At 37.2% G+C, this 288,358-nt stretch overlaps 1 protein-coding gene and 1 long non-coding RNA gene across 14 annotated transcripts; one reads left to right on the top strand and one right to left on the bottom strand.

The window, feature by feature from the left end:
- Positions 1 to 45,486: 45,486 nt before the first annotated feature.
- Positions 45,487 to 70,164, bottom strand: SLC35B3 (solute carrier family 35 member B3). 13 transcript variants are annotated; one of them, XM_015135458.3, is made up of 11 exons: positions 69,705 to 70,164; positions 69,016 to 69,061; positions 64,178 to 64,471; positions 62,232 to 62,353; positions 56,842 to 56,996; positions 55,106 to 55,213; positions 51,959 to 52,056; positions 49,757 to 49,849; positions 49,229 to 49,340; positions 47,289 to 47,358; positions 45,487 to 46,111 (listed from the first exon to the last, which is right to left on the bottom strand). In XM_015135458.3, exons 2-11 carry the CDS (start codon positions 69,016 to 69,018, stop codon positions 45,961 to 45,963), a joined length of 1,206 nt encoding a protein of 401 aa, XP_014990944.1. In that variant the 5' UTR covers positions 69,019 to 69,061; positions 69,705 to 70,164; the 3' UTR covers positions 45,487 to 45,960.
- Positions 70,165 to 70,176: 12 nt separating this feature from the next.
- Positions 70,177 to 286,514, top strand: LOC106997788 (uncharacterized). The gene is made up of 6 exons (XR_013417075.1): positions 70,177 to 70,804; positions 72,588 to 72,656; positions 135,279 to 135,486; positions 201,829 to 201,887; positions 285,077 to 285,151; positions 286,027 to 286,514. It is a non-coding gene; the product is annotated as an uncharacterized LOC106997788 (long non-coding RNA).
- The last annotated feature ends 1,844 nt before the right edge of the window (positions 286,515 to 288,358 follow it).

Here is a 288,358-nt window from a genome sequence, read left to right as displayed (position 1 = left end):
TGTATGTTCTCTATGTTCCTGTATGTTCCTGTCCGTGGGAGCAGAATGCCAGAAGCTGTGACCATAGACCCTTCCAGGGAGACTCCACAGGAACCTGTCAAGGAATGCAAAAGGACTCCTTAGAGGTGACAAGGCAGTTTGACAAAGGCAGATGGGCTTCTTCACAGACTGATGTATCTGAAAAATAGACCTCACAGCGGGTGTGGTGGCTCACACCTGTAATCCCAGCACTTTGGGAGGCCAAGGCGGGCAGATCACCTGAGGCCAGGAATTCGAGACCAGCCTGGCCAACATGGCGAAACTCCATCTTTACTAAAAATACAAAAATTAGCTGGACACCTGTAGTCCCAGCTACTTGGGAGGCTGAGGCAGGAGAATTGTTTGAACCCAGTAGGCAGAGGTTGCTGTGAGCCGAGATCATGCCACTGCACCCTATGCTGGGCGACAGAGTGAGACTCCGTCTCAATTAAAAAAAAAAAAAAAGTAGACCTCAGACCTCAGATATTCCTCCTCAGGCTTCTAGGAGGATATAAAAAAAAGCCTCTAACAAGAGTGCTTTCACTTTTAGAACTGAGAAAGGTAAATTTCCCAACGACTGTAAAGCTACTCTTGTCTCCTATATTGATATTTTTCTCTGAAAAAAATAAATGTCTTTTTGCATTATTTAAATAGCACATAATTAAATACTCAGAGCTCTCTGTTACTTGCACCCAAAGCAGAGCCCAGTGAGGTACGGAGGCCTGGAGGGCTGCAGAGAAGCATCGCTTCTCAGAGCAGGAGAGAGGAAAAACAATAGACAGAAAGAGACAGACAGGGACCCAGGGCAGGAGGAAGAGAAAGGAAGTGTTTAACATTCAGAATTTGTCCACAGCCGATAATTTATTGGAACTCATCTGTAACAAGGCCTGGCACTGATTTATAAGTTGATTTGAAAAATAAATAAAAGTGATAGAAACCTGCATTTGGTTTTAATGATAGACTGTTGCAGCGTGAAAAGTAAGGATATGAAACATTGCAAGGAAATTAGATATTATGCCCTGAAGACAATTGCAGCTACCAGCCCATTAATTGTTAGATATTTATTATTAAAAATTTCTTTTCATGAGTGACTGCAGAATATTTGCGCTACTCAAGCTGTTGGGTTCTGACATGAATGAAGTGTGGGGAGCTCATTTGTTTCTCTCTCTCTCTCTCTCTGTGTGTGTGTGTGTATGTAAAACTGACAAGCCAGCTGACCAAAATAGGTGATAGATCTCTTTACAGCAAAAGCACAAACATAGAGGGGCTGCCTTTTAACTCAGAACAGAGCAAGGAGTACTGGGGCACTTGTCATTTCTGAAGCTGTTATTAAATAATAATTTCATAAATAATAAAAATAATTTTTAACCCGGGTGTCAACCCAGGTATAGGCACAAGTTAGATCTTTCTACAGTAGAACACAAATCAAAAAATCCCTGGCTGGGCCAAGTGTGGTGGCTCATGCCTATAATCCCAGCACTTTGAGAGGGAGGATCAGCTGAGTCCAGCAGTTCGAGACCAGCCTGGCCAACGTGGCAAAATGCTGTCTCTACAAATAATAACAACAATAAATTAGACAGGAGTGGTGGCACATGCCTGTGGGCCCAGCTCCTTGGGAGACTGAGGTGGAAGGATGGCAGGAGCTCAGGAAGTCCAGGCTTTGGCAAGTCATGATTGTGCCAGTGAGTGACAGAATGAGATCCTGTCTCAAAAAATAAAATAAAATAAAAAATAAAATAAAAAAGTCACTGGCAATAGCACCCCAGAGAGATCTAAATTACGAGTACTAAAAGTAATTTTGCTGTCGTACCAGAATTTCATGTATCATGTTGAATTTTGGTCTGGAAAGATCCAGAAGGATTGCCACTTGAACACCTCATGGTTTAAATTATAATACACAATGGTGCACCCAAAACAGGGGTATCCCCCCTCCAAGTTATGGCATGTCTAAACTGCTTTCTTAAAAAATAGGTAATATATTTGTTTTCTCATTGAGGAAAAAAAGAGAGTGGGTCTTTGGTTAACTAGAAATTACTTGTTATTATAGGCTAATATCATAAATGTTTTACATTTCCTTTTAATTTTATATTTGAAACTTAATATTTGTGTTTCCCTTATTTGCTAGATATTTGTAGGATGAGGCTATATTTGGTCAGATTTCTATTTATTTAAATATCTCATTTAATGGTCCAGATACATATTTTTTTGAAATCAGAAGGCACTTTACAGCCAATCTTAATTCACAATTCACTCTTAGGGCTATTTTCAATTAACTTTTCTACTGTGCTATTTTTCTGAAGCACACAGAAAAATGTTTTACAGTGGAGAGGACCAGCAGAGTAAAGATAAAGATGGCATTATTTACATAAATGGCATATTTTAAAAACAGCTTCAGTGAGCTGCAATGCAAATTAATACATTTAACTTGCCATTATTTAATATGTAATAAAATACAGTCTAAAAAATACAATCTAGGTGGTCCATGTACCACAATGCCCAACTTTGCCATCAAGGAATTTACAAATGCTATTCCTGTGTACTTTGCACTGCTGATAGCTTTTTTCTTTAGAGTGCTAAATTCTATGGTAAACCATCAAAGACCCGAGCAAATGCTTGAACTCAAATTTGGGCTAGACCGTGAGCTTCCTGATGGTGGAGACTGTGTCGATATCCATCTTTGTAGCTTCTGAGGTCAGCCTGGTGCCAATCACATTATGAATGATGGGTAGGTTAGGTTACTTCCTAAAGCCTTCATTTTTAGGTCTTAGAAAATGAATCAGCAAGCATTTGTTGCATCCCTCCTCTTCTTTTTCCCCTAAGGAGGATGGTATTTCAAATATTGATGCACAGAGTTCCCTTGTTGGTTGAGAAGCAGGCTTGTATCCGGAATAGATAACACAGTATCTATACACACACATATGCACATAGGAAAGCAGGCAGGCAGGATTTTGCTGATCTCTGTTGTACCCAGTCCCACCATGGCTGATTTCAAGCTACTAATAATTGTGGCTCACTACATTAATAAAAATTTAACTATCAGTTCTTGCCAACTGGTAAAGGGGATCTCCAGTAGGAGGTTCATATGTTCATTTGTTTTTTTTAAAAATGTCCACTTTCGAACACATTTTTAAAGACTGTCAAGACTGTCAAGACTGTCAGTGTTTCTCCATGGATTTGACCAACATCTGCCCACTCTCTCCCTCTCCATTCACTTGGAGCTCCAAGCTGTAGTCTCGCATCTTCCCTCCCTACAAATCACTCACCTGTCATTTCTTTAAGACAATGCAGAAATTCTCAACTCCAACCCTCTCCCTTCAGCTTTCCTTATGTTGCCTTTCCTTCCTTCTCTCCCCTCCCCTGTCTTAGAGAAAGAAGTATCTGCTTTCCAATATCCCCTCCACCACCACTGATACTCATGTTGTCCCCACTTTCCCTGAGACCTGCTCCATCATCTGTCTCACCTCTCTTACTTCAAGTGTTCCTTTTCGTCAACAATTTCCCTATTTCCTTTCAGACTTCAAGCCAACTCAGATATTCCCACAATCAAATATTATTTATTTTGTTTTTAAAAAACTTACCTTCTCCTTCAAGCTATCATCACTTCATGCTTGTTGACTCTTCATCATTCCTTAGTTGCCTTGAAATCTGACTCAAATCACCCAAAAAACCGACATAATCACCAAGTCCAATGGGTTTTCTCATCCTTCCTTCAAATACTTCTCACACGGTGAGCACAGCCTGGTTTTCCTTGTACCTTTTTGTTTCACCTTCAACCAAACTCCCCAAACTTTGGTCTCACTCACAGCTTTGCCCTCAGATCTCCTCAGCCCACACTTCCTTGACAATCATGTCTGTGTGCGTGGCCCCAAAATTTTTATGTCTAGCCCCAGCAGCTCAGTCTTGTCATAACCCAGAACAGATACCACCTGTTCCCTAACCAACTCATCCTTTTTGCATCTCCCTAACCACCTGTGCTAGAACTCTTAGAAGAAAATATTCCAGTGGTGTGCTGGTAAATAGCTCTGATTTACAGTATTTGCTGCTTTCCATAGTGTAAATCAGAGGTTGGTAAATTTTTCTGTAAAGAACTAGATAGTAAATATTCTAGGCTTTCGGGTTCTAGGCTTTCAGGTCACATGGTCTCTGTTTCAAGTACAACTCAACTGCTGTTGTAAGTGAAAGCAGCCACAGAAAATGCCTAAATGCATAAGCATGGCTGTGTTCCAGTACAATGTTATCTGTGGACCTGAAAGTTGAAATTCATATAATTTTGTCATATCATGTGTCCCAAAAAAAATCTTCTAAATGTTTTCAATTATTTAAGAATGTAAAGACCATTCTTACCTTGCAGTCATACAAAAGCAGACAGGCAGGAGTTTGCTGATGCCTGTTGTACCCAGCCCCACCGTGGTTGATTTCAAGCCACTAATAATTGTGGTTCACTAAATTAATAAAAATTTAACTGTCAGCTCTTGCCAACTGGTAAAAGGGGGCTCCAGTAGGATGTCCATAAGTTCATTTTTTTTTAAAATGTGTACCCTCGAACACATTTTTAAAGGCTGTCAAGAGGAGGTCTAGACTGCAGTGTTTCTCAATGGATTTGATGAACGTCTGGAACAAGGGTCTTCCTGAGAAGCATTTCTCAGGAACACTGTTTGGAGGATTCTGTCTTGGTATTCTAATTGCCCGACAGGTTCTTCTTGACCACTGCACAGATAAACTCAATTCACCAAGAGAGTGCTATTGCAGTAGAGAAAGAGTTTAATTGTCACAAGGCAGCTAAATAGAAGGATGGGAGTTACTACTCAAATCTATCTCCCTGAAAATTTAGGAGACTAGGATTTTTTTTTTAGGACAATTTAGCAGGCAGGGGGCTAGGGAACAGGGAATGCTGATTGGTTGGGTTAGAGATGACATCATAGGAGGTCGATGCTGTCTTCTTACTATTTTCAGTTCCTGGGTAGGATCACAAGACCAATTGAACCAATTTACCAAACCAGGTGGTACCAGCCGGTCATCAGAATGCAGGGTCTAAAAAATATCTCAAACACCAATCTTACATTTTACAATAGTGATGTTATCTATAAGAGCAACTGCGGAGTTTACAAATCTTGTGACTTCTGGCTACATGGCTTCTGAACCATAATTCTAACCTTGTAGCCTATTTCTTAGTTTTACAAGGAGGGGGTTAGTTTTGGGAAGAAGCTGTTATTGTCTTTATTTCAATGTTAAACTAAATTCCTCCCATAGATAGCTTGGCATACACCAGGATTGCTTAGAGGTCAGAAGCAAGATGGAGTCAGTTAGGTCGGATTTCTTGCATTGTCCTAACTTTTCTATCTCAGATTTCTCTCACTGTCATAATTTTTGCAAAGGCAGTTTCACCATTTGTGTAGATTCCCCACTTTTCCTTCCTCTCATATATAGCAGGTGCCAAGGCCTGTCATATCTAACCTTTCATACTGAAGGTAGAAGATGAGCCCTGGAGGGAGCTGGGGGCCAGATACCCTGCCTAATGTCCTAGCCTGGCTGGACCATTCCTAATTCTCTGCCCTCCCCAGGATCTCTGCCAATGAACTGACTTGTTTCTTCTCCCTAATCTGAATTGACCAGCTTATGCCTGCTTTCCTGGAGTCAGTGGCACCATCGATGGCACCCCCTTTCACTCTTAAAAGCATGTGGGCTTGGATGATAAGGTATACTATTACTTTACCTTTACCCTCTTTCATTCCTGTCTGCCAAAGTCTTCTCATTCATGAGCTACCTGCATATAAAGCCTCTTCTGATCCTTTTGACTGTCTGTGATCTATCCCTTTCCAAAACCACATCAACTTTCTTCCTTCCTCTCTTAGGCTCCCAGTTAGAGTTATTTCTAGACCTCTTTTTTTCTTCTTATGTTTTTAAGCACAGAGACTGTGCTATATTAGATGCCACCAAGGTACCAAGAACAATGCCTTGCTCAGAAGTAAATAAATAACTATGGATTGAATAATAAATAACTGACCAACTAAAAGTTCAAAGGGAAGATGTATCACCAGTGTAAGGATTTTGAGACTCCTGAGTTTTATCAGACAGTCAGTATTCTCTGCAGTCTCCTTTCTTCATCAAAATTTTACACAATGATGAATTTTTCTCCCAAATTGCTAAGTGGAGGAATTATGTAAGAGTTTACAAACTACAAAGAACAAAAGTATTTATTTAGCTAGTTGATTCACAACAGTGTTTTCTAAGATGTATTCCTTGGAACACTAGTTGAGCATGATATTAGTGGAATATTTATTAAAACAGGATTATCTGGCCAGTTAAAGAAATGTTGACTTAGAGCTCAACAGAGTTTTTAGTGTATACGTGTTTTAATAGTGGGACTCTCAGAACTTTTAATAAACAAATGTGCACGGCAAATCTCTAAAGAGGGGCTATGATATCTAACATTTTCCAAATTTAATTGATCATGGATGCCTCTTCTGAATCTTCTCACTCCCTTTTTCTGTGGAGCCTGTCTTAAGACAACTAGGGAAATAGTAATTTAGAAAGTAGATTTACAGTTAGTTGTAAGAGTATTTTCAATACATTTTGTTTCCCAAGGTAGTTCTGACCATGAATTGGTAATGGATCTTAAAATCTTCTTAAGCCATTTTCTCCAATGTCAGTTTCTTTGTTTGTTTGTTTTGTTGGTTTATTTTTTGAGACAGGTCTTGCTCTGTCACCCAGGTGGGCATGCAGTGGCACAAACATGGCTCACTGTATCCTTGACCTTCCCGGCTTAAGTGATCCTTAGACCTTAGCCTCCCAAGTGGCTGTGACAACAGGCACACATCACCAGGCCTGGAAAATTTATTTTAAATTTTTGGTAGGGACACAGTCTCACCATGTTGCCCAGGCTGATCTTGAACGCCTGGGCTCAACTGATCCTCCTGCCTCAGCCTCTTAAAGTGCTGGGATTACAGGTGTGAGCCACTGTGCCTGGCCCAGTTTCTAATTGAAGCTTCTTGATAAGTATGAGCAGGTGGTACTTCATTCATGCTTTTGACACATAAAGCTTGGAAGACTGAACTCAGCTTGAACTCAGGTCCCCAAGATGGTGACTTCTGGCTACATGGCTTCTGAACCATAATTCTAACCTTGTAGCCTATTTCTTAGTTTTACAAGGAGGGGGTTAGTTTTGGGAAGAAGCTGTTATTATCTTTATTTCAATGTTAAACTAAATTCCTCCCATAGATAGCTTGGCATACGCCAGGATTGCTTAGAGGTCAGAAGCAAGATGGAGTCAGTTAGGTCGGATTTCTTGCATTGTCCTAACTTTTCTATCTCAGATTTCTCTCACTGTCATAATTTTTGCAAAGGCAGTTTCACCATTTGTGTAGATTCCCCACTTTTCCTTCCTCTCATATATAGCAGGTGCCAAGGCCTGTCATATCTAACCTTTCATACTGAAGGTAGAAGATGAGCCCTGGAGGGAGCTGGGGGCCAGATACTTTTTTTTATTGCCACTGTTGCCCAGAGCTTCGTAACCTCATGCTGAATTCTTTTGCTTTCAAACTCTCTTCCTCCTCTCGACCATCCTACATATGCTCCCACAGCCAACCTCTCCAGACCACACTTTGGTCAATAAACCTCAGTGGTCTTCTTCCTACAGAGTCATTGCCAGCTTATTCACCTGGATGTCTGGGTGTTGCAGAACCGCATGGAGTACTGATATATTTAATTCCATTAAGCACATTAAGAATAAGATTTGTAGGAGGAGAATTTTCTATTGCATGTAATATACAAATCACTGACATGAGCACATCTCACTTAAGAACATGTTGTCAAAGTAAGTACAGCTAGCTGCTTCCAGATTTTTTTTTTTTCTGGAAATTTCCTGCTTCTTGAATTTTCATTTTAGTCAAAGTGTTAAATTTTTAAAGAAAATGTTATGGCTGAAAACTTTTAATTGAGACAACTCCATCAACTTAATTTATTTGTCTTTCTATAAATTGGGAAAATATCACTACTGTTTGATTTTCACAAGATGATACAAGCTAACTCATGATTTGTGACAATACCACAGGGTTAACCAAACTGGTAGCTTGTTCCTGTCATATTCTTTTAAAACACACCCTTCCACTACTCTGCCCTACCTGTGCCCTTGCAACTCAATACTTTGCTACTCAGAGTGTGGTCACAGACCAGCAGCATCAACATCGCGTAAACAGCTGACTCAAAATGCTGATTCTCAGGCCCTGCTCCAAACCTAAGGAACAAGAATCTGCATTTGAGTAAGATCCCTGGATGATGTTTGCACACTAAGTCTCAAGGGCACTGGCAAGAGGCAAGCCAATCTCAGTTTTCCAATTTGTAAAGAAGAATCTCTTTCTCATAGAACTGTAGTATGGATTAAGTAAAGCAATGTCTGCTGGTAACCATGAAGCATTTTGCTGATGGGAGCTATGTCACGCTGGTTCACTCACTGTCCCTACACACCCATGCACCTTTACGCATCTGAACCTTCTGGCTGCCTGGAACATTTCCTTCCTTGCCCTTTAAGTATTTGAATCACAGCTGTCTGTTTTGGGCTGAATTGTGTCCCCCACAAGATTCATATGTTAAAGTCCTAACCCGCGGTACACAGAGTGTGAGTGTATTTGGAGACAGGATCACTAAAGAGATAATTAAGGTTACATGAGGTCATTATGGTGAGCCCTAATCCACTATGACTGTGTCCCTGTAAGAAGAGGAGATGAGGACACAGACCCAGAGGGATGACCACGTGAGGACACAGAAAGAAGACGCCATCTGCAAGCAAAGGAGAGAGACTTCAGGAGACACCAACCCTGCCCATACCTGGATCTCAGACTTCTGAACTCCAAAACTGTGAAGGGATACATTTCTCTCAGTTAACCCCTTCTCCCCCCGACCCTGTCTGGGGTACGGTAGTCCCCCTTATCTGCCATTTCACTTTCCTTGGTGGTCAACCATGGTCCGAAAATATTAAATGGAAACTTCCAGATATAAATAACACCTGAGACTTAAATTGCACACTGTTCTGTGTAGTATGTCGCAATCTGCTGCCATTCCTCTCTGTCCTGCCTGGGATGTCAATTTCTCTTTGTCCTTGGTCTCCATGCCGTTGATGCTATCCTCTTGTTAGTCACTTGGGAGCCATCTAGGTGATCAGATAAAAAAACAGTACAAATAAGGTTCGATATCCTTGGTTTTGACATCCACTGGGGATCTTGGAATGCATCTCCCCTGGCATAGGCAGGTACTGCTGACTTTTGCTAGGGCACGCCTAGCAAACTGCCACATTGTCTTCCCTTGTTCCAGCTTATGTGCTCCATTCTCCAGCCTCCTGGATCCCCCTGCCCAGTGCTGCATGACTGCAGTGGGTGGGTTCTTACTGAAATCGACACAGATACATGCCATACGTCTTCAAATATGTATTATGATTCTGGAGGCTGGGAAAATTCTATTCAATGCCTATCCTATCTGCCTGTAAATGTCAGTGAATCAATATATACTTGTTGATTGATTGGTGGAAAGAAGAATACAACTCAGGACTTCATATTCCCAGTCAAGGCTGCCAGCTAGTGTATGAAGATACTTCTGCCTCTAGATAAGCAAAGCTGATTTTGCATTCAGCCTGCATTGAACATATATTGGCACTGGTCTCATGATATATTACAGATCTTCTGCATATAAGTTCAATTTGCAGTATCCCAAACTGTGGGAATAAATGAATCGTAATACCTTGCCTTTGAATTTGCTTTGAAAATTTTTAACTCCTTATCTTATTCAAGCTCCCAGCTCTACTCCAATGTGAAATAAGAAAATATGTTATTGTTCCCACATGAAAGAGAAGTCCTGAGGTTCAGAAAGGTCAAGAGGCTGACATGGCGACTACAGTTAGTAACAATGGATTGTTCTCTTAGAAATTGCTGAGAGTAGATTTAAATGTTCTGACCACACAAAATGCTAAGTATGTAAAGTAATGCATATGTGATTTAGCTCGACTTAGCCATTCCACAATGTATACATACATATTTCAAAATGTCATGTTGTACATGACAAATATATACAATTTTTATTTGTCAATTAAAAACCACAAAGGTCAAGAGGCTTAGCCAAGGACACTAGCTAGCTAGTAGAGTCTTGCATGGCAGCTAGGAGGCTCCTGGAGCTCTGATAGTAAACCAGCCCTGCGATGATGTCGTCAATGAGTGGTCTTCATAGAAGAGAAAAGAAAAGGCCCTTTTATCATCCTTCTTCACCCCTGTAAAAAAAGGGAAACCCAGAGCTTGCAAATGAACAAGCCGGAAACCTTATTTTTCAGCTCTCTATATAGCAACTTCTTAGATTTAAAACCCAAAATTGAAAGCAATCTCCATAGAATTTCTCTGGGGAGAAATGACCTACTTCAGCTTATATTCCTCCCTGTAGTTGCTCTGAGCCTTGGGAATTACCTTGTCCATGTATTTTCATTCAAAATGAATGCTTTAATATATTTCTTTAATCATCTGTTGCATCAGAGAATATTGTTTCATGCATATTAAAGACTTGAGCATGTAATAGAACAGTGTTCTGACTAATAAATGCGCTCAAAGCATGTCACTAGTCTTATTGCTTTTCTTAGCTTCAGGATAGATGTGTTTTATTTGGAAAATAATGATGATGATGATGATAGTGCTTCTACTAAACAAAGGGAATTATTTTATTTTAAAACTGTGCCATGACCCTGTACAGGTCATTATTCTTTTGAAGGAGTCAACCTTTTGCCTTATTTCCAGAGCATTTTATTCCCCATTCAAGCAAATTAATCAATGAGTAATAGAAACTCTCCACATGCCTGGCATGAGACTGCAGAAGTACAAAGATGCAACTTCTATCTAGAAAATGTTCTACTCTGATTTGGCTATAAACGACTTCCAGAGAATAAATAAAAGTACAAATCACTTGCTCTGGGGAAAGAGAGAAGGGAAAGGGGTTTATAGAGAGATAAAGGTTGAGTGAGATTTTTATTAAAAAGAAAGATTGGGATGCTTTGACAAAAGGATTTGAGGCGAGAGGGAAAAATATAAATGAAGGCACATTATTGGTATGAGTTCAATAAACATGCATCTTTCCACTCATCTTCATCACTTAGATAAAAGACACGGTCCCTGTTCTAGAGTTAAAGATCACACATACAATGCCGCAAATGCCGTACTAGAGCTAAACATGGCATGCTAATTGACCTCAAAGGAAGGCTGCATGACACAGCGGAGGAAAAATAAGAGGACAACAAAAAGCATATGCACCTAAGAGGAATCTTAAAACAAGAAGCGATTAGCCAGAGCAAGCAGGAGGGAAGGCCATTCTGTGCAGAGGGAATCATATGGTGAGGGTGAGGAGGAAAGAGAAGAGACACACTTCTCCAGTGCCTCAGTTTGGCTGGAGGGAGGTTTGTGTGCCAGGGAACAGTGAATGATGAGGTTGGAGACACAGGCAGGGGTGAGGCTGGGGAGAAACTGGCAAATCATACTAAGGAATTCTGATTTTACTCTGAAAGCAACATGGGACAAATATCACACTCAAAGAACAGCAAGAAGGAAGAGGGTCTGGTTGGAGCACAAGCTTCCGTGGAGGAAAATAAAAGGGGCGGGGGGTGAGACGAGGTAAGAGAAGGCTTTACTTGTCCTTCACGAGAAGTTTGGATTTGACCTGGGAGGTAATGCGACGTCAGTGTAGGTTTGTGTTCTTGTTCTGATTTTGTGTGTGTGTGTGAGAGAGAGACTCACGTACATGATGATACGCAGTCAAAATAATCACACCAGACTGTGTGAATGGGGGCAATCAAAGTCATACTCTCTGATTTAGCAAACATCACTAAATGATGACAGGCAGAAAATTAAGGTTATGTCCTTAATAAGCTCAGTGAATGACAATCTTTCTCAAATAATGGGTTTTGTCCCAATTTCTGATGTGTTTAAATTCCTTATATAAAATAACTTGTACTAAAGTAAATCTGAACATTGCAACTGGTACTTAGAATTTTTTTTTAAGTCTCTACTTACAGATTAAAAAATCTTAGAAAGTTGCTTTAAACTGGCAGTATAACTGCGAAAAGTCCATGAACATTGTCTTCCTTTCTGGATTTCAATCAATCAAGAATATTTTGGATGGCTTTTAACAATAAGGTAATAGAAAATGGAAATGTACAAGAGAAACCAGGAACGGAATATTTCATTGTGACCCTACAGCATGATTCTGAAAATAAATTCACGCCATCTTGCCATTCAGTTTACCAGCCTGTAAAATGCCCTTAAAGCTTTTCTATGCAAATGCCCTGGGGATGGATAATGCAACTAGTGGCAAATTTCTTTATTACATCAGGATTTATTGGTGAAAATGAAATACACTGTTTTAGAGATTTTATATACTGCAGGAATAAGTACATAAATATTGTCAATATGTGTCCTCTTACAACATAGGAGTGGGGTCTGAATATGATGAAAGATGAGACATTAGAATCTCTTTAACAGGCTTATGAAACAGACAGAAACTTATTTTCAGGGTATCTTAATGATTAAGGTAAAATGAAAAATAATCTAAACTGCCTAAAAAGTGTATATAATGTAAAATTTATAGAACTTTTAAAAAACATAGTACTTAAGTATTTAGAAAAAGCATGGCTGGGCGCGGTAGCTCACACCTGTAATCCCAGCATTTTGGGAGGCTGAGGCAGGTGGGCAGCTTGAGGCCAGGAGTTCGAAACCAATCTGGCCAACATGGTGCAACCCTGTCTCCACTAAAAATACAAAAACCGGCGTGGTGGTGCATGCCTGTAATCTCAACTACTCAGGAGGCTGAGGCACAAGAATCGCTGGAACCCAGAAAGTGGAGGTTGCAGTGAGCTGAGATCACACCACTGCACTCTAGCCTAGGTGACAGAGCAAGACTCGGTCACAGAAAAAAAGAATTTAGAAAAAGCAGTTGAGATGTCACAATATTTTATGAAATCTCCAAAGAAACGGTTGCAAAAAATAATACAAAAGGTGGTGGCATAGGAAAGTGTTAGTAAATGGTATTTCTGAAATAAATACAAGAGGTAAACATAAACATGTTCAATTTGTTCTAGGTTGTTAGAAAAATCTGGCAATAAGTGTTACAGTACAAGGAAGCACATGCAAATACAGATATTACACTCTAATGATGCTTGAAAGTGCTGATGCTGGAGAACAATGATAAACTTTAAAAGATACATATCAGTTCTGGAGATATGTTTGTTAACTGTCTCATTAGAGGCACCTTGCATGTGAGTTTAGAAAACATTTTTACAATCCACTGCACAGTCCTGCTCATTGTATCAGTCTGCTCAGGTTGCCATAATGGAATACTGTGGTGGCTAAAGCCTGGGTGGCTAAACCAAAAGACATTTATTTTTTCACAGTTCTGAAGAATGGAAGTCCAAGATCAAGGTGCCAGGGTTGGTTTCTGGGAGCGCTCTCTTCCTGGGATACTTTCTTTTTGGATCTTCACATGGGCTTTTCTCGGTGTGCACGTGGAGAGGGAGAAAGCTCTCCGATGTCTCTCTTCTTACAAGGACAACAATCCTATCAAATTAAGTCCACATCCTTATGACCCCATTTAACCTTTATCACCTTCTCCCAGACCCCACCTATCTCTAGGTAGTAGAAGTTAGGGCTTCAGCATATAAATTTTGCCGGTGAGGTATGGGGGGAACCATTCAGTTCATTCCCTCATCAATGTCAACTCTGAGAAGAGCTAAACCACAACTTGCGTTATTAGAAGTCTAAGACATTTTCTTCTGCTGCTGTATTTACGCCTAAATAGTTTTAGTCACATAAATCCTTACCCAGGTATCACTTGTAAACCCCGGGTGCATTTATAAAACTATCAGCAACACAGAAATAGTCTTTGGAGATAAAGTAGCATTCTAATAAAGCAGCGGATATGAAATCTAAGCTGGGTCTCCCAGACGGAGAAGGGTAATGAGAGAGAGAGAGCTAGACAGATGTGGGAATCAGAAGCAAGGAGAGACCTGAGAAATGCTGTTCAGACTTGTTTCTTCAGGAAGAACAACAGGCTTGGCGTTAAAAAGCTCACTTTTATTATTTTCTCTGTCTTGAGCTTTTAAGTGGGAAAATGTGTTTCACAGAAGGCAGCTCAGCTGAGAATCAGAAATCCCAGGCCAGTCCTGCCAGTAACTCAGAGTGAGACCTAGACAGTTTGCATAATCTCCAGAGCCCTGAATTTCCTCTTCTATAAAGTGAGGTATAGATCACTATAAGACTGCATTTTAACAGCCTGATTTCTATGACTCTAGGACTTACTTCTGGAGCATGTATACGCTGGGTCCAATGTTTCTAGAACAGTTCTGAATAACACATAGAAATCTTCTCCTCTGCGATGCAGGTAGCTCTGTAACGTCAACACTTACGCACAACTTGATTAAACTCTCGAGTACAATCTGGAAACCACTACACTCTGAGAAGTAGTGAAGAAGAAAAACATAGTATAAAATCCAAGTAAATGGCCTTATTTCCATGGTGCCATTATGTAGTTAGCTTGTTTAGTTAGAAGTAGTTTAGTTTTAATTACCCCAATACTGTTTCTGTAATGCTCATGTTAAAAAGGACAGACTAAATTCAAGTTTTATGCGTTCAGGATAGAATGTTTTCTTTACTAGCAGTAGAGTTTTATTTAGCAAATGCTGTTTTTCGCTTATTAGACAATTCAAAATATGTTCACTTACATGGGACATGCCATGTTGTTATCACAGATAGAAAGACGGGAACCCTCCCACAGGGTTGAAGGAATGCTACTCAGGAAAACAGTTTGGAAGCTTCTGATAAAGTGAAACATATGTAATCCCGCTCCTAGGTATTTAAGAGAAATGAAACATGTTCACATAAAAACCTACTTATAAATGTTTATAGCAACTTTATTTGTAATTACCAATTACAAATATCACTATATGTAATTATCACTATATGGCTATCATTCATACTTTAGAGGAGAGATTCTAAATATGGCATCCATTTATGGCAGGTGTCAATCAAATTGCATGCCTTAGTGAATCTTTCTCAGAGAATCCTTTTCTTTCTCTGAAGATCATTTACCATAGCCCTCATCAGTCAGTATTATCAATGGGTGGTTCCTTAATACGAATAAGATCAATTCTATTCTGAGCTTCTTGGTGAGTTGCACATCTGTGTGACTTCTGGGGTCACGGAGACTTCAAAGTTGGGGTCTCATTTTGGGACATTCTTGATTAAAAGGGAGCAGAGAAAGCTGCTTTGCAGGAAAGGAAATAAGAGAGAAGCAAGAAGCACTCATAGGAACAGAAGGAACACAGGATCGTTCTGGAATCCTGATGGCTGTCTTTGTCTTTCTTCCGGTCCCCAGGGAGGCTAATCTGCAATTACTGCTCTTAGGCTCTTCTAAGAGATACCGCAATGCCCTGGTAATACATTTGCCTCCTACCTTGCTCGCCCCCGACCAGCCCCACCAAAATTATTTAAAGTTGACTTTGTAGCATTTGTACTCAACAATCCCTTTATCACATTCTTCATCTTGGCAGACCACTCTAGAATGTAACCAAATTTTTATTACATTTTTTTTTCCAGCCAGTGTCCTTTTATTTGTCCCTCCCCAAAGCAATACTACATAGTATGCTCATTATTACGATAATCTGGCCAAGTGTGACCATAGACTGAATTTTAATGAGCTTCTAACCCCAGTTAGTAATATGGCACAATTTCCAACAAATATGTGCCACTGGCTAAAAAGGAGGGGTTAAGGTTTAGAATACATATATCACTACAAATCCATCATCAGAAATCCAACTGGAAATGCCTGATGAGTATAGGTTGTAGTGTCAGTACAAGAAATGATTATGTCACTTGCCATATCTGCCTTATTTATTAAATAATTGATTTCCACAAATGCTTAACAATGATTCTCAAACCTCACCAAAGACAGAACTATCCAAGGAAGCTTTTTAAATACAAATTCCTAGGCCTATCCCAGGAACTATGAAATAAGAACCTGTGGGAGATGAGGTCTGGGAATCTATTTATTTGTACACTTATGATTCTCCAGGCCATTTTGAAGATCAATCATGTTGGAAGACCACTGTTCTAGTATATATAATGTCTAGGAGGAAACTTGCAACTGAAATTCAAACTCCAATCAATATAGAAAAATAAATTGTGTTTCTACATACCAGCAGTGAACAATCGGAAATTAAAATTTCAAAAAGTGCAATTTATAATAACCTTCAAAACATGAAATACTTAGGTAAAAATCTGACAACATGTGCAAGATATATATGCTGGAATATTGTTGAATCAATGTATTCAACAATATATTGATGAAAGAAATCAAAGAAGACCTAAATAAATGACTATTTATACAATATTCATGGATTGGCAAATTTAATATTAAGATGTCAATTCTCATTAATCTATAATCATATACAGAGAGGTCTATAATTTCAACTCCATCCCAAGCAAAATCTCAGAAGCAATTTTAAAAAAGAAATTGACAAGCTGATTCTAAACTGTACAAGACAAAGGAACTAGAATAGCCTAAACAATCTTGAAAAAGCAGAACAAAAGGGAAGGTCTCACACTACCTGATTTTAAGACTTATTATAAAGCTACAATTACCAGACAGTGCAGTGATGATAAAATGACAGACACAGAGATGAATGAAACAGAGCAGACAGTTCAGAAGTAGACCCACGCATGAATAGTCAATTGATTTTTACAAAAATGCAGGGACAATTCAGGGAGAAAGGAATGTTTCTGAAACAAATGATGCTGGAACAATTGAATATCCGTATGCAAAATAATGAACTTTGACCTATACTTCATATTATATGGCAACATTAGCTCAACAAGTGTAATAGACCTAAATGTAAAAGTTAAATAATTTCTAAATTATTCGATGATTAGAATTATCTTCTAAAAAACAATTCTAGAAGAAAACAGATGAAAAACTTCATGGTCTTGGGTAAAAATATTTCTTGGAGATGATAAAAATCATGATCTACAAAAGAAAAACATGATAAACTAGACTACATCAAAATTAAAATTAAAAGCTTCTGCTTTTTGAAGAACATGCTTATGAAAAATGAAAAGCCATGCACTGGGTGAAAATATTTGTAAAAAATTTGTAAAAATATTTGCAAAATATGTATCTGATAAAAAAAACTTGCACGCAGAATACATCAAGAATGCCTAAAAATCAATAATGAGGAAACAACAAATAGGTAAGGATTTGAACAAAGACTTTACCAAAAAAAGATATACAGATGGACAATAAACACATGAAAAATACTCAACATCATATTTATTAGGGAAATTCATATGAAAACATCAATGAGATGATACCATGGCATACCTATCAGAATGGCTAAGATATAAAAACTTTATAATATCAAGTGTTGGTAAGGATGCTGAGCAACCGGAACTCTCCCACAGGGTTGAAGGGAATGCCACTCAGGAAAACAGTTTGGAAGCTTCTGATAAAGTGAAACATATGACATGAAACTCCCACTCCTAGGTATTTAAGGGAAATGAAACAAGTTCACATAAAAACCTACTTATAAATGTTTATAGCAACTTTATTTGTAATTACCAAAATTGGAAACACCCCAAATGTTCATCAACAGGCAAAATGATAAACTGCGATACATTTGTACAATGAAATACTACTCAGCAATGAAAAGGGACGTGACACTGATACATGATGTGATATGGATGAATTTCAAATGCCTTATGCTAAATGAAAGAAGCCAGGCTCAAAGGCCAGACACACTCTTTCATTCTATTTTATATGACATTCTGGAAAAGGCAAAACTACAGAGGCAGAAACCATATCATTGGTTTCCAGGAGCTGATTGGATAGAAAGGTTGATTACAAAGGCACAAAGATCTTACAGTACTCAGTCCTTTGTAGTGAAGAAGCTGTACGTTATACTGCTGTGTGTGTTTGTCAAAATCCATAGAATTTTATGTGAAAAAGAGTGATTTTACTAAATTATGCCTATATCTCAATAAACCTGTCTAAAAAGAAAAACACAATAAAAAGCAAAGTTCCAGTTTGGTGTGTTAAGGGATATGTACTTTGCTTTCAGGTTGATCCTTTCTAAGAATCAAATTATCTTTTTCCCTCTTCCAAATGACTAAGGTAACAAATGGTCTGCCAGTGTCCCCTAACATGGAAATTCTGAGAGGACAATGTGCTATGTGCCGCTGTATTTGCTGTTGTGATGGGCTTTAGTAGTAGACTAAATAGTCTACTATTATCTACTAAATAGTAGATAAATAATCTACTATTATTTATTATACAGGTTTAGGATATAATGTGGAGGTCACCTTCCAGCTGTAGTGAGATATTAACAGACTGGGATTGATGGGGGAGAGGAAGACCATTGTTGTGTTTTTACTATATATCAGAAAACCTGTTTATGTTTTGTTTGTATATGTTTCTGTAAACATTCTGTCAACATGTTGAAGTAAACATTCAACAATCCTATAGATAATGATTTTGGGGAAATTTCAATTAAAAAAATCTAGGATCTAACTAAAATGCTAAGTTGCACACCAATTATTATACTTAAAATGGGCATAGTTAAGGGTTTCTCAGCCATTTGACCTCTGCATACATTTGCAATAGAATCTTCACCAAGAGGGGAAGAACTTCTATGATCTCAGGGCCACCTGTGTGCTGCCTCTGCCTCATGCTAAAAGAAAATACTAGCTAATCTCCAGAATGCCTTCAAACTTTCTAATATTTGGAAGTATGCAATGAATACAAAAGAGTTGAGGAATACGAATTGAATTATTAAAATGTTACATCCAACATATTTAATTTCCAGAATTTGCCATCTCCTAATAGGACCTCAGAGAGGTTAAATGATTTGTCCACAACTGGTAAGTGACAGGAATATTTTAAACTCAGGTCCTCTGACTCTCAGGCAAGTGCAGATTATATTGCTTTACTTTTTCTCTCAAAAGTTCACAAATGTATAAGCCATGATGGTGTGGTAAATCACGCCAGGAGATGCCAGCAGTATTTCTTCTCTAGACTCTAGTGCTGAGAAGTTGAATACAACAATCTGTAAATTAATTCTTACTTGGCACTCCATTATCATTAGATTGATTTAACTCAGCCACATTTTTAATATTTCAAAGATAGAAGATATATGGCACCTGATTTCATCTTATGATTTTTTAAAATACGCTAGAAATGAAGAAGGAAAATACTTAGTAACATTCTTCACTAGAACATAAAACTCCTTTCTCTTGCCTTCCATGGCAGCAGCCTCCTAGCTCTGTCTTTCCAGTTCTCTTTAAGCCCCTTGGAGGATCATCTCCCTCTGCTTGCCCATTGGAGGCTGTGTTTCCCAGAGTTCGGCCCTTAGGTCTCCTTTCTTCCCAGTGTATGTGACGCCTCCTCAGTGAGGAGACCAAAGGTCACCTGGTGACCATCAAGCAGGCCACCCGAAGACAAAACTCCTTATCTGAGGAATTTGGAAGTAATTATGAAGCGGTTTCCTTGTCTGGGGTACATACCAGAGATTCGTTGTCTTATGGCCATGGAGAACTAGGATGTGGGCACACAAAGCGGGCGATTAAGAGCAGAAGTTTAATAGGCGAAAGAAAGAGGAGAGCTCTCTATGCAGCGAGTCCCAGAGAAAACGGGTTGTGGCTTCCGCAGTGGAATGCAGGTTTCATGGAGGAGCTTGAGGGGACGGTGTCTGATTTACATAAGGCACGAAAGATTGGTCGGACCAGGTGTCTCAAATGCACAGCACAGGAAGCAGCTGGCTGCCCCGCCCTAATCTTTTATTATGCAGATTGGCTCGCTACCCGCCTGGCGCCGTGTTGCCCGGTTCTTCGCTGTACGAGTGGTGAGGAAGACACGGAAGACGGAGCCGCCATGTTGAACTTGCCTGGCCCTCAGGTAGCCCTTTTCTATTGGCTCAGCTGCCGGCATTCACTAGTGCAAGTTTCCAGCTTGCTTATTTCTGTCTGCAGCTCCATTTTTCAGGCTGCTCTTTGTTAAAAAAGAAATAATTTCGGGGCTGCTTTTTGTTAAAAGGGAAATTCCGCCAAGGACTCTGTTGTCCTTATCATCTGCCTAAATAATTTCTGTCTCCTGTATCAATTAGACTTGCCTATTATCTAAAGCTGGCATCTGGTACGAAGCTTCTTTCGTACCAGATAGAAGTTACTCACAAATTCTGGTTACTTATAAATTTATTTTATTAATTTACTTATACATTTATAAGTAACTAGAATTTCTATACATCTCCAAAATGCATGCATGCCGAAACGAAACCCATTGTGCAAACCTGGCTGACATTAAGCACAAAAATGTCTACAAATGTAATTATCATGACTTATGTTGCTAATATGGTCCAAATTACCTTCAGCTCCTACTTTAAGGTCCATAAATACCCCTGAGGAAGAATCCACTGTGTTGCACTCAGTCCTGTCTTGCTGAGGTGCCCCGCTGCAGCTGCACTCTGCCACAGCGTTTTCTACCTAATAAACCTTTCCTTTTCCAGTCCTATATGGTCAGTGGTAAATTCTTCTTACCAACCCACCAGTCGACCACCTTCTGATGTTGGGGCTCTGACACCTTGCCTGGCTCTGGATGATTGCTTTCACTCAATTCCATGACCATCTGTAGACCGATGACTGCATCTCTGGTACAGACCATTCTGACCTGCAGAACCATAGATTCCATTTCTTCTTAGTGGAGAGTTCTGTCTGAATGACCACAGAGAACCCAATCTCAACATGCCCCAGTTGAATTTCGCTGCCTTCCCTATACTCTGCCCTCTGCCTTTCCCATCTGCCCACCCTCCCCTAAATTTCCAGTGTCATAAATTTAATGACATCGTAAATGAGCTGGGAGTCATGCTCAAGTGCTTTTCCTCTTCACATCCGAGTATCCATCTAGGCTTATTGTTCTGCCAGCATTCTGTCTCTCAAAGTCTTCTCCTCTGGATATCCCTTCAGTACAACCCTCATCAAGTCTAATCTGCCTTATTCTAGTTAATCTCCTCACTAGTCCCCCTCAGCTTTGTCCCTGTCTCATTCCTGAGGGATACCTCTGAAACATGTTACTTCCAGCCAAAGGCCTTACAATAGCTGCGTACTCCCAAAGAACCAAATGCAAACTCCAAGGCCCCCTGCTTCCATCTGCAGCCGAACCCTAATTGAAATCTGAGTTTCAGCTGCACAAACTACCTGCAGCTATCTAAACACCCTTTGCTGTTAATCATCTACAATTATATGCCTAAGCTGCTCACTCCGCCCAACCTCTTAGTGCTGGCTTGTTAGATCTTTGCCTTTAATGTCCTTGTCATTATGGATTGGTATATCTTTTAATATTTAAAATGATTTTCTTTTATTTTCACCTTTTACTCTCTGAATTTTTCACAATGACTGAGCAAATCATTTTTAAGGAGAACATCTAACATTTATTAAAATACGTAGGTGAACAGGGAACGGCTTTCTCCTTTTTCTACTTTATTTTTGTGATATAATCCAGATGAATATAGGAATTGTAAAACTTCAAAAAAGTTATTGTTTTAGGTCTAGTCGTATGTGCAAGGTTTTCAATTTTATGAATAACTCATACCATTCTGGGGCAAGTTTTGGGGCTGAGGGTTTACACCCATATCTCCATTAAGAGAACCGGGTATTCCTTTCCTGCTGTGTAGGTGTTTTCATCCCCTTCTTTTTAATAAATTAATTAAGAGAGTTTTTATTAGTAGAGTTTAAGATTTACAGAAAAATTGAGTACAGTTCCATATATGCATCCCATTCCCACCGCATATATAGTTTCTCTATTATTAACATCTGTCACTAGTGTGGTACATTTGTTACAACTAAGGTACCAATATCAATATATTATTAACTCTGGTCCATAGTTTACTTTCAGGTTCACTCTTAGTTGTACTTCTACAGGTTTTGACACATGTATAATGTCATGTATCTGCTAGTGTAGTATCACACAGAATAGTCTCACCTGTGCTTTGCCTAGCCATCCTCCCCTTCCCTTCCCCACCCTACCCAGCCCATGGCCACTCTCATCTTTTTACTATCTGTATAGCTTTTATTTTTTATTTTTGGAGACACAGCCTCATTCTATCACCCAGGCTGGAGTGCAGTGGCACAATCTCAGCCCACTGCAACCTCTGCTTCCTGGGTTCAAGCAATCCTCCTGCCTCAGCCTCCCAAATAGCTGGGATTACAGGTGTGCACCACCATGCCCAGCTAATTTTTTTTTTTTTTTTGGACTTTTAGTGGAGATGGGGTTTCACCATGTTAGCCAGGCTGGACTTGAACTCCTGACCTCAAGTGATCTGGCCACCTCAGCCTCCCAAAGTGCTGGGATTATATAGTTTTTCAACACAGACAGTCTGTATAGTTCTTCAACACCGACAGTAATCATTGTATTTTCAGCCAAAATTTCCATCACCTTTTTAGGCAGACTTCTTTCTATTTGTTTTAAAATGAAGAAAGAATGTCTTCATGAAACATAAGTTATTCTGCATAGTCAGAAAGTGTTCACAGATTGAATTTTTAAAGTTGGTAATCCTTTTTTTCCTCAAGATCTAGTTTGCATTTTTTACTCCCATTAACCTACAGTGAATACATCATTGGTCAACCAAAGTTACAGGATGAAGAAAGACTCCCAGGAAACACATGTGGTTCCAAACTTAGACCTAGAAATGCCCATGAGGGAAATTGATTTCTCTTGTCTATTACCAAATTGCTACTGTTGACATCAGAGTAAGAAGTTATCATTTTCCTACTATGAGAAAATAAATTAATCTGATACACAATGTAGGCAATTGAAATGATCAGCATGATCATCTTTTCTATTTTGCCATCAGAAAAAAACCCAGTGGCTTAAATTACAGACCCCAGCATGGCTTTTTCAGATGGATAACAACTCATCTCTAGAACCCCTTCCCATTTAAATTTGATAGCACTGACACCAAAGAATGGGGGGAATGCTTATCACTACTTATTTTGGACTAAATAATTATAATACCCACTTAACAAAGCTGCTAAAAGCTTGGTGCATGATTGTGGTGTTACCTGTGCGCCAACTCACAGCCAAGAAGCAGTGGCACATTATAATCATTTGACAGGAAAGAATTTCAAAGGGACATAGAAAAATTGAAAGTCCACATGGGATATGATCAAAGTTAAAAGAGAATTTCCTTTTCAACAAATGAAAGCAAGATATTTAGGTCAAACCTCACGTTGATAGGAAACAAAAAAGGCAACTGCCCATATTAGAAACAGAGTGGACTGCAGGACCCATAGGAGTCCCTGTGGTCAGGTTAATGGCTTAACAAAAAGTAATACATTGAGAGTGCTTTATGGTTTTCTAAGTGCCTTTCCTCATATCTATCTTGATACAAATTGTCCTTATCAGATGTTATTAATATAGCAGTGTTTTAATATGCTGAAAGTCTGCTACAGAGAGCAACAGATTAGAGTGGTCAGAAATGATCCTGTAGTGAAAACATAATGGGTTTCCTCTTCATCTTTGCTTTAGTGAAATGCTTGAAAGCCTGCTCTCTCTCTGAACTGAGTATGATTTGTTATTTCAAAACTATTTTAGTCTTAGCAGAGATGGAGTTTGCACATGCATTTTCTATAACTAAGGCCGACTCCCATTAGGGTGGAAAATAAAGCCTATAATTCATAATAAGAGATTGCTGCCTTTGAAATCACTTCCTACCATAATACTGGCCACTTCATTACAGTGGTAATTAGAAAGAAAAAACCAGAAATGGCCATTTGAAGGGGAAATTAGTGCTTAATTTCCAAGACTGTTTTATTTTAATGGCTGCAACCCTGGCAAGATTTTATACTTCAATTGCAGACCCAAGAATGATAAGGCTAGTGTTTCAGATCTGTCTTCTAAACGGAAAACACTAAATGCAGCATGTGATGAAAAAGCATCTAATGACTGAATACATCCCTTAAAGTCAAATATACTGTCTTTAAAGGAGGGTTTAAAAAATAAGTATGTATGTGAAGGTAGGCATGTGTGGGTGTAAGTTACATCCATTTAATCAGCTGCTACTGTCATTAACCAAGCACACAACTTGAGCTTGTTAAAATTAATCCAATTAAGAGTAAGTACTGTTAAAAGAAAATCTCATATTTTATTAAAAATGTCAGATGCAGCCCAAAAGGAAGGAATGGATCTTTTCCTGGAAGAGGAAAGCAAGATTTAAGACGAAGAAATAAGCATAGGTTGATCTAAGAGTCTCCATTTTTAGAGAGCTGCTGAGTTATTCTAAAGAATGTTTCTTTTCTTCCCCCAGCCCACTTCCTCTTTTAGAAAACTCTTTTATTGTGGAACGTAACACAGAAAACTCCACCCAATAAAAACACACAATTCAATTATATTTCTCAAAGGGCACACCAGTGTAAACACGACACAGGCCAATAAAACATTGCCACACCACACAAGCCTCCTCAGGCCAGTCCTCCCCAGCCCTAATCTCTCCTTTCCCCCAAAATACAATTGTCTTTTACATTATCATTTCTTTGCTTTTCTTGATAATTTTACCATCAAAACATGGATCCCTAACCATTGTAGTTTTGCTTTGCCTTTTTTTTTTTTTTTGGAACTTTACGTAAACAGAATCTTATAGTTTATACTCTTTTTATTTATGCTTTTTCATGTGACATTATGTATGCCAAATTATTGTTGCTATGAGTAGTGGTAAGTCTTTCCTATTCGCTCAATTATAGGCATAGAGCACAATATTTTTTTAACCCATTGGACTGTAGGTGACTACTGTATTTGGGTGACTCAGTTTCTACTTTTCTGAATGATGCTGCTACGAATATTTTTTTATGTGTCTTTTGATAGACACGTGCCTACATTTCTGTTGTATGTGCTTGTGAGTGGAATTTCTGGGTCACTGGATGTACATTCAAATTTTTCAGATAATACTGAATAGTTTTCTGAACTGGTTATAGTAGTTTGCACTTCTAATAGCAGCATATGAGAATTGTCAATATTTAGCCTTTCTAGTAAGGTTGTAGCAGATTTTTACTCAGGGTTAAATCTGTGTTATCACTGAAGCATAATGAGGCTTTTCAAATGTTTATGGTTATTTGGCTATCCTCTTTTGTAAAATGCTTCAAGTCATTTCCCAACTTTTGTATTATGCTGTCCTTATTGATTTGTAGCGGCTCTTTATGTATTCTAGATACAAGCTCATTTTGATGACATGTATGGGAAATTTCTTCTCCTACTTGTGGCTTGCTTTTTTACTTTCTTATTGATGTCTTTTGGTGAATATAATTTTTAAATTTGTAAACATTTTATTGTGAATTAATTTTAGATTTACCGAAGAGTAGAAAAGAGTACAGAGAGCTCCAATATATCCTCCATCCAGCTTCCTCTAATGTTAACCCATTCCATCACCATTTACCAAACATAACTAACACTTATCAAACTCAGATATTAATATAGGTACAATACTATTACATAAACAACACAATGTATTCAGATTATACCTGTTTTCCGCTATTATCCTTTTTCTGTTCCAGGATCCAATCCAGAATACCATGCTGCGTTCAGCGGTCAGTCTCCTTAGTCTCCCTCAATCTGTGGCAATTGTCTCAGTTCATATTTTTCATGACTTTAACACTTTAGTAGTATTGGTCAGGTATTTTGAGAATAAACCTCAATTTGGACTTCTCCAATGTTTTCTCATGATTAGATGAATTCACTAATTTTTAATGTAATATAGTTTGTCAATCTTCTCCTTTATATTAATGCTTTTTGTCTCCTTTTAAAATAACTTCCCGTCCCCACAGAGCCTGCTTTGCCTTGCATATCTTGTCAAAGCCACTGTTTCACCTTTCATATGTAGTTTATAAGTTTAGGCCAAGTTCCATAGTTTCCGTATCTAAGCCATCAAACATCAATTACTGGAAAAAAAAAAGTTCCCTCGCTTATCTGTAGTCCCATCTTTGAGGCAAATCAAATGTCCCAGTGTGTGTGGATTTGTTTCTGAGCTCTCCATGCTGTTCCAATAGTCTATTTGTCTCTTCTTGTGCCATAGTGCACCGCACTAAATACTGGAGCCCGTAACAAGTCTTGATATCTTGTGGTACCTATTTTGTTCAAGAGATCATGAGCCATTTCGGCACTTCTCATTGCTTTATAAATTCTAGAATCAGCTTATTTTCTCATATACACCTACATAGACAGGCATGCAGGACTTGAACTGAAACCATAAATCATTTGGGAATGACAATTTACTATATTGCAACTGCCAGTAGATGAACATGAATATACCTTCATTTACGTAGGGATTCTATAATTTTGTTCAATAACTATAGTTTACGGGTAGAGATTGTGCACATCTTATATTTATTTCAAAGAATTTCATGATATTTAATACTACTGTGAATAGAATCACTTTTTTTTTTTTTGAGACAAAGTCGCTATGTCACTCAGGCTGGAGTGCAATGGTGTGACCTAGGCTCACGGCAACCTCTGCCTCCTGGGTTCAAGGCATTCTCTTGCCTCAACCTCCCGAGTAGCTGGGACTACAGGCGCCCACCATCATGCCTGGCTAATTTTTGTATTTTTAGTAGAGACAGGGTTTCACCATATTGCCCAGGCTGGTCTTGAACTCCTGACCTCAGGTGATCCAACTGCCTTGGACTCCCAAAGTGCTGGAATTACAGGTGTGAGCCACTGCGCCCAGCCTGGAATCACTTTTAAAATTCAGTTTTTCTAGTTGTTTGCTGCTGTATATAGAAATACAGTTTTTGCATATTGATCTTATATTGAGAGACTCTGCTAAATCCTTTTTAATTTTAATAGTGTATTTGTAGATTGCTTCAGATTTTGTGTGTACGTAATTGTGTCAGTTGTGAATATACTTTTTTTTTTTCTTACAGTTATTTTTTCTTCCTTATTTTTTGGCTTTTCCTGTACAGGATAGGAACTCTAGTACAGCGTTGAATAAATGTACTAATAACAGGAATACCCACTTATTTCTGAAATCAAAGCAAATACTTTCTAGAATTTATCATTAAGTATCATGCTTACAGTAGCTTTTTTTGTAGGTACTTACATATATGGAACTATTCAAATTTTGTGTCTTCCTATGTCAGTTTTGGTAGACTGTATTTTTGTAGAAATTAGTTGTTATTGTCTAAATTTTCAAATTTATTGGCATAAAATGCTTTAAGATATTCTTTTCTTCTTCCTAAATGTTCATAGAACATGCAGTAATATCCTTTTTTCATTTCAGATATACTGCACATTTTTATCTTTTTAATTTCATAATCAGACAACACAGAAGTTTATTAATTTTAATTTTTAAAAAAATAACTTTTCTTTCTTTCTTTCTTTTTTTGTGACAGAGTCTCGTTCTGTCACACCAAGCTGGAGTACGGTGGCACAATCACAGCTTATTGTAGTCTTGATCTCCTGGGCTCAAATGATGCTCCTGCCTCAGCATTCCATGGAGCTGGGACTACAGGCATACACCATTGTGCCTTGCTGATTAAAAAAAAAAAAAGTCTTATTTTTTGTAGAGATGGGGTCTCATTATGCTGCCCATGCTGGTCTCAAACTCCTGGCCTCAAGCAATCCTAACACCTTGGCCTCTCAAACTGATGAGGTCACAGGGGTGAGCCACTGGGCCTGGCCTTAATTTTTTTAATTGCATATTTTTATTTACTATTTAATTTCTGCTCTTATTACATACTTCTCTCTGCTTTCTTTGCTCTTCATTTGCTGAATATTTTCCTCACTTTTTAAAATAGATGCTCAAAACATAATAAATGTTTATAAAAAATAGGCTGTTCTTTTATGTGCATTATTTTGTTTGATCTTCAAAATCACCTTGTAAAGGTGTGCTAATTCCATTTTTCTGGATGAAGAAAATGAGAAGGTAACTAATTTGCTCCAGGTTAATTATGAAGCTGGAATTCAAATTAGGTCTGTTTATATAGAAAGTCTATATTCTTTTTAAATATCTTGAATTCACATATGATTAGTATAAAATACATTTTTATCTTTTTCAAAAATTCTATTTTGTAATTAAAGAAAAATGGTAAATATTTAGAATATGGTAAATATTTGTTTGCATTATAAAGAATCTAGGGTCAGTAAAGAAATCTAATTGTTATAAATCAGTCTTTTTGCGGATCATGTTTAAACATTTTTTCATGTATCTCGAAAACGGCACTGACAATTTCCTCCCTTTTGACCTGTTTCTCCTTCTTTTGGCTCCTTGAGATCACGCTTTCCTCCTCCTCTGACCTCTCGTTTTCAGCCCCTGTGCAGGTCCCTCTTGCTCTGTTCACCACTAAACATCAGTGTTCCTCAGTCTTTGTAAAGACTCTCTTCACTTAAAAAAAACAAAATTGGCACTCTTACCCATGCTCATTATTTTAACTCCCAAATCCAGATTCCCAAGCCTCTGAAACTACATATTATCATTGCTTTCTGAAATTGTTCATCTGGAGTTTCCAAAGTAAGACTTTAAACTCAATCATGTCCAAACTATGCTTCAACTCGCTCTCCCCACTGACAAATAAACTCTTTCTCCTGAATTGCGTATCTCAGCAAGTAACATTCATCCAGTTTTCCAAGTCAGAACTGCAAAAGTCATGCTAACATTCTTCCTCTCCCTCATCCCCTCCCTATCAATTACCCTTTAGATATCCCTATTATTGGTTCCCTCCTCACCAGATCCAATGCCTGAGTGTGTATTTAGATACTCACGATGTCTTACCTGGACTTGCTTAAATGCTACCTCTTAGAAAAAGTCTTTCAGAATAGTCCTATTATGCTTCATATACATTCACATTATAGAAATTAAAACACCATAACTCTAGGCCTGCTTCTCACTAAACTTTGAGATAATTAAGTGAAGGAGCTGTGAAACAGATATAGTCTATCTCATATACATAGATATGTATTTACATATCTCCGAAGAGACTTGCAAATTACTTGATACGTATGTGGTGAATGGTTGTCATAGGAAAAATAAATGGAAAGGAAAGCTTATGATTTTCTCAGTGGTTGCTACAATTGTGGATAATTCATACTTTTCAAAATTAAGTGGAGAGGTCAAGTGGCTCCATGGAGTGTTACTATTAATCCTTCTGAAAGAGTTAGTTTAGATGGAACTATTGAGTGGCCTTGTGTCAATGTCACATAGAAATAGAGCTGGACCCTTTAAGATAGCACTCTGCCATCCAGGAAAAGTCTGTTCATAAGGTCATAATAAAGCCTTCTGCTACTATAGCCACATCACTTGAACAGTCATGTCTATTCATAAGCAAAGTTGTATGCTTAGAAAGGCTTAGGATCATGGAATTTGAGTTTTGAATATTATAATTTCAAATTACATACCACTTACTAACAAAACTATCATAAAGAAGAAAACTCAATTCTACGAAGAAGATATTTTTAATCACCCCATTTTCAGTGTGGTGAGTGAAGCACAGTAAAATCAAGCAATTTATGCCAACTCTTATCACATTACTGACAATAATTCAGAAGTATTACTTCCTAATTCTAGAGTCTCCTCTTTCTTATTGTGGTGACATTTCCAGCTAACACAGGAGAGTCACATACAATCCTTAAGTACAACTTCTGATCTGGCACTTACATCCCATATTTTAAAAATTTCCAGTGTTAATTATTTTTAATCCCTGCTCCAACTTTAAGTTTATAGGTGTTCCTCGACTTATGACAGGTTACATCCTTGTAAACCCATCCTAAGTTGAAAATATCCTAATTTGAAAATGCACTTACTACACTTGACCTATGGAACATCATAGCTTAGCCCAGCCTGACATAAATGTGCTTAGATACTTGCATTAGTCTACAGTTGGGCAAAGTCACATAGCACAAAGCCTATTTTATAATAGGGTGTTGAATATTCTGTGTAATTTATTGAATACTGTACTGAAAGTGAAAGTAGAATGGTTGTATGGGTACTCAAAGTGCGGTTTCTACAGAATGTGTGTCGCTTTCACATTCTTGATCATAAAGCCAAGAAATCAAAAGTTGAACCTTAGTGAATTGGGGACCATCTGTAGTCCCAACTGGATCTCTTGCTAAGAGAGACAAAATGACCTAGGAGTTCACAGCTAAGCAAGCCGGATTCCCTTTGCTTCTTCTCTGACTTCGCAGCCTACACTCTCTTTTTTTTTCCCCCAGGATTAAGCTTCTGTCTTGCCTTGTACTTCCAGTGATGTCCTCTCTGTCTGGACTACATTTGCCTTGGCTCCTTTACAAAGTATCTCACTTCAATTCATTGTAAAATCCTGACTGGTCCTTGGATTTTATCCCTTACTCCCAGTTGCCCCATTTCAACACCTCTCTTTATGGTTGAGTCCCATTACCTGCTGGTAAATGACTTGAAGTGTCTACCTATATGGGCCATCTCACTCATGCACAGGTGGATTTGGCTGACTGGGGACGTCAGGCAGGAAATCCCTTCTTCTTTCACCTCTGTGCATTCTCTTAAAACCTGGCTGAAGATGCTAATCTTCTTAGGTGGGTTAGTAAGTATGACAGCAGGACTGTCCACAAAAGTCTTCCTTGGAAAAAGTCTTGCTCCCTTTACGTGGTCCTGAGAAGGAAGGCAGTGTCAGGATTTTGAGAGGACACAAACAGCTGGAGAGGATGCCAGTCCTAACCTGGTGCTGTTGTGGCTGGAAAGAGCAGGAGTTGAAGAATGGTGGGTTATCAGCCAGGCATCAGAGTCAAAGAAACCGATTTAGGTGCGTTTTGCCATTTACTATGTGTTAACCTTGGGTACATCACTTGTCTTCTTGAGGTCTGTTTCCATGTCTTCAAAATACAAACTACTTCTTCCCTGCCTGTTCCACATGATTTTTACAAATGATATACATTAGACAACAGGAAAATTAGGAAATCTCACGAAGTATACTCATTGGTATCATCTCAAATAATCAAAGCTTTATGATGAAGTTTTCCAATCACAAACAATTATGCCTATGTATTAAAAACAATCTTACCTGATTAGCCATAATATGGGACATACATTTCTGGTTATTAGGACTGAATTCTGTTTTATATTTCTATTACTTAGTCTTCTTCTAGAAGATTTGAAATCTATATTTCAGTTAGTAAAATATTTTAAAATTACATTTAAATTAGTAATTAGATTTGTAATAAAACATTACAAATCTTACTGCCGAAATTTGAATTTTACCAATTAAAACTGGTAAATGAACCAATATTTCTGAAACAGATTGAATCAAGATAGCAGCCAGCAAGTTTTCATTTGTATCGGAAAGGCAAATCTGAGAATCATTAGCAGTATAAATCACTAAGACAAAGAGTTGGGGGAAATTCTCTTTTAATTAGTTTTGGCTCCTGTCAAGATGGTGAGCTTGGATAGGCTGCTGGCTTCTTCCAAAAACAATCCTAGAGGAACTAGGAGATGGGGGAGGGTGGCGAAGTAGGGAGAAAGGAAGGGAGAGAGGGTGAGAGACAGTGAGAGAGAGCGGGGGAGAGGAAGACAGACATATTGATTCAGACAGACAGACATGTGAATTCTAGGAAAAAAACAAAACAATACCAAAAGTGAGATGTTCTGGGGAGACTGAGGCTGTCTTAACCTTGGAGTTATGGACTAGAAGCACAGAAGGCAGCAAGGTGCAGAAGGCAGTGAGAAGGCTTGGAGAGAAACTGCCAATGGCTATGCTAAAGTGTGTAATTACTGGTTAAAAAAAAAAAGACGACTAAAAAATATCTACCTTTGGAAACAGAATGATTAGAAGAGAGCCCAAGAATTTAAAATAACCATGATAAAGATAACACAATTAGGAACAATACTGGTAGCATAAAGCAGAACCAATAAATCATTTAAAAAATCCAGGTAGAACTATTAGGTCTGAATACATAACAGTTGAAATATAAAAAAACGTCACCACGACAAAGGGGATAAACAGCAGGTTGAACAGATGAAGAACAAATTAGGACACTGAAAGACCAGACTGAGAAACTTGCTCAGAAGCAGCAAGAAACAGCAGAGATGGAAACCATGAGAGAATAGCTCAGGGATATGTAGATGAAAGTAGAACTGCCAACATGTATAGGAGTCCCAGAGGTGGAGGAGAAAAAATAATCAAACTATTAGATATTCCTAGAAACTGTGTTAACAGATAACCCCTTAGAATTATGAAAAAAAAAAATCACTACGCACGCTTTGGTTTTATGAGAATGGCAAACTGCTAAGAAATAACTGAACAAATAAAGTGTATGTTAGTAAGATTAGTTTGCAGAATTTACCAAACAGCTGGGACATTTAAAACAATAAATCTCTTAATTCAGTGTGTGACTATCAGCCTGTGAATCTGCACTCTTACTGGTCCCCTAGCCATGGACGTGGTTAGGTCTAATCAATCAATCACCTGTGTAAACAGTGCAGCAGCACTTTTCTGGTTCTATGCTTCTCCTGAATCCAGCATAACTCCTAGCTGTTTAGAGATGGACATCTCTATGACTCAAACTGGCTATGGATGATTCAAATTGGCTATGGTTCATACGCATCTTACAGTAAATTCCCCCAGCCTCACCCTGTTAGATTATACCTTAAGAGTTTTCAAATATCTTCTTTGATTTAAAGACAGGTGCCCAAGCATCCAAACAGTCCTGAGATTTTATGATTCTGTGTTGTTTAACACAGATATCATAGACCAACATCATCAATTAAAATATAGTTAGACACTAGGGAAAAAGATGATTAGATGATTACTTGTGTTTATGAAATATCTCTGGTTTATATACAAAAATTATTCTAAACAATTACAATTAAGATCTATCAATCAATGAATTTTGGAATGTATGAAAAAATCAATTCCTAAGTGCTTATATACTGTTGAGTAAGAAATGAAACACAATAAACATTTTAATTGATCTGCTTTTTATTTCTTTCACTGGAACCAGTACTAGGAGAAAAATAATGGGGGGAGAGCCCTATAATGAGATCTATAATAATCAGACTCCAAAGTGTTATTGCTGTTATTTTCTATTGTGAAAAATTATCTACATTTCTTTACTTATCTATTTAAATCTTATCAATTGTGTAAAAACTGATTAAAATGGTCTATGTTTTAGAAATTTGGGGGGTTATCATAGGATTAAGATATTTAGTAAAACACATTTTTGTGATAAAAGACTCAGAAGAATCCCTTAAGTGTTAAGACCTACTTCCCTAATGCCCTGTAATTCACAGTTCATTCTGAAACAGCAGTAAATCACCGACGTGAATATTGTCTTCATAATGTCACTACAAAACAGCATAAAAACTATCTTAACTACATGCCATAAAATTAAAACAGCAGACCATGACTGGGAAAGAACTACAGGTTTATCTTACTTTCATGAAGATTTTTAAAAAGGTAACATTTATGGAGAAAGTTCGTGAATATTAAATCTTTCAAACACCTACAATGATTAAAAAACTCTTTCTGCTTATGCCAGCAACTCTCCAACATAAGATTGCTGTTCAGTTTGCTACGGCAGGCCACAGAGAATGTGAGGTTTGAAAAGCAAACGGAACAAACTGGGGTGAAAATTATTTTGATAATTTCAGATGTCCTGATATTGAAAACTTCTGAAAGTTTATATGCTACACCCTAGATGCTCCACGTATGGTCCATGGACCAGCAACATTAGCATCACTTGCAAGTGTGTTGGAACAAAATCTCATGTCCCACCCAACCCTACTGAATTCAGATCCTGTTTTTTCTTTTTAAAAAACTAGATCCTCAGGTGGTACATGTGCACACTGAGGTTTTAGAAGCACTACCGCCGTGGCGAAATATTCTGAAAACTTAGGGTTAATGTGATGTGTTTTTATATAACAATAACATTATTTATATAACAATCATAGCAAATCTTCCCTAGACTGGAAGGTTTTCAATAGTATGGGTTATAGTTTATTCTTTTTGCATGCTCAGCATCCAGTATAATGCCTGGCTCATATTTGGCCCAGTGAAGATGAATGAATAAATGCCATTACAGTAAAAATAGAGCAGTCATGTCAGTGAGGCTACATTAGCTATTTACAAATGTTAAGACAGCTGGCTCAATGGGCAAGAATAGGGACATTCAATAGGAACAATAAAGCAGAATAAGTGAAAATGTAAAATATTTTCGCTCAGACACATAATAGAGAAAACTTATCAAGTGTTTAATCAGGAAGAAAACACACAGCAAAGGTTTTGAGTGTCAAAATGCATAACATGATGATTTGATAACCATGTAATTAGTTTTAGAGTTGGGGCTGGCCATGCTGGAAAGACTAATGATGTGACCGTAGGTTTGGAACTTTGAGCCATGAGGTTTGGGACTTTGAGCCATGCAACACCAACCCAACCTCTGGGGAAGGAAGGAAAGCTGAAGATAAAGTTCAGTCACATGGCCAATGATTTAATCGATCCTATGGGCTATATAGTGAAACTCCAATAAAAACCATATACCAAGACTTGGGAGAGCTTCCCTGGCTTGAACACATGGATGTACCAGGAGGGTGATGCATTGTAAGGATATGGAAGCTAGTGTTTGCAACTATCTATATAAAAGCAAACGTGATTTTGTAATGCATACATATTTGCAGTGTGCTAAGCCACATTACTGGCCCATTGCTGGTCAAGTTTTACTAAAATGCTATGCTTACTGATCAAATAAGAATCTAGAATGTAAAGTGGGTTCAAAATCTAGAATATAAAGTAGGTTTAAGGTAAAAAACACTTGGGAAAATTAAAAGCATTTGATAACAGTTCAGACAATGTTCTTTAGCTAATAGTTCTTTAATGATAGTTAACAAGCATAATGCCTGCAGTACAGTTCTGATCCTTACTACCCAGAATTAGGTCAAATGTCACATGTATTAGTCAGGGCTCTCAGAGGGACAGAACTAATAGGATATATATAAAAAAATATAATATATATGTATGTATAATATATATAATATATATTTATATATTATATATATATGAAAAGGGGAGTTTATTAAGTATTAACTTACGTGATCACAAGGTCCCACAACAGGCCGTCTGCAGGCTGAGGAGCAAGGAGAGACAGTCCGAGTTCCAAAACTGAAGAACTTGGAGTCTGACGTTCCAGGGCAGGAGAGCATGGGAGAAAGATGTAAGCTGGGAGGCTAGGCCAGTCTCGCCTTTTTCTGGGAGGCTAGGCCAGTCTTGGACATTTTTCTGCCTGCTTTATATTCGCTGGCAGCTGACTAGATGGTACCCGCTAGATTGAGGGTGGGTCTTCCTTCCCCAGCCCATTGACTCAAATGTTAATCTCCTTTGGCAACACCTTCACAGACACACACAGGATCAATACTTTGCATCATTCAATCCAGTCAAGTTGACACTCAGTATTAACCACCGCAAGTCTACCCCTTGTTAACTTGAACCCATACATATCTCCTGAGATCATACATAATCTTCAAATAAAGACAATAATAAAGTCATAATCATGCCTAACATAATACAACTATCCTTCATACAACTGGAAATGCACCAGTCCCCAACCCAAATACTATTACATAAAGTTAACAATACTTAAATGCTGATATGAAGTCAATAAATCTTATGTCACATGATAAAGGAAAGGAAAATAAAATGAAGATACTTTCTTAGTACAAGTGTATACATGCATAAACATGTTTTTAACAAAAGGAGGAGGAAATATTCATGACAGTTACAGTCCTTGCTTCTGTAGCTGGTCATGTGGTCATAGCTGGTATTGATGACTACCTTCTTCTACTACCCATTCTGTATTCCTTTTGCCTTCAGCAAGCACCTCAGCAGATCGTGGCTTTTTTTCCTGGTGGAGTGACCCAAATCTTCATTCCAGAGGGGTCTGGATCATTTGTAGTCCTGCCTGGATTGGGCTGTTGTAGTTTCCCATCGACCTTAATCACAGGGGATGGTAATACTAAGAGACACTGATCTCCTGTATTCCATGCATACTCTTCCTTACCTCTGTTATGGAGTAATAGACTGATTTTTTTTTTTTTTGAGACGGAGTCTGGCTCTGTCGCCCGGGCTGGAGTGCAGTGGCCGGATCTCAGCTCACTGCAAGCTCCGCCCCCCGGGTTTACGCCATTCTCCTGCCTCAGCCTCCCGAGTAGCTGGGACTACAGGCGCCCGCCGCCTCGCCCGGCTAGTTTTTTGTATTTTTTAGTAGAGACGGGGTTTCACCGTGTTCGCCAGGATGGTCTCGATCTCCTGACCTAGTGATCCGCCCGTCTCGGCCTCCCAAAGTGCTGGGATTACAGGCTTGAGCCACCGCGCCCGGCCGGTATAGACTGATTTCATCTTGATAGTCTGGGTCAATCACCCCAGTCAACACTGTAACTCCCTTCTTAGTCTGTTGACTTAAAGGTAGGAGGAGCCCAAAGTGTCCAGGTGGCAATCTTAACTTCCAGTTTAATGGACCATTGTTGTGTCTCCTGGTGGCAGCATTCCTCCCTCTGGTACTAAGAACTTTAGGCCAGCAGAATGTAATGTCACCAGAACAGGAAGCAAAAATTTTGCTAGTGGATCACTAGGGGTGATGGTGAGTGGTGCCACTTCCACTTTCATCCCTTGATTCCTGGACCGGTGAATCCTGGCTATGGGAGAAATTGTACCATATATTGGATACTGATTCAGAGCATACACGGACTTTTGGAAAACTTTGCCCCAGCCCTGCAAAGTATTGTCACCTAGTTAGGGTTGTAATTGTGACTTCAGAAGGTCATTCCACCTTCTATCAATACAGCTTCTTCAAGAAGATGGGCAACATGGTAAGACCAGTGAATTCCATGAGCATGAGCCCACTGCCACACTCCTTTAGCTGTAAAGTGAGTGCCTTGATCAGAGGCAATGCTATGTGGAATACCATGACAGTGGATAAGGCATTCTGTGAGTCCACGGATGGCAGTCTTGGCAGAAGCATTATGTGAAGGATAGGCAAACCCATATCCAGAGTGAATGTCTATTCCAGTGAGGACAAACCTCTGCCCTTTCCATGATGGAAGAGGTCAATATAATCATCCTGCCACCAGGTAGCTGGCTGATCACGCTGAGAAATGGTGCCATATCTAGGGCTCAGTATTTGTCTCTGCTGCTGGCAAATTTGGCACTGAGCAGTGGCCATAGCAAGGTCGGCCTTGGTGAGTGGAAGTCCATGTTGCTAAGTCCATGAGTAACCTCCATCCCTGTCACCATGGCCACTTTATTCATGACAGGGGAGGCTGGGGAAAGAGGCTGAGTGGTGTCCACAGAACGGGTCATCCTATCCACTTGATTATTAAACTCCTCCTCCATTGAGGTCACCTGTTGGTGAGCACTCACATAGGATACAGATATCTTCACATTTTTTCACCACTCAGAGAGGTCCATCCACATACCTCTTCCCCAAATTTCTTTGTCACCAATTTTCCAATCATGCTGCTTCCAAGCCCTTGACCATCCAGCCAAACCATTGGCTACAGCCCATGAATCAGTATATAATCCTACATCTGGCCACTTTTCCTTCCATGCAAAGTGCACAACCAGGTGCAGTGCTAGAAGTTCTGCCCACTGGGAAGATTTTTCCTTCACTGCTGTCCTTCAGGGACGTCCTAGAAAAGGGCTGTAGTGCTGCCGCTGTCCACTTTCAGGTGGTGCTTGCATATTGTGCAGAACCAGCTGTGAACCAGACCCTAGTCTTCTCTTCCTCTGTCAACTGATCATAGGAAACTCCCCATGAGGCCATCAATGCAGGCTGGAGGAGGGAAGGCAGGGTGGCAGGAGTGGAGACCATGGCCATTTGAGCCACTTCCTCATGTAACTTACTCGTGCCTTCAGGACCTGCTCAAATCCAATCACATATATACCACTTCCATTTGATGATGGAATACTGCTGTGCACGACCCGCTTTATGGCTAGATGGGTCAGAAAGCACCCAGTTCATGATAGGCAATTCAGGTTGCATGGTGACTTGATGACTCATAGTCAAACATTCAATTTCCACCAAAGCCCTGTAACAGGCCAAGAGCTGTCTCTCAAAAGGAGAGTAGTTATCTGCAGAAGATGGCAGGGCCTTTCTCTGAAATTCTAGAGGTCTCCACTGTGATTCACCCATGGAAACTGCCAAAGGCTCCAAACAGCATCCCTGTCACTGACACCTCAAGCACCATTGGATCTGCTGGGTCATGTGGTCCAAGTGGCACAGCTGCTTGCCTAGCAGCTTGGACCTGTTGCAGACCCTTCTCCTGTTCTAGACCCCACTAAAAACTGGCAGCCTTTTGGGTCACTCGATAAATAGGCCAGAGTAACACACCTAAATGAGGAATGTGTTGCCTCCAAAACCCAAATACACTCACTAGGCCTTGTGCCTCTTTCTTGGTTGGGGAGTGTTGGGAGGGGGCGGGAAATGCAGCAACTTATCCTTTGCCTTAGAAGGAATATCTCCACAGGCCCCACACCACTGGACCCCTAGAAATTTGACTGAAGTAGAAGGTCCCTGAATTTTAGTTGGATTTATTTCACATCCTCTGGCATGCGAATGTTTCACCAATAAGTCCAGTGTGTTTGTTACTTCTTGCTCACTGGATCCAATCAGCATAATGTCATCAATGTAATGGACCTGTGTGATATCTTGCGGAAGCAAAAAGCAATCAAGGTCTCTCCAAATAAGATTCTGACACAAAGCCTGAGAATTGACATACCCCTGAGGTAGGACAGTAAAGGTATATTGTTGGCCTTGCCAGCCGAAGGCAAATTGTTTCTGGTGAGCCTTATGGACAGGAATGGAGAAAAAGGCATTTGCCAAGTCAATGGCTGCATACCAGGTACTAGGAGATGTGTTAATTTACTCAAGCAATGAAACCACATCTGGTACAGCAACTGCAATTGGAGTCACCACTTGGTTAAGCTTATGATAATCCACTGTCATTCTCCAAGATTCATCTGTCTTCTGCAAATGCCAAATGGGAGATATTTGAATGGGGATGTGGTGGGGAATCACCACTCCTGCATCTTTCAAGTCCTTGATGGTGGTGCTAATCTCTTCAATCCCTTTGGGAATGCGATATCGTTTTTCATTTACTATTTTTCTAGGTAAAGGCAGCTCTAATGGCTTGCATTTGGCCTTTCCCACCATAAGAGCCCTCACCCTACCAGTCAGGGAGCCAATGTGAGGATTCTGCCAGCTGCTAAGTATGTCTATGCCAATTATGCATTCTGGCACTGGAGAAATGACCAAAGGATGAGTTTGGGGACCCACTGGACCCACTGTAAGTCGGAGCTGAGCTTTATGAAACTCCATTACCTGATCTCCATAAGCTCCTACTTCTAACTGGAGGACCACAATGACATTTTGGATTCCCTGGAATCAGTGTCAGCTCAGAGCCAGTGTCCAGTAGTCCCAGAAATGTCTGATCATTTCCCTTCCCCAGTGCACAGTTACCCTGGTAAAAGGCCACAGGTCTCCTGGGGGAAGGATGGGAGAAAGAATCACTGCATGAATTGTTGGTATGTAGTGGGGTCCTTCCTCAAGAAGGACCTCCCCTTCATTCAAGGGGTTCTAGGTCTGTAAACTGGCTCAAGTCTGGAAATGGATTGAGGGGCCGTGATTCTCTGTTTTTATAATTCAAATTAGTCTTTTATCCATTTGATCTAGAAGTTTATAAATTAAGTAGAAATGCAGTAGGCTTCCTATCAATTTCACTTCTAGGAACATCGTGATTAATTAGCCAATGCCACAGCTCTACACGAGTCAGACTATTCTGATTGTTGCTTTGCCTCTGCTGTCCATTATGTATTCTCAATGTATTTAAATTTTGTAGTGAGTGACTGTGGTTCCCACTTTTGGATCTGGCATACAGAGAAGAGCAATTACAGGAATCTTCAAAGATGCAGGTGCTGCCCTCACAAATCTATTTTGCAAGGCATTGGTCAAGGGTATATATTCTGGACCCTCCCAGCTGGGATGAGTAGATCTAAAGTGGCTAATCCACTCCACTATGCCACACTCCCTAAGCCTTTGGATCCCTTCCTCTACATTAAACCAAGGGACATCAGGCATTTCCAACTTGTTCACAGTGGGCCATCTTTTAATCCATATTTCAGCTAACCAAGCAAATAAACTACTAGAACCTTTAACTCCCCAAGCTGCAACATTAAAATCATAGTCCCTACTTAGTGGGTCCAAATCAATAAATTCAGCCTGATCCAACTCTATGTTCCTTCCACCATTATCCCATACCCTTAATATCCATTCCCATGCCTGTTCTCCAGATTTCTGTTTATATAAAGAACTCTAAACAGTTCGAGTGGAGCACACCTCCTCATGGGTCACACTCTCAACCTCACCTCTAGAGGCCTGCTGGGACTTTAGTTATAGGTCTAGAAGCAAACAGGGGTATTAGGGGTGGCTCCGGAGGAGAATTGACATTATTTTGCCTGGCAACTGCCTCAAGGGAGGCCATCACTATTGCATCAAGTAGCGCAGGACTTATCTCCTCAGACAAAGGTGGAAACGCTGATGGCAGCATGGGTCAGCGAGATGTTGCTACTACTGGGGATGGGGAAGCTGTTCCTTGTAGCAAAAAAGGTTCCTCAGTGTTTACAAACTCAGTGTTCCCAGCTTCATCAGGGTCCTCCTACACATCCCCATTCCAAGTTGCAGGATCCCATTCCTTTCCAACAAATGTCTCACTTTAACAGTAGACACCTGGCAAGGCTGTGCGTGCACCTTTCACTGCAGGTCAGCCAGTGACATGAAAAAAGCTTGTGTTCATTTTTCCACAATTTCAGCTCTATCTCTACAGGAGATAAGACTCTGACTCAGTGCAATCTTAGCAGATTTGAGGCTCAGTATCTGCTTCTGAAGCCAGAAGACAGAGTCCCTGAGTTCATCATTTTCTTTCATCACATTGTCCACTGAACTTAGGAGGAACCAACCAGCTTCATTATGTTCCTTGGTTCTCCACATGTGGACAAAGGTATCCCGGCCCGCGGGATAGTCAGAGCAGGCCCTGGAGGAGGGGGTGGGAATTTGGGGAACAAGAGACACGAGAAATGGAGACAAGACAGTGCTCTGATCAAGTCTCGTTTAATGGCGGTAATGCAGTGCCTTATATACATTTGGAGGGGAAGGGGTTGGGCTAAGGTGGAAATGATCTCATTGCCGAGGGCGTGGCCAGGTTAGTTTCGGTTTCTCCGGTCGGACGTCATGTTGCGCTTGCGCTAATAGTAACAATTTTCCCGGGCGCGGGAAAAGTGAGTGAAGAAGAAGCAGGAAGAGCGCCATCTTTAATGAGGTATTAGTACAGGGGAAAAAAGGCAAAGATAGGGAGAAGGTGTGGGGTGGAAATGAATATAGCTCAGGCGTTTAATCCTCAATTATTATTCGCTATGGCCGGGGCGTGCAGCTCCGGACACAAAGGTATTATGTACAGTCACTAAACTCCTTGCCTCTCATGAGTGGTGAATCAGGAGTGTCAAATGCATTTATTTTGCATAACTCTTTAAACAGTTCAGGCCAAAAGGACTATCAGTGTTCTCCACACTATTGGAAGTAGAGTCCTTAGCATTTTTCGGTTTAATCATATTAAGCAGCCAACTCCAGAAACCCTAAAACCAACGAAAGAACTCCATCCTTAATATTCTGTTCCTCTAGAACCATTCCTGGTACCAAAATCTGTATTAGTCATGGTTCTCTAGAGGGACAGAACTAATAGAACAGAATATAGTATTTCATATATATATATATATATAAATAGGGATATTGTTAAGTATTAACTTACACAAACACAAGGTCCCACAATAGGCTCTCTGCAAGCTTGAGGAGCAAGTCCAAGTCTCAAAACTGAAGAACCTGGAGTCTGATGTTCAAGAGCGGGAAGCATCCAGCATGGGAGAAAGATGTAAGCTGGGAGGCTAGGCCAGTCTCACCTTTTCCTGGGAGGCTAGGCCAGTCTTGCACATTTCTCTGCCTGCTTTATATTTGCTGGCAGCTGATTAGATGGTGCCCACCAGATTAAAGGTAGGTGTGCCTTCCCCAGCCCACTGACTTAAATGTTAATCTCCTTTGGCAACACCCTCACAGACACACCCAGCATCAATACTTTGCATCCTTCAATCCAATCAAGTTGACACTCAGTATTAACCATCACATCACAGGTGAAGGACACTCTCCACGAGACTGCCCTCACTTCAGAGAACAGTTGCAAGCTTTGGCGTTCCCAGGCCATTCACACTTCTGACAAATGGACTGCAAATTCAAGGGTTCTCGTTATCCTTAGAGGTTCAACAATTCATGAGAATGCCTTACAAAACTCATGAAAGCATTGTACTTTCAATTTCAATTTCATTATAAAGAATACAAATCAGGACCAGCCAAAAGAAGAGATCCATAGGGCAAGGTCTGGGAGGCTTGCAAACACTAAGCTTTTGTGTCCTGAGGAGACACATCACCCTCCTGAACACCCACGTGTATCATGAACCAGGGAAGCTCTTTCAACCTCAGTGTACAGTTTCTACTGGAGTTTCACTATATAGCCCATAGGACTGACCGATTAAATCATTGTCCATGTGACTAAACTTAATCTTCAGCTTCCCTTCCATCCCTGAATGTTGGGCAGATATGACATGGCTCAAAGCCCCAACCCCACAGTCACATCCTTAGTCTTTTCAGCATGGCCAGCCCCAACCCTGAAACTATCTAGGGACCAACCATGAATAACCACACTCCTATCAATTGGAAAATGCCAAGGACTTAGAGGCTGCCTCCCAAGAACTAGGGACAATGGTCAGCCAACCTCCTTGTTATGCAACATGGTTGTACTGAGAATTCTGGCTTGGCTGGCTTACCTCTAGGTCAGTCTTAACATAGTGATCGCAGAAGCTGGCCAGTTTCTACTATTGTTGTTGTTGTTGTTGTTGCACTGAATATTATGCCATAAAATAAAACACGATATGGCAGAATTTAGAACATCATTTCTCCAGAATATTTTTGATCTACTGGTGCTTGTCCTTTGATTAGTCTTGCATGACAGATATTTACTGAGTACCTACTGACAGGCACCTAATGTAAACACAGCTGAAGAAATAGTTTCTATCTACATACTGCTTAAAACAAACACATCTACCTATACTGTAATGTCTCAATCAAATGATCTCACATATTCTTTACTTGAAACGCTTTCTTATGCGTTGTCTTAATTTGGGCTGCTCAGGTTGATACCAGAAAGCACCATGGGCTGGGGGTCTAAGACAACAGAAACTTATTTCTCAGTTCTGGAGACCGAAGTCCAAGACCAGGGTGCCATCATGGTTATGTTCAGGTGAGGGCTCTCTTCTGGGTTGCAGACTGCTGACTTCTTGTATCATCACATGGTGTGAAGAGGGCAAGAGAGCTCCCTGCGGTCTCTTTTATAAAGGCACTAATCCCATTCACAAGGCCTCCACTCTCAGTATACTTTCAAATGTTGATTTCCTTTACTACAGAAATCATTCCATATTTCAGACTATTCATTACAAATTAGTGAGGTGAAGTTTACTTCCATCTAATGGCAAATGATAAAAGAAATGGAGTTTAAAGGGTAAGACTGGCAAGTAGTGATTTTCAAACAGTGCTAAATTGTTTAAAATTGAAGGGTGGAATGATGTTGATAATAGGGAGAGAGAGGTAAAATATTAGGGAAGTGTAGAGGCAAAATAATGCTTTGATAAGTCAAATTTATATTTTATCAAAGATCTGAGAAAGTTGATAAGGTTTTTTTTCAAGCACAAACCCTTTTTTCTTAAAAGTTTAAGGCAGCATAATGAAATATGCATTAAGATCCCTTTTATCTTAAGACAGGAAAAATTTAAAATGATTACCACTAGGGAAAAAACAACAACTGTATCTTAGCAAATGGGCAAATGAAAACCAGTCAGAATTCCTCATGCTGGACCCCTCCATGATACAGGCTCTGTTGTACCTGCATATGCACATAATAGTTTAAAGCAGCCATCAGAATCCAACAGAATTTTAAGAATGAGAGTAACTATTCCAAGTATATTATACTCACAAAATATAAACAGTGTCCCCAAGAGCACTAAGCTTTTCAAACCAATATTATTTATATTGAAAATGAAGAATAACAGAATTAAAAAAAAATACAATAGAAGCAATTCTAAAAATCACTGCTAAAAATAAGTGCCCAAATCTTTGAATTTAAACTCGAAACTATACATGCAACATTGATATGGTCTGAATATTTGTGTCCCCCTGAAATTCATATGTTGAAATCTTAACTCCCAAAGTGATTGTATTAAGTAGTGGGGCCTTTTGGGAGGTGATCAGGTCATGAGGGCAGAGTCCTTGAAAATGGGATTAGCACCCAAGGGAGCTGGTTTGGCCCTTCATCACATAAGGACATAATAAGAAGCCTCCTTCTATGAACCAGAAAGCAGGCCCCCACTAAATCTGCCAGCACCTCCAACTTGGACTTCCAGACATCAGAACTGTGGGAAATAAATTTCCATTGTTTACAAGCTACCCATTCACGGTATTTTACATAGCAGCCTGAATGTGCTAAGGGAGAAAATATTGTCCCAATTTGCTAACTCTACTTGTTTCTTAAATTTATTCTATTTTGTCCTCAAACTTCCAAATTAAATCTCACTTTTATGGAAAAAACTAGGATAATTTTATAATTATTTTATTATAATTTTGAGACATCAATTACTTTTTCTTCAATTAAAAAAAATCCAATCTGCACTCCAGCCTGGGCGACAGAGCGAGACTCTGTCTCAAAAAAAAAAAAAAAAAAAAAAAAAATCCAATCATGAATCCTTTGGTATTACTTGGGCAAACTGTAGCACATTTTTCTTATGATACATACTTCCATGATGCAGAATGATGTCTGTTTTTACTACCTTGCCTATATTCTACATAAAACTTAAAGCATGTCTTCTGTAAAACAGTGGTCTCCAACCCTTCTGGCAGCAGGGACCAGTTTTGTGGAAGACAATTTTCCCATGGACTGGGGCAGGGGATGGTTTCAGGATAAAACTATGAAACTGTTCCACTTCAGATTATCAGGCATTAGATTCTCATAAGGAGCGTACAACCCAAACCCCTCGCATATGCAGTTCCTAACAGGGTTTGTGCTACTATAAGAATCTAATGCTGCCGCTGGTCTGACAGGAGGTGGAGCTCAGATGGTAATGCTAACTTGTCAGCTTCTCACCTTCTGCTGCGCAGTCTGCTTCCTAACAGGCCACGGACCAGTACCAGTCCACGGCCTGGGGGTTGGGAGCTCCTGCTCTAAAGAATAATTTTAAATGAGAGAAAACTCAAGTTTTAAAGTGCATGTTAAGCCTTACTCCAACTTTCATTTCTCTCTTTATAACAAAATTCTATTAACACATCTTGAAAAAAGATCACAGAATAATTTTATTTATAATGAATGTTATTCTCTCCAGACTTCAACTCATCAGTTTACTCTTATAACAGAGAATCAATTTAAATAACACCATCAAAATGGAATGAATATAAAACAATCTGCTATTACATATCGATTTCTTTGATATGTCATAATTATAGCCAGTTAGTCTTGCAACACGTGGTCCATTTCCAGTGAAATTCTTAATAAAATGCTAGGAATTACAGTCCCTCATATTGACATTTTATTGTAAAGCGTGCTAGATGCGGCTGTCTTGGTCGCTTTGGAAGTCAGTCAAACAAGTGCTCTGAAGAAAAGCCTGACACCGCAAATAACTTCATATGAAATCTATCCACAAAGGGGATAGCAATGCCTCCAGATCCTTTGGTTTTTATCAGTCCCTTTGGAAAGTTAATTGATTGTTCCCTTAAAATTCTATTTTAAATAGGACAAATCACTGTCTATACAGTTTGTGCCAGCGTCCTTGACTTTCTTGCTTCCACTGATTTGTTTATCAAATCATACAGTGATGGTAGTCTTACTTTATCCATATTTTTGCTGTAAACATTGAGAAATATACCAAGGACAACTAAGAAACCAGACCATACATACCTAAGAGAAAGAAATAAGGAAAAAAAATATTAAAATTAGCAAAGTAACAATCTACTGTTAACCACAGAATTTGGTAATTTGTCCATAATAATTCTTCAGTGAAGTAAAATTCTGCTATTCTACAATAATAGCATTAAAATAAAAATAGTATTCTTAGATGAGATTAGATAGAATCCTGTATCTTTTATTAATACATATTAATACATTGAGTATATATAAAGATATTTTATAAAAATTTATATGACATAGTTAATTTGAGCTTTGGGGATAATAGTATATTCAAAGTACAACCCCCTACCAAAAGTCTGAAGAGTACACTTAAAGCATTGGATATGTATATCTACCAAAGGCCGTTTTGGGAATTAAACTCAGCTGTCTAACTCGTTGTCTCAGTTGGGTAGAATATAAAGGAATAAAAAGAGAAACATCCCTGAGAAAGTAGGGAATCATTATAATTATATTTATGTATGACATAATACTATTATGTATTATACCTAGTACATACAGAAAGAAAAACTAGTTTATAGACAAATAACATTGATGGAAATTAATTTTATGTTTCCCTCTAAACTTACAGATTGTTAAGATTTTGGTTTGAAACTTCACAATCCTGACCAATGTAAGTTTAAATGATGCTAATGTCAAACAAACAGTAAAGACAGTAAATATGATAGTAAACACTTTCGCACACACAAAAAATACAAGCTAAGTAAGTCTTTGGGATGTAACTTATAGAATACTTCTCTGCCTTAAATCCTTTGTGGAAACAGGCATCAAATAAACTAATACTTTTTAAAAGCATGTGCTATAAATATGTAATTTATATATTTGCAGTAGGGCAAAGGGGAATCTCTTAACAACGTACACATCACTCACATTCACTCATAATGGAAACAGGTCACATTTGCACTGGACTCTGGTTAGGCAATTTAAGCATAAAAATGATAAATTCAAAATAATAAACTACCGACATTTCCAAAATAGCAGAAGATACACTGATAGTTAAGAGACCAAGATGACAAAGTTTCTTTATAAAGCATAACAGGAAAAAAAACCCACATTAATTTATATAAAAATAAATACACTTACTACAAAAAAGAAAAAGTAGAAAAGTTGAAATTAAGATTAAGAGGAAATGTGAAACACAGTACCTAAAAACTGAGTAAAAAGTACTTACTGAAATGTGAATGGTTTAGCGAAGAATATAAACGAAAGTACAATGGTCATTGCTTTTCTTCCTGTTGTCACTGTAGGAGCAACAAATTAGTTTAGAATGTGCCTATTATCTTGACAATATTTTAGAAATCATTTATTCAGCAAATATTTACAGAGCTGACTGCCAAAGTAACAATGGAAAGTAAAAACCAACCAACCAACCAAATGCACAAAACTCACTGTTCCCTGTTACTATGGAGTTTAGTCTTGTAGGGAAACAGACATTAAATAATTAATACAGTTAAATGTTAAAGTATAACTGTAATAAGTACTTGATGGAGGCCATGGTATTATGTAGCCACAGTAAGTCTTAGAGAAGGGCTTTCCTATGGAAGCTATGATTAGCTAGAGGCAGGGGTTATTCTTTAAACACAGTAATCTAAAGGATATACTCATATCTTAATAGGGGTCATCTCTGGATAAGACTATGAGTAATCATTACAATCTTCTTTACACATCTGTATTAACTTTCTCCTGTCCTTTGAAGTACTACACTTTGAAGTCTGCCGTAAGGCTGGAAGCCTTCCTCCCTGGTCCCAGGCAGAGCGGGGAGATCTGCATAGATCTCCATGACAGCCCTTTCCTCCTCACTGCACATCAGTTGCCGTCTTCCCACTAGACTACGTGCTTTACTTAGTTTCTTGCCTTATTCATCTGTATATTCCAAGACTCTACAGTTCCTGGCACTTAGTAATTTATGCATGAATGAATGAATTCCAAAGAAGAAGCTGTTCTGGAAACATGCCAGAGTCAGATTCCCAATGTCTATTTTCATTTCTATAGTAAAAGGACCCGTATTTTAAGCTGGGTATATGTTCCGCTTCTCCTGCTACTAGGTTTGGTCATGTGTCCAGGCTGTGGTGAAATGTGAGCAGATGTGCTGTTTCTCGGAGTATGACTTTTAGGATTTTCATCTTCTCTTACTCCATCCTACTGCATAGCATGAGGATGAAGATGGCACAGCGGACAGAAAGAATGTGGGTTTCTCATGACTAGGGAGTCACCATACTAGCTTAGAGGCAGTATAATGTATGGCGAAGAGCACAGGTGTGCAGCCAGACTGCCATCACTGGAACCTGGCTCTGGCTGACTATGAGACAAGTCACTTAACCTCCTTGTGCCTCAGTTTATCCATCTGTAAAATGGAACAATCATAGTGCCTAATTTATAGGACTGTTGTGAGATTAAAATAATGGTGTCTGGTACATACTAGGGCTATATACGCATTAGCTATGATTATTGCCAACTCTGGCTTTCCTTTACGTGAGAAAGAAACTGCCTGCACCTCTAAGGCAAAGGCTGTACCTTAGAGTTTTGGCAAATGACACAGGTGACACACTGACTCATCTGTTCCTCTCACTAGGCTGTACAGTCCTCCAAAGCAGAACAAATACAACTGGTTTTTCTATAGGGCCAAGCAAAGACCCTGCACAGAGCAGGGGCATATGCTTACTGGTGAAAAGGGAAGCTAATCTGGTTGGTGTCCTAGAAAATGTATACATGAAAGGCCTAAAAAGCTTATTTAAAGTGTACCTCTCATACTGAAATGCAACCAAACTGAAATTTTCAGTTATAGGTTAGAAGAATATAAAGGTAGTACTTTCTTTGGAGGTCTTCATCTCATCATAATTTTATAGAAAGTTCTTTTAATGCGTTTAAGGGTTACTATTCTGATAAATGTATACGATTGATTTTAAAATTAAATCATCAAAATAAGAAATTAAGACCAAAAATCATTTTCTTTAGCATTATAAAGAAACGCCATAAGCCAAAGAATAAATTGGTGAAATAGGATAATTTTCTTTTTAATGTAAAGCAGATGTTGCCCTTATGTTTTGAAAAAGAGCATCAGAGAAAATGTGAATGCTTATTTTATAACCAAAGCAAGTAAATCCCTCCTACCTGTTACAGCAATAAGTGCACCAAAAATTTTAATCAAAGCCAGAACAAAGGAGATTCCAAAATATCCAGTGAGGGAAAAAAGGAATGCATAACCATAGGTCCGAATTGGATTCTGCAAAAAATAAAAAAGCCTGTTAGAAAAATGTGAAACAAACCCCGAGGTATTACAAATACAATAAAACTACAGATTTTAATCAACTTCTTGAGCAATAATAAGCTGTTTGATAATGCAGTCAAGCAAAAATTCTTATTTTGATTTAATGAAAAAATAATGTTGAAATTAAAGATCCTCAACTTTTCTACATTATGAACAGCTTAAAAATCAACTCATAGGGTACAGCAAGGATAAAATAAATTTAAATACGAATCATTTCATTTCTGAAATTAATTTCTGATTGGCATATGTTATATTAAAGGAGGTATCATTATATCTATGATAGCCTCTTGTGAACAAGGAAAATTAGAAATATAGAAAAAATTATTTAAGAGAAGATATTTATTTGTTTTTAAATTGTGATTACTGTTTACCTTTGCACAGAATGTTACTGCAGGGCCTAATCCACTAGTGCATGTCAATCCCAGTAAAATGTATACAAAACCAATTGAATACGAATACAATACCTAGAGCAGATAAAAATAAAGAAGAAAAAAGTACTATCAAACAGAAAGTAGAAGACTAAAGGTTTTAACTCTATGGCTCAATTAGGTCTGCAGAACAAACATTTTAAAAGAAACATTATCATTTCAATATGGCCTAAATTTCCAGAAATGATATTTGATTCTAATGTTTTATAAGTCTATGCCTCAATTTTATGTACAAAATAACACCTAGTAATATTAATCCTTTCATATATGCTTACATATTCATTTTTTTCTAGACAATCACTGAAATCAAACCAGATTTTCATATTAGAGTTCTTAAAAAAAACTTAAAGAAAACAAAAAGCTTTAAAGCTACTTATAAAACCTAAAAAAATCCAAACATTAAGTTCTAAAAGACATTAAAATATGATGAAAATAAGCAGTATATGGCATATCTACTGCTTAACTTCTCTATTTTCCAACCAACCTTTTAATCCCAATTTACTATGCTTTTCATAAACAGAATCAGCAGCAGCAGTAGCAGCAGCAGCAAACCTAAATATCTGCTGTGTCAGGTACTGTGCTGAAGCTCGGTACAGATTATTCCACTTACTTCTCACAACCATCCTAGAGATGGGTATTCTTAGTCATCATAATCCAATTTCCAGATGAAGAAACTATAACTTAGAGATATTAAGTAATTTTCCCCAAATGAGTGCTAGTAAAGCCAGGATATGAACTAAGCTATCTTATTCCAGAGCCTACCATCATAACCACTGCATTATATTAACTTTCTAACAACCTACAGTCCCTCAATTCTCTCTGCGCCCATCCTGACCTTATCTACAACGAGTAGTGATGATGATGAAGAAAATTCTTAACCAAGTTCCTGTGTTATTAGAAAGTACTTAAGTTGCCCCATTCTGTGTCAAGAAAATAACAGGAAAGAATAGTCCTGTCTATCCTTAATTCAGTATGCTCTTTCTGTCCAGCAAGGTGGGTGGTTATAAAATTAATGTAAACACACACACACACACACACACACACATATACAGACACACACACAATTTTCCTATATAAAAACCAGTTACAAGATATACAAAAAGACATTATTTCCAAAAAACACCAGTTACAAGACATACAGAAAGATATTATTTGCAATAACTGCAAAAAGATGAAATAACTTTAATAAGTTATTATTAACAATACCTTTAATAAGAAATGTGCTGGATTTACATGAAGAAGACTTTAAACTCTAATGGACATTAAAAAAAGACCACTTGAGTAAAAGAAAAGTCATACCTTATTCTTGGACTGAAATAATCAAGATGCCATTCTCCCTAAATTAATTTATAATTCAATGCCATACCAATCACAATACCAATGGAATTTTTAGTTTATTTGGGAATATAAACACCCCAGAATAACTACTGGTAGTAATATTCTGCAAAAGAAAAGGAACAATGGTAGCTAGTCCTAACAGATAATAAATGTATGATAAAGCTGCTGTCATTATATGTACTATTGCAAAAATAAATTCAAATACAATTCTGAATGCCACACTAGAGTGTGATACGATAAAGAGGGCATTTAAAATGAGCTGAAAGTGGATTATTCAATAAATGATATTGGAAAAAATGGGTAGTCATTTGAAAGAAAAGTTCTTTTTAAAAAGTTTTAGATTGGATCAAGGGCTTAATAAAAAAGGAAAACACAAAACTAGTAGGCAACAGGGATGAAATGTTCTAAATCTCAGGGTTGGGAAAGCTCTTTTCAACCATGATACTTAGCCAGAAGCCAGCAAGGAAAAGACAAACTGGGCAATATAAAAATTACAAACTTCTACATGGAAAAATACTACCCACTAGAAAGAGATAAGAGAAATGACCTAACAAAAGATTTTATTTTAATACATAAAAACTAAATCAATGAGGAAAAAATTTGTTAACTATGCAACAAGTGGTTAGCACTGCTAGTTGTAGTTTTAGTTTTTACTTTCCTATAATGTTTGAATGTATTACTTTTATAAAAATGACCGCTTAAAAATGCAATGCCAGTTATAATGATATTATAATTATTTCATCACATTACGTACATCACCATTGTTTAAGTCTGTCTAATTTGAAGAAAAAACACTAGAGTATTTACCATTTCAGAATTGGAAGCATTATGAAGTTTCATAGCTTTCTCTTGAACATTTCCAATGACAGCATCTGCACATAAGGCCAGGGAAATAAGCACCACACCTTCAAGAAGGTATTAAAAAAACAAAAAAACCTCCTTATTTAAACATATGAACTATAATCAAGCTTTATCAGAAATTTCATTGGTCTAAAAAACAAAAGCAGATCTTCAACCACGTTTGTTTGGTAATCCAGAATATTCTTATTCACAATCAGGTGTAATAAGTACAAAGGTGATGATATTAAAAAAGATACACTAATAAACTGAGTGAGTTCTGTCACCATTATCACATTTCAATAGCGTATCAAATAACAGTTCCACAAATATTCCACTAGTCTAATAGTTCCACTAGTTCTGAAAGTATAGAAGAAACTCTTAGGATATCTGTCTATTGGGATTGGTGGCTAGTCAGTTAATTAAAAAAACAAAACAAAACAAAAAAAACAGATGAAGAGAAAAGTGATTTTTGAAAAACCCTATTATTGCTAAAATGTTTAATTTAAATCACATAAACATGCACGCAGCTGTCAGGGCCTTTTTCTTTGAGCATGGGTCCTGAATAGAATTCCGTATTTTCTCCTTTGTATAAACATGCTAATAGCACACATTTTCCGTGATTTCCAAGGTGTTTTTGTTTAAAAGTGCCCTGCAGAGTACAGAATCCTTTCATATGTTTATGAGCTTCCCTCCAATATTCACAGTGGTTTTACCCACACCTCATTCAATAGTGATTTTATTGCTTGTCAATCAAGTTGTGTCAGTTAACTCAGTTTTCACAAAAACAATTCTTTGTTCATACTCATTTTTGAAAAACTTAATACTGAGTTATGACATAATTATAATAAAGGTACAACTGACATAAACAAATCTGAGAGTCAATACTATTCATTCCTGAGAAGCATCAAGTGCGCATGTGTACTTGGGAAGCAGGCTAGTAACTGACAGTGTCTAGGACGCAGGGTCATCGGTCACTGTGCTTTACAGAAGGAGGCAAGAGCAGTCTTAGTTGTATCTATGAGTCTGATGGGGTTTAGAGAAATTATTTCTTTCCTTTTGTTAATGCATAAGCAACCATAGGTAGCAGAAAAGTGTATGGCCACGTGTGTATGCACCTCAGTCAATTAAGATTTAAGTTTTTATACTTATTCAACTTTGTATCATCTAACTTCTGATATATATATACATACACACATACATACTTTATACATTCAAAGTTTTATTTATACCTATCTTAAATAACCATTTTAACAGTTAACCTCCTCTCCTTTAGATAATATACTCTAATATATCAGAATAGGGATTTAAGTGCTCATGGATTATTCTTAGTGATGAAGTATGGTTGGGTTCTAATTCTCTACAAAAATATGTCCATGGAACTCAGACAGGGTTAGCACTTAAGTTACAGTGAGAAAGTACAGAACCACTGGATTCAGCTCTTTCCATCGCTGTCACCATCACCACGCCCTCTGCCATCCTGTGTATGTAATTTCCCATTCATTAATCCTTCATCTCAGTCTGTCCTCCCACTATCTTTCCATATGGGGAGTTATTATTCTCTGTTTTATGGGTGAAGCACAAAGGGGTGTAGCAATTTACCTGCGGCTATATTTTTAAGTAATTCAAATAGAATTTGAAGCCACGTCTCTCACTGCTAATTTGGTGCCTTCTCTAATATTGCCTTTTCATAAGTACAAGAGTCACTTCTCTCAGTTTTCAAGTATAATCTTCCTTGAAGCAATCCTGAAAGATCTAGACCATGGGTCCCCAAGCCCCAGTCCTTGGCCTATTAGGAACCTGGCTGCACAGTCGGGGATAAGCAGCCAGTGAGCGAGCATTACCACCTGAGCTCTGCCTCCTGTCAGGTCAGCTGCGACAGTAGATTCTCATAGGAGTGGGAAGACTACTGTGAACTGCACATGTGAGGGATCTAGGTTGTACTCCTTATGAAAATCTAATGCCTAATGATCTGCGGTGGGAGAGTAGTTTCATCTGAAACCATCCTCTCCCACCATTCGCTGTTGAAAAACTGTCTTCCATGGAACCAGTCCCTGGTGCCAAGAAGGTTAGGGACTGCTGATCTAGACCATGTTAGAAACATCTGCAACTATACACTTTCTCTAAGATCAAGCAGTGAGTGAGTTCTGGTAGTTTCTACCAGAACCTTGGGGTTGCTAAAGGGTTGCTACAAGATGCAGAACTGGTTACAGTTAAATACATTCATTCAGTTTGGTTAACCAGGTTAGTAAGATTGACAACAGGTAAGAGGTTCTGATTCTTAGGAAGAATAGTGAAGCTGATGTGAATAATTTTTTTCATTATGTAACAGTTTGGACTTTTTCTCAAACATACTTTGTACTTGCTGATGTTATTATGATTATTGCTGTTCTCTCAGTTTCTATAGAGTCCCAGATATTTTAAATTCTATTTTTGTCAGATTAGAAGATGGAATGTCACTAAGTTAGTCTTATTAGTAAAACTGACAATATTGCATATATAAACACCAAAGTACTCCCAATTTCTTTTCCAAATAAAAATAAAAATAGAATTCCAATACTTAATTCTCATTTCTAAAAATACTGCAATAACTAGTCTGCTTTTGAAAAACCTAAATTTAATTTACAAAATTTCACACAGCACACTATAGAGAAAACTTACTTACAGTAGAAACTTCAAGCACTTTAAGGTAATGTCTATATTTATATTAAACTGTTTAATATAACAGCACAGCATACCTTTCCTTCTTTAGCTAAAACAGTTACATGCAAATGTGCAAGTTTCAAAGTTTTTTTTCAAATGATAGCTGAAAACAATTACTACTGTTATTCCCCTATAACTCATATGTCTATTTCCAATTCAGCTTATCAAAGATTTTGACTGGGCAAATAGCGTCCTCTCCTGTCAAAATGCAAGCACACTAAAAAACAAACAAACAAATTGTTTTATCTACAGAGCTGTGGTACTTTCACTGCACCTTATATGGAAAGTCCAAAAGCTTTATGTTAGATATGAAAATTGCAGCTGTCATACTATCATTTAAAATGCTTACAAAATATTCAAAATTCGTATTCTAAACTAAAATGCCTATAAAAGCTAGGAATATAAATTGCTTACCTGTCAGGTTGAAATTTGGTGCAATTGTGCTGTCAGCGAGGGTAAACCATATCAGGCCAAGGCTCATACATATGGCAGCAGACACATCTGCAACATTGTAACGCTTTCCTGTATAAAACAAATATAAGTCGGCTTCATTATGCAAATACCCACCCAGCTTTGTGTTTGCTCTAGGTGTTAAGTAGAACACGGATCCGTTTTTTTATATCCAATGCCAAAAACGTGAACACTTAGGTCAAGGCAGCAGACAGTCACAAGAGGGCTTCTGAAAACTACCAATGGGAAGCAATATGTCCCTATACGTTAGAAACAAGAGCTACTTTATCTGGTATAATAGTGATACTAAAATACATACTCTGGCAAAAACTGACAGCAAGAATAATGCACATCCACAAACATTTAAAAAATTTCCTGGAAATTTAGTGTCTATTTTACTTTATGCATAATAAAAGGTTATGAATTTTCTTGTAGTTTCTAAGTTTACAAAGTAACCAGAGTAATGAATCTGGTTACATAACTAAGTTTGCAAATATCATAATGAGATTAACTTCCAGGCAGGTGAAAATTATTTTAATATCACCTTACTAAAAAAAAATATATAGTATGACTTTTTTGTAAGGTTTATAAGGACAATATTATATATGCCTAGTCAGTTGGGACAATAAATGTGATTTTTAATAGGGATTGAGGTTATTTTTTCCTACATGAAGTTATCCTGAAGTGATACGTGAAGTAGTTGAAAACACTTTCATTTTTAAAGGCTTATTCTGGGATGGTATCTAATGCATAAATGAAATCAGGCTGTATAAGAACTTCAGTGATACACAAACACCCGACTATTAAAACACGAATATTCCTGATGACAATTAATAAGAACAACAGAAGCTACTTTCACTGTTTGTTGCTATCACTACCTCCTCTTTTACTCCTATTTCCACAAAACTCGTCACTTAGCTGGGGCTCTAAAAATCACTAAGCCAGCAGGGTTGGTAAAAACGCAGTTCTGCTCAGATTAAACTCTACTTCAATATGAGAACTGCCCATGTACAATGGAGGTGAAGTGTGCAGCCCTGGAGAGTAGAAGAATGAAGGACCTGAAAAAAGGGACTTTTCCAGGTACTTCTGAGCTAGACCTTTAATACGTAAATATAGTATTGCTGGAAATGTGGTAGATTCCAAAATAAAATAATAAAACGAAGTATTATCTTTTCTTTTTCTTAAGTCCTAATTACTGACTTCAGACACTAAGGCATATCAGCGTTTTTTTTTGTTTTTCGTTTTTTTTTTTTGAGACGGAGTCTCGCTGTGTCACCCAGGCTGCAGTGCAGTGTTGTGACCTTGGCTCACTGCAACTTCTGCCTTCTGGGTTCAAGCAATTCTTCTGCCTCAACCTCCGGAGTAGCTGGGACTACAGTCGTACACCACCACACCTGGCTAATTTTTGTATTTTTAGTAGAGACAGGGTTTTACCATATTGGCCAGGCTGCTCTTGAACTCCTGACCTTGTGATCCGCCTACCCTGGCATCCCACAGTGTTGGGATTACAGGCGTGAGTCACTGTGCCCGGCCATCAGTGTTTTTAGAATACCTTATTTTGGTAAGATATCATTCAGAATTGTTACAATACCTAGAATGCTCATTGAAAATAGAATAAAGTTTAATGTTTTTCCTAATGCTAGATGCCATAACATAGCCTATTAGTTTTAAAGAGTATAAAAAACATGTAATTACTATACCTTGAATAAAAACTCCTCCTAGCATAACAGGAATCAATTTGCAGCACTTGAAGATGACTTGGGTAGGGTAATTCAGGTAGCCCAAGGAAGTGTTTGATAACCCCATAGTACCCACAGTTAGAAAAGCTATTATCATGTAGGTTTTTCCTGGTATTCTGTAAAAGACAATTTTTAAAACCTTCATTTTGGGACCCAATTCATACTACTAAAAGATAATGTGTTCACAATGTGTAAATGTCTAATTACTTTTGTAATTTCTGGTTACTATTTCTGGAAATATTAGTAAAAAAAGTTTATAAAAATAACAATTTACCTTTATTTAATCAATCATAAATGAGGCCACTCAATTATGTAAAAAAGAGTTTAGATTTTTACCGAAGGTATAAATGTTGACAAAAGGTTTTTTTTTTTTTTAAAAACAGCAGTTCTAGCCACAAATAAAAACCATCTTAACCAAAGTTAGAAAAAAAGAGCTTCTTTTTTGTTGTTTGCTTGAGATAAGGTCTCGCTCTGTTGCCCAGGCTGGAGTGCGGTGGCACGATCTCAGCTAACTGCAACCTCTGCCTCATGGGTTCAAGAAATTCTTTTGCCTTAGCTTCTTGAGTAGCTAGGACTATAGGTGTGCACCACCATGCCCAGCTAATGTTGGCCTCCATAATGGTAAAAGGTACCTTAACTATTTTAAAACGAATTTTTAACTCTTGAATTGTTGTTCTGTTTCCTAATGTTTCCATCTAGCATTAGGAAAAATACATCCATCCATTCTGTTAAAGTAACCCAAGAAGAATTTCTCTAGGAAAAGTTCATGTGGTTTAAAACCCTAGATACAATTTTTTATTATAATATCTTATAGATCATCTCTCTGTATTCCATGTTGTAATAATCAACTTTTAAGAGGAGGTATCTGACTCTCTCCTCATGATTTCAAGTCTTTTAACTTTGGCTCTATCTAAAGTTCCTAAAGGAGATTCTTAATTCAGCATCTTCAGAATTTTGAGCCATTACTGTGAGCATATGCTCACTTTGACTAGATATTTAATGGTCTAAACTAATAATCTTGTACGCTGGTATGATGAACACAAACACAATGAGGCACTATTCATACTGACAATGCTGGAGAGTTAGATGTAATTTCCATTTTAGAATTTGTGTTGACATTGAAATTAAGGCAACAAAATTCCTCATCTTTTATATGGTTAGATATAAGGTAAAATAATTTACTGGAAAAAGTCAATTAAAATGCATCATTTACATTTTGATTCTGAGGGTTTTTTTTTTCCTACTTAAGTACTAATAGAGTAGTTAACCACGAAAATCCACGTGGGAACAACTTGGCATGCCCATATGCATCAGTGTAAATGTGTTCATGCCATCCATGGGGTTTGACCCTCACTGGCATATCATCAGTGATGGTGGAGCACCACTTCTCCAGGTAAAATGATAAAAGTCATGGTGGTCAGATTTCCTCAAAGATAAATGGCAAATCATTGGCAGAGAATAAAAATTCAAGTCAGAAAAATTACAAGGAATGAGTAGAAAAGTAGCACGGTACAGGTAGAAAGAAAACCAGCCTGAAACTCAGGGGAACCAAATCCAAAAGTAGCTCCAAAAGGAGCTCAAAAAAATTCTCAGCAGTCCTCTAGGTCTTTGTTTTCTCATTGGCAAAATGAAGAAATTAGATTTGATCAGCTTGCCTCCAGAATACTCACTATTTCTATTTTATTTAATATGTCGATTGCTTGCTTCCTTAGATATGGGGAGAAACATTTTTTTGAGACCAAGTCTCGCTCTTGTTGCCCAGGCTGGAGTGCAGTGGTGCCATCTTGGCTCAATGCAACCTCCACCTCCCAGGTTCTAACCATTCTCCTGCCTCAGCCTCCTGGCTAATTTTATATTTTTAGTAGAGACGGGGTTTCACCATGTTGGCCAGGCTGGTCTTGAACTCCCAACCTCAGGTGATCAACCTGCTTCGGCCTCCCAAAGTGTTAGGATTATAGGCGTGAGCCAGCGCGCCTGGCCGGGGAGTAAATTTTAACTTTGAAAATCTCTTCAAGACAAATCTGAGAGCTCTCCTTAATTAAAAACTCATAGTAATTAATAATAATGTTACAAGGTATTCTTTGATGAAAAATAATTAGCAGTACATTTAGGATATTACAGTTTATGATGTACTTTAGCATGCATTACCACGTATGATCCTCAAAATAAAATTTAGAGTATTACAGAAACTTCTCTGAGGTCTTGACAGATGTAATAAGACCCAAGTGCCAAGACCCAAACCCATGTGTCTAACTCCAAATTCTCAATGAGTATTGAGGTACTTATTCCAGTATGTCGGTATTCATATAAATTAGGAAGAAGAAAAAAAATAACAACAGCAAAGAGTTCAGCTAATTAAAGGTCTGAGTAGCAGTACCATTAAATAAATTCAGATATGGGTGTATATGCAGAAATAAATTCAGAAATAAATTCATTACATTTATTATAAATAAAGTCTTCTCCCAAATTGTTTCACTTACAAATTATTATTTTTTTTAAAATATGTTATGGTCATGTGATTTAAAAGTTGGGATAAACACGGCTTAAGGCCCCCTCCCCTCTCATCTGGGTAGCTTATAGGGAGGTGTTTCTCTCTGAAATGTAACAGGACATGCATTGTCATTGTATCATTTTTCACGTACAAAGACAGTATTCGTGTCTTTTACCTTAGAAGCAATCTTACCTTAGAAGGCCCAGTAGTTTGCAATAAGTAGTGAATCATCATCAAGCTTCCTTATGTATTAGTCTTGACAGATATATTTAATTACTTCCTATTCTATCACCTATGGCTATTCCCAGTACTCCTCTAGGTCTTTGTTTTCTCATTGGTAAAATGAGGAAGTTGGATTTCACTGGCTTGCCTCCATGATTCTATCATGGAGAATCATGATAAAACAAAAAAATAACGAAGATGAAACTCTCAGGTTCAAATATTTTTACAATAATTCCTACAGTAATTTACTGGCAATAAAGACAAGTTGAGAGGCAAAATCAGACCCATGAAGAAACCTATAATATAGATTTAAATATGTAAAACTGTATTACCTTGACACAAACTTCAAAACGATTTTATGATTTAAAAAAAAAAAAGCTGCACAATTTTTGAAATCTTCACTAAAGGAGTAAACATTTGTATAAAGGTATGTCAGTATTCCAGTCGTTATTATATTTAAACTGCCCAATAGATACATGATATATACACACATTAGGGTATGACAGAATAAGCACACTTCTTACATTAACCAAGAAAATTTTATATTCAAATTCTTAACCACTTTCTGTTTGTAATCAGAGACTAAGTTTTATTGCATATTGTTCTATATGTCATTAAAAATATATCAAGATACTTCTCAAATCTAGATGGTTGCTAACTGAAATGATATTGTCAAACAAGCACATTTGGTCTTGATGAAAAGGAATGATATATGTTTCTCTAATACTTAAGAATGCAACCTCAGTTATCGGACATCTTATGGCAATGTCAGCTGGGGCATATCCCACAAAAACTTCACATTCTAAAAAAGCATTATAACAACAGATGCAGACTTGGTATCCCTCATCCAAATTGCTGGGGACGGACTAGAAGTGTTTCAAATATCAATTTTTTTCAGATTTTGGAATATTTGCATCTGCATAGTAAGGTATCTTGGGGAATGGGACACAGGTCTTACTATGAGATTTATTTATGTTTCATATATACATTATACACATAACCTGAAGGTAATTTTACAGAACATTTTTGATATGGTTTGGCTGTGTCCCCACTCAAATCTCATCTTGAATTGTACTCCTGTAATTTCCATGTGTTGTGGGAGGGACCCAGTGGGAGATAATTTGAATCGTGGGGGGGATTCCCCCATACTATTCTCATGGTAGTGATTAAGTCTCACAAAATCTGATGGTTTTATCAGGGGTTTCCACTTTTGCATCTTCCTCATTTTCTCTTGCAACCACCATGTAAGAAGTGCCTTTTGACTCCTGCCATGATTCTGAGGCCTCCTCAGCCATGTGGAACTGTAAGTCCAATTAAACCTCTTTTTCTTCCCAGTCTCGGGTATATCTTTATCAGCAGCGTGAAAACGGACTAATAACAGTACAGTGGTACCGGGAGTGAAGTTGCTGAAATGAAACCCAAAAATATGGAAGCAACTTTGGAACTGGGTATGAGGCAGAGGCTGGAAGAGTTTGGAGGATTCAGAAGAAGACAGGAAAATGTAGGACAGTTTGGAACCACCTAGAGACTTGTTCAATGGCTTTGGCAAAAAAGTTGACAGTGATATGAACAATAAGGTCTAGGCTGAGGTGGTCTCAGATGGAGATGAGGAACTTGTTGGGAACTAGAGCAAAGGTGACTCGTTATGTTTTAGCAAAGAGACTGGTGGCATTTTGCCCCTGCCCTAGAGATCTTTGGAACTTTGAGATGATTTAGGGTATCTGGTGGAAGAAATTTCTAAGCAGCAAAGCATTCAAAAGGTAACTTGGGTGCTGTTGAAAGCATTCCATTTTAAAAGGGAAACAGGGCAAAAATGTTCAGAAAATTTGCAGCCTGACGAAGCAGTAGAAAAGAAGAACCCATTGTTTGAGGAGAAATTCAGGCTGGCTGCAGAAATTTGCATAAGTAACAAGGATCTGAATGTTAATCCCCAAGACAATGGGGAAGATGTCTCTAGAGCATGTCATAGGTCTTCATGGCAGCCACTCCCATCACAGGCCAGGAAGTCTAGGAGGAAAAAATGGTTTTGTGGGCTGGGCTCAGGGTCATTACGCTGTGTGCAGCTTAAGAACTTGGTGCCCTGCATCCCAACTGTCCCAGAGCTGGTCACGGTGCACATTTAATATAATTTTGTGCACAAAACAACATCTGTGTTAAGTATTTATGTTTGGAAGTTTCCACTTGTGTCACATTGGCACTCAAACTTTTCTAATTTTGGAGCATTTCTAGATTTCAGATTTTTGGATTAGGGATGCTCAACCTGTACTGATATTTCATTTCACCACTGTGATGTTAGTTGCACTATAAATCAGTAACTGCACCTATTTCAGCAGAATTTATAAAAACCAAGTATGTACATCATGTTTTTTATCATGTTTTAAGAAGATGTAACACCGTAAGTTGAGCTTAAAACTATTATTTTTTTATTTTGTAATACTGCATTTAAGGAGAGACTTCATTTTTTCCAGTGTATAAATGAGTAAAATGTATTTAGTATTATTAAGTTGGTTATACTGACAAGAGATCATGCTTATTAGGTATTTTGTTAATAGAAGTATAAATTTCATGCATATTCAGTATGCCAAAAAAATTCAACTAATACGAGTGAAATATCAAAAAATAAAAACAAACCACATACCTCCTCCTTTTGTCCTGAATAAGCTGAAGTTCTATTAGGCCAAATATGGAGTAAAAGGCAAACTGCACTAAGGTAAGGTACCAGCCATAGGACTTAAAACCCTCCACTGAAAATATTAATTCCTGTCAAAAGACACATGAACACTGTTAAGTCCAAGGCAGCACATTAATTTCCTAAAAATAAATTCTTACAAACACAACATTTTTAAAGAAACCAAGCCCCACCTCCAACAACAACAAAATGTAAATTAGAGAGGTCAGAAGCTCTTTCATATTGATAATGTTATTTTTTGAAATTCTTGTGCCATAGATGATATAAACCTTCTTTTAGAGGAAATGGTTAATTTGCCTAAACATATTATAAAGTAATATTTATTATCAATTATTAATAAGCCATTCTTAACAAGTCACTAAGAGGTATTCCAATAGTTATCTGGTTTTTTTAATTGAATAAATCAAATTGATCAATAAATCAAATTGAATAAATGAAGTGTATGTATGAATATGCATACATCTATTAAAAAATACTTCATTACCAAACCCCATTTTCTCTGAACTATTTTGATATGTAATTATATGTAACAGTAGCAATGTCAGTTTTCACAAAATGAAAGTGGTTAAGTTATAAACATAATTAGCAGGGGTTTGTGTAACTTAAAAAAACTTTGCATAAACCAATTATAAACTAAAATACCTGATTATTTAGAGAAAATGTATTTAATGAGACTTACAGGGCAAATTTCAAATTCATTTTCCATTGCAATGGCTAACTCTGTTCCCAAGCTATTTTGGTAACACTGGTATACTGAAGAAAAAAAGGTTTCTGAAATGTTTCTCAACAAGAAATTCTAATCTCTATTTTTAATTGTTCTTCATTGTGGCATCTCAAGTTTTATATCACCTACTAGTGGAATATCAGTTATTATAACTATTTAAATTTGTAATTCGTTTTTGTTTTACATTAACATTCTTCATTGCATTCTTGCAAGCTAGCTAACTAAAAAAGTCACAATTCCATGTTCACTTACATTTCCCTTGATATTTCATCTCTACAAGACAATGAAAAAGAATACAATTTTTAAATTCACTAACTTTTTAGTATTAAAGAATACTGGAAATATTATCTGTGTTTTAAGAAAATACATCATTTTCCTTTCCTTGAATTACAAAGGCTTTCTCTTGTTATAGGAAAATATCCACGAATTAAATGACCATTAATAAAATTAGAACCCATTCCAACATCCTGTTTTCACTAGCCCGGATCCTCACCCATCCAGCCCATGTCTTTGAAGGTCAGAAATTTGCTCCTGGCCAAAGGTATACAACTTCTCCAAATATAATGTAAATATGAGACAAATTGTTGCAGTGTTAGAAATGTTTTGTGCCAGCAAAAAATCACAGAACAATAAGATTCTGGCAAAGTTAGAAGACAAAGCAAGTAAGATTGAGAATATAAGAGGTGTTTAAAAAAGAAATAATTCAAATATTATAGGATTAAAGAGATACCTTTAGAAAACCATAAAATATCCTGATATATTTTTGTAAGAATGATCTTTTATTATCGAGCTCCAAGAATCGAGTAAACTACACTATCATTCAATAATGTTCCAAGATATCAATCAGTACTTGAATCATTTATTTCTCCTGGAAACACATGGTTGCAATTATTACCTACATTTTGTTAAATATTTAAAAATTAATTTTCATAATTACAATTTTTCAAGGTAGTCTCTACATGTGTCTTCTCCCCACTTAAAATATTTAACTCTTGAATTTTGATCTGTTTTCTGTTTTAAGAAGCTCTTTTCTGCTACTATACTAAAAAATTCAAATTTATGAATCAGCCAGTATCCTGTAAGTGACTATCTCGGGCAAAACTAGTAAGTGCCCATACTGACTGCAATTATTATAAATAATTAACATATTACAAACATATAACTTTTTTACCTGTAAATACCCATAAATTAGGTAAAATACAAAAACTCCAGCAACACATATGAAAAACTGAGTAAGTTTGTTAAACTTGCTGAGATTCATGCCAAGCACCACGATGTCGTCAATTGACTTGATGTGTGGTGACATTGTTTGGGTTTTGGATGGCACAGTGATAGAAATATATTTCCTGGAATTGTTGAACTTGAGATCCATTGTTATTTTGCTGCATTCAATGCTTTCAGAGTTATCTTTGTTGGTTTCCTCAACTCTTTTGTTCTGTATGTCTCTTGCTTGCTGTGTCAAGTCCTAGAGAAAGAAATAAGCAAGTAAAAGAAAACATTTAGATGATAAAGTTTAATCCTCCAAATAATATTCCAAATCATACTTAAAAATTATACAAATGTCTGCTTCTCTCTGGATATTAGTATATTAATTCCTGTATTCTAGGTTCCAAACCACCAAAAACAATATGCCTACAATCTTTAAACAATTTGTCTACCGCTGATAAAGATTAGTACATCACTAAACTGAATATAAACCATACTTATTTCCACGGTAACAAAAGCTAGTATTTCATCAAAGAACACGCCTTTGCGTCTATATATATAGTTGATGCATAACATCTTCAACATTAAAGTCGATCTTTATTTGTAGAAGAGTAAAAACTAAGTAATTCTCCTTTAAATACTAAGACAATTCTAAGATATGTTTGCCAATGACATTTAAAAAATAAACTAAAAAAACAAAGGCTGGGTGTGGTGGCTCATGCCTGTAATCCCAACATTTTGGGAGGCTGAAGCAGAGAGATTGCTTGAGACCAGGAGTTCAAGACCAGCCTGGGCAACATAGCAAGACCCTCTCTCTACACAATAAAATAAAATCAAAAAATTAGCTGGGTATGGTGGTGCACACCTGTAGTCCTAGGTACTCAGGAGGCTGAGGCAGGAGGATCACTTGAGTCCAGGAGTTTGAGGCTGCAGTAATCTATGATGACACCACTGCACTCCAGCCTGGGCGACAGAGCCAGACCCTGTCTCTAGAAAACAAATGAAAAAAAAAAACAAAAAAAAACCCCAAAACTAAGGTCCTTAAAAAGCTAGATTTATCACAAACTACAGAAAGCACAATATGCTTCAGCAGTAGCATCTCTTAGGTTAAAAAATATTTTCTTCCTCTGGAGCAAACCATTTTAATTTAATTTACATTCTTCTGGGATGTAAAAGGCTGGAGAAAATATGTCATTTTTTGTCAGTCTAAAAAAAGTTATGAAGCCACCAATTTCTCTTTGGATTTATAAAAACTGAAAATATGAACTCCATGTAAAGACTGAGGAAAGACTGAAGAATTATGACAAAGTACAGAACAAACCTATGTAAAATAAGTTATTTTCTTAGAAACGACTCATCTATTTTTAATTCCAGTGGGAACAAAAATTTAAACTCTGCAGCATAAAGAGAAATAAGAATAATTTTGACAGTGTTTTCCTTTGGTAATTTTTTTTTTTAAACTGTTACCAAGATGGTTTAAAATGGCCAAAATTAGAGTTGCCTCTTCATGATCACTTCTAGTTTGCTAATTTACAGAGGTTAACCAGGTCATCCTTAGGAATTAAAGGAGGGGTCAAGGATCTGAATACCACTTGTAACTAAAAACACGCAGTCACCACAACATTTTATAGGGCATCTGCCATATTCCTAAATAGAAAAGTAATTTCATGAAGTTTACTGCGTTCCTCTTGTTTATTCTTCGCTTTCCTTTGTTCTTGCTACCCACATTATGTTTCAATCAGTGTCATTTGTAAGACTTTTTATGTAATCTCGCAGGACATCTTTAAGATGTGACTTTCTTTTAAAACCATGCTTTAAATTACCTCTCCTAAATATGTGGTCAAATCTGTGCTCGAATCTACATTCAAAACGAAGAGATGAAAACCTTAACAATTTACTCTTTTCTCTGTGTGGGCATGGATATAGAGTACCATTCAAATAAACCCGGCCTCACATAGGTTTCTAAGTTTGCTCTCCCACCACTCTCAATAAAGTCGTAAACCACCCATGTTTCATTCCTGAAATACACCAGGGACTTTCAAACACCCCTGCCTTCTGCTCATGACGTCCTTTCAGTCTGAGGTCTTCTTAAGGTCAGGTTTGGAAGTTCAGCTTTAATATCCTCTCCTTTGTGACACCATCACTAATCCCCCCAGTTATTAGAAAACAGAACTTGAAAGGCAAGATTCAAATCTTATTTATCTCTGTGTCCTTGATACCTGGCATATACTCTGACGTGATATTCAGATGAACCAAATAAACTGATCCTTCCTATTGATACCCTCAAACTTCAGCTTGTAGTCACTCACCTTCTGCTTGGGTATGATTTTTGAAATGGATGGTGGTACTGGCAAACTTTATCAGTGAAACTGAAAATATTATAGAAAAAGAGTGGGGAAATGTACAAACAATGCTTATATATTTACACATACATACAGAATAAATAAAACTAGAAAATATCTTTCCTGCTTTTATTGGCATCAAAACATTTCTCCAGAAGGTCACGCTCTCCCAAAGTCACCTTCTTCTGAGATGTCTGTAATTTAGAAAACTGCCAAGCATATTGTAATGACTCAATACAATTATAGATAATAGTATAAGAAAGCAGTATAACACAATGCTTTCCCCATGCTTTGGAATTTTGACAGATATGAGTTCAAGTTCTGGCTTTGCTACTTATTAGCTGAGAAGCCTTGGGCAAATCGTTTAACTTTTCTGAGCTTTAGGTTCTGTACCTTCAAAAGTGGGAGGAGTTAAAAATGTGCCTATCACAGGATTTTGGTTAGGACTGTATGAAATGAATGTAACATTGCCTGTCATATGACAGTATAAAAGTGTGTTAGCTGTCATCCTTCAACTTTTTAGAAATATTGCTAGGGTGATACGGTGTGCTCAAGATGACTCACCCCTTTGATGTGCAGCTGGAAATACAGACCTGAATTTCCAAGGCTGCCTTCTCTCCTGAGATCCAGAGTTCTATGTCTAAATGCTTCTTTGAAACCTCCACTCATAAGCTCTGCTGGCACCTCATATTTAAAATGGCCAAAGCTGATTATTTTCCTCTCAAAACAAATCTACTGTTGGTTCCTATATTCCCAATCTCACTTAACAGTACCTAGTATGAAACACAAGCTAAAAATCTGGGAGTTATCTTAACAATCTTTGCTTTTCCTCACGTTCCATACTTTGCCAAGATTCCTGTTAACTCTACCTCTATAACTATATCTAAAATCTGTTTTGGACCCTACTCCATCAGGCAGCCATTTTCTCTTGCCTAGATTACTAGACAGTTCATAATCAATTTTTCCCTTTCTGACCCATCTGTCGCATGGCTCAACGTGAAGTCTGATCGTGCTGCATCCATGAATAAGGCCTCGAAGTTAAAAACAAGTTGATGTCCTGGACCCTAATATCATATTATACTTATTTTTCAAATTCCTAAATTATAATGGTATAGCTTTTTTGTTTTTATACTTGTTTCTCCTAAAAGTCTATGAAATCCTTAAGGCAAGAGGTATCTTCATATGATGTTCTAGCACATAACAAAAATGTAAGATTAAGTGAAGGACTCTACCGCTCTTTAGCAAGCACCATTTATTTATTTATTTATTTATTTATTTATTTAATTTATTTTGGGACGGAGTCTCCCTCATCGCCTAGGCTGGAGTACAGTGGCGCAATCTCGACTCGCTGCAACTTCCTCCTCCCGGGTTCATGCCATTCTCCTGCCTCAGCCTCCCGAGCAGCTGCGACTACAGGCACCCGCCACCACGCCCGGCTAATTTTTTGTATTTTAAGTAGAGACGGGGTTTCACCGTGTTAGCCAGGATGGTCTTGAACTCCTGACCTCGTGATCCGCCCGCCTCAGCCTCCTAAAGTGCTGGGATTACAGGAGTGAGCCACCGCGCCCAGTCAGCAAGCAACATTTATTTAATCAACATTATTCAGCTCCTTTCCAACACTTTACCACTTCTAACACACTTCTTGGCAACTTTATGTGCTGCAGATCTAGGCCACATGTGCAGAATGAAATCTCTCTAGCACTGTCTTTTCTACATGTGTGCCAAAATACCGACATCGCTACTGAAACTCCCCACAAAACATTTGAAATGAACATGAAAATAAATTTGCTTTTCCTCTGCTTGAGGCATCAGTCTCATAAAACTTGCCCACCAAAGCCTTGCATTTAGAATGCTGTTTTATTAATAACATCACTAGTGAGAAAGTGTGACTGATGAAGACCGCTGATATCTAATAACTGGGATCATTGGGGAATGTTTGCCATATCCCTTCCACTTCAAACATTAATGATATTAACCATCATCTTAAAAAAAAATTGGCCAAACTCCTTGTGGTGCAGGGGCCAAAAATGAAGCATGGAATTAAAATTAGTTTTCAGACTAAATGATCAAGATTGTGCTCTGCTTTTGAAGCTCACAGTAATCCTTGAAACTAAAAAATATATATACATATATTAAAAAATCACAGGTGTGTATCATTGCCTGAGACCTCTTCCTAAATTCAACAGATAATCAACTTCAACTGCTAAAATGGAATAAAAAGGTACCCTTTCCGGCATACAATGTGATTTAAAAATTAAAATTAGTGATAATGTTGAGTTACAATGACCTATTGAAGTCACAATTATTTCAGTTTTTGAGTTTTCCAATCTGAAGGACAAAAGTCCCACACCAAACAAGGTAGAATATGGAAAAAAAATGTCATTACGGTGTCATTAACCTGAAAAAACGTCATTTTAACTATATTTTGCCACGCTCAACGTTACAAATAAAAGAATCTTACCATGCCATTATGCCTTGATTAACTGCGCTCCGGAATCAATCATGGCCTATGGTGTACGATTATAAAACAGAAAAAAACAAAGTTCCATCTCATTTCTTTGTACAAAGGTGGAGAAACCCTGTGCTAATTTTTGAAGACTATTCTTTTTTTCTCTTCCCAAGAGAAAAAGATAACATTAGGACTTAATCTATATATTAAATAATTACGTAAAAATAACGCTGTCTAAATTATTTTGAAATGCTGGCTCTCTTCCAAGTTCCAAACTATCTCAATTTGCTTAGAAAAACGCTTAATTAAAAAACAGTTCTAGCCTTCTGATATCCTAATGTAGAAAAATGCAGATACTCAACACTTAAGATTTTGTTAGCACACCAAATCATTCCATCTTTTACTTTCAATATTCCTTAACAAATAATAAAAAGACGGGAGAGGAAATTCAGTTGCAAAGACTGGAGGAAACCTGCAGAACTTCTAGTGGAAGTTTATGCCATAAATTTAATAGCCCAGCCAGAACAATCACATTCTACAGAAAGCCAAATGAAGATAAGGGTATCTTGGAGTGCCCCTACTTAATAAACACGGAACCAGGAAATAGTTAACTGCAAAGACAGTCTAGAGGTATCCAGGTGACTGACAGTTCTCCAGAGACCCCCGAGAACAGCGTAAAAGACCCCTTGAGGTCACCTCACCCCTGCGAGTCCACGGATTGGGATCTGAGGGAGGTCTCGCCAGCCCGAGGGCGAGAAACGGGCGAGGAGGTACAGATGCTCCGCCCTGGAAACCGCCCGGCTGGTTTCCGCTCTTTAAAAAAAGGGAGTCACCCGTTCCTTCCATCCCGACCTCATCCACTCCTCTAATGCTCCTCGGCTGAATGAGGAAGATGGACAGTGTCAAGGTTTTCTGGAGGAGAGGAGATCTGGGTCCCAAACACAGGAAAGGCCCCGAAGGCACGCGTACCCCAAGGCCGGTATGTCACCGGGAAGGGTGACCGCAGCCTGGGTAGCGCCTCAGCCAGACGGAGCATCTCCCCCTCCCCAGGTCCGTCGCCATCACCTCCTCTTCCTCCTCCTCCTCTCCCACTCCTGCACTTTCCACCTCGGCGGTCGCCTCCCCGGAAACCACTCTCAACTCCGGCGCCCGCGGGACACTTCCGCCTATGTGTCCCTGCGCGCGTGCGCAGACGCGTGGCCCCGCCTCCCGACGGACCTGTGGCCGCCGCCGGCGTGCGTGCTTTACCTCCCGCGCAGGCTCTATCGGGTAGAGACGCAAGGCAGGCACTGCCAAGGTGGCCCGGCGGTGCGAGGGTCACCTTTCAGCTCTTACCTCTACCCGCTGAAATGGAGTAGGGCGGTGAGCGCCGATCTGCTGGAGAATCTCGTTATCCCATCGGCGCTCTGCCTGCTCCTGGCCTCCAAGCCTCTGAAGTCCCCCGGATTTCAGCTGCCGGCTACCCCCGAGCCCGTGGTGCCCACGAGTGGCGACTTTACGTCAGCGGCCCTGGGCTGAGATTTGAGAACGCGACCAAGTGGAGAATGTTGGAGCCAGATTTCAAAATCCTTGACTTCCTTATTCTTGCTACTTGATGTAAATGAGATACGGCAAAGTCACAGTACCTGTTTTTATGTTTTTGCCGGATTCATAGGGGCTTCTCCGGTGAAGATGGGCCGAAGTAAAGCTTGTGTTGCTTCTGACGTTCTTACTCATCCTGTAGCTGCAGCAACTGTGGTCCTTGCAACCTCATAAAAATGTTGCCAGCATTGTTTTGATAGTGCTGCTTAATTCTTGGAAGGTAAATCTCAAAGCTTGAGGACCAGCCATCAAAATTTCTGTAAACGTTTTCCCCGCATTTAGGGCCACATCTGTCACTACTGAGATGTAATAATGTAAAATCCAAGACGGTTTGGGGATGAGCCGTTTTCAGAGAACACTTAAGGAAAATATTACTGTAACGAAGATGGACAATTTTTGAAAGCATGCCTTGGATACCAGAAAGGGATAAATTGGATTAATATATATGTTAGAATCCAGTCAGTTATGTACAACTTTTAAAATTTTATAGGCACTCTTCAGAAAGGGTAACGTTTGTGTCTTGTATTGGGATTGAGAGTTTGTAATAAAACAAGGCACCTACTTTGGTGGTGAGAAAAAAAGGTCTGGGTAGACATTTTCATTTAATACTTGCCAACCTTGTTAGGCTGGTGGTAGCAACATTTAGGAATGTTGAAATTGAGGCTTAGAGAACTTAAATTTCCTCAAGAGATAGTAAATGACAAAATCTTTCGGTGATGCCATATCGTCACTGTATAATGTGGATTTAGTACTACTGTTAGCCATTTATATGATGGTTATTTATCAAGCCTCTATTAAATGGGCATATGTATAGGTCATATTCATAAACTATGCGTATGAGCTTCCTGTCCTGAAGAAATTAGGGGTTTCCATGAGAAAGTAAATGGCAGTATAAAACAACTTAAGGTCCAAGAGGTGGTACAAGGTACCATCTGCTCATGCCTGGACCACTGCTGTAGCTGTGAGCATAGCTTTCTACATTCCCTTTATTTCTCTACATAGTTGCCTTCAGCAGCTAGAGTGATCCCGTTAGAACTTGAATATGCCACTCCTCTGTGCAGAACCTTTTAGTGGCTTACCAGCGCATTAAAGTTCAAAATTCTTATTCTGACTTTTAAGACTGAACTTGTTCTTGAGGGGTCACATTCAAGGTACACTGCGGAGCTTTTCTAATTGTCTCCAAGCACAGCAAGCGTCAGTGCTTTGTAGCTGTTGTTCCTTCTGCATGGAACACTGCCCTCTCAGATGTCCACAGAGCTTGCGTCCTCATTGTTTTCCAGTCACTGCTCAAATGTCACCTGGCTCTTCTCTGACTACCATGTCAGTGAAATACTTTTACATGTCAAATGTGAAATGTACGAGAGACTATCTGGAGTAATACTTATTACAGAGTAGGTGTTTAATAAATATCGACTCTCTTATGATACTTCTCATTTACTCCTCCGATAACCATGTGGTAAAAAAAAAAAAAGGCTTGCAGCTATGAATTGGTTTTTTACTGATTGATTGATTGATTGATTGAGGCAGAGGCTCACTCTGTTGCTCAGGCTGGAGTGCAGTGGAGCATCTCAGCTCACTGCAACCTCTGCCTTCTGGGTTCAAGTGATTCTCCTGTCTCAGCCTCCCAAGTAGCTGGGATTATAGGCGCCTGTCACCATGCCCAGCTCATTTTTGTATTTTTAGTAGAGATGGGGTTTCACCATATTGGCCAGGCTGGTCTCAAACTCCTGACCTCAAGTCATCCACCCGCTCGGCCTCCCAAAGTGCTGGGATTATAGGTGTGAGCCACCGTGCCTGGCCCTAGGAATTGGTTTTAAATTTTTAAGAAATTAATAATCCTGTCGTGTCAGAAACCTTTGGTGTCGTGACTCACATCTTCTGAGCATCACCTCTCATTTCTGACTTGGTTGTGGGGGGGCAGTTTCATGCAGTCTTCCACATTCTTCTCCCTGACAGCTTCTCCTCTCCCACATTTACCAGGCCTCTTTGCTTTCTTCCCTGAGGTTCTTCGGACTTCACAGATTCCAGCAGTAGCTCTCTCAGCTCCTGCCCTGCACAGTTTTGAAGTGCTGGTAAGTCAACACATCTGGGGCCCTTCAACCAAGGGGTGACAGTCGCTGATGGATAAATTCTCCTGCTTCTTACGCTTGAGCAAGATAGTTTTGTAGGCCATTCTGTGTGTTTTTCAAAAAGTCCTAGTGAAATTGAATTCCGGTTTCTCACAACAGCAACTTCAATAACGCATTCTTGTATTGTGTCTATATTCTCCCTTCTGTTCTCTCATTGTTTCTCACTAGGATCACATCCCAAATTACCTGTCCCCACATAAGTAGTTGTCTCAGGTTTTGAGGGAAACCAAGCTAAGAAATTTGATGTAAGAAGAAAGTCTAGAATGCAGCTCCTCAGAACTCTGGAAGTGGGTTTCTTTGCAGTCAGAAGACAACAAGGACTTTCTTAATGATATTAAGGGGAGGACATGTGCATGACCTAACAATTAAGGCTCTTTGTTACTAAAGCTGATATGACTACTGCCTCTTTGGATGTCTAGCCCATCAGCAGCAAAGATTGATGGTAAATTCCATAAGGAGAGCAGACAGTTGCTCGACTGATTACACAAAAGTCCTTCCTTCCTGGAGAGAGTCGTGGTTTGTACTTACGGAACTGACACTTCTCTTGATATGACTGGTCTTGTTCACGGTGCTTCTGCCAATGCCATTATCTAATAGAGTTACAAACACATGATTGACTGACTTTCTTTCTTTCTTCCTCCCTCCCTCCCTTTCTCGCTCCCTCTTTCTTTTCTCTTTTCTCTCTCTCTTTCTTTCTCTCTCTCTCTCTTCCCCTCCCTCCTTCCCTTCCTCCCTCGTTCCCTCCTTCCCTCCCTCCCTCCCTTCCTTCCTTCCTTCCTTCCTTGACACAGAGGCTCACTCTGTTGCCCAGGCTGGAGTGCAGTGGTGCAATCTTAGTTCACTGCAACCTCTGCCTCCCAGGTTCAAGGCATTCTCCTGCCTCAGCCTCCCGAGTAGCTGGAATTACAAGCGCCCGCCACCACACCTGGCTAATTTTTTTGTATTTTTGGTAGAGACACAGTTTCACCATGGTGGCCAGGCTGGTTGTGAACTCCTGACCTCAAGTGATCTGCCCACCTCAGCCTCCTAAAATGGTGCAATTACAGGCGTGAGCCACCACACGCAGCCCAAACACATGATTTTCTGAAGTATTGCCTCCAATTGAAGGATACACTTTATGGTAAAAGAAGTGTGACAATGACACATGACCATGGGATTCCACTGCTCCTACCGTATATTGTGTCAACTGGAGGCAATTGGCCTGATAGAACGGTGACATTGTTTTGTGAACATCAGCAAGTCTCCTGTTCAGGAACAGTGCTCAGATAGGGTTGAGATGCCATCACTCATGATACACACACACACACACACACACACACACACACACACCCCTGGCCCTTGGAAAGTTTGGTGGAATTAACACCCCCAGGCAATGATCCACCAATGGGGAATGGGCAGCTGTGGATAAACGCCTGCCTTCCATTTCCCAGGGGCAATTTTTGGGACGTGTTTTTTATGTATTTTAGGATGTCCTAGATAATCAAGTCCTGTGATTTGTGGAAGAGAGAAAGAGAAACCAACGGTAGAGACTTAGAAGAAGCAGCTATTGACATAGGATGGGTCCAGGAATGTACAGTCTTCTAAAAGCCAGCTGAAGACACTGTTTAAAGGAGGAAGGAGTGATCAACAATGTCATTCGTGTCAATTGGTGTTACTTAGTCATGTGTCTGTGAAGAATCATCTTGCATAGTTAAGCCTCAGGTTTTAGTGTCAGATTAAATTTAAATCCTTGCACCACCCCTTACTCTTAGAGTGTCTTTGTACAAATTGCTTAAATTCTCTAAGTCTCAATCTCCCCATCTGTGAAATGGGAATGACAGTAGTATCTACGTGGTAAATTGTGGTGATGAGTAAGTGAAAGATGTTTAAAGATGGTTAAATGGTTAGTACAACACCTATTATTTGACAAACAGTAAAAGTTAGCTATTAATATTCTTATTAATATCATCTACTATCATTGGAATCATCCATTTATATATAGTCATCAGTTGTTACTTTTCTAGCTCTTCCATAAGGAATAGGTTATATAGCATTTTCAAACTAGGAAGTTCATTGATAGATATATGGTTCCAGATGCACTGAGCAGAAAAACTAGTTTATTTGATTTTCATTAAATATCCATTTAACAAATACTTATTGAGCACTTATTCTGCATGCTACTGTGTATTGTAGATATGTGGATGACAAGACACATGGATCCCTGCCCTCACAAAGCTCACAGCCTTGTGTGGTGGAGATAATTAATTACACAAGTAATTACAGTGTGATTTGTGTTAATGATAAGGGAATTAACTACAGGATGCAATGGGAGCTATAGGCTGTGCTAATGAGGCTATGGTTATAGATTCAGTTCCCCTGTAGGTTGCTTGACTTCCAGGGCTAGCAGCTTTTCTCTGCTGTCTCCTAAATGGATAGAGGTTCACAGAACTGGGCCACCTGGACACCAGCCCTGACTCCTCTTCTTTCCTAGTACTGATAATTTGCATGGGGCAAAATTCTTCATAAAGAGGTAGCATACGTAATGAGATGTAGAAATATTTTGCTCGTTTAACACCTGGCTTTTAAATCGCTTTTGGGTCAAAGTTTCTGTGTTTTGTTTTCTTTTTGTAAGAAGCAATTTGATTAGCTTCTTAGAAGATTATTCTTAAACTGCCTTCCATGGAGGGTTAGTCTTATTAACATGAAGTCCTTTTTACTTCCAGAACAGTGCTGTCTAATAGGAATATAATATAAGCCTTGGAGGCTACTTTAAATTTTCTGCTAGCTACATTAAAAAGGTGAAATGAGGCCGGGTATGGTGGCTTATGCCTCTAATCCCAGCACTTTGGAAGGCCAAGGCAGGTGGATCACTTGAGGTCAGGAGTTCAAGACCAGCCTGGCCAACATGGTGAAACCTCATCTCTACTAAAAATTAAAAAAATTAGCAGGGTGTGGTGGCGGATACCTGTAATCCCAGCTGCTCAGGAGGCTGAGGCAGGAGAATGGCTTGAACCAGCAAGGCAGAGGTTGCAGTGAGCTGAGACAACCTGGGCAACAGACTGAGTCTCTGTCTCACAAAACAAAACAAAAGGTGAAATTAATTTTAATAATATATTTATTTAACTCAGTCTAACCAAAATATTATCATTTCAACATGCAATCAATATAAAAAGTTGTTAATGAGATACCTTAACATCCTTTTTTTATACAAAATCTTGGAAATCCAGTGTGTATTTCACACTTCCAGCACATTTTGGTTTGGTCCAGCCACATTTCAAGTGCTCAGTAGCACATATGACTACTATCTACCACTCGGGACAATGGAATTTTAGAGCACTTTAATTCTTGTTCACCATTTGGAGGTGATGGAATTTAAAATGCTAGAGAAAATCCAGGCTGAGCGCACTGGCTCACATTGCCTGTAATCCCAGCACTTTGGAAGGTCAAGGCAGGCAGATCTCTTGAGTCCAGGAGTTCAAGACCAGTCTGGGTAACATGGCAAAACCCTGCCTCTAGAAAACAAACAAACAAACAAACAAAACAAAAATTAGCTGAGTATGGTGGTGCATGCCCGTAGTCCCAGCTACTCAGGAGACTGAGGTGGGAGGATCCTTCGAGCTTGGGAGGTGGCGGTTGCAGTGATCCCAGATCACACCACTGCACTCCAGCCTGGGTGACAGAGTGAGACCCTGTCTCAAAAAAAAAAAAAAAAAAAAAAAAGGAAAGAAAGAACAAAAGAGAGAGAGAATAGAGAATAAAGAGAATCACCAGTGTGGTTTGGCTGAGAAGGGAGCTTTTGGGAGACTATAGGTTCTGTATCTAACTGGAGTCTTTAAGTTGTTTTATGGAGGCTGTGATTTATAATTCCAACACTTCATATTCTTAAAAAGCTTCAGTAAATCTGCATTGTTTGTTAATTCCCCAGCATAGGTGCATTATTTCAGATGAATTTAAAGAAGGCTAAATTCTGTGGCCAGGTGGGTGTGGAGTAAAAATAAAGATGGCTGGCAGGGACGCAGGGAAGTAGGAGCATAGGAGCGAGTGGGTGGGAACTGCTATGGCCTGTTTTTACATAAGATAAGCGTTTAACTTCCCCCACTCCTCTACTGTGAAGTCTTGAAGGGTTTATGACACTAATTGTTCAACCTAAATAAACATTTATTAGGCCTGTTCTTTATGGCTGCAATTAGAACTTTTGAGAACCAGCTGCATTTTGCAACTTCGTTCTTTCTTGACTTCTGTACTACTGCACTGACTGGCTCTCCTACCTCACTGTTCCTTGTCCTGTCCTCAAAATGTTCATGTTTCAGTCTGTTTTCCTGATCTTTTGTATAAACTCCTCTTTAGGAAATCAATTTAATTTAAGATTACAGACTTGTTCCCAAGTTTATATCTGTGTAATTAACTACTCACCTATGCTTTATTCTCCTTTTTCAGACTGCTTGTTAGACATTGGATGCAGTGATATAACCCTGTAGTCATCCTAAGTGTGAACTTGGTTTCTTTCACAAGGCAATATTTTCCTTCCTCCTTTCTTTTCCTGTCAATAAAAGTCTCATTATTTGTTATCACTATTTCTTTTTTCCCATCCGTTCTAGAGTTTGAGTATCCCTTATATGAAATGTGTGGGACCAGAAGTGTTTCACAGATTTTAGATTTTTTTTTGAATTTTGAAATATTTACATATACATAATAAGATATCTTGAGGCTTGGGCCCAAGTCTAAATGCAAAATTCATTTATGCCTTATAAATACCTTGTACACATAGCCTGAAGGTAATTTTAAACAATATTTTTAATAACTTTGTACATGAAACAAAGTTTGTGTTAAGTACTTATGTGTGGAATTTCCCACTTGTGATATTATGTCAGTGCTCGAAAGGTTTGGATTTTGGAGCAATTCAGATTTCAGATTTCTGAAAATATTAGGGATGTTTAACTTGTATTAGTACACTTTGGTCCATCTTGTGCATATAAGTAACTGTATTAGCTTTCTATTGCTGCTATAACAAATTACCACAAGCTTAGTGGCTTGAAAACAGCACAGTTTTTTTATTTTACAATTCTATAGGACAGAATTTCAAAGTGGGTCTTAGCTGGGTACAGTGGCTCATGCCTATAATCCTAGAGCTTTGGGAGGCTGAGGTGGGAGGATAGCTTGAGGACAAGAGTTTGAGACCAGCCTGAGTAACATAGAGAGACCCCATCTGTACTAAATACATACATCCATATATTACATACAAACATAATGAGCCTCACTGGGATACAATCAAATGGTCAACAGTGCTGCATTCCTCTTGAAGCAGCTAAGTTGTCTGGGATATATACCCGGGGACTGTAGTCTCACACCAGGAAAATTTAGGACACAGACACTCACAAAGAGTTTAGGGGTGGAGGCTTAGTAGGCAGAAGAAAAGAGAACGAAAAACAGCTCTCTTATCTATAGAGAGGGTTCTTCCGAGCACAAAGGACCAACTGGCAGTGAATGTGCCAGATTTTATAGTCCGGCTGTGCCAGATTTTATAGTCCGGCTTGAGGAGGTGGTGTCTGATTTATGTAGGGCTCACAGATTGGTTCAATCAGGTATGATGTTTACATAGCACAAGGGGAAGGCTGGTTGCCCCACCCTAATCTTATTATGCAAATGAACTCTCCCCTTGGCCAGTGCCATCTTGTCTGCTCCTTACTGTACACAAGGCTGGCAGAGAAGGGTAGATGGAGCCGCCATCTTGAACATGTCACTAGTCCCTAGTTCCTGATGGCATTCACCCATGGAAGCTCTCAGCTTGCTTGTCTATTCTGTCTATGGCTCAACTTTACAGGCTGTTCTTTGTTAGAAAATGATTTGGGGCTGCTTTTCATTAAAAAGAAAAGCCTTACCGAGGACTCCCATACCCTTACTGTCTGCCTAAGTGATACCTTAACTCCTATATCATTTTCTAAGGGCTCTAGGGGAGAGTTCATATTCTTGCTTTCTCCATCTTCTAGAGGTTGTCCCCATTCCTTGGCTTGTTGTCCCCTTCCATTTTCAAAGCCAGCAAAGCTGTTTGAGTCTTTCTCACATGGCTTCAGTGTGTACTGACTTTTTCACCTCCTCTTATACATTTTAAAGATCCTTGTGATTATACTGGGCTCACTCAGATAATCCAGGATAATCTCCTTTTTGTTTAAAATTATACTTTAAGTTCTAGGGTACATGTGCACAATACGCAGGTTTGTTACGTAAGTATACATGTGCCATGTTGGTTTGCTGCACCCATTAACTCGTCATTTACATTAGGTATTTCTCCTAATGCTATCCCTCCCCCATCCTCCCACCCCACGACAGGCCCCAGTGTGTGATGTTCCCCTCCCTGTGTCCAAGTGTTCTCATTGTTCAATTCCCACCTATGAGGGAGAACATGTGGTGTTTAGTTTTCTGTCCTTGCAATAGTTTGCTGAGAATGATAGTTTCCAGCTTCATCCATGTCCCTACAAAGGACATGAACTCATCCTTTATTATGGCTGCATAGTATTCCATGGTGTATATATGCCACATTTTCTTAATCCAGTCTATCACTGATGGACATTTGGATTGGTTTCAGGTCTTTGCTATTGTGAATAGTGATGCAGTAAACATATGTGTGCATATGTCTTTATAGTAGCGTGATTTATAATCCTTTGGGTATATACCCAGTAATGGGATGGCTGGGTCAAATGGTATTTCTGGTTCTAGATCCTTGAGGAATCACCACACTGTCTTCCACAATGGTTGAACTAATTTATACTCCCACCAACAGGGTAAAAGTGTTCCTGTTTCTCCGCATCTTCTCCAGCACCTGTTGTTTCCTGACTTGTTAATGATAGCCATTCTAACTGGTGTGAGATGGTATCTCATTGTGGTTTTGATTTGCATTTCTCTGATGGCGATGGTGAGTGATGATGAGCATTTTTTCAAGTGTCTGTTGGCTACATAAATGTCTTCTTTTGAAAAGTGTCTGTTCATATCCTTTGCCCACTTTTTGATGGAGTTGTTTGATTTTTTTCTTGTAAAGTTGTTTGAGTTCGTTGTAGGTTCTGGATATTAGCCCTTTGTCAGATGGGTAGATTGCAAAAAATTTCTCCCATTCTGTAGGTTGCCTGTTCACTCTGATGTGGTAGTTTCTTTTGCTGTGCAGAAGCTCTTTAGTTTAATTAGATCCCATTTGTCTATTTTGGCTTTTGTTGCCATTGCTTTTGGTGTTTTAGTCATGAAGCCCATGCACATGCCTATGTCCTGAACGATATTGCCTAGATTTTCTTCTAGAATTTTTATGGTTTTTATGTCTAACATTTAAGTCTTTAATGTATCTTGAATTAATTTTTGCGTGAGGTGTAAGGAAGGGATCCAGTTTCAGCTTTCTACATATGGCTAGCCAGTTTTCCCAGCACCACTTATTAAATAGGGAATCCTTTCCCCATTGCTTGTTTTTGTGAGGTTTGTCAAAGATCAGATGGTTGTAGATGTGTGGTGTTATTTCTGAGGCCTCTGTTCTGTTCCATTGGTCTGTATCTCTGTTTTGGTACCAACACCATGCTGTTTTGGTTGTGGTAGCCTTGTAGTATAGTTTGAAGTCAGATAGCATGATGCCTCCAGCTTTGTTCTTTTTGAATGGGATTGTCTTGGCAATGCGGGCTCTTTTTTTGGTTCCATGTGAACTTTAAAGTAGTTTTTTCCAATTCTGTGAAGAAAGTCAGTGGTAGCTTGATGGGGATGGCATTGAATCTGTAAATTACCTTGGGCAGTATGGCCATTTTCACGATATTGATTCTTCCTATCCATGAGCATGGAATGTTCTTCCATTTGTTTGTGTCCTCTTTTATTTCATTGAGCAGTGATTTGTAGTTCTCCTTGAAGAGGTCCTTCATATCCCTTGTTGGATTCCTAAGTATTTGTGAATAGGAGTTCACTCATGATTTGGCTCTCTGTTAGTCTGTTATTGGTGTATAAGAATGCTTGTGATTTTTGCCATTGATTTTGTATCCTGAGACTTTGGTGAAGTTGCTTATCAGCTTAAGGAGATTTTGGGCTGAGACGATTGGGTTTTCTAAATGTACAATCATGTCATCTGCAAACAGGGACAATTTGACTTCCTCTTTTCCTAATTGAATACCCTTTATTTCTTGTCTGATTGGCTTGGCCAGAACTTCCAACACTATGTTGAATAGGAGTGGTGAGAGAGGGCATCCTGGTCTTGTGCCAGTTTTCAAAGGGAATACTTCTAGTTTTTGCCCATTCAGTATAATATTGGCTGTGGGTTTGTCATAAATAGCTCTTATTATTTTGAGATACGTTCCATCAATACCTAGTTTATTGAGAGTTTTTAGCATGAAGGGCTGCTGAATTTTGTCAAAGGCCTTTTCTGCATCTATTGAGATAATCATATGGTTTTTGTCTCTGGTTCTGTTTATGTGATGGATTTCGTTTATTGATTTGCGTATGTTGAACCAGTCTTGCATCCCAGGGATGAATCTAACTTGATCTTGGTGGATAAACTTTTTGATGTGCTGCTGAATTTGGTTTGCCAGTGTTTTACTGAGGATTTTCGCTTTGATGTTCATCAGGGATATTAGTCCAAAATTCTCTTTTTTTTGTCGTATCTCTGCCAGGCTTTGGTATCAGGATGATGCTGGCCTCATAAAATGAGTTAGGGAGGATTCCCTCTTTTTCTATTGATTGGAATAGTTTCAGAAGGGGTGGTACCAGCTTCTCTTTGTACCTCTGGTAGAATTCGGGTGTGAATCCATCTGGTCCTGGAATTTTTTTGGTTGATAGGCTATTAATTATTGCCTCAATTTCAGAGCCTGTTATTGGTCTATTCAGAGATTCAATTTCTTCCTGGTTTAGTCTTGGGAGGGTGTATGTGTCCAGGACTTTATCCATTTCTTCTAGATTTTGTAGTATATTTGCATAGAGGTGTTTATAGTATTCTCTGATGGTAGTTTGTATTTCTGTGGGATTGGTGGTGATATCCCCTTTATCATTTTTTATTGCATCTATTTACTTCTTCTCTCTTTTCTTCTGTATTAGTCTTGCTAGTGGTCTATCAATTTTGTTGATCTTTTCAAAATACCAGCTCCTGGATTCGTTGATTTTTTGAAGGGGTTTTTGTGTCTCTATCTCCTTCAGTTCTGCTCTGATCTTAGTTATTTCTTGCCTTCTGCTAGCTTTTGAATTTGTTTGCTCCTGCTTCTCTAGTTCTTTTAATTGTGATGTTAGGATGTCGATTTTAGATGTTTCCTGCTTTCTCTTGTGGGCATTTAGTGCTATAAATTTCCCTCTACACACTTCTTTAATTGTGTCCCAGAGAGTCTGGTACGTTGTGTCTTTGTTCTCATTGGTTTCAAATAACATCTTTATTTCTGCCTTCTTTTTGTTATTTACCCAGTAGTCATTCAGGAACAGGTTGTTCAATTTCCATGCAGTTGTGCAGTTTTGAGTGAGTTTCTTAATCTTGAGTTCTAATTTGATTGCACTGTGATCTGAGAGACAGTTTATTGTGATTTCTATTCTTTTACATTTGCTGAGGAGTGCTTTACTTCCAACTATGTGGTCAATTTTGGAATAAGTGCGATGTGGTACTGAGAAGAATGTACATTCTCTTGATTTGGGGTGGAGAGTTCTGTAGGTGTCTATTAGGTCTGCTAATAGACCTGATAGACAGAGCTGAGTTCAAGTCCTCGGTATCCTTGTTAACTTTCTGTCTCATTGATCTGTCTAATATTGACAGTGGGGTGTTAAAATCTCCCACTATTATTGTGTGGGAATCTAAGTTTCTTTTTAGGTCTCTCAGGACTTGCTTTATGAATCTGGGTGCTCCTTTATTGGGTGCATATATGTTTAGGATAGTTAGCTTTTCTTGTTGAATTGATCCCTTTACCATTATGTAATGTCTTTCTTTGTCTCTTTTGATCTTTGTTGGTTTAAAGTCTGTTTTATCAGAGTCTAGGTTTGCAACCCCTGGTTTTTTTTTTGCTTTCCATTCACTTGGTAGATCTTCCTCCATCCCTTTATTTTGAGCCTATGTGTGTCTCTACACGTTTTGAGTCTCCTGAATATAGCACACTGATGGGTCTTGACTCTTTATCCAATTTGCCAGTCTGTGTCTTTTAATTGGGGGCATTTAGCCCATTTACATTTAAAGTTAATATTGTTATGTGTTAATTTGATCCTCTCATTATGATTTTAGCTGGTTATTTTGCCTGTTAGTTGATGCAGTTTCTTCCTAGCGTCAATGGTCTTTACAATTTGGCATGTTTTTGCAGTGACTGGTAACAGTTATTCCTTTCCATGTTTAGTGCTTCCTTCAGTATGCAGATGAACTGGGAAAGAGGGGGTTTATTTCTGTAACCAGGTACTGGGAGAAGGCCTGTAAGATATTGCCAGACCAACTCAAAATTATACAGTTTTCCAGAGCTTATATACCTTCTAAGCTATATGTCTACATGTAAGTGTACATTCATCTAAAAGTGATAAGTGATTAACTTCTTCAAATCTGTAACTAAGATCTGAGTCCTGAAGAGCTTCCTCTGGAGCCTCAGTACATTTACTTAATCTAAATGGGTCCAGATGCTGAGATGATTCCCTTATCTTGTCTCCTGCCAAATCATGGAGGTTTGGGGAGTTCCTTCAGAGCCCCAGTAAACTTGTTTGTGGAGGCCTAGGGAGTTTCTTCAGACCCTCTAGTAAAACTTGTTTAATCTTAAATGGGTCCCGTTAAGAATTCCTCCGTTATCTCCTCACGCTTCAAGGCCCAGAACAGGCCTAGGCAAAACTCTTGATGGGCTTTCATTACATTCTAGCCTTTGTATAAGGGCACTGGCTGTCTCAGCTTTTAATATTTAACTTCATCACTCGGTCAGTGCTGAAACCGTTGTTATGGAGGCTTGCCTGTTCAGCCTTTATGAAGACCTGGCCTGCACAAGTTGATTGAAGCCCATCCATACATTTTGAGGCCCTGTTCCACTGGGGACCTCTGAGTTATCTCCTTTAAGGGTTGAGGAAGCTTGGATATTATTCTCCACCTCCTCCCATTGAATGAGGACTTTTTGTAAGTCTGTTAACTCCCCAACACTTTATTTCTACCCTTCCCCATGCCAGCAAGCAAATCTAGGAGAAAGCACCCAGGCAGAGGGTCAGTAGGATACCAGGGGCCCTCCTGTGGTTGAAGAACTCTCTGTTGATTGACTCATCACAGTGAATGAGATGCATGCTGTAGGGGAACTGTGGGGCATCTCAGTAAGCAAGTATTAGAACGAATTTACAGGATTTGTTCTCATGTCAGGAAACAAGGAAGAGGTTCTAGGAAGTGGGGATTTGCTCTGGGATTTTCTGTTGCCTGGAAACATAGATCATCCTATGGCTGGATATCTTTAGAATTCTTTCTTCTTCTTCTTCTTTTTTTTTTTTTTTTTTTTTTAGACGGAGTCTCGCTCTGTTCCCCAGGCTGGAGTGCAGTGGCGTGATCTTGGCTCACTACAACCTCTGCTTCCCGGGTTCAAGTGATTTTCCTGCCTTAGCCTCCCAAGTAGCTGGGATTACAGGCACGTGCCACCATGACCGGCTAATTTGTATATTTAGTAGAAATGGGGATTTCACCACGTTGGTCAGGGTGGTCTTGAACTCCTGACCTTGTGATCTGCCCACATCGTCCTCCCAAAATGCTGGGAATACAGGCTTGAGCCCTCATTCCCGGCCTAGAATTCTTAGCTTGAAGGAGAGAATAACAAAAGGAAACTACAACTGTAATTGGTAAGGAAGTAATTCTTACTTATATTAGCCCAGATAGAGAGATGTTTGTTCATTTTGGGAGTTTAGACAATGTTGTTATTTTTGTCTGAGTTCATACATGATCACCAAGTGGTCCTGCGTTTATTTTGATCCATCATTGTCATGGAGTGGACTTGTCCGCTGTTGGTGTTCTGTGAAACTGTTATGATCAACAGAAGGACACTGTGTCTTATTGGATAGTACCAGTCAAGCTCCCAGCTATCAGGCACTGCTTTTCTTTTTCTCACTACTGTGGTCATGTACTGGCATGGTGAGTGCCAAAACTAGTGAGACTTCTACAGTATCCACTACTTTTCACTTTCTTCCGTTCTATAGACTGCTGCTGGGTAGGTATTGATACTTTTACAATATTTCTTTTACCATAGTTTTACCATGTGTATTAATTTTCATTAGTGCAAAACAAGTTACTGCAAACTTAGCAGCTTAAAACAACAACTATGAGCTCATAGTTTTGTAGAGGAGAGGTCTGGATATGGGTTGACTGGATTCTCTGCTCTGGGTCTCATAAAACTGGAATCAAGGTGTTGGCTAGGACTGTCATCTTATCTAGAGCCGAGAGTCTTTCTTCAAGCTCATTCAGGTTGTTAGGCAAATCCAATTCTTTGCAGTTATTGGATTGAAGTCCCTGTTTCCTTGCTGGCTGTTAGCTGAGGTGCCTCTCTCCGCTTCTGGAGGCTGCCTGTGATTCTTACCAAGTGGTTCACTTCGTGTACAAAGTCAGGTGTGTCAAAACCTTCTTGTGTTTCAAAACCCTGGTTTTCTCTGTCTCTGGCTGCTAGACCCAGATCTAAAGGGCTCATGAGATTAAGTTAGGTCTACAAGGATAATCTCCCTTTTGATTAAGTCAAATCAACGGATTAGTAACCTTAATGATGTTGGAAAAATCCCTTTTGCCATATAATATCACATTTTAAACTCAGATTATTTCAAGTCATTCACATTTTTGCATTAATCAATAAAGCATTTATTGTTATTGCTGAAGTAAAATGCCATTGCATGAAATATTATTTATCATTTCACTGTTAATGGAAATTTAGGCCATTTCCAGGTTTTGGCTGTTACTCATCAGGATGCTGTAGAGCATTCATGTTACAAGTGTTTGTGTGGACCTATGTTGCCATTTCTCTTGGGTAAATATTAATACCTAGAAATGCACTAGTTTTGTCATATAGCTGTGTATTTAACTTTTTAAGAAACTGCTGGTCAGGCGTGGTGGCTCACACCTGTAATCCCAGAACTTTGAGAGGCCGAGGTGGGCGGATCATCTGAGGTCAGGAGTTTGAGACCAGCCTGGCCAACATGGTGAAACCCTGTCTCTACTAAAAATGCAAAAATTAGCCGGGTGTGGTGGCAGGCGCCTGCAATCCCAGCTACTCGGGAGGCTGAGGCAGGAGAATCACTTGAGCCCGGGTGGTGTAGGTTGCAGTGAGCCGAGATCATTCCATTACACTTCAGCCTGGGGAACAACAGCAAGACTTCATCTCAAAAAAAAAAAAAAAAAAAAAAAAAAAAAAAGGAAAAAGAAACTGCTACACTATTTTCCAAAATGCTTATACCATTTTACATTCTCAGCAGCAGTAGATGAGAATTCTATTCACTTCCCATCCTAGCCGAAAGACTGGTCCAGTCTTTTTCATTTTAACCGTTTTAAAAGGCTTAGTAGTATCACACTGTGGTTTTAATTTGCAATTCTATAATGTCTAATAATATTAAATACTTCCCATATGCTTGTTGACTTACTGAGCATCTTTTCATATGCTTTATTGACTTCTGTAGACCTTCTTTGGTGAAGCATTTATTCACATTTTTTGCCCATTTAAAAAAAATTGTTTTCATATCTTTAAAAGTTTTTCAACTGTTTTATTTCTTTTTAAACATTTTCTACAGTTAGGATGTAAAACCTAATGTTTTCATATATATTTACATAGTGAAATGATTACTTCAGTCAAGCATATTAACATATTTATAACCCCACATAGTAAGCTTTTTTTATTATCACATTTTGTGAATTCTTTATGTATTCTAGATCCAGGCCATTTTATCAGAAATGCAGCTTGCAAATATTTTACTCCATGCTGATGCTTGTTTTATCGTTCTTTTCATGATGTCTTTTGAAGAGAAGTTCTTAATTTTGGGGTGTATAATATTAATTTATTCATTTTTGATGGATCGTGCTTTTTGTGTCATAGCTATTAGGTTGGTGCAAAAGTAATTGTGGTTTTGGCCATTACTTTCCATGGGAAAAACTGCAATTACTTTTGCACAAACTTAATAATGTATCTTTGCCTCAGTGTCACAAAGATATTTCCTATTTTACTTTAGAAGTTTTCAGTTTTAGGTTCTACATTTAGGTCTGTGATCCATTTTGAGTTAATTTTCACATATATTTTGAGGTCTTTAGTTCATCTTTGTTTTGGAAAGTTATTTTCATTGGATTTTAACTTCTAGGATGATGAATGTTTTTCATTCAATACTTTCATGATGTTGCTGCACTCTCCTCTTGCTTGCATTGTTTCCAATGAGAAATCTGTTCTTAGGACACACTAAAGATGAAAATTACTCTTTTGGAGTTTTATTGTTGTTCATCTATTTTCTGGACACAGATTGTGACCATTTGCCAACTGGAAGTATATGATTTTTAAAACAAGTGAAATGTAAATTCCTGTCTAAAAGTGATTGTTTGATATTTCCAGATGAATTCAATAGACATAGTCTTCCAGAGATATAAAAAACTTTCAATTTTTGTTATAGTAGTTGATCCAGGACAATGTATCATAAATTCTAGAAACTTCATGTTGATGTCCTAGGAGACGATATTGCAGCAGATATTAGATAGCCATTCTGCATCTTTGGAATAAAACGATTGCTACTTAGCAGAACCCAGGGTTAGACAAATCAGTCTTGTACCTGTTTGAAAGGAAGAAGTATTAAAAGAAAATAAATGTTTATCAACAAATTTCATGTCAGATGCTGTTATGGAAATGCAAGTTTCAATTCATTTATATAATTGAATAAAGTAAAATTTATAGTTATTTTCAAAGTTTTCATTTGGCTATAACATATGTTAAATCTGTTATTTTAGATATTTTAAAATTGACTTAGTAATCAATACATTAAAATATTTTATTATAGTATTAGCCTGATATGTGGAAATCATACTTATTTTTGGTTAGTTGTAATTGCAGTTAAAGGCAGTTTGCTACATTTAATACTAGAAAGTATGCAAAAATCTAAAATCAACATGTGAAATGCATTCGATTGTTTTTGCAAAGAAATTAATAGCATAACATATACATACATTAAATATACATAACATATGTAAATAAATATATGAAATAATATTTATATAATTGATATAGAACTGCTTTCAAAATATATTGTATTTTTGCATTTTAAAGAAACAGAGTCAAAGAACTTGTAAAGAATTTGTTCAATTTCTGTTTATAGCTAATACTGGACTAACTCATGACAGAAAGATAGGTGGAAATAACTATTTCTCTGTCCTCTGTATGCCAGAAAAAAGTTTCTACCATTGAATAAATACAGTTAAATGAAGTCTGAAGAGGTATATGTTGCACCTATTTCTTTTAATCTTTTAAGGTATTTGAATGTAAGATTTAAAGACATAATTACTTCTTTAAGATTTAAAGCTCAAGTTCTTAAACATAAAGACAATAATCAATGACCAGAAAAGCAATCCAAAAAACCATAATGATAAATGCATAACTCTAGAAGAATATTAGCTCACTTTTTCATGAGTCACTTATGTTACTAATGACTTAGCAATCCTAGTTTACTTTATTGTATTATTGTAAGTCCTAAGATTCTTGGTATTTCTATACAGAGGAAGAGGAAAATACAAGAATTTTCCTTGTACTTTCTGAGAATGAGGTTTAATATGATGAAGGTTTTTCATGGCTTTTTGAATTAGTTTTTTAAAAAAACTTTGTCTTATAAGAAATTGTACTCAGCTTATGTTTATTATGCATTGTTTCTTCTTTGAGTCATGTTTATTACATCTCTCAATTGCCAATATGGTTATTCCATATCATAAAAATATACTGTCTTTCTATTGGAGTTGTTACTGAGTTATTGTTCATTCAAAGGTATAATCAAGTTCATAAATTGCTAATATGACTATTGAATTTAAAGAAACAATCTTGTCTCTTTTCTCAATAATCCCTTTACCAACTCCCTTCCCCACCTCTGAAGTTCTTTGAATCACTTTTCATCACAATGAAATAATTTGTGACCATGGTTCAGCTGCCTTTAGTTGCTTTCATCACAGTAGTCTTTCCTAAAATAAGCTCCTTTGCATGTATGCATATATATATGTGTGTGTGTGTGTGTGTACACATATCTTCTGTTTTTCTATTTATACTCTGTGTGATTATTTTGACGTGATTTAGGTCTTAACAGTAATCTAACTTCTTTTAGAAATAGAATGGCCAGCTTTCATTCATTTGGACATTTAGAATTATATAACTCATATGGAAAAGAAATATTACTTTAGATGTCTTCTTATAACAGTAGCCTATTGGATTCATCAGGGAAGGAAAAAAGCCTGTCAGGACCAGCATAGCCTGAAGAAAAATAGTAGCATTTTGGTTTCTTCCACCTTAGCATGTCATGACGTAGAAAGAAGATAGTGTTATTTTTTACCCTTTAACAGAACTTGTGTGGTCTTAAGTTGATAAAAATAATGGAATAATAACAGTGTATTTTCCAGGCTTGTGACATAACAGGAGAAGTTTTAGTTACATGTGTAACAGCATAAATAACTGAGGGACTGGGGAATGAGCCTGGCTGGCACCACTTAAACATTAGACACAAGCTCTATTTCTAAGAGTGTGCTGCTAGATATAACCTCTGTGAAGAATACCTGATTCTGGGAGGATAGATGCTTCACTTTAACAAAAATTTTCATATTATCTTAAAGTCCATTCTTTTTTTTTTCTTTCTTTTTTTTTTTTTTTGAGACTGATCTCACTCTGTCACCCAGGCTGGCATGCCTGGTGCCATGTCGACTCACTGCAACCTCCACCTCCCGGGCTTAAGGGATTCTCCTGCCTCAGCCTCCTGAATGGCTGAGACTACAGGCACGTGCCACCATGTCTGGCTAATTTTTGTATTTTCAAATAGAGACGAGGTTTCCCCACGTTGGCCAGACTTCTCTCAAACTCCTGACCTCAAATGATCCACCCTCCTTGGCCTCCCAAAGTGCTGGGATTACCGGTGTGAGCCACCATACCCTGTTAAAGGAGATTTGAGAATACCAAGACTTGGGCACAAGCTGCATCTTCTCATTTAAGATTGTTTGTGTGACAGTGTCCACTGATCTTTAACTATTATTATTGCTATTATCTCTGAGCCTGAATACTGTGTCATTCTTTCTTTAAAGCCAATTTGAGGGTCTAAATTACTGCAGTATTTTCAGTTGTGTGGAAGAGTAAGAGTTATTCATTGCAGTGCCAAACTTAGTCTTTTGCCACCTGATGGGAATTGACATTTGGTGTGCTCTAGTACTTACTTCCTACCTGTCACACGTAGCATCAGAGGTTTTAATTGCTTTCTTTGCATACATTTGAGGAGGGTAGTATATTTGAATAATCTAAGTAGCCAAGTTAGTTATGTATTGAATTAGCTGATTAAGCCAGGTAATCCCTCTGAAATGTTTTTTTGTTAATAAGAAAGAAGGTGATAATGAAGATTCATCTTTGGTTCCAATCCAAGTATAGTATCCTGCTGGGATAATGGTTTTGCAGCAGCATAGTCTAACAGTTGGTTAGTTAATAAGCTTTCAGCACCAAAGTGATTGTAAATAAACAGAATTGGACTTGTAGCTTTGAAATAATACTTATCACTAGCTATTGATATCTACTAACTTCTGTGTGAAACTGTATGTACACACACATATGCATATCACAGTATGGATATGTATGAGTGTTAAGTGCTTTAGGTATAAAGTTTGAGTTGTTGGAAAGGTCTTCATTCTGTGTAGTAGGTAATTGTTAGCAAGACACTGCTCAAAACACTGCTTAGATTAAATCTCACGCATATGCACGTGTGCTATAGCTAATAGTATTAGTGATCTTCGATCAGTTTGTTAGGGAACAGTGTAGCAAAATGAATACTACCTGGAAATCCAGAGATCTAAATTCGAATGAAGGCTCTGCCATTGTCAAGCTTTATTACTGTGAGAAGTAGCATCTTCCTAAAGATCCCTCCCCTTTCCCCTTTGCCAAGTAGATTAACAGTTCCCTCTCTTGGGCCACCACAAAATTTTTGTAGTCACATCTGTTTGCTTCTATTAGAGCAGTAATTATGGTGTTTTGCAGTGTTGGTACATTTCTCTGTCTCCCTCCTTTACTGGGATAGGAACTCTTCGAAGGCAGTGACCATGTTTTCTGTTTATTTTCACTGTCTTGCCATATAGAGGGCAGTCAGTGAATATATGCTAAATGAACAGATTTGTATGTGAGAGCTAGAATAGAGTATCTTTAATGAATCAATGATTTCTGCTATAACTTGATATTTAGTAGGGGCAGTTATTTGATACAATTGATCTGTCATATATTTAGTTGAAAGAATGACTTCTAAACCTCTCATTGGATTATGCTAGGTTACAAATTCCTAACATGACTGTGCTTGTAATGGACATCTGTGTGTTATTCCCTTAGTTTTTGACTTACTGAAAAATAATGATTCAGTCACATTCTGAATCTCAACAATGGAAGAAAGTGTATTTCTTCATGGCCTTATGAAACAAATACTACAATTTGAAGGTAATTTTGTTATACCTTTAAAAATGTATTTCTGATTATCAATCTCATCAAACCATTGATCATGTTAGTTACTGACATTGCTAAAATGAGCAATTATGTCATCATTTTAAATTGTTTGAAACTTCCAACCAAGATGTACATGCACAATCCAGTCCGTAATGAAATATTTAAAGGCATGAAAATTAAAAAATAATTATATTTAGTATAGAAGTGTAATTTTGAAACTTGAACACAAGGATTTTTACTTTACGTCCTCCATGTCTGTGTATATATAGGGATGAATCTTGGTCTGGATGTGAACCTTGGAAGACAGTCAGCAATTTGGGGACTAAATTCAATACTTGGATTATTTCATTTTCCCATGTACTTAATTAATGGGCTATGCATCATACTACTGATGAGAGAAAATGCACCAGACATGTTTTATTCTGGCATTTATGTGATTCTTGGTTTGATTTCTTTATTTTTTTATTGTCTTATTTAAGTTTTAATGTTACTTATGATTATGAAATATATCCACACAATCAAGAGTTCAAAAGTTGCAAAAGCTTCTGTAAAGTTGATTACACACCCTTGGCCTTATTCATTCACTAACTTCCCCTCTTCTCAGGCAACTAATGTTGTTAACAGTATCTTAATGTATTTCCAGCAATATTATATCCATAATAGTTACATCCACACACAAACATCTATTTTCTTCTTTTAAAAAACTTAAAATAGTAACATAATACATGATTTTCTGCATCTGCCTTTTAAACCTAATGATATATATTAGAGATTTTTTAGATTTTATAGCTGAAAAAACTAGATTCAGCCAAAACAGAGGATTAGGCTGTATAAAATATATGACTTTTTGGTGGCCTATTCATATATATTTGTATTTATAGCTGTTATTCTTACATTTATATTTTGTTCACATAAATTTATATCTGTATATTTTTTGGTCTATTTAATCATCGTGCATTTAGTCATATTCAGTGTAATTCAGTATAATCAACTTTTCCTTTCAAATTGATTGTGGGGAAGGGAAGCAAAGGCCAAGTGTTTGTAGGCGTGGTGTAATCTTAAACTTTAGGCTTCCAAACCCAAATTTCTATTCAGAACAGAATGACTATGTTATTCTAGAATCCAGAAATTATAACGTAGTGAAGAGTCATTGAAAGAAATGAGCATGCGATTATTGTCCTCAAGTAATTTAATGTCTATTAGATAAAAAGGAATTAGACTTATGTGCCTCTGGAAGGCATAGCTAGAACTAAACTGAAGTATGGAATACATAATTTCTTGTTCCCCTGACTTTAAGCATAGTAATTTTCCAAAATGGAATGGGTTGTCTCGTGAAGTGCAGAGCAGATATGAGAATAGTCACTTTTCTGAGACCTTATTATACAAGGGATCCCTGTATCATAGAAGTGAACTAGATAACCATTTAAGGTTCTCAACCCTCAGACACCCTACTCCAGACCTGTGCTCCGTATCAGGCCTTGCCAAAGCTTGGGGCTATTAATGGCTAAAACTGCTCCTTCTTGGTCATGCAATTCCCTATAGAAGGAGCAATACAGAGCGAGCACCCATGTCAATAGCTACTTACACCTGTAGGCTGAGGTGAATGGTTACATACCAACAATAAGTAGAACAGAAATAAAAGTGTATGAAGCATTTCAGACCCAAACAGTGTCATTTCTTGCTGAAGGAAACAGTCCAAGCAGAAACAATTTTCCCCATTAAGAGCACATAGCTGTGTATGTCAATCTTAATGCGTATATAGTGAGTAGTAGGACAAGAAAGTCAGGAATGACTGGTTTCTTTTCAGCTTTTATTTTAGATACAGGGGGTACATGTGCAGGTTTGTTACATGGGTATATTGTACCCAGGTAGTGAGCATAGTACCCAAGAGGTAGTTTTTCAATCCACATCTCCCCCACTCTAGTAAGCCGCAGTGTGTTTTATTCCCATTTTTATGATGTGCTCAATATTTAGCTCCTACATATAAGTGGCAACACGTGGTATTTGGTTTTCTGTTCCAGCATTAATTGGCTTAGGATTATGACCTCCAGCTCCATCTATGTTGTTGCAAAGGATATGATTTTGTTCTTTTTTATGTCTACATGAAATTCCATTATGTATATGTACCACATTTTCTTTATCTAACCCACCATTGATGGGCGCCTGGGTTGATTCCATGTCTTTGCTATTGTGGGTAGCTGACTATGAACATACAAGTACATATCTCTTTTTGGTATAATGGTCTAATTTTCCTTGGGTTTATGCTCAGCAATGGGATTGCTGGGTCTGATGGTAGCTCTATTTTAAGTTGCTTGAGAAATCTCCAAGCTGCTTCCCACAATGGTTGAACTGATCTACGTCCCCACTAACAGTGTATAAGCATTCCCTTTTCTCCACAGGCATGCCAGCATGTGTTGTTTTTTAACTTTTTAGTAATAGCCATTCTAACTGGTGTGAGTAGGTATCTCATTGTGGTTTTAGTTTGTACTTGTCTGATGATTAGTGATGATGAGCATTTTTTCGTCTGTTTGTGGTTGCTTGTATGTTTTATTTTGAGAAGTGACTGTTACATCCTTTGCCCGTTTTCTTAATGGGGCTATTTGGTTTTTGCTGGTTGATCTGTTTAAGTTCCTTATAGATTCTTATTATTAGACCTTTGTTGGATATGTAGTTTGTGAATATTTTCTCCCATTCTGTAGGTTGTCTCTTTGCTCTGTTGATAGTTTCTTTTGGCTGTACCGAAGCTCTTTAGTTCAATTAAATCCCACTTATCAATGTTTGGTTGGTTTTTTTCGCAATTGCTTTTGGGGACTTAGTCAAAAGTTCTTTGCTAAGTCCTGTGCTGAGAAGGGCATTTCCTAGGTTTTCTTCTAGGGATTTTATAGTTTGAGGTCTTATATTTAAATCTTCAATACATTTTGAGTTAATTTTTGTATATAGTGAAATGTATGGGTCCAGTTTCATTCTTCTGCATATTTCTAGCCAGTTATTCTAGCACCATTTATTAAATACAAATTCCTTTCCATAGTGCTTGTTTTGGTTTACCTTGTTGAAGATCAGATGGCTATAGGTGTACAACTTTATTTATGAGTTCCCTATTCTGTTTCATTGGTCTATGGGTCTGTTTTTGTACAAGTACCAATTTTTTTGTACAAGACCCATTGGTCTATGGGTCTGTTTTGTACAAGTTTGTTTACTGTAGTCTTATAGTATAGTTTGAAGTCAGATAGTGTGATACCTTTGGCTTTGTTATTTTTGCTTAGGATTGCTTTGGCTATTCAGCCTCCTTTTTGTTTCCATTTGGGGATAGTTTTTTTCTAATTCCATGAAGAATGACAATTGGTAGTTTAATGGGAAGAGCATTGAATCTGTAAATTGCTTTGGGCAGTATGGCTATTTTAACAATATTGATTCTTCCCATCTATGAGCATGGAATGTTTTTACATTTATCTGTGTTGTCTCTGATTTCTATCAGCAATGTTTTGTAGTTCTCCTTGTAGAGATCTTTCACTTCCTTGGTTAGTCGTGTTCCTAGGCATTTCATTTTCTTTGTGGCTATTGTTAAGTGGGATTATATTCTTGATTTGACTCTCTGCCTGGACATTATTGGTGTATAGAAATGCTACTGATTTTTCTACATTGATTTTGTATCCTGAAACTTTATTAAAGTTGTTTGTCAGTTCTAAGACTCTTCTGATGGAGTATTGAGGGTTTTCCAAGTATAGAATCATGTTGTCAGTGAAGAGAGATAGTTTGATGACTTCTTTTCCTACTTGGATGCCTTTTATTTATTTATCTTGCCTGATTTCTCTGACTAGGACTTCCGGTACTGTGTTTGAATAGGGGTAGAGAGAGTGGGCATATTTGTCTTGTTCCAGTTCTCAAGGGGAGTGGTTCTGGCATTTTCCCCATTCAGTATGATGCTGGCTGTGGGTTTGTCATAGTTGCCTCTTATTATTTTGAGGTGTGTTCCTTCAATGCCTAGTCTGTTGAGGGTTTTTATAATGAAGGGATGTTGAGTTTTATCAAAAGCTTTTAATACATCGATTGAGATGATTGTACAGTTTCTGCTTTTTTGTTTATGTGGTCAATCACATTTATTGATTTGTGTATGTTGAACCAACCTTGCAAACCAGACATAAAGCCTACTTGATCCTAGTGAACTCACTTTTTTTTTTTGGAAACAGGGTCTTGCTCTGTCACCCAGCTTGGAGTGCAGTGGTGCAATTGCGGCTTGCCTCAACCTCTGCCTCCTGGGCTGAAGTAATTGTCTTGCCTCCTGGGCTCGAGCAATTCTCCCACCTCAGCCTCCCGAGTAGCTGGGATAACAGGCACACACCACCACCCCCAGCTAATTTTTTGTAGTTTTAGTAGAGACAGGGTTTCACCATGTTGGCCAAGCTTGTCTTGAACACCTGACCTCAAGTGATGTGCCCACCTTGGCCTTCCAAAGTACTGGGATTACAGGCATGAGCCACCATGCCTGGTTGTGAATTAGCTTTTTGATGTGCTACTAGATTCAGTTTGCTAATATATTGTTGAGGTTTTTTGCATCTATGTTTGTCAGGGATATTGGCTTCAAGTTTTTTTTTGTTTGTTTGTTTGTTTTCATTGATAGATGAAAAAACAGATTGAAATTTGTTGAAATTTCAGATGAAATTTCATATTTTCAGATGCAAATTGACAGATTTTAGCATGAGGGTGATACTGGCTTCATAGAATGAGTTAGGGAGGAGCCCCTCCTATTTGATTTTTTGGAATAGTTTTAGTAGGATTGGTACCAGTTCTGTATGTCTTGTAGAATTTGGCTGTGAATCCATCTGTTCTAGGGCTTTTGTTGGCTGTTAGGTTTTTATTACTGATTCAATTTTGGAGTTCGTTATTGGCCTGTTCATGTTCTCACTTTCTCCCTTTTCAATCTTTAAAGGTTGTGTGTTTTCAAGAATTTATCCATTTCCTCTAGATTTTCTAATTTGTGTGCATAGAGATATTCATAATAGTCTCCGAAGATCTTTTGTATTTCTGTGGGATCAGTCTTGTCATTTCTGATTGCACTTATTTGGATCTTCTCTGTTTTTTTCTTAGTTAACCTAGTTGACAGTCTTTGAATCTTGTTTATTCTTTTGAATTACAAACTTAGTTTCATTGATCTTTTGTATGGACTTTTACATCTCAATTTTGTGTAGTTCTTTTCTGATTCTGATTTTAGTTATTTCTTTTATTCTACTAGTGTTGGAATTGGTTTTTCTTTTTTCTTTTTTTTTACAGTTCCTTTAGATGTGATTTAGATCTAACTTTTTTTTTTTTTTTGAGAAAGTCTCACTCTGTTGCCCAGGTTGGAGTGGAGTGGCGCGCTCTTGGCTCACTGCAAACTCTGCCTCTTAGATTCAAGCGATTCTCCTGCCTCAGCCTTCTGAGTAGCTGGGATTATAGGCACCCACTGCCATGCCCAGGTAATTTTTGTATTTCTAGTAGAGATGAGGTTTCACCATGTTGGCCAGACTGCTCTTGAACTCCTGACCTCAAATGATCAAACTGCCTCTGCCTCCCAAAGTGCTGGGATTACAGGCCTGAGCCACTATGCCCAGCCTCGTTCTGCTTCTTGATGAAAGTGTTTAGCACTAAATTTTCCTCTTAACGCTGCTTTAGCTGTACCCCAAATATACTGGTAAGTTGTGTCTCAGTTTTCATTAATTTTAAATAATGTTTTATTTCTGCCTTGATTTCATTGTTCATCTTGTGTTTTATTCAGGAGAAGTTTGTTTAACTTTCATGTTTTTGTGTAGTTTTGAGAGATCGTCTTGGTATTGATTTCTATTTTTATTGCACTAGTCCGAGAGTGTGCTTGGTATGATTTCAATTTTTTTGGAAGTCAAGACTTGCTTTATGACCAAGCATATGGTCAATCTTAGAATATGTTCTGTGTGCAGATGAGAAGAATATATTTTCTGTGGTTTTTATGGTGGAGTATTTTGTAGATGTCTATTAGGTCCAGTTGTTCAAGTGTCAGGTTTATGACCAGAATTTCTTTGTTAGTTTTCTGCCTCAATGATCTGTCCAATGCTGTCAAATAGTGTTAAAGTCCCCTATTATTATTATGTGGCTGGTTAAGTCTTTTCGTAGGTCAAGAAGATCTTTTTTTATTAATCTCAGTGCTGCAGTGTTTGGTGGATATGTATTTAGGATAGTTAAGTCTTCTATTTGACTGGAACCCTTTATCATTTTGTAATGCCCTTCTTTGTGCTTCTTGATTGTTATTGATTTAAAGTCTGTTTTCTGTTCTTTTTTGTTTGTTTGTTTGTTTTCTGTTTGCATGGTAGATCTTTCTCCATCCCTTTACTTTGGGTCTTGTGTTTTTATCTACCTTGCCATCCTATGCCTTTGAAGTGGGACATTTAGACCATTTACATTCAGGATTAGTATTGATATATGAGGTTTTGATTCTGTCATCATGTTGTTAGCTGGTTGTTTTGTAGACTTGGTTGTGTAATTGCTTTGTATTTTCTGTGGGCTATGTACTTGAGTGTGTTTTTATGCTAGCAGGTATCAATCTTTCATTTCCATGTTTAGCACTCCCTTAAGGACCTCTCGTAAGGTTGGTCTGGTGGCAATGAATTCCCTTAATGTTTGCTTTTCTGAGAAGAATTTTATTTCCCATTTGTGTATGGAGCTTAGTTTGCAGGGATATGAAATTCTTGGCTGGAATTTCTTTTCTTTGAGGATGTTTCCTTTCTGGCTTATAAAGCTTCTGCTGAGATGCCTGCTGATGGTTTCCTGAGATTCTCTTTTTGTTTGTTTGTTTTGAGATTGAGTCTTCCTCTGTCGCCCATGCTGAGGTGCAGCTGCACGATCTTGGCTCACTGCAAACTTTGCCTCCTGGGTTCAGGCAATTCTCCTGCCTCAGCCTCCCAAGAAGCTGGGATTACAGGCATGTGCCACCGTGCCCCGCTAATTTTTGTATTTTTAGTAGAGACAGGGTTTTGCCATGTTGCCCAGACTGGTCTCAAACTCCTGAGCTCAGGCAATCCACCTGCCTCGGCCTCCCAAAGTGTTGGGATTACAGACATGAGCCACTGTGCCAGGCTGAGATTCTCTTTATAAGTGACCTGACCTTTCTTTCTAGATACCTTTAAGATTTTCTCTTTTGCATTGACCTTGATGAATCTTATGACTATGTATCTTGGGGATGGTCATCTTGTACAGTAGCTCACAGGGATTCTCTGTATTTCTTGAATTTGTGTGTCCACCCCTCTAGTGAGACTGAGGAAATTTTCATGGACTATATCCTTAAATATGTTTGTCAAGTTGTTTACTCTCTCTTCTCTCTCAGATATGTCAATGAGTCATATATTTGTCCTCTTTACATAATCTCATATTTATCGGAGGTTTTGTTCATTTTTTGAAATTCATTTTTCTATATTTTTTTCTGACTGAGTTGACTTGAAGAGCTGGTTTTTGAGCTCTGAGATTCTTTTGTCAGTTTGGTCTATTCTGTCATTAATGTTTCTGACTGTATTATGACGTTTTTGTAGAGAATTCTTTAATTCCAGAAGTTCAGTTTGATTGTTTCTTAAAATGACTATTTTACCTTTCAGGTCTTGAATCATTTTACTGGATTCCTTGGATTGTTTTTCAACTTTCTCCTAGGTCTCGATTAGCTTCCTTGCCACCCAGATTCTGAATTCTGTCTCTGTCATTACAATAATTTCAGTCTGGTTAACAACCATTGCTGGGAGACTAGTTTGTTTGGAGGTAAGGGGACACTCTGGCTTTTTAAGTGGCTGGAAAAAGCCAGAGTGTCTTGCATTTATTCTTTCTCATCTGAGAGAGCTGGTGTTCCTTTAACTGTGATGTAAGATAAATGTTGTCAGTTGGCTTCATTTCTGGGTACTTTCAGAGTGCCAAGGCTCTGTATAGGATTTTTATTTGTGGCTGGATTTTTGCCTAGAGTTTCACAGGCACTGTATACTGGCAAAATATTTTTGTCATTCTAATTTGGGCTGTGATCCAGTAGATGACACTTAATAGGGAAGGCTGGCAGATAGGCTCTTACTCAGTCATGTGGCTCTTTGGTATTTTAGCACATTCTCAGTAGCACTGTGTGATGTGGGGAGAGAGATGACATCCTCACAGGTTTGCTCCAGAGCCTTGGAGGAGCCTCCTCTGATCACTGGTGCCACACTCACATTTCTTTCCCTCAGGCAGAGGCCATGGCTGGCAGACAGGCCACACCTTTTCCCGACTGGCCCTGCAGAAGGAGGCATATCTTGTTCCCCCATCTGCCCATGAATTCACATGTCTCACTCCTCTCAGTGTTCTGGAAGCGGGGGCTCCTCCCCTCCTTGGGTGCCACCCATACCAATAAGTCTCGTCTGGCTAGGAGCAGCAGGGGTGGATGAAATAGCATGGACTGTTGTCCAGGTGTTTCCCAGAAGAACCCAGGACTGTGTCTCTTGGCAGAGTTCAGGTAGGAGTGGGGCTGCTGTGCTGACGCCTAAGCCAGCAAGTTCCGCCTGGGTAGCAGCAGCGGGGGTTGGTAGAGTTGTGCGGTCTGCTATCCAAATGTTTACACTACTTCCTTGATTTACTCTCTGTTTTATGCAATCATGAATTCTCATCCTTATGACTTTGAAGAGTGGTGGTACGTGCCATCCAGCAAGCCTTTTGAGGGCAGAGTTGAGGACTAGGAACATCTGGAAACGTTGTGACCCTACCGCAGTGTCTTGGTCAATTAAATTATTTTTTGAATTCATCAAATCACAAACCCAGTCAAGGCCAATTTCTTCAGTGTCATGTAGGAATATTTATAATATTCGTTACTATTGGTAGAAGTACCCCTACTAGTAGTGTTTCCCCTTTTGTGCCTTTCTTTGTTTTGTTTCACTAGCCCAGATTGTATCTTTTTTTCTTTTTTTTCTCCAAATTCTACAATCCTTCAAAGTTCGGATCAACTATTTTATACCCAATTATTGCCCCTTTCTCTGCCTGATTCAAATACCTTAGTACTTGTTTCTTACAATTTGTACTTAAATATCACTGCAATCATTTATATATATAATAAATATATTGCATATATGTATACGTGTGTGTGTGTGTGTGTATCTCATATGGAACCTGTGTAGTGGTTTGCACAAAGTGTGAGCAGAAAGTACAGAGTTCCCATATACTCCTTCTCATCTATTTTCCTCTATCATTAACATCTTGCATAAGTGTGGTACATTTGTTAAAATTGATGAACCAATATTGACCCATTATTATTAACTAAAGTTTATGTTAGAGTCCACTGTTTTACATTATAAGTTTGGACAAATGTATAGTGACATGTATTCATCAGTACAGTATCATACAAAATAGTTTCGTTGCCCTAAAAATTTCTTGTGCCCCACCTATTTATCCCTCCTTCCCCTGAACCCTTGACAACAGCTGATCTGTTTACTGTCTCCATAGTTTTGCCTTGTTCAGAAGGTCATATAGTTGGAATCATACAGTATATATCCCTTTTAGATAGGCTTTTTTTTTTTTTTTTGCTTAGCAATATGCATTTAAAATTCCTACATGTCTTTTGCTGGCTTGATTGTTCATTCCTTTTTATTGTTGAATAAAATTCCATGGCATGGATGTACTACTGTTTGTGTATTCACCTGTTAAAGGATATTTGTGTTATTTCTTAAAGAATACTCTTTTTTTAATGCAGGGTTTAAAAATTGCTTTAGTGCAGGAGTAGAAACTAAAACTTATTTCTAGAAACCGGAGAAATCAGAAAATATGCCATATAGTGAAGCATTCCGTTAAAATTGCTTTAGCTCTTCTGAGATCAATGCCTATATTGCATCAATATATAACAATATTTACATTTTAAAAATAAATGCATTGTTATAATAATTAGAAATAGAAACATTTAATTTTTTTAAAATTTTCTGCCTAAACAAGATTTCCCAAAGCATGACAGTATAGAGAGAATTTTTTTTTAAATTAATGTTTATCTCTTTATTACGTTCCACAAAAAAGTTAGAACTTTTAAAATATATGGTTTGAATGTTTTGTCCCACCCAGGATTTGTGTGTTGAAACTGAATTCCCAATATGACGGTATTAAAAGGTGAGAGTCTTTGGGAAGTGATTAATTCACAAAGGGGTAGCCCTTATGAATGGATTAATGTGGTTGTAAAAGAGGCTTCAGAGCGCTACCTGTCTTTCCCTTCCGTCTTCCCCCATGTGAGGATGCAGTAGCAAAGTGTCATCAATGAAGAATGGTGCCTCAGCAGATAACTGAATCTGCAAGTGCCTTGATCTTGGACTTCTCAGCCTCTAGAACTGTGATAAAATAAACTTCTATTATTAGAAATTACCCAGTCTGTAGCATTCTGTTATAAAAGCACAAATGAACTGAGACAAATATATATTTCGTTAAGGCTTGTATTACAGAATCCAAGAATGCAAAAAAAAAAAAAAAAAAAAAAGAAAGAAATAAAAGGTGGGGGGCCTAGGGTCATCTGGTCCATTTGGTATCCAATATCTGAATTTCTTCTCTGACATGGTAGGCAGGTGGTCTTATAATATATGTTTGGACATTTCCAATGACAGGAAAATTACTCTCTTATAAGTCAACTGGTTTTACTTTTTTAGATAACTCTAATTGTTAGAAAGGTCTTTCTTTTATTCAACTAAACTGTTTTCCCATAATTTCTTACCATTCATTCTAATTCTACTCTATGAATAATAAAGGATAAATTTAATCTTTTCCCCAATGATAGCCCTTTAAATATTCAAAAGATAGCTAGAATGTCACTTTCCTTATTAAACTTCTTAAGCACCTTATCATGTTAGACATTTTCGCCTGAATGATTTTGCTGAACGGTTTTTGCAGCTCTCTAAAAACATTTTGTGGATGCATACCTATATTCTTTTTTTCACTCGTTCATTCAGTAACTATTTTTTGAGTGCCTGCTACCTGCCAGATACTGTGTTAAGAATTGGGCATATAATGCTAAACTAGACAACAACTGGCCCTTCCATCATGCAACATGCAAGGGACAAAGATAGAGATTAATGGGGTGGGGGAAGCAAGGTATTCAGGGAAGGTCAGCCAGGAGGGGAACCTCCCAGACAGATATGTGGACATGTGGAAGAACCTGGAGCTAGAAAGGAGTTTAGCAAATTCTAGGAACTGAAAGAAGATCACTGGGACTAGAATGCAGTGAGAAAAGGTGTATGTGGTGGCTTTGAAATAATTACCACTATACATTATATGTATTGAAACATCACTATATACCTCATGAGTATGCACAATTAGTTTTCAATTAAAAAATAAAAAGAAATTGTAAAAATGTCCACAAATTCTTTCCTAAGATGGCACCTAATTTCCATCTCTTATATCTGGGCTGGACTCAGTGGTTCTTTCCTAGTGAATAGAATGTGATAGAAGTGATGCTTTGTGATTTCTGAGGTTAGGCCATTAAAAAGAACAGCTTCTACTTGACTTGCTTGCTGTTGTATCTCTCATTCTGGGAAAAGTCGGCTGCTATGGTGTGGGGACTCGCAGCAGCCTGCGGAGTATCTCACATGCAAGGAGCTTGAGGCCTCTGCCAACAGCACACATTAAGTTGTGAATGTGAATGAACCACTGTGGAAGTGGATCCACCTGCTCCAGTTAAGCCTTCCATTGACTGTAGCCCCAGTTGACATCACATCTACAACCTCATGAGACACCTCCCAAACCAGGACCACCCAGCTAAGCCACTTCTGAATTCCTGACCCAAAGGAACTGGGAGATATTTATTGTCATTTTAAGCCACTAAATGTTGAGGTAATTTGTTATGCAGATAAATGATAGAGAAGAGATGTGGCACTTGGTTTGCTTCTGGCTTCAAATAACACAAGACCCAACTAAAGTTATGAGGAGTTAATTTTGTCCCATAATAAGAAGTGCACAGGTAGTATACCTGCAGCATTGATCAAGTCAGTGGCCCAGTCAATACCCAGGTCTTCACCGTCTTCCTGCCCTGTCATTCTTGCCTTGTTGATGATGTCTCCTCATAGAACCACAAAGAGTCGGTGGCTTCAGCCATACCCTGGGCTAGATAGGCATTTCCTCCTGTGTGTTTTCATAGGTGAAGAAAATCTTCCTCTCATTCCTGGTGGTCAGAGCTGGATAAAATATCCACCCTTCAACCAATATCAGACAAGTGACACAGATCAGAGTAAACAGAACATACTGACAGACTGGATGTGGAGCATGAGAAAAATGGAGAGGACCAAGGATGACCTGGATTTCTGGCTTACGCAACTGCGTGGAAGGTAGTATCTTTTTTTGTTTTGTTTTGGTGGGAAGATCAGAGTTGTGTGGAAAAATTAAGAGTTTTATTCTATTTATTATTATTATTATTATTGTTATTATTTTGAGACAGAGTGTATCTCATTTGATTCAGTGCAGCCTCATTGCGCTGCACCAGGCTGGAGTGCGCTGGCGCGATCTCGGCTCACTGCAACCTACGCCTCCCAGGTTCAAGCGATCCTCCTGCCTTAGACTCCCAAGTAGCTGGGATTACAGGTGCCCACAACCATGCCTGGCTAATTTTTGTATTTTTAGTAGAGACAGGGCTTTGCCATGTTAGCCGGGCTGGTCTCGAACTCCTGACCTCAGGTGATCCACCCACCTTGGCTTCCCAAAGTGCTAGGATTATAGGCGTGGGCCACCGTCCCTGGTCAAGGATTCTATTATATTTATGTTAAATCTGAGAGGTCTGTCAGACATCTAAATTGAGATGTCAGGGAGCAGTTGGATATTTACATTTGGAATGAAAAGACGAGGTAAAGACATAAGCCAAAAAAAGGAGGTAAAGATGTAATGAGCCAAAAGGTGGTTTTTGAATCCATGTAGCGGATGACTCAACTGTGGGGGAGTGAATGAGAGGTGGCAGAGGAGGCCCAGAGCCAGGCTCTGAAGAACCCCCATACCCTAGCTTGGGGAAAGGAGGAGGTGGCAGCAAAGGGAGACCAGGAAAGTGGGCAGGAGGAAGAAAGGCAGAAAGTAATGTTGCCAGGGAAGCCACAAAGGGAGCAATTTCCAGGAAGGAGGGAGTGGTAATGATTTCCCATTTGCCAAAAGGTTAAACAGAATGAAGATATAAAAGTGACCTTTGGATTTAGCAGAGCAGTTTGTGTGGGGTGGTGGGGGAAACAGGCAGATTCCCAAGGGGCTGATGAGTCAATGGGACATGAGAAAGGAGAGACAGTGTGTGAATACAACTGCGTGGAGAAGTTGTCCTGGGAAGGAGCTAGGGTTGCTACAGTGGGGTATTGGATCAAGGAGAGATTAGAGCACATCTTATGCCAGTGGGAACATTCCCATACAGAGAGAATGATTGATAATGCAGGAGGAATGAGGGACAGCGGAAGGAGTAAAATCCCTGCGAACAACACGCACACACATCTGTGCATAGTCATACTTAACTTTAAGATTAATTAGTAGAGTACAAATAGAATATTTGTATGTTGGGTGTATTAACTATTTTTTTGGCAAGGCAATTTTGCAAAGTGGCTAAGAACCGAGACCCCTAAACAGAGATTTTTAAATCAGCTGTGTGAACTTGGGGTATTTGGGTTATTTACTTAACCTCTCTGTGCTCCAGTTTCCTCATCAATAAAATGAAGATAGTAATAACAATACCTGCCTCATAGAGTTGTCAAAGTGACCTTGGTTAATATATGTAAAGTATTCAGAGCAGTGCTGGTACAGGGAACATTCTCTATGTGCTAGGCACCTACTTGCTAGTGTTTGCTGGGTTTGGTTCTGAGTAACTTAGGGTGAGGTGTTATCTTCAGAAAGAAAGTATTAATTTAAATTTTATTGTTATTTCTACATGCTTTTTGGATTGCTATGTGTGGACCTTTATAAAAAGTGCCATATATTGAGATGCAACCTCAAGAGATGAAATGAAATTTACAATTTCAAAGATAGTTATCTGACCATTAGTAAAATCATGGGTTAGTAGTTGATATTTATTATCTTCTGCCTGTTGGAGCTCTTGCATTGAAATAGAAAAATATTAAAAATGTGATATCTAGAAATTCATCAGAAAGCATCCAAAGATTATTTGGGTGGAGCAGCCCAGGTGCTAAATTAAACAACACAGTACAAGCTGGATAATGGATGTGAACCTTGTACCACATATGCAGCACTTTCTTCCTCTCTTACTGAATGTTAATTTCCACCCAAGACTGTATAGCCATTTTCAGGAGTCTGCAAAGATAGAACATTTATAGGAATTAATGCTCTGTGGGTATACAATGTGGAGACCCTGAAGAACTAAAAAAGCATGAATAAATGTATTCCAATTATAGGCTAATGCAGGTAATGGGTTTATAGTACTTAGAGGTCTGGGTCTGTTCTCTGACAGCCTGCAGACATTAGGGGCCCCTCATGGCTCTGCTGCAATGTAGGCATTATGGAGTGATTTTTACTTTACTGCCTTTTCCATCAGATCATCCCCTTTCTTTCACACACAAGGTTAATTCACTTCTTGATCACATTATTTCCTCGCTGCTCTTTGACAATATAAAAATTCTGAGTGGACAGCTCAATCCCTCTTCCATCTCAGATTTGATTGTTATGGTATTGCCTGGCGTCCCTCAGAGGCCTCCAGCAGCCTTTGCTGCACTTTATGACACTTAAATGGCTCGGCTACAATTTCTCCATCTATTCACGAAATGCTGTTAATAACTCATTTCCAAAGAGGCCCTTCTTTATGTCTTGGCATTAAAGGAATTTTTATTAGGTGCCAGGATAGGTGACACACAGCCCCAGTAACCAAAGAGTTAATTAATCTGTTGAAATTTATTGCCTTTTATACTGCACTCAGTGTGACAGTCCCTAAGAGAAACAGATACTATATTTACAGCCTGAGTTGAAATATTCAGTAATATAGTCTGCATACTGACCTACTCCATCAGTGTATGCCTTCTGCTGGAACATCCATTAATCACAGAAGACGAATTTGTGTAATCTATCTTCTTTCTTATTCTGAGATTCCAATAAATATTGAAATAATAATTTATTGATTACCTTGCAATATAAATGTGTAGTAAAGGCACCCAAGACATTTGCATGGTAATACATTTTGGAAGATTTTGGCATTCTATGGGAATGAAAGGAAAAAACTGTGAGGAGTGGCATGGAATACTCTTGTGGGTGAAACTCTAAACTGATTTCTTAACGTGTGGAGAGAAATGAGAAGAGCTTTTGAACTACTAGAAGTCATAATCATAGCAACGATCATTACATTCTTCAAAGTAAACATGAATATTTACTGAGTCTTACATTCTTTGAGTATTATCCTCAAAATGTTTTAGATCACAAATAATTTTCTTGTGCCACGATTTCACTTGTAAAGCCACCTCCTGCCTGCACTTAATCCAGGCAAAGATGAAAAAGGTATAGGCATGGGAATGCTAGCTTCTATGTAATACCAGTGAAATCTTCTGGGACCATTCTATAAATTCTTCAGGCTAAAATATATATTTCCTAGGACCATACTTTGAATAGTGTTTTAGGCTCTTGGCCTAAATCTAAATTCAGTCTTAAATTTTCATGAGTTCTGTTACTTATGGAGGTGTTAGTTTTGTCACTATGCTAGGATCATAATGATTTTTGCATCAAATCTGTCTTGATTCAGAAACATTAGAGAAGAGTATGAGAAGTGTTATAAAACATGAAGATATCCTTGTGGATCAAACATACTTATTTTTAAAAACTCTAGAAGTCTAAATGTGTCTGTATGTGGATATATTTTTAATGGACTTATGCTGTGTTGGGTAAAGGTAAACCAGCATTTTCTAGTCTATATTTGTGCCACTATCACCAGCATTACACGATAGGATTTGTTATAGGTTCAGTTCTTCTAGTTGAATCCAATCATGCACAGTTAATGTAGCCCATTTCTGGTCTCCATAATAATTTATCTTAGTTTTGGGCAACTCTTTATAGTCAGGATAACTCTGCAGAGTGGATGAAATTCTAATGTGCGGGATTTGTTTTCTAGTGCTTTGCTGATAAGGTTAACCAGATGGTGAAATGTAATAGCTTGGAAGATATAGTTTTGATATACAGTACATCATTTCTGGAATGATCATGAAAAAGCAAAATCAACAGAGCTTTTTAGATTCTCTTTTTTGGTCATGAAATTGAAAATATACCTTTTTAGAGAGAAATGTCTCATCATAGTTCTCCTGACATTTAAACTGCTTGGCTATATATTTTTAAAAGAAGACAAACTGTTTTGAAAATGTTGCTATAAGTTTTTATATATTGTGGATTTATATCTCATTTAAAAAATGAAAGATTATGCAATTTTTTATGTCACCTGAAGGAATGTCAATGATGTGAATTTCAAATAAAATAGATTTTCTTCAATATTTTTAGTAATGATGATATCAATTAATTCACTAAGGAACTCATATTTCTTCTAAGACAGTGAATTTTCATGAAACCACAAATCAGTGATTATCAAAATACTAGAATTAAGCAACCCTGAACATTATTTTGCTATAACATTTACTAAATTAGGCACAGATATTCTTTGAAGATGGACAATATACATTTTTTCATCTGTTTTGATTTTTGCTGATATGGATTATGTTAATTATGGAAATCTATAAGTATCTCACAAATAAATTATGTGGATGCATTTAACTATAGATTTTTCTTTGTGATTTTTCTTCTGCGATTTTTCTATGAGATAGCAAATTACTGCTTAATTGCTGTACTTTTTTGGTGCTTTTTCCTTTTTACTTTCAGTATTAATCATTGCTCCTTGTTCTGCTTACATAAAGGTACATTCTGATTTAAGTTCTCCCTGGTGTTTGGCTAATTGGGCTATTTGCTTAAAGCATACTCTGTTTTATGTCTTTATCTTCCATGGTATTTTACATTTTGGAATGACTGATTCTAATTCCTCTTCCACAGTAGCATAATTTCACAGTAGCATAACTTTGGGAATCCATTAAATTTGGCCTTTAAAACTCTGCTTTGTTTTTCTCCACACAGTAGTGAAAAGCGGTGGCATTTTCCACCACCCACAATGACTCTTCCCCTTTTTTTAGTAATGCTACTTTTTCTTTGCTTCTTAGTTCAAATCAACACAAAGTCTATTTCTTGAGCATCCATTACATGGCAAATTTTGTGTTGGGGACTGACTATGTGAAGTCGAATAGGCATAATTGCTGCTCTCAAGCTGTTCAAAGTCAAAGTCAGTTGCTTGAGACAGAGAAGTAACCAATAATGATTTTTAAAAGCCTTTTTACCTCTTATCACATTAAGTCTGTAACTTTGAGACCGTTAAATAAGGTTGGGAGCTAGCAATTTATTGAGCACTTGTTCAAGGGCAGGCACTTCTTTAAATACTGGAAGTGGATTGCTTCACTTAATCTTAACAAGGCCATGAGGCAAGGACCATCATTCTACACCCTCACTTTACTGCTGAGTGAAGTGCTCCACAGGGAGGTGAAGGGACCCAGGCCCTTACTCTCGGTACCTGGAGGAGGGATTGCAACGCAGCCCCCTGACTCCGAGGATGGGGCATTCATCACTAACTCTCTGCTCTTTGGGAAGACACATACGTTATTCCAAGTAAGAATTAACCATTCTGTTTGTGTATGTATTGTCTGAGTACCATTTATTGAATCATTTCCCCAGAGATTTGCAATGTCCCTCTATCACATAACAAGTTCCACACATACATGGAACTGTTTTCAGGCTATGTTTGTTCTTAGATAATCTGTATAATTCCTTTGGTTTTTTTTTTTTTTTTTTTTTTTTGTCTATTCCTACCCTATTTCCACAGTTTTCATTGTTAGGATTTTATAGAAGTTTTAATGTCTGATTGCGTGACACATGCACACACATACACATAACATATGTATATAAACACACATGCATACACACACTATTGTTTTCTCATTGAAAATATGTATTCTGTTTTGGGCTTTTTACTTTTTTTTTTATTGTGAAATTTTTTGTGCATACACAAGAATACACAAAAGTTTATGTCCAGTGCAAAGAGTAATAATAAAAAGAGCCACCACAAATTCATTACCCAGGTCAAGACATAAAATATTGCCTTGATGTTACTCTTGTGACCGACCCTTCTTGATTTCATTCTCCTCCCAACCTCTCCCATCCTCCCAATGGTCACAGGATAATGGTTGTTGTGTTCACTTTTTCTTTGCTTTTCTTTATAGATTTCCTATTATATGAATAATATATGATTTAGATTTATCCATTGATGACATTTAAGTATGTATGTATGTATGTATGTATGTATGTATTTTGACATGGAGTCTCGCTCTGTCACCCAGACTGGAGTGCAGTGGCACAATATTGGTTCAAGCGAGTCTCATGCCTCAACTTCCTGAGTAGCTGGGACTACAGACACATGCCCCTGCACCTGGCTAATTTTCTATTTTTGGCAGAGATGGGATTTCACCATGTTGGCCAGGCTGGTCTGGAACTCCTAGTGATTCATCTGCCTCAGCCTCCCAAAGTGCTGGGATTACAGGCGTGAACCACCACACCTGGCCTCCACTGATGATATTTACATAATGAAAACAAATTGTACAAATTTTCTCTAACTTATTTTGTTCAATGTTATGTTTTTGATTCATCTATATTAGTGTAAATATATGTAACTAATTTATTTCATTGTATGAATATGATAAATTATTTTTCCATTGTACTATTGATTGGTATTATAGCCATTTCAGGTTTTACAATTATGAGCAAGGCTGCTATGACAATGTTTATACAAATACTGTAGTATGTATGTGCAAGAGTTTCTAAGTATACTTTTAGGGGTTGACTTGCCGAATCATAAGGTAGGCACATGTTCAAATTTATTAGGTAATGTCAAACTGTTTTCCAAAGATGTTGTACCGATTTGTATGCCTGCCAGCAGTATATATTATATATCCACATTTTGTTAATGCTGTATTGTCTGATTTTAATTTTTTCAATTCATTGGTATAAAACAATGTTGCATTATGATTAATTTTTATTTCTCTGATTACTATTGAGGTAGTGAGGTTGAGCACTTTTTGGTGTATATACATATGTATGTGTAAAATCACACACACACACTTTTTTCTCTTCTATGAAGAACTAAGTCATTTTAATTTGGGGTTGTCTTTTTTTCTTGATTCTTAGTTGTTGTTGTTGTTTGTTTGTTTGTTTTTTTGAGACAGGATCCCATTCTGTTGTCCAGATTGGAGTGCAGTGGCATGATCATGGTTCACTGCAGGCTTGACCTCCAAGGCTCAAGTGGTCCTCCTGCCTTAGCGTTCTGAGTAGCAGGACTACAGGTGTACACCACCAAACCTGGCTATAAATAACTGCACGAGACTGGGTAATTTATAAAGGAAAAAGGTTTAATTGTCTCATAATTCAGCATGGCTGGGGAGGCCTCAGGAAACTTACAGTCATAGTGGAATGCGAAGGAGAAGGAAGGCATCTTCTTCACAAGTCAGTAGGAAGAAGTGCTGAGTGAAGGGGGAAGAGCTCATTATAAAACCATCAGATCTTGTGAGAACTTAGTCACTATCACGAGAATAGCATGGGGGAAATTGCCCCCATGATTCAATTACCACCACCTGGTCTCTCTCTTCACATGCGGGGATTATGGGGATTGTGGGGATTACAATTCAAGATGATATTTGGGTGGGGACACAAAGCTTAACCATATCACCTGGCTTATTAAAAAAATATCTGTAGAGATGGTATCTTGCCATAATGACCAGGCTGTTCTCAAAATCCTGGCCTCAGGTAATCCTTCCACCTTGGCCTCCCAAAGTGGTGAGATTATAGGCATGAGTCCCACACCTGGCCCGCAGGATTCTTTATGTATTCTCTGTATAAGATTTTTTCAATAATGTGTCACAAATATCTTCTAGCTTGGAGCCTGTGTTTTTACTCTATGGTAACTTTTAATGATCAGACATCTTTCTTTTTAATGTAGATGAATTTATTAATATTTTCTTTATAGATTCATTTTGTGTCTTGCTTAAGAAATACTTTCTACCTTAGGTCATAAGGATGTTCTCTTATATTATTTGTTAAAGACTTTATGTTTTTGCCTTTCATATTGATTGTCAATCAATCAGTAACTATTGGTTTCTTTTTGATATATGCATGATGTGATGTAGGAATCAGATAACAGTTTTTGACAAGGATAATTAAAATGCCTAGTAGCTTTGGAATACCTCTTCTTTTTCCCGCTGATCTGCAGTTTCATATGTATTACACGTCCTTACAAATCATTTTTGTGTGCATTTGTTTCTGGGCTTTCTATTCCATTCATGGGTCTATTTATCTGTGCATATATATAGACTACAGTTCTTAATTATGTAGCTTTATAGTAAATCTTAAAATCCATTTGCTTAACATTCCTCTCCAAGTTGGTGGCCATTTGGGGGCTTTTGTTCTTACAAATAAATTATAAAATCAACTTTAATTTCAAAAATAATAACAACAATGACACATCCCATTGGGATTCAAATTGAATTCTCTATAGATTAATTTTGGGAGAATATACATATTCATGATAGGGTCTACTCAGCAACAGGGGATGTTTGTCTATTTGCTTAGGAATCTTTAATGTCTCTCAGTAAAACCTTATAATTTAATCCATAAAGGCATGCCAGTATTTTGTTGAATTTATTTCTTGTTACATGTTATTTTAATTTCTATTATACACATTAAAAAGTTATATTTTTGATTGTTACTGGTGTAAAGATTTGCATTTGAATTTTTTGTGCTGATTTTTGTCCCCAAATTGTTTGTGCCATCACCAATATAGATGCCTTTGGATTTTCTTGAAGAAAATAAAACAGTCATGAGTAATTAATTATAAGGTTTTTTTTCTGTTTTTCCAATTCTTTTCATCTTTCACCCTTTTCTTTTTATCTTACTGCACTGGCTAGGACAGCCATGAAAGTGTTAAAATGAATGGTAATGACAGGTATCTTTAGATTACTTTTAACATTTTATTATTAAATATAATGCTTACTTTGATTTTTAAAATATACCTTTATCAGGTTTAGAAAGTTCTGTTCTGTCCCTCCTTGACTAAGTTTTCTCTTTCTTTTTTTCTTTACTTTAGTAGTCACAAGTGGATGTTGAATTTTATTACTTTTTCTGCATACACAAAGATTGATCTCCTTTAATCTGTTAATATGGATGATTTATGGTAATTGAGTTTCTGATGTGACACTTGCTTTGTATTCCTAGGATAAATTCATCTTGGTTATTATAGGTTGAATTGTGTCCCCCGAAACAGACATGTTAAAGCCCTAACTGCCGGTGCCTGTAAATGTAACTTCATTTGGAAATAGAGTCTTTGTAGATACAATAAAGCTAATATGAGGTCATTAAGGTGGGCCCTAATCCAATATGACTGGTGTTCTTATAAGAGAGGAGAAGAACACGTGAAGACACAGAGACAGGGAGATGATGGCCATGTGAAGACAGAGGCAGAGGCTGGGGTGATGCTGCCGAGGAATGCCTGGGGCCACCAGAAGCTGGAAGAAGCCAGGAATGATCCTACTTTAGAGGATTCTGAGGGAGCATGACCACCAGCACCTCGATCCTGGACTTCCAGCCCCTGGAACCTCAGAGAATACATTTCTGTTGTTTAATACCCAGTTTATGTTATTTTGTTATGGGAGTCCTAGGAAACGAACACAGTTATATTTCATTGCTGAATTGGATTGAATAATATTTAGTTTATGAATTTGGTATTAATGTTCATGACTGAGATTGCCTTATATTTTTGCATGTGCACGTGTGTGAGTGTGTAGTGTCATTATCAAAGTTATGGTAGCCTCATAAAATAAATACGGGTAAATTTCTTCATTTTATTTTCTGAGTTTGTATATTAGATTTGCATTTTATTTGACTGGTAGAAATCCATGTAAAGCCATCTTGGCTTGATGTTTTATTTGTGGAAAGAATTTTGTTTATAAATTAATTTAGTTAATTGTAATAGGGCTATTAATAAATTTTTTGTATATATTAGTTTTGGTAAGTTGTATTTTTAAGGAATTTACCCATTTCACCTTGTTTGCACATTTATTGGCATAAAACTGTTCATAATATTTTTTATTATCTATTCAATTAATAGTTTGAGTTATTTCTCACTTTTAATTTTTAATATTGTTAAAAAACTAACTCTTATCATAATTACTCTTGCCAGTGGTCTGTTAATTACTTTTTTTCAAAGAACCAACTTACTGCGGTTCATCTTTTCCATAGTATATTTTCTATAGCATTCATCACCTACATTCTACATTCTTTGGGCCTTTTTGTGTTGTAGTATTTAACACCATAAATTTCCCACTAATTACTGTGTTACTAACCATATACCATACATTTTCATTTTGTGATCTGTTTGTTATTATTAAACCTTAAGTAGTCTCCAGTTTCATTATGAATTCTCTTTTGGTCAATTAGTTATTTAGAATAATATTTTAAATTTTCCAACATGTTGTTTTCTTAGTATCTGTTTGTACCACATATTAGAATAATTTTATTGTCATCAGGAAAATGTTCTATATGATTCAGGTACTTTAAAACTTGTGTAGGCTAGATTTATGGTCTTATGTATGGTTCACAGTGTCTCAGAGCATAAATATTCCATATATTGCTTGTGAAAAATGTGTCTTATACATATCTAGGACAAAGTGCCATATATCCATTAGCTTAAGGTTGTTAATTGTTCAGTTCATACCTTTTGAACCTTTATTAATATTTTATAGGCAGTTATGCTAGAATCTCTCACTGTGACTATGGATTTTACAATGTAAAGTTTATATATTTTAAATATATGTTTATATATTTGGAGATGATGCTATTATTTATTAGACCTTTAGACTTCTTATCTCTTCCTGGTAAACTGATCCTCTTACCAATATTGAGCAACCTCTTTGTCTCTGATAATGTGTTTGACTTTATAATGTATTTAGCTGGGTGTTAATATAGTTATGTCAGCTTTCTTTTACTATTATTTTCTTGACATACCTTTTTTATTATTATGTTTCTGCTTTTTTGTGTCTTTATGTTTTAGGTGTGCCTTTTTAAAATAGCATATATTTTTAGTTTTATTCTTATCTGATCATCTTTGTCTTTGATATAGATGTTGTGGTACATTTACATTTATTGTATTAATACATTTGAGTTTGGTTATGTCATCTTTGCTTTTTATTACGTCTTGCCTTTTCTATTATTGTATCTCCACTTTCTTGCCTTCTTTTGTATTGATTTATTTTATTTGTTTATTCTCATTCAATTTTTCTTCTCAGCATGTTTGGAAGTTATTTATTCAGTGTCTACTTTTCAATCTGTAACCTGACTACTTTATATGCATTCTTAAAGCCTAAAGGTAACTAATAATTTCTCCCTACTCCTGAATTATATAAGCATCTTAGAATATGTTAGTTTTGATTAGCCCCTTTGAAATTACGTGCAATTTTTGTTAGGTATTTTAATTCTAGCTAAATTCCAAAGCAGTGTTATTGCTCCATTTTGTCAGTTTTTGAAGACTTTTCTCACATATTTTCTAATATTTTTGCTTACCAATAATTCTTGCAGAGCTGATTTTTTTTGGATTAATTTCCCTTCTATTCAAAAGTTTATGAGAATTTCCTTTATTGAAAGTCTTCTGGTGATAAATTCTCTTTTTACCTTTTTGTTTGATAAGATCCTTATGTCTGCCTCATTCTTGAAGAAAGATAGCTTAACTTTGTATAGAATTCTATGTTGACAGTAAAGGAGAATATGTCTACAATGAATGAAAATGCTCAAAGCAAACTAAATGTAGCAAATCTCAGGAGAGAAATTGAAATTATGAAAAATAACTAAGTGGAACACTTTGAATAGAAAATACAACATTTGAATTAAAAAATAATTCTTTAAGTGTCACAATATCAAACATGACTTAAAATATGAATCAATTTACTTGAAGAATGATAAATATAACTTATTCAATCTATAAATCAGAGAGAAAAATACACAAGTGAACAAGTCCTTGTGGGATTCTTATAGTCATCTTGATATGACAGATGGACCCCCCACACCAAATTTGATCCACATGTTAAGACTGATGACACCACACACACACTAAGAAGATGTGTAAAGGTTTATTACTCACCTATCAGGGCTGTTTGGAAGAGCTGGACAGGTCTCCCAAGCTGGTCTGAAAACAGCTAAAGAAAACAAGGGCTGGACAGTAGTTTGAATCTCCTGCTGGTGCCTAAGGAAGAAATACTCAGGCTTTTTTATCAGCTTGTCCATATGTAGGGAAGAAAGGGAAGAGGAAAGGGTGCGGCTTAAAAGCTGTCACCAGTTAAACATCAAAAAATGGAGCCAGTCCCCTTATTAGAGACAATATCAAAATATCTAAAATATATGTAATTCGAGTTCAGGAAAGAGAGGAGAAAGAGGATGTGGCCAAAAAAAAAAAAAAAAAGTGTTGAAACTAGGGCTGAAAATTTACATATTTACCAAAATACCTAAATATACATATTCAAGAGGTTCACAAACTCCAGAAAGACAAACACAAAAAAACCCCACAATTAGTCAAATTGCTAAAAACCAAAAGTAGAAATAATATTTTGAAAGTAGCCAAAGAAAAACAAGTCATTTCATGAGAGAAATACTTAGGAATGGGTTTGGTAATCATATGGTATATCAGTCAGGGTCCAATCAGAAGAAATCACACAGTAAGTTTGCTGGGGCAACGTACTATAAATAATTATTCAGCTGTAGCAGGAGACATAATAGGAATTCTAAGGATACCCTGGCGCTGAGGGAGAATATCCAAGGAATGACAAAGCTGGAAGAATGGGAACTTCCCAGAGTTGGAGTTAGACTTCAGTAAAGAAGGTGTCATGGCAGCCTACTAGATGGCAGAGAAGTTTATTGAGTTGCTGTGGGTAGAGCTGCTTTACATTTTTCAGGCAAGCAGGAAACAAACTTCTGAGGGTACCAATGAGCTGAAGCTGTAAGGTGGGTGAACACAGAATATAGGGTTGCATTTGTGAGCGTGAGGCCTTCAGAATATGATGTTCACAGTAGGAAGGCCATGGAAAGGTAGTAATTCAGCCCAGGTTGCTAAGAGGCTGCTAAAGGGTTGCATGTTTTGGGCACTCAGCTGAGGAATCTATCACTGGAGGTTCCTCCACACAGGCAGGGCTGTAGAGCTATGGAAAGAAAGAGCAAGAACAAACCAAACACAGCTGACTAGAACCAAGAAGATAAACCTTTTTTTTTGCTGCAGTGGCTCTCTAGTTCTCTCTACTGGTAAACTAGCTCAGTCTCTTTTTGCAGAGCAGGTTCTGAAAGATGAATCTGAAACTAAGAGGCAGTAAGTTGATAACTGGCACATATGTTAAGTATATATTTAAATGTATAAGAAATTGCCAAGCTGTTTTCGAAAGTGTGCCATTTTACATTCCAACAGTGGTATGAATAAGGGTACCAGATGCTCAATATCCTCACCAATGCTTTGTCAGACTTTAAATTTTCTTCAGTCTAATGTATGTGTAGAAGTATTAAATTTTGGTTTTAATTTGCACTTACCTAATGACATAGAATTTTTTTTATGGACTTATTCACAGTCCATATATTTACTTTGGTGAAGTGTGAGTTCAAATAGTTTGACTATATTTGAAAAATGAGTTGTTTATCTTATGATTATTAATTTGTAATTGTTCTTTGTGTATTCTGAATACAAGCCTTCTGTTAGATATATGAGTTGTAAATATTTTCTCCCAGTCTGTGGCTTGTCTTTTCACTTCTTGATGTTGTCTTTAAAATTTAAAAGCAATTGTAAGTTTTGATAAAGTTCAATGTGTTGCTTTTTATTTTTTTGAGACAGAGTCTCTCTGTGTCCCCCAGTCTGGAGTTCAGTGGCACAATCTTGCCTCACTTCAACCTCTACCTCCTGGTTTGAAGCGATTCTCATGCCTCAGCCTCCTGAGTAGTTGGAACTACAGGCTTGCACCACCATGCTAGGCTAATTTTGGTATTGTTTGGTAGAGATGGGGTTTTGCCATATTGGTCAGGCTGGTCTCGAACTCCTAGCATCAAGTGATCTACCTGCCTTTGCCTCCCATAGTGCTGGGAGTACAGGCATGAGCCACCACACCTGGCCTCAATGTGTTATTTTTTAAATGGTTTATACTTTCTGTATCTCTCACCCTAAGAAAAAAACTTAACCTAAGTTCACAAAATTTTTCTCCCATATGTATTTTTCTAGACTTTTGATAGTTTTAGCTTATAAGATTATGTGGTACAACTTGAGTTCATTTTTGTGAGGTAAGGGTCCTTTCTTCCTTCTGCATATGGTTATCCAATAATTCTAGTATTTTGTGTTGAAGAAACTTTACTTTCCCCATTTAATTGCCTTGAAACTTTTATTGAAAATCAGTTGACCATACATATTTAAGATTATTTTCCCAAACTTTGTTAAAGATTTTTGCATATGTATTTATGAGGAGTAGTGATTTGCACTGTTCTACTAATGTTGTTACCTGGAGTTAGTCAAACTTTGAGGTTTGAGAGCATATTCCTCCTGACCCCAAAGTCTTCCCAAGACTTCTGACACCAACTGCAAGTTCAAGGGTTTCCCCAAATCACTTTCAGATTTGACAATCACTAGGACTCACGGAACTCACTGAATGTGATTGTACTCACAGTTGCAGTTTATAACAGGGAAAGGACACATTAAAATCATCCAATAGAAGAGACATGCAGGGCACAGTCTGGGAGAATTCTAAACATGAACCTTCTATTGTCCTCAGGATGCATAACCTTCCCAGATCAATGTGTTACAATACACATGGAGTATTGACAACCAGAAAAATTCACCTGAGTTTCTATGTGTAGAATTCATTATGTAGGCATGATTGATTGATTTAGCCCCACTGTCCTTAGAGACTGGGCTCTAAGAGAATCGCTTCAAACCAGGAGGCAGAGGTTGCAGTGAGCCAAGATTCTGCCACTGAACTCCAGACTGGGGGACACAGAGAAACTCTGTCTTAAAAAAATAAAAATTAACACACTGAACTTTATCAAAACTTAAAATTGCTTTTAAATTTTAAAGACAACAGCAAGAAGTGAAAAGACAAGTCTCTAAGGACAGTGCAGTCTGATGGACCCACTATGAGTTAACATAAGGTGTGGTCTGAGGGGCCAATCATAGAAAACAAAGACAATTCTATCACTTGGTAAATTCCAAGGGTTTAGAGGTTACTCCCAGGAGCTGTGGACAAAACGAGACCTCTCTTAGGGCAAGACCAAATTCTTTACCACATAGTCATCTTATAGTTTTGATATTATGTTAATTATGATCTCATACAATGATTTTGAGGGTACCGTATTTGTGCTATTACTTTCTTATATTTGTAAAATTCACTATTGAAGCCAGCTGATCCTGGAATTTTTTTGAGGTAAAGATTTTTTACTTCAAGCTAAATTTCTTTAATAGGTATAGGGAGATTCATTCTTGAGGAAGCTTTGATAGTTTGTTTTTGAGGGAATTTTTATTGTATCCAAGTTGTGGAATTTTCAGAACACACATTTGTAATATTTATTACTCGTCTGAATGTCTGTAGGATCTGTGGTGATGCTCTCTCTTGCCTTCAGCATTTGTTTTTACTATTTATTGGCTTCTGTTTGCTTTTGGTTTAATTTGTTCTTTTTAATCTTTTCTAGTTTCCTAAGGTGGACGCTTAGATCATTGATTTGAGACTTTTTTCCTTTTATAAGTATTTATTACTTTGAACATCTCTGTGAGCACTATTTTGTTTCAGACAAATTCTGATGTTCTGTGCTATCTTTTTAATTCAGTTTAAAATATGTTAAAAGTTTGGGTGTGGTGGTTTATGCCATAATCTAAGCATTTTGGGAGGCCAAAGTGGGTGTATCCTTTGAGCCCAGGAGTTCCAGACCAGCCTGGGTAATATGACAAAAACCCATCTCTACAAAAAAATATAAAAATTAGCTGGGTGTGATAGTGCACACCTGTGGTCTCAGCTACTGGGGAGGCTGAGGTGGGAGGATCACTTGAGCCTTGGAGGTCGAAGTTGCAGTGAGCCGAGATTGTGCCACAGCACCCTAGCCTGGGTGACAGAGTGAGACCTTGTCTCAAAAAATATATTAAAAAAAAGAAAATATTTAAAAATTTCCCATGTGATGTCTTCTTTGGTCTATTATTTATAAGTATGTGGTTTATTTTCCAAATATGCTAGATACCTTTTGTGCATTGGTCTGTATTTTAATTCTGTTTTGACCAGAGAACATATTTTTCTGTAATTTTAATCATTTTACAGTATTTGTGACCTGTTTTATGACCTAGAATATGGTGTATCTTGATGAATTTTTTATTTATGCTTAGAAAGAATGTGTATTCAGCTTTAGGGTGGAATATCCTGTTAATATTAATTAGGTCAAATTTATTGACAGTATTGATTAACTTTTTAATACCTTTGCTGATTTTCTTTCTGTTTGTTTATCAATTATTAAGAAAAGAGTGTCAAAATCTCCAACTATAGTTGTGGGTTTTTCTATTTCTCTTTTCAGGTCTATCAATTTTGCTTCATGTATTATGAAGCTGTTTTTGTAGGTGCATACAAATTTAAGATTGTTCTGGTCTTTACTAATTGACCTCTTTACTATTAAAAAAACAAACAAACAGTAACAACCCTATTTTTCCCTGGAAGTAGTCTTTGTTCCAAAGTTTTCTTTGTCTGTTACTGATATCGAGTATTATTTATATAATGTTTTATGTTATGTAATATTTCCCCTCCTTTTGTTTTATTTATTTTATGTTTTATTTATTTGTATTCTTTATTTTTAAAATGGCTTTCTTATAGACATTGCACAATTGGGTCTTGCTTTTTAAAATCTAACCGCATAATCTCTCCCTCTTATTTGGAATGTTCAGACCATTTTTATTTATTGCATCATTTTTGTTGGATTTGTTTTCTATTTAATATATCTATTATTATTCTGCTCCTTTGTTCTCTTTTTCTGTCTTCTTTTGAGTTAACAGATTTTTCTCTGTCTTCTTTTGAGTTAACAGATTTTTTTATATTACATTTATTTAATATTAGCTTATTAAATATATATTTTTCTTTTTTTGTGGTTGCTTTTGAGTTTACAGTATACATTTTTAACTTACCCCATTCTACTCATATCACTTTACATATATTCTAAGAATCTTAAAACACTGTACTTCATTTGCACTTTCTAGTCTTTGGACTCTTTTTATTTATATTCTACATACAAATTTCATAATTCATTTTTATTTTTCTTTAAAACATGAATTATATTAACATGAATATTAATAATATTAATTATATTAACATAAAGTATGAATTATATTAAAATATGAATTATATATATTTATTTGTTTATTTTTAATCTTTGTGGGTACATAGTAGGTACATATGGTTATGGGGTACATGAGATATTTTGATACAGGCATACAATGCATAATAATCACATCAGGGTAAATGGGATATTCACTGCCTCAAGCATTTATCCTTGCTTTGTGTTACAAACAATCCCATTGTACTCTTAGTTATTTTAACATGTACAATAAATTGTTGTTGACTGTAGTCAGCCCTGTTGTGCTATCAAATACTAGATCTTATTCATTCTCACTATTGTTTAAAAGTCATTAGTCATAGTCATTCCCCCAACTGTGAATTATTATTTAAAGAGATTTTAAAAAAATGAGTAAATGGGCCGGGTGCAGTGGCTCATTACTGTAATCCCAGTACTTTGGGAGGCCTAGGCGGGTGGATCACCTGGGGTCAGGAGTTTGAGACAAGCCTAGCCAAAATGGCAAAACCCTGTTGCTACTAAAAATACAAAAAAATAGCCGGGCTTATGCATGTAGCACATGCATGTAACCCCAGCTACTCAGGAGACTGAGGCAGGAGAATCCTGTGAACCGGGGAGGTGGAGGTTGTGGCGAGGCCAGATGGCGCCATTGCACTTCAGCCTGGGCGACAAGAGCGAAACTCCATCTAAAAAAAAAAAAAAAAAAAAAAAAGAGTAAATGTATTTTATATTAATTTATCACATGTTTATCATTTCCATTGTTCTTCATTCCTCTGTTTAGAGCCAGATTTCCAGGTGACAGCAGCTGCTGCTGCTGCTACTCCTTCTCCTTCTTTTCCTTCTTTTGCTTGAAGAAATTTCCTTAACATTTTTATAGTGCAGTACTGCTCGTGATGATTTCACTCAGTTGCTATTAGTCTGAAAAGTTCTTTATTTCATCTTTATTTTTGAAAAGTATTTTCTTTGTGTTTATAATTCTAGGCTGGCAGTTTTTCTCAATATTTTAAAGATATCTCTCCATTGCTTTCCAACTTGCGTAGTTTCTGATGAGAGGTCTATTTACATTCTTTTAAATGTTCCTCTCTATGTAGTGCACGTTTTTTCTCTGCCTGCTTTTTTTTTTTTTTGAGACAGAGTCTCGCTCTGTCGCCCAGGCTAGAGTGCAGTGGCCTGATCTCAGCTCACTGCAAGCTCCGCCCCCCGGGTTTACGCCATTCTCCTGCCTCAGCCTCCTGAGTAGCTGGGACTACAGGCGCCCGCCACCTCGCCCGGCTAGTTTTTTTGTATCTTTTAGTAGAGACGGGGTTTCACCGTGTTAGCCAGGATGGTGTCGATCTCCTGACCTCGTGATCCGCCCGTGTTGGCCTCCCAAAGTGCTGGGATTACAGGCGTGAGCCACCGCGCCTGGCCTCTGCCTGCTTTTAAGATTTTTTTTTATTACTTGTTTTCAAAAATTGATTATTTTGTACCTGGTGTGATGTTTCTTACATTTCTTTTGCTTAGACATCATTGAACTTCTTAGACATGTTGGTTTACAATGTCAATCTCATTCAAATATTTTTTACTTATTAATATTATTTATTGAGAAATATTATCTGCCTCCCTGTCTTTTCTTAGTTTTTGTTTTAACATATGTTACACAGCTCAATATTTTCTCAAAGGTCATTGATGCTCTGTTAATTTTTTTCATTCTTTTTTCTCTGTGTGTTTTGCTTTTAATACAGTTTCTACTGCTGTGTGTTGAAGTTCACTAATATTTTCTTCTTCAGTGTCTAATGTGCTGTTAATCCCATTGAGTATATTTTCCATTTTAGATATTGTATTCCTTTTCTCTAGAAGTTCCATCTGGGTCTTTAAATGTATCTTTTAACTCTCTCTTCATTCTATTGTATACCTTATTGCACATATGAAGTATATTTATGATACCTGTTTTAAAGTACTCTTTACTAATTCTATCATCTGTGTCATTTCTGCATCTGTTTCTATTGGTTACATTTTTATTTGTATATGAGTGATATTTTTGTTGTTCTTTACATACATGATAATTTATTTAAAAATTCAAACAAATTTATTTTAATATGATTTAATTTTTAAGACATCATGAAATTATTAAAGGGCAAGGAATATCAGTAGAATGTCCCAACTTTGCAAATGTAGAAATCATTGTTGTATATCAAATTGATGTTAACATTTTTAGGTAGAAAATGAATATAAATGTTTTTGCTCAAATAATTTCCTTCCCCATGTAGCCTCCACTAATACCATGAGGGAAGAGGGGCTTATTACTGCTGGGCAGTGATGATATTCCTGGGTCCTGACTCAGAAACTAGGACCAGCCTGGCCTCATTACAGTCAAGTGAAGGTGGAAGTCTAGGCTCCTTACCCAGGATTTTCTGAGGGAGGGCGTGGCTGATGTCTTTTTTCATAGTGTTTGACTAGAATAGGGTGGTAGTTGTCTAAAAGTTTTCTACCTTGCTTGACCACCACTCTCCGGGTCCTTTGGCTAGAGAAAATGAGCAGGCTTTTCTTGGGGCTTTTGTTTGTTTGCATCTGTTGGTATTTTTGATTTGCTGGCTTCTCCAGCACTCAAACTGGGATGTATTAAGCAAAAATAAAATCCACATAATTAACCGACTGTTATGTTGTTTTATGGATCCCAGGGAAGTCTACCTTCTTTCCACAGTTCAGTCTTCTTATGCTTGATTTATAAAGAATGTCCAGGGTTTCAAGCTGTATCCCATTGGAAGAATAGGAAGAAGTGTGTTTATACCATCTTTTCCTGGAAAGAGAGAGCATGCCTGGTAATTTTTGAATGGATACTAGACAATGTGAATTTAGTGTTTTTTGCTGTTGATTTTTTTATATTCCATCAGCTATTACTGGGGTTGATTCTGGGATGAAATTAAGTAACTTTGAACTAGTTTTATGCTTTGTGATCTAGCTTTTAAGCTTTGTTAGGGTTGTTCCAGAGAAGTCTTTGGTCTAGAGCGAATTTGACTTCACTCCTAACACAACACCTTCTTTAGTAATTAACCTAATGCCCTGTATAATAGGATGTCTTCCCAGGTTGGCTTCTGGGGAAATGAATTATTCCCAGACTTTTTTGAGCTTCATAGGGTTATTCCTCCTACTCCTCACAGGTGGCTCTTTGTTGGCCTTGTGTATATCCTGGTGTCAGTTCTTAGCCACAATCTTTATGAATTCCTCTTAAGATCTCTAGAGGGAACTCTTTCCTTGTCTAGTTCCCTCTCATATTTTGCCCATCTGCTCAACCCCAAATTTCAGCCTTCTGGCCTCCCATCTGTCTCCTAGGTTTTGGGATCCTGCTTGGGTTTCTCTTTCCTGTGCTGCAACTTGGAAATTCCCTTCAGGCAGAAACCTGGGACAATTGTAGCACTCACCTCCCATGTTTCTCTGCCACTCAGTCTTAAAAACTGTTGCATCAAACATTTTGTCTGGTTTTCTAGTTATTTAAGGCAGAAGGTAAATCCTCTCATTCTTAATCCATCCTGTTTGAAAGTAGAAGTCCTTCCTTGCTTCTTGCATTATCACTTTTCCCCTTCTGGTTTCAATTTCTTCCAATTAACTTCTCGTTTCAATTACCTTTCAATTGTAGTAGGTTTACTGTGTATCTATCTATCTATCTATCTATCTATCTATCTATCTATCTATCTATCTATCTATCTTTCCTCTGATGTTTTGCTTGTGTTTATGCCAGAGTGACATGCTCTGTGTTCAGTTGTCTGATAATATCTTTATTAGGTTACCATTTGAGTGATATTTTAGGTGAGTATACATTCTAGGGCTTCAGTTATTTCATTTCATCACTTGAAATCATTTCATTCCATGGAATTCTGGCATTATAAGCAGACATCTGTTTATATGATGTCTGCTGTCCATCTAACTAGTTTTTTCTTGGTGTAAGTTATTTATTTTGTTCAGTTGCTTGTGATAATTGTTTCCTTAATTTTAATCTTTTGTAGTTTTACTATCACAAATCTAGGTGTGGACTTTGTTATATTTATTTTGTTCAGGACTGAATTATTTTTAAAATATAGATCTAGGAGACTTGTTTTTCTTTTTTTTTTTGAGACGGAGTCTCGCTCTGTCACCCAGGCTGGAGTGCAGTGGCCGGATCTCAGCTCACTGCAAGCTCTGCCTCCCGGGTTTACGCCATTCTCCTGCCTCAGCCTCCCGAGTAGCTGGGACTGCAGGCGCCCGCCACCTCGCCCGGCTAGTTTTTTGTATTTTTTAGTAGAGATGGGGTTTCACGGGGTTAGCCAGGATGGTCTCGATCTCCTGACCTTGTGATCCGCCCATCTCGGCCTCCCAAAGTGCTGGGATTACAGGCTTGAGCCACCGCACCTGGCCTTGTTTTTCTTTAGTATTGTAGAATCCTTAATCATGTTTAAAAATATGGTGTCCTCTTATTTTATCCTTTGTTTCTTCTAGTGATCCCATTGAATATATGCTGAATTTTCTCATTCTATCTTCCATGTTTCTAAATATTTTTTCTTCATATTTTTCTACTTCCTTTAAAAATCTGTTACATTTTGTGGTTATCATTTCAAATCTATTTTTCAGTTCATCTGAGAAATGTATCTTCAGCTGTTTCTAATATGCTGGTTAAAACTCAGAAATTGAGTTTTAATTTTAGTAACTGTGTTTTTCATTTATAAAAGTTGTGGTTATTTCTTTTCTCAAATTGCCTTTTTTTTTTCCATAATTCCTGATTCTTTTATCATGGTTCTATTGCTTTTTTATATCCTTATTCATTTAAAAAATACTATATTTATCTTGTGGCCATTTTCACATCCTATGAAATATAGCTTCCTTATGCATTATTGTTCTTTCAGTTACTTGTTATCTTTAATTATGAGATCACCTTCAGTAGGATTTGTTTGCTATGTTGAGTCTAGTATACCTGGGGTGGTTTGTGTGTTCCTTCAGAATAGATTTTTCGCATAAGTTTCACAGCATGCAGTTTAGTGGGACTTTAAGTTATTAATTTATTCAGTTTAAATTTATTGTTTACTTCACCTGTAACTTCTTGCTGGTCTCTTGTCTCTCTATATTTTATTCTGAATGATCTTTCTTCCCCAGTTTTGTAATTTATTGTAGGTTGAGAAATCAGATAATCGAGCCTATGAGAAGTCTATTTAAAATGCAGTTTCTTTTGGGAAATACTTCAACCAGCTATAGCGCATTCTTTATCTATTTACAGGCCAGTATGTTCCAAACAGTTAAAATTGCCTGAAATCTGAATTTTAGTTCACTGATGATTTTAAAATAATAGGCTTTTCATATTACAGAAGACTAGACAGATAATGGAATTATCTGTTCTTTTTTTCTTTTTTTTTTAATTTGGTGGATGTGGAAACTGAGACCCAACATGATTGGTGTTAGGTCACATGGTGTCAAAGCTGATCTATGTCCTGAAGTTGAGGGTTCAGGTTATCACTGGTTTCAGTCTTTATTCATTGACAGTCTTAGAATGACACACCAGCATGGTTAACCTCTTCCTGACTCACCCATGTTTGTAGATAATTTGTTTGGTGATAAAATAATTGTAAATGTCACTTGCAAATATTTTCCCAGAATTTTAAAAGGAGAGTCAGCTTTTTTTCCTGGTCTAAATAGAGATAATATAGAAAGTAAAAATCAAGATAATTACTGTTTACTTCAGCATCTTCTGTCTAAAATTTAGGCCATGCTTTTGTTGGGGTTCTAATATTACTCCAAATAACTAATCATGACACTATTAGTCTGAACAATTTTGGAGATGGTTTTTACTTTCAAAAATAATGTAGCTGAAATGCTTACTTTCACTCCTTCTAACCTGCCAAATTGCTGCCCTTCTTCCACTACTAGGTGAAAATGTTATGTTTTCTGTAGTGTCTTCTCCAACCCTGCAGGCAGAGTCCATACAATGTTCCTTTCATTGTATTATAAAATTAAAGATACTGTTGTCCCTAGCAAAGTGAATGGAATGAATTCAGAAACCCTAAAGTGTTTGTGGAATAACAAGTGGATGATTATAAGATGAAAGAGCCAAAAGTTTTTGTGTGAAAACATGTTGGGAAAATTTTGTTACCATATTATTTTTTGTATGTTACAAAATCAAAAAAGGAAAAACGATTATAGCAAAGATGCCGAATTTTTAACTTTAATATAACCCATAATTACAACCTATTATCAAAAACTAAAGTGAAAAATGTAAAAAATGACAATATTAATGCCTGAATACAGGAAATAGGCACATATGCTGAAAGCTTGACATTTGCAGATTAGCAGATAAAACATGTTAAGTGTTTGAAAAGTTAAATAAAAATACAATCTAAACTAGGTTATGGATATGTTAAAGCATGTAGAATACGGATTATTGTTAGTTTATGTATATCTTAGTCCATTTGTAATTGACCTTGTGTTATTTATACTCTCCGGGTTTTGATCATCACAAAAGGAAAGATTTCAAATATTTGTTCTCCAAGTTGTGATTCTACTCTATGAACTACTATCCATTAAAACAAATCCTATAGGCCTTCAGGTGGAGAAAAAGAAAATAAAAGTGCTTTATACTAGACTGTATCTAAGTGCTTTGCAAATTTAAATCCAGGTTTGCTTTTGGATCTCAGCCACAATGCTAGACAGAATCTTGGTGTACTTAAAAACAAGCTTGAAAACACACACACACACACACACACACACACACACCCCTCAACAAAATACTAGCCACCAGCACCTTACAGCGTATAAAAATAAATGTGTACCGTGACCATGTGAGATTTATCCCAGGAATGCAAATTTGGTAAAACCCATGAATATCAATCAATGTAATACACCATATTCATAGAATAAAAGAGAAAAACCCACATGATTATCTCAATAAATGCAGTAAAAGCATTTGCCAAAATCTGACACCCTTTTTTGGTTAAAAAAAGAGAAAAACAAGGCAACATACTAGGAATGGAAAGGTCTATAATCTCATAAAGGGCACCTACAAAAAACCCACAGCTAGTTATATGCTCAATGGTAAAAGACTGAAAACCTTCCCCCTTAGATGAGGAACAAGACAAGGATGTCCGCTTTCACTGCTTCTGCTAAACATTGTGCTAGTAGTTCTAGTTAGGGATATATTGGCAAGAAAAGGAAATAAAAGGTGCACAGATTAGAAAGAAGTAAAATTATTTTTATTCCAGATGACATGATAGAAAACACATAGGAAGCCATTTCTTACATATAGAAAACCGTTAAAAAATTCATGGAAAGCTATTAGAGTTAATAAATGAAGGTAGTAAATTGCAGAATATAAGACCAATTTACAAAAGCACTTGTAATTCAGTACACTAGCAATAAACAACCCACAAATAAAATTAAGAAAACAAAACCATTTACAATAGCATCAAAAAAAAAAAAAAAAAAAAACCCTAGGATACATAGGAATAAATCAAGATTTGTATACTGAAAGGTACAAAACATTGTCGAAAGACATTAAATAAATGTCTTTTATTTAAAGAATAAATAGAAACACATTCTGTATTTGTGAATGAAAAGACTTTATATTGTTAAGATGGTAAAAGATGCCAAATTGATCTATAAATTTGATGCAGTATTTATTAAAATGTCAATTGCCTTTTTTTTAAATAACAGAAATGGGAGAGCCTATCCAAAACTTCACAAGACATAGTAAACATCCTGAATAGTCAAAATGATCTTGAAAAAAATAGAGCAAAGTTGTAGGACTCACATTTACTGATTTCAAACCTGTTAAAAAGTGAGATTAATCAAGCCAGTGTGGTACTGGCAGAAATAATAGACATATATAGTTCAATGGAATGGAACTGAGAGTACAGAAATAAACCCTAACATATATAGTCAGTTGGTCAGTTGATTTTCAGTCAGAGTGCCAAGATCATTCAATGGGGAAAGAATAGTCTTTTTTAAAATGGTGCCATGACAACTGGATGTCCACATGCTAAAGAATGAATTTGAATGACTGTCTTACACTATATATAAAAATTAATCCAGAATGGAAGAAAATAGGTGTATATTTTCTCTACCTTCAATTAGGCAACAGTTACTTAGGTATGACACCAAAAACAAAAGCAATCAAAGAAAAGAATGTATCCATTGAAATTTATCAACATCAAAAACCTGTTTTTGCACATCAAAGAGCACTACCAAGAAAGCAAAAAGACAGTTTGCAGAATGGGAGACAATATTTGCAAATCATGTATTTGATAAGGGTCTATTTTATAAAGCATATAAAAGACCCATAACAGTAATAAAAAGGGAAATAATCTAATTGAACAATGTGCAACAGTTTTGAGTAGACATTTCTGCAAAGATGATATGCAGATGGCCAATAAGTACATAAAATAATGCTTGACTGCATTTGGGGATGCAAGTCAATACCACAGTGAGATACCACTTCATACCCTTGCACTAGTATGGCTATAATAATAAATTAAAAATCACAGAAATTAACAGGTATTAGCAAGGATGTGGAGCTACTAGAACCATCATATGTTGCTGGTGCTAATGTAAAATGGTATAGCCACTTTGGAAAACAGCCTGGCAGTCCCTTAAAATTTAAACATGCAATTATCATATGACCCAGCAATTCCATTCTTACTATATACCCAAGAGAAATGAAAACATATATTTATATCAAAACTTGTACATGAATATTTATAGCAGCATTACTCATCATAGCCAAAGTGGAAACCACAGAAATGTACAACGACTGATGAATGGATGAACAAAATGAGGTATAGTTATACAATGGAATATTACTTACCCGTGAAAAGAAATGAAGTACTGTTATATGCTACAGTGTGCATGAATATTGAAAACATTATGCCTAGTATGAGCCAGACACAAAGGCCACATATCATATGATTTCATTTGTATACAATGTTTAGCAAAAGCAAGTGCATAGAGACAGAAGGTATATTAATGATTTCCAGGGGATGAGGAAAAGGGGGAGTGGGGAGTGGGGTTTCTTTTTGAGGATGATGAAAGCATTTGGCATTAGATAGTGGTTATTGTTGCACATTCTTTTGAATATACTAAGGACCACTGAAATGTAGACTTTCAATGGTGAATTGTATGTATCAAAAAATTCAAAAAATGAATAACCTAGGAAAATTAGCTCAGACCAATTTGACTCAAATTCTCTACTATTGTATTAAAAGTATTAATGTTGAGGTGAAAAAGTTGTCAACTTAGCATGTTTTACAGAGGTCCACTCTATTTCAAGTGTAATGGTAATTTACAGCTTTGCAGATCCATTCTTGCCAATTGAAGATGATAAAAATTAAGAGGTCAGTACCATGATTATGATATGGAAACACAGTCCATGGACACTGGAGCCAGTTAAAATAGTGTAAGATTATAAATTTAAACAGGCACATGTAAAAATTTATTCTTAAAAGATAGATATAAACATTAAAAATTGTGTAGTGAAAATCTGGACCTAAAGTCTGAGATAAAATTCACAAAGAGTGAACCAGGTGGAGGAGGTTTTTCAAACAGAAGAAGAAATCAAGCAAAGTTAGTTTTCACTTGTTATCCTAACCATTTTGTAAATATAGGTTAAAATGTTTAGAAAAATCTTAAGGATAATCACTGAGTTGAAAATAAGAAAAAAACCCTTCAAAAGAAAAATCAGACAAAGCAGCAGACAAATACTGCCATGTATAAAGCAAATAGCAAATATCAAAGAAACATCAAAACAGAAAACAGAGTATGAAGACAAAATAAAACCAAATATAAACTTTATAACTATAAATATGAATGCCTTAAAAATACAAAGGCACAAATTGAATCAGGCAAATGAAAAGAAACAAAACAAAAAAGAAAACAGTGCTTGAGACATTAAAATCAGAGCAAGACCAAAATAATTAGGTGGAATAAAGAGAAGGTCTTTATACTGCAAAAGACCTTTATATTAATATCTTAATATAAATACCTTGATGTAATTATTTATAATTTAGGATATCTTAATATAAAGAGAACATCTTTATATTGCTGATTCACAATGATGATAACAGTAACAATCGTTATGTGCCAAATAACGTATCATCAAAATATGTAAAGTAAAATCATTAAAATACAAGAAAGAAATAATGGAAATGTCAGAGACTTTAACCTTTCCTACTCTATGAGGTCAAGTAAGCATATAGAAGATCTCAGGAATGTAACTGATGAGGTTAATTTAACAGATACACATGAAACATTGTGGCTAATGAAAGCAAATATACCTCTTCCTATGCCAATGGAGTAGTCAGGAAAATTGATAATTCAATAAGTTCCCCGAAGAATAATCATTTTATTACAATAGAGTTAAAATGAAGATTAGTAACAAAGATTTAACTCCCTCAAAATCACAACTTAATCATTTGAAATTAGCTTTACTTTAATTCTTAGTTCTTTAGTTAATTCTTTAGTTCACTTGATAAAAATATTCCAAGAATTATTTTCTTAAAATATCCAATTAAGAGAGAAGCTTCTGGCCGAGCACGGTGGCTCATGCCTGCAATCGCAGCACTTTGGGAGGCTGAGGTGGGCAGATAACCTGAGGTCTGGAGTGAGGTCCAGAGTTCAAGACCAGCCTGACCAACATGGAGAATCCGCATCTGTACTAAAAATACAAAAATTAGCCGGGCATGGTGGCGGGCACCACCAGCTTGGGAGGCTTAGGCAGGAGAATCGCTTGAACCCAGGAGGCGGAGATTGCAGTGATTGGGGATCGCCCCACTGTACTCCAGCCTAGTGACAGAGTAAGACTCCATCTCAAAAAAAAAAAAAAAAAAAAAAGAAAGAAAGAAAGAAAAAGAGAGGCTTCTACCTAAGACTAACAGGAAAATTAGGAAGCATAGATCTATAATTTTAGTGTAGATATGATAATAGCATTATACTTAACAATAACATCACCAACTTCACCCACTTACTGACCACTGATTAGGATAAATAGTAGCACCTGCTTTATAGGAGAGCGTGAAGATTTTATGTGATAAATTTCTAAAATGCTTACAGAAATACATATCATAAAGTAAGCCCTCAATAAAAGTCAGTTTTGAACTACAGGTAGAAAGTGTATTTTTAGAACTATGTTTAAAGCAAATAACCTCACCTAGTAGTGAGTGATTTAAATAAACAAATACTTCTGTTTTCCTCATGCAACAAGAGCCCCAGAAGTAAGCAGTCTAGGACTGGAATTGCAGCACAACAATACTGTCAGGCACTAAGACTTCTCATAACTTCCTGTTTTCCTATCCTTCTTTTCTATCTATCAGCCTCATGACTACAAGATTGCTGGTACAGGCCAGGTGCGGTGGCTCACACCTGTAATCCTAGCACTTTGGGAGGCCGAGGCAGGCGGATGACCTGAGGTCAAGAGTTCGAGACCATCCTGGCCTATGTGGCGAAAGCCTGTCTCTACTAAGAATACAAAAATTAGCCAGGTGTAGTGGCGTGTGCCTGTAATCCCAGCTACTCAGGGGGCTGAGGCAGGAGAATTGCTTGAACCTCAGAGGCAGAGGTTGCAGTGAGCCGAGATCTTGCCATTGCACTTGAGCGTGGGTGACAGAGGGAGACTCCCGCTAAAAAAAAAAAAAAAAAAATTGCTGGTACACATCCAGGCATTGCATCTGCATTCCAGGAGGAAAGAAGGGAGATCAAAAGCTTTATGTTTTTGGAACCGTGCCTTTTGATTTGAGACGAGAGCTCTCCCCACTGAATTCTCACTGATCAGAAATATGTTGTACAGCTAATGCTAATTGCAAAGGAGGCTGGGAGATGAAGGATTCTTAGTTGAACACAGTGCTATGCCTAACAAAATGCTGACAAAGGAGGAGAAGCAATAGACATTGCATAGGTCACCAGCAGTGTCTTTCATAGGAGGTATAAATAATTTTAATGTACACTAATAAATTAAAATATTGTAAGAAATGGAATAGCTGTCAAAGAAACATATTTATATGTAAATATATGCATATATATTTCCTTGATTCAAAATGATGGAAGATTTGCTTTTTAATTCTTTGAGAATATATTTCTATTGTTTTTTAAAAGGTTCCAGAGGATGCAAAAAGATAAGAAATATCTCTTTGTATTTCAAAAATGGCAAAACCTTGCTACCTTAAAAAACTTGCTCAAAGAAAAATAAAACACAGGCCAAACTTATTTATTCATAGAGATAAAAATGCTAAATAAATAAAAGTAAATACATCTCAGCATGAAAATTAACAATAACAAGCTGTGATTAAGGATTTATTTCTGGAATTAAGGAATGGTTAAATAATTGGATATCTATTTATATAATTCATCTCATCAGCAGATAAAATGTGAAAAATGATTTTTTTTCCACAAAAATTCCTAGTGACTCCTAATTAAAGATTCTTCTCTAATATTATAAAGCATGTCCAAAACCAGCAATGGCCACCTTTTTAGTCAGTGACATTTCTATTAAAGTCAAGAACAAGACAATAAGGCCCACACTATCACCATTGTTCTTTTATCCTTAAAATAAGTGAGTTTGAGGACAGAGGCAAAAATCATCAGTTGTCAATGATATGCTTAGGTATCTGAAAATTTCCATAGACTATGGAATAAGCCTACGATAGCATATTAGCTAGTCATGCAGAAATATATAAACTTTAATAAGAAATCAGTAGTTTGAAAGCACGATAAACACAAAATCCCAATTCATTAGCAAATATAACCTAGGCATTAACCTGACAAATACAAATAGATGTAGAATCTGTTCAGGAAACATTTTAAACTTCCCAGAATAATGTAACGGAAGACTTGAACAGACATGGAAGCCATCTATGTTGTTCATAGGCAAGACCTAACATTAGAAAAATAATACTTTTTCCTAATTAGCCTATAAATCTAATGTGTTTTAATTAAATTCTATTGGGATTTCTTTTAAAAACTTGACAGACTATTCTTGAACTCATAGGAAGAACAAACAGATAAGAATAGTAAAGATAATTTTGATTAAAAAGGGTACTAAGGCACTCTTTGGCCTCCTAGAAATTAAACATGTGAGGGTTCTAATAATTAAAATAATAAGATAACAATACAGGAACAGACATATTTTCAATAGAAAGAGAAGTCCATAAGGAAACCTAATTATGATGAAAAGTTTATCTTAGGATAGAAATTGATTTTGTGTTTTATCACTGAAGAAAGGATACTTCTTTAAAATGGTATTGGAAAAAAAAAACATAAGGAAAATATAATATTCCAACCCTATTTCAGATCTTATCCCAAAAGAAAATTCAGATGTATTAAAATCTTAATGTAAGAAATGAAACTACAAAATGACGAAAAGCAAGTATAAAGAAGCTTTTACATGATTTTGGGATGGAAGATTAGTTTACTTTTTGTCCTGCAGGTACTAACCCAGTAGGTTTCAAATACATGTGTTACTCCTTATATTTGCAAATATGTGGGCAAGACAGGAAACGGGGGCGGGGGGGCAGATACTATCACAGTGATGGGCGGTGTTGTTACTGGTATTTAGTTAGTGGGTGCCGCTGGGGATGCAAAAATCCTTCATGGCATGGGACATTCCCACATAGTAAGGAGCTGTCCAGCCCCAGATGCCAAAAGCAACCACACTGAGAATCACATGTTGTGGAACATTAAGAACTATTTTGAAAGGTCATTATTAATCATGAAGTGGTCCAATAACTAATATTTCCTGTCTGAGGTTTTCTCCCTCTTCTTTTTTAATGGCAAAATGCCTATACATGACTAGGACATCTGAATAATGGCTTTTCTGTCCTCTTCTACATACCAGCTTTCACAATTTGTCAAATGTAGGCAACTAGCTTTTAAAAATATAATGAAGAACCTATTGGTGGTGGTGTAAATTGGAGGCATTTGTAAAGAGAGAAGATCTCTGGACAAGCTCGCATTCGCTATGCCTCATTTCCTCTTCTTTATTGTGTGGATAAGGGGAAATGGTGTTTATTGGGAGAGGACTGAAGAAGTTATATTATTTCCAGTTTACACGATTACTGTAAAAGCTTATCTCAGACAGTCTTATCTTAGGACATTCCACGAGTCTCACTCTAGGGGATGTCATATGCCAATATTTCTTGGTGTTCTTCTGATTGAAATGCCTTTTAAAAAACTTGTTTGAATACCTCAAAATAGGCATGGCTGTTAAAAAGAGAGAGTTGAGTTCTGATAGCTAACATATAAAAGTTTAGTGTATGATAAAAATATTGTATCAGAATTTTCAAAGGGAAAGGGACACTTTGGCTGCAACAAAGAAGGCCACTTCTCAGAAGCGATTCTCCCTCTTTTTCAGAGCTCTCTGTTAACTCAGCAATGGTAACATTGATTTCATACCTTATTATACAGTTATATAAATAATCGAAAAGAACAGAATGCCTGACTGGCTTAAATGAGTACAGGTTTATTTATTTATTTTTTCTCACATAGCAAGAAGTCTAGAGGAAGACAGTTGAGGGCTGGTGCAGGAGCTCAACAGTCTAAAAACTGGGTTCTTTCTGTTTCCTCTGCCATTCCTAGGACACTGATTTTAATTCACATTCTGGTTACCCCACAGTTGCTGCAGCTCCTGGTGGTGTAACATCGTTCCAGGCAGGAAGAAAGTAAATGGTGAGCAACCCCCTGGACCTGAGTGTGTTAGTGCCAACTATTGGAGGGTGAGGTCCGTTTCTTTCTGGAAGCAAGGAGAAGAGGGAGAAGGAAAAGAAGGAAGAAGGGAGAAAGAAGAATGATGAGAAGCCAACCAGCCAGGAAAGCTAGAGGTGGTAAGATCACTGTACTTCTTAAACTTTGACGTGCATGCAGATCACTCAGGGTTTTGTTAAAATGAAGATTGTGATTCAGTAGGTCTGGAGTATCTGCATGTCTAAGGAGGTCCTCCATGATGCTAATGCTGCTGGTCTGTGGTTTGTGCTTTGAGCCTGATAAAGTCTCTTGAGAGTGGAGTTACTTCAATATAAAACAATTCTAGTTTCTTTTTAAAAGTCTCAATTCAATTTTTAATATGTTCAGTGGTGAAATTGGGATATTCTACTTTATTTCAAGTTCTTCCTCCCAGTACTTGAGTGACCTTGTTGTTGGGCCTGCAGCTGGCTGTCTCATTCTTATGGGGCTTTTGTGCAGGATACTCTTCCATCCTCTGCATCATGGGAAATCTCTGATTTGCAGTTCGTTCAACTTGGCTTCTTTATTTCCCCACACATTCACTTTTCTGCATAAAATCATCTTTTGATCTTGTGGCCACTGAGGTTGGCCATCTTTTGTCTGGGCATTTAGGTGAAACTGAGAGTGTATTTTGTTAGCATTGTTAGCCTCCAGGTTCTTTCTGCTGCATTTCTGCCTTCCAGGAGGATCTACTTAGGGAAGACCTAAGACATCCCCAGCCTTGCTCTGTTTCTTGAGTGGATCTCATTGGGTCCATAGGAGAAACCTCACACATTCTTTGCCCAGACACATTCTGTAACACTAGGCTATTTCCAATGGAGGAATGTCTCTTTTGTCCACTATCAGGGTAGATAACATGTTATTCATTCTCACACTAGATTTCTCAGGCCTGCGTCAGACCCTTGCCCACTGTGCAGCCCAGTCTCCAAATGGCCCTACTAATTTTTCTTTTTTTTCTGGCTAAAGATAAGGAGTAAACACACTTAACCCTCTCCCTTTGGAGCAGGTACATGCATAGCTCTCTTCGAGAAAACTCTCTCAGTTCAAATGTAACCACATTCTTGAATGTTTTAGACTTCTGTATCTTGGTTTCCAACCATAGCTTTGCAAGTTCTGCCTAGAGGATCTGCTAATGGATTTTGGAATGCCCCAGTGGTTGTCACATTGTAAATATGCAGTTGTGCAAGCAGTGCATTGCAGAACTCTAGGGGTGCCGTTCACCTCCAAGTCACTGCAGATTTGTACAGTGATGATTTTTTCTTAATTGCACTTTATGCAGTTAAGAAAAAGGAAAGGTTACCTTTTTCATAATGCACAAAATCCCCTTTTAATCTACTGGCAGCTAATTTTGGTAATAGCTGTGTCAGGGTCATCAGAGAAACTGAGAAGTCCCTCATTATTAGGAATGTTTTAAATTACTTTATAAAATGTTATGAGGACTTGTATATATTTGATTCCATATTATTATCCCTTGAATACCCAGTGCAATTTTATCTTGTTAATTTTTAAATCATTCATTTGCTTCTTTGGGAGTTTTTAAATTTAATTTTTGAAAAGTAAATATGAAACAGAGGGATTCAAATTTTGCTTGTTCTTTGCATTCAGATATTCTGCAATCAGTAAGTTGAGTTCCTTTAGTTGCTTTATGTTTCTTATCAATATTTCAAAGCACTTGTTTCCACAAATTTTAATTTTCATACAATTTCTTATTCTTGCATATAACTTCAAAAACTTTGCTTTTTGGCTTTGTTTTTTTGGCTCTTACATCAATTACAAATTTTTAAAATTCATTACCTTATTTTAAAGGTTGATGCCTGCCTATCCAACTCCATTCCCATCTGGCCTAGAACATTTAAATTGGCTGTCAGATTTTTTTTTATTTTGCTATTGTATTTATTTATTTATTTTTATTTTTATTTTTTTATTTTTATTGTTATTTTTTTTGTCGGAGTCTCGCTCTGTGGCCCAGGCTGGAGTGCAGTGGCCGGATCTCAGCTCACTGCAAGCTCCGCCTCCCGGGTTCACGCCATTCTCCTGCCTCAGCCTCCCGAGTAGCTGGGACTACAGGCGCCCGCTACCTCGCCCGGCTAGATTTTTGTATTTTTTAGTAGAGACGGGGTTTCACTGTGTTAGCCAGGATGGTCTTAATCTCCTGACCTCGTGATCCGCCCGTCTCGGCCTCCCAAAGTGCTGGGATTACAGGCTTGAGCCACCGCGCCCGGCCTATTTATTTTTAAATTTACTTTAAGTTCTGGGATACATGTTCAGAACATGCAGGTTTGTTATGTGTGCCATGGTGGTTTGCGGCACCTATCAACCTATCATCTAGGTTTTAAGCCCCGCATGCATTAGCTATTTATCTTCACGTTCTCCTTCCCCTCTCCCCCCGCCCCCTAACTGGCCCCAGTGTGTGTTGTTCCCCTCCCTGTGTCCGTGTGTTCTCATTGTTCAACTCTCACTTATGAGTGAGAACATGTGGTGTTTGGTTTTCTGTTTTCTGTGTTAGTTTGTGGAGAATGATGGCTTCCAGCTTCATCCATGTCCCTGCAAAGGGCATGATCTCATTTCTTTCTATGGCTGCATAGTAGTCCACGGTGTTTATGTACCATTTTCTTTATTTGGTCTATCGTTGATGGGCATTTGGGTTGCTTCTATGTCTTTGCTATTGTAAACAGTGCTGCAATAAACATACGTGTGCATGTGTCTTTATAGTAGAATGATTTATATTCCTTTGGGTATATACCCAGTAATGGGATTGCTGGATCAAATGGTATTTCTGGCTCTAGATCCTTGAGGAATCGCCACACTGTCTTCCACAATGGTTGAACTAATTTACATTCCCACCAACAGTGTAAAAGCATTCCTATTTCTCTACAGTGTCGCCACCATCTATTGTTTCGTGACTTTTTCATAATCACCATGCTGACTGGTGTGAGATGGTATCTCATGGTGGTTTTGATTTGCATTTCTCTAATGATCGGTGGTGTTGAACTTTTTTTCATATGTTTGTTGGCCACATAAATGTCTTCTTTTGGGAAGTGTCTGTGCATATCCTTTGCCCACTTTTTGATGGGGTTGTTTGTTTAAGTTCCCTGTAGATTCTGGATGTTAGACCTTTGTCAGATGGGTAAGTTGCAAAATTTTTCTCCCATTCTGTAGGTTGTCTGTTAATTCTGATGATAGATTCTTTTGCTGTGCAGAAGCTTTTTAGTTTAATTAGATCGCGTTTGTCAATTTTGACTTTTGTTGTGATTGCTTTTGTTGTTTTTTTCATGAAATTCTTGCCTATGCCTATTTCCTGAATGGTATTGCCTAGGATTTTTATGGTTTTTGAGTTTTACATTTAAATCTTTAATCCATCTTGAGTTAATTTTTGTATAAGGTGTAAGGAAGGGGTCCAGTTTCAGTTTTCTGCATATGAGTAGCCAGTTTTCCCAGCACCTTATTAAGTAGGAAATCCTTTTCCCATTCCTTGTTTTTGTCAGGTTTGTCAAAGATCAGATGGCTGTAGATGTGTGGTCTTATTTCCGAAGTTTCTCTTCTGTTCCATTGATCCATATGTCTGTTTTGGTACTAGTACCATGCTGTTTTGGTTACTGTAGTCTTGTAGTATAGTTTTAAGTTAGGTAGCATGATGCCTCCAGCTTTGTTCTTTTTGCTTAGGATTGTCTTGGCTATATGGGCTGTTTTTTGGTTTCATATGAAATTTAAAGTAGTTTTTTCTAATTCTGTGAAGAATGTCAATGGTAGTTTGATGGGAATAGCATTGAATCTATAAATTACTTTGGACAGGATAGCCATTTTCATGATATGGATTATTCCTATTCATGAGGACAAAATGTTTTTCCATTTGTTTATGTCCTCTCTTATTTATTGAGCAGCGGTTTATAGTTCTCCTTGAAGAGGTCCTTTACATCCCATGTTAGCTGTATTCCTAGGTATTTTATTCTCTTTGTATCAATTGTGAATGGGAATTCATTCATGATTTGGCTCTCTGCTCTCTCAACATGCTTTGACTAGTGAGAAGCATCATGCTACCTAACTTAAAACTATACTACAGGGCTACAGTAATCAAAACAGTATGGTGCTGGTGCCAAAACAGACATATAGATCAATGGAACAGAAGAGAAACTTCAGAAATAACACCACACATCTACAACCATCTGATCTTTGACAAACCTGACACAAACAAGGAATGGGAAAAGGATTTCCTACTTAATAATGGTGCTGGGAAAACTGGCTATCCATATGCAGAAAACTGAAACTGGACCCCTTCCTTACACCTTATACAAAAATTAATTCTACATCACTTATTGGTGTATAGGAATGCTTGTGATTTTTGCACATTGATTTTGTATCCTGAGAATTTGCTGAAGTTGCTTATCAGCTTAAGGAGTTTTTGGGCTAAGATGATGGGGTTTTCTAAATATAGAAACATGTCATCTTCAAACAGAGACAATTTGACTGCTGCTTTTCCTATTTGAATACCCTTTATTTCTTTCTCTTGCCTGATTGCCCTGGCCAGAACTTCCAATACTATGTTGAATAGGAGTGGTGAGAGAGGGCATCCTTGTCTTGTACTGGTTGTCAAAAGGAATGCTTTCCAGCTTTTGCTCATTCAGTATGATATTGGTTGTGGGGTTGTCATAAATAGCTTCTATTATTTTGTGATATGTTCCATCAATACCTAGTTTATTGAGAGTTTTTAACATAAAGGAATGTCAAATTTTATTGAAAGCCTTTTCTGCATCTGTTGAGATAATCATGTGGTTTTTAACATTGGTTCTGTTTATGTGATGGGTTATGTTTATAGATTTGCGTATGTTGAACCAGTCTTGTATCCCAGGGATGAAGCCAACTTGATCGTGGTGGATAAGCTTTTTGATGTGCTGCTGGATTCAGTTTGCCAGTATTTTGTTGAGGATTTTTGCATTGATGCTCATCAGGGATATTGGCCTGAAGTTTTCTTTTTTGGTTGTGTCTCTACCAGGTTTTGGTATCAAGATGATGCTGGCCTCATAAAATGAGGCTTTTTTGCCCTCTCTTCACCTTTTGCCATCACAGGGTGGAAAACTCCCTGGAATCATGCTAATGCTGCCATTTTCGGTACATGGGACCCTGAAGGAGCATATAGCTCTATTGCACGTGCACATGTTTCTCCTATCATAAATATTCATTCACCTCCTATAGCTCATCAAATATGTATATTTAGCCACCCCATTCAGCATAAATTCTTGTCCCCCTTTCTCCTCCCTCAAAATGTCTTTTCTGGCTTCTGGCCGGATGCTGTGCTTCCCAGCCCATCAGACAGCCTGGCCACCCTGCAGGGTGCACCCCTTTATGGGAAATACAGCTCTCCTTTCCAAATTAATATTGTATATGTGTTATATATATAAAATAATCTCCTTTCCAAATTAAATATACATATATATATATCTCCAGTTTTCATCCTTTTGAATGAAATATGGAATGAGATTTGTCTATAGATTTATCTATATGCATACAGATTTATAATTGTATAAATTAGGCAAATAACATTTTATGAAAGCCTTTTTATAAGAGTTTATTTTTTCTTGAAATTTTCTGTAATAGACTTTTTTCCAGTCGTTTGGGGGGGTCTATGTCTATATTAGAACCTACAGGGAGATTTAAATTATTTAAATTATCCCAATTAAGGGGGATATTTTTGAGTCTCTTGATCTGATGATTTAATCTTGTCATTGCCCTTCATAACACTTGCAAAGCTTAGCAAGATCATGAAGAGAAATTGCATTTTATTCTAGAACCTGTGATAGAAATCTCTGGAGTTTATCTTTGTAATTTCTCATTTTATCCCCTGTAAGAATCACCAATGCTCATTCCACTATCTATGAATAATTTTAGTTGACAATCAAAATATATTAACCCCCAGTGACCTGAGAGCAATGAAATCCACCATTTCCTATTCTGAAGACTGTTCGGCAAACACAGATTTAAATCTCTTTACACTTCAAAACTTTTTACCAACGAAAAGCTCAATGAAATTGCCTACAAATAATTTCTGGATAGTTTAACCTATGCTTTCTGAATTATATTGCATTTTATCCTGCTGATAGAAAGTATAGTAAATTTTCATTGTTTAAGACCTGATTTTAGAGCCGCTCATGAAGACAATTCTGTTCAGATTCAGTAATAAAAGTCAAACTTCCCTCCACTTTTGGCCAGAAGAGGGAAGCAGTTGACTGCATCTGAAGCATCTGTTCACGGATTCCAGCAAACTTTTGTACTTCAAATTAATTACCACTCAATAATGTAATAGTTAAAATAATGCACAGCTCTCAAATGTCACTTTGTGAAATTAAAGGAAATGTATCAGGTATGTATTTTCTTTTCATTCGTTTATGTCTTGAAATTACTTAGCTTCTTAGACTCTGTGTTTGTGAAATTTAACGAACACTGCTAACTGATAGTCAATCTCTGCTTTAAGTCAGAGCTTTACGATTGGATTAGAAAATCAATAACCAAACAACCAGAAGACCTGCCTTATTGGTCTCAACTTTTGCCTCTGAAATGAGAAAGTTATTTCCTAATTGTTCCACAGAGTTAAATACAAGCTTCTGGCAACATGGGATAATATATGTTTACCTCTACAATTGCTTATATTAATATTAGACTATTATTTTAATTTTTTCTTACTCAGGATATGATCACTCCCTTAAATAGCTCTTTTATTGTCTTGTTCTTGCCTTATCTCTGTTATTTTTGGTAATGTACCAGATGAACTTCAGGCTCATCTGAAATGTTTCCCTGAATTAGTTTGTGCTCCAAAGGCCATGTGGAGTAGAGCACTGAGGAAAAGTTTTCTGGATAATTCAATTAATAAAACACAAATGAAGCCCTTATCATGGAGTAAACATGAGAATTTAAATATTTCTGTGTTGATAATTGTACACATTTCCTTTTTCATTTTGAGTTGATGCTAGCTCTGTTTATATAACCAGACACTTTATGATAAATGAATGCTAAGAACTCAGTCCACTTGCCATCATGGTATGTTGCATTCATCTAGGCCTCACAGAAATAGGGTTACTAGACGATCCATAGTGAATTTGTCATTCACTGTTCTGTTACAGACCTTGTTTTAGTGACGTGATGCGGATACTCATTTTCTTCACTGTATTTTTTTATTCCTGAATATATTTAGTATTTAAATTTTTTCTTCATTTCACCCTGATTAAATTCTCATATTAGGAGCACTTTAGTAAAGGGCCTAAAATAAGAACATATACCCAAAGAAGTCTCAAAATAGCATTAGCGGCTGGGCGTGGTGGCTCATGCCTGTAATGCCAGCACGTTGCAAGGCTGAGACAGGTGAATCACCTGAGGTCAGGAGTTTGACACCAGCATGGGCAACATGGTGAAACCCCATCTCTTCTAAAAATACAAAAATTAACTGGTGTGGTGGCAGGTGCCTGTAATCCCAGCTACTTGGGAGGCTGGGGTAGGAGAATCACCTGAACCTGAGAGGCAGAAGTTGCAGCGAACCGAGATCATGCCACTGCACTCCAGCCTGCGTGATTTTTTTATTGTTTTAGAAGGTAAATTCTCATTTTCACACTGATTTATTTTTATAAAACAACTCCTTTTAAGGAACAAATATTCATTTCTAGTTGGAGCAGTATTTCTGAAACTTTAGCAGGTATCAGAATCATCTGGAGAGCTTGTGAAAACATTGATTAAAAAACCCAATCACAGAGCTTCTGGTTTGTTAGGTCTGGGGTGGGGCCCAAGCATTTACATTTGTAACAGGTTCCCAGGCAATGTTGATGTTGGTCTGGAGAACACACATTGAGAACCATTGGATTAGAAAAAATAATGTGTAATGAATGATTTGTACAGTCACAGCTACCTAAAAGTGAAAGCTTAGCTGTTACTATTACCTAAGGTACTGAGTTTAGAATTGTTAATGAACAGTAAACATTCCTTGAACGCCTACTATGAACTAGACACTGTGGTAGGTTTGAAGAGCTTATACCCTGGGTGAGGAGAAATGTGGGGTCACATGGGGACAAATAGGAGAAAAATCACCTACTCTTGGGGTTTATGGAGAACTTCTTGTAGGAGATGACTCCTGAGTTAAGTTTTGACATGAGCAAATGTTACCTAGGTCAGTAGAAGCTGAACAATTCTTACAGACAGAGAGAATAACCCAAGAAACTAAGAAAAGGTTGAAACAGCAGTTTTTATTACAAAGATGAAAGCTTGAGTTATAGAAAATAGGCAGTGATGTAGTTTCGCTTTCAAGAAAGTAAATTTGAGGATAGAAGATAATAATATAGTTTTGTTTTTAGCAAATATTTGTGTGTTACCCAGTGTATGGAAGTGGTTTTATTGTGTGTGTTGTTTGTTTGTTGTTAAAAAGTGGCTTGGTTTGCATTTTGTTGGGATTTTCAACATTTTCTCATGGTAATTGATTAGAAAAAGGCAAAAATGGGGGGAAAATTTGTCAAGACTATTCATTTTAGTGATTTTAAATAATCTGTACTCTTAATGAATCTCAACTATGCTCAATATATTGTCATTTCTAAATTTTGAATTGATGTTATTTGGTGAGAATTATTTTACTTCAGCTAATGTGAAACTGCATATGTAGCTTAAAACAGAAATGGCACTTTAAAATAAAATTTCAATATCAAGTAATGCCAAATCATATTAATCAACTTGAGTATGTTAGGAACTAATTCTTTTTTGTGGAATTTTGAACTGCTTCATGGGCAACAGAGGAACTGCACATCACAGTTACCCCCCTCCCAAAAATATAATGCTCACTTCAAAAGAAAAACTGCCTTCTTCCTCAGATAGGAAAAAAAGATGGATAAATTAACAGGAACTAAAAGCAGAGGCACAACTACTATATAAACAAATAATACAAAAATGCATGAAACTGAAAAATGATCATGGCACCTAAAGTTAGCATTAGTCTCTTTTCTATGTATCAGGCTGACATATTAGAAAATAAAAAATTTTATATATATATGATTTTCATATATATATATGAAGCACATATCTTGAATAACAAAGGCATCTCAATTTTGAAGTAAGGAATTTTTTTAGGTAAATCCAAAAAGCAAGAAAATGATTTAGAAATGATAAAATAGGTCTGTATTTCAAATAGAATATAAAGACATAGTGAACAGGAAGAAAATGAAGCGAAAAGAGTTCAGTATGATGAAAGAAAGTCTATTGCTGTAGTAGCTCAACAAGTCAGAATCCTCAGGAAGTGCACAGCCTTTGGTGTGTTAATATGTCTTCAAATGGAGGTGTTTAAATCATTTACTAAGATTTAATAGCTAAATATAGGCACAATAACAGTATATTTTATAACCTTTTTGGATCAAAGAATATTTGCACACTTATTTGTGGGTAGAATATGCTTAACTCTTAGCAATATAATGGTGCCATTTGACATTGCAAGAAGGGTAAATAGTAACACCCCAAAATTATGACAACTATTTTTAAAATGTAATTAATTTAATTAGAGCACCAGAAACAAAGACATTCTGGAAAAGGAGCAGCAGGAGAGAATTTCACTAACATCTTTCACAAATCTCGACTGTAATTTAGCGTTTAAATAATCCTTTTGTCAAAATAGTGAACTGGCTTTCTGCAAAGGACGTCTTTCTGCAAAGGGCGTCTTTGAACTGGTTTTTACTTGTGGAGCTGTTTTGTGTACTGAAGAGTATCCACTTGTCAAGATGCCATTCTGAAACCCAGATGAGTAGCTGAGAAGCTCATTTTGCTTGCCCTCGGGACAGCTAAGCTTTACATTTTTGATGACAATGGAATGCAGTAGTTTATGTCAGGTGTGTGTGTGTGTGTGTGTGTGTGCATGCGCGCACACGGGTGTTATTCTACAGCTTCTGTTTGAGGTTCACCTTACTTAATTACAAAGTAAGCGTGAAGCAGGGAACACCCTTTGCAACTAACCTTCACTTTTCATCTCAGAATTGTGCACTCTGCAAAAATCTGATCTTCTCTCCATTTTAGTTTTAAAAATAGTTTATATAAAAAATGAGAAGCAACAAAACAGAAATTTTAAAAATGTACACTAAGGTGCTTTGCCTGCTTCAAAGATAGAAATACTGTGTTTCTTATTTCTATTGCATTTTAGAATTTAGAAAAGCAGAAACAATCCAGAAGGTCTTCTATGGCTGTTTTATTAAACTGTCAGTCTTGAGAAACTGATTCTATGTGTCTGTAAGTTTACTCAGAATTCCAGTGACAACAGCTTTACTTCTATAAAAAAGACATTATTGATGATTAAACTTAAAATACTTTTGAGATTATTATAATTAGAAATTCAACATATGTAATTGAATAAAGCAGTAATTTCTTGAGTTATAGTATTAAGTAACATATTTTATAATATCTACGTAGCTAACAAAATATCTGTATCATAAACCTTGCCTATACATAACTCCGGTGGTTTGTTTCTGGGAATACAATCATAATAGGGAGAAAAATCAGTGTGTAATTGTGACAAAATAGCTTCAACCCAACCTTTAGTTGTATAATTTTGCTGAAGTTTCTGCATATGTATAGCAAAGGAATTGAACTATATCTCTAAAATTCAATTTCTAAAAATTCCATAATTAAATAAGTAAACAGATCCACAGGAGGGAAAACGCTGCAAAAATTCAGGAAATGTGATTATCTTTCTCCCTTCCTTCCTTCTTTTCCTTAGTTGTTTAGCTTATGAATCCCGCCTTTAATAAAAGTGAATAAATTATATTGATATAGCACATGAGAAACTTATGTTAAAAGCTTACAAGAAGAGATCGAGAATGGTAAAGATACAGTTCAAAGAAGTGATAAATGTCTGGGATCAGGAAATGATGTTCTGGTAAAGCTATTTGTTATATCAACAATAAGACTGAGATAGGAAGCTTTGAGCTGAAGGATGTGGGTAACGAGTGTCAGGGAGGCCCTGGAAAAAAAGCTCAAGTCAATGGTATTAGCTGAGCAATGGAGATTGAAAATTAGGTTTAAATATTTTGATGCACCCAGATCACTGCCATGCCAATGGGTACTGCATTTCAGGTACTCTTCCTTTGCCGGCAATTCAGTTTTCCTAAAACACCAATCTCACCAGGTAGACTTCCAAGAAGATAATTAATTTTCTGCTCATGCAGCAAAATGTGTAAGGGGAAAAAAGCAAACAGATTCCTGGTCATATAGAAACAAATAAGGCAGATGGGAAAGGCAATGTAGTATGGTAAAAAATTCACAGACCTGACATTGACTCTTACAAGATATTTCACATAGGGCAAGTTTTTTTTTCTTTTTAATCCTTTTTGTTGTCAATTTCCTCATGCATAAGATGGAGTTTATACCAATCCTCACATAGCAGTGATATGAGGATTAAACGAAGCAAGACTTGTAAAGCGTCTCACATAGTGCCTGGAAATAATGGGTGCTCTCCCTTCAGTTTTTCCTTTTTTCCCTTTTCACACTTTTTCTTTTTCTTGCTCCTGATGTTTTCCCCACTCTCTCACCAAGTAAGAAACAGAAGTTTCCAAGTAAAAGATCCTCTTAATATCCAAATGGCCTGTTGGGTGGCTCCTTAAGGTCTTAGAGTCCTAGAGGGGGATGTTTCTTCCTAAAATCCCTCAGAACACAGTTTCTAGTAGCTTGGACTCCTGAGCTGCTCTCCAGGGTGCTGCTGGGCATTTTTAAGATTCTCTCCTCAATGGGGAGTTGCTTTTATCTTCCTAGGGGCTCTAAAGTACTTCCTGGAATTAGAGATTTTGTAGAGATATTTATTGGCAGTGACAGACAGAGCTCTTTATCTTTTCAAAGAGCAGCTCTACCAAGAAGGAATTGTTTGGCCATGTCTAGGAGTACAGGGGCAAATCTGGACATGATTTTTACTGCTTGAACTGCAAAGCTATTTGGGTTAACACTGAAATTAATTTGTTTTTCTGAGCTATATTGTAGGATTGCATTATATATAAAGTTTACTTTGAAACTTTCCAATGGCACCTCTTGGTTTAATCAAGATTGACATTTTTATTAATCCCAGTAAAGACTCTATCTAGGGTACTGCCTTAAAGTGTGTCTCAAAAATACCTGAGAAGTAGGACTCTATTTGGATTTAGCCATTGTGCCTGTTCAATTGTTCTTGCCTGAGAGTCAGGGGAACACAGGACGTTTTCACACCGTTTTAAAATCAGTTCAGTTTATGAGGGGTGATACTCATCGTGTACTTGTAGGCTAATGGGTATAAAATACAGATTCTACCCTCAAAAAGTGCAACCTTGAGATAGGGTGATGTTTCAGGTCCATCAGTGTGAAATTTAGGAAGTAGAACTGGTATGGTTTGGCTCTGTGTTCTCACTGAAATCTCATGTTGAATTGGAATCCCCAGTGTTGGGGAAGGGACCTGGTGGGAGGTGATTGGATCACAGGGACAGGTTCCGCCCTTGCTGTTCCCATGATAGTGAGTGAGTTCTCACCAAATCTGATGGTTTAAAAGTGTGTGACACTTCTCCCTTTGCTCTCTCTTTCTCCTGCCACCATGTGAAGGCATGCTTGCTTCTCCTTTCCTTTTTGCCATGATTGTAAGTTTCTTGAGGCCTCCCAGCCATGCTTCCCATACAGTGTGTGGAACTGTGAGGCAATTAAACCTCTTTTCTTTATAAATTACCCAGTCTCAGGTAGTTCTTTGTAGCAGTGTGAGAATGGATGAATACAGAAAGAACTAAAGGGTTATTATTGACAAGCGAGCACTTTTAATGTTTTGCCTTGTGAAAATGTAGTAGTTCAGGTAAAACAAAACAAAAGAAGAAAAAGTTCAAGAGTACAGTTTGGTGCAAAAGTAATTGCAGTTTTTGCCATTGAAAGTAATGAAAATAGAAAAAGTCCCTGATAAAGTTTACCAAATAGTAATAAATATGCTTTCCACAACATACTCTCACAATTTTATTGAAACAGTTTCTGGGACTCTGGGTAGTTTTCCAGACTCTGATGATGAGCACAGTAGTTACCACTGGCAGACGTGGGAGGAGCAGGCAGCTTGGCTCCGTCTCTGGGGAACATCGAAAGATTAATACAATGGGCAGTTCAAAATCCAGAGCTGGCTGAAGCCGTCAGGACTCGGCCTAAGTTTGTCACTTCAGAGTGGGCACCACATAACTGACTGACTTCCCAAGAACTGGGGGTGGCAGGTCATGCCACCTGGTTCAGTACTGCTACATCTTACTTGCAGAGCTTGGAACATTCCTTTTGTTCTAGTAGATAAGTGAAGAAGAGCCAACCTCTTAATGAAATACACTTCCCTTGAATGTGTATCTCATAGGCTGTTTGACTGTTATGAAAAATGTCATCTACGAAAATAATGGTATACATGTTGCTAAAAGACATTAGATGTTATTGCCGGAGTCAATATTTCAGAATTAAGGATGGTAATCTAACATTACTGCTTTTAGCTGTCCCTGAAGATCCTAAATTGAATTATTATTTTAAACTTGTAGATTGCAGCGTAATCAGTGGGTAAAAGTATGGGCTCTGGCATTAAACTGCCTGGATTTCCTGCTGGACAAGTTACTTAACCATTTTATGCCTCGGTTTCCCCATCTGTAATATCCCTTTCCTCATACGGTGATTGTGAAGCTTACATGAGTTAATGCATACAATGGTACTAGAAGCATGCCTCGGACATTATTATCATTATCTAAGGGTTTGCTGTTAATACACAAACTTATCCTATCCCCCAGTTCCCAAGAATTTTAACATCAGGGTACCTAACCTACCTTTTCGGATTGTTTGAATGAGAAACTGAACAGTATCTGATATGGGTTACTGTTTCAAATAGTATGTGAAGGAGGTGAACATATGACAAGGTATATCTTTTAACATTGGTGCTTTATCTAGGAATTACATTGTTATTCCAGAAAAGTGTTTGTTACATTGTATTGGGTATATTACATGCGGTATATTTGAAAACTAATTGTTCACATGAAAGCATTGGCTGGCCTGGCAGTTATCTCATAACCTTGAATTTATCTCATTATTGAAAATGTCATAAAGGGATATCAGATATGTGTGGTGGCTCAGCTCATTGTCAAAGACATCTAATTTTTATCGTGAACTTTATTCTCCAGACTGGTTCTATGGTTAAGATCAACAGCAGCAGTAGCAGCAGCAGCAACAACAACAACAAAACTTCTTGATCATTACAGTAATCTTTTAAGGAAAACTTGAAAGGTTTCTAGGTTTATCTTCAACCTGTCTGGAAAAAAGTCTCGATCTTGCTCTAATTGTCTCTAAGTGCTTATATAACAGAGAATCGGAGTTCAGAGAACAAGATTCTTCAGGTGCCTCACCAAGAAGCCACCTGTCAGTCCCACAAAGTGTAACCAGGCAGATGGTCAGCCCAAAAAGACACCCTGAGATGACTTGGAGAAGACTGGCCAAAGAAATGTTTAGGTTTCTTGTCCTTCAACATGACATGGTGAAAATGTCAACTTACTAATATGGCTCTATGTCAGTATTTGCTTCCATCTAGTGAGATTCAGCTACAGACTTATCAAACTATTAATATATTCTGGATACTTTTTCTGTGAATATTCCCAATTTTTTTAAAATCACAAGATTAGTTGTATACCAACATATAGCATTTTATTCTTATTATGAAGGCAATTTAAATTTATTACAGAAAATTGAAAAAGAGAAATACAAAAAATAAAGCAAAAATGACTTGTAATCCTACTATTAAGATATATCCACTAACTTTTAGTATATTTTCTTCTAATTTTGTGTGTGTGTATGCACATGTATGTACATACTTAGGACCAGACTGCACGTGTTAGTTTACCTCTTGCCTTAAAAAAACAAAAACAAAAAAACTAAACATTAAATCCTAAGTATTTCCTCAACTTCAAATATTCTTTAAGATAATATTTCTAATGGTTGCAGGATATTTCATCATGTGGATGTACCATATTTTATTTATTAGATGTTTTAACTTTCTTCAATAACAGAAATAATGTTGCTAGAAATATTCTTATGCAGAAATAACTGACCACAGTTCTGATTATTTTCTTAGAACAATTTTCTGGAAGTAGGATTATTGGATAGGAACATTTTCAAGGCAATATTATTAAATTATTGTTAAGAAAGTTTGTCCCTGCGTGCACTTTCACCGGTGGTAGATTAGCCATCACTGGCCTTGCTGCTCCCTGCAATGATTGCCAGTTATTATTTTAGGGAGGTGATGAGGATATTGGTTAAGAGCACAGACCCCAATTCTGTCACTTAGTAATTGTGTGGTCTTTACCAACTTATTTAAGCTTTTTGTGTATTACTTTATCTGCAAAATTAAGATTGAAACAATAGCACAGATTTTATAGTGTTGTGAGAATTAAGTGAGATAATAACTAGATCTATAGCTCTTAATGTAGCCCCTGGCACATACCAACTATACGATACGTGTTTGCTATTATTAATATTGTAAATGACTGGCAACTTGACAGGCAAGGTGGTATATTACCATTATTTTGATTTGCATTACTTTTATTACTAGTGAAACTGAACATTGTTACTTCTGTTTCTTCTTATTTATTTATTTATTTATTTATTTATTTATTTTGAGACAGAGTCTCCCTCTCTCTCCCAGGCTGGAGTGCAATGGCATGATGTTAGTTCATTGCAACCTCTGCCTCCTGGGTTCAAGCGATTCTCCTGCCTCAGCCTCCTGAGTAGCTGAGATTACAGACATGTGCCACCACACCCGGCTAATTTTTGTATTTTTAGTAGAGACGGGGTTTCATCAAGTTGGTCAGGCTGGTCTTGAACTCCTGACATCGTGATCCACCTGCCTTGGCCTCCCAAAGTGCTGGGATTACAGGCGTGAGCCACTGCGCCTGGCCCTCTTTATTTTTTTTGTATGATTACCAGTTTTCTGGTCATATTATTTATCCATTGTGGTAGGCATGGAGATGAGCTGCCCAAGGACCAATTTCAAGCAAACTTTTGTGCCCCAGGATCTGAGAGTGTACATCCTTTGGTATTAGTGCCTTTAGGGATTATTTGACTGCAGAGGCTGCCTGGCCTGAGATCATGCCCCTTCTTAGGGTAGCTGAAATACAATGAGTGATAGATGTGGAAGTAGAGTCATATGTTGCTTGATGCCAAGAATGTATTTTGAGAAAAGTGTCGTTAGGCCATTTTGTCATTATGTGAACACCATAGAGTGTGCTTACATGACCCTAGATGGTAAAGCCTACTACACACCTAGGCTGGATGGCAGACTCTTGCTCTAAGGCTACAAACCTGTACAGCATGTTTCTGTATTGAATACTGTAGGCAACTGTAACACAGTGGTAAGGATTTGTGTATCTAAACGTAGAAAAGGTATAGTAAAAATATAATAGAAAAGATAAAATATGGCACTCCTGAACAGGGCAGCTCCATTACAATCTTATGGTACCACTGTTATATATGGTATTTGTTGTTGACCAAAGTGTCCTTAATGTAGTCCATGACTGCATCCAGGAAGGAACATCTTGGTCCAGTTTGAGACAATTGTGAATGGCCATTCTAGATCTAGAGCCCAATCTTTCCCCTCAACCTCACCATTGGATTAGCTGAAGCTGTCAGACCCCATATAACATCTCAGTTTCTCCTGCCTCATTGTGCTATCCTGTCCCATCTTCCACACTTGCAAATAAATGTCTTAAACACTGAACTTCATCTCCATGCTGCTTTCTGGAGAATCCAAAAAGTGACACTCAGTTTTCTATCTGGATCTGTATTTCTCTTGTTGGCTTGTTGGAGTTTTCTCTGTATTAGGCTTGTAAACATTTGTCCTACTTATGAAAACTCTTTCTACTTTTTTTTTTGTTTAATTTTGTTTTTCAATGTGCCTCTAATAAAATGTACAAAATGAATGCATTTTAAATGTACAATTCAATAATTTTTAGTAAACTTATACAATTTGACCAGTATAACCCAAGTTCATTTTTAGACTTAATACAATTTTTATCTTAGGGAGGTGATTAGGATATTGGTTGCGAGCACAGACCCTAGTTCTGTCACTTAATAATCATGTGGTCATTGTTTTTAAATGTGCCTCCATTAACAAAATGGATAGAATTGATCCATTTTGTGTATAATTGTACACTTAAAATGGATAATTTATATCCATTTTAGTATAAGTGTATTAGACACCTCCCTAAAATAAAAATTCATATATATGAATTTTCAATGCTTATGTTATCAAATCTATGACTTACATTGCTCTTGTGTTTTAAAAAATCCTTATTGTAATTTTAATTCTTTAAACCATTTGGAGTACTATTAGGTCTGATGTAAGTTAAGGTTAAAAATTTTTCCAAAAATTAATCAAACACACACTATTTATTAAACTTCCCTTTACTAATTTGAAAAGTGACGTTTATCTATTAAAAATTATTATATGTAACCATGTAGTCCCAGCTACTCAAGAGGCTGAGGCGGGAGGATTGCTTGAGTCCAGTGGGCTATGATTGCACCACTATACTCTAGCCTGGGTGACAGAATGAGACTGTATCTACAAAACAAACAAACATACAAAATATATGTATATCTTGTAGGATCCACTCCTTGACTATAGACTCTACTGATCAATGTTGGGCCAGTACCACAATACCTTTAGAATATAAAGGTAAAATTTTGTAAATGTGTTAATTTTGGGGGTAAATTAGCCCTAATCACCCTTCTTTTTTTAAACGTTTTTGTTCACTTTTACATATTGTTCTCTCAAACGAACCTTAGAAGAGTTTTGTCAAGTTTCTATTCTATTTCCTAAAAACCATTCCTGCTACGAGTTTGAATAAAATTATATTAAGCCTAAAAATAAGGCCAGGTACTGGTGGCTCATGCCTGTAATCCCAGGACTTTGGAAGGCTGAGGCAGGCAGATCAGTTGAGGTCAGCCAGTTCAAGACCAGTCTGGCCAACATGGAGCAAACCCCGCCTCTACTGAAAATACAAAAATTAGCTGGGTGTGGTGGTGCACACCTGTAATCCCAGCTACTCAAGAGGATGAGGCAGGAGAATCACTTGAACCTGGGAGGCAGAGATTGCAGTGAATCAAGATTGTACCACAGCACTCCAGGCTGGGCAACAGAGTGAGACTCTGTCTCCAAAAATAAAAAAATAAAAAAAGCCTAAAAATGAACTTGGGTTATGCTACTCAAACTGTGTAAGTTTACTAAAAATTATTGAGTTGTACACTTAAAATGAATTAATTTTGTCCAAACTGTATACTTAAAATGGATTAATTTTATCCATTTTATTAATTGTGGTATCCTTAAAGTATACCTCAATTGAGCTATTTTTTAAAAATGAGCTTTCTATCCAGAAACTTCATATCTCTACTTATTAAGGCCTTTTACATTGTGTTTTATTTATATTTTTAATAATGTTTATTAGTTGTGTTTACCTCTAGTAGATTCCACCATGAATCATTTTATGATGTTGCTGTTAGGTAGCCTCAAGTGAATTTCCGTTTCTGTGATTGAATTTATGCGGCCATGAGATCTGGAGGGCAGAAAAGTCATTGTGGCATCTGCTTGATCACTTGCTAAGGAGATGGACTGGAACCATGCTCCTTCTGCCGGTGTTCTGAATGTCAGTGCCTTCAAGCTGGGCAAGCACATACATGTGGAACTCACCTGGGGGTGAGGCAACAGAGCATGAAAGAGGCTATAGAGAACAGGATCTGGGTGCTTCCCATACAGCCATGCCAGTTTAGATTTGTTTCAAGAACACAGTACTAGCCAAACAAAAACTCCTCTATCATCGAAATCCAGCTCACTGGCCTCCAATTTGTATCCGTTTTTTGGGCTACCTGAAGTTTGTACTGAGCTACCTGCTCTGAGAAGTCATCACCAATATATACATGAAAGGAACAAAGATTCTCAAGATCTGGTAACTGCTGAATTGGGGTGAGCTGATATTTCTTCATAGGTAACTTCCTGTAACTCACAGGCAACCTTGACAGAGAAAGGTGTAGTAGGTAGCCAGGAGATGTGCTGTGTGCATGAGAAGGCTGGGGATCCTATGCTAGAGTGTTAGTTCCAGGCAGATATGATTTAGGATGGGATTAATCAAAAGTGGACTCTATAACAATGAAGGGTTCTTGTGTTGTTGCCTGTTCCTCACTAATTTTACTGCAACATCCACTAAGAATCTATTTGAAAGACTTAATTCAGGCTGGGTGCCATGGCTCATGCCTGTCATCTCCTCACTCTGGGAAGCCAAAGTAGGAGAGTCGCTTGAGCCTAGGATTTTAAGACTAGCCTGGGCAACATGGTGAGACCCCATTTCTGTTTTTAACAAAAACAATTTATATTTTAAATTTGAACTATAGAATATGGTCAAGTTTCAAAACTCATTACTTGGTTATATGTAATTACCAAAATATATTCTTGTTAACATAGGTGTGGCAACATTTATAGATTATTTAATGATGAGATATCATCTTACATATAGCTTTTATTGATATAAAAATTTTTTAGAAAATAAAAATATTAAAAAGACCACTCTTGTATTTTGTATTTATATTTTTACAGCATATTCCCTGTATTTTTCTATTTAAATTGACAAGAAAATGTCTTTTTCTTGCCCAAAGACTTTTGGCCAATTATTCAATGAAGGGATGGCTATTAATTCACTTACATGGATTGTGTTAGCTTGGTTCTGATTAGAAGGGGCTTGTATCTTAAAATGACACATAATCTCACCAAATAAAACATCACTGTTTAGTATGTTAATATAACCTTTGATAATTAAAAAAATATACCTGATGTAAATGATGAATTGATGGGTGCAGCACACCAACATGGCACAAGTATACATATGTAACAAACCTGCACGTTGTGCACATGTACCCTAGAACTTAAAAGTATAATAAAAAAATAAAAAATAATAATAATTAAGCCTTTGTCTTACAGTTTCCAAGACAAAATGTTTAGTTTGCACAATTTTTAAGACTGACCAATAAGTTACATTGTCTTAATTAAGATGTTCTTAAAATTTTTTTCTAACTTACGAACATCTTTAATTTTTAATTTTATTTGAAAATACAATATGTTTTATGCAAATGAAAAATTAGTAATAGGTATTTCTAAAATTTATAGGACAGGCTTAATTTCTTATAAAAATCTCATAGTTTCTCAATACATTATCATTATCATTATTTTTATGGTAATTATTTCAGTTTATTTAACTGAATTTTATATTCGTCTTAAAAATTTAGAAATGGATAATATATTATTCAATTATTTCCCGGGTCATAATAGTCTGGAGCTTCTATTTTATTATAGGAGGGGTTTCGCAAAATTAGTTTTAATTAATGATACCATTAACCAAATTCTCTGAATTATTAAATCTTTACCTAAATTATGGTAAAATTAAATATAAGGCTTTAAATCTATCTTAGGGTTCATTTTCTTCCAAAAATTCTCCTTCCCTGAAACTACATTCTAGCTCAGTTCTCTCTTAATTTATTTTATCACATTTTTCCAACAGATTAATACTTATCAATTAGTGATCTGAGTTAAATTTAATAACTGTGGCAAGTTTCCCAAAAGATGACTAAATTTGACCAAAGTTACAGACAAGGTGCTTACAAAAGAAAGCTTTGGCATAGAACCTTCTTCTGTTGGATTTAATAGAGTATCAACCATTGTGCTTATAAAATAGCAAACTTTTCAACCTAGAGAAGAAAGTGCATCATCATTATCAACTACTACCACCCAGCAACTCTGCACTGATGGCCATTTTAAAACTCAAAACATGAATTCTTCATATTGAGTGACATCCAGGCAATTTCTCCCTTATCTATTATACCACGAAACAAAGGTATTTCAGCCCTAATTACTAGTATTCTTTGCTGTTGGCATCTTGCTGGAATTTTGTTTTTTTCATAAAGAGACTTTCTTCCAAAATATTTTCAGCCTCTTAATCAGCTGTTAGCTGTCAGGAGCACAGCTGTTTCTTCCCCTTCTTCTGAGTTAAGGATTACTCCCCAAGTCAGAAATAAAAAATTCTTAATCACAAAGGACTTGGCATATTTTAGACTATAACAAGACAGCATCATAATTAATTTTGAAAAGATAGAACAAATGCTTTGACAGATTAGCTTGAATAAATGAAAGTTTCTAAGATAGTAAAATTGATTATTTTAGAAACTACTAACTAAGAATTCTGTGTCTTTTCCATTTGCTATAACTATCTGTCAAAGTTTGATAAGGCGAACTTTGCCCCAAAGAAGTTGAGCTAGAGCGTAAGCAAGAAGTTGCTGTCACAGGTAATGGGAATTTTAATTAGGATGGGAATAGATGCCCAGGGTTGGGGATGGGCTTTTCTGCCATGTGTAGCATTGTGAAGAAATAACACTGAATTTCTAAGATGCTATTGTCATTACCATTTTCAAGGGGCAGGGGAGGGTGAGAAAGCTCAGAGAAACAAATTCTAAAACATTCATGTTCTCCATAGCTGACAAAATCCAACCACATTCTGGATCAAGTACAATGCAAAATAGTAAGTTGCTTTCTGAAACACGAAGAGATTTTAGATCACAGCAAGAAATAACAGATAATTCTGTAAAACATGCAACAACAACAAAAAACAGCATGGATGTGTTCATAAAATGTTCTTAATAATTTTCATTAATTGAACTTTGTTTTTGATGCCTTGAAAGAGTCTTCAGTTTTAGAGATATAATTTCTAGTATTTATTGAATGATTTGTATATGTGGTGCACTATAAATGCATTGTTTACATTATCTCATTTAATTCTCATATTTTTTTCAGAAATGGAGAAATAAAGCTTAAAGAGATTAAATAACAATTAGTAGTTGGTAAAGCTTAGATTCAAATTCAGTTCTATTTGCTTTTACATCAGAGAGATTTTAAAATAAGATTTTTCCTTTCAGATATAATGGAATAACAGGGACAATATTTATACTCCCACCTGAAGCAACGTCTGCCTCCGCAAAAAAAAAAAAAAAAAAAAAAAAAAAAATCTGAAAAATTTCCAAATATAATGAAAGCTATAAATCCAGAGATCCAAGAAGATGAAAAAACCTTAAGCATAAGAAACATGAAGATAATTGCTCCAATGCAAATTGCTTAAAACAAGTGATAAAAGAAAATATTAAAGGCAAGGATAAAAAGAAACATTATCTATATTTTGCTGAAAAAAGGTAAGCATGATAGCATACTTCTTATCAGAAATAATGCAAGTCAGAAGATAGTAGAGCATCATATTTAAACTACTGAAAGAAAGAAATGGTTATTTTAGAATTCTCTATATAGTAAAAATATGTTTAAAAAAAGACACATTTTTTCAAATATTAAAAAAGCCAAAAGAATTCATAGTCATTAGATCCACGGTATAAAAAATGTTAAAACAAAAAAGTCCTTTGGAAAATGATACTAGATGAAAACCTGCATCCACATAAGAGAATAAAGAACACTGGAAATAATAAATATGTAGTTAAATGTAAAATACTTTTTTTGATTTTTGTTCAGTTTGTTGATCCTTTATTGTTTAAATAGAAGTAGTGTATTGTAGGGTTTACAACATGTAGAAGGAAAACATTTGGTAGAAGTAGCACAAAGTCCTGGAGATAGAAGCAGAAGTAAACTTTGTGAGCTTCTTACATTGTACCTAAAGTGTTATTATATTACTTGAAAGTAGACTGTGTTAAGTTAAAGATCTATCCTATAAAACGAAAGCACCACCACTAAAAGGATAAAAACAAATATGTAAGTCTTTGTTAGTTAATAAACTAACAAAGAGGATAAAGTACAATCATGAAAAAAATTAATCCAGAAAAGGTAGAAAAAAGAGAGCAAAAATCAGATGAGCCAAATAGGAAACAAATAGCAAGATGGTAAATTTAAACCCAAGAATATAAATTATCATGATGAATGTGAATGCTCTAATTTTCATATTAAGAGGTGAGATTGGCAATTTGGATTAAAAAAGCAAGGCTAAACCTTATATTGTCTACAAGAAATCCACTTTAAATATAAAGAAATAAATAGAAGTGAAATAATGGAAAAAGACATACTACCACTGATCACAAGAAAGCTGGAGTAGTTATATTAATATCCATTGAAGTAGATTTCTGAACATATAATAAGCCAAATTGTTTATGCATTGAATAACAAAAGTTAATAACAAGTTAATAACAGAGACAAACATTTCAAAATAGAAAAAGCTGACAGAACTTCAAGAAGAAATAGAAAAATCCTCAATCAGCGTCAGAGATTTCAATATTTCTTCTCGATAATTATAGAATAAGTAAATGGAATATCTACAGGATGTAGAATATTCGAATAACTCCATCAACAAACTTGATCTTTTATTTCTAGAACCCTAGACTCAATGAGCAGAATACACATTCTTTTCTAGTGTACCCAATACATTTATTAAAGTAAACTATATTTGGGATCATAAAACAAGTTTCATTAAATTCAAATCTAATAAAGTATATTCTCTAAAAATATAATTAAATTTGGAATCATTAACCAAAAACATTCCGAAAAAGTTCATAAATATTTGGAAAATACATTATATAATTTTACATACCCCATGAGTTAAAGAAGAAATCAAAAGTGAAATCAGTATGAAGGTGAAAACACTACATATCAAAATTTGTAGACTATAGCCAAAGCAGTGATTAGAGAAAATTTTATAGCCAGAAATGTCTAAATTAGTAAAGAAGAAAAGTTGAAATCATTGACCTCTGATTCTATTTTAAGAGACTAGGAAAAAGTGCAAACTAATGCCAAAGTTAACAGATATAAGAAAAATACTATGTAGAGCAGAAATAAATTTTAAAAACAGAAAATCAATGACACTGAAAATCAGTGACAGACACTGAAAGCTAGTTCTTTGAATGAATTTACAAACTTGATAAACCTCTAGCCAGACTGATCAGAAGACAGGAAACACAAATTATCAATATCAGAAATTCTAGAGCTGACATAGATACCATGCTACCTATGTTAAAAAGACAATAAATGGATAGTACAAAGAGCTTTATGTCTCTAAATTTGATGGTTTAGATAAAATGGACACATTTCTTGAAAGACATAAACTACAAAAGTTCACTCTAGAAGGAAAAGGTAGCCAGAATAGGCTTGTGTCTACAAGGGAAATTGAATTTGCTAAAACCTTCCCACAAAGAAAGCTCCAGGCTGAGGTGGCTTCGCTAGGCAATTCTACAAACTTTGGAGGAATAAATAATACTAAGTCTACACGGAAGAAATTGGAACACTTACCAAATTATTCTATGAGAATAGCATTACCCTGATTCCAAAACCAGAAAAAGATGTTAGAGGACAAAAAGATTACAGACCAATAACCTTTATGAACATAGATGCAAAAACAGTTAACAAAATTTTCTAAATAGAATTCATTAACATTTTTTAAAAAGGTAATAAAACTTGATCAAGTGAGGATGATCCTGGAAATGCAAGTTTCATTTAACATTTGAAAATCAATCAGTTTAATTTATCATATTAATAAACAAAAAATGCATAGGTTAAATTGATAGAGACTAGAAAAGCCACTGACAAAATTAAATATTTATCCCTGATAAACATTCTCTGAAAACTATGAATGAAAAGGATATTTCTCAACCTGATGAAAGGATCTATGAAAAGCCTACAGCTATGTCATCCTTAATACCAAAAGTCTGAGTGCCTTTTTGCTAAGATCAAGGCAAGGGTATTCTCTTTAATTCCTTCTATTCAACATTATACTAGCAGTTCTAGCCAATGCCATAAGGAAAGACAAAATAAATCAAAATTGAAATGGTAGAAGAATAAAATTCAGTTTTATATCTATATGAAGTTGGAAGACTTACAATGTCTGTTTTTCAAGACTTATTACAGAAATCAAATAATGTGGTATTGGCATAAGAATAGAGAACTAGATCAATGGAAAGGCATAAAGAACCCAGAAACAAGCTCAAAATACATGGTGAAATGATTTTCAACAAAGACAATTCTATGGATAAAGGATAATAATTCCAGTAAATGATGCTGGAACAATTGGTCAGCCATCTGTAAAAAAAAGAAATTTGACCATATATTGCAACATGTAAAAATTAACTTGAAATGGTCCCTAGACTTAAGTGTGAAACCTAACAAACATGAAACAACTGGAGATAAACATTTAGAAGTCTTTGTGGTCTTGGGTTAGATCATGAGTATTTAAACACAACATCAAAAATACAACGCAAAAAGAAAAAAGTGATATATTAGCCTGTGTCACAATTTAAAAAATTATTTGAAAGACACTATTAAGAGAATGCAAAAATTAGCCATGGACTGGGAAAATATATTTGAAAATTACATTTGTTAAAGCACTTATATCCAGAGTATTAAAAGAACTCCAAAATATGATAATAAGACAGCAAATAAACCAATTTTTAAAAGCCAAAAGATTTAAACAGATCATTTACCAAAAGATCTATGGATGGAAAATAAACATGAAAATATGCTCAACATCATTAATCATTAGGGAAATATAAATTAAAACCACAGTTAGACACCACTACACACCCACTGAAATGACTATAATCAGCAAGACAGACAACAGAGTTGGTGATTATGTGGAGAAACTTGAACTTTGTTATTGCTGGTGGGATTTAAAATAAAACAGTTTGGCAGCTTCTTAAAAATGTAAACATTGATCTACCACAAGTTCCAAACATTCCCCCGGGAGAAATGAAATTGTATGTCCACACAAAGACTTTTACATGAATGTTCTTAGAAACTTTATTTATAATAGCTGAAAATTGGAATCAACCCAAATGTCCATTGCTATGTGGACATTTGCTATTATATGCATATATTTGCTATTATATATCCTCATAATGTAATACTACTCAGTAATAAAAAGCAACAACTCTTAATCTATGCAGCAACATCGATGATTATCAGAATTGTTATGCAGAGTGGAAAAAGCTAGACAAATAGTATTATAAAAAATTCAAACTAATCTCATGACAGAGAGCAGAAACAGTGATTATCTGTAGAAAGGGATCAGGGGGTGGGGAGGTACAAGTAGGAGGGATTAAAAGGTAGCATAGGCCAGGCGCAGTGGCTCATGCCTGTAATCCTAGCACTCTGGGAGGCCAAGGCAGGCGGATCATGAGGTCAAGAGATCGAGACCATCCTGGCCAATATGGTGAAACCTTGTCTCTACTAAAAATACAAAAAAATTAGCTGGGCGTGGTGGCACGCACCTATAGTCCCAGCTTCTCAGGAGGCTGAGGCAGGAGAATCGCTTGAACCCGGGAGGCGGAGGTTGCAGTGAGTCGAGATCATGTCACTGCACTCCAGCCTGGCAACAGAGCGAGACTCTGTCTCAAAAAAAAAAAAAAAGTACATAAGGACACTTTTAAGAGTAATTTATTGCCTTGATTCTGGTAATGGTTTCATGAGTGTATACATGTATCATAAGTTATTATATGATACGTTTTAAATATGTGGAATTTATTATATGTTTTTATATTAAATAAAGCTACAGATAAATGTATAAGAGACAAACATATATTACTCTATTTAATTTATTTGAAAATCTTGAATTATATCCTTAGGTATGTTTGACTTGAATTCTGTTGTGTCTGTAACTATAACTGCTTGAAACTCCATTGAAAGCATTGGACAGAGCCACACATCAAAAAACTTACCCACCATGATCAAGTCGACTTCATCTGTGGATTGCAAGGCTGCTTCAACATGTGCAAATCAGTAAATGTAATCCATCACGTAAACAGAACCAGTGACAAAAACCACATGGTCATCTCAATAGGTGCAGAAAAGGCCTTTGATAAAATTCAACATCTTGCTATCAGGCAAGAGAAAGAAATAAAGGGTATTCAGATAGGAAGAGAGGAAGTCAAATGGTCTCTGTTTGAAAATGACATGTTTCTATATTTAGAAAACTCCATCATCTCGGTCCCAAAACTCCATAAGCTGATAAGCAACTTCAGCAAAGTCTCAGGATATAAAATCAATGTGCAAAAATCACAAGCATTCCTATACACCAAAAATAGACAAGCAGAGAGCCAAATCATGAATGAACTCCCATTCACAATTGCTACAAAGAGAATAAAATACCTAGGAATAGAGCTAACAAGGGATGTGAAGGACATCTTCAAGGAGAACAACAAACCACTGCTCAAAGAAATAAGAAAGGACACAAACAAATGGAAACATATTCCATCCTCATGGATAGGAAGAATCCATATCATGAAAGTGGCCATACTCCCCAAAGTAATCTATAGATTCAGTGCTATTCCCATCAAACTACCATTGACTTTCTTCACAGAATTAGAAAAAACTACTTTAAATTTCATATGGAACCAAAGAAGAGCCTGTATAGCCAAGAGAATCCTAAGCAAAAAGAACAATGCTGGAGGCATCATGCTACCTGACTTCAAACTAGACTACAAGGCTACAGTAACCAAAACAACATGGTACTGGTACCAAAACAGATATATAGACCAATGGAACAGAACAGAGACCTCAGACATAACACCACACATTTACAACCATCTGATCTTCGACAAACCTGACAAAAACAAGCAATGGGGAAAGGATTTTCTTTCAAAAAATGGTGCTGGGAAAACTAGATAGCCATATGCAGAAAACTGACACTCACCCTCTCCTTACACCTTATACAAAAATTAACTCAAGGTGGATTAAAAACTTAAATGTAAAACCCCAAACCATACAAACTCTAGGAGAAAACCTAGGCAATACCATTCAGGACATAGGCATGGGCAAAGACTTCATGACTAAAACACCAAAAGCAATTACAGAAAAAGCCAGAATTGACAAATGGGATCTAATTAAACTAAAGAGGTTCTGCCCAGCAAAAGAAACTATCATCAGAGTGAACAGGCAACCTACAGAATGGGAGAAAATTTTTGCAATCTAACCATCTGACAAAGGTCTAATATCTTAAATCTACAAGGAACGTAAACCAATTTACAAAAAACCCCACAAACAATTCCGTCAAATGCGGGCAAAGTATATGAACAGACACTTCTCAAAAGAAGACATTTATGTGGTCAAAAAACATATGAAAAAAGCTCAACATCACTGATTATTAGAGAAATGCAAATCAAAACCACAATGAGATATCATCTCACACCAGTCAGAATGGTGATTATTAAAAAGTCAGAAAAACAACAGATGCTGACGAGGCTGTAGAGAAATAGGAACACTTTTATAGTGTTGGTGGGAATGTAAATTAGTTCAACCTTTGTGGAAGACAGTGTGGCGATTCCTCAAGGATTTAGAACCAGAAATACCATTTGACCCGGCAATCCCATTACTGGGTATATAACCAAAGGAATATAAATCATTCTACTATAGAGACACATGCATATGTATGTTTATTGCGGCACTATTCACAATAGCAAAGATATGAAAGCAACCCAAATGCCCATCAATGATAGACTGGATAACAAAAACATACACCATGGAATACTATGCAGCCATAGAAAAGAATGAGATCATGTCCTTCGCAGGGACATGGATGAAGCTGGAAGCCATCATCCTCAGCAAACTAACAAAGGTACAGAAAACCAAGCACTGCATGTTCGCACTCGTAAGTGGGAGTTGAACAATGAGAACACATGGACACAAGGAGGGGAACATCACACACTGAGGCCTGTTGTGAGGTGTGGGGCTGAGGGGAGGGAACCTAGAGGACGGGTCAATACGTGCAGCAAACCACCATGGCACACATATACCTATGTAACAAACCTGCACATTCTGCACATATATCCCATAATTTAAAGTAAAATCAAACAAAATAAAAATTTAAAAAAGATTTTTTTTTTTTTTTTTTTTTAAAAAAGCACTGGACAGAACAATGAGAACTAGCACTAATTCCAAACATTGTCAGTACAGGAGTAAGAATATACAAGAACATGTTCAGTTGTTTGGACAGCCACTCTTTCTGGTTTGTTAAAGTTATTAGTGCCCATTCTTAAACTTCCTATGCTTTAGATCATAATTATTTTTAAAATAATTACAGAACCCAAGATATCAAGAGAAATCATTTTTAAACAATTGGAGTTACTCACTCAAAATGGACATTATACAACTTTGAATCTTCACCTTATAAAAACCTTTTTGAAGAATGTTTTCAGAGTCAAAATTGTGTAATGGATTTTTTTTTTTTTTGGCAAAGGGAAGGAATCTTATATTTAGGACCCATGGCAGTCCAACTTCTACCTCTGATTCATTGTAACCAGGAGCAAGTTTCTCAGACATCTCCAAGACACACCAAACTCTTGTATGAAGCTCTTTTCTCCTTCCTGCACAAATAAGCCACAGTGGGTGGAGAAAACTCTAGACTGGGATGAAGAAACATGCCTCAGGATCAACTGTGTCCACTTCCGCAAAGGACTATTATACAATCACAAGAAGAAAACAGACACCAATATTTCTTCATATTTTAACTGATTGTTGACATTTTGTGTTCCTAGGGTTTACTGAGACATACAAAATTATGTTTAAAATTGCTTTCTGATGATTATTAAATTTAAAATATAGATCCTCACCTGATAGCTGGCTACAAGTGACCGGAAGACCTGAATCAGATTTTGGATATCTTGCCAGAGACCATGATATTTGTTGGTCTTAGCAGAAAGATCCTACAATAAAACTGCCCACACCCACTAGGTCCAGTAGCAATTTTCATGGGAAGGTTAAGTCAGTTACCTTCAAATAGTGCTCCTTCAGTGTGAGTGCAGATACTCAGGAATCCTGTAAACATGCAGATTCGGGTTTCATATGGAGAGGACTGGCATTCTGAGTTGCTGTTGAATTTGCAGCTGATGTCATTGCTGCTGGTCAGTGAATCACATTTTGAGTAGCAAGACCTCAGATTTTTGTTGGACTCTTCCTGAGATGTGAGGATTTGTTGTTCTGTCTCAAAGAGCAGCCATACAACTCATGGACCTGAAATTGTCTGTGGCAGTTAGGATTAGGATTAGCCGTAGGTGCCTATTAGTGGCTTAGACAAGATAATTTCTTTCTTGAAGTAGGGAGTCCAGGCCTGGTATGGTGGCATCATTGCATCAAGACCCATTGGTCTTTTTCTCTTGCTGGTCAGTCATATTTAGCATATCACTTTAGGGTCCAAGATGACTGTTTGTCAGCTGCTTAATTTTAATTGAGTCTGCAAGAACACTGAGGTGGCAGAAAAGGCTGTAACTTTTACCTGTAGTGATAATTCTTGGAAACTATATAGACAAATTCTATTTACATCTTACAGGTCAAGTGGTCTCATAGCCACACCTAGCTGCAAGGGAGACTGGGTAGCAATGTGCTCAGCTACAAAGTGGAATTCTGTTTCAAGATGGGAGGCTGGACTTTGGGAGGCAACTAGCAGCCTCTGCTACAGTGTCTATGAACTGATTTTGGTTATAAGTACTGCAATCCTCAATGCATTAAAGCTCAGTTCAGCAATGAGCCGTGTAACCTTGGACTTAACCTATATATAGCTTAGTTTTTTGGTTTGTAAAATAAGGGGCTTACACCAGGACTGAAATAGCAGGAAAGTTGTAGAGAGGAGAGTGGAACAGTCTCAGATAGTTAAAACATACCTGAGGAAACGTATCTGTCTTGCCAGGCAAGAACAATCTCTACTTCCACATATACTCAGGCTCATAGGTTACAATTTCATCATCTTCCCTCTCTTATTCTCCCGTCCAGCCTGCCCTCAATGTGCAATATAGTTTATGTGGAAATTATTTCCCATCATGGCTCTATTTCTTTTCTTCAATACGGACAACACTTTCAAAATATTTAACAAGTAGCAGTTAAAGAGTAACATCAACTAAAATTTTTTAAATGCTGTTTTTTCCCCCCCAGAAACCACTGCTTATGTTTACTTAAACAGGGTACCTATTTCCAACTCTGACTTTAATAGTTTCTTAAAAAGAGTGAAGGACATCTGTACAGCTTGTGAGGAATATAAGAAAGTATGTATATTTGTGTCAGATGACATCACCTCTTTCCGCTAAGTGAAAGGACAAGGTGGACAAGTATTGAGGATCTTATTCAGCTTTTGAAAGTTAAGGAAGGGGACTCAAAAGAATCTATATTTGTTGTACAATTTAAGGGAGTATTTTAAAAGGAGAAAAGAAATCATGGTGTGAAGGTTTATTGTGTATGTTTTGCATTAAACCATAAAGCATTCCATAAGGTTCATGGGGTCTATGAAATACTATATTCTAACCAGAAAGTACCCATGCCTAATCCTGTTTAAGCTACTATCACTGGATATGTAAGGCCCTGATGGTTTATACATATGAGCAACCATGTGTAAAGTCTGTAACAATCTACATGAAGGCGTTTTACTGACCGATTTTCATCCTCTTATATAAAGGAAATTGGACTCTAGAGGCATGTGTATTTATTAAATTCCATTTCCCTCACTTGCTCATTAAAAATCTGTCCTTCTTTTTAAACAATTCCCTTATATAAAACTAGAAACTACGGAAGCATACTTTTAAATTTTAGACTTTTCTGTTTTTTAGCATTTTGAAGAATAATAAGTCTCAAAATTACAAGAACTCCCATAACTTTAGAAAATACAAATAGAGATGTTAGCATAATTTGAGGTCATAGTAGATATATTATTTAAATTTATTAAGTTTCTCTGACTTCCCCAAGACCCACCGAACTTCTGTATGGAGCTCTTGCCTTCTTTCTGCACAAATAGTATTGTAGAAAATTCAGACTAATCTAGCTGCAGTGTTTGGAAAACACTTCCTTTTAACCACTATTATCATTCAGGGTCCAGCTAGGAGACAGAAAACACACAGTAATCTGAATAATTAAAGTTTCTTACAGATAATTATCAAATAGTAGCTAGGGACTAATTACTAAGAGGTAAAGAGAACTTCCAGGAATACAGGAACAGCAGAGAATGCAGTCACTGATGCCATGGCTAAGTCCAAGTACCGAGGGAAGAACTGAATCTGGAAGCAGCCCCTGCTTCCATGCTGAGAGTCAGTCCTGTTAGAGAGGGCATGGCTGCAGCCCACTGGATGGAGGAGAAGCTCCCTGGTGTGGGACCGTAGGACAAACACGAAACTTCTTGCTGGGATGCCAGTGAAACTTACTGGGAAATCAGCTAGAACACAGGCAGAACACTGTTGGAAACCATTCACTGAGGTGCCTGCCAGACTTTCTGGGTTGCTGGCTGGGGTACCAGTCGAACTTGCTAGGCAGCTGCCTGCAGGGTTGCTGCTGGATTGCTGGGTAACTGAGCACTACCAGCGTCCCACATGATGGCGGACACTGCAGGAGCCGGAAGGGAGGAAACACTTGAGTGAGGAGACATTCTTTTCTTCGCCAGTGTTCCACTATCGCCCTCTACTGATAATGCTTAGAACTGTGCCAATCGACAAATGGAGTCAACAAAAGGAGAAATGTTTAGAGGGTCCAGCTGCAGTTTCACAAGGCAGTACGATGAGGGATTTGGACTTGAGGAGCAATAAATAGATAGCCGGCACAAAACTATGCTTTTTTAAAAAATTTAAGTAACTGAAAAGGAATTTGAATTATTAAAGTGGAAAAGTATGACACTTATTACAGCTCTAATCTGGTTATGGCTGTGGAACAACCATAACTGGTGTTGTTTGGGAAATTAATATTTGTCTAGATAGATTCATGGAAATATGCCATAATTTATAGGGGAAAGTCTATGGGGTCAAATTAAAGCATTTTAATAAAATTAAAGTATTTTAATCTGAAAGATTGTCCAATCCCTCATTCTAGAAAATAGAGGAAGACTGAAACCTAGAAGAATTGAGTGACTTATTCAAGGCTAAAGAATTAGTTAGTGAAAGAGATGACTGATTTGCTCAATGAATATTTATTAGGTTCTACTGGGTGCTGTTGGTCCAAGGTGCATTAGATACAGCAATGAACAAAATGGAGTCACTTTCTGCACTCACGGAGCTTACATTTTGGTAGAGGGCATGAGACAGTAAACTGAGAAACAAATGAATACATAATAATTTGGGTATTAAAGGTGTTATGACCAAAAAAAGCAGGGTAACAAGATAGAAAATAATGTAGGTGGGATAGGACGGGGGATGCTGTGCTGTTTATATTGGTGCCATTTAAGCAGAAACTTGAACGTTCTCTTAACTTCCAATCCAAAACATTCAAATATCAAATTTAAATATGTTTTTCTAATTGTATTTGTATCTTTTGTATTTGAATTAATGTTTTTCTGAATAAGAATACCTTTGTATCCCTTTAGGAATCAAAGTTGAATAATGCCACAATTTCTTTCCTCTCTTCTTTTTATAAAGGGTACTACAGTTACCTATTTTCACAGTGTTTCTGCTGATCACACCTCAGGAAGCTAGTCAGATGTTACTTACAGGAAACCTGGTTAAAATGGACACAAGTTATATCCTCTGCCTTTTCAAAGCTCAGACTGACCACATATTTTGGCACGTTTCAACTGGTTACTAGATTTCTGGCTATTCAGATACTGTACATCTCCTAAGGGCAATGTTGAAAATGCTGAAAATCATTCAACAGTTAGAGCCCCACATAAGATGATATTTCAGCACTGAGATATTTCTTAATTACATGTGTTTCCACTGTATGTGTAAATAGGGAATAAAAGTTGCTGAAATGCCATTAACAATAGCTGTGGAAATTTTGCTGTTTTGAAACTATATGCACAGAAAGAGAGTGGAACATTTCATGGTCAATAGGCGATTGGGCTATTTTTTGACACACAGAGCTGACTTGAAGGTCATATAATTGATATTACTGTCAAACTTTTAAAATATTGTCTTAAATAGGCAATGGAGTCACAGAGATACAATGGAGCTTTCCTAGCTGGAAGAAAAAAATTCTTCATTTTAAGTATTTTGAAAATGTCACCAAATTTTAATTTGATTTCAACTGGACCTTTTGCAATGTAATTAGAAAATACAGGACCAATCTGTATTTCCTTATAGCTGGTCATTTATCCTGTATAGCTCTTTTGGTTTGTAACTCCACTAATCAATGTAAAATGAATTGCATTGAAGTGTCAATGTGACAAAAAATTGGTGATTTCAAGAGATTGCATGAAAATTCTGCGTTAGTTAACACAAAATTTAAAATACCTCATTGGTTATTAAAATTACTTTGCTGAATTGTGTATAGATAAATGAATACATCTGTTAAATTTAGTTGAAATTGCAATACAAATGGAAATATTTTAAAGATGCTGATTACCTTGTTTATATCTCTATTTTAGAGAGACATTTTGTCATTAATTTAGCACACTATGTGGAAGAAGACTAAACTTTGAAAGAAAATCACTACAAAATTCAAAGCACTGTATCATGAGAATAACAACTAAAAATTCTAAATTTTTTTTTTTAATATCTCTTAACTCCTGTGGGCATAAAAGTTGGACTCATGTATATCAGTGTTTACCTTACAAAGATGGAAAGAACAAAAACTCAGATGACAAAAATATGTTCTTCTCTAACTAAAAAAATACTTGCACTGTAAGAAAAAGTGTAAAGAGACTACCGAAAACCTGCCAATTATAATCCTCTCTTGTGTCTCATCTTAATAAGTTTTTGGTTAGTTTTTTGAAGCAAATCATGTGAGAATTAAATGTGCCTGGAGGAGCCCTGAAAACATCCAGTTATTATCCTCACGGACAACTTTCCCCCTAGTTATATGATGAGAGCTGACCACTGGGCCATGGATTTATGTTGGCCACATAAAGGGGAAAAATATTTTGTAAAGAGCAATGAATGAAAAGGGACAAAAGTTTTAAACAAGTTCCTTATCTCCTTTTAGTCCTCAGATACCTTATATTGAATAGCCAGATCATTTTATTATTGCAAATGCCATGACTGTAATCTTTTATTGCTTGCAGTACAGGCCTACAGCATTAAGTTAGTATAAAATTACATATAGTTTAATATATCTGTACAACACCTTTAAACAAGCTTCTCTAGGCAAGAAGGTTATCCGTCTTATAAATCTATTATTCCATTGTACATCTTGATAGCCTAGCATTGCTCCTAGCCATGTTTAAGCATTAAATAGTGCATTATTATTTCACATAAATCAACCAGAGATGTGTGAATTCATAAATTTTGCATTTGCACAGACAGTATTTTAAACGTTTTACTGCTTCGTGGGAACTCAGAGCACCAGCCTGTACACAAATCAGGACCTGAGAAATTTCAATAAAATTTAATATCACAATTACATCTTCTCAAAGTCAAAGCAGGAATGTTTTGGAAGTATTTTAACTGAGTCCAAAAATGAAAGTAAAATGTGAAGAGTGGCTTTTTTGTTGGCATTTAGTCAGCTATTGTTATAACAGCTAATAAGCACCTTACTTTTAAAATTCTTTTTAGCCAAATGGTATAGAGAAAATAAGGTCTTATCCAAATTTGAGATGAAGGAAAAATATATCAAGATTTTAGTAATTATCTGTAATTTATTAAAAGTAACAAGGATGGAAAGTAATATAGGATTGACAAGCTTATGTTACAATTAACATGTAGCTTTATGGTTGAACCTGAAATAAGTCATTACAAAATTCGTAATTTAGGCTCTAAGTTACCTGAGGGTAAGAAGCGTCCTTTTCTGGGGGTCTCTAGGTGATTATCTTTGATTTGTAAGAAAACTGTATTCTCTTTCTTATTCCTAGGCATTTTGGGGAGGTGATAACATTTACTGTTTCTTCAAAGTTTTAATTATTTTTCTCAGAAAATATCTTTCTAAGGTTTCACTTAGTAAGAATTGGCTATGAAATTTAATGCATTGGAGTGGTGTGTTTAGGGAAGATTTCTGCTTTCGTATGTGCGGGGTGAAAATTACATTCCTGTTGCAACGATTTCTAATGCATATAATTAACTGCACAAATGCCACACTAATTTGAAAATGGCGTATTTATCACCTAGAAACAGGTGATGTAGAAAGATAAATTGCTGCGAACATAGAACTTGCTTCCAATCATGGTCAAATTCTGGGCAGACAGCTGAAAGGATAAGAAAGAAAATTTTAAAAATTCTGCCGAATTTTTTGGATTTTTCTCAACTGAGACTATCATTATTAATAGGTAACTTCTGGGCAAAGAAGTGAAAAAGGATAGGTAAAAACAGTATTCTACTATGGACCTTTCCTTGTGGAGTGAGTGATTTTTTAATGATGAGGACTTGCTACATTGGGAAAGCAGTTTCAGTTTTCCTTTATAAACTGTAGATATTTTCTCTACCATTCTGAACACTGCCCTTTCTTTCCTGATGAACTAAAAAGCTCAAACCTAAGGTTAACAATACCAGATTATTATTTGGAGATTAGGAGATTAGTGTCTTTAGAATGATAAGCGAAAGACAGACACAGGGAGTCTTTAGACCCCTACAGCTGATCAGAGCAATGACAAGCATTGCCAGACCCAGCTGGCGTGGAATGTTCAAGAAAGCAGACCTAGTTACCATCCATAAAAAACGAATGGAAGCTTCTCTCTTATTCTGATGAATGTTGAAAACCCAGTGGCTTAAATAAAAGAAACAGCAACACACACTTTGTTTTATGATGATTTTTGACTATTTAGCATTCACTGGTTTGGGATCCATTTAGTTTTTGATAGTGTTGCTATCCCTAGTTTCCGTGTGTGTGTGTGTGCGTGTGCGTGTGTGTGTGCGCGTGTGTGTGTGTGTGCGCGTGTGTGTGTGCGTGTGTGCGTGTGTGCGTGTGTGCGTGTGCGTGTGTGTGTGCGTGCGCGTGTGTGTGTGCGTGTGTGTGTGTGCGCGCGCGTGTGTGTGTGCGTGTGTGTGCGTGTGTGTGCGTGCGTGCGTGCGTGTGCGTGTGTGTGTGTGCGTGTGTGTGCGTGCGTGTGTGTGTGTGCGTGTGTGTGCGCGTGTGTGTGTGCGTGTGCGTGTGCGCGTGTGTGTGCGTGTGTGTGCGTGTGTGCGTGTGTGTGTGTGTGCGTGCGTGTGTGTGTGTGCGTGTGTGTGTGCGTGTGTGTGCGTGCGCGTGTGTGTGCGTGCGTGTGTGTGTGTGCGTGTGTGTGTGCGTGTGTGTGCATGTGTGTGTGTGTGCGTGTGTGTGTGAGAGAGAGAGAGAGAGAGAGAAAGTTTTATCTTATCGTGTGTGAAAGTTTTATCTTATTGTGTGGGCCTTGACTATCAAGATATAAGGACAAAAATGATTTATTATAGAAATTACATTTTCTGAGCTGAGCCAGAAGGCACTCTTTACTTTAGCTCTTGTATAAGCAAGACTTAGTGTTATGTATATATTTTATGTGTATATAATGTTTACTTAGCAACATATATATTTATGCCACACAAGTGGCCCATGCTACCATTATGTAAATCCCTCTATTTTTCAAAGACTATATGGCTGAGGAAGGAGCATGTGGAAACAAACATGTTTACAAATTCTCAGGGTATGTCAACACCATTTAAATAAACGTATGTTTTTTTTTCTCGTAACTCAACTCTACTGGTTAGAGGGGAAATTGGAAGAAAAAATGGACAATGAATACAGGCATATTTCATGTTATTGCACTTTGCAGATACTGTGTTTTTACAGTTCGAAGGTTTGTAGCAAACCTGCATCAAGCAAGTCTATTGGTGTCATTTTTCTGACAGCATGAGTAAATTTTGTGTCTTTGTACTATATTTTGGTAATTATAGTAATATTTCAAAATTATTATTACTATTATATCTGTGATGGTGATCTGTAATCAGTGATTTTGATGTTATTATTATTATTGTTTTGGAGTGCCATGAACTGTGCCCATATAAGATGGTGAACTTAATCAGTGAGTGCTATGTGTGTTCTGACTGTCTGACTGACTGAGTATTCCCCCATCTCTCTCCCTCTTCTTGGGACTTCTTATTCACTGAGACACAACAATATTGAAATTAGGACAATTAATAACCCTACAATGGCCTCTATGTGTTCAAATGAAAGGAAGGGTCTCACATTTCTCACCTTACATCAAAAACTGCAAATGATTAAGCTTAGTGAGGAAGGTGTGTTGAAAGTTGAGACAGAGTGAAAGCTAGGCCTCATATAGCATTAACCAATTTGTGAATGCAAAGGACAAGTTCTTGAAGGAAATTAAAAGTGCTACTCCAGCGAACACATGAAAGATAAGAAAGTTAAACAAGCTTATTGCTGATATGGAGAAAGTCTGAGTGGTGTGGATAGATCAAACCAACCACAACATTCCCTTAAGGCAAGCCTAATCCAGAGGCCCCAACTCTCTTCAATTCTATGGAGGTTGAGAGAGGTTGGGAAGTTTCAGAAGAAAGATATGAAGCTAGCAGAGGTTGATTCACGAGGTTTAAGAAAAGAAGATGTCTCCATAACATAAAAGTGAAAGGTGAAGCAGTAAATATTGATGTAGAAGCTACAAGTTTTCCAGAAGATCAGCTAAGATCACTGGGGAAGGTGACTACATTAAACAGCAGATGTTCAATGTAGACAAAACAGCCTTATATTGGAAAGAGACGCCATCTAGGAATTGCATAGCTAAAGAGGAGAAGTCAATGCTCGGCTTCAAAAGCTTCAAAGGACAGGCTGACTTTTTTGTTACTGGTGAATGCAGCTGATGACTTTAAGTTGGAGCCAGTGCTCACTGACCATTTTGAAAATCTTAGGGACCTTAAGAATGATGCTAAATCTCCTCTGCTTGTGCTTCATAGTTGCAACAACATAGCTTGGATGACAGTACATCTGTTTATAGCATGGTTTACTGAATATTTGAAGCCCACTGTCCAGACCCACTGCTCAAAAAATAAATGACTTTTAAAATATTAGTAGCAGTAGCTCATTGACTGTGCACCTGGTTACCTGAGTTCAGATGGAGATGTACAAGGGGATTCATGTTGTTTTCGTGCCTGCTAACACAGCATCCATTCCGTGGGTGAAATGCTATCAAACAGCATCTCATGCTACAGAGACACGTTTCGTGAAAGGAAGAGTCAGTGTGGCAAATTTCACTGTTGTCTGATTTTAAGAAATTGTCACAGTAACTCCAGTCTTCAGCAAGCACCACCCTGATCAGTCAGCAGCCACGAATGTCAAGGCAAGACCCTCCACCAGCAAAATGATTACGACTTACTGAATGGTCAGACGACTGTTAGCATTTCTTAGCAATATTTTAAAATTAAGGTGTACATACTATTTTGTTAAACATAGCTATTACACACTTAATAGACTAGAGCATAGTGTAAACATAACTTTTATATTCACTGGGAAACCAAAGGTCTCATGTGACTTATTTAATTGCAATATTCCCTTACTGCAGTGGCTTAGAACCAAACCTGCAATAACTTTGAGATATGCCTGCATGTTGAATTCTAAGACAAAATGAATTTGTTTCATCTTTTTAAATAAAAAGTTTGGTTGCAAACATAAATGTTTCTATTTCAAATGAAAAAAAATGGATTCTTTTGTTTTCTGCTCTCATGGATTCAATTTCTATTGGGTAAACCACAATTATATTTTAAAATTAGCATATCATAGAGAGCATTGTCTTTGTGTTTTATTGTTCTCTCTTCTGTTTGCATGTTTACTAATTTGCCTCAAAATGTTTTGGCTAAGGAGAAATCAAGAGAGCAGGCCAAACTAAACTGATAATTGGTTAGTCTTAATTTTCCAAGTTTTGCCTCTTTTTATTTTGTAGACATGTTCATTAGAAATGTATTGTAAGCTGTTAGAATGAAAAATTCCATGTCCTGGATATCATTCATGTCCTCAAATGAGCTGTATATTTATAGACCTTACAGTTTTATTAGAATGTGTGCAACTCGGTAATAGGAATGTGATACTGCTTTTTATTAAAAGCCAAATACCATATTTTATAAATAAAACTGGCTACGATAGGAAGGGATGCAATCTGATTTTCTGTTTTTGTGATGAGTTGTCACGGAGCTGCTTATATCTTCTGAGAAGCAGTATGGCATGGTAGAGAGAACACAAGCTCTAGTGTCACAGTTCCTTGGTTGGTGAACTAACTCTGTCATCCGACTTTCTCATGCAGAGATGGCTTACTGTCCATCAATCTTTCATTCCATCTTTCATATCATAGAGTGGTGACTGACAAGTATGTTCCCTGCCAGAGCCCATGCCCCCATGTCCCTCTACCCCTTGCATAGAACTGCAACCACAAGACTATGGAATGTGAACAGAAGTGATGGACATCTTCTCTGGGCCAAACCAGTTAAGATGCAGGTATGTATGCTCCCATTTTCTTCATGTTTTCCTGAAGGCAGAGGATTTTGAGGCCTTAGAGGAGGGCAGAACCACAAGACACAAAAAGTCATGAATATTGGTGTTGAAAGGGGTCATTGACCATTGACCACAGTTTCGAGCTCTGAAATGTTAGCATTTGTTACAGCAGCTAACACTACTGTACAAACTAATACATACAATGTAAATCTTGGCATTGGCTTTTTTTTCCATCTCTTAAATGCAACAAGAATCTGCAATATAAGTAAATGCAAAATGAGGAGACCTACCTCACAGAGTTGCTAGGAACCTCAAATGAAAAAGCATATCACAAAGTGTTTCATAGTGCTAACCAGATGTACAAAATTTGCCATAATTTCTTATTGTTCTCTTACTTGGCCTCCCAGGAACAAATCATTTGTACCTATGAGTTGGTATGGAAGTGTATTAACACTATATTCTGCAACATTGTAAGAAATTGCTTACAGCTTTTTTTTGCTCAACATACTTTGAATCCTCTCCTCTCCCTACTCTGTTGTGAGGAGTACTATGGCTTTTTTTTGTTTCACCACTGTTATGGGCAATTATTTCATGTCAGACATTGTCATTTTGTCATCACCACAACAGCAAGAGGTGGGTGCATTACTCCTTTTTACACATGGATGTTAAATATCTGAACGATTGAGTGAACTGCCCAGAGTCATGTGGCTAGGAAATGGTACCACCGAGATTCAACTTGGTTCGGTTTGACTCTAACGACATGGATTACAATCACTGTATTCTCATCTACTGAGTAATTAATGTGGTTTGCCCCTTGAGTCCAAAGGAATGGAAACTTCAAAAACCTTGTCTTAGCCCAGGTTCTTCAGAAAACGGAGTCTGAGGCTGTGATTACACTGCTGGCACCTGATTTGAAAGATGAAAACTCAGGCAAAATGATGAGGACGAGAAAAAGGGGAAGGGAGAGAAATGAAGCAAGGAGCAATGGGAAGCAATGTGAACAGGTTGTGACCACACTTGCCTCTTGCTTCAAAACATGCTACAGAGAGACACTGTAGGCTGCTTGGCAAATCTGCTGGCCTAGCCCAAGGATTATCTCCAGACTGATTGCAAGGATAATTCATATCACTATGTAGTTGCAGGAGTGAGGAAAGGGTGGGAATACAACTGCCTGCATCTCCCCTTCTTCCCTCATTTCCTGTTGTTCAAAGTTTTTCCCACAGAGAGGAGTTAACTTCTTGGTCTTTTTGGGTTGCGTCATCTGGCCTGTTGGGCGGTCACTTAGGATGCCAGATCTCACATCTTGTGTGGATATGGTGATTCAGCCAAGTCGGGAAATGACTTATAGGCATGGATCTTCAATGAAAGCTAGTGGATACGGCTTGGCACACCCAAAACTGCTATTGGAAGGCCCAGGCATGATTTGAATTGCAGGGTCTGAGTGAGGAAGCTGCTAAGATTTTAGAAATTGGGAAGTGTGAAGGAAATATGAGGAAACACGTAAGATGGGTCTGATAGAACCTTTAAATGATTCATTCAGTTAATATTTATTAAATGCCAGGGGTATGCCTGGCACTGCTATAGGTGATGGAGAAGCATCAGTGAAAGAAAACACAGTTAAAAAATCTTTGCTTTCATGAAGCATACACTCTAGTAGGGGAGAAAGAAAAAATGTAAGATGTATAAGTACAATATATGGTATGTTGGAGGAGGATCAAGCTGGAACATGGATATGGAATGTTTCAAATAGAGAGTAGTCAAGAGATTCTTTATTGCAAAGATCACTTTTGAGTAAGATTTAACAGAAGGGAGGTGCAATCATGACAATATTTGGACATTAGCAAGTGCAAAAGTCCCGATTATGGAGTGTGCAGGCACATTCCTGCAATGGCAAGGAGGTGAGTGAGGGAGGAGAGAGCTTGTTATGAGGAGAATAATATGAATGAATGTCTGGATGATGTTGGCTCATGTAGGTAATTGTAGGGACTTCATATTTTTGATTAGTTATGCATTTTGGCTGACTCATTTATGCATCACAACAATGGAAGATGGACAGCATTATTCCCGTTCTATGGAAGAGCAAACTGAGCCTCATGCCGATCGAGTGAAGAATCCAAGGTCCTATCTAGCAAAAGATCACAAAGTGATTACTAGAAACTTCATTATTAGGAGGAAACGCACTTGATCAAAGGAAATCCACTCAGTTCCAACTAGGTTTCAGAATCGAAATGCCTACGTACGATCAGTAATCAAGAATGATGACAACCTCCATGAAAAACTGTTTATATTTATTCCTTGCAACAATCCTCTGAGATGGGTACTGTCACTATTTTCATTTAACGGATGAGGAAATTGAGATACTTTAGTAACTTACCCAAAGTAAAAACATTGGAATGTGACACAATAGGAATGGAACATATGCATTTTGCTTTTAGAAACTGTGTTATGTCTACAAGGACAACACCATTGCCTTTACAAATTCTTTAGTTAATGTTATTTTATGTCATATTTTTTCCCAGAGTCCTTCCTACTCTTTCTTCCTTTTCAGTTTTAAAAAATAATCATATAATTCCTCGTCCTTTTCAGATAATTACTTTTTGTTTTCCTTGAGATGGAGTCTCTCTCTGTCTCGCCCAGGCTGGAGTGCGGTGGTGCGATCTCGGCTCATTGCAGCCTCCGCCTCCTGGGTTCAAGCAATTCTCCAGTCTCAGCCTTCCAAGTAGTTGGGACTACAGGCATGTGCCACCATACCTGGCCATTTTTGTATTTTTAGTAGAGATGGGGTTTCACCATGTTGGCCAGGCTGGTCTCGAACTCCTGACCTCAGGTGATCTAACTGCCTCGGCCTCCCTAAGTGCTGGGATTATAGGTGTGAGCTACCGTGCCTGGCCTCATACTTTGTTTTTTAATCATATCTCCAAGGCTGTGACAAAATATATTCATCTCATTTTTTCCCCAATTTTTTTCCCAACATTGTTACTTGCTTTCCTTACTTCTTACTGAATTACATCTTTTGAAAAAATTTCAGCAACTCACAGTGAATAGGAAACTTTCTCAGTTTGTCCTCACGTGAATTTGTATTTATTTTTGCCTTTATTTCGAGTGATAATTTAGGTATAAACTTTTATGCTAACAGCACTTCAGTGGTTTTCTGGCAACTATTTTTATTTTTAAGAATATTGCTCATTATTTAAATTTTCCTTCTAGACATTCTGTTTTTATGTCTTTATAGATTTTTCTTTGTTTTTGAAATTCTACAGTTTCACTGCAATATATTATGAAGAAGAAAATTTTTTTTTTTTTTTTTTTTTTTTTTTTTTTTTTTTTTTGAGATGGAATCTTGCTCTGTCGCCCAGGCTGGAGTGCAGTGGCCGGATCTCAGCTCACTGCAAGCTCCGCCTCCCGGGTTCACGCCATTCTCCTGCCTCAGCCTCCCGAGTAGCTGGGACTACAGGCGCCCACAACCGCGCCCGGCTAATTTTTTGTATTTTTAGTAGAGACGGGGTTTCACCGTGGTCTCGATCTCCTGACCTTGTGATCCGCCCGCCTCGGCCTCCCAAAGTGCTGGGATTACAGGCGTGAGCCACCGCGCCCGGCCGAAGAAGAAAAATTAACCTACTCACTTTGTGTTTCTTTTTGCCATATAAAACTGTTTCTTCCTTTGATTCTGGAAAATTCACAGTCATTTTGCTCTGTTGCTTCTCTTTTGTTCTTCCTATTCTTGTTCTCTGAAATTTTTGCTAGATGTATATTGGATATTATTTTTCTATTTTCTAAGTTTCTCCTTTTTTTTTTTGTGAGACAGGGTTTTGTTACTCTGTCACCCAGCCTGGAGTGTAGTGGTGTGATCATAGCTCACTTCAGCCTCAACCTCCCAGGCTAAAGCAATCCTCCTACCTCATCCTCCAGAGTAGCTGAGATTGCAAGTGCTTGCCACCATGCCCAGCTAATTGTTTTCATTTTTGTTTTTGTAAAGAAGGGGTCTTGCTATATTACCAGGGCTGGTCTTGAACTCCTGGCTCAAGCAATTCTTCCCCCTTGGCTTCCCAAAGTGCTAGGATTATAGGCATGAGCCACCATGCCCAGCCTATTTTCTAAGTCTCTTTACTTTCTTCTTATATTTTGTATATTTTGCTTTTGTGATCTTTCGACTTATTAATTCTCTCTTCATCACTATCTAACGTGTTATTTAACCAATACATTGAGTTTTATTAAAAATCAAATTAACTGAGGTAAAATTTATATACAACAAAATACATACATTTTAAGTGCATCATTTGGTAAGTTTTGAGAAATATATACATATACATAACTGTTACCCCAGTGAAGATAGAGAATACTTTCATCATTACAAGTCACAATAAATTTCTCATTCTCCTTTGCAGTGAATTCCATCTACTGCCTATCTCAGGCAACAACTGATCTTATTTCTATCACAATACATTGATTTTGCCTGTTGTAGAATTTCAATAATGTTCAGAAGCATACAAATAAAAACATATAGTATGTATAGTCCTTTGTATCTAGCTACTTTCAACTCAACATGTTTTTGAGGTTCATCCATGTTATGTTTATCAGAAATTCACTGTGTTTTAATACTATATGATATTTAATTTTATGAATACACTATCATTTAATGATAAATACCTGATTTTATTTTTCTCCAAACAATTTCTGCCTAAGAACACATAAAAAACTGGGAGTATATGTTAAGCTATGCAGGCCCCACACTTTTAGCATTATAGGATACAAAACACCAACACTTTGGAATTACTTATAAGTGGAATAATAAACCAAATTCTAGAGTGTGCCTGACACTGAGAGTACAGGCAGAAAGGCAGAGAAGGCTTGAAAAGTTTAATGAGAAAGAATAGATGAGTGGAGGCTCTTAGATCAAGCACAGAAATTACTTCTGTAAGAAAAAGTCCAAGAATAAGTGCCAAAGTTCTGAATGCAGAGCTGGGGCTTGGTAGTTTATTGCTCTGTCTACAGGGAAGGGCCTTGAAAGAGAGTCAGACCAACAATAACATCCTTGGAGAAGCATTGCTCTTTGTGCAAATCAAATATATAGGACAGGTAGTGGCTTTTGGAGATGTCACAATTAAGGCAAAGAAAGAAATAAGAGTGAAGAAATTAAGGATCCTGCAGAAAAGAAAGTGGAAGAAAATGGCAATACTCTCTCTTCCCTATCATTACCCATTAAATCATTTGTATTTTATTAAATTAACAGAAGAGGGCACTCTTGAACTAGTAACCCCATTGACAAGGACTAGAAAAAAGCAGATCACATTCACATAAAACTGCTGTAAAAAGAAGATAGAAAATCTGAATAATTTCAGCTGTTGAATATTCTCCCCCAACCAAAAAAAAAAAAAAAATCACAAAGGAGAAGAGAAGTATAACACAACTTCTCAAATTGAATATTCTCCAAAAACAATTGGGGGATACTGAAAAAATACACCTTAAATTAGAAGTTTGAAAACTAAGAAAATAAATGTCCAAAAAACAGGATGAAATTAAACAAGAGTTGCTTGATTTCAGGAATTAGAATAAAAAGGAAAAAAAAAAATACGAGATATGAAGATTACATTACAAAATACACAAGAGAGAGTAGATTTAAATAAGTACTGACGATTACAACTATTGCTGTCATCCTACAAGGAGAGAAAAATCAGACAACCTACAAAAATTTCCAGGGCTAGGGTCTATTTTGTGAAGGCAGCTAGAACTGGAAGTGGCAACAGAGTAAGACCAAATATAAGTAGCAGCTGATCTGGCTGAGCATAGAAGTAAAACACCTTCTACTCCATGGCTGGAGTAAGTGGGAGATAATAAACCCTTCTTTTTCCAGAATCTTATGGCTATATCCGTATCTATATTGTTAGAGGCCTGCTGCTGCTGATTTAGGGGAAATTTCTGCCTAAGGCTAACCAGAAATACAAGTCAGAGTTTTTCTACCATGGATAGCAGAAGGAAGCCACATGTCTGAGGTTATCCTATCCAGAAAACTCTCCACTTCCCAACAAGAGCATGGAATAACAAACAGCAGTGGTCCACCACTAGGAGAAGCACAAGAGGATGGAGAAATAACCATCAAATGATGATATGTGGAGGGATGATGAAAGCTTAGGTAGAAGAGAAATGCAAAGAAAACCTTTTACAACCCAACATTGATTCTAAGCTCAAGGCTATGGCAGTCCACCACTAGAAGAATTTGGAGCCTATGGTGCAAAACCAATAATCATAGCAGCATCACAACCCAAATACAGCTCAACTCTTGACTAGTTTGACTCAAATCCTTAAGCGAATGGTCCAATTATTACACATAATGTCTCTATTACACACAATGTTTAATAAAAGTTATAAGATTCACAGAAGTCAAGGCAGAACAATCACTTTTCAACAGACAAACCAGTCAACAGAACCAGACTCAGAGATGTTCAAAATGTTGTCAGTATCAGAGATTTAAAAATAACTGTGATTAATGTCAAAGGGTTTAAAATGAAAAAGATGGAGTGTGAAATTTCAACAAACAGTTAGAAACTATAATATAGAGTAAAAGGGAAATGCTAGAATTAGAAACACAAACATGTATGCACACAGAAACTACTACAGATGAAAGATGAATTATGCCTTTGAACAGCTCAGCCAGTAACTTGATATAGCTGAAGAAAATATTAGTGAGGAAAAAAATCAGGAAAGCATTAGTCTTTAAAATAATCTAAACTAACACATACAGAGAAACGAGTGGGAAATGAAAAGAGAGAGGGTAAATTCAAGAGCTGTGGAACAATATCAAGTAATCTAACATATCTTTAATGGATCCCATAAAGAAAAGAGTAAGAGAAGAATAGAAAATGGATTGAAGAAATATTGAAAATGTAATAGATAAGAACAGAAACTCTCAACCTATACTTTGTACTATATATAAAAAAAGAATGTGAAATGAAAAATGGAACTAAATGTAAAATCCAGAACTTTAAAACTGCATAAGACACTAAATGAGAAAACAGGAGAAATATTTGTGACTTTGTGTTGGGGAAATATTTCATAGACATAAAATAAAAAGCCCAAAACATAAAAGGAAAAAAAAAATGATAAATAGGACTTTTCAAATTGAAAACTTTCTTTCTTTGAAGGACAATGTTAAGGAAATGAAAAAGCAAATGTCATAGACTGGGAGAAAATATTTACAAGACATATAACTGAGAAGCAGTCTTTAATAGAATATATAAATAATTTTTAAGGCTCAATAATTAGAAAACAACCTAATTTAAAAATGAGCAGAATATTTGAAAAGATAGTTCACTACTCTACAGATAGTGATTGCAAGAAATCACATGAAAAGATGCTCAACACCATTTTTTATTAGAGAAATGCAAATTGCAACTACCATAAGATACCACAACATACCTGTAAGAATAGTTAAAACAAAATACTGTAGCAGACAATAGCAGGTGCCAGGTTGGACGGAGACGGGCTATAACCCTCATGTATTGCTGATGATAATGTGAAATGATACAGTCACTTTGGAAAATTGTTTAGCAACATATATAAACTTAAATATATACTTGCCATATAACCAAAGAGTTCCAGTCCTACACACTTACATGAGAGAGAAGAAAACACACACACACACACACACACACACACACACACACACACACACGCATGCAATGCCTCCAAAACTCTACCTAAACATTTATAGTAGCTTTGTTCCTAAGTTATCCCAACTGGGAAAAAAAACAAATGTCCAGTGTCTGGTAAATATATAAGCAAACTAGACTGTTCTCTTCCTCCTCTTTCACCAACTAAATAGCAAAAGCAATAGCAGGAATTGTTTTTGATCTACACATCTCCATTTTAACAATAAAATAATAGAAAAAATGAAAAAGAAATTTTGCAACTATGATTCTTAATTTTCACTTCAGATTTAGTCATATGTATATTTGTAAGATTCATCAGAAATCTGGAATTCTCTCATGATAAAATACGTGGAAGCTTAACTACAGTAATAAAAATGAAAAAGAAATTTTGCAGCTATGATTCTTAGTTTTCACTGCAGATTTAATCATATGTATATTTGTAAGATTCATCAGAAATCTGGAATTCTCTCATGATAAAATACATGGAAGATTAATTACATTAATAAAAACACAATACTATTGAAATTTTGTTTTCTATCAATTAAAACAGTAGATTACAGGAAATTAACCATTTTATGCCCTTTCCTGAGTATTGAGTTTCTGAGCATTTTAAAATTTATTAAAAATAAATCATGTTGAAAATATCAATGTTGCCACCCTTTGGAATGATATTATTTACATACAAAAGAGACTACTGCTAGGATTGTTCCCTTCACCTGCTTTCCAGTATGCACACTTTTGGATAGAGGAAGAAGCCAGGGTGCCTTTTCCTACTGTCTTGCAGCCAGCACAACACTTCTGACCCCAGAGGTGTGAGGGTTTTCCCCCTTCACTAACCAAGGAATTCTCCAAGTGGACATCAGATGAGTGTTCCACAATTCAATTCAATTCAATTTAAATCTGATGCGGTCTACTTGGAGATAGTGCCAGATCTCACAGGTTGAGGGCTCAGTCTCACAAGCGTGTCTCCCACTTCAGATGCCAATTGCAAGCCTCAGGTTGTGGCTTGGTTTCTGATTGACCAGCTATAAACTGGGGTTTTCATGACCTCCTCCTTGGGTTCAGTTAGTTAGTTGCTCATGGGACTCAGGGAAACACTTTACTTATGTTTGCAGGTTTATTGTAAAGGATATTACAAAGGATATAAATGAATAGGCAGATGGAAGAGATGCCTAGGGCAAGGTGTTTGGGAAGGGTTGCAGAGCTTCCATGCCCTCTCTAGGCACACCACCCTCTTGGAACCTCCATGTGTTCACCTATTTGGAATCTCTCTAAACCCAGTCCTTTTGGATTTTTAGGGAAGATTAATTAGGTAGGCCTGGTTAATTAAGTCATTGACCATTGGTGTCAATCACCTTAACCTTCAGTCCTTCACCCTTCCCAGGATTTGGGGGATGGGACTATATATGTATTCCAACTCTCTAATCGAGCCTTGGTCTTCTGGTGGCCAGCCATCATTCTGAGTTTATCTAGGGACTCTCAGCAACCAGTCATCCCGTTAACATACAAAAGATACTCTTACCACTCCTTAGATTCCAAGCACTTTAGAAGTCGTGTGACAGGAATCTGGATGAAGACCAAATATATAAATCTTATTATAGATCACAGTATCACACATACATGGACTCATAAACTCTTGTAGATAATGAAGTTGGTTTAAATGTGGAGACAGCAAAAGGATTGTCAAAATCTTGCCTAGCTCAGGGAAACTGACAGAGTAGATTTCTTGATAGTATCTTTGTGGTTGATAGATTCTCAGTGTCAAATACCTTTCCCTTATGCCCCTATGTTTCTTTAACATTTTCTTTAAATATGTACAATTTAGGAATTTCAACAAATTAGAAAAGCAATTTATGCTATGAAGGAATCTTTTCTTAAAAATTGGAGTACTCTTTAGTATTTTAAACTTTCTTAAATCTACATTCATATGTTAGCATGATTTTGTTTTAAATACCCAGCAGACATCAGCCATGCTGGATTGATTAAGATAAGCAGTTGATGAAAACTGGAACTCAGAGCAGGCCTGGATAGATTACTGTCATGAGAAGATTTGGTGAGCAAAATCAAGAGTACTGAATGTCTATATAGGGAACACCGGGATGCCGAAAATGTCACTCAATTTGTCCTCCTTTTCCTTTATTAATACTCCCAGTTTCCTGTATATGCCTCAGCATGCTGAGTTCAAATTAGCTTATAACAAAGAATAGGGAATTGAAATAAACATATATGAAGCCCTTATATCTCACGGAAAGGAATGACAATGGATCATGTACTCAAAATCTTATGTTTTCTATGATTTTATATATCCTGCACAAAAATGCTCATATATGAGAAATATGGGGTTTACTTGTATTTGTGAGTCAAACTTACCTGGCATGATAATTAACAATTGCAAATACTGTATGGTTTCTTATTGGAACTATGCTTTTTGGATTCTAAATAATATACAGATAAACTTTTAAAAGGGCAACTATTTAAGACTGCCTATAGCTGCATTATATCAGTTATTCACAAAATTTAACCAAACACCTTGTGTGATAATTTCCTTAGAGAAACTTCTATATCTCAGGATGCAATAGTATTGCCTTTGTGTCACACACTCAACTTTTGCTTTTTCATAGTCTCTCTACCCTTTAAAACTCAAGTTAGAACAAGCAAATAAACAAACACACCCTCTCCTCTCCTCTTCACAATCCCAGAATACCATCCATAGCTAGTTTACAACTTTTTGAAATGGTAATCAGCAACTATACTTACGCATAACATCTGCTGGGAATTTATATCTGTTTAATTCACCAACCAGGTAATACAATATCCTGGGTGCGATTTTCCCTAGAACTATGATATTTGGAGTCAAATGGAAGCAGACATAAAAAAGTATGCTACTTATTTCCTTGCAGACTTTTCAAGAAATCACAGATCGCTAAAAACTGAAAAACTCTATAATGAGTAACCTTTGCTTCAAGAGTGGTGTCTTTTATTAGGATGAATGTTTAATTATGAGCTTCCTTTAATTTCAAAAATGCAGTATCCTATCTGTTAAACCCATGAGAGATAAATAGATAACTAATTTTCTAATATCCTTTTATAGAAAAAATTATAACCACAGACTAGATTAGAAACTGGGATATAATTTCTCAGACTTTCATATGCAAAGCCTTATAAAGCTTGCCTGAATCTTGAAGACAGGAGTGGTTTGAGAGTCATATCTCTCTTCATATTTCACAAGAAAGGGGAAAAAAGGTATTTAGTTCTTTGGAAGATAATGAGAGTCTATCATGTAGTTGACCAAAACAACTTTCATCCTCCCCCTTATTCTTAATAACATACCTTGGTGTTTAATTAATTAAATATCTTGAAGTAGCAGAGTCCAAAGGCTCACCTGTTCTCATTGTGTGAGGATGGAAATAGTGAATGAGTTAAACATCCATTGGACAAGTGAAGATGTAAGCATTGTGCATTTCCACCCTCTCTAGTATATTTACATGGACAGATCTAGATGGTGTGGGTTCCTGTAGACTTGGTTGGTTAACCCCCAGGAGTAGGCAGGAAGCACCCACAGAATGATGAGACATGAATATATAATTTCAGGCTACAAAGACACAGAAGTCAAAGATGGCCCGAGGCCAGACTCTTGGCAAGCCAACAGAAAACATGATTTTCCTGAAGGGTTGTAGGCAGCTCCCTCCCCTCCTCATCACTCTCACTTCTGCACCCTCCAATCTCAGTTTTGTCTGCATATTCTACAAGCTCATTTAGTTGGCCTTTTGCTCATGTGTAATTCATTTTCAGGGCTGTAATCTTGAAACCTACCCTTTCAGTCTGGTCCTTCATGACCAGGCCCCTGCCTACTCTACCAATCTTTTTGGAGGAAAACTTCCTAGCTCTCTACTCTCCAGCCAGCTTTCCTGTAAAGAACCCAACAATTCTGCCATGAATGCTGTTTCTTTCCCTTTTCTGCTGGATTCCTATCAACTTTTGGACTCATCTCAAATGGAACCTCTCCAAGGAGACTTCCTTGATCTCCTGGACTAGGTCTGATCTCAAAGTGAAGCCCATTCTTTACTCTCCATCCCAAACCCATCCTATACCACTTTGTAGCACACATAATTTTAACAAATAATTGGCTGTGCAAGTATTTACTGTCTGTCTCCCTTATTAGAACCTAAGCTCTCCATGGGCAGGAACTGTCTCTCTCCTTATTTACATTCTTACTATATATATAAGAATATATTAGATATAATTATATTATCATTATATATTATATTGATATTAATTAATATATTATATATTAATATAAGATATAATTATATATACTAATGTAAAAGAATTCTTTATACATTAGTATATATAATTATATATATACTAATATATATATTATATATATAATATATATATAATATATATATTATATATATAATATATACTAATGTATATATAATATACATTATATATACTAATGTAAAAGAATTCTTATATAAAAGAATATGTTGTATAAAAGAATATATACTTATGTTATATATTATATTAATATTAATTATTATAATCTATTATATATTCTTAAATATTATATATTCTTTATATATAGTAAGAATATAAATAAGGAGAGAGACAGTCCCTTAATATAAGTATATTCTTAATATAAGAATATAGTGCCCACTGTAGTGACTTGCCATTATGGATGCTCCTTAAATGTTTGTTGAATGAATGAATAAAAGGATATCTCTTTTTGGAAATGATCATCCTCATTTATATCAGATGGCAAAGCATTTGTAAATATTTCTAAATGGGTAATTCTTTGGAAGCCCTGTGCTATACATACTAATTCTTCTTCATTTTCTTTAATTCTTGAAATATAAACCTGAACAAAGGTCAAAGTGCTAACATGTATTTATAATCCTGTTTCTGTAACTTATAATTTACATTTACTACATCAATCTGAGTCAAACAGGGTTATTCAAACTACTTTTGCCATGATGTAAGGCATATACCCTATATTAGATAACTAGTACGCATTTAAAGATATTTTAAAACGATTGTGGCCAGGCACGGTGGCTCATGCCTGTAATCCCAGCACTATGGGAGGCCAAGGCAGGCGGATCACGCAGTCAGGAGATCGAGACCATCCTGGCTAACACGGTGAAACCCTGTCTCTACTAAAAATACAAATATTAGCCAGGCATTGTGGCACATGCCTGTAATCCAAGCTACTCGGGAGGCTGAGGCAGGAGAATCACTTGAGCCCAGGAGGCGGAGGTTGCAGTGAGCTGATGTCGCACCACAGCACTTCAGGCTGGGTGACAAAATAAGACTACGTCTCAAAATAAAACCAAAAAACAAACAAAAAAAACCATTCTACCATTTTAAATAAGATATACTATTGAGAATTCACTGATAAATTCATATTTGCCCAAGTAATATTAAATTTATAATTATAATATGTATTATTGTAATATTTTTAATATGAAGTATATCCAAAAAGCCTTTTTTAAAGCCATTTGTTGCTCAATGTGATGGTTCAAAGGCCTTTGCAATCCTTACTTTTCAATTGTTGTTGGTTCTTTATCTTTTGATATTAAATAGTTTACAGATACATTTAACAATTTATATCTCACAAGATTGGAAGAAACAACCACATCTATTTTCTGTAAAATATGTGCATGTTTTCTAGTGAGGAAAAAGACCACTGAACTGGGAATCGGGGGCTCTGGAGTTTTGGTGGGAGATTTGTTAATAAATGGCCGAGTGGCTGTGAGTGGTGCAGTTAAAACCTCTTGTCCCTCAGTTTCCTCATCTATAAAATGTGGCATTTGATAGTGATTGCTAAGCTGCATTGCTCTTGAGGAATTTTTTGTTCCTCTTGTCCCATATTGACTATGTCAAGATAGCATTGTGCCAGCAAACACTGGTGAATGTGTCTTTTTTGAAATGTCTTTTTGTCTGTCTAAATACTCTTAGTCTGAATCCCAACTTTCATCTTTCTCGTGCATCCCAAGACTCCCAGTGCTGTGTGAATTGGTGAAAGTCCAATGTTAAGTAGATGGCAATAACAATCACGTGTATCTATTACATGCTACCAAAGGAAATTACAAAAGGAAATGTTACCATTGGCAATGCGGAGTGAGGGTATAGAATTGGAATTTAGAGATAGCTCACAGAGATTCATCCTTGGACTTTCTGATAAACCAGGATGAATAATTTAGGTCCTTGTTGTGGAGAACTATTTCGTGAATGTTCATGTTGCCATTGTCAGCTTTGTCAGCTACAAGGATCTCGCCACACACTGGGGTGCCCTCTGTCTTGGCCACTGTTTATTGGTGGTGTGGTGATGCATAGGAGGACTAAACTGAATGTTTAGGGCAGAGGCACACCTGACTGGGATGGGACACTGGACACGTCTACTGCGGAAGGCGAACGGTGGGCATGAAACAGGTCACTAAAGTAAACACACAATTACAACTGCATTTTGTTTGGAAATTTTCATGTAGACTTTTCTGTCATTTTCCTCCAGCTGTAGCTTGGCTTACTTTTGTACTCCTAAATGAGGTAATTAACACACGTGAATTTACATCCAAATGAAGCTTTCAGGATGATCTCCAACTTGGCTTTTATTTATTTATGTATTTTTGTTGTTGTTTTATTTGAGACGGGATCTCAGTCTGTCTCCCAGGTTGGAGTGCAGTGGTTCCATCTCAGCTCACTGCAGCTTCAACCTCCTGAGCTCAAGCGATCCTCCTGCCACAGCCTCCTGAGTAGCTGGGATTATAGGTATGAGCCACCACACCTAGCTAATTTTTGTATATATATATATTTTTTTTTGTAGAGAAGGGGTTTCACCATGTTGGTCTTGAACTCTTGAGCTCAAGGAATCCCCCCGCCTCGGCCTCCCAAAGTACTGGAATTACAGGCGTGAGCCACCATGCCTGGCTAGCTCTTAGTTTTTATGAACTGTGATTGGTTAAATTTGGAACTTAGGTCCTATGAAAATATTATCATGCATCATTAAAAAGTATGTATTTCCTTTTTAGGATATAGAAGGGCAAAGTAGGTCGGAGGGCATACAGAGTTATCCTTAAGTTTAACACTGCCTTTTTGGATGTATGTCAGTATACAGCATTTAATTTCTAGGTGATTCCAGTATAATGAATAGTGTACTTCTGGACAATTATTCAATTGTTTTTGATCAAACTTACTGATTCTCTAATCTATACTAAGAGAAGTAATTTGCTCCAATGAGTTGCTTACTAAAATATGGGGAGTGGCTATACCAGATAAATGAAGGCCATCTTTAGCTATTTCTTAATAATAAAAAGAAAGAAAAACAAAAAATATGAAAGGCCAAGTACCAAGAATTCCCTTTACCTGAAATATTTGAGTCACAATAATATATTTTGAATATTTCTATTTAGGAGCAAGGCTACCTGAAATCTGACTAAAAGTCATGAGCTTCATTTCATAAATCACATATCAAAAGAAGCATGCACATCGCAGTAATCCTTTCATACAATGACAGACAATGTAGCATGTTCTTTTGAACCTTTTCACTTTTTGTTTTTGGATAACACAAATGAAAAATTAATGATATTACCTTGATAAAGACACTGCTTGACAAACACACTGTGCTCTAAACACATTTGACTTCTTTTTTCTTTAATTATGGCAACATTCCTTATTCAGCTCATTTAATCTGGAGTGCAAATCTTGTTTTTGTTAGTACTCAGCTAGGCAATTATTAAACTTTTCATTCCATGGTTTATAACTACTTTACAGAGTCACTCACCAGATTATCATTTAGTAGGATGAGAAAATCGGTTCTGCGCATTTCAGATTATATTATCTTTAAAATAAATTATTCAGATGATCACTGATTGTTTAATTATGTAGACTTGGCCAAAATGTTACCCCTTTAAATGAAAATGCAACCAACACAGGAAAATAAATTTAATTGCACATAGGAAGTTTCTTTATGTTTATTTCTGCTGAAAAATAACCTTGATGGCTTCTGTTACTTGAGATTCAGTTAAACTTTCAAATCAAACTTAGATTTGTATCAGCAAAACATCTCCCTATAGGCTAATTGCATATATTGTAAGGGGACGTGATCTTTTTTCATTCTTTAAATTACAACTCATTTATTTAAAGAAATACTTGTCAAAAGAAAGCTTTAAGTAGTGTGTTAAAAAAGCAGTGTTAAATAATTGAACTGACTGTGATAAAATTGCCTTAGTTTAAATAGACTAGTCTATTTAATGAATTGTGCTTTTATAGGGTGAGATAAATCTATGTGAACACAAGTGGTTCCACCAGAAGCACTGAATTTGGATAGATTAGGAGAAAGTCAAGAAGAGGCCTTTATAATAATGCAGTTATATTTTATTTTATTAAAATTACACCCAGTTATGAAACAGTGTTTTTGCCAGGTTAATAATAAACTTAAAATATTATCAAGAACCTTACACATATTGAACAATTCAGATCCCCTGAAGAGGAAGTAACTATATTTGTTCTTTTTCTCAAGTAGAAATCATAACTTGAGGCTTAATTAGAAACACAGCATTTAATTTCCAATTTTTAGGAAAAGATTCAACTTACAAACCTTCAACATTAGATGAAATTATTTTGGCAGAGAGACTGCGGCAGGAAATTAATTTCATATTTTAGAGTAAATTTGGCAGGTTTACTTTCCTGTTTAGTGTTGAAAAGGGTTTTTATAACATACTATTAAGCTACCATGGGGGCCCGACTGTGTAGCAATAGTTGGTCATCACTTCAAAAGGGAAACTTAGCTGGAACGTTTTCGTAGCTCTTGATTACACTTCTTGTGTTAAGTGTTGAAATACATTTTATGTGCTTAAAAACAGAGAAGCAACTTGAGACAAAAAAAAAAGGAAGACAAGTACAAACACAAGGATCTGTTCTCATCAAAAAAGAATCACAGACTAAGACTGTGGATCATGTAGAAGGTTGGCAGTCATTTTCACATCGGTTGAATAGTGAAAACCAAATTCTTTGTTACATAGGTCAAGGCTGAAAGAAAGAAGTAGAAGATAATATCAGTTCGCACATACCAGTGGACCATTCCACTGTTTTAAGAGTTATCTCTTCTTTTGATCCGACCCATGAAGTTCCTATTTTAGTACTTACTATCTGAGAAGTAGCTTCTTAAGGCAAAATTCTTTTCAACACACACACACAAACACACACACACACACACACACACACACACACACACGGAGACTTCCTGCTTGGTATTTTATATTCTTACTTTGAGGAGCTTCTAATGGTTACAGAGAAAAAATAGGAAATCAAATTCAAGTTCAAAATATGTAACAGAGATATTTAAATCCTGATTTTAAAGTAATGATTTAGTTTATCTTAGCAAGAAAATGGAATGTGGATATAAACTGAAAAATTCCAGGACCTTCCTAATCCTGATGTTCTTTAGTATTAGAATATTTCAATTAGACTTTTTTGGCAACTAAGCTTTTTCTTATTATAACAGTTACACATGCTTGCTGTAGAAACTTAGAAGAGGAAAAAGTAAATAATACCCGTAACTTCATTCATTCAGCAACAATTTATTGAGTTCCTAATAGATGCAATACACATTTCATGCCTTAATGGAGTTTTTGGTCTATTAGAGATAACAGATACTAAACAGATTGTCACAAAATGACTATATGATTAAAGTAGATTTAAATGCTATGAAACTGGGTCCAGAGTTCTTTGAGGATATCTAATAACGGGACTTATTCTAAACTGGGAGAGGGTTGGGGTCCTGTGAGGATGTGTTTTAATGTGAGGTCTGAGGGAGAGTCAGGGGGAGGTGGTAGGGATGGTGAATGGGAGAACAACATTCTGGATGGAAGGAACTGCAAATGACCAGGACCCAAGGCTGCAAGACCACTGGCACATTTCAGGAACAGAGCACAAATGAGTGGACAGTAGTGAGCAAAAGGGAAAGTGGCAAATAATAAGTTGGAATGAGAGGAACTAGATAATCACATGGGACGTTTAATATAGGAAGGAGCTCATACTGTATTCTAAGAACGAACAGAAATAAAGAATTCTAGCATTTTTATATCAACTAGGTTCCTCTCGCTTGTTCTTTTTCAATGTTTTAAGAAGATCAGATGTTAAATGCTATGTGAGGATCAGACTATGTGATAAGATGATTTTTTTCTTGTACTTAGTAATGCATCATTCTATATTTATTACTTGTTTTTCCGCAACAATTTTTTTTTGTGGTTAATTACTTTCACTACATAGTTTTTTAAATAGTTTACTTAGCCACACTCTTATTTTGTACCTTTGGATTTTTTTAAAAAGCTGTAATTACCAATGACGTGATGGACATCTCCTTGCAGACAAATATTTTCACACATCCATGATTGTTTCCTTAGGAAAAATTTACACAGCACAGACAGAATCTCTCTGATAAAGACATAAGGGTATTTGCAAGCTTTTAGTATGCATAGCCAAACTGCCTTCCGGAAAGGCTGGTGCAGTTATTTCCATGGTAGTGTAGAAGACCATCTGTAATAAATCCAGTTTTTGAGCCTAAATTACAGAGATAATGGGGGGTGAGGGGAGAATTTCAGATTCTAAAATATGACCTTGAATAGTTATTGACAAAATTGAAGTCTACTTAAAGATTCTTATTTGATGATCGAATTTGAGCCATGTGACTGGAAATCTATAAATTTTCTGTCTTCCTATTTGGTTTTCAATTAAGAATGACATTGTTTCCCTATGATATCATTGTGCAGTGATCATGAAAATGTATTGTCAACTTCAAGGTTTATGGGTAATGTGTAGTTTTTAAAATTTGTATAGAGATTTAAAAACGAATGTACATAGTAAAGAGACAATATAGGGACTCTAAAACTTAAAATTTGAATTTGGGGCAAATTATTGAAATCAACAATCATCTTCGAGACTGTGTCTCTAAACACACAAAAGATGGTAGGAATAAATGCAAAAACAAAAGGGTGGCAAGATAAATTAGAAAAATGTCTCTAACTCAGTATGATTAAGTCTAGTCTCAAATGTTCCAAAGCTATTTTTAAACAATTGCTTTAAATTTTCAACACTAGGACTGATAGGCTATCACTAGTTTTTTTTCTCACTAATCCCAGCTCCGACTCTTGGCAATATACCCCAGCTTTGATCTGCCTCTGGCTCTTTGGCTTCTAGTTCCAAATCCTATTCTCTCTAGCTTTTACTCATTGCTTTCCTTAATGGATTTTGGCTTCTCTTGACTTTCTGGATTTTCTTACTCTGTATGACCTCTGATGGGCAGACCTCTCTTCCCCAAATGCTCCATCTCACCCTGCTATGGCTCCTTGGAAGACATGGCCCTGGGAGTCATGACTGGGACATCCTTGGCTATACCATCCTTGAGTTTGGGCAGATATTTGGACAATTAAAGTATATCGTTTCTTAAAGCGTTCACGTAATTATTGAAATTTCCCAATAAATCATCACATATTTATGGTAATTTTCTTTTGTGCAAATTGAGCAAAAAAATTAATAAAAGGTACCCTTCCTATCTCTCAAACATGTAAATCTATGGGTATAATGAGACGCAACTTCGATCTAATGAATTCATGTTTTACTTGAATCACTAAATGGAGATGTAGTATTTTATAATGCAATTATCGTAAGAGTAGACATACACATTGCAATGATGCAACCATTCTTCTAACTGTATATAGAATTCTTCTTTTTGGAGAAATGGGAGTAGGCATGGTAAACTTTGTGAAATGTGAGATCTATTCCCTACTGTTGCCTCTTTCTCTTATAATCATGCTGACTTGTGTGCTGCTGACCTGCATAATATAGTGCTAAATTAAGTGGCTAATTCAGCAAAGACTCTAGGAGTTCAAGGAAGGAAGGGTGCTCAATGTGTGTTTGAGCAGTCAGGGAAAGTTTCTTAGAGAAGATGGGCCTTGAAGAATAAATGTTATTTAAGTAAGTGGAAAGAAGAAGTCAGGGTTCTGATGAAGAAAATCATTTCGGCAAAATGAAAAAAATGATGCTTTTTCAGAGTTGCTGTACTTTGTGCTATGATGATAGACAAAGTGTAATTTTCTACATACATTAAATTGACACATGCAACTGGCCCACCTTTGTTGAGCTATTTACTTTTTAACTGTGTTTTTTAGTAATGATAATGCCTTTACTTTCTCAGCCTTTTTTATTCTAGGAACATGTGAGGCTCATAGAATGAGATTTTGAAAAATTATTTTTTCTATGCTAAGCAAATTAAATGGAGCAAATAGTTACATAATTTTCCCATCTCTTCACGTTTTGGTTTTCTTGTCTGCTTTCTCTTTCCTCTCTCTTGCATATCTACAATCAAATATTTATCAACTTTTGTTGAACTTTCTTCTTCTATTTTCTTTCATCGTTTTCTTATTTAGGATCCAACCACTTCAAATATGGAATATGATAATCCTCTTTCAATGGATCTCTCTGATACCTTCTCACCTCCCTCCAGTTCACACTAGACTTCACAGTAATTAACATATTTTTAAAATATTGCTTTGATTTTATGTCTTCTCCCTGACCAAAATTCCTGTATTTGTTTTCTATGACCTGAAAGGTGGAGTAGCCCAAATGCATCCCCCACTAGTGCTCTCCAAGATTCCTCTGACCCAAATATTGTTCATCAAAAGCTCGCTGGTAAAATTACATTATTTTTGGCCCCATTCCCCAATGCGAATTACTTCTAAATCTCTCTTCTCAGTTCATCATGCCCAGTTCAAAATTTACCCCTTTCCTCAATAAACTAAGAGTGTTGTGTAGATCCTGCATCCTGGTTGACTCCTTTTGAGAGTAATCTTTTTTCACAGGACCCTTTTCCATTATTTTTAAAGTTGAATAAAAAACTCTTGTGGCACTTACAATCTATCTTGTGTTGTTACTTAAAGTTCTACATATATTTGGTTGTTTCAACTGAAAGATAACTTCTTTGAAGACAGAGACTGTAGTTCTAGTCAAGAATGGTGTTTTTCCACATTGTAGGACTTATTTATGACACTCATGACATCAGTGGTGATAAACATCTCTACGTGACTACAGTCTTAACAAAAATTAAACTGTTGGTAAAGAAATTAGGAAGCCCTAGTCTATACTCTGTTTCTTAGGCACCCCTTAAAGGTCTTGTGCTTTAGTGGTAATAGAAAAAAAAAGAAGGAGGGTGAGAAGGGGCATCAGCTTTGTATACTCTAGATGACTAAATTGTCGGCATTTCTTGGGGAAGTCCAAACTGTTTAATTGTTGTCATTGATCCTCATTTCTTCAGTGGCATTTCAGAAGTCAATAACAAAAACTACCACCAACATCCCATGGTCTCTATGTGCCAGGCTTTATACCTAGTGTTTTTCATGCCTTATCTCATTTAGTGTTCATGCTCTGCCTGTAAGACAGACAATATTATCCTTTTGCTGAGGAGGAACTGGAAACTTTTAGACCCATACCACCCAGCAAGTCCACAGTAAGGCTAAGATTTTAATTCACTTTGGAGCTGGATTAAACACTTTTATACCTTCCTCAGATTTCCTCAAATTTCTGTTATCGAGTAGATTCCTAAATAACCCAAGGTAGAATCCAAGAATTTCTAAAAAGCTGAGCGAGGGAGTATAATGTGGATGATAAGCAGAAAGAGAAGGATGGAAGAATCATTTTCCTTTTAAGAGGAAGCATCATTCCTTGATTACAGAAGGTGCTAGGAGGTAGATGAAAAAGCAAGGTAAGTATTTGTTCTGACCTGGTGAAAGATTGAAAGGTAACAGGGCTTTTATAGGTAGCTATGACATTTGCTGGTTCTTGATCTCCTAGTTCCAAAAAGAAATAGTTCTTAGTTTCCTGCTCCTAGCCACAAGATTATTGATTTTTATGAAAGATATGAGAAGACACTGGGAATGGAATGCAGGAGATTAGAAATGGAACCATCCGGCCGGGCGCGGTGGCTCAAGCCTGTAATCCCAGCACTTTGGGAGGCCGAGATGGGCGGATCACGAGGTCAGGAGATCGAGACCATCCTGGCTAACACGGTGAAACCCCGTCTCTACTAAGAAATACAAAAAATAGCCGGGCGAGGTGGCAGCGCCTGTAGTCCCAGCGACTCGGGAGGCTGAGGCCGGAGAATGGCGTGAACCCGGGAGGCGGAGCTTGCAGTGAGCTGAGATCCGGCCACTGCACTCCAGCCTGGGCTACAGAGCGAGACTCCGTCTCAAAAAAAAAAAAAAAAAGAAATGGAACCATCCAAAAGGATGAGCCATTTTAGAAAACTGATGAAACCAAAAGATTTTTATTATCCTGCTTCTTCTTATTCTGTCACCATGAACTTTTCCCCCCCTGTGAAGGAATCTATCTTCCCAAGTGGGAAAAAATAATTTTTAAAAAGATAAGCCTGAAAAAATTAATTTAAACTTAGCCATATTAGGGTAGCATTAAGGCACTCCCGGGTACATTTTATTGGTCCATTAATATAGGGCCCGAGTGGTTGAATACACCTAAGGCATGTACTATATTAATGAACCAATAAAACATGCCCTGAAGTGTCTTAATGATATATTACAACCATTTCTATTACATACATAAATGCACTATTTGCTGGCTGTCTTGCATAGTTTTAACGAAAATCTTCAATTAACCAAAAATATTGCATCAAGAACTCTTAACCACAATAAAAAAGAGCAACAGAGAATCCTGTAATTAACTAACCGGGCTACTTACTCATGAGGTGATTCTGGATTGATTTAATCTTTGGTGCTTTTTCACTGTAAATACTTTGGAAGAACTGGTTCTTTGGATTTAAAATTGGATACTTTCAGGAAAAGACACAGATGAAAACTGATAGAATTCATACTGATCTCCTTTCTTAAAATATCCAACTGTGGGTGGTGGTTATAACATTAAATAGGTATTAATGACTGGATTCAAATAGTAACTCTCTATGCCTACATTAGAATGATATATTTTAGGCATGTGGGGACATTTTCTACAGTGATAAGGAATGCCACTCGTTCATGTATGCAAGGGTTGAGACCAACACGTGGGATCTTGTAAAAATGTCTTCTCCTAATCAACATTGTGTTCCACTCTTATTTATAAACTCAGTGTTGACCCTGCTGTCTTTTCACTGGAGTCATATAAATTGATGCATTGCTATGAGTAGGAGAAACTGGAGGACGCATGGAGAGAGGAGAGATAATGATGATAATAGATATCATTTATTGAATGATTATTATACACCATACGATGCTGTAATTATTTTTACATGTATTATCTCCTTTAATCTTTGCAACAACCCTATGAGGGAGATACTATTATACTTGTTTTATAGATGAAGTATCCAAGATAAAATTAGAAACTTTTCCAAAGTGGTGGGCTTTGGGATTGAATGCACCCTCTGAATCCAAAGCCCATACTCAAGTGGGTAAAGCTTGGGATGGCCAGTATGAGAAAAGCAGAGAGAATTATTAGGTTTATCCTCTATATAGGGAAGAAGTCCTTTCTAAACTCTATCTACCAACATACAACATTGTACATTTTATTCTTCCCCTCCACTTCCTCCTTACAGAGGAACATAAATAGAGGAGAGAGAGAGAGAGAGAGAGTGGACATGAAGGGGCCTCATAGCAGAGTCTTAAAAGATGCAAAGTGACTTCCATGAAGCAATGATCTAAGACCCAATGAGAATGGGCACATGGCGATATGGTTAGATACCAATGGCCAGAAACAGGTAAAATGTAAATGCCTTATCATCTGATCATGGGGAGAGAAGATGACATTCTCCCATCACTGAGGATGGCACCTCAGTGGCACCAAGTACACTCCTTGAAACTAAGGTGACAGCCCTTGGATAATGAGTGAGTAGAGAGTATCGTCAAGCTAGTCACAGACTGAAGAAATACTGCACTAACTGATTAACCCGAAATTTGACTACTGAATAGAATGGGGGCTCAAGACAGAAATGAATTGTAAAAAAGATAAGGTAAAAATTATTTGTACGCACCTTTGAAAGCTGAGATTTATGTACTGAGTTGTTTTATTCATAAACTTTTTAATTGTTACAGATTTGCATCCTAAGAGAACCTGACCATGAAATGTTTATGAAGGCGATTGAAGTGACAGCAGTTATTGTTGGTTTTAGGGCCATAAGTTAGGTGTCAAATCATCAAAAAACTGGCCTTTTTGAGGAATTGCATTTTATTTCGATTTCTTCTTCAAGATCTATAACACAGTAGGAAATTCATTATTTTGTAAACTTATTCTGTACCAGTTTCTTCAGCTGAATTTTACAAGCCTGGAAAACAGTTGCTGAAAGATCTTTGCTGCCTCCACTTGATTTTTACTCATGGTTTATATAGGTTTATATTTGCCTTGCACATTTGGTAGTCAATGATACAATTCACTTTGGCTTTATTTACTGAAGGGCTTGGCCCTGATGTTGAAAGTCATACTGCAATATTGTTTACTCAACCTTTAGAAGGCAGGAAAATTGTTAAACATAAGCTCTAGCACATTTTAAAAATTGTGGAAAAACACAATTTTCCTACAATATCTTTAAAAATCCCACATATACTATTTATAAATAACTTTCCTTTTTTATTTCAGTTTTTTTTTAAGACCATTAGATTGGTGTTATTTATGGTGAAGTGGTAATTTAATACCAGATAGTAAATTCATTATGTGATTTCAGTGGGCGGATAACTACATCATGCAATTTCACTGTATCTCTTAAGTGACTCATCTGCTGGCTTATGTGCAATGTAGGAACCAGGTCATCAGCTCTTCTATAAAGCTGACCGAGCGAGTCATCCCAATGTGATGTAAATAAATATATATAAATAAACCAGCACCAACATGTGAGGGGTACTAGTGATGTCTGGGCATTTGCAGTGAGTAATTTAGTGGACATATGATTCTACTGCTCTTTTAAAAAATTTAATGCTGGTTTTGCTGATGAAGGCATCTTTGCTGACTATAATAACAGCAACCTAAATGTGTATAGTGCTTTAAAAATTTTTGAAGCACTCTCGCAGGTGATATTATCACTTGGAATACTTCCCCAGAATCCTATGACACAATTGTGAACCATATTGTCCTCATTTTCAGATGAGGAATTGTTACTTAGAGAGTTTAAGTGTTTCTCTTGAAGTAGCTGACCTGCTAAATGGCACAGTGGATTAGAACCAGGTCTTCTTGGAATCATGTTCTTCCTTTCCCCATAAGACTTGAGCATCAACAGGTCCAGGCACTAAAGCTAAATAAAACTGAATGATATTAAACTGACAATATTCTACTCTTTCTAGCCGATTGCAGTTTCATATGACTCAACCTGATAGTAAATTAGAGGCTTTGGGTATCCTTGGTCAGAAAATCCGAGAATTTAGTTGAAGTAAATGAAGGAAGAGCAGGCAGGCAGGAACTATGGCCATGGATCCAGAGTCCAAGGTGGATGTACGTGGATACTGACAGGACAACAGAGAAAGTGAGAGCTGTTTAAAATGTGAGCCACATTTGTGTTTTAGGAATAGATATTTGCTTTTCATTTTGCATAGCACCGTGGGATAAACTCAAAATGCTTCTGAGTGAATGACTTTTATAGATTAGAGATTTAACTGAATCTAAAAGCAAAATAGATCTATGATTTGAAGATCAGATGAGATTTTTAGCCTGATTTATTTAGAAAATGTTGTATGTTTGGGACTCTTGTCTAGTAAAGTTTGACTGTACCTTCATCAAATAAAATAGTGTAATATAGGTGTCAATTCATATCAACAAAAGTAGGAGGCTGTCATGAGACACAAGGAAAAACATGGTTGTCATGTCGAAAGGCTTTGGTTTAACACTAGATTATCCTGCATGCTTTGGACAAGTAATTGAACCCCACGCAGATTAATTTTCTTAATTAAAAAATGGTGATAGCAATACCTACCTCATAGAGATGTGGTGATGATTAACCTATGGATTACTGGAGTTAGTAACCGTGGATGGATTTTAGGACATCAATGAACCCTCCAACATTGCATGCACAAAATTCTGGTAAGATTGTTCATTATTGTCATCAGATCCTTAAAAGTCTCCACAAATTGCAAAAGGCTAAGAACTACCAACGTATATGAAAAGGATATGAAATTGTGAAATGCTACATAAATGTTAGAAATCAAGGATAAAGAAGCACTATCCAGGAAAGGAAAACAAAACAGTAATTTTTAAGGAGGTAGAATGTTTATCTATCTCCAAGAAACTTGGATTGAACTTTTAGGAGATAATTTGATAAGTCAAAAGTACATAAAACATAAATTACCTCTAATGGCAAAATCACTTTTATTTGTAGTAATTTTAAATATAGGCTTGTTAAACTGTGCTTTTGAACATATTTCATAGATGATAATCTGTAATTTACTAGTTTCTCTCTCTTTTTGAAATTTTAATGTATGTATTTGAGATCCTTTTATGATTTTTTTTTTTAGGTGATGTCATTGAACTCTTAAGTGCAAGATGAAACAAGTCTTCCTAGCGTTCCAAGTAGGTAAGTAATCTGCTCATTTCTTAACTAGCTAAATGAATTGCTTTATTAAGATACTGAAGGTATGTCAGGCCTATCAATATCCAGTATCTGGAATCACTAATCAACTGCCTATGAACATTATTTTTATGAAGATTTTTTTCTTTTGGCACACTAAACAAAAATAAACTCAACCTGGGGGAAGATGTGTGGAGGTAATGTGAGGAGGAAGGAATAATATCAAAGACCTTGCTTTCTCAAAGTTCCCTAAAGTGTGAAAGAATCAGTACTGCAGTGTTAAAATAGGCTGGAATTTGACAGAGGAGCAACAAATTGTGATTTAGGAATGCCACTGCTTTCTCAGACCGAAAGGCATTGTTGTCTGGGGGAAAGAGTTCTATTGTATAAACACTGTTGAGAGGATAGTGGAATTTAGATCTGCAGCCTCTTCCTTGATTTTGGCAAGGTTGAATGTAGAGGAAACCATAGTCGTTCGGGAAGAACGCTACGTGAACAATGTCATGTTTTATTGGTAGAATGAGTAAAGCAGACAGTACAGGCTGTAAAAACCTATCAATTGGTGTTATGGCAGGAAACAGATGGCTCATTCCCACAGAGTAATTCAAAGAATATCCAATAAAGGGGCTACTTGCAAAGGTGTAGATAGGAAATAGGGGAACCATGAGATAGAGTGTATCCGAGACTAGTAACACAGGGTCTATTTCCAACCCTAGGCTTGAAGGGGTGAGTTAGCTGGAAAGAGAGGCTCCTATGCAGGGGCCACCTTAAGAAGAGCCGTGGTTGTCATGTAGGGAAATGGGAACTTGTGAGCTAAGGGAATATGAATACGCTTTCCTCATTCACCTGCTTCCCTCTGATCTTCTGCCAGATCTCTCTAATAATAGAATCCAATCTGGAGCCAGAGGGCGAGAAATCTAATTGACTGACTCTTTAGTCTGGCCTTCTGCAGCCAACTAGGGTGAAGAGTGTGATCTGGAGGAACAAACAACTCCCCAAAATTGGTGGCTTACAGTCCCAAAGGCCTACTTCTCATTCATGCTAAATTCCAGCATGGATCAGTAGCGAGTGTTTCCACGTGTCCTCACGGTAGAACTTCAGAAATGGAGCAGACATTTCTTCAGAATATAACCAATTGGTTTGAATAGAATTTGGGATAGTCTCAAGTCAGTAATTATATATTTTGGTCTTAAATAATTTATGTCATTTGTACCTACCCAGAACTAGTTTAGGGTCCTATGTAAGCTTCAGGGAGCCAGAAAGTTGAATTCTACCAGGTGCCTGAACGAGAAGGGGAGGTGATAAAACTGAGCAGTGTGAATAACCACCATGGGTAACTTTTCTGTTCAAAGCATGCTGGTCCCTAAGTTAAATTAAAGCTGGGATATGGATTGGCAGAATAATTCAGGCAGAATTTAGTTTACAAACAACTTCTGAACAACTTGCATGATATTCAACAGAGTCTATATGTAGATTATACAAAAGCTTTTTTATTTTTATTTTTTTAGACAGAGCCTTAATCTGTCACTCAGGCTGGAGTGCAGTGGCACGATCTCAGCTCACTGCAATCTCTGCCTCCTGGGTTCAAGCAATTCTCATGCCTCGGCCTCCCAAGTAGCTGGGATTACAGGTGCCTGCCACCATGCCCGCTAATTCTTGTATTTTTAGTAGAGACAGGGTTTCACCATGTTGGCCAGGCGGGTCTCAAACTCCTGACATCAGGTGATCTGCCTGCCTTGACCTCCCGAAGTGCTAGGATTACAGGCGTGAACCACCATGCCCGACTTGTACCAGAACTTTACAAGAGCCAAATCCATATAGTTGACCAGAATGAAACCATAGAAGAATTTTTGAACTTCGTTAGGATTAAAATATTAATACTTACATTAAAAAAAAAAAAACTTTTTTTAAGTGCATGGTATGGTACTAAGCCTTTAGTCAAGGAAATTTAAACAAAATTATCCTTGCCCTCTAGGAGTTTGCAATCTAAAACAGACAATATTGATCTAAAGAAATGCAATCAGTTCACCATTATTCGCAGGAACATTATCTGCTCTTAAATTGATCTATGGCAATTTTTAGAATAATTAAATTATGTATTACTTAGTCTACAACTTGGCTATATTTCTTTTTCCTCCAGTAGTATTACTATTTTTAAATGGACTATAAAGAAACATTATGAATATCTAGCACCTTTGGAAATGAATGTAATTTATGCAGAAGTGGGATAATGTCACATACTGTAGATGCAAATTTAGAATTGATTGCACTACAGGGAGATGGCAACCTCATCTATGCTTAGAAGAAAGTTGTTTTGTTATAAGCTGTTTTGGAAGTCGAATATTGGATTTTATTCTGGATATATAGCATGCCATTAGTTTGTTAATATCTTAATAGTGAGAAAACTTTCATCTCAATACTGAAAGGCAAAAAGTGTTGGGAATAAATCCTAAATATTAACTGATAATGTTTCCTGAATACCCTGAGGAATGCTGATGGGACAGAAGTTTCAGATATTTTAAGTTCAGCAGCTTCTACCTATGAGTGCTTTCTCTGACAAATTGCATAATGGATAGAGCACATGCTGCCCACATCACCTGCGTCCTTACCATTTTCGTACAATCTGGTTTGACTTCCAATTGCTGGTGACTGTGTCTCTGGCCAGTGGGGCCTGCAGCAGTCTGGGAGTACTGGAGGAAAGACTGCCATCAAGGAGCAGCCCTCAATTACAGACATGGAAGATTAGGTCTGTGGGTCCCAGTGGATGAACCAACACGGAGGAGCACCACGTTGAGCGTCCATCTTACAGTTTCCTAGGGGCACAAAGTTATAGTCACCTGAGGGGCAACTTGCTTGACAAAGTAGCTTTTCCTGACTTCCTTGCCATCTTTACCTCACTCCCCCACTTTCTAACCAGTGTTTCTTGGGATCAGTTTCCAAACAAACTTTGTGAATTCAAATATTTGTCTTCGAGTATGCTGTTGAGGGAGTAAAACTAACATAGTGGGCTATTTCCCTAGCAGGCCTCCTTTTTCTTATACTATATTATGGGACTTGAAAAAAGTATATAATTCAGAGGTAGTGGCAGCACAAAGTTCCTTGGGTAAGTACTTTTGGTAGATAAAGATGAAATAGGTGTAGACAAGCAAGGTTGCCTAGAGCAGTTTAATGGAGACTTTGATTACAAAAGCTTATATTAAAGATGATGTGAAAATACTATAGAATCTTGTCTCAGAAATTTCTGATATTAGACATAACTTAAAGCATTAAAAAGTAAAACTGTTAAGTGTCTGTTGGAAGTAAGCTAAAGATAAAATATATTTAGGAGTTATCCATAATATTTGCATGTGTGTATATATGTGTGTATATATATATAATATTTTTGCAAAATATTTCATATTTTACTATAACCTGTTAATATGCAAAGTTACCAATTATTTATTAGATTACTAGATTAATTGCAAAATTTCTAACTTCTCTACACCAGCCACATGCATGGTGGCACCAGGACAGGATAACTGGAATAAATATCTCAGGCAGAAAACAGAAAATTGCAATGTATGCAGTAGTCACTAGTCCATGGTAATGATGAAATCCTGTGGACAGCTGTTATGTAGTCTTGGCAGTGAGAGAAGTGCCATGGTCAGAACTTGATTCTGTTCTCAGGGAGGAATTTTCCCATCCATTGTTTTGGGGGACTCCTGCTTCTGCCATCTGGGAAGCTTTGCTTGTCTATTATCTGCCGTGGCCGCAATGGCAGTTGAGGGCCCTAGAGGTTTTGCTGCCTGCCTCCTGCCTGTATGAGCTGGGTGGCCTAAGAGTTGCTTCAAGGCTCAGCCAAAGGCGTTTACGTCCTAGCTCATGGTTGTTTTTGCAATATAATTTTCTTTAAAATTAATAAGACTTTCATCTCTTCCAGGCACATGAAGACAAATGTTGCATGTTCTCACTTATATGTAGGAGCTAAAGCAAATTGATCTCGTGGAGGTAGTGAATAGAATGGTGGCTACCAGAGGCTGGGAAGGGTAGTGGGGGTAAGGGGATAAAGTTAGATAGAAGCAATAAGATCTACTGTTTGGTAGCACAATAGGGCTACTATAGTTAAAGATAATTTATGACACATTTCAGAATAACTAGAAGAATAAATGTGGGATGTTTTCAGCACAAAGAAATGACAAATGTTTGTAGTAATTGGTGATGAATACCCCCAATTACCATTATGCATTGATCATTATACATTGTATGCTTGTATCAAAATATCACATGTACCCCATAAATGTGTAGCTATGATGTATCCATAAACATTAAAAAATTAAAAATAGAAAGCAACTAATAGACTTTCATCTCTTTGCTTACAATCAGTTCAGTATGCCAGGTACCATACCCACAATTCTTTCTTAGACATAATTCTTAAAGTAGTAGTATTTGTTTTTCTTCTCATCACCATTTATTTCTTTCTCAACTCAATGACATCTACCCCAAGGCCATGAGACTTGGGATGAAGGCCTGGTTCAATCTGAATTTCGTCACATAATTATATCTTAAGACTGTTCATTATTCAATTTCAAAAATTATGTATTAATGTTTGAGGTAAACATTCCCAACTTTTGAGGCTTAAAATTTCTGGATGTTTTCTTATTCCCTTCCATTTTTATGTGTACTTTGGATAATTCTTTCCTGTGGTCATTTCTTCTTCTAATATCTTGCCAAATAAAGCTAGTAACATCTAATGCATGCTCACATAATTCTATTTTACAATATCTTTTGCTACAGCCACAGGCTGGGGAGGTTAGTGGCCTGCCTCCAAAGATATCATGGGCATCATTGTTACTGAACATCTTGCCTCTGCTTAACTTGGGGTTTCGTTTTTCCAGCCTCTGATATTAGTTTCCTAGTTATGTTCTGCCAGTGCCACCAATTTTAGGGTTTTTGTTTTTATTAGTGTACATTCTTGATACTAATTTCTATTTTAGTTAAGATAACACCAATTAAAGCATCAGATAAACCTCAAAATTTAAGTGGCTTAACATGTTAAGATGTTTGTTTCTTGCTCATGTAAAACTCAGTAGAGGGGCTGGGGTTCTATTCTGTGCATTCATTTAGCAACCTAAATTAGCAAGCTGTTGTATTCAATAGACAGTTTTTAAGGGACCAACATCCAGCCAGCAGATAGAATGCTTAGCTCCTTTCTGACCCTCCTCTCCACCTATGCTGACATCTTAGGTGTCCTCTGGCTTTCAATATCATCTCTTTGCTGACAAATCCCAAATCTTCTTTTATTGAACTCCACCTAGCCCCTGGATTTGTGTATGTAATTGCCTATACAACAGCTCCACTTGGATGTCAATCAGGCATCATTAACTTAATATATTTGAAACCAAATGTTAATTTTTTCCCCCCAAAATTGCCACCCCTTAACATGATCAATCTTAATATTTGGAACTGTGATTTACCAGTTATTCAGAGAACAAACTTGAAAGTATTTTTTGAATCTTTTTTTTTTAGTATCATATAGTACATAGAATCAATAAATCCTATCAGTGATCCCTTCAAAAACATCTAGAATCCAGATATTTCTCATTGCTCCACAGCCATCAGATTTTACTTCTTGTAGTGTGTCATGATCTGACAGGTCCTCTTGTTTTCACTCTTGCCCTCTTAGAATGCATTTACCACACATGAGCCAGAGTAATATTCTACAAATAGACTACATTGTCCTTCAATGTATAAAACTCTTCAAAAACCAAAGGTTTTCCCTAATCATTTATTTAAAGTACTTCATAGCATTTGTCATTATCTGACATTTCGGCCATTATGTTATACTTTTTTTTTGTTTGTTTAATTTTCTGTCTTCTCAACTAAGAATGAATATCTATGTCATAGACTTCTCTTTATTCATGGCTGTCTTTATAACACCCAGGATGGTGCTTGCCACATGGGAGGTGTCCTAGTTGTTTTGAATGAATAAATAAATGAATGAGTTACCTTTTATATCTTTTTTTTTTTTGGTTTTTTAGTCTTTTTGTATCTGTTTGTATGACCTTTTTATATTAACCATATATAATCATTTTCTCATTAGTATAAATGAATTTCTAAATTTGCCCTTTAGTTTACGTGGCTAGCTATCCAGCTAGCTAGCTAGTAATATAATAATAAGTAACTTCTTCTTCACAATATTTCCCATTATTCTTCACCTTAGAAATCGCTCCTCTCTCATGAGCCTGGCTATTTTCTCATACATTTACCTGATGTCTTCTAATTCTTAGTCTAATTTTAGAGGAGCATGGTGACCAGTCTTTGTCCAGATCTATTCTAGGACTCACAGTAAATTCTCCAGATCACAGAAGTTACCTTCAGCAATACTGCTTGCCTGAAGGTTTCTAAAAAGGCTTGCACTGTGAATGCTTTTTACTGAAAGCAGGCAGGACAGATCTCTTTCTCCCAGAGATCTCTGAAGAGGTACCAGGGGTGCTGCCTAGTGGCCTAATTCCTTCCTTCTTTGCCCGACTTCTTAACTGAAGGGAAGGAGACTCTTTGCAGAGCTGACAGTATACTTTTCTCTCATTCAGCAGCTGCCAGACATAGTAGGAAACATATGATGTCTAAGTCATGTTCCTGGATTTTATGGAGTAAGTTGAACGCTGTATTTTTACGGAAAGTCTAGAAAAAAATTTTCCTTTTTTGGAATTCCACCAGATTTCATTGATATTGTAAAGCCAGTGGTCCTGGTAGGGGTGTGTGTGTGCATGTGCATGTGTGTGTGTATGTGTGTGTGTGAGTGAGGCTTTGCTTGTAGTTTTACAGATTGAATGATTTTGGAGAAACTATTTATCTCAGTCATCAAATATTTATATAGTTATTGCAAAAATTTTCCAGCACATGACAATAAAGTGTCTTGTCTTTTGTCTTATGCTTGACTTACATGAAGTCACCACATGGGCTAGCTGTGGGGTTCTGTGGGGAAGGAGGGGAGAAAGAAAGTGGGAGTGACAGGCAGGTGGAGATTGAGGAGGGCAAGACAGATTTGCCTTTCTGGGGGGTTGAGGTTCTGGAGATATGCAAGAGGATGGAGAAATCAGACTTAAGGCATCTTGTAGAATTGTGGTAGAAAGGAGAGGAGGTCAAGCCTTGATTAAATTGAAACAGCAGGAACCAAAGCTTTTTTTGTAAGATTTTACTCTACCTAACTTTCATAGTATTTCAAGTCTTTTTCTAAAGTGTGACAGAAAAAAATCACATTTTCTAAAATGTGATAGATGACTTTTTTCACACTCCAGTATATTTTAAAAACACTTCTTTAATTTTTACTTTAAGAGAAATATTGTAAAACTCTTGCACCATAAAATTTAGAATCCAGAGACTTATCAGTTTGAATAAGCCACAGGTTACTGAGTGATGTCTTGGGGAAATATGTAAGCCAGTCGCAGAGCCTTGATGTAGGGGCTAAATCTTGGAGAAAACTAAAGGTGGACAGGCACAAACAGACTCAACATTACTTTTCACACTAAATTGCTTTCTTTTGGAAGAAAAAGAAAGGCCATAATAAATACCCATTTCCAGGATTGTATCCAGTAACAGCAAGGACAAATTCCTGTAAGATTTGAGAGAAGTCCTATTGTTTTTCATTTTTTTATGAATTGTTATCATACTTCCTTTCTTACCTTTTGAATATATTGACTCCAAAATGCTCCTATGATTCTTAAATTCCAAGCTGCTTTGTCTAAAATGTCGTTTTCTTTCTTGAATAAGAACAATTCTAGGAATTTAGAATGTGATATTTCATCTTTGTCTAGAGACTACAAGGTTCAAATAAATTCAACTTTCCCTTTTTCCTTTCTCATATATTTAGATATTTTAACAATATTAATTTAGAAATGTCTAAATTTCTCTAATGTAATTTATTTACATTCACTTTAGAGATTGATAGTAACACAGTAAAAATTTATTCTCACATTCACTGTACTATGTTATTGATTATTCAAGTAATTTCTGAGCTAATGAGCTATGTCAGTCATTGACCTGGTGCAGGCTCTATAAAGATAATATAATATTCGTCTGTCTTTGAGGACCTTATAGTCTTCCTGGCGAGACAGATTATCATGCATAAAACTTTCAATGATACCAGCTTTCTTTCTTTTTTTTTTTTTTTGAGATAAAATCTCACTCTTTCACCCAGGGTGGAGTGCAGTGGCGTGATCTTGGCTCACTGCAACCTCTACCTCCTGGGTTCAAGCGATTCTCGTGCCTCAGCCTCCTGAGTAGCTGGGATTACAGGCGTGCGCCACCACGCCCAGGTAATTTTTGTAGTTTTGATAGAGACGGAGTTTCACCATGTTGGCCAGGCTGGTCTTAAACTCCTGACTTCAGGTGATCCGCTCACCTCGGCCTCCCAAAGTGCTGAGATTGCAGGTGTGAACCACTGTGCCTGGCTGATGCTAGCTTTTATAGAGTTACAAAGAAAATGGGATTGAGCACAAAGATAGGCTAACTACATGAGGAGTTCCTGAAAGTCTCCTCAGAAGATATGACGCTGGAAGTGAGTCTTGGAAGATGAGTAGGCGGCTTCAGTTGATGAAGGTGAGAAAGAACATCCCGAGAGAGAGCATGCTTCTTATTATGGCAAGTCTTTATTTACATATTTTTTAAATTTAAAAAATGTTTAGGTTTTATTTTAGGTTCAAGGGTACGTGTGCAGGTTTGTTATATAGGTAAATTGTGTGTTGTGGGGGTTTGGTGTACAGATTATTTTGTCACCCAGGTAATAAGCATAGTACCCAAGAGGTAGCTTTTTGGTCCTCCTTGTCCTTCCTCCCTCTACCCTCAAGTAGGCCCAGTGTCTGTTGTTCCCTTCTTTGTGTCCATGTGTATTCAGTGTTTAGCTACCACTTATAAGTTAGAACATGTGGTATTTGACTTACTGTTCCTGTGTTAGTTTGCTTAGAATAATGACCTCCATCTCCGTTCATGTTGCTGCAAAGAACTTGATCTCATTCTTTCTCACGGCTGTGTAGTTTTCCATGGTGTACATGTCCCACATTTGCTTGATCTAGCCTATCATTGATGGGCATCTAGATTGATTCCATATCTTTCTTTTCTTTTTTTTTTTTTTTGAGATGAAATCTTGCTCTGTCATCAGGCTGGAGTGCAGTGGCGTGATCTTGGCTCACTGCAACCTCTGTCTCCTGTGTTCAAGCAATTCCCCTTCCTCAGCCTCCTGAGTAGCTGGGGCTACAGGCGCACACCACCACACCTGGCTAATTTTTGTATTTTTAGTGGTGACAGGGTTTCACCATGTTGACCAGGATGGTCTCTATATACTGACCTCATGATACGCCCCCCTCAGCCTCCCAAAGTTCTGGGATTACAGGCCTGAGCCATTGCACCTGGCCGATTCCATATCTTTTATAGCAAATCTTGATGTGCTTAAAAATGATGAGGACTTTAGTATAACTGGAATGAATTTAGAGGCATATTGGTGGTTTAATGGAAGTGGAGAGGAGTTTAGATAGAATTACCAGTGGGATATTAGGCCAGAAATAGATTGGAAGGGCCTTGAGAGCTAAAATAAGAAATTTGGGTCTAAATCTGGAAGGAATAGGAACCAAAAGGAATTTTAAAGCAAGTGATTGACATGATCAGATTCAATAATTTGGGAAATAGCTAATGTCTGTCAATACCTTCTGACTTGGTCAGGGAGTTATGGGACAGGAAGCTATTCTAAAAAACCCAGGCAAAATATTATAAAGTACCAAAATATGGCACAAAGGATGGGACAGAAGATTAGATTTAAGATATTTTGGCTACATATCCCAGAAAGAAATAGAATGTTTAGAATTTAAAACATTTTAGGAGGGAGCATAAAGTGAGATAATATGTGAATTTCATACCGAGATTAAAAATGTACAACTGAACTTTAGATGTTACCAAGGGAACATATTTTAAATAGCCTTGAATTTTGGTCTGCTAAGTTATGTTTAAATGTTAGTAGTGTTCAAGCAAGAAGAGTCTTTTCCTTCCAAAAAGAGTGCTAATGTCCACTTTCACACCTCCTTAAATATCTACAGCATGAAACAACCTACGCAGACATATCTGGATTTCCTGCAGCTATCAGTGCCTTTTGTGTTGTAAGACAAAAGCAATCCAATAAAGACATGTCTGTTCCCAAAGTGCTCACCAAAGTCACGGCTCAGAGAGTGCACGTTACAGTTATGTCTTTTCTGGGTTTTATATTTTAAAGAATATGATAAAAAAAAAAAAAAGGAAAAAACAAGCTTCCTGGTAAACTATATTTATAGCCTCATAGACTGTAAAGGTTTCAAAGTTTAAAGACACTTAGAGCAAATGTCTTCCTTTTTCAGCGTTAGCCTTTTTCTCCAGCACCAAAAGTGTGCAAGGCAAAAGCCTGCGAAAGAGAGGAAGTAGTGTAGGATAGTGTGGGAGGTGTTCTAAGTCTGGGGCTCACGATCCTCTAAAATACATGGGTTTTCAAGCCTACAGACAAGCTACAGAAGGCCTTCCAGCACCCTGAAAGTGTGGAAATAACCGTGGCAGATGCATGGATGGCCATTTTTTGGGGGGAGAAATACTTCATAGTTTTCATTAGAATCTACAGCCTTAAACCTTTGACTATATAATTGGACACATACAACAAATGGCTATCATGTAGATGAGTATATTATCGGAACAAAAATAATGATTCAGATAAGTTCTTGCCACTTCAGAAGACACAATTAATTTATCTCAGTGGATATGAGAGTGATCTACTTAGTTACGGATATTTGTAAAGTTTGTTTAAATGGCTACACAACTTTGGACATGCTTACCTCTCCAAGTCTTCTTTTTCCCCCATTACTATCTCCTAGGTTTTCTGTGAGGTAATTTATGTAGACCAGTTTGCACAATCCTTGGAAAACGTCTTAATTATATATTTATGACAAATTTGGGTATGACATTTGTTATACATCTGTATGCAGGGCAGTTATAAATATAAAACTTAAGCTTAATGAATTGTTAAAAATTAGTCATATTTCCTATTTCATATTCCTCTTGGAAGCTGAAGAAACAAGATCAAGTAATAAGGATGTTTATATTTTCTAAGTACTATTTTTAAGAAGTTAAATGTTAGTTTCTGGTGTCATGAATGAAGAATTGGAGCAAATGACAAATTCCAGTATATGGCTTGCTTTGGAGTGCATATTGTGATAAAGTCGCTAACCTTTGGGCGGATGTACAGCCAAGAAGAGTTAGGCCCCATTTCCAATGAGCAAGCCCCATTCCTGATGGCAAGAGTTATAAGAACATGCAATAAAAAGATTGAACTCTGGTCAAAGGCCACAGCTGCTACCATTCACATGCTGCTTGCTGGGTATGGAGCCAGCCCTGGAGCTCTAACCTGATTCTTCAGCTTTGGCAACACAAGCATTTGGAATGTGGGGCAAGGTGGGGCCCAGCGTCATCCAGTCATAGTCTCAGAGGTCTTGGTTACTCCCGTGACCTCCTTCACCAGCTCACCAGTCTGAGGAAGAAGCCCAGGCTGCCACAAGGCCTTGTCTTATAGGCAAATAATTAATTAAGATGGAAACGTATATGTCTACTGACCTCCAGTGATTAGGCCTCTGGTTCAAGAGCTGAGTTTTGAGGACTTACTTAAATTAGGAAGACTGTGACAGTTGTCCTTCCTTTCCCCCAATCTCCCTCATCCCTCCATTATTCCTCTGGGTAGTGTAGAGGTCACCTGTGGAACATTTAGTGGCCCTTGTATTTGATTTTCTGGTACTTATATATGTCTGTCTTCTCAGACAAGCTTTTCCTCTGACAGAAAAGATTTTAAAGACATTTTAGTAAAACAGAACAAAACAACCCAGGCATGAGACAAACTGATTATTAGTTGGAGATTTGGTTGGAAGATATTAGCTAGCCCTGAAGCAAAAACACACTTTTCTCCATGCTTTTCTATAACAGTATTCATAAAGTTACAAGTAAGTTGGACAGCTTATGGTTGAGCAGTGACTAAGAAGAGAAATTGGGCTGCAACAGAGAGCACAGGCGTTGCTGCCAGCAAGACAGAGCTTGAGAGCAAGCTACCGATTCTTAGCGATATAATGGTGGGCAATTTGCTTCACCTCTTGGAAATGTCCTCTTCTGGGAAATGGGGGTGATAATGCCTCAGCGGGTAATTTTAAGAATTGAAAGTAAAATATGCAAAGTGCCTGGCACCAGTGACTACCGAGTAAATTAAAAATATTTTATTTTATTAGTGTTCATTTCTTGCTCTGCCTTAAAAAAACTGCACACCAAATACTTTATGCTTACTCATGCAATGCATTTTTGTAAATAATCTGTTGCATATAGCATTAGGTGCTTGGAAACAAAGAGGAGTAATGCAGATCTTTTATATTCAAAGAAGTACTAGCCTAGCTGTGTTTGGGGTGCTTGTGTACATGTCCAAAGAGTGAAGCATAATAATTCCTTGTCTTTTTGAAAATTTTATCTAAACAAAATGAAATCAGTGAATTAATGTTTTTGGAGTGCATATGTGACATAGACGTTCATAGATGACTTTTACGTAGGATTAAAGGATACAGAATTCTAAGCGGCTGAATCCTGAATCCTGAAATACAACACTAGGGACTTATGGAAACTAATCACGTAAACATAGCTCCTTTATTGTTCCAATAATAGTTTAAAATTTGTCATGGTGGATTTTATCTGAAGTCAGCCTGACTTGAATATAGTTCCAGGCCTTCCTCTTAATTTTTTTTTTTCTCCAAAACACCTGATGGCTGAGTCCATCAAGTTCCCACAATAGATTTACACATTTTAAAAACAGATTTTGCTTTGTATCTCTGTTTTGTCTTTTTTCCTCCCCAATATCCAGGAAACTTCGTAACACCTACTTTGCAAAATAAGCAAGTAATCATCTATTTTGGGGACTGAAAATAGAGGAGGTGAGAAATGAGATAACTGGTTTCAACTCATGTTATTTGGGCATGGAAACTATTTGTTCAGTGATTTTTGCCACAGCCATAGAACAACTTTTGCATTGCTTTGGTTTCTCCATATGCTTTGGAGAGACGGGAAAGAGAATATTGCACTAAAAATCTTGTTTCAATTTAAGGTAATTATGCATATATTTAGGTTGAGTAGGGAAGAGGCATTACTGAAATAAAAATGTTTTTAATACAACTTGCAAGACATAAATTAACACATTGAGAAGAAAATGAATCAATAATTTTATTTTAGAATTGAGGGGGATTTTAGAGATCATCTTGTTTAACCGCCATGTTTACAGATGAACGAACTGTTATGTGTTTTGCCCATAGTAGGTCACACAAACGAAAGTGTCCTGACTTCTAGAATAGGCCTTTGTTCCTCTCTCACTCTAAATACATGACTATCTTGCAGAGTGGCCTAGTAGGTATTGTCATGTTGCTGTTCCTGGTTGGGAGGACTGGGTGCATGTACAAATAAAGTTTACATAATACCTGATACAGAAATCTTGGTGCCCTAAAGTAACTATTTAATGATGATGCCTTTGCTCTATTCAGACCAGTGAAATGAGCACACATTTCTGGCTCCATTTAATAAATTGCCTCCTTGAGGGCACTAAATCCTGCTCTTCTGGAAAATCTCATTCACCTCACATGGGTAAACAGTTTGCTTCTCCATGAATTCTGCTGTTTACTCACAACATTAGAAAGCCTGTTTTGTGTTATTGCTGTTATCACAAATCTGGAGACATCACTGCAGATTGGAATGAGGTGGTGGGAGACCGTTGCTTAAGTGGGTATTTTTCAGCACAGCTTAATAGAAAAGATTGACCAAACATGTTAGAATTACCATCAAATAAGTTTTCGGGGGAACTAGCCCCCAATATTTCAACGTAGGTTCTTTTCTATTTTCCCTAAGTGTCGGCTGGTCTGAGAAATAAAGAGAAAGAGTACAAAAGAGAGAAATTTTACAGCTGGGTCTCCGGGGGTGACATCACATGTCAGCAGGTTCCGTGATGCCCACCTGAGCTGCAAAACCAGCAAGTTTTTATTAGGGATTTCAAAAGGGGAGGGGAGTACGAATAGGGAGTGGGTCACAGAGATCACATGCTTCAAATGGAATATATGATTAGTAATGGAAAGCTTTTCAAATCTAGTTAATTTTACCTTTCAGAGTCACTGTGAATGGGTGAAAAGTATAATGGCTCATCTGTAGATCATAAGTTAACATTTCTGAATTTTAAAAAATTTGATGAGTTAGAAAAATTTGCATTGGTATCATCTACATTCACTTTCTACCTTTACTTTGTTACCGTCCTTCACACATTGAACTGTAATTCCCCCAGAGGCAAAGTTTCAAGGTCAATTATGTGAAAGTAGTTTTAAAAGTAACCAGTCCAGACATGGATTTGTGAAAAATAAAAATGGAGTTGAAGCAGTCAGAATTTTGTAGTATTCTTCACTCTTTTCTTTATTTTTCAAATAAAACTTTCTAAATATTGTAGCTCAAGATAGACTAATGATTCCAGTTTTTAAATATATTTAAAGCTCAAGTTGTTGGATATTTTAAAATTTTGACTCCTCCCTTCCTTCCTTTTTTCCTTCCTTTTTTCCTTCCTTCCTTCCTTCCTTCCTTCCTTCCTTCCTTCCTTCCTTCCTTCCTTCCTTCCTTCCTTCCTTCCCTCTCTCTTTCATTCATTCTTTCTCTCTTTCTTCACAATATAGGTTAAAAAGAAAAAGTAACAGATGATCATTTATACTCCTCTTGCTTCACTCTGAAGAATTCTTTCTTCTCCTCATCCATGCCTTAGCCAAAAGCTACAAATGAAAGAAAATTTCAACCCCATGTAAATTTTTTGGAACACAGTACCATATTGGTGGACCTGATACAGTTTCGAAGCATTAGGTCCTTGTTAAGAACAATTCATTAATATTTTTCTATTGGATCAGACTTACAGATAAGGTCTGCTTCTAATGATGTCATCAGTAAGTGTTTCATGGTTTCATGTGGGAAATAATGGGAAAATACATTGTGTTGTTGATTATATATATTCAGGGAGGTTTAGGTGAATTTAATAGTGAATTATGAGTGAAGCTGCCATTAACTGTTTAAAAATATGTATGTATTCATGCAATTCTTTAATCCTTAAGGAGCATAACAGGACTGAATTATCCTTCTGTCCTAGTCTGTTTGGGCTGTTATAACAAAATACCATAGACTGAGTAGCTTATAAACAACAGGAGTCTGGGAAGTCCAAGATCAAGGCCAGCATATTTGGTGTTTGGTGAGGGCCTAGCTCACAGATGACACCTTCTACTTGTGTCCACACATGGTAGAAGAAACAAGCTAGCTGTCCTTTTTTTTTTTTTTTTTTTTTTTCAGTAAAGGCACTAATTTCATTCTAAAGACAGATCCCTTATTGCCTAGTCACCTCCCAAAGGCCCCACCTCCTAATACCATCACTTTGGGATTAGGATTTCAACATAGGAATTTTGGAAGGACATACATATTCAGACTATATCGCACCTTCTTTTTAAATTTTTTATTATTTTAGAGACAGGGTCTCGTTTTGTCACCCAGGCTGTTGTGCAGTGGCACAAACATAGTTCACGGAAGTCTGAAACTCCTGGGCTCAATAAATCCTCCTGCCTCATTCTTCTGAGTAGATGGAGCTACAGGCACATGCCCCCATGCCTGGCTAATTTTTTATAAAACATTTCTGCAGGGACAGGGTCTTGCTATGTTGCCCAGGCTGGTTTTGGATTCCTGATTTCAAGTGATCCTCCTGTCTTAACCTCCCAAAGCATTGGTATTACAGTTGTGAGCCACTGCACCCAGCCCATAGCACATCCTAATATTACTCTTCAGAATTGTAGAATGTTACTTATGTCTGGCCTTGTTCTTGCCTTTTCAGATAGAAAAATAACCCCAGTGCATTGCAGTCTCACTATTACATGAGTAAATTATTTGGTGTTTCCCTGGCCTCCCCCAGCTTCAGCATGGCCCCTAGTATAAGTGCATCCCAAAAGAGTCAGGTTGTCCTCCAGGCCCAGAGAAGCCAGGAATCTGTATAATGAGTGTATACTGTTTTGAATTTTATTCCCGTAACATTTATCATTTCCTTCCTCCCTTCCTCCTTCCTTCCTTCCCTTCCTTCCTTCCCTTCCTTCCTTCCTTCCTTCCTTCCTTCCTTCCTTCCTTCCTTCCTTCCTTCCTTCCTCCCTCTCTCCTTTCTTCCTGTCTTGCTTCCTTTTTTTGGTATTTTTAATGGTAGTTGCAGTCCATTGGGATAGAGAAATCAGAAGAAAAGCATTACATAGAAATTAGGTATACAAACTAAAGCAACAGGAATTAAAAAACAAATAGGAATTCAATTACTACATATTTCTATTTCAAAACTGATAAAAGCTTTAGTTTTAAAAATGAAAAAAAGAGAGAGGCCAGAAAGTACATAATGGGTACAAAATAAGTGAAATTTAAATTCCTTTATTTGCATTACATTTCCTTTAAACTTTTGAAAATGACTTTTTACCCTCTCCTTAAGATATCCAGCCTTGTTTCTTCTGACCAGCTCTCTTGGAGTTTTCCTGAAATGACACTTTCCTTGGCAGCTGTCCCTTGAGCCTTTTCATCCCAATTTTAAAATCTCCATGTCAAGTTCTGAGAACTTCTAGCTTCTAGTTTCTTTCTTCATCAATGAAAAATTTAATCAGACATTGTTATAGCTGTTTGGATGTTTATTTATCTAAAACTTTCTAAAGTTTCAGAGAAGAATTCCCTCTCCTCCCCTCCCCGTCCCACCCCTTCCCTCCCCTCCCCTTCCCTCCCCTCCCCTCCCCTTCTTTCTTTTATTCTTAGCAAAGTGCCTAAATGTTTCCATCAAGAAACGATGTATGCACTGAATACTAATTGCAAATGCTGGGTCCTTCACGTTCAGAATTGCTAGATAGTATATTAAAAATTGGTTCATAAAATGCTTGTGCATAATATAACTTTAGGAACAATTCTGTCCATTTCTATCACTTATAGATGAAGAACTGCAACCTAGAGAAGATGGAAATGACTTGTCCATTTTGTGTTTGGCCTCTCCATGGGGGTTTTGCAGGGGAGCCCTGCCCTTGCAAACTGCCAGGTATATTCTGGACACACCAGTCATGAATCTAGACTGGGAGGGAAGAATGATCACCAATTTTTGCCATCTTGAGGGGTAAGAGTGCCATGATTTGGAGTCTCATTGAGAGATTAATATGGGAAGCTGACTACTCAGAAGAAGTTCTAGGATCACATACACACAAACATTTATATATATACACACACATATGTATAGACATGTAAAAATATATACCTGTTCTGATTTGTTAAAATTCTTTGATTCTTACTGTTGAGATTAGAGATAGAAATATTAAAATGAAAGTAAACCAAATTAAAATTTCCAAATTCCCTGGTAAAATTTGACTTGTAACATGATGAAAGGGGATATTCAGATAAGATTTTAGAATACCTTCTCTAGAACTAAAAAACAAAGCAAAACAAAATAAAACAGTACCTCTCAAAAACTCCTTTGAAGCAGGTGTTCTTGTCAAATACTAAAGCTATGACCAAGTATTTCAGTGTATGAGGATTCAGAAATATATATATATATATATATATATTTAAATGTTTCTTTATATGATTTGTTTTTCTCATAGCTTATTTGTGTGTGTGTGTGCATGCGTGCGCGCACGCAAGTGTGTTTTTCTACCACTTTATTTGGTAAATATGTCCCACGGAAACAAAATCTGTCCACTTAGTTCATGAGTTTTTTGAAACAGTTGTTGTCTAAGTAACTTCATCCTTGGCAGAAATAGCTTCCTGTTTTAAAAGAAAATAACTTAAAAGGTCGTATAAGGAAGGCTCATAAGGCTTCTTGGAAATCAAACAGTTCTTACAAAACATTTTGATGTGTTTAGTACAGAGGAATTAGGAACATATGGGTTACATTTTCCTTAAAATGCACATGGTTTTTAAAAATTAAGGGGTAATGTTCTTGGCAAAATAGGTTTTGCCAAACCCAAACTGTTTAAAGAATTGTTCAAGATGTTCAGTCAGGCCAAAAGGCCCCAGGCTTCCACAGTCCTAATAATAGAATCAATCAGGAAAACCAGAATGAAGTCACTGAACTCATTTTAAGAGTCTCTTGAAATAACCAACCAAAATAAATCTCAATGTCGTAACAATCACAAGCAATTAGAATATAATAACTTTTATGCTCATGTCGAATAAAACCCCAAGCTAGTAGTTAAAATCGTTCTAGGAATTCTGGAAAGTTGGCAGTGTATTTTGTTTGACTAAAATAATTGATTACATCTATAAAAATGGCGAAGAGACTAGAAGGGATTTCACAGATAAAGTGTCTACCAGAAATAATTCAAGAATTTCACCGTGGTTTCTCAAGGAATGGAGGTTGATGTGCTTGTTTAAAACCCACACATTCTTTGGTAAAAAGATGTATATGGAGATGACAACCACAAACATTTCATTACCCTGGTACTAAGCACCACTTCTCTTATCTGGAAAAGAGTCTATTAAGTCACTTAGTGATGGATCCAGAGATGGTGAGATGAAATAGACGGTGACATCAGACCACAGGCTGTATATGTATATGGCATGAAACAATTGGGTAATTGTTTCAAAAAGGAATCCAATCTCTGTATGGTAGTATTTGCTTCCCAACGCTAATCTTTTTTTTTTTTTTTTTTTTTTTTTTGAGACAAAGTTTTGCTCTTGTTGCCCAGGCTGGAGTGCAATGGAACAATCTTGGCTCACTGCAACCTCCACCTCCCAGATTCAAGTGATTCTCCTGTCTCAGCCTCCCGAGTAGCTGGGATTACAGGCATGCGCCACCATGCCTGGCTAATTTTGTATTTTTGGTAGAGACAGGGTTTCTCCATGTTGGTCTGGCTGGTCTCAAACTCCTGACTTCAGTTATCTACCCACCTCAGCCTCTTGAAGTGCTGGGATTACAGGCTTAAGCCACTGCACCTGGCCACACTATTCTGTTTTGAAATGACATCACGGTCTCACACATAGTAGGGTTGGTAAAATTATCTTGATTGGATTTGATTTGTTCTCATGAAAATATCTTCACATTCTTTTTCAAGATCTTCATTTTCTACTCATGACTTGCCTCTTGGCATTATGAGTAAGCCACTAGAGTTCCCTCTGTTGGTTGACTCCTTGGTGTTTTAACAAAAATTGATGCAGGGCGTTAAATACTTTTTTAAAAAATCTTTTGTTCTTTTCTGACTCAGACTTTATATAATCACCTCCAGCTAAAAACAGAAACACTATGTCTACCAGTTGAGCCAATTGAGCCAATAACAAAAGGGTTCTGGAATTCTTCCAGTTTCCTTTTCTCCCTTCCAGAGATTCCTGGCATTCTCTCCTGCTGAGCAGAATATGAATTACTGGACAATTTGGGAACAAGGTGGTTCTGATCAGCAGACATTTACATGGCTGTAGCATTTGTGGAGAGGCAAAGCACTCAAGGAAGTAGCAGCAGTGTTGCCCCTTCCTGTCCCACCAGCTCTCTAACAAACTATGTGTTTTGCAAGGGGATGGGAGTAATGCATTTTAAGGATTTGGGAGGTTGTCTGGGTTGTATGTTAGGTGTTCTCGTTGTGATAATTATTGGATGTATGCAGAGTTGGAGGTTGTTAGACTTACCTGCATCTAGATCTAAGCCCATATAGGATTGTGTGTGTGATGCTTAAGTGTATGTGTAAGTGTGTATGTGTGTGTGTGTATGAAGTTGGCTTTATCAGAATTACTGGGTGTTGGTATGGAAGAAAGAGAGGCTCTCAAAGGGCACTAAAAAGGATACTGAAGCTAGGAATGAATGACTAAAAGTGATTCAAGATGAGTGATACAGTTTCACTGTCCAAAAATATCTAAAGGGAATTAGCCTTTACGTATCAAGGAAGAAATAGTTTAATTAGAACATTTCCAGAAGTCCCTCTCACAATCTTTTCACTCACGTTCCTACATAACCCAGGCTGGTTGATTCCTTTCAGTTTGTACCTGTCTTCCTGATTTCCAACTTGGTCCATGTAGTTCCCACCACTTTCCCCTCTGCTTTCGCCTCTGCTCATGGCTGTCCTACTCTTCTTTCAAGGAACTGTTTGATCTCTATCTCCTATATGACAGTGGCTTTAAACATTTTGGTCATGACCAACAATAAGAAATGCATTTTATATCAAGTCCCAGTGAGTACAAAATGCATGCACACAGACATCTGAAACAAAAACTTCATTAAATTATACGTACATGCACTATATTTGATACTTCTATCCTAAAAAGCCTGGTCGTAACTTCCTAAAATAACTTCATGACCACCAATGGGTCTTTATCCACTGTTTGAAAAATACTTCTCTGTGAAGCTTTCCATGACGATTCCAGCACGCTGATCTTTCATTTGTCTAAACTCATAGAACTTTTGTTGTTCTGACAACTTGTTGGGTACATATCAATAAATGACATTAATATGTCTCCCTGTCCCCAATTAGGTTATCAGTCACTTGACAGAGGAGATTGTATGTTATATATTACTTTGTATTCTTCACAGTGTCTAATATAAAGGACACGAGTCCTTTCTAAGAAAAGCGTGCTGGGATTCTCTCTATAACTCAACAAAATGTCTTCTATCACATTTCCCATCTAAACTCTGAAATATAATCTAATTTTATTATTTCTGAATTTGGGACCAGAGCAGAATCTGATCCTCCTCAAGTCCCCTGCTGTAATAGATGTTTCTTCCTAGAGTCCTTAGTATTTTTCTGAGGGCCTTTAAAAAAATTTAGAGCCAGAAATGAAAAGGTGAGGAGCATACAACGTACACATGATGGCCTAAATTCTTCTTTTTTTCTTTTTTTTTTTTTTTTTGAGACAGAGTCTCACTCTGTCACTCATGCTGGAGTGCAGTGGCACAATCTTGGCTCACAGCAACCTCTGCCTCCCGGGTTCAAGCAATTCTCCTGTCTCAGACTCCCAAGTAGCTGGGACTACAGGTGCACGCCACCATGGCCAGCTAATTTTTGTATTTTTAGTAGAGATGGGGTTTCGCCATGTTGGCCAGGCTGGTCTCGAACTCCTGACCTTAGGTGATCCACTCTCCTAGGCCTTCCAAATTATTGGTGTTACAAGTGTGAACCATGACACCCGGCCAATAGCCTAAATTCTTGAGTAGGAGTGGAGATAAGGGTAGGTTAGGCTAGTAAACTATTATGAGAAAGAAAAAGATGAGTATTTCCAATATGTTTTTCCTCCATTACATTTAGAAAAGGTAAATAAGAAGTTTATTCAAGCTGTGTCTGCCTATACAAACTGTGAAGCCAGAATAAATGGAACCTCCAAGGGTACTGAAAGAAACCGAAGGGATCATTAGCTTGAAAGAGAAGTTTGCCCCAGAAGGATCACCAGGACCCAAGTAGCAGAGAAGAGTGGTTGAAAGACTTGAAAGACAGGTTAAGTGTCGTCAATGAAGCTGTGGTTATTAGGAAAATCAGGGTTAAGTTGTGACCCTGAGCTCATTGGCCTCTTACAAAGAGATAAAGGTACTTCTTCTATAACCGGTATATTTATGAAGATTTTATTAAATACAAAAGAAGAAATCCTTGTGGTGAACAGTTTTACATATAAGAATACTGAGACTATGACTGAGACCTGTGTCTGGCAACTCATGACCACATTCTACCTAGTCCTGGTGAGGAAGGTTTGGTTATTCATTAAAAATAATAGCTGTGTTATTATTAATTGTTAATTAATCAGTAAAATCTAGCAAATGCTTGGGTCAATAGTTTATACATACATTATTTTTAGACCATAGATTAATTGGTCTCAGAATAATGTATGTATAAACTATTGACCCAAGCATTTGCTAGATTTTACTGATTAATTAAATTGGATAGATTTGTTCATTCATTGGAAAATGGTGTTTGAGCAAGATAGAATTTGGGTATCTGAAAGGAAACCAGGACAGGTGATACCTTAGAGCCCACATGAAGCCAATCTTCTTCTTGGCATTCTTTTGGCTTTTGTAGATGAATTTCTTCTTTCTCAAGCCTCATGGTAGGATTTTAGTATTGATACCTGGACCTACGTTTGACCGCTTGGTCATGATGTTGGAGGCTAAGCAGAGAATACCCTAGATCGATGCCAAAGTAGGAAATGCTCCTGATCAGGTGCCTTCTGGTATCCAATCCAAAGGTATGAACCAACTTAGAATCCAGGTTAGGCACTTACCATCTCCCTGATTTGAGCCTCTTTTTCTCATTTAGTAGAGAAGGGGTAATTCTCTTTGACCTATTTTATAGGGTTGTTGGGTTGAGATCATTTCTAAACTAGGAAGAGCTATATAAATATAAGATATTGTAGCACTTTAATATAATTAATTAGTACCCTTTCATAAGCAATGCTGGTGAGCTCAAGTTATTTGAAACAAGGTGAAAGCTTCCCTTTAAGATCATTTTTGCATTTTATGAGTTCTTATAGAATCAACCTTACTATGATCCTAAACTTATGTTCTCAGAAACATTCAAAGTATTATAGCATGTAGCAGACTACATAAGTCATATCTGTGACATTAATACTTGTTATGTGTACTGTCTGGTGTGCTACTTTCCCTACTCGATCTTCTAAATAATATTAAATTACATTTTGATATGATGTCCCAGAGCAATGTCTTTTTTATTGTTGTTCATTTTTTGAGACAGGGTCTTGCTCTGTCACCCAGGCTGGAGTGCAGTGGTACAACCTTGGCTCACGGCAGCCTCCATCTTGAGCCATCCTCCCACCTCAGCCTCCTGAGTAGCTGCGACTACAGGTCCACACCATCATATCCGGCTAATTTTTTTAGTTTTTAACATCTCATTTTGTTGCCCGGGCTGGTCTCATACTCCTGGGGTCAAGGGATCCTCCTGCCTTGGCCTCCCGAAGTGCTGGAATTACTGGTGTGAGCCACTGCATCTGGCCAGAACAGTGACTTTTAAATGTACTTCTCCAAAGGGTGATGAGGAGGGGGCAAGAAAAACAACAATGTCTTGAATGCTGAAAAATTTCAATGTCCAGATACTTGAGAGGATGTGGAAGAACTGTAGCACTATGCATTACTAGAATTAAAATAATTATTTACATTAGATATATTAGAATACCATTATAAACCAGCTTGCTAAAATTATGAACTTAGATATACATGACTTCTGTCCTTTTTTCAAACATAATTTTATTTTAAAACCCTAAAAATGTTATGACCAAAATACTCATATTTCCTGACATCAGTATTCTAACAGCTCTCAAATCCTCCTAGTTGGGTGAAACAGTCAAGTCTTGGTGGCCTTGGTTGCCGGCTTGACAGATCCCATTTAACCAGGCCAATCTTTTCATGCTTCTGTTTGGGCCAGCCAATCTGCTAATAAGGAAGAAGAGGAATTGAAAATATTGTTCAGTTTCTGTTCATGTATATTTTTAAGTATTATCTGAGATTCTCAAGAACTCAAACACCATCCCAGGATGTGAGCCCTAAGTAGGCTATGAATGATGGCAGTGTTTAGATTGAGAAAACGTTAAGTTCAGAATTTGTAGTCCTGGTTGCTTAAATCTTCGTTTGCTGCTTCTAGTTAAATGGATGAGATTAGCTCAAGGGACAAAGTTGAGGATTCCTGCCATTTTCTAGTTTAAGCCTCTGTTCTTTGATATGAGTTAAAAGTCTTTTAGCTGCAAGGAAATAAAACCCAACTTATGCTGGTAGAAGCAAAAACAAGTAAAAGCAGGGTGGGAAGGTAGTGGGGGGACTCATTGCCAAGGGTTACTCTGAATTCAGGCATTACTAGATCCAAAGACGTGGGTAATAGTAAAAGTATCAGTAGTGATCTCTCAGTTGCACTGGCTTCTGTGTGGTTTCATCTTTTCAGGCAGGCTCTCCTTATAAACTAGCAACATGGCTGCTCTTAATTCATGTACTCCAAGCTAAGTAATTCCTAGCAGAAACAAAATACTTTCTTGACAGGCCAGTGATAGTTCCGGGATTCAATCTGTGTGGGGGGTGTGTGTGTGTGTTTATTTTTCATTATACTTTAAGTTCTGGGATACATGTGCAGAACGTGCAGATTTGTTACATAGATATACACGTGTCATGGTGGTTTGCTGCACCCATCAACCTGTCATCTACATTAGGCATTTCTCCTAATGCTATCCCTCCCCTAGCCCCGCACCCCAAACAGGCCCTGGTGTGTGATCTTCCTCTCCCTGTGTCCATGTGTTTTCATTGTTCAACTCCCACTTACGAGTGAGAACATGTGGTGTTGGGTTTTCTGTTCCTGGGTTGGTTTGCTGAGAATGATGGTTTCCAGCTTCATCCATGTCCCTGCAAAGGACATGATCTAATCCTTTTTTATGGCTATGTAGTATTCCATGGTGTATCTGTGCCACATTTTCTTTATCCAGTCTATCATTGATGGGCATTTGGGTTGGTTCCAGGTGTTTGCTATTGTGAATAGTGCTGCAGTAAACATACGTGTTCATGTGTCTTTATAGTAGAATGATTTATAATCCTATGGGTATATACCCAGTAATGGGATTGCTGGGTCAAGTGGTATTGCTGGTTCTAGATCCTTGAGGAATCGCCACACTGTATTCCACAATGGTTGAACTAATTTACCTTCCCACCAACAGTGTAAAAGCGTTCCTATTTCTCCACGTCATCTCCAGAATCTGTTGTTTCCTAACTTTTTAATTCTAACTGGTGTGAGATGGTACCTCATTGTGGTTTAGATTTGCCTTTCTCTAATGACCAGTGATGATGAGCTTTTTTTTCCGTATGTTTCTTGGCCGCATAAATGTCTTCTTTTGAGAAATGTCTATTCATGTCCTTTGCCCACTTTTTGATTGTTTTATTCTTGTAAATTTGTTTAAGTTCTTTGTAGATTCTGGATATTAGCTCTTTGTCAGATGGATAGATTGCAGAAATTTTCTATAGGTTGCCTGTTCACTCTGATGATAGTTTATTTTGCTGTGCAGAACCTCCTTAGTTTAATTAGATCCCATTTGTCAATTTTGGCTTTTGTTGTCATTGCTTTTGGTATTTTAGTCATGAAGTCTTTGCCCATGCCTATGTCCTGAATGGTATTGCCTAGGTTTTCTTCTAGGATTTTTATGGTTTTAGGTCTTATGTTTAAGTGTTTAATCCATCTTGAGTTAATTTTTGTATAAAGTGTAAGGAAGGGGTCCAGTTTCAGTTTTCTGCATATGGTTATCCAGTTTTCCCGACACCATTAAAAAGGGATTGATCCCTTTCCCCATTGCTCATTTTTGTCAGATTTGTCAAAGATCAGATGGTTGTAGATCTGTGACATTATTTTTGAAGCTTCTGTTCTATTCCATTGATTTCTATATCTGTTTTGGTACCAGTAACATGCTGTTTTGGTTAATTTATCCTTGTAGTGTAGTTTGAAGGAAGGTATCATCCTGCCTCCTGCTTTGTTCATTTTGCTTAGGATTGTCTTGGGTATATGGGCTCTTTATTTTGGTTCCATATAAAATTTAAAGTAGTTTTTTCTAATTCTGTGAAGAAAGTCAATAGTAGCTTGATAAGGATAGCATTGAATCTACAAATTACTTTGGGCAGTATGGCTATTTTCATGATATTGATTCTTCCTATCCATGAGCATGGAATGTTTTTCCATTTATTTGTGTCCTCTCCTATTTCCTTGAGCAGTGGTTTGTAGTTCCCCTTGAAGAGGTCCTTCACATTCCTTGTAAGTTGTAAAGACCAAACCTACATTTGATTGGTGTACCTGAAACTGACGGGGAGAATGGAACCAAGTTGGAAAACACTCTTTGTGATATTGTTCAGGAGAACTTCCCCAACCTAGCAAGAGAGGCCACATTCAAATTCAGGAAATACAAAGAACACCACAAAGATACTCCTTGAGAAGAGTAACCCCAAGACACATAATTGTCAGATTCACCAAGGTTGAAATGAAGGAAAAAATGTTAAGGGCAGCCAGAGAGAAAGGGTGGGTTACCCACAAAGGGAAGCCCATCAGACTAAAGTGGATCTCTCTGCAGAAACCTTACAAGCCAGAAGAGAGTGGGGGCCCATATTCAACGTTCTTAGAGAAAAGAATTTTCAACCCAGAATTTCATATCCAGCCAAACTAAGCTTCATAAGTGAAGGAAAGATAACATCCTTTATAGAGAAGCAAATGCTGAGAGATTTTGTGACCACCGGGTATACCTTACAAGAGCTCCTGAAGGAAGTACTAAATATGGAAAGGAAAAACCGCTACCAGCCACTGCAAAAACATACCAAATTCTAAAGAGCATCAACACTGAAGAAACTGCATCAACTAATGGGCAAAATAACCAGCTAGCATCATAATGACAGGGTCAAATTCACATATAACAATATTAACCTTAAATATGTATGGGCTAAATGCCCCAATTAAAAGACACGGACCAGCAAATTGGATAAAGAGTTAAGACCCATTGATGTGCTGTATTCAGGAGACCCATCTCACATGTAAAGACACACATAGGCTCAAAATAAAGAGATGGAGGAATACTTACCAAGCAAATGGAAAAGAAAGAAAGAAAAAAAAAAGAAGCAGGGGTTGCAATCCTACTCTGATAAAACAGACTTTAAACCAACAGAGATCAAAAAAGACAAAGAAGGGCATTACATAATGATAAAGGGATCAATGTAACAAGAAGAGCTAACTACCTAAATATATATGCACCCAATACAGGAGCACCCAGATTCATAAATCAAGTTCTTAAAGACCTACAAAGAGACTTAGACTCCCACACAATAATAGTGGGATATCTTAACACCCCACTGTCAATATTAGACAGATCAACAAGACAGAAAATTAACAAGGATATTCAGGACTTGAACTCAGCTCTGCACCAAGTGGACCTAATAGACATCTACAGAACTCTCCACCCCAAATCAACAGAATATACATTCTTTTCAGCGCCACATAGCACTTATTCTAAAATCAACCACATAATTGGAAGTAAAACACTCCTCAGCAAATGCAAAAGAATGGAAATCATAACAAACATTCTCTCACCTTGCAATCAAATTAGAACTCAGGATCAAGATACTCACTCAAAACTGCACAACTAAATGCAAACTGAACAGCCTGCTCCTGAATCACTACTGGGTAAATAACGAAATTGAGGCAGAAATAAATAAGTTCTTTGAAATCAATGAGAACAAAGACACAATGTACCAGAATATCTGGGACACAGCTAAGTCAGTGTTTAGAGGGAAATTTATAGCACTAAATGCCACAGGAGAAAGCGAGAAAGATCTAAAATCGACATCCTAGCATTACAATTAAAAGAACTAGAGAAGCAAGAGCAAATAAATTCAAAAGCTGGCAGAAGACAAGAAATAACTAAGATCAGAGCAGAACTAAGGAGATAGAGACATGAAAAACCCTTCAAAAAATCAATGAATCCAGGAGCTGTTTTTTGGAAAACATCAAGAAAATAGATAGACCACTAGCCAGTTTAATAAAGAAGACAAAAGAATCAAATGGACACAATACAAAACCAAAAAAAGGGATATCACCACTGATCCGACAGAAATACAGACTACCATCAGAGAATACTATAAACACCTCTATGCAAATAAACTAGAAAATCTAGAAGAAATGAATAAATTCCTGGACTCATATACCCTCCCAAGTCTAAACTAGGAAGAAGTCGAATCCCTGAATAGACCAATAAGAAGTTCCGAAATTGAGCCAGTAATTAATAGCCTAGTAACCAAAAAAAACCCAGGACCAGACAAATTCACAGCTGAATTCTACCAGAGGTACAAAGAGGAGCTGGTACCATTCCTTCTGCAACTATTCGAAACAATAGAAAAAGAAGGACTCTTCCTTAACTCATTTTATGATGCCGGCATCATCCTGATACCAAAACCTGGCAGAGACACAACAACAAAAAAAGAAAATTTCAGGCCAATATTCCATCTATGCGAAAATCCTCAATAAAATACTGGCAAACCAAATCCAGCAGCACACCAGGATTCAATCTTACTGCTAAGACTTTATTCAGTGCCTGTCACCAAAGCAGTCCCTGTTGAGAGGGAATGGGATTTCTTGGCTGGGTGTGGCTCATGATTCCATATAGTTGGTGAGAGATAAGGGTGAGGATGGTAGTGGTGGTTGGGGAAGGGGTTTAGATGCCCAGAACCACATGAACTGAGAGGGGCTAAGTCAAAGTACTGTTACCAAAAAGAAGGATAGCCTGAGAGCAGAAAACAACAAATACTTACTGTGCGTGTTTGTAAATTACTTAAAAATAATAGTTTTTTTTTTTCATAAATTGACTATCTTCACATTTCTATGAAGGATTATTTTTAAAAGACCAGAATTCAAGTGTCAGTGCCATTTACTTGGATTCTCAATTTGTTAAGAAACTGAAAATGTTTTGGAAACCATAAAGCACTATATTCATGAAAGTGACATATTTAAAAGTTTTTTAGTTGCTTCTCTGCTATTAGTTATTATATGTCACTGTCATAAATTTAAATAATCATGATAAAATAATACCACTCTCATGATTACCTGACACTTTACAGAAAAATCTATTTCTATTTTTGAAACAGAAGAATGGTTATTATAAGTGTTCTGATAGTGTTAAAACAATTTTAAAGGAGAAAAAGACTGACTCTTAAATCATGAAGTTACTTAATACCCTACAATATATTGTTAAGGAAAAATCTTGCCTTTAAATCTCCTTTCTTATTCTAAGACTGAGACTTAAGTCACATGTATATATTTGCCTTTTAGTGTTCTAAAAGTATGTGAATAAGTACAAGTACAAACATATTAATATGTAAAATAAATATAGAAAACCTATTGTTGAATTTCAGGTAGTGGAAACAAATGTATGTTTCTCGATTTTTTTTATTACCAGTGTTTTAAGAAGAAAAAATTGATCATAGCCCAATTCCCACTCTGTCAGTAGTTAGCTGTTATCTTGGATGAAGCCACCTCATCTCCTCAGGCCTAGTTTCCTCATCTGGAAATTGAAGAAATTTAATTAGATGCTATATAAGACTGCTTTCAGTTCTAAAATCCTGCAATTTATGCAAGTTTTGAAAATTCTAGTCATAAAATATTATTTTTGGGAGGAAGAGAACTAGGTAAACTGCTAATGGCAGAAGCATGCATTTTAAATATTCCCTGCATCTAATATGGTTACTTGAGTCCATCCAAACTACTGTGAAAACACACAGGTGACTGTGTAGCTATTTCTGTGACCTGCATATTAAAATATTTAAATTCTCAGATGTTCCAAGAGCAGCCGTGTGATTTTGAACAGGAAATTTGATTCAATTTTTCTTTCCAGTAGGAATGAAAGTCAAGGGTAGGTCGATAAGGATTACAGTGGGTGCCTATCCTGATCAATTTGAAATGCTTCAAAAACACATGGTTGGTTATTTGAGAGTAATTTTATTGAACTGACCAGTCTGTTGCAAATTACTTCATGTTACCATGTACGCCAAATTCCTTGCCCCCTTTTTCTCTTGCCACCTTCCTCTCTCCTATTTTCTCTCTCCTATCTCTTCTATTCTATTTGCAGGAGAGGACTACAAATCTGCTCGCTCCTTTAGTTATTTTCTTTTTTTACCATCTAAGTGACTCTACATGTTGCTATCCAGGCACAGCCCTTTGAGAATGTTTTCCAACCGGAAAAGAAAACAATAATAGAAAGTGGCTACAAACTATAATTTTTTTTTCCTGACTATTAATGCAGGAGGAAAAGGTCTAATGGGTTGCAGATTTCTTCCTATTTGAATAGCGTGACCGTGACCAATTAAAAAGGAACCCCTCCGCTGAAGTTGCATTTCCTTAGTTCCCCTCCATCAGGGCAGGGCCTGGGCTCGGGTGAGGGTTGGCTGGTGTTCTATGTATGGAAAGAGGAATGATGTGCAAATGGGTAGAGGTTTCAGTGACGGGAAGGAGAGCAGAGTTCTTTAAACTGTTTTTAAGAATGAGGCAGAGCCAGACTCCGTCTCAAAAAAAAAAAAAAAAAAAAAAAAAAAAAGAATGAGGCAGCAAGACTCCAGTCGCCCTGCTAACCGTTAAATATGTTTGACTGTCTGCCAGCGTGTTTCAGTATTTCTTTGAAGCTTTCTTGTACTTACTGCAGTAATTAAAGTGTACCTTTTCATCTTTACCTACACACACACACACACACACACACACACACACACACACCCCAATCCATTTTACTCTGACATAGACTTGCTGGGGGCGGGGCTGGGGGACCCAGAGGTTGGGGGAGATGCAAATTCTCTCTGGAGCCCTCCTGAGACCTAGGAATGAACTGCACCTACGAAACGTCTTAGGGCTGGGGCTGCAGCACTTTTTGAGCTCTTTGGTTTCTGCATCTCTCCCTTTAAAATATTTCTCTAATGCATCCAAAGATGTTTCATAGGTGATTGGGAGTTAATTAGATTTTACAAAGAAGCTGCACCCCTGTGGCATTTAAAAATGTACACCTTGGGCCGGACGCGGTGGCTCACGCCTGTAATCCCAGCACTTTGGGAGGCTGAGACGGGCGGATCACGAGGTCAGGAAATCGAGACCATCCTGGCTAACACGGTGAAACCCCGTCTCTACTAAAAATACAAAAAATTAGCCGGGCGAGGTGGCGGGCGCCTGTAGTCCCAGCTACTCGGGAGGCTGAGGTAGGAGAATGGCGGGAACCCGGGAGGCGGAGCTTGCAGTGAGCGGAGATCTTGCCACTGCACTCCAGCCTGCTAGACAGAGCGAGGCTCCTTCTCAAAAACAAACAAACAAACAAACAAAAAAGCACCTTGGTGGCCAGATAGGCGGCTGAAATTTCTGCTTCCCAATTTGGTATTTTAGCATTTTACTTTATCAAATGGTACCTCTTTTGGAAAGATAAAATTGAACCATATATATAGATATATATTATATATACACATATATATGGTTATAAAGATATATAAATATATATGGTTATAAAGATATACAAATATATATAATATAAATATATATTTATAAATATATATATGGTTCAATTTTGTCTTTCCGGAAGAAGTATCATTTGATCAGATAAAAGGCTAAAATACCAAACTATATATATAATAAATAATATATAGCAAATATATAATATATATTCAATTACTTAGAAACCTCTTTCAAAATATGGTCTTTACCATAATTACATTAATATTAATTTTTTTAAAAACCCAAGAATGTTTTCCCTTTTATCTTTCCTTTCTCCAGTCAACTAAAAATACTTAAACCATCACCACCTCCACCACCACAAAAACAATAAGAAAGTACTGAAAACCCAAAGGTTCTTTTCTCTTAGGATATTTCAGCTTCAGTATTAACAATTATTATGGTGTTGTTTTCTAATGTTTGGGTTTAATTCAATCAGTAGTCCTTGTGAGGAAGATTGAAAAAAAAAACGGAAATACATTGAAGATAAAGCAAATTGTGTAGAGAAGAAAATGACTTTTTCCTTATATGATCTTGAGTAAGCCACACAGATTTTATTGTACCTGACCTTTTACTTATGGTCTGTAATAAAATAATGTTGATCCTTAAACAAATTCTATATAATAGCAACAAATCTGACTTTCATCATTAGTTGGGACAATCAGATCCACATTAATTACTACTGTTGTTCCTAGGAGAAATTTGAGTTCAGCATATCTTATGGCAAGAGAGGATGCCATCTTTTGCTCTGAAGGAGAAATTCTTGCCTTCCCTCCACCCCCATGTGTATTCAGGTGTGTAAGAAATGGTCTGATCATCTTACATAAATAAATATGTAAAGTACAAGGTCATTTTTGGTGGATGGCAAATAGACCAAAGGAGAAGATAGGGGGAAATCCCAGAACTGTAACTCTTAGGTTCCTTATAAAACTATTGCCAACTTTCTACAGAGTCTCCAGGTGTTCTAAGGTGGCGACATTTTAATAGAATACATTATACCTGTAAAAATTTGCCTTAAAAGGCAAGTTACAACACATTTGTTTTGGTAACTGTAAGTGTTGGATTTTCCACTGGCAGGTGAAGGGACACTTTCCAGGGGTGGGCTGCAGGCGCAGTGCCAGCATGCCAACTTCTGGCAGCTGGCTGGAAATTGATCTGTTTTTATGGACATGTTCATTAATTCTAATTTTCTCTGGCACCTGAGCCACTAAATTTATGACTTTCAAATTTCCGAGAGGGTTGATTATAACCTTTCAGGTCTCTTCCAGCATCATGGCATTGATTTCAATGATAAGATAAGGGAGATGGTCTCATTTTGAGGGCTGGATTGTCCTGAAAATGACTCTACCCTAATTGTGTTCATGAGTTACAGGATCAAGACCTTGGTGGAGGACTCAGACCATGTGAGAGCAGACACTGTATATCCCTGCATAAGTAACATTTGGATGCAGTGGCTAGAGTTTGTGAATTTGTACGCAGTGCTTGGTTCTAACCCCTGAGGGAACCAAGAAGCAGTTCACAATCAGAAATGTCAAGACTAATCCAATATTTAGAAAAACCTGAAGACTTAAGCAAAATCCTGTCAGAACTGATAAACAAATTTAGTAAAATTTCAGGGTACAAAATCAACATGCAAAAATCAGCATTTCTATACACCAGTAGCATTCTTATGCACCAACAGCAAATAATCTGAAAAAGAAAGTAAGAAAGCAGTCTTATTTACAGTAGCTACAAAAAACTTAAAATACTTAGGAATAAATTTAACCAAAGAAGTGACAGATCTCTGCAATTAAACTATACAACACTGATGAAAGAAATTGAAGAAAACACACAAAAAATGTAAAGATATCCTATACTAATGGATTGGAGGAATTAATATTGTGTAAAATGTCCATACTACCCCAAATGATCTCCAGATTCAATGCAATCGTCATCAAAACACCAAAGACAATCTTCAAAGGAATAGAAAAAACAATCACAAAGTTTGTATGGAATCACAAAAGACCCCAAATAGCCAAAGTATCCTGAGCACAAAGAACAAAGTTAGAGGGATCACACTACCAGACTTCAAAATATACTACAAAGTTATAGTAACCAAAACAGCATGCTGCTGGCATAAAAACAGACACATAGATTAATGGAACAGAATAGAGAACCCAGCAATAAATCTACACATTGATAGCCACCTTATTTTTGACAAGGGCACCATGAAATTTTATTGGGAAAAGGACAATCCCTTCAATAGATGATTCTGGGAAAACTAAATATCCATATGCAGAAAAATGAAACTAGACCCCTATCTCTCACCATATAAAAATCAAATAAAAATGGATTAAAGATTTAAATGCAAAACCTGAAGCTATAAAAAAACTAGAAGAAAATATTGGGGAAATGCTTCAGGACATTGGTCTAGGCAGAGACTTTCTGGGTGAGACCTCAAAAGCACAGGCAACAAAAGCAAGAATTGACAAATGGGATTGCCTCAAGCTAAAAAGTTTTTATACAACAAAGGAAACAATATACAGAGTGGAGAGACAACCTACAGAATGGGAGAAAATATTTACAAACTATCTATCTGACAGGGGATTAATAACTAGAATGTAATAAGGAACTCAAACAACTTAATAGCCAAAACACAATCAGATTTTTTAAAAAAATGGACAAAAGTATGAATAGACATTTTTCAAAAGAAGACATTCAAATGCCACCAGGTATATGTAAAATGCACAACATCAATAATTATCAGGAAAATGCAAAGTAAAACCACATTGAGATATCATCTCATCCTAGTTAAAATGGCCATTATAAAAAAGACAAAAAAATTTTGATGAGGATTTGGAGAAATGGAAATGTTACTACACTGTTTGTAGGTTTGTGACTTAGTACAGCCACTATGGAAAACAGTGTGAAGGTTTCTCAAAAAACTAAAAATAGAGCTACTGTATGATCCAGCAATCTCATTGCTTGGTCAAAAGAAAGGAAATCAGTATAGTGAAGAGAGCTCTGTACTCCCATGTTTATTGCACCACAATTCACAATAGCTAAGATATAGAACCTTCTGAAGTGTCCATCAGCAGATGAATGGATAAGCAAATGTGATATATATATACACAATGGAATATTATTCAGCCATAAAAAAATTCTGTCATTTGCAGCAACATAGATGGAACTGGGGGATATTCTGTTATGTGAAATAAGTCAAGAATAGAAAGATAAACTATCACACGTTCTCATTTAGATGTGGGAGCTAAAAATGTCAATCTCATGGAAGTAGAGAGTGGAATAATGGTTACCAGAGGTTGAGAAGGGTAGGAGGAAGGGAGAATGAAGAGAGGTTGGCCAATGGGTACAAAAACACAGTTTGATAGAAGGAATAAGTTTTAGTGTTTGATAGCACAGTGGGGTGATAGTAGTTAACAATAATTTATTATATATTTCAAAATAGCTAGAAGAGTGGATTTGGAATGTTCCCAGACACAAAGCAATGATTGACTAATGTTTGAGGTGATGGATAATAAATTACACTCATTTGATCATTACACATTGTATGTATGTATCAAAATATCACTTGTACCCCACAAATATGCAAAATTGTGTATCAATAAAAAAGTAAAGTCAAGATGAGCAATATTTTTTTAATGTTTAACTTACACGAAGGAAACCACCACCACAAAAACATTGTTTTTAACAAAACAAAATCAAAACAGCATTCAGTTGCCAAACTTGGAATATGTTTATACTTTAAAATTATTTTAGTTAATCTTAACTTTTACTCAACAAAAATACTACAGCATTAACACTTTGTGGAACAAAAGAATAGCTTCAAAGGTGATGCTTTCTCCACTAAAATATTCCATTAAAAGTTTGATTTTTGCAGGGCGTGGTGGCTCACGCCTGTAATCCCAACACTCTGGGAGGCCGATCGTTTGAGTACAGGAGTTTGAGACCAGTCTGGGCAACATGGTGAAACCCCATCTCTACAAAAAAAATGTCCCCCCCGCCAAAAATTAGCCAGGCATGGTGGTGTGCACCTGTAATCCCAGCTACTCGGAAAGCTGAGGTGGGAGGATCACTTGAGCCCGGGGAGGTCAAGGCTGCAGTAAGCCAAGATAACACCACTGCACTCCAACCTGGGCAACAGAGCAAGACCCTTTCTCAAAAGAAGAGAAATGTTTGATTTTCATAATTTTGAGTAAATTCAAAAGCATCTGGGGTGTAGCTATGTCAATGCTTTCTATTAAAATTACATGAACAGAACAGATACCATAAACACTAAACTCAAGGATACTTATCTAATAAGTGGATAGTCTAGGACTCAGATTCAGCCCTCTGATTTTAAAACCAACTTTCTTACACCAAAATGTATGTGTGTGTCTGGATGTGTGTACAGTACTGTATATTGTATACTGCTACTGCGGAAGTTGTTGGGCTGACATTTTATTTTGTATTTTTGCATTTCTGTTTATGTGTTAGGTTGATGTGAACTTTCTTCTCTTGCACTAGCCTTGTCTGATTTGATGACAAGTTTAGATAAGGCAACTAAGGGTTTTCTGGGTGATCTGTTGCTTATTAGTGATCTATTGGATTCATTTTAACTCTTAACACTGTATTTACATTTGTTCCTAAGGTTTCCATTTTCCCTTACTCTTGTTTTAGCTTTTGACCTAAACATTTTACTACTCTTTTTCCTCAGTTTTTCTTTTTGTTTTTAAATGAGCACTTTTGAGACCATAATTTAATACTAGGTATTACTTTTGCTGCATTCTACAGTTTTAAATACGTTACTTTTGTCATTTTCATGTTACTTTCATTGTTTGGTTTTATTTATTTCAAGTGTGTTTTATAATTATTATTGTGATTTTCTTTTTAAACTAATGAGTTATTTAAACATGCCTATTTAAATTTCCAAGTATACGAGGAACTTTATTTATTATTGAATTCCATTTTATGTTTCTTTTTCTGAGAATATAACCTTTGTGATATTGGTTTTTTTAAAAAAAAGTTTTAATTTATGACCCACTATGTGGCTCAAATATTTTATAAATGTTCCATAGGTGTTTGATATTAATGCATACTTTAATGATTAATTCAAAATATTTAAATATAAATTATACATTTTTATCACAGATAAATTATATATTATCAGGTGTATGATTTTGTTCTGCAAATCTCTATATTTTTGATAAATTTTTTTCTGTTTCTGAGACAAATATATTAAAATATCCAAACAATGATTTTGTTTTTGTGATTTTTTAAATAATTCTTAGTTTTTTTATATTTTTAAAAGTCAAGTTGTTAAATGCATAAAGTATATAATAATACTTGTTTTTGCTAGTAATGTAATATTACTTGTTTTGCTGTAATATTACTTGTTTGTTAATTGTTCTGACTTCAAATAATGCTTCAATGATTTTATAATATAGTTAGAAAATATAGTTAGCTAATAGTTATAGTTAATTAGATTTAATTAGGATTTGCTGCGTAATTTTTTCTATTCTTTTATTTTATGTCTTTTTGATTCTGTTTTAAATTGGGTTTGAATATTTAATGCCATCTGATAATCTGATCACAGATGGATTTACTTTGTTTATATTTATTCTGATATGTTTGGATTTGTATCATTTATTTTTCCTTTTCTTCCTTTTTTCCCTCCTTTTTCTGACTTGCATTAGTTTGATAAAGGTTATATATTCTCTTTTCCCCCATCTTGTAATAATTTAAAGACATTTGTTCTATCTGTATTACATTTTACTTTTATTTTATTATTTACCTTTAATTTTTAGTACACATACCTAGTTATAAAATCTTCCAAAAATTCCAAAATTTTTCAATCACCTATCAAACACAAAAAAGAATCTTGGCCTTTTTAAAAAATTTCACTATCTAATAAACAACTTCCATTTTACATTGCTATTTCCAACTTTATTTTATTTATTAATTTTTTTGAAGTTTAGTTCTGTGGTGTTTTTAAAATTTTTGTTTTTATATTTTTCCATAAGTTATTGGAGTACAGATGGTATTTGGTTACATGAGTAAGTTCTTTAGTGGTGATTTGTGAGATTTTGGTGCATCCATCACCCGAACAGTATACACTGCACCATATTTGTAGGTCTTTTACCCCTCCACTTCCCACTCTTCTCCCCAAGTCCCCAGAGTCCATTGTATCATTCTTATGCCTTGCACCCTTATGGCTTAGCTCCCCCTTAGTAGTGAGAACATACAATATTTGGTTTCCCATTCCTGAGTTACTTCACTTAGAGTAATAGTCTCCAATCTCATCCATGTCACTGCAAATGCTGTTAATTCATTCCTTTTTATGGCTGAGTAGTATTCCATCATACATTTATATATGTGTATAGATACACATATGTATATGTATACATATGTGTGTATATGTACACACACACACACACACCAACCACAGTTTCTTTATCCACTCGTTGATTGATGGGCATTTGGGTTCATTCCACGATTTTGTAATTGTGAATTGTGCTGCTATAAACATGCATGCACATTATCTTTTTCATATAATGACTTCTTTTCCTCTGGGTAGATACCCAGTAGTGGGATTGCTGGATCAAATGGTAGTTCTACTTTTAGTTCTTTAAGGAATCTCCAGTTTTTATAGTGGCTGTGCTAGTTTACATTCCCACCAGCAGTGTAGAAGTGTTCCCTGATCACCACATCCATGCGAACATCTACCATTTTTTGATTTTTTTGATTATGGTCATTCCTGCAGGAGTAAGGTGGTATTGTACTGTGATTTTGATTTGCATTTCTCTGATAATTAGTGATGTTGAGCATTTTTTCATATGTTTGTTGACCATTTGTGTATCTTCTTTTGAGAATTGTCTATTCACGTCCTTAGCCCACTTTTTGATGTGATTGTTTGTTTTTTCCTTACTGATTTGAGTTCGTTGTAGATTCTGGTTATTAGTCCCTTGTCAGATGTATAGATTGTGAAGATTTTCTCCCACTCTATGGATTCTGTGTTTACTCTGCTGACTGTTCCTTTTGCCTTGCAAAATCTCTTTAGTTTCATTAAGTCCCAACTATCTTTGTTTTTATTGCATTTGCTTTTGGGTTCTTGATCATGAAATCCTTGCCTAAGCCAATGTCTAGAAGGATTTTTCCAATGTTATCTTCCAGAATTTTTATAGTTTCAGGTCTTAGATTTAAATCCTTAATCCGTCTTGAGTTGATTTTTGTATAAGGTGAAAGGTGAGGATCCAGTTTCATTTTCCTACATGTGGCTAGCCAATTATCTCACCACCATCTGTGGAAAAGGGCGTATTTTACCCACTTTATGTTTTTGCTTGCTTTGTCGAAGGTCAGTTGGCCGTAAGTATTTGAGTTATTTCTGAGTTCTCTATTCTGTTTCATTGGTTTATGTGTCCGTTTTTATACCAGTACCATGCTGTTTTGGTGACTATGGCCTTACAGTACCACTTTATGTTTTTGCTTGCTTTGTCGAAGGTCAGTTGGCTGTAAATATTTGAGTCATTTCTGAGTTCTCTATTCTGTTTCATTGGTTTATGTGCCAGTTTTTATACCAGTACCATGCTGTTTTGGTGACTATGGCCTTACAGTATAGTTTGAAATCAGAAAGTGTGATGCCTCCAGGTTTGTTCCTTCTGTTTAGTTTTACTTTGGCTCTGCAGGCTCTTTTTTGGTTCCATACGAATTTTAGAATTTTTTTTTTTCTAATTCTGTGAGGGATGATGGTGGAATTTTGATGGGGATTGCATTGAATTTGTAGATTGCTTTTGGCAGTATAGTCGTTTTAACAATATTGATTCTACCCATCGATGAGCATGGGATGTGTTTCCATTTTTTTGTGTCGTCTCTGATTTCTTTCAGCAGGATTCCATAGTTTTCCTTGTAGAGGTCTTTTGACGCCTTTGTTAAGTATATTCCTAAGTTTTTTGTTTGTTTGTTTGTTTTTTTGCAGCTGTTGTAAAAGGGGTTGACTTACTGATTTGATTCTCCACTCGGTTGCTGTTGGTGTGTAGAACTACTGATTTGTGTACATTTTTCTTGTATCTGGAAACTTTGCTGATTTCTTTTATCAGTTCTAGGAGCTTTCTGGAGGAGTGTTTAGGGTTTTCAAGGTAGACAATCGCATCGTCAGCACACAGTGACAGTTTGACTTCCTCTTTACCAATCTGGATGCCTTTTGTTTCTTTCTCTTGTCTGATTGCTCTGGCTAGGACTTCCAGTACTATGTCGAAGAGGAGTGGTAAGAGTGGACATCCTTGCCTTGTTCCAGTTCTCAGAGGGAATGCTTTCAACTTTTCCCTGTTCAGTATAAAATTGGCCATGGGTTTGTCAAAGATGGCTTTTATTACATTGAGGTATGTCACTTGTATGCCACTTTTGCTGAGAGTTTTAATCATAAAGGGATGCTGGATTTTGTCAAATGTTTTTTTTGCATCTATTGAGATGATCTTGTGATTTTTGTTGTTTTTAATTCTGTTTATGTGGTGTATCACATTTTTTGACTCGCATATGTTAAATCCTCCCTGTATACCTGGTATGAAACCCACTTGATCATGGTGGATTATCTTTTTGATATGTTGTTGGATTCAGTTAGCTAGTAGCTTGTTAAAGATTTTAGCATCTATGTTCATCAAGGATATCAGTCTGTAGTTTTTTTTTTGTTGTTGTTGTTGTTTTTGGTTATGTCCTTTCCTGGTTTTGATATTAGGGTGATGCTGGCTTTATAGAATAAATTATGGAGGGTTCCTTCTTTCTCTATCTTGTGGAATAGTGTCAAAAGAATTGGTACCAATTCTTTGACTGTCTTGTAGAGTTCTGCTGTGAATCCGTCTGGTCCTGGACTTTTTTTGTTGTTGTTGGCAATTTTAAAATTACCATTTCAATCTTGCTGCTTGTTATTGGTCTGTTCATGGTATCCAATTCTTCCTAATTTATGCTAGAAGAGTTGTATTTTTCCAGAAATTTATCCATCTCTTCTAGGTTTTCTAGTTTATGTGCATAAAGGTGTTCATAGTAGCCTCGAATGATCTTTTGTATTTCAGTGGTGTCAGTTGTAATATCTCCTGTTTCATTTCTTAATGAGGTTATTTTGATTGTCTCTCTTCTTGGTTAGTTTTGCTAATGGTCTGTCAGTTTTATCTTTTCAAAGAACCAACTTTTTGGTTCATTTATCATATATATATTTTGGTTTGTTTGTTTGTTTCAATTTCATATAGTTCTGCTCTGGGTTTGGTTTGTTCTTGTTTCTCTAGTTCCATGAGGTGTGACCTTAGAATGTCAGTTTGTGCTCTTTCAGTCTTTTCGATGTAGGCATTTAGGGCTATGAACTTTCTGCTTAGCACCACCTTCGCTGTATCCCAGGGGTTTTGATAGGTTGTGTCATTATTGTTCAGTTAGAATAATTTTTAAATATCCATCTTGATTTTGTTTTTGACCCAGTGCTCATTCAGGAACAGGTAATTTAATTTAGGTGTATTTGCATGGTTTTGAAGGTTCCTTTTGGAGTTCACTTACAGTTTTATTCCACTGTGGTCTGACAGAGTGCTTGATATCATTTCAATTTTCTTAAGTTTATTGAGGCTTCTTTTATGGCCTATCATATGGTCTATCTTGGAGAAAGTTCCATGCACTGTTCAATAGAATGTATATTCTGCAGTTGTTGGATGAAATGTTCTGTATATATCTATTAAGTCCATTTGATCCAAGGTGTAGTTTAAATCCATTGTTTCTTTGTTGACTTTCTGTCCTGATGACCTGTCTAGTGCTGTCAGTGGAGTATTGAAGTCCCCCACTATTATTGTGTTACCGTCTATCTCATTGCTTAGGTCTATTAGTAATTGTTTAATAAATTTGGGAGCTCCAGTGTTAGGTGCATATATGTTTAGAATTATGATATTTTCCTGTTGGACAAGGCCTTTTACCATTATATAATGTCCCTCTTTGTCTCTTTTAACTGCTGTTGCTTTAAAGTTTGTTTTGTCTGATATAAAAATACCTGTCCCTGCTTGCTTGTGGTGTCCATTTGCATGAAATGCCTTTTTCAACCCCTGTACTTTAAGTTTATGTAAGTCCTTAAGTGTTACTTGAGTCTCCTGAAGGCAGCAGATGGTTGGTGGGTTCTTATCCATTCTGCTGGTCTGTATCTTTTAAGTGGTGCATTCAGGCAATTTACATTCAATATTAGTATTGAGGTGTGAGGTACCCTTCTGTTCATCATGCTGTTTGTTGCTTGCGTAGTTTGTTTTTTATTGTTTTTTGTTTTTGCTTTTTAACTTGCATTTTTGTTTTGTAGGTCCTGTGTGATTTAAGCTTTAAAGAGGTTCTGTTCTGATAATTTGCCAGGATTTGTTTCAAGATTTAGAGCTCCTTTTAGCAGTTCTTGTAGTGGTGGCTTGGTACTGTTGAATTCTCTCAGCATTTGTTTGTCTGCAAAAGACTGTATCTTTCCTTCATATATGGTGCTTAGTTTTGCTGGATACAAAATTCTTGGCTGATAATTGTTTGAGGAGGCTGAAGATGGTCCCCAATCCCTTCTTTCTTGTAGGGTTTCTGCTGAGAAATCTACTGCTAATCTCATAGGTTTCCCTTTATAGTTTACCTGGTACTTCTGTCTCACAGCTCTTAAGATTCTTTCCTTCATCTTAACTTTGGATAAACTGATGACAATGTGCATAGGTGATAATCTTTTTGCAATGAATTTTCTAGGTGTTCTCTGTGCTTCTTGTATTTGTATGTCTAGGTCTGTAGAAAGACCAAGGAAATTTTCCTCAAGAATTCTCCCAAATATGTTTCCCAAGTTTTAAAATTGTCTTCTTCCTCAGGAACACTGATTATTCTTAAGTTTGATTGTTTAGCATTATCCCAGACCTCTTGGAGGCTTTGTTCATATATTCTTATCTTTTTTCTTTGTCTTTGTTGGATTGGGTTAATTCAAAGATCTTGTCTTCATTCTCTGACTTTCTTTCTTCTACTTGTTCAAGTCTATTGCTGAGACTTTCCAGAGCACTTTGTATTTCTCTATTTGGGTCCAATGTTTCCTGAATTTTTGATTTTTTCTTTAAGCTCTCTATTTCCTCGAATATTTCTCCCTTCACTTCTTGTACTGTTTTTTTTTGGATTTCCTTCCATTGGGCTTTACCTTTCTCTGGTGCCTCCCTGATTAGCTTAAAAACTAACCTCCTGAATTCTTTTTCAGGTAAATCAAATATTTCTTCTTGGTTTGGATCAATTGCTGGTGAACTAGTGTGATTTTTTGGGTGGTGTTAAAAAGACTTGTTTAGTCATATTATCAGAGTTGGTTTTCTGGTTCCTTCTTATGCAGGCAGGCTCCGTCAGAGGGAAAGTCTAGGGATTCTTTTGTCCCATGGGGTATTCCCTTTATGTACTACTCTCCCCCTTTTCCTATAGATGTGGCTTCCTATGAGCCAAACTGCAGCGATTATTGTTGTCTCTCTTCTGGGTCTAGCCACCCAGCAAGTCTACACATTTCCAGGCTGGTACTGGGAGTTGTCTGCACAGAGACCTGTGATGTGAACCATCTATGGGTCTCTCGGCCGTGGATACCAGTGCCTGTTCCAGTGGAGATGGCAGGTGGTGTAATGGACTCCATGAGGGTTCTTAGCTTTGGTGGTTTCCTGCTCCATTTTTGTGCTGGTTGGCCTCCTGCAGGGAGGCGGCGCTTTCCAGAGAGCATCAGCTGTGGTAGTATGGGGAGGAACTGGGGGTGGGTGGGGCCCTAGAACTCCCAAGATCATATGACCTTTGTCTTCAGCTACCAGGGTGGATAGGGAAGGACCATCAAGTCGGGGCAGAGCTAGGCGTTTCTGAGCTCAGGCTTTCCTTGGGTGGGTCTTGATGCAGTTGCTGTGGGGATGGGAGTGAGATTCCCAGATCACTGGAGTTGTGTACTTAGGAGGTTGTCAGGAAAGTAGGGGAAAGCCAGCATGAGCTCCCACACAATCCAAAGGGCAGGTCTCACTCCCACCGTGCCCCCACCAACAGCCCTGAGTTTGTTTCCAGGCGGTGGGCTAGCTGGACTTGAGAACTTTCCCCAGGCTACCCGCCTCCCAGCTGCGAAAGGAGAGGAATGGATTCTTCTCTTGCCTGTGGAGTCTGCACACAAACTCCAGATTCGCACTCTCCTGGAGTTCTGGCCAGGAGGCGTCTCACCCCATTCACATTGTTACAAAGTTCAGCTGGACATTTCCTTCTCCCTGTGATGCTTTCCCCTCTGCCCTGCTCCTCTGGCTGCCCTCCCAGTGGATGCCTGTAGTACCAGGCAGGAATGGCCTGCTTGGGGACCCAGCTGAGCTCCCGGGGTCTTTCTGCTCCTTCCTCTACCCCTGTATTTTGCTTGGCTCTCTAAGTTGAGTCAGCTCCAGTTAAGGTAGGGCACTTCTCTGGCAAACAGACCTTCAGTTTCTCCAGTGGGGGTGTGTGGTGGGGAGAGGAGGCTCTTATTTTCCCGCTTCTACAGTTGTGGCACTCCCAGAGTCTGGGATGTCTCCCGGGTCCTGCAGGGGCAGTCCACTTCCTTCGGAGGGTCTGTGGGTCCCCTCGGGATTGCTGGTTTGTTCTTGCAGTCGATCTGGAGCTAAAATTCACAATGCAAGTCTCTGCAAACTGCTCTGTCCATTTGAGTCGGAGCGGCAATCTAGTCCTGCCTCCCGTCTACCATGATGATCTCAGTCCCCAACTTTATTTTTAATTAAGAATCATAAGCAAATATTATGATCACTTCTTAGAGAATATCAGTAAATAATAAATGAATGAATGAATAAATAAACAAATACTTCTTACTAGCATATGTTTTTAAGATTTGTGCACCTTTATTTGTTTCTTTCTTTCTGTTTTTCTTTTTATTTGTTTGTTTGTTTGTTTGTTTGTTTGAGACTGGATCTCACTCTCTCACCCAGGCTGGAGTGCAGTGGCACAATCATGGCTCACTGCAGCCTCAACCTCCAGGGCTTAAGTGATCCTCCCACCTCAGCCTCCCTAGTAGCTGGGACCACAGGTGCACACTGTCACACTCAGCTAATTTTTTATTTTTTTAGAGATGGGGGGTCTCACTATGTTTGAGACCCAAGCTGGTCTCAAACTCCTAGCCTCTAGAAATCCTCCTTACTCAGCTTTCCAAAGTGTTAGGATTATTATAGGCATGAGTCATCACACCCAGCCTGTTTCTTTTCTCTCTTTCTGTCCTTTATTTCTCTCACTCTCTTTCTTTTCCTTCCTTCCCTTCCCTTCCAGCCTCCTCCCTCCTCCCTCCCTCCTTCTCTCCCTTCCTTCCTTCCTTCCCTCTTCCCTCCCTCCTTTCTTTCTTTCTTCTTCTTCTCCTTTCTTTCCTTCTTTCTTTCTTTGCTTCTTTCTCTTCCCTTCCTCCTTTTTCTTTCCTTCCTTCCTTCCTTCTTCTTTCTCTTCTCTCCCTCTTTTTTCTTTCTTTTTTTTCTTATCTTTTCCTTTCCCTCCCTTCCTTCCTTCCTTCCTTCCTTCCTTCCTTCCTTCCTTCCTTCCTTCTTTCCTTCCTTCCTTCCTTCCTTCCTTTCTTCCTTCTTTCCTTTCTTCCCTCCCTCCTTTCCTTCCTTCTTTCTTTCTCCTTCCTTCCTTCCTTCCTTCCTTCCTTCCTTCCTTCCTTCCTTCCTTCCTTCCTTCTTTCTTTCTTTCTTTCTTTCTTTCTTTCTTTCTTTCTTTCTTTCTTTCTTTCTTTCTTTCTTTCTTTCTTTCTTTCTTTCTTTCTTTCTTTCTTTCTTTCTTTCTTTCTTTCTTTCTTTCTTTCTTTCTTTCTTTCTTTCTTTCTTTCTTTCTTTCCTTCCTTCCTTCCTTCTTCTCTCTCTCTTTCTCTGCCAGTTTCTTTGACGGGTATTGCTATCAAAGGCTTTTTGCTGGACTCAAACTCCTAAGTTCAAGTGAGCCTCCTGTCTCAGTCTCTTAAATAGCTGGGAACACTTTTGTTTCCCAACTCCCATTTCTTACTTTGGATTAACCTTTCTTTGAAATATTTTTTAATACTGAGGAACTATGGGTAGTAGTTCTCTATTTATGTTTAAAATGACTTATTTGGGATTCATTCTTGAATAAGGTTTAGATATAAAATTCTAGGCTGACAATAATTTTCTGTTAGCTTTGAAGATACTATTCCATTGTCTTCTGGCCTCTATTATTACTGATAGGAAGCTGGGTTTTCACTGCTTTGTAGTTTATCTTTTCTTTTATAGTATTTAAGATTTTGCTTTTTCTCTTTTTTTTTTTATAGTTTTGGGGCTGCAGTGTTTTTTGGAGTTGATTTGTAGTTATTTATTTTTCTTAACATACAAAATGCATTCTGATCTTCCAACTAATGTCTCTCTTTTGTTTTGGAAGATTATCATTTACTATACCTACAAAATTCCTAAAAATGTAATATTTCTGTTTATTTGAGTCATATTCTGGGCAAATCCTTTAGTACTGTACCGTTATTCAACTCATAAATTCTGTATCTCTATGTAGCCTAGAATTTTGTCATTTTAATTCTGTAATTTTGAAATCTTTAATTGTCTGAAATATATTTTCATTTTAAAAATACCTATTTTCTGTCATTCTCCTCCCTATTTTTTATTCCATCATTTATTTTTCTTTTAAATGAATGCTAATCATTCATTTGTCTCTTTAAGTCTCCTAAGTATGTTAAAGTCTCGTCTAGACTGCGAATATTATTTTTTTCTGGGTGAATTTGTCTTTTGATTATGTTGATTAAATTGGTTGACTTTCTTAGCATTAGAATTCTTTATTATGTACCTTGATATTTTGGTTTGCAAACTGATTTTGAATGGAAAATTATTTGTGTGTGTTGTTTTTTCTCTCTCTCCTTTTCTCTTCCCTCTCATTCTTCCCAACTAGTGGGATGTTCTGACTGGTGACATGCCTTTTTTCCAGCCCTCCAGGCCCCAGATTCAGAACTCGGCATTCGAATGTTTCTCTGCTGCTCCTCCTGGGTGGCATGTGGAGACATCACAGATGTGGTTACCAAGCAGCAGGTAGCATGACTCAGCAACTAGGGCTGAGGCAGTGGCTCTGTCCTCTCCCCTCCTCAGGCACACTGCCTTACAGACGTACCAGTTCCAACCAGCAGCTGTTGTTTTTCTGGCTTCCTTTCGTGGGTGGGTATGTTGAGCTCTGTTCCCCCATCTCAGGTGAGCCATTCTGCCCTCTGATGCCCTGTAGGAATCCAGCTCCTGGCCCCAGTGCCTTTCTCTCTGCTGGAACCCAGCCAGCCTGTGCCTTCAGTCTTGCTCTCCACTGGGCTTCTTGCTAGTTCCCGTCCACAGAGAGGTTTTTGAGCTAGTGTATGTTTTTCTGTTTTTTTTTTTAAATCTATATATATTATAGTGACATATATATACACACACACTCTACCATTAGCACGTGTTTGAAACAGATGAGGTTTGCCGATGTTCATCAAAATATCATTTTGACTAGGAGTCTATAACTTGTTTGAATGCTTATGTAGTGACTCCATTTATTATTTTGTACCTACTTCATATCAAATCCAGTCCTTTCTCTTAGGAGCCAGTTCCTTTACCAAGTTCACAAATGGGTGGCAAAAATCCTCAACATTTGGAAAATACATTTTCAAGCAGAGCTGGCATTATAGCCCACTCATGAAAGTGTCAGTCCTTCCAAATTCCAGGGTTTAGTGAGTAGCACAGGGTAAAATAAGGAAACTTTTAATTTAAAATCCTCCTTCGTTGACATACTTCCTGACCTGATGCGTTCCACTTTTTAGAGAAGTGATGATATTTGGTATGTAACACTTAGAAATTTCATTGCTGGGGATTGCGTTGCAGGGAGGGCAGTCTTGCAATTTCCCAGGGATTATATCACATCATTGATCTTGATAATAAAGTGAGTGCGCTTATTAAAATTATGGGCAAACAAGAGAGATAACTGAACAAGTACAAAGAACATGTGTTTCTATTAAACAGTCAGACATGAGGCATAACTTATTCATGTCATTTGTTCAGTTTTAGACTACCCCAATTTGATAAGGCAAATAGAATTGATGTGGGAATAGTAATACCAGAATTGTGATAGTCCTCATTCTGAAGACAATATGCCATCTTAAAAATTAAAATGTGTAAAATTATTTATTTTCTCTAGTATTTAATTTATGTCCATATAATACAAAATATAAAGCTTTTCCTGTTTATTAATAAATTTAAATTTCATGATATAGAAAAATGTCATATAGAAATGTACTTTTACACCCCACATCTGAATCAATTCAAGAAATAAATCACAAGGCATTGCTTAGAGATGGGGAGGTGAATGAGGAGACTTCAGCTGGTGAGGAAAATACCATCCAATCCTCTGAGGATGAGCACTTTAATCTTACTCTGATTCTTCCACTGTACCAATAAAATTTCAAGAAAGCAACTATTAGCATTTTGGACCTAAATTCTAAAAAGGAACTTGCTCATTTTTAATTGGGTTATTGGGCTTTTTGCTCTTGAGTTACAGGAGTTCATTATATATCTTGGAAATTAATGTTTGTCAAATATATGTTTGCAAATATTTTTCATTCCATAGGTTGCCTCATCACTCTGTTGATGGGCTAAAGACTTGAATAGCCATTTGTCCAAAGAAGACATACAAGTTGCCAACAGATAAATGAAAAAATGCTCAACATCACTAATCATCAGGGAAATGCAAATCAAAACCAAAGTGAGATACCTGTCAGGTTGGCTATTATTGAAAAAACAGAAAACATGACTAGCGTTGGTAAGGATGTGAATAAATTGGAACCCTTGCACAATATTTAGGGGAAATGCAAAATGGTGCAGTTGCTATGGAAAACAGTATGTAGAGTTCTCAAAAAATTAAAAGTAGAATTACTATGTGATCCAGTAATCTTACTCTGGGTATTTATCCAAAAAAACAAAAATGTAATCAGCATCAAGACATAATCTGCAAGCCTATGTTCAATGTAGCACTATTCACAATATTCAAGATGTAGAAACAACTTAAATACTCATTGACCCATGAGTGGGGTAAAGAAGATAGGGTATATACACACAAAGGAACATTATTCAGCCTAAAAAGGAAGGAAATTTTGTAATATGTGACAACATGGATGATTGTGAGGGGCTGGGGAGTGAGGAAATGGTATGTTTCTAATGAACTGCATAAAGTTTCATTTAAATAAGATGAATACATTCTGTAGATCTTCTGTACAACATTGTACCTGTAATTAACACTGCGTTGTACACTTAAGGACTTAAGAGGGTGGATCTTATATTAAGTGTTCTTACCACAATAAAATAAAAATTAAAAAATAATATCTATGTTACAAAGTAGTTCTGTCAAATGAGATTAACAATACAGTTCCTAGTTCATACTATTACATACTATTACAGAATAAATATTTATTTAATTAAAAAAACTTTCACACTTTCCTTGCTTCAAACAACAACACCCCACTGGCTTTAACTTGTACCTGTTTTCCAAATCTGACCAGCACAGAGACTGGGAGCTATTTATTTTCTCCTATTTAATCCCCATGTATAGAATTTTAAAAATTTTATTCTTTTTTATTTCCATAGGTTTTTGGGAAACAGGTAGTGTTTGGTTACATGAATAAGTTCTTTAGTGGTGATTTCTGAGATTTTGGTGCACCCATCATCCGAGCAGTGTACCCTGTAACCAGTGTGTGGTCTTTTATCCCTCCCCAGCCCATACCCTTACCCCCAAGTCCCCAAAGTCCAAGGTATCATTCTTATGCCTTTGCATCCTCATGGTTTAGCTCCCACATGTGAATGAGAACATGTGATGTTTAGTTTTCCATTGCTGAGTTCCTTCACTTAGAATAACAGTCTCTACTTCCATCCAGGTTGCTGTGAATGCCATTATTTTGTTCCTTTTTATGGCTGAGTAGTATTCCATTATATATCGCATTTTCTTTATCCACTTATTGACTGATGGGCATTTGGGCTGCTTCCATATTTTTGCAATTGCAAATTGTGCTGCTATAAACGTGTGTGTAAGTGTCTTTTTTGTATAATGACTTCTTTTCCTCTGGGTAGATACCCATATATGGATTTTTTTTTCACCATAGATCTTTTCAAAAGACCAAACAGCAAAAATATTGGTAAGAACTTTTGAATACTTACTGCGTCTAAAAGTTCTTACCAATATTTCTACTCACACTTCTATTTCTGGTTTCCATATAATTGCCTATATTCCTAATTTATTTTTCTCTATGAGTCTATTTAACCTCACAAACATGGTGTTTCTCTTATTTCCTCAGCGCCGTCTGTGATGTGACAGTGAGCTGAGCTGTACCTGAATCCTGAGCTGCCCAGCCCAGGCAGGAAGCACTTTGCAATCTCTTTCCATCGGGGGGCCAGCTGCCCTAGGCTTCAAGTATCTTAGCTCTGAATCTGCTGTTAGAGGGTCTATCATTCTTTGCCATTTTTTTTTCCTCTCAGATACTGCTCTTTTTAGCTTGGTTTTATTTATTAATATCTTTCTACTGTGGTGCTTAATGTCTCCTTTCCCCCTCCTCCAAGGGCGAGAAGTCTGGTCAAAAGATCTCTACTAGCTAGGCAGTAAATTTTTTACATTTCTTCCTTTCTTCAAATGTGTCTTTTTGTGACCCAATCAAATGCTGGCAATGAAGTTCCTTATCTCCATTTGACTCATGCATAAAGCCAACACTCAGAAATCCTATTTCATCCCTTACCTTCTCCCTTTGTAGCTAACCCAAAATGTGTTCAGTTTTACTAAATGCTGACGCTCTCCACACACTTCTAAGTATAGTATACTCTGGCTGAAATGGCAGCCACTTTTAAAATCATTATTTTTTCATGTTAATTACATTTAACTACACTTAATTTCATGAAATTGAAATTTACCAAAAAGGAGGAAAAAGCCATGGGGTGGGGATGGGGAGATGTGGTACATTATATTTTTAGAGAAATACCAGAAGTAGTTTTGTTTTATTTAGAAAAAAAGAGATTAAAAATAGTTTAAATCATTCATAACTTCTATAAAGTTCTTTTCTAATTTCTGTTTGACATAAAAATGGCAAGATAATGAGTCGTGGGCCCGGGGAACAAGAAATCTTGGCTGTCGATCTGGTATTTGTGGCTCTACTGCTGATTGGTGTAGAAGTGAACCTATGTGACTATAAAGGTGAATGCAGCCAAAATGGTTAGACATGCAGTCAACTCTAAAGATGTTGTGATAGGGCGTGAAAGTCAAGAAAGAAACTTTAGTAGGTTACTGTGTGATGGAGAATAAATTATGAGAAGAAATGCACCTGAAGTGGTCTCAGGGATTTGTTTCACATTAAAAAAAAAGTACTTTATTTTTTAGAGCAGTTTGAGGTTCACAGCAAAGTGAAATAGAAAATACAGAGATGTCCCACCTACCCCCTACCCCCGCCATGCACAGTCTCCTCCATTATCATCATCCCTAGCCATAGTGAGAATTTGTTACAATTAGGGAAACTGCTTTGGCACATCATTATCTCTCAAAGCACACAGTTTACATTAGGGTTTTCTGTTGGTATTGTACATTCTCTGTTTTTTGACAAATGTATAATGTCATGTATCCACCATTATAGTATCATACAGAGTAGTTTCACTGCCCTAAAAATCCGCTGTACTCTGCCTATTCAACTCTCTCTCTCTCTTTCCCCAAACCCCTGACAACCATTGATCTTTTTATTCTCTCCATAGTTTTGTCATCTCCAAAATGTCATACAGTTGGAATCGTAGAGGAGGTAGCATTTTAGAGCAGCTTCTTTTACTTAGTAATAAGCATTTGTGTCCTTCATGTATTTTCTTTTTTTTTAAAATTATTTTTTATTATTATACTTTAAGTTCTAGGGTACATGTGCATAACGTGCAGGTTTGTTACATATGTATACTTGTGCCACGTTGGTGTGCTGCACCCATCAACTCGTCAGCACCCATCAACTCGTCATTTACATCAGGTATAACTCCCAATGCAATCCCTCCCCTCTCCCCCCTCCCCATGATAGGCCCCGGTGTGTGATGTTCCCCTTCCCGAATCCAAGTGATCTCATTGTTCAGTTCCCACCTATGAGTGAGAACATGCAGTGTTTGGTTTTCTGTTCTTGTGATAGTTTGCTAAGAATGATGGTTTCCAGCTGCATCCATGTCCCTACAAAGCACACAAACTCATCCTTTTTTATGGCTGCATAGTATTTCATGGTGTATATGTGCCACATTTTCTTAATCCAGTCTGTCACTGATGGACATTTGGGTTGATTCCAAGTCTTTGCTATTGTGAGTAGTGCCACAATAAACATATGTGTGCATGTGTCTTTATAGCAGCATGATTTATAATCCTTTGGGTATATGCTAAGTCAAAAGAACAAAGCTGGAGGCATCTCGCTACCTGACTTCAAACTATACTACAAGGCTACAGTAACCAAAACAGCATGGTACTGGTACCAAAACAGAGATATAGACCAATGGAACAGAGCAGAGTCCTCAGAAATAATACCACACATCTACAGCCATCTGATCTTTGACAAACCTGAGAGAAACAAGAAATGGGGAAAGGATTCCCTATTTAATAAATGGTGCTGGGAAAATTGGCTAGCCATAAGTAGAAAGCTGAAACTGGATCCTTTCCTTACTCCTTATACAAAAATTAATTCAAGATGGATTAGAGACTTAAATGTTAGACCTAATACCATAAAAACCCTAGAGGAAAACCTAGGTAGTACCATTCAGGACATAGGCATGGGCAAAGACTTCATGTCTAAAACACCAAAAGCAACGGCAGCAAAAGCCAAAATTGACAAATGGGATCTCATTAAACTAAAGAGCTTCTGCACTGCAAAAGAAACTACCATCAGAGTGAACAGGCAACCTACAGAATGGGAAAAATATTTTTGCAATCTACTCATCTGACAAAGGGCTAATATCCAGAACCTACAAAGAACTCAAACAAATTTACAAGAAAAAAACAAACAACCCCATCAAAAAGTGGGCAAAGGATATGAACAGACATTTCTCAAAAGAAGATATTCATACAGCCAACAGACACATGAAAAAATGCTCGTCATCACTGGCCATCAGAGAAATGCAAATCAAAACCACAATGAGATACCATCTCACACCAGTTAGAATGGCAATCATTAAAAAGTCAGGAAACAACAGGTGCTGGAGAGGATGTGGAGAAATAGGAACACTTTTACACTGTTGGTGGGATTGTAAACTAGTTCAACCATTATGCAAAACAGTATGGCGATTCCTCAAGGATCTAGAACTAGATGTACCATATGACCCAGCCATGTATTTTCATAGTCTGATGGCTCACATCTTTTTTTGCACTGAGTAATATTTCATTGTCTGGTTGTACTGCAGTTTACTTATCCAGCCATCTACTGGAGGACATCTTAGTTGCTTCCAAGTTATGGCAATTATAAATAAAGCTGCTATACGTGTCCATGCGAAAGTTTTGTGTGGGTGTAGGGTTCCAGCTCATTTTGATAAATACCAGAGTGTGATTGCTGGATTGTATGGTGTGTTTCACTTTTCAGTTCTGTCTTGTGAATGTTATTTTTAAAAGATGCTATAGGATATGCTGCCCTGCACAGAATGGGTAGATAAAAACCAGGCAAACGAAATGTTCTCTGAGGCTCATTCATGTCAGTGTTCACTCCTGCAATGCAGAGTAAAATCTCTAGGATATAGTTATAGTTTACAATAACTGGATGTAGGTTTCCAGGAATAGGACAGGATTGACATGGATTTTTGATGCTGCTATTACTCGTCTACATTTCTAGCATAAGAAGGGAAAATTATGTCTGGCTGGGCACTGGAATTTCTTTAACAACCTCATAGTCTTTCTGAGGCTTCATAAATTACAAATAAGCTCTTGAAGGTTTGATATCCTGACCTTTGGAAATGTTATTTCTTCTATTAAAATATTAAATAAAACAATGTTTTATTTGATCTACATTGGCTACAGCAAAAGGTTTTTATAAATATATAAAAAAAGTTTACGTGAATGTTATATTGTAATTGTTCTACTGACTTAAAACACTCATTAAGGTAATAATATTATGAGCTCTTTTCTGCGAAAATTTTATAAGTACAAAAGCCATTAAAATGATTAAAATTTCCTCTTAGTTTCTGCTATTTCTGCAGATGTCTTGGTTCCTAAGAACAACTATACTGTTGAATCTAGCTAGTAAACAGTATTAAATGCATCATACACCTGTCTAAATGAAGAAAGTCCTGAAATAATTCTTACGCTTTTCCTCTATTGCTACTTCTCTTTTCTTTTACCTTTCCTTCCTTTTAAGGAAAACACAGTACTTTGGAACAAATTGATTTTTTTAGATAGTGCATTGATCATACCCCTAGCCTGGGGTTAGTGCATAACTTCAAACACAATAATAACTAAGACAATCATCTAATTTTACTGAAATAAAACTGAAAATGTACACCCGACAAAATCATCGCTGAGACTACTTTAGGTGCATTTGTGCTTGTACTTTATTCTCAATGACACAGTAATCTACTAAAGTTCCTCTCTCAATTTTTCTCTTTGCAATCTGGAAGAACAGATTCACCAGTGATTGTGCTCATTTATAAAAGCATCCAAAACAAAATTGAACCCCAAGGCTGATATGCTATAAAGATGCTGATCAGATCGGAGCAGAATGGACCATGCTTTGGGGCTTGCTCAGCTAAAGATGGTTCTAGAAGACTGATGACTTTATAGATACAGTTACAAACACCACAGCTCTGTCAGATGAATGGAAACTCGTGAAATATGATCTGGCCCTTTATTAAGTAAAGAATGGCATTTTGTAAAATACTTCTTAAGATTCAGTAATTTTTTGAAGGTAATTAATTTCCCCCCATTCTTTGGCAGAAGATATAATCAAACAACCTTTCAAGAAAGAACAATCCAATAGTATGTTTATAAAATAGTTATATAAAACAAAGACTAATTGATTTTTTATGACTCAAACTAATAGGAATGATGTCAACTTTATGTAATTGTTATCCATAATCAGCAGAAGTCATAATCAATAAGAAATTAGAAATACGTTAATTTTTTCTGGAGTTCCTCTCCAAAAAGAGGTTGGATGTAAGAAAACAACTTGGAAGTTTTTTGTGTTTTGTTTTGTTTTCAGTAATACAAATAGCTAAACATGTAGTAACAGTGAGACAATATATTAAAAATAAGACTGGTTTTCAATTAGAGATTAATGCCCATGTATCAGAGATGGTGTTAGTCCATATGATCAGGGATGATTAGACTTGCTGTTGGTCATTATGTTCTAGCATGTCCCATGAGATTTCAGATTCATATTTTATTATAATAAGACTTTGAATTTGCATTTCTGCAGATACTTTTTGCCAAGTTAAATTTTTGTTCACTAAATGAATCAATATGAACACTTATGTAAAATTCCTGAATTCTCCAGATTTTATGTCATGATTCTACCAGTGAAACATGATCAAAATCTGCTATCATTACTTGTAGTGACCCTATTTATTTTTCCTCCTCTTAGATTCTCTGTCGAGAACCTTTATGCTCAGCTCATCCTATGTCCCCAGAGTTCTCATGGTTTCTCCTGGCTTTCCATTATAAATAAGCTAACCCAGAACCCTTATTTAGACAGACAAACAGATAAATAATAAGAAAATGAAGTTACAATCATCCAAGTCCTTCCAATACTGAATTTAACAAATGCTGGTAGTCTCAGAGAATAATTCAAATTAAGATGAAATAAATTAAATACATCCTAGTATTTGGCAGCAAACTGTTTTCTGGGGAGATGTTAACTTGTTTTATAGATGTGCAAATTTAACTTGAATTAAAATATCAATATGAGGATATCTGAGACAGACTGGCCCCTGGTATTTTGAAGACCCAAGGCAGAAGTGTACCAATGGTCATCCATATACCCTATGCATAAATACTTAAACGTAATAAATCAAACTAACAAATTCTCAAATACAGTTGGCCCTTCATAGCTTTAGGTTCCCTCACATTGTGAATTCAACCAACTGTGGATGGAAAATATTTGGAAGAAAAAAGGACGGTTTTGTCTGTACTGAGCCTGAGCCTGTACAGACTTTTTTATCTTGTCATGACTCCCTAAACAATACAATGTAACTATTTATGCAGCGTTCATATTGTATTAGGTGTTGTAAAGTAATCTGGAGATGATTAAATATGTTGGAAGATATGTGTAGGTTGTATGCAAATTCTACATCATTTTTTATCAGGGACTTAGCACTTACAAATTTTGGTATCTGCAGGAGGTCCTGAAACTCATCCCAAATTTATACCAAGAGACTACTTACTACATGCTCTACCCTCCTACCTTAGCAAATATAAGTTATAACAACCTGGACAGCCACATTTTAATTTGAGTGCTAGAGCTTCTAAGAACTCAGTATTGTGCTGTGATGCCCAGAAGGGCTAGATAGCAGCCTCTGCCTGTGCCACCGACTCCTCTTCCTCCCCTTAGTGCACTACAAGATGCAGATGCTGCATCAAGATGTAGCCTGCATCCCCCTCCTTCCTGGTTGCATATAGTTTCAGGAATAGGGGAATTTATAGTAAATCTGTAGTTTAGATTAAGGAGGTGGTAGGGATAATACTTGCTCCCCTCCCCCTAAAAGGTCCACATCCTAGTCCCTGGAATCTGCAACTGCTACATCACATGGTAAAGAGGAAATAAGGTCCTATATGGGATTAAGGTTGCTAATCAGCTGATCAGACGTGATCACAGAGTTCTTAACAGTGAAAGGGGAGGTAGAGCAGGTCAGAGTGAAGTGATCTGAGAAGGCCTCAGCCTGCCCTTTGAGGATCAGGGGTCCCCAGTCTCCAGTACTGCTCCGTGGCCTGTTAGGAACTGCACCACACAGTGGGTGTGAGCAGTGGGTGAGTGAACAAAGCTTCGTCTGTATTTACAGCAGCTCCTCATCACTCATTATTGCCTGAGCTCTGCCCCCTGTCAGATCAGTAATGGCAGTAGATGCTTATAGGAGCATGAAGCCTATTGTGAACTGTGGATGCGAGGGATCTAGGCTGTGTGCTTATTATGAGAATCTAATGCCTGATGAGCTGTCACTGCCTCTCATCACCCCCCAGATGGGCCTGTCTAGTTGCAGGAAAACAAGCTCAGGGCTCCCACTGATTCTACATTATGATGAGTTGTATGATTATTTCATTATATCTTACAATGTAATAATAATAGACATAAAGTCCACAATAAATGTAATGCACTTGAATCATCCCAAAACCATCCCCACCCTGCCTTCATTCATGAAAAAAAAATGTCTTCTACAAAACCAGTTGCTGCTGCAGAAAGGTTGAGGATCACTGTTGAAGGTGGAAGAAGGTGGTCTCCAGCCCAGGAATGTGGCAGTCTCCAAAATCTGCAAAGGCAAGAAACAGCTTCTTCCCTCCAGCTTCTAGAAGGGAATGCCAGCCCTAACAGCACATTGATTTTTTATTATTATTATTAGACTTTAAGTTCTGGGATACATGTGCAGAATGTGCAGGTTTGTTACATAAGTATACATGTGCCATGATGGATTGCTGCACCCATCAACCCATCATCTACACTAGGTTTTTCTCCTAATGCTATCCCTCCCCTAGCACCCCACCCCCTCACAGGCCCTGGTGTGTGATGTTCCCCTCCCTGTGTCCATGTGTTCTCATTGTTCATCTCCCACTTATGAGTGAGAACATGTGTTGGGTTTTCTGTTTCTTTGTCAGTTTGCTGAGAATGATGGTTTCCAGCTTCATCCATGTTCATGAAAAGGACATGAACTTATCTTTTTTAATGGCTGCATAGCATTCCATGGTATATACGCCACATTTTCTTTATCCAGTCTATCACTGATGTTCATTTGAGTTGGTTCTAAGTCTTTGCTATTGCGAATAGTGCTGCAATAAACATACATGTGCATGTGTCTTTATAGTAGCATGATTTATAATCCTTTGGGTACATACCCAGTAATGGGATGGCTGGGTCAAATGGTATTTCTGGTTCTAGATCATTGAGGAATCGCCACACTGTCTTCCACAATGGTTGAACTAATTTACACTCTCACCATCAGTGTAAAAGCGTTCCTATTTCTCCACATCCTCTCTAGCATCTGTGGTTTCCTGACTTTTTAATGATCACCATTCTAAATGGCGTGAGATGTTATCTCACTATTGTTTTGATTTGCATTTTTCTAATGACCATTGATGATGAGCTTTTTTTGTATGTTTGTTGGCTGCATAAATGTCTTCTTTTGAGAAATGTCTGTTCATATGCTTTGACAACTTTTTGACGGAGTTGTTTGATTTTTTCTTGTAAATGTGTTTAAGTTCCTTGTAGATTCTGGATATTAGCCCTTTGTCAGATGGATAGATTGCAAAATTTTCTCCCATTCTGTAGGTTGCCTGTTCACTCTGATGGTAGTTTCTTTTGCTGTGCAGAAGCTCTTTAGTTTAATTAGATCCCATTTGTCAATTTTGGCTTTTGTTGCCATTGCTTTTGGTGTTTTAGTCATGAAGTCTTTGCCCATGCCTATGTCCTGAATGGTATTGCCTAGGTTTTCTTGTAGGGTTCTTTTATGGTTTTCGGTCTTACATTTAAGTGTTTAATCCATCTTGAGTTAATTTTTGTATAAGGTGTAAAAAAGGGGTCCAGTTTCAGTTTTCTAAATATGGCTAGCCAGTTTTTCCAAAACCGTTTATTAAATAGGGAACTCTCTCCCCATTCCTTCTTTTTGTCAGGTTTGTCGAAGATCAGATGGTTGCAGATGTGTGGCATTTGTTCTGAGGCCTCTTTTCTGTTCCATTGGTCTATATATCTGTTTTGTTGCCAGTACCATGCTGTTTTGGTTAATTTATCCTTGTAGTATAGTTTGAAGGAAGGTATTATGCTGCCTCCTGCTTTGTTCTTTTTGCTTAGGATTGTCTTGGCTATATGGGCTCTTTTTTGTTCCATATGAAATTTAAAGTAATTTTTTCATATTCTGTGTTCCAATACTATGAAGAAGGGCATTATGTATTGCCCTTCTTTGTCTTTTTTGATCTTTGTTGACTTGAAGTCTGTTTTATCAGAGACTAGGATTGCAACTCCTGCTTTTAAAACATTTTTTTTTGCTTTCCATTTGCTTGATATATATTCCTCCACCCTTTTATTTTGAGCCTATGTGTGTCTTTGTACATGAGCTGGTTCTCCTGAATACAGCACACAGATGGGTCAATGGTAGCTTGATGGGGATAGCATTGAATCTATAAATTACTTTGGGCAGTATGGCTATTTTCACGATATTGATTCTTCCTATCTATGAACATGGAATGTTTTTCCATTTTTTTGTGTCCTCTCCTATTTCCTTGAGCAGTGGTTTGTAGTTCTCCTTGAAGAGGTCCTTCATATCCCTTGTAAGTTGTATTCCTAGGTATTTTATTCTCTTTGTAGCAGTTGTGAATGGGAGTTCACTCATGATTTGGCTGTTTGTCTATTATTGGTGTGTAAGAATGCTTGTGATTTTTGCACATTGATTTTCTATCCTGAGACTTCGCTGAAGTTGCTTATCAGCTTAAGAAGATTTTGAGCTGAGACGATGGGATTTTCTAAATATACAATCATGTCATCTGCAGAGACAATTTGACTTCCTCTCTTCCTATTTGAATATCCTTTATTTCTTTCTCTTGCCTGATTGCCATGGCCAGAACTTCCAATACTATGTTGAATAGGAGTGGTGAGAGAGGGCATCCTTGTCTTGTGCTGCTTTTCAAAGGGAATGCTTCCAGCTTTTGCCCATGAAGTGTGATATTGGCTGTGGGTTTGTCATACATAGCTCTTATTATTTTGAGTTACATTCCATCAATACCTAGTTTATTGAGTTTTTAGCATGAAGGTTGCTGAATTTTATTGAAGGCCTTTTCTGCATCTATTGAGATAATCATGTGGTTTTTGTCATTGGTTTTGTTTATGTAATGGATTATGTTTATTGATTTGTGTGTGTTGAACCAGTCTTGCATCCCAGAGGTGATGCTGACTTGATCATGATGAGTAAGCTTTTTGAGGAGCTGCTGGATTTGATTTGCCAGTATTTTATTGAGGATTTTCACTCGATGTTCATCAGGGATATTGGCCTGAAATTTTATTTTTTTGTTGTGTCTCTGCCAGGTTTTGGTATCAGGATGATGATGGCCTCATAAAATGAGTTAGGGAGTAGTCCCTCTTTTTCTATTGTTTAGAATAGTTTCAGAAAGAATGGTACCAGCTCCTCTTTGTACCTCTGGTAGAATTTGGCTGTGAATTCGTCTGATCCTGGGCCTTTTTTGGTTTCTAGGCTATTAATTACTGCCTCAATTTCAGAACTTGTTATTGGTCAATTCAGGGATTCGACTTCTTCCTGGTTTAGACTTGGGAGGGTGAATGTGTCCAAGAATTCATCCATTTCTTCTAGATTTTCTAGTTTATTTGCATAGAGGTGTTTATAGTATTCTCTGATGGTAGTTTGTATTTCTGTGGGATCAGTGGTGATATTCCCTTTTTCATTTTGTATTGTGTCTGTTTGATTCATCTGTCTTTTCTTCTTTACTAGTCTGGCTAGTGTTCTATCTATTTTGTTAATCTTTTCAAAAAACCAGCTTCTGGATTCATTGATTTTTTTGAAGGGATTTTCATGTCTGTATCTCCTTCAGTTCTGCTCTGATCTTAGTTATTTTTTGTCTTCTGCTAGCCTTTGAATTTGTTTGCTCTTGCTTCTCTAGTTCTCTTAATTATGATGTTAGGGTGTCAATTTCAGATCTTTCCCACTTTCTCCTGTGGGTATTTAGTGCGTAAATTTCCCTCTAAATGCTGCTTTTGCTATGTCCCAGAAATTCTGGTAAGTTGTGTCTTTGTTCTCATTGGTTTCAAAGAGCTTCCTTATTTCTGTCTTAATTTTGTTATTTACCCAGTAGCCATTCAGGAGCAGGTTGTTCAGTTTCCATGTAGCTGTGTGGTTTTGAATGAGTTTCTTAATCCTAAGTTCTAATTTGGTTGCACTGTGGTCTAAGAGACTGTTTGTTATGATTTCCATTCTTTTGCATTTGCTGAGGAGTGTTTTACTTCCAATTATGTTGTCAATGTTAGAATAAGTCTATGTGGTGCTGAAAAAAATGTGTATTCTGTTGATTTGGGGTGGAGGGTTCTGTAGATGTCTAATTAGGTCCACTTGGAGCTGAGTTCAAGTCCTGAATATCCTTGTTAATTTTCTGTCTCATTGATCTGTCTAATATTGACAGTGGGGTGTTAAAATCTCCCACTATAATTGTGTGGGAGTCAAAGTCTCTTTGTAGGTCTCTAAGAACTTGCTTTGTGAATCTGAGTGCTCCTGTATTGGGTGTGTATATAGTTATAATAGTCAGCTCTTCTTGTTGCATTGATCCTTTTACCATTATGTAATGCCCTTCTTTGTCTTTTTTGATCTTTGTTGGCTTGAAGTCTGTTTTATCAGAGACTAGGATCGCAACTCCTGCTTTAAAACATTTTTTTTTGCTTTCCATTTGCTTGATATATATTCCTCCCCCCTTTTATTTTGAGCCTATGTGTGTCTTTGTACGTGAGTTGGGTCTCCTGAATACAGCACACAGATGAGTCTTGACTCTTTCTCCAGTTTGCTAGTGTGTCTTTCAATTGGGGCATTTAGCACATTTACATTTAAGGTTAATATTGTTAAGAGTGAATTTGATCCTACCATTATGATGCTAGCTGGTTATTTTGCCTGTTAGTTGATGCAGTTTCTTCAGAGTGTCAATGTTCTTTACAATTTGGTGTTTTCACAGTGGCTGGTAGCACTTTTTCCTTTCCATACTTAGTGCTTCCTTCAGGAGCTCTTGTAAGGCAAGCCTGGTTGTGATAAAAGCTCTCAGTATTTGCTTGTCTGTTAAAGGTTTTATTTCTCCTTCGCTCATGAAGCTTTGTTGGGCTGGATATGAAATTCTGGTTGAAAATTATTTTCTTTAAGAATGTTGAATATGGGCCCCACTCTCTTCTGGCTTGTAAGATTTCTGCAGAGATATTTGCTGTTGGTCTGATGGGCTTCCCTTTGTGGGTAACCCGACCTTTCTCTCTGGCTGCCCTTAACATTTTTTCCTTCATTTCAACCTTGGTGAATCTGACGATTATGTGTCTTGAGGTTGTTCTTCTTGAGGAGTATCTTTGTGGTGTTCTCTGTATTTCCTGAATTTGAATGTTGGCCTGTCTTGCTAGGTTGGGGATGTTCTCCTGGATAATATCATGAAGAGTGTTTTCCAACTTGGTTCCCATTTCCCTGTCACTTTCTGGCACACCAATCAAACATAGGTTTAGTCTTTTCACATAGTCTCATATTTCTTGGAGGCTTTGTTCATTCCTTTTTTTTCTTTTTTCTTTAATCTTGTCTTCATGCTTTATTTCATTAAGTTATTCTTCAATCTCCGACATCCTTTTTCAGCGTGATCGATTCAGCTATTGGTACTTGTGTATGCTTCACAAAGTTCATGTGCTATGTTTGTGTTTCAGCTCCATCAGGTCATTTATGGTCTTCTTTAAACTGATTATTCTAGTTAGCAATTCCTCTAACCTTTTATTCAAGGCTTTTATCTTCCTTGCATTGGGTTAGAACATGCTGCTTTGGCTTGGTTGAGTTTGTTGTTACCTACCTTCTGAAACCTACTTCTGTCAGTTCTTCAACCTCATTCTCCATCCCATTTTGTTCTCTTGCTGGAAAGGAGTTGTGATCCTTTGGAGGAGAAGAGGCATTCTGGTTCTTGTAATTTTCAGCCTTTATGAGCTGGTTCTTCCTCATCTTCATGGATTTATCTACCTTTGGTCTTTGATGCTGGTGACATTTGGATGGAGTTTTTGTGTGGACATCCTTTTTGTTAATGTTGATGCTATTCCTTTCTGTTTCTTAGTCTTCCTTCCAACATTCAGGCCCTTCTGATGCAGGCGTGCTGGAGTTTGATGGAGGTCCACTCCAGACCCTGTTTGCCTGTGTATCACCAGCAGAGGCTGCAGAACAGCAAAGATTGCTGCCTGTTTCTTCTTCTGGAAACTTTGTCCCAGAGGGGCACCTGCCAGATGCTAGCCAGAGCTCTTCTGTATGAGGTGTCTATTGACCCTTGCTAGGAGGTGTCTCCCAGTCAGGAGGCATGAGGATCAGGGACCCACTTGAGGAGGCAGTCTGTCCCTTAGCAGAGCTTGAGCGCTGTGCTGGGAGATCCGCTGCTCTCTTCAGAGCCAGCAGGCAGCAACGTTTAAATCTGCTGAAGCTGTGCCCACGGCTGTCCCTTCCCCCAGGTGCTCTGTCCCAGGGAGATGAAAGTTTCATCTATAAGCCCCTGACTGGGGCTGCTGCCTTTCTTTTAGAGAGTCCCTGCCCAGAGAGGAGGAATCTAGAGAGGCAGTCTGGCTACAGCGGCTTTGCAGAGCTGTGGTGGGATCCGCCAAGTCCAAACTTCTGCTGGCTTTGTTTACACTGCAAGGGGAAAACCACCTATTCAAGCCTCAGTAATGGTGGACGCCCCTCCTCCCACCAAGCTTGAGCGTCCCAGGCCTACTTCAGACTGCTGTGCTGGCAGGGAGAATTTTAAGCCAGTGAATCTTAGGTTGCTGGGCTCTGTTGGGGTGGGATCCACTGAGCTAGACCACCTGGCTCCCTGGCTTCAGCTCCCTTTCCAGGGGAGTGAAAGGTTCTGTCTCACTGGTGTTCTGGGCACCAGTGGAGTATGAAAAAAAACTGTGGAAGCTAGCTTGGTTTCTGCTCAAATAGCCAACCAGTTTTGTGCTTGAAATCCAGGGTTCTGGTGGTGTAGGTACCCGAGGGAATCTCCTGGTCTGCAGGTTGTGAAGACCATGGGAAAAGCATAGTATCTGGGCTGGATAGCACAGTTCCTCATGGCTTCCCTTGGCTAGGGGAGGGAGTTCCCCGACACCTTGCACTTCCTGGGTGAGGCGATACCCCACCCTGCTTCAGCTAACCCTTCGTGGGCCGCACACACTGTCTAACCAGTCCCAGTGAGATGGACCAGGTACCTCAGTTGGAAATGCAGACATCACCTGCCTTCTGGATTGATCTCGCTGGGATCTGCAGACTGGAGCTGTTCCTATTCGGCCATTTTGCCAGCCACCACCCCAGCACGTTGATTTTTAGTTCAGTGGAACTCATGTAAGATTTCTGACTTCTAGCACTCCAGGCTGTAAGATGCTAGTTTATGGTAATTTGTTACATTAGCAATAGAAAACTAATACCAAGGATAAATATATGTGATGCTTTGGAAAGCTTAAAATGTTACTGAAATCTCTGTAATGGGTAGTGTGTTTTGGGTCCTTGATTAATACTTACTAAATATAGATGAATTGACAATTAGGATAAAAAATGTTGTCAGCTACTAGGTGGGAAATTACGTTACAATGTACTCATACATTATGATGTAGCTGGTGGACATATTATGTTATTTTTTGCATTGTTGATCTATAATGGATTTTAGCTTGAATTTGGACCCCAATGGAGTTTTTGAAGTATTTTCGAAAAGATTACTTTATGATGTAGCTGCAGCATCATAGAGTATTAAAAAAATACTATATGCAGAAACTTATGAAAGTAATATAATTGCCAAACCTTTTAGAACAGTTTGTAGAACTTTCTAGAAGTTGTGACATAGTTAAATGAATACTGTTTTTCAGCTGCTTAACACTATCTGTCCAAAGCATCTAGTTTACTTTCAGGAGAAGCTTATCTAAATGCTAATGGGTAACTCAATTAAGAAAGAAATGATGAGTTTAACCAAATAGTTAATGCAGAAGAAATCTCTATAGTCCTCAAAAGGGCTCAAATACATACTGTCAATCACAAAGGTAAAAAAGTTGTCAAAGTTTTGAGCATGGGTGATAAAAAATAGCTTGTTTCCATAATGGTCTGCATACATTTGAGTATCAGAATGAACTCAGAAGCATTTTCTTTTTCTTTCTTTTATTTTTATTTTTTAATAAGAAAAAGATTTGTCACAAACTTCAATCATAACTGAAGGTGAAAGGTGTATGGAATTTGTGATGACTATATTCCATAGTTTATTAATTAGAAGATACATGCATTTAAAATGTTGATTGTTCCTCCTGAAAAGTTATTATTAAATTTTATATATCTAGGGATATGTGTTTTCATATATATTTAATTATATTGGGAATTATGGCATTAAAATAGAGAAAAATACAAAATATCCACACAACTTCCAATTTCCTGCTTGACCTGGTATATACTGAAGTTATAAAAATAGCACAATATACAGTGAACAAAATAGTCATAAAAATGTGAAGCAGAGAAACCTAGTAGACATCAGAATCTAAATCCCTTAAAGATGTTGTCCTTAAAATCAGTGTGAAAATCAGAATTCATATTATAATAAACTATCAAAGACATTTATTAAACTGATTTTTCCTCACACCAGGTGGCTTTCCCTTCCCCTCCTCCCAGTTTTTTCTTCTCTTTTTAAAAAATCAAGTCTAAGGAAACCTATAGTGAAGTTCTTTAATAGCAAAGTATAATGGGGCCTCCTACACCAAGGTATGGAGAGGGCTGTCTAGTCTATTTTTAAAAGTCTCCAGGGAAGGAGCTTCTACAACTTCCTTGTGAATCTCTGACTTCGTACCTGGCAATCTTTCCCTCCCAGGGTCCCCAGGCTGGTCTTCCTCTCTTGCTTAAGAATTTATTATAGATCAAATTATTTTAGGGTTCTGAATATATTGTTATATTTAAACGATACTTTCCCCAAAGGGGCTCAATTAAAAGAGCGCAGGATGTCTGTGCGGCTGAGTGCTATCCTCAAAGAAAGGTGTTCAATTAACAGAAATGGGTGAGATTCAGGCCATCAACAGAAACCCTGATGTTTTAGAAACAACTGCAATCTAAGTATGTCTTCTCCCTCCTGATTTTTTCTGGAGTTACACACTTTTGAAGACAGATGACCCCAGCCTAAGTCCTCGGGCTAGACTCTTGACCACACTGTCTATTTCTTCATCAGAGGGTGATGATGGTGCTTACCTACCTCCATTTTTAAGTGAGGATTAATTAATATTTTTATGATATTTTCAAAGATGTTAAACTGTATTTAGATGCTCTAAGGGCTGATGTTATTTCTCAAGGTGTTTTTTCTTTTATTTTATATAAAAAATTACACAAGTTCTATTCTTGCCATATAATTATGTGTTGGCATTCACAAGGAAAGATAAATTCTTTTCAACATTTGTCATGTTTCTATTAATGTTATCTACTACCTTTATATTGGCATTTTATCTTAGGAAAAAAAGCACCACAATATAACTAGAACATTTTTTAATGTTTACATTTGTATTTAATATTACCTATGAACTTCTAATTAAAACATTAATGTGGTTATCTAGTTTAAACCATCAAAGTGTTAAATACTTATGTTAACTATTTTATTGTTTATTTACTTGAGTTTTTGGGAAAGAAATATACTCTCTTTTTCTTTATGTTCACTTATAATTCAGCTATAAAAGTTTTTATATCTAAGAAATATTTAGATTCTAATTTTTGCATTACAACTTCTGTTAGGATGAGCATAAAAACATATTTCAGACTGATTACACTCATCAAAGTTTCTCTTGGTTGCTGTTAAGGATAACAGGAAAGTCATCTTTATGATAAGCAAATTATTTTTATCTGCTGATACATTAGTAATAAAGTAGTAGGTTACTTTTAAATATTTGAGGTCCATTTGTTTTCATGGTTATCATTTGTTCTAGGAAGGCATTTAGAAGCCTGTTTGTCTGCACAAATTATTGAATATATTACTGGAGCCCAATGGAGAATGGCAGGTTTTTGCCATTGTGTGGTTTGTCTTTCATCTTTGGACACTCTGTTCCCACTGTTCCATTCCAGGAACAGAGTGAATACACTCGCAGCACATATATATATGTGTGTGTGTGTATATATGTTCTATGTATATATAGATATATATATATCTGTGTGTGTGTTATATATATAGAGAGAGAGATGGAGTCTTGCTATGTTGCCCAAGCTGGAGTGCAGTATCATGATCTCGGCTCACTGCAATCTCTGCCTCCCGGGTTCCAGAGATTCTCCTGCCTCAGCCTCCCAAGTAACTGGGGTTACAGGTGCGCACCACCAAACCCAGCTAATTTTTGTATTTTTAATAGAGACGGGGTTTCGCCATGTTGGTCAGTCTGCTCTCAAACTCCTGACCTCAGGTGATTCACCCGCCTCAGCCTCCCAAAATGCTGGGATTACAGGTGTGAGCCACCGCACTGGCCCAGCATACAATGTTTAAAGGCGTCAAACATAAAGTATAACAAAGATGAATTTCTCTTTTTCTCTTTCCCAATTCAGCTATACTATTAAGATTATTTTAAAATAAAGAGTCTGATTTTTAAAAAACATGATTCAGATCATTGTTTCTGTTCTCCCTTTCTTTTGCGTGAGCAGCTCAAAACTCAAGGTGCTGGTGGGAGCTTTGGGAATGGTTGCAGAGTTTCTGTGCTGTCTGTCTTGCTGTCTCATCTGCGTCTGATCCAGGAAGGTGGAATCTGTAGAGGAGAGTTACAGTGTTAACTCTCCCCTTCGTTTTCTAGGCACATTTTAGAGTCAGAGACGCAAAATATATTAGTACAGTATTAAAAGGAAAAAGTAGCATGGGAATGTGATTCATTGTGCCAAGACACAAATAATTTAGCTGAAAGTTCATGTCACAGTAAATAACAGAAACAGAGTTTCTTATCTTTTTTTTTTTTTTTCTTTTTTGTAGTACTTAACTGTCACTCATCTTGGGTCTAGGACATAATTTCTGAAGCCAATTTTCTTCATTTTGAAGAACAGATAATAACACTTAATCTAAGAAAATATTTTTAAAATGCCTTGTAATTCTTAACGAAATGCATCACAATCATGTAAAAGCATCTCTTAGTCACTATTCATATTGTTCAATCCTAGTTTGTCTTTTTCTTTCCAGTAATAATCCATCCTGCTTTTTAACAGATTGTAATAGGGGAGCAGTGAGAGAGAAAATAGATGGGTAATCTATTTCATGCTTTACCCTGTTCTATATAATTTGTTTATGTTGGGTGTGTGTGTGTACGTGAGAGAGTTTATATTACTTACATTGCTTTAAACTAAAGTCACAACTCTCAGTGGATTATTACTTAAACAGTAGGAAAAGAGATTATCCTATTTTTTACTACTAGAATGCAATTAAAAATATATTTCTAACTTCAGTGATTTTCAAATAAGAAAATTATATTATTCATAATACTTCATTTTGTTAATCTGATAGTATAACTACCTTAAAAATAGTTCCTCTGTTGTAGTGATATCATGTCCCAGGAAAAAGAATACATATATGTAAAAAACTCACGATGTGCATTATTAACCAAAATAATTTTTAAACCCTTGTTTCCTTGTATTAGTGGGTCTTCAGGTCTAAAACAAATATTAAACTAGAGTCTTGTTTGTTTGGAATATGGACTCAGTATAAGATAATCAAACCTGTTTTAGGAAAAAAATCATTAAGAAATTTATGTGAAGGATCTATTGCATTTTTCTCTTTGAGGTGAGCAAAAGCAAGTCTGCTATTGCTGATACCACTTGAAAGCTCATTGCTGTGAACACTTTCTTTATTTCTTAACAGAAAACTGATTTTAAATGTTGAGGTTAGAAAATCTACTCAACATTTTTTAACTGCTCTAGCTTTAATTCATAATTACAAGCTTATTCCAATCTCTGCATAATGAAACCACATTTTAGACCAACAGCTGTTATCTACTTTTGCTAGTAGCCTTGGGGTATGAATATTTTAATATTCATTTTATATGTGCAGATAAACTAAATACTTCCGACTGGAAGTCTATCAAATTAATCGCAAAAATCTTAGTTGCTGTTCTTTCTTCCATGCAACTCATTTTTAAAAAACTGCTCACTTTATGCTCCATTTTCCATAAACCTGAAAGTGATTTTTATAAAACATACTGGGGAGAATGTAGAGAAATTCATGGATATAAAGGATCATGGAAAAGATTAAAACAATACTGTTTTAGTGACCTGCCCTTCTGTCCATTTCCATTTCGTGCCAATTCAGTTTAAGATTCAATATTTTGCTTATGGCAATGTTTTAATAGCTGGTTTTGTGTTGGAAGGCTGTGATTTTCACTTATTTAAATAGTATTAGGCTGTCTCATGTAAATGGTATGGGCCTAAAAGTGGAACCCTTCCCCTGCCCCTCCAGTTTTCCCAGTATAATCTCACAAACACCATTGTGATGTACTATAAAACCTACAGTAATTTTTGTTTTTGGATGGCATTGAATGATTAGAAAATAAAAGTTCTGTAGCCCAGTAAAATCTAAAAGTGCTTATTCTGAAGCAGAAGATAAAAAGATGATGGAAGATACCTCAAAGAAAATAGAAATAGATGAATTTGTAGCTAAGGTTAGCAGATATTAATAGTAGAGATGGTTCACACAGATTCTTCATATTTTTCTGAATTCTGTAGGAAGATGCTTCCACCTGTTCTGCATTTGAACAGAACAATACTACTTACATCGTACAATAATCAGTATTTGGGGTGGAAAACATAATCTGTATCATTAGCAGATCAAGATCATGTATCTCATTAATGTTAAACCATGACTATTTAACATGTTTGAGAGGCCTGAGCATGGTGACAGAAACGTAAAGACAGGAAAAAAAAAGTGACGTAAAATTGTCTATGTAGTGTTTTTCTAGTTATGAGAACCAGACTTCTGTGAAAGCTTATTTGGTCTTAGTGAGCACATATGTGATGATGTCTTATGTGATCTTTCTTTCTGACTTTATGTTCTTGGCTCTTGGGATAACAGAAGACAAACTTTTAGGCCCTTTGTCTTTGAGAAACAGATGCTTTTCCCCCTTTTGTTTAACGGAGACATCTTCTGGGTCTTGACGATGAGAGGAGATAGACACTTCTAATCTTTTTCAGTGCTCGCAACAGCTAACGTTTTCCTGCTCATCTCTTCTTGGGGCGTTTACCACTGCCTTATACTTTCCCCTCATTTCCCCTACTCCTTTTGATTGTGTCTTACAAAGCCTTTGATTGGATACTGGGGAAATTCTGTCTCTCTTGAGCCCATTTTTCATTTTCACTTTTTCCTTTGTTCTCATGTCTTAACAGACATATGCCTTTCCCTCTGCCATTTTTGATGGATCTTTCCAGAACACTGACAGCTTTCCATCATGCCTTGTCCTTCAAAGTCTTCCAGATGCTTCTTTATGCTTCCTTTCTTAATCATTCCAGCTGCCCTGGAGGGCTCCCCGCATTTGATTTTTGTCCTTCTACGGGTATTTCCTAGCATTTCCTGAGGAATTACTCTGTGGTGGTTCCATGCTAAGCACTTGGTGTGCCTTATTTTATTTATTCATCTTGATATTTAAGAGGTGTCTACTTATTGTTTTCATTCTGTAGCAGAAGAGAATGAAGCTCACAATGTTGAATAACTTGTCCAACGATAACTGTAAAGTGGAACGACTGGGAGTCAACCTTGGGTCTGTTCCAGATTTTACCCTCCTTAGTCGCTGTTAGAATATTTGATTCATGTCTCCTTCCTTTCTGAGCATTGTTCTCAGTGACATTGGCTTTCCTACTGAAAGTTCATCAAGCAAGCTTTACGGACTCATAGTACCAACAGTCGCAGCATTCCACTCGCCCTGTTTGGCTGCCATGCTCTGGAATTGCTCATCATATACCACTGAAATCTCAGAGTTGGTGGGCTCATTGCAGACACACTGTTTTGCTTGCCATCTATCCCTCTTCTTTATCCCGACTGAACCTACCTCTCAGTATCTCTCCTCTCCTGATCCACAGTCCCTTTTAGTTTATTTTGCCCCAATATTTCATGCCTTTTGATGACATCATCTTTCCCCAGCTGAATGATGAGATTGTCTCTAGTTTTAGTGGCTCATACACATCAGTCTAGACTCCTGAAGTCTCTTGATTTTAGACAAGTCTTCAACATCAACCCCCCAATCTAAAATAATTATTAAATATACATTATTCACACCTCTCTTTAGATCATAGATTATCACTAGGAAAAATGAAAAAACATTCCTGGGGTATCTTATAGCTTTAAATTCTGTTTCTAGAAAAATGTAGACTTAAATGGCAGATGTTGTTTCCAGCTACACGTTGGCACTTGCTTCTTCTTGGAAGCTCTTCTATTTATCCCTTCTGATTCCTTACTGCTTTCACCTGTGGCCCTGTTCCAAACCAACTTTTACTTCCTCTTTCTCACAGTCCAACCCTAGTCACTGCAGAAACATCCACTTTCATCTTTCTCTTACTCATCTCTTCCTTTGTGCTAAGCTCTCATGCTGAGTCCTGTTCCCTGTAACAAATGGTCCCCATTTGTGTCCTAGGTTCTGTCCAGTTGTTATTTTGAGGTATCCCATTCTGAAGCTTATTTTTTCCCTTGACTGTGATTTGAGTCTTTCTCATTACAGCGATTCCTTTCTCCTTGTGTTCAAACACTCAGCTCTCCTTTCTTAAAAAGTTCTTCCCTTTATAGTCTGCCTCTTTTAGCCATCATTTTATTTCACTTTGCTTTAACTGCTGACATGTATTAAATAAATGCTCTCAACCCACTGTATTCATCCTCTAACAGTCTTTCTTTTAATCCTTTGAAATTTCAGTCTTTCTTACTCAGCATTTTGCTGGGATCACAGTCATCAATAATTGTATTCTTTTTAGTTCTTTCTTCTGTCCTCATTGTTCTTGACTTTTTTGTAGAATTTGGTAAGAATTAGCTAAGAAACAAAGGCAGAAATTCACTCTGAGATGCTGGGGCAGTCCAAGAAGCAAAGTACAAGGATTGGGCATAAATGCCTGGAGACTTCCTAGCCTCTACAACTGGGAGAAATCAGTGTTTATTGCTTAAGCATACAGTCTGTGGTGTTCTGTTACAGCAGCTCAAACTGACTAGGACAGAGCACATATCGGGACCTTATTGATATTTCGGATACATTGTTTCTTGATTCTTTCTCCCTCCCTTCTTCCCTCCCTCCCTCCTTCCCTCTCTCTCTCTCTTTCTTTCTCCTTCCTCCCTTTCTTCTTCTCTTTCTGTCTCTTCCTTTCTTTCTCTTTCATTGATCAAATTGCTGAATGATGATTAACTATAAATGCCCTACCTTTTATAACAGTTGTCACATACCAAATTTTCTGATAAATTATCAGTCTCGTTGCTGACTTCAGCCTTCTTCAGCCTGTTCTTATTGGTCCATTTTCCATGTTTCTTCAGCAGCTGCCAGGAACTATCTCAGGTGTACTGGATATTAGCCATTGCTTCAGCATTTGTGTTAGCCTAAAGTCACGCAAAGGGATACTTATGAGAATTCATTGCATGACATTTATTATGACTGTGCTATTTCATATTGTATCACTTGAATTGTTCATGCCTGTAGTGAGTATGGTCAACAAACCTGACATCTTAATCACATATAAAGGCAATGTGGGAGTGTCTCCTTTATTCCCTGATCTGGGGCAGTCTGGCATTCTGTCATTCATTTATAGCTGGAGTCTAAGGGTGTAGAAGTAGTCACAGCAATTCTGTGGATCCTGATGTCTAGAAGGTAATCTGTGGGCACACTTTCCAAACATTAGGTTTGCTTAGAGATGTACAGTAGAGTATGATTAACCTAATTTTCCTCATCCTATAGGATTTTATCTTTTGGGCCTCTGATCTCAGAAGGAGTCACCACTGTATTGTTTCTGGCAATGTTGACTTCAAGATGCCTATTAAGCATCGAGTAGAGATATTGATTATGCAGCCGAACATATGAAGTTAGAGCATAGGAAGGGGTCTGGATTGGTGTTCTAAACTTGAGAGTCTTCATCTTATAAAGCCACTGGAGTCAGTGAAGAACTAAGCCTTAATAAATAAGAGAAGAAGTGTGAAGCACCTAAATAGTTAGGTACTAAGCATTAATAAATAGGAAAAAAAGTCTAAAGGTCTCTTCTGAAGGATGCTGGGGCCTTCAGAAAGGCCTTATCTGAAAGACCCTGAAGACATTGAACATGGAGAGCTAAGAGAATGATGATGGTGCCACAGAAGAGCCTCGGTACAGTTGCTTTACCCTCTGTCTCCATCCCTTCCCACTCTCTCTTCTGTATTTAGCTCTAATAACAGAATGCAGCCCTGATCCTGGTTTACGATGACATCCAAAATGCTTTAATATGGCCATATGGTCCCCTGATATTCTATGTTGACCTTCTATTTAACTGCCAATGACAGAATTATCTCTTGACCTATATATCCTGGGGATTCTTTAGTCTGCCATGTATTTTATCTAGGAGAGTAGGGTAATCTACCAGAGAATGGAGGCCTCAGAGCTTGGGTTCCGTGAACAATTCCCAATGTTGGCATTTGTCCACTTCCAAGGCACTCTATCCTTACATTTCTGTGGCATGCTTTAAGTCAAAGATCAATGTATCTTTCATTCATCCCTGGAATGACCTCCTTCAACTCTACAAAAGTTCTAAAACCATGGTGACAGCTGAGTCTCCTGGATCTCATGTTTGCAGATGGAACAGTACAGAGACCTTCAAGTGGCCCAGGCTTATCTGCTGCTCCGCTTCTCTTGCCATCAAGAAAAATCTCTACTTTCTCAAGACATGAGATTTCTATGAAGTGTTAGTTAACATTGATCTGTATTTTACAATGTTTCCAGGGAGTTTGTTAGAAGTTCTCAGTTTACTGCACTCACCCTGAGCTGTGGATATTTGGCTTTCATCTGGCTTATCCAGTCCTGCACGACAGTTTCTTTCATTCCACTCCACTTTCCCCCAAAGTATCACAGCCCTTGATGGGTTGATTCCCATTTTTTTTTTTTTTTTTTTTTGAGACAGAGTCTCATTCTCATCGCCCAGGCTGGAGTGCAGTGGCATGATCTCAGCTCGCTGCAACCTCCGCATCCCGGATTCAAGTGATTCTCCTGCCTCAGCCTCCCGAGTAGCTAGGATTACAGGTGCCCACCACCACACCTGGCTAATTTTTGTGTTTTTAGTAGAGATGGGGTTTCACCATGTTGGCCCAGCTGGTCTCGAACTCCTGACCTCAGGGGATCTTCCCGCCTTGGCCTCCCAAAGTGCTGGGATTACAGTTGTGAGCCACTGTGCTCAGCTGATTCACTTTCTAGTGTACTAAAACCTAACAGACAGGTAGGTGATCATAGAATCTCAGATGTTACTGAGAGCTTCTTAAATCCAAAGTCTCAGCATATAGCCTCAAATACAACCCACGCAAAGCTGAGGTACATCACCAGTCACCTGCATGTGAGCACATTCAAAAGAAACATCAGGCTGGCATTTAAAAGGGAACTGATGGGATATCTATTAAATGGAGATTATATTGCATAATTAAATTTAAGTAAATCTTGCAAGTATTTTTTAAAATATTATGCAACAACAAGAATAACTAAACCCTCCAAAACAAAAAGTGAAACAAAAAAGAGAAAACAAGCAAGCATAAAAACCAGTAAAATCTCATAGGTAAGGTTAATGTGGCTGATCCCTATCTTTCAATTGCTAATTTTATTTCTAAAATACAGTCTGATTGTTCTCACTGACTTAGTACTATACATTTTCATGTAAGAAATACATATTAATTATATTAAGCAATTTTTATCACTTTCCATTTGGTTTCCATGGGAAATTCCATCTGAAGATGTTGGAAATGACATCTTTAGAGCTTTTGCTATTTCTATATGATTGTCATTAAAATTTTAATTGTTTTTGCTATATGAAAATTGGCAATAATGATTTGTTTGGGCCAGTTAACACTTAAGTTTATAATAAATTAACACCAAAAGATAAGCTAGATTTGTATTGGCTTCCTTGCAGAAGTCAGTGGAATGATTTCTGTGTTAGACCTTAGTGACTATGAAAAGCTTTTCTGCTATCTTCCCTTAGCTATTCTCCTTCTAGTTTCCACTTCAGCATACCCTATATTCCTTTTTCTGCTCATCCAACAAACAGCATCACCCCCCTGCTTAATGACTAGCACCCATTAGGCAAGAGCAGGGGATTGGAGATTTGCCATCAGGTTGTGAACTGAGTGGACAATAAAGAAGTAAAAAATGATGAGAACAGGGCAGGAGGCAAGAGCTATAGCTTTATAATTATGGGCAATGAGAACTTAGGTAGAAATTAGAGAGACAAAGTTAATTGGAATGGGCATAAGAGGTCAAGTAATTGCCAACAATTATGTCTTTGATGAGGACACGAGCATACAACTCTGGTCCACAAATCCTTGACACCTCTAATTGTGAGATGTGGTATGTGTCACCTTGAGTCTGGACTCTGTGCTTGCTTGATCCGTAGTAGAAGTGATGCTATGCCAGTTTCTGGGTTCAGTGTTAAGAAACTGTCAGCTTCCATTTCCTGTCTCTTGAGACCACAACTTAAAATCCAGCCACCATATTGAAAGGAAGCCCAAGAAATCTAATGGAGAGGCCACATGTAGGCATTCTGGTCCGTAGTCTTAACTGAGGTCTAGATGATGCTCAACCACCACATATGTGTGTGTGCATGATCCTCTAGATCAGTGGCCCCCAACCTTTTCAGTACCAGGGACCAGTTTGGTGGAAGACAGTTTTTCCACAGACAGAGATGGTTTTGGGATGAAACTGTTCCACCTTAGATCATCAGGCATTACTTAGATCCTCATAAGAAGCACACAGCCTAGATCTCTCGCATGCACAGTTCACAGTAGGGTTTGGGCTCCTATGAGAATCTAATGCTGCCACTGATCTCACAGGAGGCAGACTCAGGCGGTAATGCTCAACTGATGGCTGGTCACCTACCATGCAGCCTGGTTTCTAACAGGCCGCAGACCAGTATTGGTTTGTGTCCAGGGACTGGGGATTCCTGTTGTAGATGACTAGTCATTGCCTGCAGTCTTGAATCTCCCCAGTTGAGTGGCCAGATATGGAGCAGAGGCAAGCCATCCCTGCCGCACACTCTCCAAATCCGATTCACAGAAGTTGTGACCATTATAATGGTGGTGGTTTTATTCTGCTAAGTGAGGAGTGTTTATTAAAATGTAGAAAGAGTAATTGAACAACCACTGTCAGGCACAAGTATACCACTATTAAGCAAGACCTGCCATCTCTGACTTGATGTAAATCACATGAGAATCCTATGAGTATATAGCTGTATGTCAAAAGAATGACTTGAATCCCTAAATATAGTAACCTGTAAATGTATTACTCAGAAAAGATAAAACTCCCTTTGAATAAGAAAAACTTTCCAAAAAGCTTATGGAGCTTTTTTTCCCTTACAGGAGAAACAAACCAATATGTAAATAAATTTTCAAGCATGAGCATGTTTCTTTGACACTACCTTGTCACTTCCCTTGTTTGTACCACACACTTTGCTCTTCTAAGCATTTTTGATAAGGGGAATTTTAAAAATCAGTAGATTGCAGCTTGTGGCTGAGGCATTTGGATCGTTTAGGTGGCCAGCTTTGAACTATTTTATTATTGCAAAATTGAAATAAATTGCTTTACTTCTCTACCAGTAGGCTTGTCTGCCAAATTTAACTTGTACGTTTCTAAATCACTTACATATTTTAAAGGATTAAAATTAAAGATGAGATTAAAAACTTTTCTCTTTGCTTCAAAGGGAGAACCAAAATCTCCACGGAGCCTAACTGACAACCTTTGTTGCTGCTTGGAAAGGGGGAGGGAAAAAAAGAATTGTTTGAAATGTTTCCTTAGTTCTTAACCTCTTGTTTTCCAGCCAGTGTTGTTTTGGACTAAACATTGGAATGTTGAGATAGATTGTGATGTTTATCTTGACTTTACTAAACCTAAAGTGATGTTGAAGAAACTGGTACTGAATATTTATCCATTTCTAAACTTGGCTGTGACCCCAGTCTTTAGGAGGATGGTTAATTTGACATGTTCTGGCAGAATTAATTTTGTTGCCATACCAGTAACTTTCTCCTAATAAATTTTTCTCTCTGGAGATTTCAACACTTCAAAAGATGATACAGCATACCTTTTGCAAAGCAGAGGATGATAAGGTTCACGTAGGCAATGGAGTCAATGATTACTTCTGCACCCCAACATATAATTATGGAAGCAGGATGAAGGAACCTTGAATATGCTTGCTAGTGGCACAACTGAACATGGGGAGAAATGTCAAGTCGAGGTTGAGGTTCAAAGTTAGGAACAGGTTTCCAGCTTTGCAGCTGCTGTAATTACACAATTCTGTGCATTGAAGCCATTTATCTCCTGCCAACTGTGGTAATTAATTTTGTTTTCAGTTAGTGGAGGGGGGATTGATCTTCCCTTTATGAAAATCTTTCTCACGCAAATGTTTTCCAGTGTTGAAATGTTGAATGGCTTTTCTCCTGTTGTACAGGTATTTACTGGAATCTGAGCTCATGATTCTCTGAATCCATGACTAATGCAAGTCAGAGCCAAGTTTATTGATGACTTCTATTTCCCTCTTTAGGGATCAAAGTTTTTGAAAATATACGCTACTTAGAACTTTAAAATTATCTCTAAGTCTATTTGCATGTAATGCAAGTACAGCAACCTGTACAGGTAAGTACCTTTTAGTTTCATAAACAAGGAATACAATCTCGTGCAGGCATGCATTTTTCAATTAAACATTTCGTATAAACATATAGTTTGTGTGTCTCAAGGAGTTCTTTAACCCAAATACATGCCAGTGGCCTTGTAGAGTTGAGTTAGTGTTTACAAGAAGGCTTGTCACTGGGCAGCTTTATGTCACTATCCAGAAAACTTGGTCCATACTATCAAACCTTCACCACCAATGTTTTTTACTTTGATTTACTGTGAAAGTCTTTTCTTTTCTTTTTTTCTTCTTTTTTTGACATGGAGTTTTGCTCTATCACCCAGGTTGAAGTGCAGTGGCATAATCTTGGCCCACTGCAATCTCGCCTCCAGGATTCAAGTGATTCTCCCACTTCAGCCTCCTAAGTGGCTGGGATTACAGGTGTGTGCCACCATGCCTGGCTAATTTTTGTATTTTTATTAGAGATGGGGTTTTGCCATGCTGGCCAGACTGGTCTTGAACTCCTGAGCTTGAGCGATCCTCCTGCCTTGGCCTCCCAAAGTGCTGGGATTACAGGCATGAGCCACCACACCCAGCCTGATTTACTGTGAAAGCCTTTGATGTAATTTCCCTTGAAAGTTGGAGAAATTATTAATAGATTTTTTAAAAAGAAGAAAGTTTCAAAGGACATGACAAAATAATCAATGAAATGAATTATAATTTGTATTTTGGTATTTATAGAAAATCACTGTGGATTAAAGACAATATATAATTTTTATTTGATTTATTTCTTGTGTCTTCAAAACTTTGAAATGCATCCATGTCTCAGTCTTTTTGGGCTGCTAAACAGAACAGCATAGACTGAGTGGTTTATAAACAACAGAAACTTCTCTCTTACCATTCTGGAGGCTGGGAAGTCCAAGATCAAGGTGCTGGAATAGTCAGTGTCTAGTGAGGGCCCACTTCCTTGTAGATGGCATCGTCTCTTCACTGTGACCTCATGCGATGGAAGGGATGAATGAGATCCCTTGAGCCTGTTTTATAAGGGCACTAATCTCCTGCATGGGAGCTCTGCCCTTGTAAACTAATCATCTCCCAAAAGTTCTACTTCCTACTATCATCACCTTGGGAGATTTCAACATACAAATTTTGGGAGAACACAAACATTCAAACATTCAGCAACATGTGAAAGGTCATAATTGATATGGTTTGGCTCTGTGTCTCCACCCAAATCTCATTTTGAATTGTAATCTCCATAATCCTCATGATTGGATCATGGGAGTGGTTCCCCTCATGCTGTTCTTGTGATAGTGAGTAAGTTCTCATGAGATCTGGTGGTTTTATAAGGGGCTCCTCCCACTTCCCTCATTTGCTGTCCTTTACCTGCCTCCGTGTAAGACATGCCTTTGCTTCTCTCTCACCTTCTGCTGTGATTGTAAGTTTCCTGAAGCCTCCCCAGTCATGCGGATATGTGAGTCCATTAGACTTCTTTCGTTTATAAATTACCCAGTCTTGGGTATGTCTTTATAGCAGTGTGAGAAAAAACTAACACAATTATGATTAAGCAAAACTGAAATTCCTCAGTGAATTTATTCTAAGAAATTAGATAAACCAAATAATATGAACAATAGATAAAAGATGATTGGACTGGAGGATAAAAAGAAAATTTGTGAGTGGTTGGGGATAAAAGGATAGTGAGGAGAAGGTAAAGTTGAGCAAGAGTTTAATATTTTTTCCTAAATATTTCAGTTAATTTCTGTGTGCCCTCCTACACTTTAGTCCTGGGAATTTAGACCTGGAAGGGGTATTAGGGGCATTCCTGTACTTGCCCTTTTCAAATTTCAAGGCAAGTATGAATCTCCTGGGGATCTTGATAAAATGCAGATTTGGATTCAGGAGGTCTGGGGTGGGGCTTGAGTTTCTGCATTTCTAAAGCACTTTCTTGGACCACGTTTTGAGTACCGAGGATCTAGTCCACTCTCCATTCCACCCTCTTTTTATAGATGAGCATAGTGAGGGCCAGAGACACTAACTTTCCCAAGGCCACAGAGTCCCTTAGCGCTGCACAGACAAGGAGACCCAGATCCTCTGCTTCTCTGCCCAGTGTTTTCTATGTGGAGTGAGAGTTTTCCAATGGTGTTCTGCCAGCAGAAAGTCACCAAAATCATGATGCTCTTTGCAGAATCCCCTTAAATACTCACATACTCAATTAATATTCCTCAACTTTGTGCTAAATCAAATAGCATCTTACAATAGATTCTAGCAATCAGTGCCCATTATTTAATATCAGCAGCAAACACATCCGTTAACTTAAGAGGAGATCCGTGTTTGTACATCCCAAAGCTTACATTATTTGAGGAGTTCTCCTTTTAAAAAGGTACTGAAAATTTTAAATATAAATAAATATGAAAGTCAATATTTATGTGGAATGGGAATAGAAATGTGGACATGTAACAGGAGCTTTGAAGATCCATGCCTCTTCCTTCTTAAATCACTTGCGGCAATTTACAGAGTTTTTCCTAACTGTTGCCTGACTTCCCCTGCCCAACCAGTAAGTACTAGCTCCCAGTACTTGCAAGAGCCTGGGCCAGTGAGGGGTCCTGAAGCTCAAGCATTATTAACTTCACTGTAGAGCTGTTTCTGGTCTAAGAATCAGTGTCGTCTGCATGAAGTGGGCTTTTCTGGAGCAATTAATGCCCTGGGCACAGTGCTCCATGTACCCCGAGACCCCTTGCATACCCATTTCATGGAGTGGATAATCCATTTGCTGGTCCTCCACAAGATTAGAGCTATTGAGAATCTTAACTAGACATACTTTGAGAATCTTAACTAGATATACTTTGCTGTTAGGATAATTTACGGCATTGTGTTAATTCTCACTCAGCTTCATCACCTCGTTGGAAGGCAGAAAGACAAGCCAATAGACAAACTAGAAAAACCAAAAATAGTTGACTAACTTGGAGCTGATCATGCTACATGAGGACGTGGTCGTCTGAGCTTCAGCAATTCCAGCGTATTATTATTGTTTTTTTTTTTTTTTTATCATCCCTGGACCATCCCAGTTATTACCCAGCTTTTGATCCTTTGCCAGTGTTCATTACTTTAGGTCAACAGGAGATTGATAAAAGTAACTGTCAAGTTGAATCTTAAAATAGAGAACCAAAATGTAGCTGAAAAAATATGCATGTGTTCTAATACTTCTGAATGTTCTTAGAAAATTGCTAATCCGAATTTTAAACTATTACATTTCATTTTTTAAAATACACAAGACATTTGTTTCATAAGACATTTGTGATGTTATATTTTGATATTCTGAATAATCCCCCTTGTGCCACAGTTTAGTATAGTTTCAACGCAACAAATATAATTTAGCTAAAATTAGCTGAAAGCATAATGGATATTAAAAACCTTCTGAGATACAAAGTTAAGAACATTACATATTTCTTTGGTATTGACTTTATGTGATGAATCATATTAATACATCTCAAGTCATTAATCTTGTCTGTTTGTATTTACTTAACTGGGATATGTAGTTTTGTTATATTCACTATTTACGCCAGTTATGGCGGATGCTATTTCACATATATCTAAAATTGGTTTACATATCAAGATGATTTATTTAAACTAGACCAACATCTACATTCATTTATGCTGTGGAAATCAGCTTTGATTGTCTTTGTAGCCAACTTGGAAAAAAAATCTGGTAAAATCATTTAGTTTCTGAGTTTGCTTTACGAGTGATTTTCTCTGGGAAAAGAAGGGGGGGACTTCTGCTAAATTGGGGATCTGGGTAACTGAGCATCTCTGGGAGGAACAAAGGAATAGAACAGAGGGGCTAATTGTTTAATTAGTAAATGTCTGCTTGGTTAATGACATATTAATGAGTTTTTAAGACCGTCATATCATTTACCATAAAAGACCCATGTGCCTATCCCTGGATGTACTGTATAATTAAGTAATGTGGCCCAGAGGAGTTAATCATTTAAAACCCTGTCATCTTTCTCAAGTTTGCAGATAGAAGAGCTAGCACAGAAGGCACCTGCCAGGTAGAGTCAGGGTGGCACATAATTCTGAACTAAATTGTCTCTCTGCAACGGCTGCACAGTCAGATGTCTGCCCAGAAGCAGAATTTTTTTTTTTCTTTTGACAACTGAAAAAGCTGCTAAGATACTGCCACTTGCTCCTTGGCACTCAGTTACTGGTAGTGAGAGTATGTGTTTGCAGAATAGGGACCACGTGAGCGGCTTTTGAGTACTTAAAAGACTGTGGAGGCTCAGAGGACTCAGAGATTCTAAAACTGTGCTATTCAATATGGCAGCCACTTGCCACGTGTAACTATTCAAATTTAATTAAATTAAATAAAATTTTAAAATTATTATTTTTTTCAGTCATATCAGCCACTTGTCAAGTGCTCAATAGCCACATGTGGCAAGTGGCCCCTTTCTTGGTGGCACAGACATAGAACATTTCCATCATCACAAATGGGATGGGATGGACCACATTGTGGCTAAATGCAAATGGTGGTGGGGGCCACCAGGACACTGGCAAGCAGTGCTCACCCTGTGTTCTCCATTCGCACCCGTGGAAAGCTGAAGAGAGAATGCATTCTTCAAACCCTGGAATGTCAGCCCCAGTCCTACACCAATAGTTCATATCCTTTTTTTCATGGGGCAGAATCCACACCAGAATATTGCAGCCATTTGTTTAGACTAGAAAACGATAATTTCCCTTACCACAGAGCAGACAGTTTGGGGGATGAAAATTATGTTCTTATTGGTAAATTATAGAGCTTACTACCACAAGCAGCACTATGAAATTTTCCAGCCCAGCTCTTTGTTCTAACCTACTTCCCTTAGACCCTCCAGAGCTTCTTGTTTCAGACCCGCAGAACTGAATTCAAGTCAGAAACTGTAGTTCCACTGCTTTTGCATATGTCCATGTGGTTTTTCAATATAAGATAAACTCTATACTCAAAAACTTTTGAGTGCCTCAATTTTCTTCGACCTTCTGCAGAAAAAAGAGTTCTCCAAATGGGTTATTTTAAACAATTTACTTCTCATTCCTGTTTCTTGAGCTCCACTCTACAGTCGGATTTGCATTAATATTTTCTTGCTTTAGATCTCTCCTCTCTCTTCCTGGCCTCTATTTTTCTAAATATTTTTGTCATGTTTTAGTCATTTTAAATTTAATATCCTGCAAATGTCTAATTAATTATGTAAGCATGTGCCACCTTATACAACTGGAGAGTGATTCCAGTAGTCTTCAGGGTAGAAATACTTAAGACGCCCTTCCTGATCTGCTGGTAGTAGCAAGAGGTCTAGGAGCTCAATCTGTTTCCCTTCAAGATTCCTGCTGAATCTTGACAAGGGAACAAGAACCTTGTCACCTACATTGGGAATCTTTGCTGGAGCTGTGTGATAATGGTGCTACTGCCAATAACTTGGCACTGGCCATATCACACCTGACGCAAATGCTCCAAATAATATAAGCCTGGAGTCCCAATCATCCCACAAATGCTAACACATCAGACACCTTCTAATTTCCAGCAGTCCAAGACTTTCTCTGTGTGATTTGCAGTGGAAGAAGAACAAGCAGTTTATTTTAAAAAACATAGTTCCGGAGGTCAGTTAACGTACACAGCTCAGACTTAACTCTCTAGATAAGTGCACATCCATCTTTCTGAGTTAGAGAAGTCCTGCAGAAAGTATTGCTTGAGCGTAAAAAAATGTTATCACAAAATTCATGTATTTCCGCCTTGTCTGACATCAAATAGGGTAGATAGATTCTTGCACACAAGTGTCACGTCTTTCCCTACTTCATTGGCGGAAGGAGTACACTATTTCTCTCCTTGCCCCTGTGACTTTGTCTCATGGTGGACAAAGTGTACTTTTCCACCTCTTGGTCTGGGGCTTAAGTATGTGTTTTACTTTCGTCAAATAGATCTTATCAGGTACAATTTTATCAGAGGCATAACCTACACTTGCCCAGTTGGGCTTGCACTCTTGTATTCCTGCCTTTTATCATGAGAAGATACCTTGAGTAACTTTTCTAAGCGGATGAGAGAGACACACACGGAATAACTTGGACCCAATCTGAAGCCTGGACCCCAACCCAGCTGAGGCTAACCTAGCTCAGCTACATCCCAGCTACCCTGAAGATGTGTGAGTGAGAGAAAACATGCTTAGTTTTGTATGCCACTGAGATTTTGGATCTGTCAATAACTGAGACATCAGCCTTTTAATGATTAGCAAGACAATATTAATTGTGTGTGAAGGTCAAAGGGCATCTGAGGTTGTACGGGCATGATTGTCTGTTCTTTCTGGCTTTGTACTTTCGTGGTTATGAAACACTTGGAACCAGAACAGGAAGAGTATTTGCCATTTCAGCCCTACCCTTACATACTGACATGGTAGAGAAGTACAAGAAGATGGTCTTAGTCTTTGTCTTGGTGAGGCATGCCTGAAATGCAGAAGTGGGTAAAGGCCTTAGTTCTTGTGAGGCCTGTGAAGATGGCTTTGAGAGCCATTAGGGAATTTTATAAATATCCTATTTCGCCTCCTTCCAGGACCATGCTGTGTTTGCATGTCTCCACTCTCCTTGAAGTTGTCCTTGGCCAATTACTTGTTTTGGACAATAAAATGTAAGTAGGTTTGATGTGTGTGATGTGCTACCTCTGAAGCCCTAAGAACTAGTGTTTACCTTACCTCTCCTTGCCCTTACCATTGTAACTGGCCGCTTCCCACATGGTGGAGGGTGATGCTATGGAAGCCAAGTTCAGAGCTGATGGGCACAGAGCATGAGATAGAAATACACATTTGCTATTCTAACTCACTGAGAAATTTCTTTATTATACCATAACCAAACCTATCCTGGACTCTTACAATTTCCTGTATTCAAGATGATTGAAATCTAGTAAAGGAGATGAGACAGGTTCCTATTCAAATCAATATGGGAATAGCGCCATGAATGTATGGTTCAAAGTAAATTTTATTCGAATGTAGAACAAAAGAGAAATTACTTCTGACCAAGGTGATCAGAAAAGACATGGTTAAAGATGAACAGCTTGAGCAGTCATTTGAATATGATAGGATCTCAATAGACAAATGATAGAGGGAGGCATTCAAGAGCGATGAAATGGGAATGGAGTTGGAGAGCCCAAGGGGTATTTAAAAAATGGAGCGCAGACAGTTGAAGCCTTTTTAAAACAGGCTCATTGCATATAGCTGAGCAGCCTTTCAGTACAGAAACTCATGCTGTGGCCTTGAGTATAAGGCCCAAATAATACCAGATAAGAAGACCATGGCAGAGGGTGAAGACCCTTGAATGTCAGACAAAGAAATATGACCTATGTTCTATTGGGATGAGAGCAATGGGAGTTATCAATGCTTTATGTGTAATTCAGGAGTCAGAGGAAAGCAGTGTTTTAAGAAGATTCCTTTGGCATGGTCTACATGATGAACAAGGAAAATTAAAAAGGTGACTTATCTAATTTTCTCTCCCTCTTGCTTTGTCTAGAGGACCCACCACAACAATTGAAGAATGATATGGAAAGCCTTGATATACGAGTCATAAAATGGGAAGATACAAATGAAAAGGCACTTCTAGAGGGAAATATGTATCACGGAGTCACTAGTCTACAGGTTCTGCCACTTAGAAGGCTATGTAACCTTAGCCAAGTTACTGCTATATCACTTGAAGCTTCACATTCCATACATGCAAAATGGTGATAATACCAGTACACATTTCATAGACCTCTAGAGGAGTGGGTGGTAAATGAGAAAATTCACACATCCCAGTGCCTGTTTATCCTGTATAGTAAATACCAACAAATAGAGGCTACAATTACTTAAATTAATGGTCATTTCAGTTTCTCCCGAGGACTATGACGGTATTTTTTTTTCCTACTAAGCAATCAATTTGCTGTTTCTATGTAATACTTTTTTGGAGAGGAAGACAAACTTCCTAAAAATGTTAAGCTATCAAAATAAAAATGAAAAAATGCACTTTTCTGTTATTTCAACATCACTCGTCCATTAGACCAGAAACACCAAGTAAGCATGACCATCAAGGCAGTTCTTTGTGCAGTTTGGTAATTCCTTTTAAGGCCCCCAGGGAGGCTGGTAGGAAAGAATACTGAATAGGAAAGCAAACAAGATTAGGTCAGCACCCACTCTCCCTTTGGGGGGATTCACAGTACTGTTTTTGTTTGAATAAGCAAAGCTCTTGCAAAAGTTTGGCTTGTTTCTCACTGAATCCAACGTCTTTTCCCTATCCTTCGGCTAATATTTTAAAAGGTAAAGCAAGCATTAGAAAAAGTAAAGTGGCAGTTTAAATAAAAAGTGGAGAAATGTTTTTCAAAAGGCAAACAAAGTCAGCCAAAATAAGACAGCCTTCCTTAGCTGTATGAACTGAAAATCGGTGAGTGAAGCTATGGAAACGTCTGTGTGCCTCTTCCCTGCCTGTATCTATCTTGGACACTTACATCTTCACATCAACAAAATTAGTAAGGAAGTTATTACCCAATTTTACAAATGAGGGAAGAGCAATTAAGTAAATTTAAAAGCACGAAATAAAAATGGGATTTCACTCATTCATTAAACAGAGATTTATGAATGTTGGTTTTATGGCAAACACTGTTTAAACCACAAGGATGTAACCTTGACCAAGTCACAGAATAGAATTTCAAGCAGCTAGAAATGTAATGGTGGGGTGGGAGGTAGACAAATAAACAGAACTAGTGTGATGAGGGCTTTGAAGGCTCCTTGGAGGAGGTGAATTCAAGCTTGAGTCCTGCTGGGTGACTGCAGGTTAGCATCTGCTAGGGCGAGAGGGCAGGGCACCAGGGGAAACAGAGGCAGGTCAAGGTGGCTGGAATGTGGCATGAGAGGCAAGCAGTGGCCAGAGCACTTGGATCGTGAAGTTCCTTCTGCATTATGGCATCTGGACTTCATCAGAATACGTTGTCGATATCCACTGTCTTTATTAGAATCTGATAAATCCTTAACCTTTCTATCATTACCACCTCCATCCAAGCCATTACAATTCCTTACTGTGATTATTATCATATTCTTTTGTGTGATCTCCCTTCTGATCTTGAGGTCAAGTCTATTCTAACACTACCAGAGTAAGCCTGTTAAAATGTAAGTTAGATTATAACTCTTCGGCTTACAACTTCCAATGTTTTTTACTTATTAAGAAAACAGACAAATGAAAAAGAGCCTGGATCCATATAGCCTGTATGGCTTTACTGGATCTGCTACCTTCTTTCACCACTCAGTTTCTACCATATACTCTCTGATCTCACTTCTTATTGCTGTTCCCTCTCCTCATTCTGTCTGGTCCACTGATTCAGCTTCCCTCCTGTTTCTAGAGCACACACAGTGCCCACAGCATGCTGTCACCACAGGACCTTTGCACCTGCGACTCTCTCTGCTTAGAATGTTTCTTCTTTCTGACCTCCTTATTAAGGTCTCTACTTAAATGTCACCTTCCTGCTGAGGCTTCCCCAATCCCCTTTATGTAAAGTTGTAACTCATCCTCCTACCCACCTCAGGAATCCCTGTCATGGAATTCACTACCTAACATACTTAAATTTCATGTGTTTCTCTTGTGTATCGTCCATCTCCTCCTCTAGCATGTGATCTCCTCGAGAGGAGGCATGTCTGCCTGTCTGCTCACTGCTGTGTCTCCAGTACAAACACCAGTGCCTGGAATAGAGAAGCTTTCCACTGTTTATTGACCACATGAATGAGTACACCTGGACACAACTGGAACAGTCGCATATGCCTTCTGAATGGAGCTTTCATTTCTTTATAAGACAAGTAGTAAACACTGAACTTCTGAGTGT

This window comes from Macaca mulatta, chromosome 4, assembly GCF_049350105.2.
Source record: "Macaca mulatta isolate MMU2019108-1 chromosome 4, T2T-MMU8v2.0, whole genome shotgun sequence".
NCBI classification, from domain to species: Eukaryota; Metazoa; Chordata; class Mammalia; order Primates; family Cercopithecidae; genus Macaca; species Macaca mulatta.
Note: the sequence above shows the minus strand (reverse complement) of the source record. Positions and strands in the feature narration are given on the sequence as shown.

Bases quoted from the DNA above. Each gene is read 5' to 3' on its own strand.
- SLC35B3 (XM_015135458.3), bottom strand. The intron at 52,057-55,105 runs GTAAGCAATTTA...ACCTTCTTGAAG, and splicing joins ACCAAATTTCAACCTGACAG to GTGTGGTGCTTATTTCCCTG. The intron at 49,850-51,958 runs GTAAATACTCTA...TATCTGCTCTAG, and splicing joins ATGCTTCCAATTCTGAAATG to GTATTGTATTCGTATTCAAT.